We start from the raw sequence: 288,358 nt of genomic DNA, 5'->3' as shown, positions 1-288,358 counted from the left end.
GTTGGACCAGATATTTACGAATGAGTCTTTGGAAGTGGACGTCACCAGCCCACAAATCTGGACTGGTCACTTTGTGACCAAATTGTATTGATCAAGGGCAGGGAAACTCCCCCAACGTCAATGATAGCTCCCTGTGCTTCAAGAACCTTTTATAAAATCCAGTCAGAGGACTTTCTAAGAACATTGTAGGCAAGAGCCCCACCTTTCTCAAGTGACATGAATCTTGACAATAGTTTCCTGGTCAATTGGATTGGAGATTCAGCTAAGGAGCTGGCACCAGAAATCAAGCTTGTCCCTTGTAGAGACACCTGTAAAGAAAGTAGGTAACAGTGTAAGGTTCAAGAAAGACAATGGAGGAAATCTTCTCCTCTCCTCCTTGCAGCTCAGTATAAGTCTGCTTTAAAACAGAATTCTATAGAAAGGTCTGCTTAGCAAAGAAAGCCTATTTGGGAAACTGAATTGAACTAGCCGGGAACAAATCGCAAAACATGTTTTAAATTGTACAAAGCTTTATATCCCCGGGATCAAGTTTCAGATGTCAAGAACCATCAGTTCAATGGTGTGAGCAGCTGGCACAATTCTTCCATGACAAGATGAAGAAAATTCAAGCCAGCCTCCTTTCTAGCAGGTTGCAGAATGGTGTCAACTTAGACAGTATCTATGTAAGTCATCCCCTAAATTCTCTTACCAAATTTGAACCAATTTCTCTGGAAGAGTCTCTGATAGCTATTCATTCAACGCCTCAAGGCAGGCTATCTGACTGACCCTTGCCCCCTCCTAATGTACTGGCACTGGGCACAAGAGAGATTAATCCTTTAGCCAACATACTCTTGAATGAATCTCTGTCATCAGCATTGGTGCCCCAGGCCTAAACGCAAGCGAAGATCCTACCTCTGCTGACAATAATCTCAAACAGACCCAGACGAATTATCAAATTACAGACCCGTATCATTGCTCCCAGCTCTATCAAATGTTTTGAAGAAATGTGTCAACTTTCAGCTCTCCCAATACCTAGAAACCAACTATTTATTGCATCCTAGTCAGTCTGACTTCCGCCCATGTTTCGGTTCTGAGATGGCTTTAGTTGAGGTGGTAAATTACATCAGGAGTATTTTAAACTCTGCGGGAAGGCATTGCTGATAATGTTAGATCTATCAGTGGCCTTTGATACCGTTCCCCATGCTGTCCCACTGGCCCGTCTCAAAGATATTGGAATTGGGAGTACAGCCTTAGGCTGGCTGCCATCGTTTCTTGAAGGACATGGGTAAGAGGTCTGGATCCCTCCATTTTCATCTGAAACATGCGGATTACAAGTTGGAGTACCTCAGGGCTCAGCTTTGAGTCCTACTTTATTCAACATCTACCTTACTCCTGTTGCTCAACTTTTTGAGGCCCTGGGAGCTAAAATAGTTCATATGCTGATGCCGCCAAGCTTCTGTTTACATGGGATAGTAAGTCAGGTTTCCCTGGTGAAAATATTAGAACTTGCTTGGCAGCTGTCTTCCAGTAGCTTAGTTCTCATCAGCTCAAATCTAATGAAGAAAATACTGAGCTGTTATTTTTTGGAACTAAGGCCTATGAATCATGGCAATCTTTTTGGCCAGATGAAATCCCCTTCCCAGGACACTAAGTGAACTCAGTGAAGAATTTGGCCATTTAAATCGATAATGGCCTTTCATTCTAACAGTAGGTGAACACGGTAGTAGGGTCCTGCTTTTGTTTACTCTGTATCTCAAGTAAGTTTCCTCATTTTTGGTCCTTCTCAGCTAGGAAACAGGTGATACATGCTCTGGTGTCATCTAGGCTGGACTATAGCAATGCCTTATATTTGGGCCTGCCTGACTACCTTATTAACAAATTACAGGTGGTCCAAAATGCGACAGCATGTGCTTTTCTCGGTTTGCCTTTGAGAGTACACATGTATCCATATTTAAAGGCATTGCTTTGGCTCCCTATGAAAAGAGAATCTTATTTAAGACTCTCATTGTGATCCATCAAGCTCTTAATTAGATGGGCATGAAATATCTTAGGGCATGCATTCGTTTTTATGCTCCCTCCAGATGCCTTCGTTCAGCTAAAGCCTTCCTAGCCAAAGATTTGATGCACATGTCGCGAGGCAGATCCTTCTCAGGCTCCTCAGTTTGGAACAAACTTGCCTCTGAGATTTGGAGCATCACAGATTTGGCTCATTTCAGGAAAAGATTGAAAACATGGTTATTTAACCAAGTCCAAACTGATCTGGCCACTATTTGTGGGCTAAGTTGCAGAGTTTCAGGACACACCGTGGAGTAACAGATCAGTTTATAAATGTCCGTTCATTGATTCATTCTCTGTAAATTAGTTAACTGGCATGGCGGATGAGATAATTAGGGTTGGACCCCAGTTGTTTTGAACACTGATACAGACAACAATCATAAGTGATAGAAGAGAAGATAAATATTGACCAGAAGTGTGGATAATGTGAATGCTGTCTCCAACACCTGATTCTCACAAGAGGCCATCCACAAGCACTGCAAAGATCTGCGGGGAGATTCTTATTTCCAGGACACACCAAGAGACCCTGGCAACTGGTGGTGGCTCTCCCAGGCCCCTCAATTGCATGCCGTGGGACGAGAAAGTGTTGGCCATACCCCACATTGAATGCATCATAGGAATTCCAGGTGCAATGAAGATCAGTAAGTATAAACACTTCCTCTCTTAAAATGTCTTATTCTCCTTCTCTGAATTGGCACACTCCTATTGCCTAAAGCGTCATTACTTTAATAAAAGCCTATTACCACAGGGATGCTAACTGATGTCTGTCACAATTCACTACATTTTCCATGTATTCATATTCTCCCACATATTTACTCTGGATCAACATTCTCATTAACACAACTCATAATGGAAACACAATCAAAGAGGTGTCACCTTACATTTGGACAAATAATTCACCTACTCCAGAAGAATAGACAAAATCTGTCAGATTACTCTTAAGCCTCCACACTCTTTTCAAATAAATTTAAAATAGACATATTATCTCTTACTTGATCTGATACAATATAAAATACATTATTTTTGGTAGTTAAAGTTTGAACAGATAAAGTCAAGTCACCAGCACTACAATGTTAAATTTCTGTTTTTGAAAATCATATGTCAATGCATTCTGTGATTTCATATAATTACTTTTAATTATTATTATTGTATAAGCAAACACAATTAGAATGATATCTAAAAGCTAGTGGGAGTTAGCAATTGTGTGTAATAGTCTACCTTCAGACACAAAATCATCACACATAACATTGAATTTGTTGTTCCATGAAATGTACAAATACTACATATTTTTACTAAAACAACAAGCATACCTCCATTGACTCATCTAAATAGGAGTGCAAACAGAGTATGTGTGTGTGTGTGTGTGTGTATATATATATATATATATGTACATATATATATATATATATATATGCATATATATATATATATATATATATATATATATTTTACGTAGTGTAGGCGCCCTTCCTGGGAACTCCGCCCGTTGAACAGTGGCGCGTGAAGCCAGTAGAGCACAGCTGGCAAAATAGACAATCCAATCCAAATTCGAATAAGTACGCGCTCTCAGAAGTCCATAGGAGGATATTTATTTTAAGGGTTCAGGTTACGCGTTTCGGAAGCAAAACTTCCTTGGTCACACGAAGAACCGAATGCAAAACACCCATTTCATAGTTACGGTGCTAGACATAGACAGAGGACATCGTTACTGTGAATACACTTTCGATCTAGAAGTGTGTCGGCCATCTTGTAACATCCAATGGTACATACACATATATAGTTGTGTTCACTGGCATATATACAAATAAAAGCATAGTGCACCAGAAAGTAAAGCAAAGGAAGGGTCCTGAATTACATTATTCTTACACAACCCATAGCTATTTCCTCATAGTAAAGAGTAAAGTAAAGGATGTAAGCAGGAATAATAATAACAGCCAAGTGGCTTATTAGCATTCAAGAGAAAGTCTTATATCCTTAACACTATTGTACCAGAAAATGGAATAAACAAGGAAACCAAAAATCAAACAATCAAAGCTGAAAGCCCATACCGGCGCCAAGTGGCCTAATGCTGCAGCTCTGATAATTGATGTCCCAACGTGTTTTTTCTATCATATTACCACGCAAAACGTAACATGTTTAAAAGTGATCTAACACAGTGAGTAGAAGTAACAAAACAAAACCATGCCTAGCACTGTTATCAACACAGACAACAACAGAAAAAGACTATCAAATAAATAGTAAAAAAGTGAGTAGAAGATCTTATCTATACATGGTGATATTTGGTGATATTTTCTTCAAGGAATAGTGAAGAAAAGGGTAGGTGGCCCGTGACGTGCTTGCAAATACCCAAAGGGCCCCTTCCTTTCCTCCTGTGAAAGAAGAAAAAGAAAACATATGTTAGAATAAAATAGATAAAAGATCAAATATAAAGTTACACTTTTCTTATACATGTATAGTCATGTATCTTACAGTATTTACATATTCATGAACATCAAAACATCAAAACATTCATCCTGAAGACTAGCAAAATTCGAAGAAAAAACTCTCATATCAATACTCGATGAGATGTGTCGCTAACTCCTCATCTACATTGTGCCCTAGCGGGTACTTAAGTCTCAAGATTTAGGATCCATTTGGATTCTCTTTTTCTGAGTACAAGCTCCCTATTTCCACCTCTTGAATTTCCCAATACTTGTTCAATTACAAAATAATTAAGTAATGAACTATTAGATAGATGGTACTCCGCAAAGTGTCTAGCAACTGGATAATGGGAATCTTTGTTATTGATGGCCCTAAGGTGTTCCAGGACCCTCTTCTTAGCCATATGGGTAGTGCTCCCCACATACCATTTTTGGCATGGGCATACCAGCACATATATGGCATAGGTGGAACTACATGTGAGGAATTGTGAGATGGTATTCTTCTTAAGGGTGTGTGGTACACTGAATTCTTTGACCATATGACTTGTTTTAGAGGCCTTACAGTGACCACATGGGTAGAAACCTTTCAGGTTGTGCACGGATGTAGTGTGTTGATGAGTGATATCACTGTGCATCAGAATATTTCTAAGGCTACGTCCTTTCCTGTATGTGATTTTAGGTCTGTTACTAATGATAGGACCAACAATGTTGTCACTTTTTAGGATATTCCAGTTGTCATTGAGAATTTTCTGTATTTTGTTCGAGCTATTGTTGTATGTAAGAATAACTCGTGTCTCCAATGATTCTACAGTCTTCTCTTTCTCTTTCAGGGTACTCTTTCTGTCTATGTCTTTAAGTTTAGAAACAGCTCTATCTGATACCCATTTAGGGTATCCACGTTCTCTAAACCGATTCAGCATGATCTCTTCTTCAATTTTATAGTTGGTATCTGGGCTACAGTTTCTTCTCGCTCTCAGTAACTCACCATACGGTATACTCCACTTGAGTGTTTCAGGGTGGTGGCTGAGAGCGTGTAGAATACTGTTGCCTGCTGTTTCTTTCCGAAATAATCTGGTCTCGAGTGTGTTGTTGACGGCTGTGACTTTGACATCAAGGAATTCTATTTCTTCCTTGTTGATATTATATGTCAATACAATGTTAAGTGTGTTGTTATTAAGTTTCTGGATGAACTCTACAGCTTCTTCCTCGCTCCCCTCCCATATCACAAAAAGATCGTCTATGTAACGCAGCCATGTGTTTACTTTTTTGAGGTGCTGAGAAAGGTCCTCATCCCTTCTCACCTCCTCTTCCCATAGGCCCAAAAAGAGGTTCGCAAAGCTAGGGGCAAAGCATGTACCCATAGCAGTCCCTAGGAAATTCAAGAGGTGGAAATAGGGAGCTTGTACTCAGAAAAAGAGAATCCAAAAGGATCCTAAATCTTGAGACTAAGTACCCGCTAGGGCACAATGTAGATGAGGAGTTAGCGACACATCTCATCGAGTATTAATATGAGAGTTTTTTCTTCGAATTTTGCTAGTCTTCAGGATGAATGTTTTGATGTTTTGATGTTCATGAATATGTAAATACTGTAAGATACATGACTATACATGTATAAGAAAAGTGAAACTTTATATTTGATCTTTTATCTATTTTATTCTAATATATGTTTTCTTTTTCTTCTTTCACAGGAGGAAAGGAAGGGGCCCTTTGGGTATTTGCAAGCACGTCACGGGCCACCTACCCTTTTCTTCACTATTCCTAGAAGAAAATATCACCAAATATCACCATGTATAGATTAGATCTTCTACTCACTTTTTTACTTTTTACTATTTATTTGATAGTCTTTTTCTGTTGTTGTCTGTGTTGATAACAGTGCTAGGCATGGTTTTGTTTTGTTACTTCTACTCACTGTGTTAGATCACTTTTAAACATGTTACGTTTTGCGTGGTAATATGAGAGAAAAAACACGTTGGGACATCAATTATCAGAGCTGCAGCATTAGGCCACTTGGCGCCGGTATGGGCTTTCAGCTTTGATTTTTTGATTTTTGGTTTCCTTGTTTATTCCATTTTCTGGTACAATAGTGTTAAGGATATAAGACTTTCTCTTGAATGCTAATAAGTCACTTGGCTGTTATTATTATTCCTGCTTACATCCTTTACTTTACTCTTTACTATGAGGAAATAGCTATGGGTTGTGTAAGAATAATGTAATTCAGGACCCTTCCTTTGCTTTACTTTCTGGTGCACTATGCTTTTATTTGTATATATGCCAGTAAACAGAACTATATATGTGTATGTACCATTGGATGTTACAAGATGGCCGACACACTTCTAGATCGAAAGTGTATTCACAGTAACGTTGTCCTCTGTCTATGTCTAGCACCGTAACTATGAAATGGGTGTTTTGCATTCGGTTCTTCGTGTGACCAAGGAAGTTTTGCTTCCGAAACGCGTAACCTGAACCCTTAAAATAAATATCCTCCTATGGACTTCTGAGAGCGCGTACTTATTCGAATTTGGATTGAAAATATATATATATATATATATATATATATATACATTCACTGAATAAACCATAGGTTTCAGGCATGTTATAGTTAGAACTTAGCATTTAATAAACGTAGAAATTAACTGAAAAAACCATAGGTTTCAGGAACGTTATAGTTAGTTGGACATTTCACTCGTACAAAACCATAGAAATTCCGGCGCCCCCGCAATGCACTGCTGATGACTTCACATATTACGTCATTCATGACATGGTCACTGACATCACTGCTGCTTTAAACCTCTGAGCTTTTTTTGATGAATTAATGACACAGCGCCTCCGGCCATGGAAGCATGCACCGCCTTTCAAATTGGACACGGTCTACAGGGCTGGTTATCTAACTGCAGCCTTCTCAGCACGAGGGTGATAGAATGGAAATAATTAACTGAAATTGGCATAACGTTGGTAAATTATTATTGGTAAATTATTGACTATACGTGAATAGAAGAATCGGGACTTCTACTCCCGGCACATCACTTACTGGAAAGTGAGTGCCAAATGGGTAAAAGATGTGGAGGTCTGTTCCATGTTTTACTAACTGCCGCCCTATGATTAAAGTGCTTGTAGCATTAACACACGTCAGGGAGAAGGATTGATTGGGTCATCCACGCCGCTTTAAAAAATAAAAGGTTTTGTTAAACTTACCCTTGTGGAGTGCTGCTTTAAAGCGCGGTGCTTTTTGGATAAATTAATGACACGGCGCCTCCGGCCGTGGAAGCATGCACAACCTTTCAAATTGGACAAGGTCTGAAGGGCTGGTTATCTAACTGCAGCCTTCTCAGCGCGAGGGTGATAGAATGGAAAGCGGAGGGCATGACCTGAGGCCCACTGGAGGGTGGTGAAATAATTAACTGAAATCTGCAGAAAAATAACGTTGGTAAATTATTGACTATACCTGAATAGAAGAATCGGGACTTCTACTCCCGGCACATCACTTACTGGAAAGTGAGTGCCAAATGGGTAAAAGATTGGGAGGTCCGTTCCATGTTTTACTAACTGCTGCCCTATGATTAAGGTGCTTGTAGCATTGAAACGCATCAGGGAGAAGGATTGATTGGGTCATTCACGCCGCTTTCAAAAATAAAAGGTTTTGTTAATCTTACCCTTGTGGAGTGCTCCTTTAAAGCACGGAGCTTTTTGGATGAATTAATGACACGGCGCCTCCGGCCGTGGAAGCATGCACCGCCTTTCAAATTGGACAAGGTCTGCAGAGCTGGTTATCTAACTGCAGCCTTCTCAGCACAAGAATGATAGAATGGAAAGCGGAGGGTACGACCTGAGGCCCACTGGAGGGCTGTGAACTAATTATCTGAAATCGGCAGAAAAATAACGTTGGTAAATTATTGACTATACCTGAATAGAATAATCGGGACTTCTACTACCGGCACATCACTTACTGGAAAGTGAGTGCCAAATGGGTAAAAGATGTGGAGGTCCATTCCATGTTTTACTAACTTCCGCCCTATAATTTAAGGTGCTTGTTGCATTGAAATGCGTCAGGGAGAAGGATTGATTGGGTGATCCACGCCGCTTTCAAAAATAAAAGGTTTTGTTAAACTTACCCTTGTGGAGTGCTGCTTTAAAGTTCGGAGCTTTTTGGATGAATCAATGACAAGGCGCCTCTGGCCGTGGAAGCATGCACCGCCTGTCAAATTGGACAAGGTCTGCAGGGCTGGTTATCTAACTGCAGCCTTCTCAGCACGAGGGTGATAGAATGGAAAGTGGAGGGCACGACCTGAGGCCCACTGGAGGGCTGTGAAATAACTAACTGAAATCAGCAGAAAAATAACGTTGGTAAATTATTGACTATACCTGAATAGAAGAATGAGGACTTCTACTCCCGGCACATCACTTACTGGAAAGTGAGTGCCACATGGGTAAAAGATGTGGAGGTCCGATCCATGTTTTACTATATATATTTCCAAAAGGTTCCCCCAGAGATGAGGCCGCACTCCAGAACAGGTAAGTGTCACCACTTTTATTAGAAACAGGCTGATTCACACCCAGTAATGGTGCCCCCCTGGCCTGATGTGTTTTGAGGATTCAATTCTCTTCCTCAGAGGCCAGAAACACGAGCAATTAATATCGCGTGCATCTGCACTGTCCTCGCACGCTGTTCATTCAATTCAATTAATAATTGGCCTCTGGTGTGCCGTTTCAACAGTGCATGCAGGGACCTTCAGTTTTATTACACACCTTTCATCCCTCCAGTGGGTCTAGTGCTCATGCCAAATAAAGGGGCCCATCCTCAGCTCTCAATTAAGCCCCTGAGTGAGAAGCAGTCTGTTTATTTGTGCATCCTGCTCTGCCAATCCGCTCCTATCCTGAAAGTCTTGGGCTGATTCGTGTAGTGGGGGCCGAGAAAAAAGGGGGGTCCCAAAACGTGTTTTCCCCATGCAATTTCCCATAGGACCTTTAGCCGCAGCTACAGCCCGAACTGCTGAACGGAATTACACCAAATTTGGCAAAGAGGTAGTCCTTAGTTCAGACTCGTGTCTTTTGCTTAAATGGTGTCAATCTGTTCAGTAGTTCCTGAGAAAACCAAAATCAAAATCACATATGTATCCGGGCGGAGCCTAACCCCACATCTCATCGTGAGATCTGATTGGCTGTCAGCACTTCATCCAAGAAGTGTTGGCAGCCATCTTGGGACCAATATACATGATAGCACCTCATTAAAAAGCCTTGCAGTTAATAGAAGGTTTTAAGACTTTAGGTACATTATAAATCATTTGTTGAATTTTAGGAATTCTGGTGTGTTCTAAGGTGATTTTACCATGTGAAAAAGCCTTCTGCTGGGATATCATGAATCATGTTTGAGAGAAAAATATTTTCTCATGCTTTTCCCACAGAGATTTGGAAGGTTATCTATAAGCTAAACTGAGAGAATATTTTCTGTAAATTCACATTATCTTTCTCAGTCATGTGAGAATGAAGTCTGACATTCTTAGTAAAACATGTACATCCAACAAGGGCAGAGACTGTCAGTTGATTCCATTGTGTTCTACTGCAGCTTCCTAGAGTGTTCTAAAGAACAACTAGAGCGCTAACAGTCCTACTTATGACAAACGTATGGCACACCTGAAGCCATCTTGATTGGAATAAAGTGGTAACTCTTAAAACATTTAATTTAAAAAGGAACAAAATGAGGGGGTTCATTTTGCCATAGAAAGTATGATTAGTGCTGCAGAAAGAAAAATTAGGGCACATTTTGAGTGACTTCTCAAATCCTCTTCTATTTCGTTAAAAAATTCTGACATGCAGACTGAAACATGCACTTTCAATACCAGCAGCAGACTTCCCTGGTGAGCAGTAACTTTACAACAGTGATCTAATGAGCAACTAGAGTGCTAACATTCTGAATTTATGGAAAATGTGTGACACATCTGAATGCCTTCTTGATGGAATCAAAGTAAAAAACTGAAAGTATTCCTACTGAGGAGACTGTAGTAAATGATGAAATTAGGAAACTTCATACAAAAATCAGTCTCCCAAGATCGCCACCAGAGACAAAAGAGCCCAAATGTAGCACACATATCACCCAGATGTAGCCCAAGTATAGCCCAATGACAGAATGTCCCAGAGTGTTCTAAACAACAACTAGAGCACTAACAGTCTTACTTATTTCAAAAGTATGGCACACCTGAAGCCATCTTGATTGGAATAAATTGGTATCACTTAAAACATTTAATTTGCAAAGGAACAAAATGAGGGTGTTCATTTTGCCATAGAAGTTATGATTAGTGCTGCAGAAAGAAAAATTAGGGCACATGATGACTTCTCAAATCCTCTTCTATTTCATTAAAAAATTCTGACATGGAGACTGAGACATGCACTTTGAATACCAGCAGCAGACTTCCCTGGTGAGCAGTAGCTTTACAACAGTGATCTAATGAGCAACTAGAGTGCTACCATTCAGAATTTATGGCAAATGTGTGATACATCTAAATGCCATCTTGATGGAACCAAAGTAAACAAGCATTGAAAATGCAATAGGTCTCGCCCTCGTTTAAGTTAAAGCAATTCTGTTTGTAATTAGGTGGCTTTTTAGCTTTGCTTTATTAGTGTTTTTCAAACTTTCATGTACATAACAAGCATATGTATGCATATATGTATATGTAAGCATGCATTTATATTTGTATTTATATAGATATGCAGATTATATATATGTTTATATATATATTCACTGAAAAAAACATAGGTTTCACACATGTTATAGTTAGCTGTACATTTCACTCGTAAAAAACCAATGAAATTCCCCCGTTATAGTTAGTGCAGGCAACTATAACTCACGCGACCGCAATCCTCTGCTGATGCTAATACTGTATTTAGACAATTATTTGCCCATGTCTTCTTCCATTAAATTTTAGCTATACATATATTACAAATATTTTTTTTTCATAAAGACACATATGTCATCAGCAGAGGATTGCGGTCGCGTGAGTTATAGTTGCCTGCACTAACTATAACGGGGGAATTTCATTGGTTTTTTACGAGTGAAATGTACAGCTAACTATAACATGTGTGAAACCTATGGTTTTTTCAGTGAATTTGCAAGGTTTTTTAAATGCTAATTCCTAACTATAACGTGTGTGAAACCTATGGTTTTTTCAGTGAATTTGTACGGTTTTTTAAATGCTAAGTTACTTTACGCCGTTCGTGGCGTGCGTGCCCAGTTAACGCAGTTCCTTCCATGCGCGCATGGTGCGCTTCGCGCACTGTGCGACCGCGTGCCCACTTTACGCAGTTAGTGCCATGCACGCACGGTGGTCACGCGGTGCGCTGTGCGCACCGCGTTCCCACGTTACGCGGGATGGGCCATGTACGCACGATGCGCTTCGCGCACCGTGCGCACATGGGGGACATATTATGCGCATCGTTTTGAAATGTATTTCTTAGTAATTTCTTAATTTTACATAACCCTTGCACAAAAGGTGCCCTTTGGGCACCATTTGCACACGGGGTGGGGATAGTGTGGATAATATGTTTTTTTAAATTAATTTTTACCGTACGCGTACGGTAAGCGTAATCGGCGATTTTTCGAAAAAAATAAAAAAAAAATTTGGGGCTTGGAGGTTGTTTGGGGACCCCTACATCAATGCTGGGTGGTTATGAACTCAATATACTGCCCCTTTAGATGTTTTTTGTCTTTGTTTTTGCTGCCCCACTCAGAGTGCGAGAGAGAAAATGGCGGCCGCCGCTTCCTGGTTTTGACTGATTCGAATGTTTACTTGGATCGAACAGCCAATCAGAATCGCGCTCGCGCACGTCACCGTACGCGTACGGTAAGCGCACGGTAAGCGCACGGAGCGCTGCCACAGATATATATATTGATTTAAAGGCTATTTTCTCAGAATCTACTGAACAGATTTACACCAAACCTACAAAAGGCACTTCCTTGACCTGTAGACTACCTCTCTGCCAAATTTCATTTAACTCTGTTCAGCCGTTCGGGCTGTAGCTGTGTCTAAAGGTCCTATGGAAAAATGCATGGGAAAAACGCGTTTTGGGACCCCCCTTTTATCTCAGCCCCCGCTTGACGAATCCCCCCGAGACTTTCAGGGAAGGAGCGGAGCGTAGCGCCCCACCTATTTTGAAAATTTCGCGGGGATTCGTCGACCGGCGCCAAAGTTATTCAAAATAGAATGTTGCGGTTTTCCTATGGAAACAGGGTCCTAACTATAACTACCTACTGGCGACCGCCAGTATGTAATGTATGTCTATATATATATATATACACATACATATATATAAATGCATATGCATATATAGGTAGAGAGGTAGAGGTGTAGAGATAGAGGGGTAGAGGTAGAGAGGTAGAGGTAGAGAGGTAGAGAGGTAGAGAGTAGTAGAGAGAGAGATAGAGTGAGGTAGAGAGGTTGAGAGTGGAGAGTGAGTAATAGAGAGTAGAGAGTGAGTAGTAGAGAGCAGTAGAGAGTAGTAGAGAGTAGTAGAGAAGTGTGGCTCAATGGTTAGAGCGGCAGACCCTGATGCAGAGGTCTGGCCCGGGACCAGGGTTCAATTCCCGCCTCGGCGGGTCTTGGACTCAATTCCTCGGACCTGTTAATTCTCGCCTCGGTGCCTATTCTAATCAGGGGTCCCACTCTGCAACTCTGGGCAATAGCTTGCTTAGTCTCCACAACGGCCCCAACAGCGCTGGGATGCCTGGCTTCACCTTGGGGGTGCCCAGGAGTGGACATTTCACAGGGAAAAGCCAGGCAGGGTTCCACAGCGGTATGAGTTACAGCGCCAAAAGACCCTAATTGGGTAGCAGTGCGCCTTACAAATACAACCACATTTACATTTACATTAGAGAGAGTAGCAGAGAGGGAGTAGTAGAGAGTAGTAGAGTGAGTAGTAGAGAGTGAGTAGTAGAGAGTAGTAGACAGTGGGTAGTAGAGAGTAGTAGAGTGAGTAGTAGAGGGTGAGAAGTAGAGATAGAGTAGTAGAGAGCAAGTAGTAGAGAGTGAGTAGTAGAGAGTGAGTAGTAGAGAGTGAATAGTAGAGAGTAATAGAGTGCAAGTAGTGGAGAGTGAGTAGTAGAGAGTGAGTAGTAGAGAGTAGTAGAATGAGTAGTAGAAAGTGAGTAGTAGAGAGTGAGTAGTAGAGTGAGTAGTAGAGAGTATTAGAAAGTGAGTAGTAGAGAGTGAGTAGTAGAGAGTATTAGTAGACAGTAGTAGTGAGTAGTAGAGAGTAGTAGTGAGTAGTAGAGAGTGAGTAGTAGAGAGTAGTAGCGAGTGAGTAGTAGAGAGTGAGTAGTAGAGAGTAGTAGAGAGAGTGAGTAGTAGAGAGTGAATAGTAGAGAGTAGTAGAGAGTGAGTAGTAGAGAGTAGTAAGAGTGAGTAGTCAAGAGTGAGTAGTAGAGAGTAGTAGTGAGTAGTAGAGAGTAGTAGAGTAGTAGAGAGTGAGTAGTAGAGAGTGAGTATTAGAGAGTAGTAGAGAGTGAGTAGTAGAGAGAGAGTAGTAGAGAGTGAGTAGTAGAGAGTGAATAGTAGAGAGTAATAGAGAGCAAGCAGTGGAGAGTGAGTAGTAGAGAGTGAGTAGTAGAGAGTAGTAGAATGAGTAGTAGAAAGTGAGTAGTAGAGAGTGAGTAGTAGAGTGAGTAGTAGAGAGTATTAGAGAGTGAGTAGTAGAGAGTGAGTAGTAGAGAGTAATAGTAGACAGTAGTAGTGAGTAGTACAGAGTAGTAGTGAGTAGTAGAGAGTGAGTAGTAGAGAGTAGTAGCGAGTGAGTAGTAGAGAGTGAATAGTAGAGAGTAGTAGAGAGTGAGTAGTAGAGAGTAGTAAGAGTGAGTAGTCAAGAGTGAGTAGTAGAGAGTAGTAGAGAGTAGTAGAGTAGTAGAGAGTGAGTAGTAGAGAGTGAGTAGTAGAGAGAGAGTAGTAGAGAGTGAGTAGTAGAGTTATAGAGAGTAGTCAGTCGGTGTCAGTCAGTGACAGTCAGTCATTGTTAGTCAGTCAGTCAGTGTCAGTCAATCAGTGTCAGTGTCAGTCAGTGTCAGTCAGTCAGTATCAGTCAATCAGTGTCGGTCAGTGTCAGTCAGTCAGTCAGTCAGTGTCAGTCAGTCAGTGTCAGTCAACCAGTGTCAGTCATTGTCAGTCAGTCAGTGTCAGTCAATCAGTGTCAGTCAGTGTCAATCTGTCAGTGTCAGTCAGTCAGTGTCTGTCAGTCAGTGTCAGCTAGAGCAGCTCTGCTGACCTGGTTCTCTGGCTCTAAAGCAGCTCTGCTGACCTTGTTCTCTCCCTCTAAAGCAGCTCTGCTGCCCTGGTGTCTCTGGCTCTACACTCTACAGCAGGTCTGCTGAATTGGTTCTCTGGCTCTAGAGCATCTCTGCTGACCTAGTTATTTGGCTACAGAGCAGCTCTACTGAAACGGTTCTCTGGCTCTACAACAGCTCTGCTGACCCGGTTCTCTGGCTCTAAAGCAGCTCTGCTGACCTTGTTCTCTCCCTCTAAAGCAGCTCTGCTGCCCTGGTTTCTCTGGCTCTACAGCAGGTCTGCTGAATTGGTTCTCTGGCTCTAGAGCAGCTCTGCTGGCCTTGTTCTCTCCCTCTGGAGCAGCTCTGCTGACCTTGTTCTCTCCCTCTGGAGCAGCTCTGCTGACCTGGTTCTCTCCCTCTAAAGCAGCTCTACTGACCTGGTTTCTTTGGCTCTACAGCGGCTCTGCTGACCTGGTTCTCTGGCTCTAGAGCAGCTCTGCTGACCTGGTTCTATGGCTGTAAAGCAGCTCTGCTGACTTGGGTTTCTGGCTCTAGAGCAGCTCTGCTGACCTGGTTCTCTGGCTCTAAAGCAGCACTGCTGACCTGGTTCTCTGGCTCTAAAGCAGACCTGCTGACCTGGTTCTCTCCCTCTAAAGCAGCTCTGCTGACCTGGTTCTCTCGCTCTAAAGCAGCTCTGCAGACCTGGTTTCTCTGGCTCTACAGCAGCTCTACTGACCTGGTTTCTCTGGCTCTAGAGCAGCTCTGCTGACCTGGTTCTCTGCCTCTAGAGCAGCTCTGCTGACCTGGTTCTCTCGCTCTAGAGCAGCTCTGCTGACCTGGTTCTCTTCCTCTAGAGCAGCTCTGCTGACCTGGTTCTCTGGCTCTAAAGCAGCACTGCTAACCTGGATCTATGGCTCTAAAGCAACTCTGCTTCCTGGTTCTCTGGCTCTAGAGCAGCTCTGCTGACCTGGTTCTCTGGCTCTAAAGCAGCTCTGCTTACCTGGTTCTTTCCCTCTAACGAGCTCTGCTGACCTGGTTCTCTGGCTCTAAAGCAGTTCTGCTGACCTGGTTCTCTGCCTCTAGAGCAGCTCTGCTGACCTGGTTCTATGACTCTAAAGCCGCTCTGCTGACCTGGTTCACTGGCTCTAGAGCAGCTCTGCTGACCTGGTTCTCTGGCCTCTAAAGCATTTCTGCTGACCTGGTTCTCTCCCTCTAAAGCAGCTCTGCTGACCTGGTTCTCTGGCTCTAAAGCATTTCTGCTGACCTGGTTCTCTCCCTCTAAAGCAGCTCTGCTGACCTGGTTTCTCTGGCTCTACAGCATCTCTGCTGACCTGGTTCTCAGCTTCTAGAGCAGCTCTGCTGACCTGGGTCTCTGGCTCTAGAGCAACTTTGCTGACCTGGGTCTCTGGTTCTAGAGCAGCTCTGCTGACCTGCTTCTTAGGCTCTAGAGCAGCTCTGCTGACCTGGTTCTCTGGCTCTACAACAGCTCTGCTGAACTGGTTTCTCGGGCTCTACAGCACCTCTGATGACCTGGTTCTCTGCACTCATGATGCACGCACCTTACTTCGCAAAAATATATTTAAAAATAATATACGTTTATAATAAGTACAAATATGTTATTTTTATGACTATCTTAGATAATCTCTTTCCCTAATATGTATATTAAAGACACATACATATCATTTTGGAATATAACAATTTTTTGCGGGAGTTGTCCACCCAGCGCACCCCAGCACATATATGACATCACACATGTGTCGCGAATGCACGGGAGCAGGAGTCGCGGACTGGTCGCATACCAATCACGCACATCACGTAATATTAAATGTATATGATGTAACTGAAAAAACACGCAGCCGTCGCACACCGTACGCGGATCCTTCACGACTTTTCTAAAATAGCGACTAGAATCCGCGCACCCACCATGATGTGTACGCTTTGAGTGCGCGACTCCGAAAAAAATTTGGAAAAAGCATTTTTTTAAAGAAAATAATATAAATATATTAAAATAAAAAATGAAAACAAAAAAATTAATCAATATTTCAGTTTGAACTTTTTTTTAATGTTTTTTGTTTGCAATTTTTAGAAAAATATATAATCTATTGAATGAATAAAATATTTATAAATGAACAGTTAAAAAACTGTAGAAAATCAGTACAAAAAAATAGGTATAACTACTATCACACTTAAAAATTAGCATTTAAAAAACCTTTGAAATTCACTGGAAAAAAACATAGGTTTCAGAGACGTTATAGATAGAAATACAGTTATACACTCATTCATATAGTTACTCTCACAATCACTGACTCTTACACATACTTATTTATATACACCAACTCTCATATACAATGCCTTTTATTTTTTTACTTTGTTGAAGATGTACAACTAAAACATATATTCGCTCACCAACACACAAATAAATACACTCAGTCACCCAAACAACTGTTTCCACATGCACTCTTAAACCTATACACTTAGTCAATCAACCATTCACGCATCTATGCATGGAGTTACACACACCCCATCGAACCACACACAAACTCAGTGTCTCAAACAAATACTCACCCAACTAATCAATAACTAATATACACACTCATGTAGCTAGTGACCAACTGATGCAGCATGTTATACAACAACAGAGACAGTGATGCACACATTCACATAGTTTAGTTACTAATCCATGTATAAAGAGAGACACTTTTAATTACTCACTTAAACAGACAGTGAGACAGCAACTAACTCCTCCATCCTGACAGTTATTTATCCACTCAATCTTCAATACAGATTGGTATATATATATATATATATATATATATATATATATATATATATATATATATATTATCTACTGGCGGTCGCCAGTGGATAGTTATAGTTAGGACCGAGTTCCCATAGGAAATCTGAAAATTCTATTTTGAATAACTTTGGCGCCGGTTGACTAATCTCCGTGAAATTTTCAAAACTAATGGGGCGCTCCGCTCAGCTCCTACCCTGAAAATCTCGGGGTGATTCGTCAAGCGGGGGCTGAGAAAAAAGGGGGGTCCCAAAATGCAGTTTTCCCATGCATTTTCCCATAGGACCCTTAGTCGAAGGTACAGCCCGAACGGCTGAACAGAATCACTTGAAATTTGGCAAAGAGGTAGTCCTCAGGTCAGGGATGTGCCTTTTGCATATATGGTGTCAATCTGTTCAGTAGTTCCTGAGAAAATTGCAGTTAAAAGTACATAAATATCTATATGCGCGCACCGTGTGCGCACCGTGCGCACACCATACGCGCACGGTGCCGTGCGCGAGCGTAATTCTGATTGGTGGTTAGATGTCAGTCATCATTCGAATCGGTCGAAATCAGGAAGTGTTGGACGCCATTTTGTGTGATGCAGTGAAAAACAAAGGTGGAGAACGTGAAAAGGGGGCAGGGTAGAGAGTTTCTGACCCCCTAGCCTTAGTCATAGGGTCCCTGAAGGACCCCGAAGGGTGAAAAAACATTTTATTTTTTTTTCAAAAAATCGTGGGGTGTGCGCACGGTGAAAAACCCTTAAAAAAACAAAAAACATTTTAAACGAGCCATTCCATATTACAGGATACAGTCAATCTATAACTATATACATAGGTAGTTTATTGTAAAATAAATATATAAAAATATAATAATACATACATAAATTAGCATTAAAAAACCTTACAAATTCACTAAAAAAACCATAGATTTCACACACGTTATAGTTAGAAATTAGCATTTAAAAAACCTTGCAAATTCACTTAAAAAACCATAGGTTTCACACACGTTATAGTTAGGAATTAGCATTTTAAAAACCGTGCATATTCACTGGAAAAAAACATAGGTTTCACACATGTTATAGTTAGCTGGACATTTCACTCGTAAAAAACCATTGAAATTCCCCCGTTATAGTTAGTTCAGCTAAATATAACTCGCGCAACCGCAATCCACTGCTGATGATGTCACATATTACATCACTGTATTCACTAAGATACTGTTAATAAGTCAGTTATACAATTAATTTTACAAAAAAAACATCCATTAGACACTTATTTACCCATTTATTCTTCCATTAACCTTTAGATATACATATATAAAAAATATTTATTTTTCAGAAAGACACATATTTACTGGATGATGTCATCAGTGATGTCATCAGTGATGTCATTTGAGACGTCATCAGCAGTGGATTGCGGTCGCACGAGTTATATTTAGCTGAACTAACTATAACGGAGGAATTTCAATGGTTTTTTCGAGTGAAATGTCCAGCTAACTATAACATGTGTGAAACCTATGGTTTTTTCAGTGAATATACATATATATATAATACATATTTAAATTTCAAACTAAACTACATTCACTGGATGATGTCATCAGTGATGTCATCAGTGATGTCATTTGAGATGTCATCAGTGATGTCACTGACCATGTCATGAATGATGCAGTGCATTGCGGGCGCGCGAGTTATAGTTAGCAGAACTAACTATAATGGAGGAATTTCTGTGGTTTCGTATGAGTGAAATGGCCAGCTAACTATAACACCCCTGAAACCTATGGTTTTTCTGTGAATTTCTAAGGTTTTTTAAATACTAATTTCTAACTATGACGTCTCTGAAACCTATGGTTTTTTCAGTGAATATATATATATATATAACTATAATTACTCAGAAGTCTCTCTCAACAGAGGCACAACATACCTCTGCTAGCAACGAAGTGTTTGATTGTCGGATACACTTTCAGCTGATGTTCAGAGATTGTTTTCCAGTTTGTAGGAAAAATACTCATATTAATAGTATTTAAAAATGAGGTTGAGTGCTGCTCTTCCAATGTGTATGTACTTAATAGACTAAACTCTACTAATCGACTGTAAACTGAATTCTACAGAAAGGGCTTGGTAGAGTGACATGCAGGCCCGGACTGGTCGTAGCAGGCATGGGTGTTTGCTCAGGAGGCTGGAAGGGTGAGGGCCAGTTTTGCTACTGGGGAGGGTGATTTTGCAGCAATGCTGCAATATCAGCCCTCAGTAACAAAAGAAGCAATGCTGGGGGGAGGTTTTGTTAAGCAGCAGTGCTTCACACTTGCCCCCTCAATCAGGGGCGGGGGTCGGTCTGACAAAATTACCAGGGCTGCAATGGGTTCCCAGCCTGGCCCTGGTGACAGGAAATAATTTAAGCTGGATGTATTTTATATCACACCTACACATTACCTAACAGAAACATTTTTGCTAGAAAATTTTGAATATTAGTAATAGAGCACTGTTTTTGCCCTATAAATGAAAAAGTACTAATGAATAAACATTTTTTTAAATGACCGATAGCCCATAAGTTGAAACTATATATTGCTGTTTGTCCTCTCTAACCTCTTTGAGAACGTTTGGTTTGTTCAAGATTACAAATTTTGACTTACAATTTTTGAAGCACTCTTGTTCACATACTGTTGCTTAGGCATAGGATGATGGCCCCTGGACAAAAGAGCCAACCTACCCTCAGTTTCATAGTTTACACACACTAGCCCAGCCCTGAACTCTGAAACTACAAGTAATCTCACTTCACTGTGTTTCTATCTTTCTCAAAATGTTATTATTAATGAATGTAAAAAATATATTGGTCCTCAATTTTATCAGCGAAGTAAAACAATGAAGATCAACATGAATTAAAGGGCAAATCTTTATAGTAAATATATTCATTAAAATAGTATAAAATAGCATTGTCAAAAAATTTAATTTAGTTTAAGGTGAAGCAGTAATCATCAGCCTCAACTGTGTTGCCAACTCTACTGTTCAAATAACAAGAGTTCAGTAGGGGAAATACTCCTGCATGTGAGGAGGTTCTTCAACTGACCCATTATGTTTGCGTGGCCAACGTCCTAGGCCTCTCCCTCTCACTGAGGACACAAGATCTAATACTTACAACAGATTGCAATCCCCATTACGCATATCATTGTCCTGCAAGGCCCATGTGGCCCCACACCAACAATTACTGTCATCCCTGCCCTTTTGTCTCCATCAACCACAGCCATATTATCTGTTGTGCAGCCACTACACTACACCTGCTACAGGAAGGGAGGCTCAGGGGGTGGTCACCAATGACAGCAAGATGAGCGGAAACTTAATAGGTGCAGCTAAGTGGCAGGAGCACAAACTGGTTCAGATCATTATACTTATAAGGGCCCACAATGATATCACAAGGGCCTAGAATGAGATCTAGGGGGCACAGAAAGATCTCCTGGAGCATCACCTGAGTCTTTATTCTTTACATGTTGGGGTGTTGCAATATGGCTTTAGAGAACTCTCTCCAGCGGTGTCTCATTTAGCAGGTGTGTTCCATGGTCAAGAACCATCTTCTGCCAGCTCAGTCTCAGAAAAATCTGCAGCTGGCAGCTCCACAGAAAATGGGACACTGTTGCACACACAGTGACCTGTCCCTCCACAGTACAAGTACCTGCTCTATAAATGGACTGGGATTTCCTTTGCCCCGGGCACCTCTCCCCCAGCACTAGTGTTAGTGGAGGCCCTAGAAAGTCTAAAGAACCTCTCTCTGGGGCTGATGGCATTGTTGCATCGTTATTAGTCAGCAACTCACACAAGTCATTGATCTCCTTGATGACATGTGGTCTGCTGTGTCTGTTTTGGAGGTTCTTTCTCTCCTAATGTCTTAGCTGATACCAGTGTTTTGCCATATTTGCTCCATTCCTCCTTCTGACCCCATTCCAACCCTTTTCTCCATTACACTAGTGGCCCACATTCAAAGCTCTATCCCCATTCCACAGTTTACCCCACTTTCTCCTTCAAACCAAATCCCTCCAGCTTCTTCCACTATTCCACTTGTCCCTAACACAACCTATAACCCTAAACATTCCTATACCCCCACACACTGCTATCCCCCAAAACATCACAACTCCAAAGGCTTTGTCTCCACAGAACCACTTGACCCCACCCGCTGAAGAAAATTCTAAAAACTGCACCATATCCAGCAAAGTAGGAGGCCAGACACTTATCTGGCCTGGGGGATGCAGAGCCTCATGAGGAAGAAGATTACAGTCATGTGGAGGCAAGATCACAACATTGAGCCACATACAGACTGCAATATTATCTTTATTACCAAACCCCTGACTTTACTGTTATGTTTATTTTTACTTTAAAAAATGTATATACCCAGAGAATGATTACCCTTCATCAGTTATATATTATAATTCAAACTTTTGCATCTGTTGTGTAGTTGGAGATAAAATTAGTTGTGATAAATGTTCTTATGTTTGCCATATGCGATCACCTCTTACACTATGTTACATAGGTTAACAATTTTTTCTGTTTCCAGGTCTTGTGATTTCCTATGTGTTACATTGCATTGTGTGACTAAATTAAACTTAATTATTTATGAGAATAAATATAAAAACACTTTCAGATGATGGGGGTTGCAATAGTCCATGCCATACATAATAAATGCCTACAGCTAAGTTATGAATATCAGTGAAAAGTCAGGCATGCAAGTGTGTGTTCAGCCTGGATAAAATGCGCCGGATTAAATAAGTAATATATCAGGGAGTAGATAGTGAAAATATGTACTTGGGGTACTGATGCAGCAGAGTTTGCCAGCTCTACACACACACACACACACATTCACACAACTCACGTTTGGGCCCATATATACATTCATACATACAATAAGCTAGCAAATATCCGCTGGTCATCAATTTTGATTTACCTTAGAGACCTGTTACACCAGTATCATTACCATTCCCTGTCTCTTTAAGTAAATGTACATTTATCAATAGATCTAGTTGTAGATTAGAATAGGGAGGAAATAATAACACATTTATCCTTATTTAAAGAACCACAGACTCAATGATTTTTAAAGATTTATCTAAATTAATAGTTTTGTGAGTCAAGTCAGAATACACGTAGATACACCAAACTCTCCATCAGGAAAAATAGTACAGTTAGCTTAGAGTCAATTCACAGTGATATATTCTCGTGATGACAGTACCTGAGGAGAGGAAACAGAGAGCAAACACAGAGCATTGCCCCTCAGAACTATAATTACCTAGAATGGTGTGAGGACCTGGTCATCAGAGTATCAAAGATTCAGGGCAGGTCCAGGACCGGGAAGGTGACCTCTTCTAATGCAATGCCAGCGTTGCACCCTTCTCTGGTGGTACTATCTCCGGCTCGGGCTCGTCCAGACCCCTTCCTAGATGTGCCTCCTCGGTTCTTCCGCGATTCTTCCCTAGTGTTGGATTCTTTAATCAGCTTACAGCGATTCGGGCAGCATCTGAGCATAGCATCAGCATGTGCGGCATCAAGTGTGTCTGACTAACTAAACTTACCTCTGTTATACCAATTTGAGTGTATGATCCACCCCCAAATGTTTCAATTATATGTACACCCCTCAATTTGATTGGGGCAGGCAGTGGGATGAGGACATCACACCATACTGAGTGCAATAACTTTCTTTTGTTCTATTGTCTAATACCCCGCCCCTTAAACTTAATACCCATGAGCTTTATTCCCACAAGCATTTCATATGTGGATCACTAATTTTGCAGTACAATGTTTCGGCTTCTTCCTTTTGCAGGTTCAAGAGTTTAGCTTCCCATGTACTTGCTGGGCACATGTTCTTGGCAGAAGTTTAATGACATCACCAGTCTCAGGACAAGGATTCAGTGCGCATGTGTAGTTGTCGCAAAGGAATAGGGACATCAGTCACCCTCCAAGGCCCAAATACGAACTATTAATAAAGTCAGAGAAAAACATGTTAGAATACAAAATTAAATGAATTCACTGTATACCACTTACTTCTACTCTAACCCCATTTACTTAATATATCTTTTGCATTAATAGCTTAGTAAAACTTGCACAGGTTAGTTTCAGCATGGCATGTGCGTTAATGCGAGGGTTTGGAGCAGCCATGTTAAAAGCTATTGCGCAGCTGCAAAGATTTCCCACCAAGCGACAGAAGCGTTATTACTACGTAGATGCAGTAGATGCATGCGCAGAAGAGTTCCCACTTTTTCGGAGGGCATTTTAAGGACACTCAGGTTACTGGTTAATAAATCACATAGAAAAGCTTCCCCTAGATACAGTACGTAAAATTGTGGTGCAACATTAGTACAAACGAACATGTTGGTTACATTATTACGTTATTCGAGAGGATTGCATACGAGCAAGTCTCTTTTATACGCAACCTTGCTCCATCAATCCCCTCTCTGACGGTATTTTATGCCATCACTAGCTTCTATCATTAAATCAGATGCCAGCTTTACCATTCTACCATTTCGATTTCTTCCAATCCTCCCATTGCCCTTTTTAACTTGTGATCCCTTCATTGTTTTGTAGATTTTTCCTTTCAATTCTGCAAGTCGTATTTCGTCTAAGTTTCTTTTCCTACACTTCTCATTCACTTCGTACCTCTTTCACTTCCCACTACATTTGTGGCAACACATTATTATCAGAACTAACAAAGTTATGCCCATGATTGGTAGTAATATTTACCTATGTTAGAAAACCAACCACCTATAGCGGAAAAACTATTAGTTATTTTTTTTCATACACTGTCAACCTCCAGTGGATTCAGTTCTTCTTCCAAGTGTGTAATATTTTTAATATACCCTCCAATTTCTACACTTTTATCAGGAATATAAGTGCAACAATGTTGCGCTTTCAAAGTTTACAGACTCCACCCTCTTTTGCCAATAAGATATCAAGGGCAAGTCGATTTTGCAAAACCATAGGTCTAACAGCAACTAATTCTGTAATAAGAATCCTCCAGCAGTGTCAGTAGATAACCGATCAACTACTGTAGACAATTGACAGATTTTTCGAGAATTCAGCAGAACCCCCAATGAAGGTATCAATGCACCAAATATGTCACCTACTATTTCAGAATAACTAGCTCTTTTATATCAGGTTAGTCCGTTATTGTTATCATTGCTTCCAGTGATTCTTTTAACATGATAGACTTTAGGGAATACTATTCCAAAATAGCAAATCCCGTACCAATGATCAGGTAGCCTAAAATAGACTTTGTTTCCACAAATATAATATATTCCAGGAAATACTGGATCAGTTCCTCTCTTTAGTCCCCAACCCCCAATTACTAAGAAGTTATGTTCACACTCACTGGATCCAATAAAGGCGTTGTTATACTCCGTTTTTAGTCTATGGAGACAGATTTTCCCTTTCTTTTCAAAATCCAGGGTCATAGCAGCATGAGTCTTGCCAGTTACCAAAAGGTCTTCTTTCTCAGCCCATTTAGGTATCTGAGGTTTCGGTTCAGAGGCTCTTCTTTGAAAATCCTGTCTCCTCTGTTCTACTAAATTCAAAAATATATTTTCTTCTTCATGTAATTTACATGTTAAATTGTGTTTGTGTGCATCAGCTATATCTATTGCTTTCATTGTTAGAAAATATTCACCCATGAATTGTGAGTCTCTAGTACTAAGGACGGGGTTCATGCTATTTCGCATAGGGACCTCTGAAAATATTACATCTATATTTGAATAATACTGTAGTTTTCCAGTTCTATAAAATAAACTAGCCAATACACTACATGAAATACCATATGTCAAAGGTAAGTGATGATAAGTTACCCCTTCAGCTACTGAGGTTTGCAATTTCATACAAACATAACAATCACTAACTTCCATTGTTTCTACATAATGTACTAATAGATTTGCAAATACATTTAAATCAGTTTCGTTTTTATTCACAGTGAGGTGTAAATCTAACTCATCTGATGTTTCTAAGTCTACTCTATCTCCTTTAATGTTTGCCACCTTTGTATGTGTATTAGTACTATTCTGGTTGTTTGTAATCATTAGATAGGGAATAGCTAATGCTAATATTACCCACACTATGAAGACTAATAATAGACTACATGTACAGATCCTACAGCACTTCTTTATACAGCTTTGGTTTGGGTTTCCAGTAACTTTATTATCAGACATTTTTGGACACGAATATTGTCTCTTCTTTAATTCAGTAACTTGGTATGAGATAACACCTTAAGCGTCTTCTTTTCTTTCAATTCGGTCTCACTTCTTCATCAATTCATTAAACATTAATTTCTTCGTCACTTTCTTCATTTATGTTGAGATTTTCAAAATCTTCAAGAATGGCATATGTCCATTTAGGTCCCTTGAACTTGCTATTCAATGTCTTCAATCTTTGGCTCCTTCGTTTTGGAGTTTCAGTGGAAGGTTCAGATTGGCTAGATATTTTGTTTACTTGATCAGGTTCTTCACTGATTGTCTTAAGGCGGTATTTCAGTCTCTTGATAATCCTTGGCCAATTATCACCTTTTTGGCTTTTCTTAGCTCTCACTGCACTGACAGTTTCTTCAAGGCATCTTTTATTTTATTTTATTTGTGGCACAATTTGATCATCTTCGTCTTCAGATTTTCTCTCTATCTGACGTTGTCCAGGGCGTATTTTTTTGGCCGGTTCTGCCTGGATATGTTGATCTACCTCAATCTGACCCTGTTCAGGATTGGTGATGTTTGGGTTTTCTTCTATATCCTGAACCTGTGTTTCTATGCCTATCTGATCCTGTTCAGGTCTTCTTACCCTTTGACTTTCTTCTTCCTGAACGTTCTCTCTAAAACCCACCTGTCCCTCCTCAGACTCACGAATGAGGCTCTGATTTTCTTCTGTCTGAGTATATTGTTCTCTCCTTAACTGTTCCTGCTCAGGTTCCCTAATAGTTGTATCCCTACTCTCCTGAGCGAGTTCTTCTACACCTGACTGATTCTCACTCTTTTCCTGTCTTTCTAACTGTGTTTGACTTCTAGTTTTTACAATTACTTCACGTATGTCCACCACTGGGATCCAGTCATCCTGATAGGTGCTTGGTTGTTCTTGGGCAGCTACTTCAGGAACTTCTATAGAAGATACTTCAGCTGCACAACCTTCAGCAACTTCAACTGCTTGCGTAAATTGAAAATCTTCTTCCTCAGGAGCTGGTACCCTTTTTGTATGACTTGCATGAATCCAATTAGAGCAATCTTGCACACTTTAAAGCTGTTGAGGTAGTTAGTATAACCTGATGTGGTTTGCCCCACCTTGGTGCTAGGCACGATTCTCGAGTGTGATTCTTCACAATTACCCAGTCACCGGGATTCAGATCATGCGCTTGGCTCAGCTGTCTGTTGACTGCGTCTCCCCAACCTGATGAGGAATAGAAAGCACTCTGTCAGCCAACTCTTTGCAATACTCCAAAACCAAGTCATCAGTTATATTCAACAGCTTGTGTCCTGGTACACATGCTTGTCTCATTGCTCTTCCCATGAGTATTTCATGGGGAAACAATCCAGTATTTTTTGTCAGGAATACTTCTGAGTCCCATCAAACAAGAGGTAAAGCATCAGGCCATTTCAGTGTGGTGGATGCACACACCTTTCCGAGTCTTGAATTGATTGTGCCATTCAATTTTTCTACCACCCCAGAAGCCTCTGGGCGGTAAGCGCAGTGCAATTTTTGTTCAACTTTGAATGCTTCACAAATTAGTCGAATTATTTCATTATTAAAATGTGACCCTCTATCTGATTCAATTGTTAGTGGAAAACCAAATCTAGGGATGAGTTCTCTTAGTAAGAGTTTGGCCACTGTCAAGCTGTCATTTCTTCGGGTCGGGTATGCTTCCACCCACTTTGAGAATAAACAAACTATGACAAGTACGTATTTCAACCTTCGACAAGCAGGCAGTTGAAGAAAATCTAGTTGAAGCCTTACAAAGGGACCTTCTGCCTTTCCAATCTTTCCCATACAAACCATGGTTTTCCTACCAGGATTCATTTGTTGGCATGTTAAGCATCTTTGGCAAAGACTCTCTGCTACAGTCCTGAATTTTGCGTTAAACCAATCTTATCTGAAAAGTTGAATCATAGCTTCTCTGCCTACATGTGTGTCTCCATGATACATCCTAGCCATAGGTGCAAGCATACTGTCTGGCATTACTGGTCTGCCATCATAACAAACCCACACACCATCTTCTGCCCTTGTTTGACATCCTATTTTCATCCACTCTTCCTTTTCTCCCATTTCTACTGCATCCTGCAGATCTTGTACCTCCTCCCAGGTCCCCACTCCTGCAAATAGCATAAGTTGGCATCTGATTCCACAAGTTTCGATTTTCTTATTTAATGCAATTTTATGTCTTGCACAGAACTGAGCAACCTGGTCAGCATATCGGTTACCGGCTGTCACATAGTCTTCGCCTGATTAGTGAGCAGCACACTTAACCACGGATACCTCTTTTGGTAATTGAATTGCCTCAATTAATTCTCTCCCAAAATTTTCATTTTTAATAGGAGTTCCTGAGGAAGTCAGGAAATCCCTCTGCATCCATAGCTGGCCAAAATCATACACAACCCCATAACCATATTGGCTCTCAGTAAATATGGTTATTCTCCAATTTTTCCCAATTATGCATGCTTTAATTAAAGCGATTAATTTGGCTACTTGTACAGATGTGACTTCTGGTAAATAGGATGCTTCGACTATTCCAGCCAATGTACACACAGCGTAAGCAGCACTTAATCCTCCCTCCTTGTGTCGCATGCATTAGCTATCTACAAATAGCTCATGATCTGCATTTTTCAGGGTTTCCTCTTGTATGTCAGGACGCGGTTTGGTGCTACGTTCAGTCACATAAAGACATTCATGTTCGACCTCATATTTCACCTCTTCTTGGTATGGATCAGGTAGTAAGGTGGCTGGATTTAGAACAGTGGGGAGAGGAGTTGGCCTAACGGCTAGAGCGCTCGACCTCGGACCTGGGGAACTGAGTTTGAGTCTCGGTAATGACGCTGAACATCCTGTGATTCTGGGCAAATCACTTAATCTCCCCGTGCCTAACAAAAAATATGAATGTGTGTCCTCATGTAACGTAACTGGTGCTATTTAAAGCACTCAGATACCTGATTGGATTCGGGTCAAGTTTGCGCTATATAAAACTCTGCAAAAAAAAAAAAAACAGTACACCTCACCATAGTCACGTTTTCAGCCCCCAGTATTATTCTCTCGTATTTGGTTAGCCTACTGGCAGTGAGATACTTCATTCGGGTTTTGGTCAGAAAAATCACAATTGAATGGGGAACGTACACTTTTACAGGGTGTCCTATCACAATTGACTCACTTTGTTCTATGCTCACACAAGTTGCAGCTACAGCTTTTAGACAACCTGGAAATGCACCTGCCACAGGGTCTAGAGTAGCAGAAAAATATGCCACTGGTCTTCACATCAATCCATGTCTCTGTATCAGGACTGAGAGTGCACAATTATATCTCTCGTAGCAGAACAATGCAAATTCTTTTGTGTAGTCTGGCATTCCTAAAGCAGGTGCTTCGCACAAACAATTTCGTAATTTTATAAACGATTCCATGCTTTTATCATCCCACTCTATGGGGTCCTTTGCTCTCTTTTTGGTCACCTGTATCGGGGGTTTAGCCAGTAAAAAAAACCCTACAATCCACTGCCTAAAATATCCCAAAACCCCAATAAACATTCTTATTTCTCTTTGGGTTCGTGGCAACTGCATTTGTCTTATTATTCTTTTTCTTTCTGAGGTCACCTTTCTAATTCCTCTCTCTATTTGATGTTACAGGTATTTGACTGAGCTTTTACAAAATTTAAGTTTCTCAGGGGGCGCTTTGTGTCCACCTTTTGCCAGGTGATTTAGCAATGCAATTGAATCAGTGACAAAGTCATCTTGTGTGTTTGACGCAACCAATAGGTCGTCAATGTATTACACCAGGACTGATTCTCTGGGCAACACAAGAGATTCAAGACTTCTTTTGAAAATCTGATTAAGATTGAAGGACTTTCAGTGTACCCTTGAGGCACACAATTCCACACGTAAACATGCTCCCCGAATTTAAATGAAAATAAAAACTGACTATCTGGATGCAATGGAATAGAAAAGAATGCATGACATAAATCATTTACTTTGGAACCAACCTGCTTTCCATGGTATCTGGTAAAGAATCACAGCTGGGTTGGGCACTACTGGACAACATGGTAGAACAATTTTATAAATTTTTCTCAGGTTCTGAACCACCCTATATTTCCCGTTAGGTTTCTTAATGCAAATTATAGGTGAGTTACAAGGGCTACTCATCATTTCTTTCAAAATGCCTTGTTCGACTAATCGCTCAATCTCTGCTGCAACGCCTGCCTTTATTTCAGGGCTCATTTTTTATTGTCGAGTATTTGGGTAAATAGCACCTTCTTTCACTGTCACTTTTATGGGGTCTACATTCGCCATTAATCCTATTTCTTTTCCAGAAAAATCCCATATCTCTGCATTTACCGTCAGTTTGACTTCAGTAGGTAATTCATCTTTGGTTATCATTGAATACATTCCATTTATTTCTGTTCCTTGTTTAGCTAACATGAACTTGTAAACTCCGTCTTCATCTAGGGTTTGTATTGCGACACCATCCAGTGTGCAATATATGGTGCAATTCATTTTGCACAATAAGTCCCTTCCAAGCAAGTTTACAGAACTTGAGTCACAAACTACAAATTCGTGCATTTCTTTAAAATTACCGATTCGCACCTCCATGGGATCTGTGATCGGGGTTCTAATCTGTTTGGTCGAGACACCTACTACTTGGATGGCTTCAGCTGAGAGGGGCAGGTTAGGAATGTCTGCTGTTCTCACAGTAGACCTGGTAGCACCAGTGTCCAACAAGAAAGTGATATCATTTCCTTCTACTTTACTTTCTATGTATGGACCTGACTGATCTACCGGTAAGGATGTACCAAGTACACACTCCCCTTCCTCCACCCTCCGGCACCGTCATTCCTGCTCCTAATTGAGAATTTGGACCTGCAAAAGAAACTGCGACATTACAAAAATGTTCTTACCACTTCTTTCTGGGAATACGGTGTCCACACTGTACTTGGCTTGACTCATACAATTTGGCTTAGGGACAGGTGGCAATTGACTCTAAAGATCTATACCCTGTTGTGGTTGACTCATTAACACCTCATTCTGTTTCTGTGGATTTAAATTTTGATTTGGGCCATTATTAACTTGAATGAATTTACACTTGTTTTTCCAATGCCCCTACTTCCCGCACCCGTGACAGGGAAACCTTTTCTTTGCCTCTTCCCGATTCAATCTTCCCCGAGGTTTTCGCCCATTATTGTCATTATGACCTTGTACCCTTCCTTGATTTTCTGACTGTTTATTCAATTGAAGCTATTGCTGTTTAGCTAATTTTACTTGAGCTCACATTACTTTTTCTTCTAAGGCTTTTCGTCTGTTATCAATTTCATCCCCACAATATTTGGCATACTTTAAAATTTCGTCTATGGGCTTTGATTGCCAACATAACATGTGCTGCTTAATCATTTGAGATATATCCAATCTTAACCCTGTCACAAATCGATACACAAAATGAGTCATGTCCTTGTTCTCTACACTTTCAAACCCACTATACTGTTTGAACACCTGTAAAAGACGTTCGTAGTATGCATGTACAGTCTAATTTTTCTCTTGGGTTGTTCTGTCTATTTTTACCCAATCAGTTTCTTTCAGGGGAATTTTACTCTTCAGGAAAGTGATCACCTAGTGATATTTTTTCATTACATCTTCTGACGGGGCTCCTGTCTTTGTATCTCTTGGATACTCTTCACTAGGCCAATCTACAGTAATTTTACACTCTGCCCAAAAATCTGCTGGTACTACCATGTCAAACAAAATCTTTGAAACTTTCACAAACCTCTCTATTTGTCTGTACCACTCTACTGGTTTCTCTCTCAGTTTAGGAAAATCATTTGTAAACGACAAAATATCCTGTCTAGTCGATGGTACATGTACGTACCCCCCTCCGGGTACTTCCCTCATTGGATACAACCTCTCAGCCTTTTCTGTTTCTCTCATTGCATATTCAGATGTCGTTCGATTTACCTGTGCTTCTTCCTTTTTCTTTGCCCACCTAACTTTCCATTTCTCAAGATCTCCTCATTTTTGTAATAGAAATAATAACTCCCTGATCTGTAGTTTTCTTCCAGACATTTTCATGTTTTCCAAATCTTTATCTGAAAATTCTGCTCTATACGGTTTTTGTAACACCTTTGACCTCCCTATATCAATTCCCATTTCAGAGGCCAGATTTGTCAACTTTTCATGAAATGTTTTTGTATTTCGGGTGATGCTTCTACAAATAAGCAATAATTCTTCCTCACTGTATGTGTTTAATCTGTCCAGACCTACATTTCCGACTATCATTTCTTCCAATTCTTCTCGTAATTTGAAAATGTCTAATATTTTTGACTGTGGCTTTGGCTTCTCTATTTCTTGAGTACATCTCTCCATATCTTCTGGGGTTACTATTGTGGCACTTCTGGTTCCTGTTGAGGTTTCTAGTCTAACTTCCTTTGAATAACTGGGCAAATTTCTCCTCGGTGTTTCCATTATTTGTTCTCTTATGGGTAAATCCATTAATGATATTACTGATTCACATTCACTTGCTTGATCATCTATTATTATCTTTTCTTTTCTAGGTTCTATGCTTGGGGTAGGCATTACAGGAACTTTAGGACAGTTTGACTTTTCACCATACAATGGGAGTACTGGGCCTATTGTTACTCGTATGGTCAATGCTTCAGGATGTGCGTTTATCTGAGCTATTTTCCGGATCAATTCATTTCTATTCTTATTTATTGCTTCCTTTTCTTTTTCTTGAAGTACCCTGTCTGTTTTTGTGTCATGTACTATTTGTGGAACCAAAGGTGTTCCTATCATCGGGGCACTAGGGGTCATTCTATTGAATCCTTTTTATAAGGTGGAGGACTTTTCATTAATATGTCTTCTAAATATCCTTCTTCTACTTCTCCGCTACCTGTCATAGTTAAGTGCTTAGTTTTCTCTGAACATTTGCCTCCAATCTGCTCTTCTGATGTTAACACATGATATAGGCCTTCTGCCACCATGTCCTGTCTCCATTGTTTCATTTTACTATCTCTAGTTTCTCGGGGAAATTTTGGATAATATTTGCTTAGGGTCCTGTTATTACGTGGTCTCTCACGTTTAAAGGCTTCCATTTCCCATTCTTCTAAAGCCTCATACTGGGTCAATCTAGGTCTGGGTTCTAATTCATTCATCCAAGTTCTTAAGTTATGCAATATTCTCCCATTAAAGCTTCCGTTCTCAGGAAATGCTAGTATTCCATCATCTTTTGTGTATTCTTCCCAATTTTCTAACCATACACAGGTATGCAAGCCTCATGTATGATGCAGGCGTATTTGGGGGAGGAATAAGAATCCCTTCTCTACTCTTGATGGGTTTGTCCTTTTTAAAATAATTCTTAACCTTTTGCATAAATGACATCTTTCTCTTTTCTCCATACATTGCGTGCTTGTGCTTATTAAGATACTGTTCGAAAGCAAATACTATAAATCTTCTGTCTGGACGAGTCCCTGTTAATGTGGATCATACATGCAGATTCCACTATCTATTATTATTCTTGGGATTTTTATTTTGGTGAACAATCAGATGCTTGCTTCAATTCTAATGATTCTAATGATTCTCCAATACCAGCATGTTTTCTATGCTGAGAACCAATCAACTTCACCTCTGCTCGCTCGCTTAGCCAATGCTTGCGCGGCTTTTCTGTGGCGTCAGTATCCCTCCTTACTACTGACCCCTCCTTTACAATTTCGCATCAACTACACGCCCGCTATTTCAATCAATCCCAGCGCGGCTCTCAGTGACGTCAGTGCAGCACCCTCAACTGACCCCTCCTTTACAACGTAATGCGAAAACTCATTTTTCTCACAAAATTTCACACAAATTTTCATTAAGTAACAACGTAGAAACATTCGCTATTGTGTCTGACCCACTAATTCAAAGACTAGTAAAATGCCTTTCACTGCGAGTAAAACCCTTCCGCTTACTCTTCACACACTACAAGTAAAACCTTTCCACTTACTCTTCACACAAGCATCAGAGAACCTACTACTCCTTCAGCCTTATCATCTCTAGGTGATATAAGACCAAATTTTCACCAGCGAACTCCTTGCTACCAATTATTCTCACTAACATACAAGAAATTAATCCCTAACTTAGTGCTTCTAGTCCTGCGTAACTTTCAGCACTTTCTCGATCCAGACCAATAACATCACTGCAGTGTGGCTTCCATTCACCACCCGCTATTCAATATTTCCGGGAATTTCCAGACAGCATAAAACAATACATAACGAGTTTGGTTAAAACATAAATTAATAATTCAATTTTTCAAATACAATCCTCACCTAACTTAACCAAACTAACCATGCCTCTGCTACCAAGAAAAACTGATGCAGCGGAGTTTGCCAGCTCAACACACACACATTCACACAACTCACGTTTGGGCCCATATACATTCATACATTCAATGAGTTAGCAAATATCCGCTGGTCATCAATTTTGATTTACCTTAGAGACCTGTTACACCAGTATCATTACCATTCCCTGTCTCTTTAAGTAAATTTACTTTTGTCGATAGATCTAGTTGTAGATTAGAATAGGGAGGAAATTATAACAAATTTAACCTTATTTAAAGAACCACAGACTCAATGATTTTTAAAGATTTATCAAAATTAATAGTTTTGTGAGTCAAGTCAGAATACACGTAGATACACCAAACTTTCCATCAGGAAAAATAGTACAGTTAGCTTAGAATTAATTCACAGTAATAAATTCTCGTGATGACAGTATCTGAGGAAAGGAAACAGAGAGAAAACACAGAGCATTAACACTCAGAACTATAATTACCAGAATGGTGTGAGGACCTGGTCATCAGAGTATCAAAGATTCAGGACAGGTTCAGGACCGGGAAGGTGACCTCTTCTAATGCAACGCCAGAGTTGCACCCCTCTCTGGTGCTACACTCTCCGGCTCGGGCTCGTCCGGACACCTTCCTAGATGTGCCTCCTTGGTTGTTCCGCGATTCTTCCCTAGTGTTGGATTCTTTAATCAGCTTGCAGCGATTCGGGCAGCATCTCAGCATAGCATCAGCATGTGCGGCATCAAGTGTGTCTGACTAACTAAACTTACCTCTGTTATACCAATTCGAGTGTATGATCCACCCCCAAATGTTTCAATTCTATGTACACCCCTCAATTTAATTGGGCCAGGCAGTGGGATGAGGACATCACACCATACTAAGTGCAATAACTTTCTTTAGTTCTATTGTCTAATACTCCGCCCCTTAAACTTAATACCCACAAGCTTTATCCCCACAAGCATTTCATATGTGGATCGATAATTTTGAAGTACAATGTTTCGGCTTCTTCCTTTTGCAGGTTCAAGAGTTTAGCTTCCCATGTCCTTGCTAAGCACATGTTCTTGGCAGAAGTTCAATGACATCACTAGTCTCAGGACAAGGATTCAGTGTGCATGTGTAGTTGTCACAAAGGAATAGGGACATCAGTCACCCTCCAAGAGCCGAATACGAACTATTAATAAAGTCAGAGAAAAACATGTTATAATACGAAATTACATGAATTTACTGTATACCACACCGTTAATGCGAGGCTTTCGAGCAGCCATGTTAAAGCTATTGAGCAGCTGCAAAGATTTCCCACCAAGCGACAGAAGCGTTTTTACGACGTAGTTGCAGTAGATGCATGCGCAGATGGGTTCCCGCTTATTCAACGGCCATTTTAAGGACACTCAGGTTACTGGTTAATAAAGCACATCGAAAAGCTTCCCCTAGATACAGTATGTAAAATTGTGGTGCAACATTAGTACAAACTAACATGTTGGTTACATTATTACATGTTATTCGAGAGGATTGCACACGAGCAAGTCTCTTTTATACGAAACCTTGCTCCATCAGTACATGGCTGAACACATGATTTTGTTGTGTATTTTAAATTGTTAAAGTGGGATGAAGGTTAGGCTCAGAATAATTGTGCAAATATTTGTTTGTATCTATTGATGGTAATCACTTCAATTTAAAGATATTATCAGTATACATTTACTTTTTAAACATTTAAAACGTAGTTACAGTGTTTTAGCATTATGGTTATCTGCCCATGTAATTTATTTTTTTTAAAGTGCATTGACTTATTGACTTGAGGTGCCACGGGTAGGACAATTGTATTAGGTGACTATTTAATATGGGCACGTAATATGATGCAAGTGGCCAGACAGGGTAAATCGATGTTAGATGTGTTACATAACATTAAGTTTAGTGCCATTGATTGTTAACATAGTGCACTTAGAAAGAGTTATACTTACCTTTTCTTTTGTGTGGTTCCCCTAGCACTGCCAGATAGAGTCCCATTCCTTGGAGTAGCAGAGACATGTTATAGAGTAGGTTTGTGGTTGTAGTGGGCAGGGTTGTCTTTTTATGCTCTTTTTTCTTCTACATACGTGTGGAGGTCCAGGCGCTATGTTTTTATCAGTATATATTATACTTTACCTATGGAGGAGGGAGCAGTGGCTGTCCGCCTCTTTGTTCGTCGCGTTCAGGTATACTGCCGTCAATGGAGGAAGGAAAATGCACCAGAAACAGCTGAAGGTTGACAGAATTCTGTCCATCAAACCGCCATACTCTAACTCTGATGGACAGACAGCCTTGCAGCGGACCGGAAAATAGATGGTTTTTGACAGCACATCTGCATCCACCCAAATCTAAATGAGGTCCCAAGTTCTCAGCTAAAAACAATACACCTGTTTCTCCTCTAGGCATAATTCTGCTGTCTGCAATGATTACTTTTTAATTTCGGCAGTCTCGGAATTTGAGCAATTACTGTTTTATTCAAATAGATTCTCTCATCATGTAGCTTTAGAATTACGTCTCTCGGGTATTGAGTAATCCAGTTCAGTTAGAAGAGAATTATTTAGAGGATCGCATAAGAGTGTCAGAACTAGAATCCGCAATCTCTGATTTTTTCTCTCAAAATGAAGGAAAAGATAGTACTACTATGTAAAACACGATTTAATTTTAAAAAAGAACTGAAAATACAGGTTAAGAATGTATATGAAAAATATTCGGCTCAAAATTCCACATTAAATAGAGTGGAATTAGAAAAATCGAAACAACATCTTCGAGAACACTTTTATACGGAGACCTGTCCAAATAAAGAAATGTATCTTCCAAGAACTTATAAGTAGAGTGAATAATCAGGGAAAGCTTACCATGGCAGGATCTGAGGAAATTCAAATAATGCTCTGTAAATGGAATGTAACGGCCAATTTGGAAAACGAGAACTGCTAATAGAATTTAAATGAACAAGAATTTTTTCTGGAACATTACTAAAAATATCTATAGCAAGCGCTAAAAAATTGATAAGAAAGTTTAGATGCCTTTCTTAAGACACTGCGTGCCAGATTTACAAAAGTTTCATGCAGGCAGCGTAGCAGCCGCAAATGCTGCGCTGCCTGAAAAGTATAGAGGAGGAGAGTGCCATTTTTTTAGAGTTTAGCATCAGAAACCTTGAGTGGTTGCATGGGAACGTCCATGAACCACCCAAGGTACGCCCCCTTGGCGCCAAGTTATGCAAAACAGCGCTTGTTACTTTCACGTTATTTCCAGCGCTAAACAGGTTTTGCGCTGGAAAGTAAATTGTGAAAAATGATTTACCACCTATTTGCGTCACTTTTGTGATGCTAACATGGCATAAAATCTTAGTAAATCTCCCCCTGCCTGTTTTTTTGTTAGTGCATGAATCTGCCTCTTCTTTGATAGAACTGTTTACTTTGAGTGGATCTGAGTCCATAATCTTATCTTTACCTAATCAAATGGTTAGTGCAAAAGATCGATTTCTGGTGGAATTTTTTTAAACGTTCACATAATATATATATGTTCTTTTTTTAAGACTTGCTAATTATATTTAGAGAAATTCTACCTGCTTTTGATATTGCAGTAGTAGTCAGTTTTCTAAAAGAAAAATCAAGAGCTCTGAAGAGCCTAACTAAAGTTGTCTGATTAGCTTACTCAACTCTGAGTATAAACTTACAGGTAAGTTAAAAACCATCAGAATTAATAGAGTCGCTGATAAAATGATTGATAAGCATCAGAATGGTTTTATTGCTGGCCACTAATTATATATAAACACACATTATTAGGTCGAGTCTGAGTAAGAGCGCATGCGCTGCTCTGGCAATCTGCGGTATTAGAGTATGGAAGAGAAGCCCCGCCCACTCTCTGCCCATATTTGTCATTGGCTTCTGTTTTTGCCCTTCGTAAATTCAGGTTTCTGATTCAGTAATCGGTTTGTTAGTCCCTCCTTAGCACAGCCTTTTCTTCATTTGTAACGTCCCATGGCTACTGGCCCCTTTACTTCTGTTTTTACACTTTTTGTGTTTATCAGTCAGTAAGAACTATTTTCTATTTTGCTGCTGGTCCACCACCACAAGAGGAAACATGAGAAGTTCCCCCCATGCACACGCATGCCAGCCATGCCGACCCTGCCCCTCCTCCGACACCCGGAGGTAGGGCTTAAGCCTCCAGGATATGGCACCGACCTCAATGTGGTTGAACGGGTTGGACCCTGCTCCCTCTGCTGCCTCCGCTGCCCGCACCCTAGTGGTTTTCTTCAAAACAAATAGCATAGTTCACTTAAATGCCACTTGCTGGGGGTTATTGCTGTTAGGCAATGAACTGATTGGCACCTGTTTCTTTGCCTTTATCCTCTTTTGGAGTGAATTGATCATTCTCACGGCCAGCTGGAGAGCTGCTGCTGACAGCGAGGCTGTGCTACCTACAGCTTGACTCCAAGCACAGGCTGGAGCAGGCAGGTAGCAGACAGAGTGGGGGAGAGCGAAAGACACAGACAAGGATGCTGGCAACTGACACAGGGTACAGGGAGAGGGGAAATGCTGGGTAACAGGGGAAAGTTCTGCAAGGAATCAGAGCTCCTCTTTAGGTAGGATTTTTGCCACAAAATCGAGCATTTTAATTTTAATTGCCATGTTTCTTCTGAATGTTCCTGCCCAGCCACACCAGCTTTGAGACCATTTCCCATTGTTACCAGACGCGCAGCAGATTTTGGAAGAGTGGTGTGCTGCTAACTTGTGCCTGCTCTTACAGGAAATGCATGGGAGGTATTTGTTTGCTAAGACAAAGCTGCTGCAATGAGTAAAATAAGCAAGTGCAGGAGAGGGCTGTGCTTGGCTAGCTACAGGAAGTTGGAAGTTTGAAAAGGAGGGCAGTTGTTGAAGGGAAGTGTGCAAATGTGCTTGAGGGTAGCCTGTGTCAGCACAGGAGGCCTGAAATAGCAGCCCCCTGTACCTACGGCCATACCACCCTGAATGTGCCCGATCTTGGGAGCTAAGCAGGGTCGGGCCTGGTTAGTACTTGGAAGGAAGACCACCTGGGAATACAAGGTGCTGGGGGCATTTTGCCTCTCGCTGACACCAGGTGCTGCTCTTCCATCTCACAATCACACAGAACCTTCCTCGCTAATGCACTTCTTTTTTTTCATTTATTCTACTCTTTTATTTTTTCTTAAAAAAGAAAATGTTATCAAATTCACAATACACAGGACCCATAACTTTCAACTTGAAAATTGAGCTGCTGCTTCTGGGCTGCTCCGGAGGAAGCACCGGTTCCAGGTCCCCCTCGTTTGGCTTTCTCCAACAGCCTGGGAGCAGGGGGAGGGGCGAGGCAGAAAGCCAGGCAGTGAGTGCCGGTAAGTACAACTGAGAGGGGAGTGGGGCGCATACACAAGCACAAACATACACACTCACTTACACCCATGTATTCACATGCAGACACTCACACACAGGCTCATTCACAACACTCACTCACAAATATACATATATTCATAAATACAAGCACAAACCAAACAGTCAATAAAAAAGCAACACTTACCTGCTGCAGGCATCTGGGAGGTACCACGAGGGTTGGGACTGCTACCTTGGTCAGCCAATGAGGGGCGGCAGCAATCCCTCACTCGTCACAGAGCAGGATGGGGACAGAGTCAGTGACAGACACTCAGCCCTTGGCACTTCGAGGCTTAAAATCATAAAATCAAAGTGCCAAGCTACGAGGCTATCACTGACGCTCTCCCTCATCACGAGGGGAGGGTCTTGAGGACCTTTGCTGAGCTGAGGAGGTCACGCCCACTGGAGCTGTGACAGCCTCAGACCAGCAAACTTCAGCTTAGGCAGCCTGCACTTTTAGCGCGTATCCAGCTCCTGTCCGCCTGGCCTGAGCATAAAGAGTGTCTGTCAAGCTGACCTTTGGTCAGGACGGTTCCGCTGCTGAATCCAGGCCGCTGGCAATGAGGATCCTGCACCCAGGCAGACCTTTATCTCAGTCTCTCTTCTCCATACACACAGGGGCGGGCCCTGGACATGGACATGGTTTACATATGAGGGTTCTGTCCCTGATAAGAAAAGGAAACTTGCAGCCAGAGCTTCCCGGAAACGAATTTGTCACCCCAATGTTTCTGCGGGTGAGCATCAGTTGAAGAGTGGTAGTCTGGCAGCCCCCGCCATAGAGGAGTCGCCTGATAGAGTGCCTTAGAGCCCAGTGCAAAGCAAGATTAGGCACTTGTTGAAAATCCCAAGCTGCTGGTTTGCTAGCTCTCGAGCTGGCACCTAAACGGGGGTCCGAGCCGGTGAGTAAGTGGAAAATAGGAAAGTACAAGGCTCGTGGAAGACAGGGCTGTGCTTGGCTATCTGTAGCAAGCTTGCAAATGGAGGGCAGTTGTTAAAGGAAAGTGTGCAAGTGCGGTTCAGTATAGCACGTTCCAGACCGGAGGGCTGTGTCAGCACAAGAGGCCTGAAATGGTTGCCTCCGATGCCTACGGCCATACCACCCTGAATGTGCCCGATCTCGGATGCTGAGCAGGGTTGGGCCTGGTTAATACTTGGATGTGAGAGCACCTGGGAATGCGATGTGCTGTAGGAATTTTGCCTCTCGTTGACAACAGGTGGTGCTCGCCCGTCGCACAATCACACAGAACCTTCTTCGCTAATGGCACATTTTTAAAGTAAATGATTCTGCTCTCTTCTTTTTTTTTTTTTTTTATAATGAAACCGGCATTAAGTTTACGGTGTGCATGGCCCTTAACTTTCCACTCGAACTCTTTTACCCCAACTAAGGCTTTTCATCTGCTGGTCAGAGGGGAGCTGCTGCAAGCTGCTGCAAGTCATTAATAGTCCTTATTAGCAGTTGGCCAGCATGAACAAAACCAGCCTTGTTGCAGTAATGTGCAATAATGTGCTGCATCGCTAAATACTTACAAGGTCCCAAAGCTGAGATCAATTACATTGCAAAAGCTTGTTTATTAGAACCGTTGGATGGTTTTATCTGTAAGTCAATCCAGGCTAAGTTGTTTTTTATTAGGTACGGAAAAGGCTTTGACCTTGTGTGCTGGAAAAGTCTTTTCTATATTTTAAAAGTATTTCAATTTCCTTCCTAACTTACAATGGTGCTAAATAAACTTTACAGTGCCACCCAGGGGAGATTGATTTTGAAGTGATCCTAAATTGGATTTCTTCAGGTAAATCGTGGAACGAGACAGAGATCCCCCCTAGAATCAGTTTGATTTGCTTTTGTTATTGAACTTTTTGCCAGTTAAATTTGAAAGGATAGTAGTATGATCCCTGCAGTACAAAAAAGCATGCAAATTAAGTTATATTCAGATGATATCATGTTATCCTTGAAACCAAATTAGAAAGTTCTGGAATTTTGCTTGATATATCTGCTCAGTTTCAAGAACTGGGAGGGTATAGAAGTAATAGATTGAAAACCGATATTTTATTACTTAACTGCACTCCATAGCTACTATCTGTAGACATGCATGAATTGCATAGTAAGTAATTTATTTTTATTTTTAGCATAGTTACTTAAAACCATTGCTATACAAAATAGATTAAGAGCAGAGAGTAATAAAAGTACAATTCTAATAAAATCAAAATAAAACATTCACATTTCCTAAGTTCGAATGTACGCGCGACAACTTCATGAGCAATAAAGTTTTTAAAAGGATAGTTCAAGTTTGTGTTTGTAAGATATTTCTTCTTTCCCGATATTCTCATGAGCTCATGGGGTCAGTAATGTCAATCGACAAAGCAATATTAAATCGATAATACAGGGACCGTTATAGATTGATTTTTGGCTTTTTTTCCCACTGCCTTCATAAATTTTACGAAGCTGCAGTTCAAGCGAGGGTCATGGGCAGAAAAACAAGCGAGAACTGCCTTCCTTCATGTGCGGATCCCTTGCTGATTGAAGTGGTGTATCAACAAGTGTTTCCGTTCATCACGTAGTTTCTCGCAAGAACATATCAAGTGCAACATATCCTCTTGCCCCAAGCCACATAGCCGACAAAGGGGATCAGCTTTTATTTTCATCCAGTTTGGAAGTTTTTGAATACAGGGTAACAGGCCCAGCCTGTGCTTTAAGAAGCACATTTTGACGGATTTGGAGTATCCCTCGCCAAAGTAGCTCTATGGTGCCTTCGTTGTATACGAGTTTAGGGTCAACCAGCCATTGCGTTCTTTTAGAGAGGTCTGCCTTATCTTGGACCCATGATAGTTGTTTGATCGATTTCTTGACTAATTTTTCGAATGTTATATGATTTACTGGGGTATCCCAGAGCTGCTCTAATCCCGTGTTCGTCAGGCTTTTCCCTAGGAACTTAGCTGCTGCTGAGGACGGGTATTGTGCTAACTCCATCCACAAATGTTCACTTAATGTTCCTTGTTTCGATTTCTTCACTTTGTCCCAGGCTATCATGTAGGCTCCCTGCCTTGCCAGGAGCTGTTGATCGATGCCGAATTCGAGCCTGATTTGAGCTGGTGAGGTTTGCTTGGGCAGGCTGAAGATGATTCTATAGGAAGCTGTTATTGTGTTATCAAGGATCTTGGCGTCCCTTCCTCTAAGTGCCTCGCTCCCATAGGTAATTGTTGGGAGAAGTTTAGCGCGGATTACTTGCGTCAAGGGCAGAAGAGAGGGGCCAGAAAGTTTGTGATTTAGAGACTTCAGCGAGATTGCCAAAGATAACCCTTTCCCTCGTATACTCGTTCTCTGGGCAGAGAACTGCCCACTGTTGTCGATCTTCACTCCTAAGTATTTATATATTGGGGTATCTCCAATTCTTGTCTTGTCCCAGTACCATGATGTTAGTTTCCTTTTTTTCTTGCTGATGGTCATTGTCTGGGTTTTCTCAAGATTTATTGTAAGCTCATTTTTATTTGAGTAGCATTGTGTTGCATTCAGGAGGTGCTGAAGTCCTACCTTGGTATAGCTTATAAGGACGATATCGTCAGCATGAATTGCATAGTGAAAATGGTAACCGTTATTGAGGGATATATGTTGCACCTAACTTAGCTGAACTTTATGATCTAAATTATGGACCTTCAAACTTATGGTTCAAATCTGCTTTTATTATTATGTCAGGACATCTGGAATAAACATACAGACTGGAGCAAAACCCTCACCGGGTGCCCTGCATAGCATTTAGAGAAACAGAAACAAATATACAATGACTACAACTATTCCCTGTTCCCTCCTTCTCTGCACTCACTCCGACATTAGGAACGTAAGCGTCAGTCGACCCCTTGAGATCCCTCACCCCATCATCTGCCCTCCCCAGACGAGTATCTTCCTCCGGGTTGGTCAATCTTAACAAGGGTAGATACTTAGGGTAAGTCAATTCAAAGACTTCTGCAAAAAGAAGTGAAATGTACGGTAACCACAACTTTCGGTACACAGCTAGCTGATGCTTTAATGTAAGGGCCAGGCATTCCATACCCAGTATGCGCCATATTCTGTGGAGCCAAGCAGTAAGCATTGGGGATTTCTCTGCGCCCCAAAGTGAGAGGATTGCCTACAATGCCTCTTCCAGTGATAAACCAATGTGCCGTCCCTTTCTAAATTTAAGAGGAAAGTTCAAGGAATTGGGGACCCACAGGATAATTTATGCAGGGATTTGGGGCAGTTGTGTGTCAAAATACTTATCTATGCCCATATCAACTGCATTCCAGTACTGTGTGAGTTTTGGACAGGCCCAAAGTAGGTGGAGTAAGGTCCCCGCAGCCCTGCAGCCCCTCCAGAAGTCCGCCCTATGATTGGGGTTCCCTCTATGTAATCTCAAAGGCGTCAAATACCAATACAATGCAATTTTAGTGGCAGATTCTATACTTGCAGTGTGAGTGCTGTATGACCGGCACTGTAGTAGATGTTCCCCCATTCCTTTTGTCTCAGAGTCCTCCCCACTTGAAGTTTTCATTGTCTCTGAACCATTGTTTTCTCCTCCATGTGTGATTGCAGCAAGAGGGCATATCATTTGGTGAAAATGCATTGCTCGCCCTTCGTGGACAAGAGCACATTTTCAAAGGCTGTAAGTGCATGTTGCATCTCCGCCTGGGAAGTCCAGATGTGTGAACCAATGGCAGACCTGCAGGTAACGCATCCGTTCTTTCTCTGGCAGGCCATTGTTGGCGTTAAGTTATTAGAAGGGAATGAGCCCTTCAAGGTCAAGCAGGTGATCAATCGATCTACAGCAAGCCACCTGCCAGGCCGCAAAAGTGGTAGGGTGAAGGTCTGGGTTAAACTTTGGGTGTCCCGGGATTGGTGTCTACAGCAAAGGGGATGAAGGTCATAGCCCTCAGAGTAGCAACCCGGTCCCACACCTAAGGGTGGCACTCGTTACAGGGGATGAAGCATTCCCCAAGCTGTCTAGTTCTTTCATAGCCAAAGGATTTTCCAGAGATGTTCTCCCACTTTTGCCCTATTCATAAAGCACCAGAACTGAAGTTGTGGGGCTTGGTAGCAGTGAAAAAGGCTAAGAACCCCCAAACCACCATTTCAGGCCGGGTGATGGAGCCTGCTGCGGCTCATACATGGCCTCCGTCCCTCCCAGACAAAGCTGTGGATTTCAGGCTATAGAGGCTCACGTATGCCCACCAGGGGTGTCAGTGGTGGGGTCTGGAACAGGAATACATTACTTGCTAGGAGAGTAATTTTAGGAGCCTCCATCCTCTCAAGCCATGAGCAACAGTAGTGTTTCCACTGAGGGAGGTTTGTACGGACCTGCCAAAGTAAGGCGTGGTAATTAAAGGTCACTGTCTCATCTATGGTGAGGGCTATCTGTATTCCGAGATATGTCATGAGGAATTCGCCCACAAGAGGGGATAGTGAGGAATCAGCTGGACCTCTATAGGATGCGTGACCGAAGTTGATGCAGAAACAAGGTGCTTCCAAACTGACCCAGCTCATCCAGGAATGCCGACAGGGCTAGCAATGAGTCTTCAAGCACCAATATAGCATTGTTGGCGTAAAGGCTGAGGGTGTATGTGAAAAAAACATATAGGAAACACAATACAAAGTGGACTGACTACTTATATAAACATGTACACACCTACAGATTTATATCATACAAAATTCATTTTTTATTCAATATTTTATATTTAAAAGAAGGGGAAAGAGGGTTATACATCCATAAATGAGATCAAATTATTTTTTTGTATCAGTCTCTTGTTAGGGCAATTGTCAATTGATACAATTATGTCCATACAGTATAATCATTGATCTATTCATACATAATCCTTTCAGTCGAAGTTATATATTCATATTGTACATTTACAATAAATGTCAAAAAAAGGGGGAGGAAGGGAAAATATAGGTTCATATACATAGATCTTTCATGGCTAATAATATAGTTTATGCGCGTTTCGGCCTTGTGCCTTCATCAGGTATCCATGTAATTATGAAACCTAAAAGATAAAAACAGGGGAGGGAAATTATTGTGAGGTGAATCGGGTGTGTGCCCAGGGGTTACATGTCGGCTGTCCTACTTACTACATAATAATACATATAAAATACAATGGACCATGAATATACATACTTACAATTATTGCAATGTCACAAGAAAATAGTTCAAGAGAAAATTAGAAGCAGAAAATATATATCAAGAAAGAAAAAAAGTTCTTTTAGCAAGAAAGTGTATTCCAGTAATAAAAAAAAGAAATGTAGACCTAATCAACAAGAGATACTGATAAGAATAAAGAGAGTCACGAAATGTTCCAAACGTGTGTTGTGCGCCCAGGCCTTACTGTGTTCAGGCATGCAGCCCCTTTCATGCGGTGTCTATCGAGCTAGTGTCTTATAGATAAAGGTCTAGGGGCAGATTTACAAGCCCCCTGCGTGACTTTTGCGCTGCAGTTGCGTCGCTTTTTTTTTACGCAACAGCGGCGCAAACAATGCGGCCTATTTACAACGTGATGCATCTAGGGAGATGCGTCATGTTGTAAAGCCCTGCGTCACATTATACATGCGTCAGGTATAATGTATGCAGGGTGGGCGTTCCCACGCAGGAAGGCCTCATAAAAGTGACTCAGTGAAATCTACAAGATATCCCTGTGCCACTTTTAGGACGCCACTGCGTCAAAATCTTACGCCTGCTTCAAGCAGGCGTAAGTAGTGATGCAGTATAATGGGAATAGGCATAAGCACGCATTGCTGGAGTTGCGTCGTGCTTGCGACACGACTCCAGCAATGCGTGACTTTTCCGCCAACAGATGCGTCAGAATTTCTGAAGCATCTGTCAATCCTTGCGCCATAGTGCGCCGTATTGTAAATACGGCGCATCTATGGTGGCGCAAGGGGTTCTAAGGGTGGCGAAGGGAAAGTGACGCATCTGTACACATACGTCACTTTCTTGTAAATCTGCCCCCTAGTATTTACCTTATGCTAGGATCACACAGTCATTTCTACTGTGATTGCTCGCTCGTGATTTCAGCAGACAGCAATAACTGGAGGGCAAGATCTAGATGGAATGAGCCCCCAGAGACAATGGTTATTACTATGCAATCAATGGTGTGTGTGGGACAGGGAATATCAGAGAAAAAGAACACACTTACCCTCGCACGTTTTGTCGATAGGGATATAAAGGGTGGTCTCTCTCAACGCTTCGGAATTCCTGAAATAATGATGAAAGAAGCATTCTTTAATGCAAACCGGTATATATGGTGCCACTTTGTCTTAAATAATGGCCGTACTATTAAGAGATATGGGGGCAGATTTACAAGCCCCTTGCGCCACTTTTGCGTCACTTTTCTCATGTTCAAAGTGACGCAAAAGTGGCGCAACAAGCTTGTAAATCTGCCCCATGGTATATACACATGAAGCGTCTGTGCATTTCCCAACATGATAGATGTGTAAGGCTGAGTCACAGTATCGGGCGCCTTACGAATAATATGCTGTATAGCAGATAAGAGCTGGATGGCATAATGTTGAGAACTAAGGGGCAGATTTATAACGGACTTGCGCCACTTTTACGCCGCCGTTGCGTCACTTTTGTGGCGCAGCGGCGGCGTAAACCCTGCACCATGTTGCGTCCCATTTACAACGTGACGCATCTAGGGAGATGCGTCACGTTGTAAAGCTTGCGCCACAAGATTTCACTCAGTCACTTTTCCGGCCATGCTGCGTCAAAACCCTGCGCCTGCTTGAAGCAGGCGTAAGGATTGACGCAGCATTGTAACGATAGGGCACCCCCGAGCCTTGCTGGAGCTGCATCGCGCTTGCGTCGCAACTCCAGCAATGCGCCAACCTTCCGCCATCAGATGCGTCACGCATCTGTTTATCCTTGCGCCACGATGCGCTTCATTGTAAATGCGGTGCATCTATTGTGGCGCAAGGGTAAACTTTCGTGACGCATCTTCCCTGGCGCATCCATGCTGATTTGCAGGGATGCGCCAGGGAACATAAATCTGCCCCTCTGTATTAAAACCTTGGGCCAAATGCATACGGTATTGCAACCTAGCAGTCTTGTTTACATAATGTGCGGGTAACGTTAGAACAGATCGATAAAACCTACTGGCTAATTAATCCAACGTAATTTATGGACAACACTACACTGATGAGAGTAAAAAGATTAAGCGAAACCCGGCACAGCAAGATGTAAAGGCTGAAGGTGCGCACCTCCCCCAAACCACACCCCAGTAATACATGGCTCATCCCTAACCCTCTGTGCCATAGACTCATTGTAGAGAGCAAACATCAGGGGTGAGAGTGGACAGCCTTGTCTCGTGCCCCTGCCAATGGGAAGGGTGACGATAGTACCCTGTTCACCCACACCTCTGCCAGAGGTGTCCCATAGCTGGTAAGGATCCAGGCACAAAGTCTGTCCCACCCCAAAATGGGTCAAAGTTTCATCTAAGTATGGCCAATGCACCCAGTTGAGCACTTTTTAGCGTTGATAGCTAAAAGCATTATTTCCTGCTGCTAGCATTTTGCTTTGTTTGCTAGGGGGAGGATTTGATTAGTCTTGATACACCCTGAATGGCCAGGATCTATCAGGCCCAGTATAAGGCATGCCACCAAAATGCTGGTGAAAAGTTTGACATCCAAGTTTATAAGTCAAATGAAGGTATGAGCTACACTGCTGTTTGTCTTTCCCAGTTTGGGTATGACCGAGATGGATGCCTCTAACATAGAGCAGGGGAGGGTACCAATATCTGCCAATGAGTTGAAGAGTCTGGTAAGGATATGGGCAAATGCCTGGCAAAATGTTTTATAGAAAAGCGAAGAGAAGCAATCCGGGCCTGGGGATTTAAGAATCATCTGCAGCGCAGTGACTTCCTCTATGCAAATGGGCTGATCAAGGGAAGTGGACTGTGTGGGGGGGCTACCGGGGTGTGTGCACGTCTCACAAACGGGCCTGAGAGTCTGCAGGCTACACGTCCTGCACTTCATAAAGAGCCTTTTTAAAAGTCCCTAAAAGTAAACGCTATTGCAGTATCTTCAGAAACTTTGCTACCATCCGGCTGAAGGAGGGCATCAACCCTCACAGCCTGTTGCTTAGCTAATAACTTGTTGGCTTAGAATCTGCCTCATTTGTCCATCCCGACATAGAAGGAGGGCTGCAAGCATAGTGACACATATTCTGCCCTATCTAGAGCCAGACTGCTGAGCTGCAATCTAGTGGCCTCTAACTCCCTCCCTATTCTTGGGGCTCCTGTCCTTTTATAAAAGACCTCCAATTCTCTCACCTTCCCCTCTAGTTAACTCCTTTTGTCCCTATGCAACTTTTTATCAGCTACAGAGATAGCAATGAGCTCTCTCTGGACAACTACCTTCAGCATCTCCCATAGGGTAGCCATGGTAATGCTTTTGGTGTCGTTAATGGCTAAGAATAATATAACCGTGTGTGATATGGTGGACTGTGTCTGGTCTGTGTAGCAAGGTTTCCCACAGTTTCCAAGGGTGGCCAGGCCAGTGTGAAAAGGTAAGGATCTGAGGAAATATGAATTTTGTGATCAGTTATGTCCCCTATCGTAGACCCCAACGGCTCCATGTACATGCTATAAGTACATGTATGTTCCCTCCTGCTCCAGTTTCGAAGACGCAAATATATGTGCGTCCACCGTCAACATGTCCTCTTTCAGATCCGCCATGAATGGGTCAGATATTCCATTCCTAAGTATGAAAGGCCACCGACTTTATGTGGTTCACTTTCCACATTTTACAGATTTAGGCGAGTAGGCCCTGAATTCTGCCATCAAGCCTTTTCCTGTCTTCTGCCTCTGAAAGCTCCAGTCTGAGCCTGCATCTGTATCCATGAACTTTGTCCTACTCCCTGCGCGGCTAACGGTGCCTGATCCAGCCAGTTGCCTGCCAAAAACTGTATTTCACCTTCGAGATTATCTCCTCCGTTCCTCACCCGATGCATTCCTGTCTAGTAGTTTAGGTAAACATTCCTCCAGCTACCGTGCAAAGGGGCCAGGCCTCGCTGTCCTCATGCAAGTAATTCATAGCCCCGTTACCATGGAATATTCCTGCCCCCTCGCATCTCATGTAGACACTTAGACGCCCGTACACGCACTAACAGTCAGTATAGAATAGATTCTATCCTAGAGACCTTTCCTTTTGGATAACACAGTTCTTTAAACATAGGATATTAGATATGATTTGGGATTAGGTTGACATAACCCCAGACTTCTGTCTCCACATGTAGAGCTAAATGTCAAGTCCCCTTCACCCTCTAGTTGCACGTCAAACACGCGTCATGCGGCTGCGCGCGCATCTCTGCCAAATATTTCTGCTGACATTGCAGGATTCTTCTATGGATCCACCCATTTGTGACATCATGTTTAATGACGTATTTTAGTTACACCCATGTTTACGCCTCTATTGATTACGTATGCACAGTTTATCTGTATTATCAGCTGTTACGCCTCTTGCATCTGTTTCACTGTAATGCATTTTCTATAAAACTGCTCATCTGTCAATAAAATATGCGTCCTTCCTTCCTGAACTTTTGTGGTGATGGAATAGAAGGCCCACAATTCGAATTGTATTCCTTTGTATAGGAATAAAGCCTTTTTTTTAACCTCTAATACCACGGATTCTGCCTCTTATTTTTACTGAGTTATTCTCACTAAGACTTTACCGCATAAAAAATAGTACCGGTAACGAAATATTTACCACAGATCAATGATGCATGGTCAGACAGTGTCCTGGGTTCAATCTGCACTGCCTTGTTCTGCATTTGCATGCTCTGAGTGCCCAGAAAATCATCAATGCAAGCACATGTCTTATGGGCACAGGAGTAAACGCTGCAGTTTCTTGTTTGGGGTGTGCCAGCTGCCACATATTACACAACCGACCTCCAGCAGCCAGTCCTCTCCATCACATGAGAGTGATCCTGATTGACCATAGCGATGTCCCGACAGATCAAGGTCAGTACTTATCATGAGATTGAGGTCCCCCCATCAGAACTTTCCAATCTGGAGAGTCCATAATGTCTATAATGGCCTGTGTTAGGAATTGCTCTTGGTTATCATTAGGAGCATATAAGAAGCAAGGGTGAAGAACCGGCCTTCTATTTGTACTTGATACACTAACAGTTACCCTCTCAGTGCAGCAACCTTGCTCCCAAATGTCCCATAGAAGGCGCGGGAGAAGAGTCTCCTCACCCTTTCTTTGTAGGGTTGGTTGGAGGAGAAATAGTGATATGGGAAGTGACACAACTTCCTTCTGTGGCAGTCGCCAGGAGTAGGTCCATTTCCTGCAACAGCCAAATATCCTCACTCACGTGTTCTAGATAAGACAAACTGTTGCGCCCCTTCACATTGAGTGTCATGACTTTCAGTTCATCGTGGATAGGAAAAGAACAAGGCTAAGGGTCTGGAACATATCCGAGTGTGGTGGGATGAAAGGAAACTGTTGTGTGTGGTGGGCAATGCTAGCAGTCTGGTTGCGTGAGGGAGAATCCGATGGTCATCACTGAGGCTACTGGCTGTCCTCAGGCAGGGTCCTCACTGATCGTGTTAGCATGTCTTTTAGTGATCATTCCTTCTTTCCCCTTGCCGATGTCATGTTGTACCCCTGGTTAAAGTTCAATGGCTGGCTCTGTCCTTCACAGGCTGACAACTCCTACCTCTGCCCCCGTGCTGCAGACATCCCTCATGGGGGTCAGCAGCAGTCCTTGGGATCTCCTCTTTTCCCGTGGGGTAGGCTTTTGTGTTGCCGACAAACTTCGCCGAGCACTGCTACCCAGACTCAATGTCTCAAGGTGGAAATCGCCTTTGTGCTCCAGTAAGGCAAAGGGAAACTATGCCTTTCATCCCAGCCCCCAGGCCACAGGAGAGGCCAATGGTACTATAACACTTTGCTAGTGCGTGGTGTGGATCGGGCGTTGTCTTTCCTGCATGTGCACTCGTGGTGAGAGCTACTGGTACCCAAGCATGCCAGTCTCTTAGCTGTAGAGCCAGTGTGTCATTTGCACTCACCCCTGGCAGCCACCACTGACCTCAGGTCTGGGGACGATGGTCTCTGATCTCTCCTCCTCCTTCCCTTCAACCCTAACCACCTCCAGTGGTCCGCAGCAGGGTTTGGTCCTCTTGGTCACTTCTCTCCGCAGGGCTTCAATCTGTTGCTCAACTGGCCCGCTCTAGAGCACCACTCAACTGTCTCAGTCCTTGTTCATGCTGCTCAAGGCCTTGCAACGCACCCGCGCTTCCTTTCCGTGGTCCTTCGCAGGCACCAGTACTGTTGTGCCAGGTCGCCCCATCCTCACCAGGTCACTGGTGCGGCAGCTACCTCTTGCTGGATCTTCAATCTGGGAAACCCGCTCTGTGTAGCCATGTGCTATAGAAGAACTGGAAAAAAAAAAAAAAATCACTCGCTGATGGGGCCAATGTGACTTGGGGTGATGGGGTCTGCTCCTACAGTCAGTCACGACTGCTCAATGCTCTCCCACTCCCATCTTAACCCAGCAATCGCTAGTTAAGGCTGCTGAAAGATGGCGAGAAATCAACTAGGCATCAGACCTGCACCCCATGGTGCCAGCAGCCTCAACGTCCAGGATCCGGTCTCTTTTGCTACTTCTCTGTGGTCTGGGCTCCACTTTAGAAGCTTCCTGTGGTAACAGTTCGAAAAGGAGTGGAGAAATGCATCATACGCATGCACCATCTTGACCACGCTCACGGACCTTCAATTTTAAAGGTAAAATACTTATTATTTTATTGGAATTTCTTATTATTGATAATTTAGTTTTCACAGATGTTCCATATATTCTATATGTTTTAAAAAAAAAAATGTAGGGTATTTATTCATCATTTCTTTAAGGAGATAAAACCCCCAATAAGCACTTTACACAGGTCTACATCAGAAAGAGGTTTAGCACTTCTTAAAATGAAAATGCATTATTTGGTGACATTGCAAATACATGTTTTAAATATAGAAATATACACTTTGCACATAAGCATTTCGATAATGATCTGATGATTAGTATCCTTTTTTAAGACTTTATTTAACATTTCATCAAAATCACACAAACAACAATGGCAATCAAGTAGTGCATTGCAGCGTAATCATAGCAAGAACCATATCACATCACATCACATTACATCTTTAAGTATGAGGACCTACAAAACGCAGAGCATTGCATCCATTATCCTTCGTCCAGCCAAATGAAAGACAATTGAGCTTCAGGATGCTAACAAATTGGAACCTGGTGTACCGCAAGCGATAGATAACAATGGTATAGGAGCTCTCCCCCCTATCCTCATGGACCTGTAGCTCCATATTATTATCCATATTATTATCCATGGACCGGATGCAGAGCAGCTAGAACCCCAGCCGCTCCTTCACCCGCGGTCAAATCTTGGCTCAACAGATAACCGCAGATGGGGTCCCATATATACTTAGGCCTACTCTGTACAGGTTCCAACATATTGAAGCAAAGAGCTGATTCATTACACAGCATCGTGTATCCAGGTCGTAGCTTTGGGTGGCGGTCTTCTTAACCAAGTCACAGGAACTCTTAACTCTTAACTTTGAAAACAGCAATAAAAGTGTTGCTAGCCTACTATAGTCCAAACGCCGCATTATGATGCAGTGGTCGGAGGCAGGGGTCGGAAGGACTGACCGCTGCCTATCCAACGGGTCCAAGGAGCCCATCTGGGCAGCAGGTGGTAAGTAATTCCCTACAATGGGGCAATGCCTGCTCAGGCATCGCCAGAGGGATGACGATGCTCGCTTCAGGCAGCCTTTCAATGGCAATTCGGCTGCCATTGAACAGCTGTTGGAAATGGACTTGCAGGGCCCTGTCCCTTCACTGCCTCCGCTAATAGAAACATTGATACTTCACATGCCAGGCACCACGTGGTGCCTGGCTTACGGTGCATGGATGTTTGTAAACATGGACTCCCTGGACTGGAAACAAGCATCCTGGGACCAGTTTCGGGTTTTCTCCCATAATCACCCAATAGACCTACCTGATGTAGCTAGATTGTGTTTTTATGCTGACTGTGGGTATTATATCTTGCCTCCTCTATGTTTAACATGGACAACACAATGACTAAAGTCGCAGAGTATGGATCATTGCCAGGCAGCATATTAAATCTGGCCAAAAGAAGAGTACTTCCTAGTTTGAGTGATGTGGTACTTTGAAATTTGGGACCGCGTAGGAGGCAGGGCCCTACCCCTGTCTATCCCGGTATTAGCGAACCGCGAATGGTCAATGCGGTATGTACAAGTGCTTTGTATAACGTTCTAGCTATGAATGCACTGTGTATACGTTATTATACATCACTACGTGGGTTCCATCTTAGAGCGGTGGCCATCTTATGGTTGCCCTCACATAGGCTACATATTATGAAGCAAATACGGGCCTTTTAGAGCACATGTGCCTTTCCTTTGACTTCTCTGTGACCTGGGCAGCTTGGCTCCGCTGCCCCAGGTCAGTCCGGTCCCACGAGCTCCCCGTCCTTCGGCCACCTGTGATTAGCATCAGGGTTTGACACACCATAAAGCCTTTTCATCCCACACGAGCCTCCAGCTAATCTCTTTCACACCTGACTGTTCCTGCTTTATGGCTTGTTTTCCAAACAGGAGATGCTCGTGTGTATTGGGGCCTATCAATATCTGATGTGGGATCTGAGCCTTGCTGGGTAAATAATTGTGGGCTGGCTTAACTGGAATGTGGGATGGTCATCATGACTCTGCCTTTTCGTTTGTAATGTATACATTTATATGGCCATATCATAAAACAAGGAATGTGTGCCTGAAGCAGGATATTTTGTATTTAAGGAGAAGCCAGTTTCTGTAACTTTAAGCAGTCTCCTGAGAACATACACGCTGTTGTACTTCTAGGATACCTGTAATTGGTCTGCAGCCAATAAACTGATCTTTGACTTCACCCAGAAGACTCTGTGTTTCTGTAGGTCTGAAACAGGAAGAACCCGAAGTCATAGGGTGTGTTCCCCTGCACCGCTGGGCTTAAAATTCCCAGTACTTCAGTTGGCGCCCAACTCGGGACGATTTCAGCGGTACCGGTCCAAGCCAGAGGTTCGTGAGGAGCTTCGTGTGGAAATTCTGCCACTTCATCGACCCCTGCATGTCGACGTGATCCGAAAGTCTTTTCTGCGAGGTTCTCCGCGTCCCGACGGCTACGAAGGACTGCTGCCCTGATTAATCGCCCTGTTTTGGACCCTTGACGATTTTGGTAGAGCGAAACAATCGAGAGAGTCTTCTGGTGACGCCATCGATCTTCGATATTCAGTTAAGTATAAGTGGAGCGTCTCCCAGTTTGTTTGGTATCCTTCGGGATTTTTGGTATCCTTCGGGATCATTTCGATTTGGAGTTTGCAAACGCCAAAGCCAGAGGACTCGTGTATTCACGAGACTATCGTAATCGATAATCCTTTGAAGTTTGAAACTAGACTAGTGAGCGCAAGATGCCTGGTTCTAGTGTATTTGGTAGATTATTTTGTTTGGGTTGTGGAAGGGATTTCCAGTTAGAGGATTCATGTCCGGTTCCTCCAACTAGAACTCCAACTTATGAGCTTTATGTAAAACATGGCGTGGGCCCCATTGCATATAATGAAGTATGGATCCGATACACCAGAAAGGACGGTGTTTTAAAATGGCCTCAATATGGTAGTTTCGATAAAGATATCTTAGATAATTTGGAAGTTAAATTGTTTAAAAAGAAAGCCCGGCCGGCGATGTTTGATTCTTTCCGCCTATGGCGAAAGGAAGCCAAACAGAAGGAAATTAAGCTAGCGAAAAGGAATAAGAGAGAAAGAGGTATGTCTGTAATGCAAGCAGCTGTGCAATTTAAAGATAATGAGGTGGAACAAATGAATGAACAGCTACATAGACAGCGCAAACTAGGGATTGATAAATGTTACCCTGTTTTGTCACCCCTTGTGCAAGATGAGACAAAAGAGAAAGAGAAAGATTCCCTAATGTCCCATTTGCTAAGTTCGCCACCCCCGTATGCGCAAAATGCCACAGCACCTCCACAGCTTGTAAATGTGCAGCCCCCAGTAAATATGCCGCAAGCCTTCCCACAGCCGCCAGCTCCTCTTCAGCTGGCTCCTATCCCTGCAGTGCAGCCCTCTCAACGGCCGCCAGTTTTGTTACCTGTTGCCCCCGCGCTTCCTGCGACTTTGCCTAATGCATCAGCTGCCTCCCCTGGCGCTCCTTCTTGCACTACCCCGGTACCTGTATCTGACTCCGTTTTTCTTCCCTCTGTCTATCCCCCCGTTTTCGCCTCAACTTCTCCTTCAGCACGACAACGACTAGCTAATGTAGTTACTAGTTTAATGTCGCCTCTCTTTGGGTCATCCAGTGCTACTCCTGGTTTACAGCGTAAGCAATTGCGTAGTCAGCTGCCTGGTCCTGACGAGAAGGAGGTGTTAGATCATCTGGCGCGTAGGTGGATTGGTTTCCCTTCACTCTATGATGTGGAATCAGTTGTTAACGTTTTTCACCAATGGGATGCCCCAACACAGAGATATGTCTTTGACAAAATGTGTGAATTCCTCTGTGAGGAATTGGAGGATAATGGTGCAAACCCAAACCCACAGGAATTGTGTCGAGTGCGATTTGATTTTGAAAAAGGTACAATTGTGGGTCCCAATGTAGATAAAGCAGTTGCGACTTTACTGTCCTTCAGAAATGGAGATTGTCAGCAATCATTGTTCGAACAGGAACTCCCTGTGGGGAAAAAGGTAAAAGCGCGCCAATATCCGATGCGTGAGGTTCCCCCAGTTTGGAGACCTGCTGAGCCAAATGCTGTTCCACCTGTCTTAGCACATTTTCAGCGTGTTTGGGTACATGTTCCATGGAAGCGTTCTGAGGTGTTAGCGCTTAAGCAGACATTGCCTGACCCCCGTAAAAACCCTACAGGATATTATAAGGAGTTATCACAAACTGCAGAATCGTGTGTAATGAATCTGGCTGACATAGTTATGCTGTTTGGGAATGTGGTTCCACAGCCTTTATGGGGATCCATTCGTAATGTAGATCACGCTGCAGAATTGGGTAACACATGGGCTAATATCATTGCTGCAGATGCTGGCCAAGTTGGTGGTGCGGAACCTGACCCTTTAGTGGCAGAACTCCCTGGTAGAATTATTACATACATGAAGACTATAATGCCCGCGATGCGCGTAAATTGGGATAAACTGTCCGCATGCAAGCAGAAGAAAGATGAGACAGTGTCCGATTTCTTCACCAGGTTTGAAGAAACGTTTATCGACCACAGTGGTCAAGACATGAGCACTGAAGGTGGCCAACGGTTATTTGTTGATAAATTTGTGCAGAATCTACTTCCCGAGTTGTGTAAAAAATTAAAAGACTCAGAAAGTTCCTGGGCTGTGTCCTCTTCAGCGCAAATACTGGCTACTGCACAGTATTATGAAAATAGAGATAAAGACGAGAAGGATAGAACAGATAAGAAAACGAAAGAACTGAAAACAAAGGTTCTCTTGCAGCAGGCTTATCCGCCACATGGAGGACAGAATAATTATAGACAAACACAAGGTATCTATCAGCAACCCCAACAGTTTCAGAATAACCAGCGAATGAATGGGTATTATCAACCACGTATCCCTGTAGGTCCCAATCAATGTTCATATTGCAGAGAGGAAGGTCATTTCAAGTATAGTTGTCCTAAATTAATGCAGCGTAACAGTAATGCGTATGGCGCAAGAGGTAGAGGTGGTCAGCAAGCTCCTAGAGGTAGAGGGCGTGGAAATGTTCCCCAGAACGCGCGTCCTCTTCCGCCTCAAAATACCATAAATAGCTTTGATCAGCAAGCCAACGCGACTGGTAATACAGCTCAGTACGACAATAATGATTATTATGCAGAAGACGACAATGTAGAAGATAATGATTACTAGGACAGCCGTAGACAGAGAGAGGGAGTTGTTTCAGTGCCAGTGGATCAGAGCGGACCTTATGTTAAAGTAACTACAGCAAATGTAGCGGAGCCCTTTCTGCTGGATACTGGTGCTGCAAAGAGTTCAATCATGTATTCAAAACTCCCGGGCGCGCCTTTGTCTGGCGAAATGAATGTTTCAGTAGGTTTTTCTGGCGCCCCAGTTAGGAACCCGATTTCTAGTCCTATGTCACTTTCTGTTGGACCTTGCGAGTAAAAGCACCCCTCATCCTAACGACAGGTTGTGGTGAAAATTTGCTAGGATTAGATTTGCTAAAAAGATTGCATGCAACACTATATTGTTCTCCCTCAGAAGTACAACTTACATTAGGTAAGAAAGTGATTTCCCCAATGTATTTGTCTAAAAATGCAATGCCACCTGAATTGTCATCCCTTCCGGATGGCCTTTGGGCTACTGGTCCCAATGATGTGGGTCTTCTGGAAATACCGCCATACGTGGTCACTTTAAAAACCAATGTCAGATTGCCACGTATTCCCCAGTATAAGATCTCCAATGAAGGTCAGAAAGCGTTGTTAGCAATTGTCAGCGATTTGATTAAAAAGGGTGTAATTGAAGAGACAAGAGGCAACGTTTGCAATAGTCCTGTTTTACCTGTCTTAAAACGAACGGACCCTTCACAGCCACCTGTTTACAGATTTGTGATTGATCTTAGAGAGGTTAATAAGATTGTTGTGCCACAGTTTCCAGTTGTCCCTGATATAACTGCCTTGTTAACTATGATTCCAGCCTCCGCTGCATGGTTCTCAGTGATCGATCTGAAGAATGCTTTCTTTAGCATCCCAATTGCAGAGGAGAGCAGAGACATTTTTGGCTTCAGTTTAGGAGGTCGCAGCTTCCGCTTTAAACGCGCTCCACAGGGCTACTGTGAAAGTCCATCAATATACAGTCAGGCTTTAAAAGCGCAGCTTGATGTACTTGTTTTACCTAGTGGCGCTATCCTTATTCAGTACGTTGACGATTTACTAATCGCCGCGGATACTGAAAAGATTTGGAAAGAAGCTACATTGTCATTGTTGTGTCATTTGTCTGCCTTCCATCACAAAGTGTCTCTCTCAAAGATGCAATATTGTCGACAAGAAGTGACCTACTTAGGTCATCTCTTATCGAAGGAGGGAAGGAAACTGACCCCAGAAAGAATTCAAGCCATTGCACAGTTGAGTGTGCCTAGAACACAGAGAGAAGTACGTGCTTTCTTGGGCATTACTTCATACTGTAGGCACTGGATACCAAATTTCTCCTTGCTGTCAAAACCTTTGTTAGCATTAACAAGTAAGGACACACCGAATCCTATTCCATGGTCTGAAGAGTGTCAGAAAAGTTTTTGGGAATTGCGTAATGCATTGTGTTCAGCTCCTGTGTTGGGTACCCCTGACTACAGCAAGCCTTTTACATTGTATGTTCATGAAAAAGATGGTTGCGCATTATCAGTGTTAACACAGCCTTTCGGCGATAGACCGCGTCCATGCGCATATTTTTCGTCAACCTTGGACCCGGTAGCGAGGGCATTGCCAAGTTGTTTGAGAGCTACTGCCGCCGCAGCTATGTCTATTCGACAGTCTGCTGGACTGGTAATGGATAATACATTGATTGTTATGGTTCCACATGCTGTGGACACATTGTTGAAGAGGACCAAGACACAACACTTAACTAGTGTGCGATGATCCAGATATGAGTTGACACTGTTAGCAAATCATATACACATAAAGAGATGCAACACGTTAAATCCAGCTACATTATTGCCGATTCCAGCAGACCTAGATGAGATTGAGCAACATGACTGTCTGTTCAGAACAGAAGAAGAGACGAAAGGGAGAGTAGATCTTAAAGATACTCCCCTGACTGAGTGTGATGGTACTTTATGGGTGGATGGTTCATGTTTCAAGCTTCCAAATGGTGATACGACTGCTGCATATGCTATCACAACTTTGCACACGATTGTTGAAACTGCACGTGTGCCACAAAATTCGGCTCAAGCAGCAGAATTGATTGCCCTTACGAGAGCATGCGTGTTGTCTGAAGGAATGAAAGTGAACATATATACGGATAGCCAGTACGCCTTTGGCGTGGCTCATAGTTTTGGGCGATTGTGGAAAGAACGTGGGTTCCTGACTTCGCATGGAGCTAAAATTCAGAATGGCAAGTTGGTGAATGATCTCCTTGAGTCGCTGACCCTACCGTTACAAGTTGCGATTATGAAATGCAGTGCGCACAAGAAAATCACTGATGATGTTGGTCGTGGTAATGCGTTTGCTGATGAAGTCGCGAAAGAAACAGCAAAAGATGTAATTCCCAGTACTTCAGTGACAGTAGTATTATTGCTCTCACTCTGTATGAGCAGGGGAGGGTGTCTCGAGCTCTGTCAAATTCCAGGACATAATGGTTATTGCAGATCAGGTTGAACTATTGGATGTACATAATAAACATAGAGATGTCTAACAATAACAATAGTGGGCATGATAAACGTGGGTAACCTGTTGGTATACATTCATCTTTCTTTTTTTAAGCTATTCCGTGCAACCTGCCAAATAAAGTTTTGTACTCCTTAAAATGATGGTTGTAAAACCTTTTAGGACCAGAATCAAAACGCCAGAAAAACTGTGTCTTTTCAAGAAGGGGGCTGGCCACATCCAGACTGTGAAGATGTTTCTGCAGTAGCTGCCATGCATCAGAAGCAAATTCTGGAGCCCAGTTTAGCAGTTGCTTTTGCCAAATCTTGAGTGACATTGATGGTAGGAGATCAAGATATGTGAGGCTTGCTTATTTAAGCCAAATAAAGAAATAACAATCAATATTATTGTCTCATGACATCAAATCTAGTGCACAGTCATGAGCTTTGGAATTATTCCATTCTGGCAGGCATGTACATCGTTATGGAACAACCTAGAACTTTCAAGCTTAATTTCCATAAAGGTAGCCCGCTTTGGGTATACAAAGCCATTGTATGCCTGGGGAGACCGAAATTAAACAAAAGGTTTGTCTTACTTACAATAAAAGTTCAATTTGCTCCAGAGAGGTGTCTAGTTTAAATATTTCGAATTCCAAAGCTGAAAACTTGAGGAAAGCAAAAGTACTCTAAGGGACTTTCTGTAAAACTTGATCTGGTGGGTTTACATGTAAAATTGGTTGATCGCTCCACATTTAACAGGCCAGGAAGATATGCTGAGCAGTTGATTGGGAAATGCTGTCTTAGATAATTCCTTTGATGCGTGGAAACCTCTTCAACACTTGATGTACAGAGTACTTATCAGGGTAAACGAGTGATAGATACAGTATTTCTGTGCCTACTGTCTTAATTGGATTCCGTAGAGGATTTGAAAATCTTTCCCCTAGTCTATTAATAGGTGCCCTGGATGCTAAATTTATGAAGTGGATATGAAACGTGTTTTTGCACCTATCTGAGAACTGCTCTGGTCACAACAGTTCATTAAAATGTTTCTGTATTAGGTGATGTGTCAGTTCCCTGTCCTAACATAAAATTGATCTGCTGAGATTGGGCCTGAAGGACTGGCATTGGAGATTGTTTAGGAAACTAGGATTAATTCAATAATTGTTGGTGGTGTGGTGGCTAGAAATCTAAAAGATTGGCACTTGGGGGCCGGGCTTCTCTCTCCTCATTCTGGCATGGTGTTATAAGATGAATATTACAATGTTTTCTAAGGAACTGTTCTATCAGTGCGACGATCTGAGTAAAAAATGGCGATCTGGGTATTATGGAAAGGTTTTATTCGATTCACTGCTTGCATTCTGCTCGGTTATTGTTTAGTACTGTATTTAGCACTGTTGCATTCTGCTCGGTTATTGTTTAGTACTGTATTTAGCACTGTTGCATTCTGCTCTGTTATTGTTTAGTACTGTTGTCCTGCCCCTTTTCATATTACTTTAGCGCTGTTGTCTTTTTCCCTCTGTGCCCTCTATTTTGCCTTCTGTAACCCCCACCCGCGCCCCCCTTCATTTTCCCGCTGCTGCGTCCCTCGCGGCCCCACCCCCCTGCTCTCCCATTTGCTGCCCCGCTCCCACCTCCCAGCTGCTTCTCCCTCCCACATCCCCACATATGGAGGCCGCGACCCTTGAACCTGTCACCAGGCAGGTCGCTCCCCTCGCCGCCACACAGCTCCTCCTGTGTGCCCTGAGCCCGCTGCTGCCGCTCACATTAGTTTGTACCCCTCATATCCCTCACTGCTTGCATTCTGCTCTGTTATTGTTTAGTACTGTATTTAGCACTGTTGCATTCTGCTCTGTTATTGTTTAGTACTGTTGTCCTGCCTGTTTTCATATTACTTTAGCACTGTTGTCTTTTTCACTCTGTGCCCTCTATTTTGCCTTCTGTAACCCCCGCCTGCTCCCCCCCTTCGTTTTCCCGCAGCTGCGTCCCTCGCAGACCCGCCACCCTGCTCTCCCATTTGCCGACCCGCTCCCGCCTCCCAGCTGCTCCGAACCTCCCACATCCCCTCATATGGAGGCCGCGCAGCGGCCTCGCAACAGCCGTGCGCAGCGGGAGCGCCTAAGGCAAGCTGAAGGCGTGCCTAAGGCAAGCCCATCTGCGCCCATCTGTGCCTTGACTGCGCCCATCGCCAGGACCCCTGGCCCCCCAGAATGCCACGACGCCCACCTCCGCTACAACCCCAGCACCCTCCACACACTCAACGCCGGACGATCACTCACCTCGTGCCTGGCTGCCCCGAAGCGCACCCAAGGACCCTTCTCCTGCCGGAACTGCAGCTTCACCAGCATCCGGCCCACCAACCCACCTACCAGAGAACCCAACTACCTCAGATGCATCCTTCTCAACACTCACTCCGCACGCAAACACACCGTTGAACTCTGGGACCTACTGGACTCCAACACCCCAGACATCGCCTTCCTGACGGAGACCTAGCTGAACCCCTCCTCGGCACCGGACATCGCCATAGCCATCCCGGAAGGCTACAAGATCACCCGTAAGGACCGCACCAACAGAGTAGGAGGAGGAATCGCCATCGTCCTCAGGAACACTCTCAAAATCTCGCCAAACACCGACGACACCCTCAGCACCGCCGAACACCTGCACTTCCAGATCCACACCGACCCCAACACCACCCTCAGAGGAACCCTCGTCTACAGACCCCCCCGGACCCTGACCACAGTTCAGCGACTCCATCACCGACTTCGTCAGCACACACGCCCTTGCCTCCACAGACTACATCCCCCTCGGAGACCTGAACTTCCACCTCGAGAACAACAATGACTCCAACTCTTCCACCCTGATCGACAACTTCGCCAACCTCGGACTCAGACAACTCGTCACAACACCCACCCACTCTGCCAGACACACGCTTGACCCCATCTTCACCGCAAGCCCCCACGTCTCCTTCAACCACACCACCAAACTCCACTGGACCGACCATCACTGCATCCACTTCACCTTCTGGAAACCCACCACGCATCACACCACCCAACAGATCCCCCACCGCTGCTGGAGCAAAGTCACAGAAGACCCGCTAACTACCAGCCTCGCCCGGAGCCTACCCGCAGACCCGACCGACCCCGCCGCCGCCCGCAACCTCAGACAGTGGATCGACAACTGCGCCAACACCCTTGCCCAGCTCAAGAAACCCTCCAACAGCCACACCAGAAAGAAAGCGAGCTGGTTCTCTGAGGACATCCAGGCCTCCAAGCAAACCTGCCGAAAGCTAGAGAAGAACTGGATCCATGAACGAACACCGGAAAGCTATGCAGCCCACAAGAACGCCGCCCGCAGACACCACCACCTCATCAGATCCGCCAAAAGGGCCTCCTTCAAAGACCGCCTAGACAACAACGCACACAACAGCAAAGAGCTCTTCAGCATCGTGAAGGAACTCTCCAACCCCAGCTCCAACACCAACGACAACCCACCTTTGCAAAACCTGTGCGACTCGCTGGCCACCTTCTTCCATCGTAAGATCGCAGACATCCACGACAGCTTCAACGCCGTGACCGCCCCGGCAACCACTGAGACCCCTGCTCCCACGACCATCACCCGCACCAACCGTCTGATCTCCTGGACCAAAATTAACGGCAACAACACCATCAAGATCATGAAATCCGTCCACTCCGGATACCTGTCAGACCCATGCCCACACCACATCTTTAACAAAGTCAGCACCACCATTGCACCCCATCTCCGGAACGCCATCAACATTTCCTTCGAGACAGCAACCTTCCTGGAGAGCTGGAAGCACGCCAAGATCAACGCCTTACTCAAGAAACCCAAGGCGGACCCCAAGGACCTCAAGAACTTCTGACCCATCTCCCTGCTCCCGTTCCCGGCGAAAGTCATCGAGAAGGCAGTTAACAAACAACTGACCAGATTCCTCGAGGAGAACAGCATCCTGGACCATTTCCAGTCCCGGTTCCACAGCAACCACAGCACCAAAACTGCCCTCATCGCTGCCACCGACAACATCAGGACCCTGCTAGACAGCAGAGAAACCACGGCCCTCATCCTCCAGGACCTGTCAGCCGCCTTCGACACAGTCTGCCACCGCACACTACAAACACTTCTCCATGACGCCCGGATCCAAGAGAAGGCCCTGGACTGGACCACCTCCTTCCTCTCCAGCAGAACACAGAGCGTCCGCCTCCCCCCCTTCCGCTCCGAAGCCTCCGAGATCATCTGCGGCGTACCCCAGGGCTCATCCCTCAGTCCAACGCTGTTCAACATCTAAATGGCACCGCTCGCCCACGTTGCCCGACTGCACGACCTCAACATCATCTCTTATGCTGATGACACCCAGCTGATCCTCTCCCTCACCGAAGACCCCCTCACCGCCAAAACCAACCTCCACAAAGGAATGAAGGCCGTCGCCGACTGGATGAGAAACGGCCGACTGAAGCTGAACTCTGACAAGACGGAGGTCCTCATCCTCGGATCCACACCCTCGGCCTGGGACGACTCCTGGTGGCCGACCGCACTAGGAACAGCTCCAACGCCCACCGGCCACGCACGCAACCTAGGGGTCATCCTCGACTCGACCCTCTCCATGACGAAGCAGGTCAACGCCGTCTCTTCCTCCTGCTTCAACACCCTCCGCATGCTCCGCAGGATCTACAAGTGGATCCCCACTGAGACGATCACCCAGGCCCTCGTCAGCAGCAGACTGGACTACGGAAGCGCCCTCTACGCAGGAGCCTCGGCCAAACTCCTGAAACGGCTCCAACGCCTGATCCTCGACATCCCTCACCGCAGCCACATCACACCCCACCTGAGAGACCTGCACTGGCTCCCCGTCAACGAGAGGATAACCTTCAAGCTCCTCAGCCACGCACAGAAAGCACTCCACAACACCAGACCAGCGTACCTCAACAGCCGACTCAGCTTCTACACCCCTTCCCGCCAGCTCCGCTCCGCCGACCACACCCTCGCCACTGTCCCCCATATCTGAAGAGTGACCGCCGGCAGCAGTTCATTCTCCCACCTCGCCGCCAAGACATGGAACACCCTCCCCATCCGCCTATGGCAGACCCAAGACCTTCCGACCTTCAGAAGACTCCTCAAGACCTGGCTTTTCGAACAGCAGCAGCATTCCCCCACCCCTTAGCACCTTGAGACCCTCACGGGTAAGTGGTGCGCTTTACAAATGCTTTGATTTATTGATTGATTAATAGTAAACACGTAGAGGGATATTCTCAAGAATGTGTGATAACTACCGCAAGAGTAGCTTAACGCAACTCCTCACATCGCAGACTATCGCGGGAAAATAACACCTTGTCAACGTGGTATTCCCAACACGGCTGTACTATGTGATAGACCCATCACAACGCGACAAATGAACGCGTTAAAATCAATGCGATGCCGCAAAAATGAGAAACATCAATGTGAAAAATGCAGCGATGACGCAAATCGCGGTACAGAAATCAGCCACAGGCCTGCAATCCCCAAGCGAGATGCGGGAAAATGCACTACAGAAGTTGGGGAAAAAAACACATTCAAAAGTCAAACAACAGCAAAGCACAATGGAGGCAGCCGGAGCAAGTGCAGAGGACAACCAGGACCCCACAACCCCCCCGGAGGACCAGCCTGGGACCTCGGGGTCAGGTAACGGCAAGGACAAGAAGAGTAGGAAGAAAAGGTTCAGTCCGCAGGAAAACAGAATACTGATAACTGAGGTGATAGAACACCATTAACTACTGTTCGTCACCTCCACTGTGTCACTAGGAACCAAAAATGGAATATGGCAGACCATCGTGGACAAGGTGAATGTAGTCGGAGTGCTGAAGAGGACAATGGAAGAGGTCAAGAGGCGCTGGAATGATGTCAAGCGCAAAACCAAGCAGAAACTCGCAAACAACTGGAAGGCAGCAATGCAGACTGGAGGTGGGAGTCCAGTGCCACAGGAGGAGCTGGATGAGATGGAGGAAATGGTGTCCACAATAGGCCTGGGCGGTAAATTCCGTTCCGCTCGCGGAATTTGCGTAATTTGTGTAATTTCGCGTTCCGAGGAGAACGCGAAATTGCTCAAAAGTCTGCTTTCCGCGATTTCGCGAAATTTTTGCTTGTTCGCGTTCTCAAAATGCATGTTCGCGAGATATTTCTCCCCGAGCACGCAAACAGCAATTGTGAACAGGAAAAAAGCATCGCGAACAAGCAGTTCCGCGTGTTTGCGGAATTTCTGCGTGTTCGCGGAGATTTTTTACCGTTTCGCGGAGATTTGCGTAACGCAATTACGCAAATTACGCCCACCCCTAGTCCACAGTCATCAGTGGGGAGACGGTGGCAGGAATGGGGGGCCTGACACTGCTCAACATGACTGGACACAACTGCACCAGGGTGAGTAACGACCAGGGACTGGGGTACGGGGAGATGGGCCCAATGGCACACTTGCACAAGTAAGCATAGCACATCTGCGGACAAACCATGCCCCAGACCCCCAACTCCCACCAAGAGACCAATGTACCCAAGTATGCAACATCTCAGCACTGTATAAGCACAGATGTCAGAGCCAAATGGGAGCTGCAGGGGCGACTCCCCCAAAATGTGGCACACACACACATCACCTGCAGAGCACATCAACATCTACAACCATGTGGCATAATCCGCAATACATCCACCACATAACAGAGGACACAACTGGTGTCGCTTGTGTGCAGAAACTGGCCAATCACATGTGGCATAGCAGGGAAATGTGAGTTGGCGATGTACAAGTACAAACACACATCCGTGATGTTGTCGGAATGTCCACTGTCCTGCACCATTTAGGCAGCTCTCCACAAACAGTCACAATGTACACTGTCATGCAGTCTGAATGTAAACATGTACAAAGCGACAACATATATGTGCCTGTGGCGGAGATGGTCAAATTTAAATCGCTTGTGATCGCTCACCATGCACTGTACAATCTCAGGCCCATTTATTTACAGAAACGGTTCTCTTTCTATGTCCCGCCTAGACAATTGCGATCTTTGGCCCTTCTGTTGGCGAGGGTGCCTCGCTTCTCCCGTCACAAAATAGGGGGCTGCTCTCTTGTTGTCAAGGCTTCTCAGGCTTGGAATGCCCTTCCTTTTTTTCTGCGCAATACTCAGGACCCGCTAGCATTTAAGAAACTATTAAAAACTCATCTATTCCCATAATTGCTGGCTTCTAGTCAGAAATTCCTCTTTGCTCCGCGCTGGGACACTCTTCGGAGTAGCTATTGCGCGCCATAAAAGGATTTAACATAACATAACATAACATAACATAACATACATGTGAACACAATGTTAAACTGCATCTTCCCTTCTCATTGCAAAGGGAAATTCAACACCTTCTGCAGAGCAGTCCCAAAGTCTCTTCACTGATAACGAAGAGGACCACGACACCTTTAACTCCGAAGCCCACCAACAGCTCGTGGACAGCCTCCACAGCCAACTTCCAGGTGCAGGGCAGCCCAGCTGCTATGAGGAGAACCCACCCCCTGCACAAAACACACAGGAGGCAGCACCCACCAGCACGGCTGCCTCCCAGGACCCCACGACGAACACATGGCCTTCCAACACCGTGTGTTGGGGTGCCAGGAGAAGCTGTCTAAATAGGTGCAGGTGGGGTTTGACCACATGGCAGACAAACTAGATGCCATACATGGGTGTCTAAGTCCCATCAGGGACCACTCACAGTGCCTAACGGACACCCACAGTCCACTCCATGCCCTCCAACGAACCATGGTTGACATCGCCAGAGTCCTGACTCTGCGACAAGAACAACTGTCTAGTCAGAGTGGCTCCAGCGAGCTCGCATGGAGCGGATGCGGGCAGAAAGATCGGCTGTCACGGCTGCACACGAGCGAGAGGTAGCTGGGTCCCTCAATGCCATAAAGACCCTCCTCATGGCATTGCTGCCACAAGGCCTGGCACTGATGCATGCTGCTGCTACCACTCCATCCACATCCCCGGCCCCTGATGTGTCAGTGCCACACAGTGCTGAATACAGACCACCACCACCCACATGTGAGGCACCAGGAACCGCAAAGGACGAAGATGCGGATGAATCTGCCCTTGTGGTCAGAAGGAAGCTGTAGCATCCATCTCCGTCATATGGCCTGTTTTTGCTTGGTTCTGCCCTCGGCATCATCACCTTCCACTGTCCCCTGAGGCACTCAGCGTCACTCACCTTGGACGTCGACATGGACTGCCATATCCTGTTTGGTCACCAATGACACAGCTATCAGACTGCAGAGTGGACTCCCCCTCTTCTGGTGTACTTGTCATTCCCTGAAGGACTCTGGCTGGCCCTCCACAGGCTGTCAATGTGGCGTGGGGTTTGCATGGCCCTGTACTGCTCCAGCTACGACATTCCATTGAATGTGAATTAAACGTACATTGTCACACCGATGTGTCATGTATATGATCTTGCAAGTGTGGAGGTATGGATGAATGTAGGGTCAATGATTCTCCCCTTACATCCATGTTGCTCATGTTGTGGGACTTGGGTCACAGGGTAACACATTGCCAATTGCGTTCCGGGTGGCGCTGACACTAGAACGGAGACAGACGCATTAGTCACTTCCATGTCCAGCCCAGAAAGTAAGCACGCCCAGAGCCCTGGGGTCATTGTTCACACCCTTACGCTCGACTGGCATGCACCAGGCCAGCCCACTCTGCTTACGCTCACAGGGGCGGATGACAATGACACATGTCCCAGGTCTTCCCTGTAGGGATCTGCTGCTCACAGGTCTAGATGTCAGCATGCCACAGCCACTGCCTCACGGCTGGTCCACACTCATTCAGCACCGGTGTCACAGGACATGTGACCCTGCCAATCAAAATCACCTGACGCACGTGCTGGATGCCATTTCCACTCTGTCACTGGGTTGCTTCGTGTGGGTATCCATTCTGACTGAGGGCCTAGGGCCATGCCACAGCACATTGCACAGTGCCGGGGGTGACATGATGGTGTCCGCACCACGGGACTGAATCATAAAGGGTCCATGGCTTGCGGTGCACAGACTTGGTGGCCCCGGATGCACTGCAGCAGGCACAGGCACACTGCCACGGGATGGTGTCTTTCAGTGCACTGAGGTAGGTGCACCGTAAGTGCTGAGCGGGTGTGCAGCCTACGATGATGCACCATCCAGGCGGTCCGGGATGGTGGCATTGGTGTGAGCCCTGCTGGACCGCAATGTAGGCCTGAGCCAGTGGGCAGTGCAGGCCTACCGCCACATGGCGTCGCCTCGCAGTTCACAGAGTTAGTGGCACCTCTAGTGCTGAGCAGGTGTGCAGCCTGTGATGAGGCCGGGTGCACTGATATGTTCTCTGCCATGGTGAAATCAAGGTGCCATGGTCGCTGGCCCCGGGCTTGGTGCTCCCAGTGGCATGTGGTGGCCCATCTTGGAGACACGCCGATGTCGGAAGGTGAGCATGGAGGCCTGGTTGCGCAGGGGCGGGTATTCACTGCTGGGTGGCGGGAGGGGCTGGGGTGCAGCAGCCTGTGTGCGCAGGTGCAGGCAAGCGCGGATGGCGTGTGCTTTTGTATGGACTCTGCCATTCATGTCTCTGGCAACTGTTTCAGATGAGGGACTTGGGGGACTGCAGTGTGTACCGGCACGTGGTTGGAGACACACCGGTGGCTGCACGTGAGCAGTGAGGCCTGGGTCTACAGTGTCGGAACTCTCCCTCACTCTCTTTTTCTTTCTCTCCCTCTCTTTCTCTCTCCCCCTCTCCCCCCTATCTATCTCTCTTTCTCGTTACCCCTCTCCCCCCTCTATCTACCTCTCGTTCTCTCTCCCTCTCTCCCCCTCTATCTACCTCTCTTTCTCTTTCACCCTCTCCCCCCTCTATCTACCTCTCTTTCTCTAGCCCCCTCTCCCCCTCTCTCTGCCTCTTTCTCTCTCCCCTTCTTTCCCCCTCTCTCTTTTGCTCTCTTTCTCTCTACTTTGAAGACCCCCAGTGCCTCTACGAGATTGTTGTTTTTTGTTTGTTCTGCAATAAAGTTTTTATTTGTATTATATGATTTGGATGTATGATTTACATTTGTCTGGCCGCACCTGTATGTAAGGCGTTGTGATTGTGCGACTTCAGGGGATTTGTTTGGTTCATGGTTTCGTTATGTTGATGTGCATTATCTTTGTCCAAGGGGGGGGAGGGTGTCTGGGGGGTGGTGGGTGTTGTTGCCCTATTGGGGCTCAGGGCTGCATGTTCAGTTGCTCGTGGGCATCTGTTGTTCTTCATGTTTGGCTACGAGTTGTGCTTCATTGGCTGCTGCTGGTTGCTGTCCGACTTTTCACCAGGTCGGAGCAGGTGTTTGTTTGCTGCTGCTAACGTGCCTTATCGCCTGTTTTGTGATCTTATCGCCGATCTGGCTTTTCATTGAGTATGTTGTGGGGTGGTTTTGTCATGGCTTTTTGCTCGGGAACTCCTACTCTGCATCTCATTAGCGATAGTTGCCGGGGTCATCCGTGGCGATATTTTTTGAGGATGTTATCGCTGGAAAACTGGTGATATGGGCTGTTAGCACCGGCTTGTGAATGGGGTAGTAAATTAATCGCGAGTTCGGCTGTGATAAAGTGCCGTTAACTCGGCGATAGCTCCTCGAGAATATGCCCCGTAGCTTTTATAGGCAGCTCTTGGTTTGTCTTGGTAAAGAATTTCTACTTTTTCTTGGTATATGCCACTTTAATAATGGTAGTTTAACACTGTATTCTGCACTTTATTTAATGTAAGTCTAGGAGAAGGGAAGTTATTTATGATTGAATCCTTCCATGCGTTTTTATGTAGCATTTTGTATTGACATTATTATATTATTTATTTTAATGTGTTTATACCGCCATACAAATGAATATTTGTAAGTGGCTGAATATGTTATGGTATTGATTTTCAAATTTGCTGATAGACACAATGAGCAAGGACGAGTGGAACTAGCGAGCATTTGGGAGGGCCAATCGGTAGGCAGTTTCAGTAGTCCAGATTGCTCAGGAAAACTGCACAGAGCAAAGGTAGGACGTATGAAAAGAGATATAGGCACACATTTTGTGGATGTTGATTACCTGGCATCTATCAGCAGTGGCTGTGCAATGATGACGGATTTCACGATTATAGTTGAAATGAACATCAAGGTTTCAAGATGGGAGTGCGGTGGTAGGAGAGTCATGAAGAAGAGAAAAGGAATTCAAACATTTGCGAGATCTGATTTTCCGGGAGAACTCGATCATTTCTATCTTGGAAGAGATTTTTATGAGGGGTTCGGAAGTTATCCAGTGATGAATGATGGTGATGTAGGTTTTTTAAAATTATTATTTTCTATAGAGATTTAAATAGCGCAAACTCCACCCAAAGGTGTCAAAGCGCTTTACATGAGCACTAGCTACTTTACAGACGGACACATTACACATTAATTTTTTTATGCACGGGGAATTTAAGTGATTTTCCCAGAATCACAGGATGTTAAGCTCCCTGTCGAGATTCGAACCCCGTTCCCCAGTTTCGAGGTCGACCCTCTAGCCACATCCACTCTAGTTGTGGCCCTTTGATTATAATTTTTCTGTGACTATATGGAAGTAGAAGAAATTCTATCATTGACAAAGAGGATACTAGAATCAGAATAATGAGAAATCAGATGATACTAATTAGGGACGTTGTGTTAAGAAAGAAAATAAAGGTCTAAGAACAGAATCTTATAGCACACTGACTGGCAGAGAGAGAGAGAGAGAGAGAGATGGAAATCATGCGAAAGCAAAGAATAGGTAAGAAAGATATCAGGAAAACTAGACTAGTGTTTGGTTTAATATGCATAATTTGGTTAGTGTAGTAAGTAAAGAAGCATGACTCACAGTGACAACATTTGCTACAACTTTGAGGAGTATTACGATGGTGGACAATTTCCATGATGTGCAGAAGTGATGAAGCTAGATGTGTGAAACAGAGCAGTTTCAATAGAGTGTAGACATTTAAAACCAGATTGAAAGGATTCATTAAGCTATGGAATCACAGTGAGGTGGACCTTAGGTATCCAATGATTCGTAAGAATAAGGGCATTTTAAATTGATAAAGAGTTAAGGGTTCTTTTGTCCAACAGAAGGTTTCTTAAGTAGGACTAGGCCAGTAGAGGATTTGAAGTATGAATTACCTGAACTGAGAGAATGAATAAAGTGAAACATAATAAGATAGGAGGTAAAAGGTTTGGCGATTTGAAGATAAGGGCTTAAAGAGTTATATAGTGCATAAGAGGGGTTAGCTTTCTAAATTGTATAAATAATTTCAGCGAGAGATGCTGGTTAGCAAGCAGTGTCACTGTGAGAGGGCTGGGCGGATATATTGACGTGGAGGCTGGATATATTTTCGATTGTTGATGTTTATTTAGGACGTTGCACAAAGAACAGAGGTTTCGATAAAGAAGAGAACGGATAGACAACTCTATGATCAGTCTGTCTCGGTCTTCTTTCCTTCTACAGGGTTCTGCCGTCAGGATGGCGCCATCCAGAGTCTCAGAAAAATAAGAAACAGCGGTAAGTATGTGATTCGAAATGCTCTTTTACTTTCAATCTGAGACCACATCCGTATTTGTTTCTTTCAGTCTGGGGTAAGGCCTCCTGAGATAGAGTTGTGCTTGGGTATGGGGAGAAGAAGAAAAAAACATGCACCAATTTGGTTTGGCCTATCTGGCCCTCAATCAGCCCTGTTACTGAAGGCCTGTGACCTCCTCCCCTTTCTTTCAGGGTCAGAACTTATACCAGTTTAACTTCACCTGGAACTACGGACTCAAGTCAAGTCAAAAGAACCATTATTTGGTTATTCCTAACCATAAAGTATGTAAATTTTTCACTATATCCAATTTCACTTTCTAAAAGTTACAGAAGATGTTTGGTTAATCCTTTCCCTAAAGTGCATTTCATTATATTAAAATATGCATTCTTACCCTATGTAAATTCACTCATTCCCAAATTGCAAAATAATTCTCTACAGTTCATTAACCCCTTCTGTGCCACGCCCTTTCCCCCTCCTGTGCCGGGCGTTTCATTAGTGGGCGGGTTTCATGACGAGATAGTCTCGTCATGGGCACAGCGCGACCGTGCTCCATGACGAGACTATCTCGTCATGGGCACAGAAGAGGTTAAGATTGATAGCAGACAATTTTTTTCCCGAGTTAAGTCCCACAGTTTTTTAGCCTGTTCTTAAAAGAAAGATACTGATGTGGGTCGGCTTTTCGGAGGAGGTTGATTATCAGTGAGAATAATTGTATCCCTCTGCATACCACTTGGATGGAGGCAACTCCCACCCAGTTGATAACTGCTTGCCTACAGGTACGGATACTTAATTTCCAGAAGCCTGGTTTGAGAAGTGTCTTCCTTTGGTCCATATATTTTGGGCATATGCACATATGGTAACGTATTGACTCAGTTCTGTGGCCCCTTAAACTGCAGTTTGTGTCTTGCTTCCTGCCTTTCCATGTTGGAGGCAGACCTTTTGAATAATGAGATCCCAAACAATACAACGTAAACTCCATTTTATGGATGTATGGAAACATGCTGAGATGTATCCTTGCGGCCTCAAGTTGATGTAAGAATTTATCACAGTCCAAGCATGTAGCTGTTTAGCTAGGATGATTTTATCTTCCAGAGGCGATAATTTATTTGCTGTGACGTTGCTTAGCCTGGTGAATGCTGCTCTGTCCATCTTGCTGTCCCATGCTTCTGGGATTCCCAATTTGACTAATGCTTTCCCCAGATGGTCACCCCATGAATTAGATCACTTTTAATCCATCTAAGCCTTAATTTCAACCCAAAATAGGTTGTTCAGTGATCCACACTCTGAGGCGTGATGTTTCCAACACAGTATTATGAAGGTGTTAGTTCTTTGGAATTTCAGATTTTGAAGTCCACATTCCAAGCGCACCTGAGCTAGGGAAGCTACTTTAGGGAGACAGAACACTGTTTTATACACCTTAGTTTGTTGCTCATTTAAGATTTCTATTTCCTTGCCGTGACATATTTCCAAGCCGTATATTAGGGAGGGTAGGAGCTATGCTGCCATTTCTGTCAACAGATTACTATGTGAAGGGCAACTCATTTTTTTTCTCAGGTGTTTGAAAGGAAATATTAATGATTGAGCTTTTGTGATTTGTTTAGTAAACAACATGTGACTCCCCGTGTTTACTCCCATATATTTAAATGAGCAGGCCGACTCGACCTGTCAGCCTTTTATGAACCATTTATACGTTCTGACCTGAGTGGACACTAGTCGTAGCACTTTTGTTTTCCTCAGGTTCAGCTCCAACCCTTGCAATTTGATATAGCTTACCAAGGCATTGAACACTCTTTGCAGGCTGATAGGGCAGTGGCTCAGAATGGCTATGTCATCGGCATATTGCAGCCAGGTGATGGACTCATTTGTCAATTTGGGTGGAATTATCTCTGCTCTTGTAAAATAGCTGTTCATGTCGGGCAAGTACAAATTAAATAGGCTCAGTGTCAGCAAGCAACCATGTTTCAGGCCATTATTGATGTTAATTTAAGCGGTCACTCTACTGCCGTCACCAAGTTTCACCTGCACCCACATTTTGCTATATAGTGCTATTACTGTGTTGAGCAATTTTTGTGGTGTAGCCCATGCTTTCAAATTTGTCAAGAGACGGTCTGATGGTACTCTATCAAATGCTGATTTTAGATCTATGAAATAGGAGAACAACCGGGATTTCCTTCTTACTGCTTTTTCCGTTAATATTGCCAAGAATGCTAGGTTTGTTGTTCTAATGCCTGGCCTTAACCTTGTTTGGGTTTTTGAAATCACACATTTCTCCTCCACCCAAGCTTGACGATGTGATAAAATGCAGGAGGCATGTAATTTTGCTTCCATATCAATCAAGGCTATCAGCCTGTAATACTCCGGCAAGGTATGGCTTTCATTTTTTTTTATATATTGGGTGGAAGATGTTGTCTTTCCAAGAATAGGGTATGGTGTTCTGATGAAAATGGAATTAAAAAGAGGTGTTAAATACCCAGCCCTCAGCCTGCAGCTTGCTTAAATAGTGCATTAGGGAGACTATTTGGGGTGGCTGCTCCCTCAGTCTTCAGTTTTTTTTTTATAATCCTTTCTATGAGTTTTGTATCAATAAGTACTGTTGGTCTGTGTATGCTTGCATCTGACATTTCCGTTGCTGCTTCCTCACTGTCTGGTTCAGTCCCTCGAGTGTTTCCACAGTTGGCCCTTCGCTGTACTACCTTTTATTTTGTTGGAACTTCAGGTTTCGCGGGAATAAGTTCTTTAGCCCCTTCATCTCCTGGGTTATCTTCCTATTTTGGGGAGTGGTATACAATTCACGCACATATGTTTTCCAGGTTTCTTCCCTTATTCCTGCATTTTGGTGATGGCCTGGCCTTTTGTTAGGCCAATGATGGTACCCCAAAAATCCTTACTATTTGGCAATTTATTGGACCAGAGTAATTTTTCCCAGAGTTTTTCAGTGTACCTCTTACTTGCCTTCCTGCAATCTTTTTTATATGTTTTCCTCCTGTCTGAAATATTAGATTTGTCTATTGGGCCCTTTCTTGCTACTGCAGCCAGTGTTCTTACCTGCCTAGTTATTTTCCTTTTGTCTTCACACATATCTCTGTTGTACCAGGTTTTGCACCCTCTGTCCCCCTGGGCTTTTTGACTATCAAAATTCCGGTAGAATGCCTATTTTTCTGGAAATCTTGTTAATAAGGTATTTCTTAGAGCTACCCGTACATTCACGGTTGGTTCCTCCTTCAAATTCCCTGACATTTTTACATTCTCATGGACCACATCCATTATTTGATCTGCATTGGCTCCTCACCATTTACATTTTTTTAAGTTGTTGCTTTCTGGTCTTTCTACTAGATCATTTGTTTTTCTTGTTTGTTGCAGCTTGAGATTGGTTTTCAGAACTTGGAGAAAATGGTCACTTTCAGGGCGAGGGGAAATTTTGCTGCTGGACTGTCCTCCTTTGCTTTTCCATTCAGGATCATTAAACCTTGTTCTCCCAGCTGTTTTAGTCGTTTCACAGCTTCTAATGCGCTTTGTTCTTCCTAGTGTTAGACTTACTTTTGACAAAGTTCATGTTAAAATCCTCTGAAATCATTTGCCCATGCTGAGGCAGGTTTTGCAGCAGTTTTAACCGGTTTATGAGGATTGCAGACTTTTCTTTCTTTCTTTTTTTATCTGGCTGTACATATACGTTTATAATGATGAACTGCACAAGCCTTGTTCGGGTACTACTTTTGCTTTCAAGTTGCAACCATTTCTCTCCTGAGTCGAGTTCTTCGGTGATCCAAATGTACTCTGAGGAGACATATATAGACATACCTCACCTTGGATGTCCAAAGTTGGAGATTTTTTCCGATGCTACATGGTGCTCCTACTATTGGTCTTGATGTTAAGTTCCAAGGTTCTTGCAGTAATATTAGTTAAAGTTTTCAAAAAAGGTCATGGTCTTAGTGCTTAGAACATGAGCAACTGCTACACAAAATAATGTACTATTATTTTATAATTATTTCAAAACAACTTCATCTAATTCAGAAATGGGAAGTAAGGCTGCATGTTATTAAGAAGATATGTGAACTCCTACCCTGAGTGCCCAACTGTATTGATGACTGGATTCCTAATGCTGATTTTGTTTGTCATAGGCAAACACAGATCATGCATGCGCGCCATGGCAAAGGCCCGATTCAACGACTTTGGTCTTATTGGACCAGAGAGGGCTCCCAAAGTGCTACCCTCATTGTGGTGAAAAGATACCACCTTCACCAGGAGTTAGTGTTACAGCAAGTGTCAACCCAAAATGTTTGAGAAGCTGGCGTGATACAGTATATCAAGAAAAACAATGGTTCACTAGGATATTATTCAATACAAATGAACAATATGTCTGTATTCATTCAAGATACATTATATTGTATCCAGAGCAAGACAAAAACATATTATGAAAAAGAAGAGAGAGGCAATAAGTACGGTATAACAATTTATTCAGTAAATTTGCTTTTCACATCATTTTGTTTGTCACGAGATCCAGTGCTCACACACAAGTGAAATAAGAGTGCAGTGTTAAGTGATATGAAAAGAAACAGTGCATTACAGATAAAAAGACATATGACTCCTTTTCTCTACTATTATAGTTCGAGGAGGGAAGTCTATAAACGTCTATTATGGACGACATTTCAACCTCTGGCACTATGTGGTCATCAACAGAAAGGGCTATGAGCACTCAGTATCTATAGACAAAATGGACAATTAGGGTTCTAAATAGAGCTAAATTGGGCCTGTCTAAAAACAAAACATGGAAAAAAGGAAGGGACTTGCCTGGGATGTGTGTAAAGTGGGAATCAATCCCAGGGTGAACTGCTAGCCCAATAGAGCAATGCTGGAATACATCCTTGGGTATCCTGGAGTGCCCTACACAGAAGAGAGAAATAAATAATTCAGAAGGACGCAACCCAACAATGGAGAGGTACCTCCAACAGAGGGTAAATCAGCTCATCCTGTAGACGGGAACAAGCAGTCCTAAAATGCATCCTTGGGGATATCAGCTTGATTTTCAACTTGAAAGATGATTTCCAAAGAAATCAAGGGTTGGGAGGTGCCCAGGGTGGAATGGACCTGTGGTTAATCATACACCTAATTGAACTTGCAAAAAGGACCAAAACAACAGGTTGGAATCTCTACAAAATTACTAAAGACCTTCCTCTGCACAATGGCCAGCTCATGCCCAATTTAATTAAGCAGGCAAAAAGTCCTCAGTGGAGAAGGACCACTTTTTGGGTACCACTATAGTCTAGGCACACATCAGAGTATGGATAATAATCCAGAAGTAGAGGCCGGGTTGATAGGAACAGTGTACTGCATACGCTCATGCTCACATGGATGTTAACAGGTACAGTGCATGGGTTGAATGAAAACAATTAAACAAGGGTCACAGGGAGCTGCACTGCTAACCAACACTCAGCCAAGGAGGGGTGTGAGGAGGTCAAATAGAATTGAAGAGAAGGTGCTAAACTAAATTAAATGCTATCAGCATGGACGCTGTAACAAACTAAGGACTGGATACATGGGGAGCTGCAACATTCACCTGCACACTGACGAATAGTGAAACATAGAACTATTGGCACAACTGTCCAGTTGCTACTGACACGTATGTAGCATGCAAAACAAATCTCTGCTATGAGTAAATCTCCAAGCCGAATACAATTAGTCAGCAAGGGAATGCAAATAAAATGGTCCACAAATTATTTTAACGAGTCATGAAGCCAGGAGTTAAGTACCACGAGTGCAGTCGTGGCAGCATACCGTTCAGTGATCAGTAGGAGTGAACAGGTACTTTTCAACTTGTGTCACTGGAGTGAAGCTTACTGGCTCACTAATTTTTTGAAGTTCTGCTGCTGCGTGCTTAACTCACTATTGGCCTACATCGGTTTGTTGTGAAGTGCTGCACAGAGCAGGAGTGGTGTGTCTGCCATGGGAGTATGTGTGCCTGAGAAGAGTCAAATACAGGGATAATGCAGTGCTGAGCAGGCAGTTTGTGCATGGTGAATTCAGGGTCTAGGTGTATGTGTGCATAGAAGTGGTACAATAAATGATGGATGTAGTGCTGCGCAGTACGTACATGGTAAATGCATGCGCTGGATGTATGTGTGCCTAAGGGTGGTACAGTCCATAAAGGATGCAGTGCTGTGCAGTGTGTGAAGGTTGTATACATGCACTGGGTGTATTCCAGCCTGACGGAGTGTCCTGGGTTCCAGTTTGGGAGACCCAGTCCTGCATGGTGAAACATGAAGAGAAGCTAGAGAAATCCTCCCAGACACATGTGTGCATTTCTGTAAGCTGGGAGGGACACAAAATGGAGAGGGGAGAGTTAGGCTTCTCTTGTACTCTATGTGCCTTGCATTCTGTCTACAAAACACATCTGGGCTGGATGACAGCTACACTTTGAGTATTTGCAGTAGACTGCCACAAACACACAAAGAGTGTGTGTGACAGTGGACTCATCTGCCTTCATCTGCATTCTGATAGCCACCCTGGGCAGGAATGGGGAGTGGGAGCTGACACTTAAATCTAAATTGGCAGTGTCCTCTATCCCACACAAAAAGCTGATTACCTCTCACAGATAGCCTGGAAGACAGGGCTGGGATGGAAAGGGACCGGTGCACTTCAAGGAGCTGCTTTGAAGTCACCCTCCACTTCAAAGGCACATTTGGGTATAAGTACTGGGGCTCTTACCCTACCAAGGCAGTACACTACTGGACCTGTGAAGACATTTGCCAGAAATAAGGACTGCTATGCTAAAAGGATTTCCACTCTGCTTGACTGACTGTTCTAAGGGACTGCTTTATTGCTGTGCTGAAATGCCCTGCTCCTTGCGGATCTCTGCCATGCTGAGGACAAGGACTGGACCCATCTCAATTGAACCTAGAGTGACTCAAAGGGCTTGCTGGCGTGCCTCCTGTTGTCTGAAGGTCATCAAAGACTTCCTCCTGGTGCTGCTGGACTCTGCCTTCTGGGACTCCTACCAATGCCTGAGGTGACCCTCCAGTCCTGGGCCTCAGAAGGAGGTTCTTTTAGCTTTGTCTACATTGACGCAGCGCCACTCAATGACATCGATTCTACAGACGGCATGGCTCGATGATGACGGACAGTGCAGCTTGAGGACAACGCAGGGCCTGCATCGCACCGGGGTTAATTGCCGAAGCTTCGATACATGGCGCGGACAGTGCGGTTCGATGACGACGCCGGGCCTGCATCGCATTGGGGTTAATTGACGAAGCTTCCATCCATGGCGCGGATTGGCGCCGACACTCGTCTCCATCCACGGGATTCACAAAAACTGGGCACCTCCTCCACTACTCGCCTCGAGTGCTCAGCATCGACAATTTGCTCCATACAAGGTACTTTGTTAGCAGGACCTGTCTAAGTCATGTAGCTGGCCGCCCTTCATTGCAGTCGGCCTGAACTTTGGATTTGCCCCGGTCTCAAGTAACCTTTTAGCGCTATTGACTTCTAAACACTATTTTTAGTTTATTCTTTGCAAATTTATAACTCCAGTTCTACTTGTTAGATTTTTGTCATTGTGGTCTTGATTTTCTAATAAAAATATTCTCTATGTTTTTAAACCTGTGTGGAGTCTTTTTGTGGTGTTTTCATAGTGTTACTGTGTGTGTGTGAGTGTGTGTGTTTGTGTGTGTTGCACAAATACTTTACACATTGCCTCTTTAGAAAGCCCTGACTGCTCTGTGCCAAGCTACAAAAGGATGAGCACAGGTTATCTTTTAGTGTGTATCTAGCTTACCCTGACTAGGATTGTGGTTTCTACTTGGACAGGGTGAGTACATCTGCCAACTAGAGAGGCAATGTCTAACAGAATATAAGACGGGGAGCTTGAAACCCCAAAAGATTTCATCTGCTAAGCAGCCAGAGGGGCTGTGTGAGAAGGGGAAGCTTTGTAAGACTTCTGCCTGTGACCAGGGCTAGGGGCCAAGGCCTGCTAGTCCCCCTGCTGGGTGAGGGGAACTCACCTAGGTAATTCAAGACCACCTGACCTGGAGCACCAGCGCCCGGCTGCTTGCCAAGACCAGTGTGCCCTGTGACATAGAGGAGAGTGTTGGAGGGAGGAAGGTCCCATGGGAATCCCTGTTGAGTGGACTCCCTCTGTGAGGTGTAAGAAAGTGACTGCTGCACCGATCAAGTTGTTGCCTGTGTGCAGAACGGAGTTGGTGACCTACTTATGCCAGAGGAGAGCTTCCATGAATAGAGCCAACTGCATCACTGCACCGTTTGGTTTGGACCCCATGCATTGTGGGAATGTGGCAACCCCATGTGTCAGGAGGGACTGCTGTAAGATGACTGTCATGCGGTAAAGGCCATCGTCCGAGTGCAGTAGTGGGCCATGTCCCTGTATGCCAGGAGAGGCTGCCACCAAGACTCTACTGGGTCAATTGGGCCGCAGCCCTGTATTGTGAGGATATTATGACCCAGTAGGTCAGAGAGGTTCCCAGAGACCAGCAAGTTGAGTGACCTGGCCGGATTCATCGTCAAGAGGAGTGAGACTACTGTGGAACCTAAGCACCTGCCCCAGACAAAGGATTTGCACCAGGAACTATGTATGCCCACCCCCATCAGAATTGTCGAGAACCCCTCATTGTTGTGTAGGCTCTTGGTCTGCTGAGTGCTTCATAATTGGGACTGCATGCAGCTGACTCACCTAGATTGCTGCACAAAGTATACTGGGCATGGAACCACTAAACACTCAAATGATGTGTCCAATTACTCCAAAACAACTTGTAGTATGAGATACATAACAGAATTAAAACATTACCAACAAGATTGTTTCTAATTCAGATTAGAGTGGAAAGCTGTTAATTTCGTCTAGACAGTACAGAAATCAAATACTGATGTCTCACCGACGGCCTGCACACATTCCACAGTAGGTGATTACAACTGAGCCTCTCATTGCATATCAGGAACCCGTTGATACATCCATACCACCTTGCAGGTCACCTGCTCAGCAAGGACTATAAAGTGATGAATCAAAGCTGTGGAAATAACTTCTTCAGAACTGGCTTGAGATTGCTGTAGCTATCTAGCATGTCAGCACAGCACACAACACAAATACATAAAATATACCATACAAAAAGAGGCTCCTGGAAGATCCCTCTTCAGTCATTGGCTCGCTGGGTTATCCTCAGATTTAACACCTGCCCATGACATTTCACAGATGTTGACAGTTCCACATTGCATCAGTGATTATGCAAATTAGTCTTGCACAGTTAATGAGCTGCAGTCAATGGCTTCTGCACAGATACTGTGATGCAGTCAAGTGTGTCATCGGAGCCTCATAAACCAACTTCTTTTTTCACATTATCATCCAGCAGCAGCATGGCACATGAATGAGAAGAAGGGAACTGCTGTGAAAAAATGAGTATAAATCTGATCTCTGCAAACAAGCTCGAGGTTGTGAGTTTGTGGTTGACAACATGAATGTGACACTCATCACAATATGGAAACTTACAAACCAGGAATACACAGCTTGCCATCAGCTGCGGCTCCTCTGTGAGGGTGGAAGAGCGCTGCCCCAACACTCTTTGAGCAGTGGAAAAAGGAAAAATAAAATGATAATAACATTATGTTATTATCATTTAATTTTCTGTTGTAACGCAGGTTTATGGGGCGGGCACGGCTTGGCTGTCATCACAGAAAACAGGGGAGGAGTGGTTGGGGCACCTAAGTGCGTATGATGGTTTGGCAAGCCATCTTGGGCCAGCCAAACCGTCATGAGCACTTTGCATGCTCTCCACCATCTGTATTGTAGAGCCTGGGTGAAGAACATGCCTAAGCTTCCTTTTTTTTTTATTTTTTTTATTTATTTATTAATGTTCCACAGAATCCACAAAAAAGGAAACAATAAAGCTGAATTTTACAAAAACAAAAAAAAAACAAAAAACAAATTTTAGTCAGAAAAATAATCAATAAACGGTTGCCAAATAGCAATACCAAATTTCTTTTTGCGTGGTTTTTTAAGCCTATACATACTGATTTCTAAATTATACAAATTCAATAATTTGGCCCACCATAGATCAAAACTCGGGGCCTCAGGTTGCAACCATGCAGTTGCAATAGTAAGTTGAGTTACTGCAGCAACAATAAACAAGAAATATCGAAAATTAAATAAACATTGTCCCTCAGATAACTCTCCTCCTATTCCTAATAAAATCCAACTAGGAAAAACAGAAACCGATTTGCCTAAAATTTGAGACAAAAAACTTTCAATTTGAATGAACAAGCATCGTAAAGAGGGACAAGAATAAAAAACATGTAATATATCAGCATTATCAATTTTACATCGAAAACAAACTGCTAGATTAGGAAATTTACAGGAATTGCCCCATTTCCCAATAACCGCAGGGGTGCGATATAAATTAAACAAAGTTTTAAAATGCTGAGCTTTTAATGAGGCTGAATACAAGGTCCTGTGAGCAATACTGATAGAGTCTACAACGTTGATAAGAGGAGAAGCCAACCAGGTTCTCCACTTCAAATTAATTTTGTCCAAATCATCTACTCTAGAATCCAATAGTATCTGGTAAATAGAGCCAATTCGTAACTGAGAGCTTGTAGCATCAATAATATGGATAGAGACTAATTGAGAAGTATGTTTATAAAGAAAATCCCGGATCTGGAGAAATTTGAAAAACTGATTGTTAGCTAGATCAAATTTCTTTCTAAGTTCATCAAAAGAAAGACAAATTCCCCTTGCAGAAACAAAAGCCCCTAACCGCGAAATCCCCTTGGAGTACCATTGCCGACCAACTGAATCATAAAAAATAAAGGGAAGAAGATGTGGAGTGATTAAAGGAGTATAAATAGTGTATTTGGGGATATGAATCATTTTTTTAAGAGTTTTCCAAACCGAAAAAGCAGAGGTAAGTATTTTAAAACGAGTGCGTTTGTAGTAGCTACCATCAATTTCAGTTTGTAAACAATTCTTAGCATAGCTACCAAGCGCCATTTGATAGATTGAAGGCGCTTCTGCCAAATTGCTAACCTCCTCCCCCGTGAGCAAAATACGCATCTTTAGGAGTAAACAAGAAATTTGATATAACGCAAAATCGGGGATTCTCCATCCCCCGCGATCGAATGGTAGTGTCATCCATCGTGAAGCTCTCCGAATTCGCCCCGGAGCCCAAATGTATCTTTCACAAAGGGATTGCAATTGTTGGATCTGATGCTTGGAAACCAATAGGGGGACGGCACGAAAAAAATAAAGAACTCTTGGAAGGATGACCATTTTTAAAAGATTGGATCTACCTACAAGTGTAAGATATAAGCTCTGCCAGGATTCCAACGTAGATTTGGTTTTATCCAGGATATCGTTCCAATTAGCAGAAACCAGATCATCCAGGTTGGATCTGATCTTAATTCCAAGATACACCACCTCTTCGACCACCCTAGGATCGGAGACCGTGGGTGAATTCAAGCAAAGACATTGAGTCTTAGTAGAATTTAATTTGTAACCGGAATATCTACCGAAGATACCCGCAAGATGTTCAATAACTGGAAGAGCCACTTCTAAATTAGAGGTGATAACTGTAATATCATCTGCATATGCAAGGACAATATATGGCAGATTCTGAGTTACAAAAGGGGGAATTTGGGCATTCAGCTCGAGCATTTTCACAAAGGGGGTGATATAAAAAGCAAAAAGGAGAGGAGAACAAGGACATCCCTGACGTGTCCCTCTGCAGATCTTGACCACCTCCGATTTGATTCCCATTGTACAGATCCTAGCCGTGGGGGCTCGATAGAATATCTGCAGAGCACGTATAAATCCAGCACCGAATCCCATGAGCTTCATTATTTCCCAGAGAAACAGCCAAGCGACCCGGTCGAAGGCCTTCTCGGCGTCGAGCAGGGCGAGACCCAAGGGTCTGGATTCGACCTGCGCGACGTCGAGGAGAGCAACAACCCGGCCAACATGGTCAACGGTACCTCGACCCGGAACAAACCCGTGCTGTAGAGGTGAAACCAATTCCGGGACAAGCGAAGCCATTCGATTAGCGAGAAGCTTAGCGTACAACTTCCCATCACCATTGATCAAAGAGATCGGGCGGTAAGACCCCGGCTGATCCGTAGGCTTCCCTTTTTTAGGAAAAACAACGATATGTGCTTCATCCCAAGAACGGGGGGGAGATCCTTGCCTAGCAGCCTCAAAAGCACATAACATATCTTCCCGTACCTCAGAAAAAAAAACCTTATAAACCTCCATCGGGAGAGAATCTGGCCCAGCAGCCTTGCCCGAGGGCATTTTAAATAATGCAGATTCAATTTCTTCAAATGCTACAGGTCTTTCCAATCTTTCGACATCCACCGGATCCACTTGTTCCCATCTTAAAGCCCGAAGCCCGAGATCGGCGGGAAGGTCTCCGGTGTCCGGTTGAGCATACAGGTCGGAATAAAAATAATGGAAAGCCTTCATAATAGCCTGTGGTTCATGAACTAATAAACCCTGAGCATTGTACATAGCGTTAATCATTGATGCTTGATTTTTTGCTCGAATTCTTTGAGCGAGGAATCTCCCAGAGGATTCACCAAATTCATAAAGTTGTCTCCTATAAAGATGGTGCTTAAGCGCGATCTCCTGTGCCCAGACAAGGTTAATGTTAGCTTTACACTGAGCAAGTTTATCCAAACTTGCTTTAGGGTCATCTGCTTCCCGTAGCTGAATAGCCAAATCCAGCTCAGCTTTTTTCAGATGAGTAAAAAGTTCTAACATCTTTTGTTTGCATGATTTTTGAGCAAACAAACCGAAACTAAGAACCTCACCTCTGAAACAAGCCTTAAAGGCGTCCCATACCCCCGCAGGAGAGGCGGACCCACGGTTACATAGAAAAAAATCATGAATCCATTTCTTCATATGTGCCAAGAATGAGGGATCATATAACAACTTCCTATCAAAAGAAAAGGTATTAATACTTTTTGAAATGGGAACGCTAGATAAAGATATAACTACTGGGGCATGATCAGATAAAAGTCTCGGAAAAATTGGAATTTGAGTATTAGGGGCCCAAGCAGCTGGTACAAAAAAATAATCCAATCGAAACAATTTATTGTGCGGAGAGGAAAAAAAAGTGTACCCAGGATCCTGTGGATAAATCGTGCTCCAAGCATCTACCAACCCATGGTCCTGTACCAAGTTCCTAAGAGCTTGAAAGACTTTGGGTTTGCAACCTTTATACGAGCAGGGAGAATGTGCCCAGTTGCTAGAAAGATTAATGTTCAAATCCCCACAGAGAATTAAAGGTGAAGGCCAAAGAGCAAGTTCCCCGTTTAAAAAATTTCAGATGTTTGGTTCATCTAAATTGGGGCCATATATAGTACATAGCGTAAAGCTAGTCCCCCCAACTGAGCATTCAAAAATAGCCCACCGACCTAGGGTATCCACCGAAGAGCGCCCCGGAGGGACTAAAGAGGGTCGGGCTAAAATAGCCACCCCACATTTCGTATCAGATTGCTTAGATGTAGCAAGTGTGGAAAATCCTAAGTCAGTCAGCTTCTGCCTGTGAGACCAAGAAATGTGTGTTTCCTGCAGACAGATAATGTCAGGAAGAGTGATTTTCAATTCTGCTTGGATCTTTTTGCGTTTATCAAAATTGTTAAGGCCGCAGACATTATATGTACCTATTCTGATCCCCTTATCAGCCATCAACCAACGCTTTCTGAATAACCAGTGCAAATAAACCTACTCAGTAAAGCATAAAATAAGCGATAACAATAAGAATAAGAAAAAGACAAAATCAATAAATACATCATCTGTGGAACAAAGTGTTTTTTAATTTTTAATGTGCCCCTCCCACCCCCCAACCCCCACCCACCACCCACTGTACCCACCCTGTTTAAGGGCAATAGGACCACCAAGGTCCTGGTGATGGAGAGAGGGAGACGCTCCCTGTGGTGCTCCCCCAAGGATTATTATAACTACAAGAAAGAACAACAAAGTACGGAAGAAGACCGAGCAAACAGCCACATAGGCTAAACCCAGATTAGGAGCCAGACTTGAGTGAATGTAAATACTCCTTTGCTAGATTTTCAGAAGAAAAAAACTTGCTCTGGCCTTGAAACACTGTTTTTAGCTTTGCGGGATTGAGAAGAAACGCTTGACACCCTTTAGCTAAAAAGAGAGGAATCAGTTGGCGGAGCTGCCACCGCCGCACAACAGTCTCGTGGCAGAAATCAGGTGTAACAAAAAAATTAACACCTTTGGCTGCTCTCTTCTGGTTAGGTCTTGCTAAGTTGTACACATCTTCTCGAGCAAGGAAGTTGTTGATAGAAATCAAAATAGCACGGAGATGTACAGCTGCAGGTCCAGGACGAGGAGCTTGAGGTTTATTGTAAAAAGGAAAAAGGTGAGCTCTTTGGATCTCAATATCCCAGTTCCATTTGGGTAGCTCGGGAAAGGCTTCTACAAAAAGCTGAATGATAAATTGTCTCGCATCACCCCCTTCTGTGCCCTCCGGGATACCCAGGACCCTTAAATTGTTGTGTCTCATTCGATTTTCCAACTCTGAGAGCTTCCAAGTAGCATCTTCTTTTTGAGCCAGAGGGGCAAGATGGCGGCCGATGCTTCGGTCGAGTGAGCTGGGTTGAGCACTCCCGGCTGTTGGTGCTCCTCCTTTCAATTTTGCTACGACGAAGACCGAATTGGGACCCGATATGCTTGAACCTTGAATCAGATTTTTAAAAACGGAAGAGAAATAAGGATCTTGCTAACGGCTGCCTCCCTCTTGTTACCGACGCGCAGATTACATTGGCGTTCCAGAGCCATTGGAGTGCTTCATTCCTGGTTCCGGCATTCTTCCTCGTTTCTCCTCTTCTCCGGCGTCATTATACCACAGGCAGGTCGGGGAAGATGCCGCTTAAGTCAATTATCAAAGGCCCTGCAAAGGTTAATAAACCTCGTAATATCCAGCTCACAGGAAGCATCGACACTGCTGGCGGGGTGGCCCGAAGATCCATAAAACCCCGCAAGAAGCCCTTTCGGAGCCGGCGAAGACATCCTCCGGTAAGGCCCCCCCCCTGCTTCTGCTTCTACTAATGTTGCTAATTCTGTTAAAAACACCGCTCCCTTGTTCTTGAAACGATCTTTGCGAAATACGGAGCAAATTTCTTCTAAAACTATCAATGCGGGGTTATCAGATGAGACAGCGGTATCCCCCTGTGTGTCCCCCTCAGTTTCACTGCTTGACGTGAATTATCCCGCTGGTTATACAAAAAATGAGGGCGTTTTACCGTCTAAAGACACAACACTGTTGGAAGCCTCAACGAATCCTCACCAGGCTTTAGACATCTCGCCAGGATGCATTATGGGATCTGGAGTCCCTTTACCTCCACCTCATGCAGTTTCTTCATGCAAAGTTATCGATCCGGTGGCGGGTACTCTTTTGGGGAGTGGGGCATGCGGGGGAGGACTGGCGATTAATAGTACGGAGAGAATTGAGCCCAGTCATGATATAGAGCCTTTGGACAATTTTTTTTCATTGTCAGACGCATCTACTTCAGATGATGAAGATGATGATGATGAAGATATTATCAATAGAGACTGGGCAGAATATGAGGGTGGCTCTACTAGCCAGGGCGAGGTGGACAACTGTCTTCTGGGGGGATATATGAATCCGGTCCCACTTGATGGTACAATTCGGAAGTGTAAGCCTTCAAGTAGACAAACGTCTTCTGTTAAACCTGTGTCCTTTAAAGACCCCTCTCTTCCAGGAGAGAACCTGGCCTGGGACTATTAGTTTTCAACCACGCATTCTCACTCTCTGGAAACTGGCAATAATCAGATAGTGGGTGTTATAGATGCAACCTCAATCTCTGCCGATCTCTCAGTCCCTTTGAAACCAATCACTTTAGAGACAATCTATGATACGATGTTGTCACATAGGGCTGAAGCGAGACTCGAAAATGCCAGAATGCAGGGGGCTTGCCGTAAGCTGCAGAATGCTATTAGACGGATCAGCAAGTCTTGTGCAGAGATTGGCATCAGAGTAGGGGAGACTGAAAATCGCATTTCCATGTTGGAAGATGAAGCTGTAATACTGAGGGGACTGGTCAATGAACTAAAGGCTCGAACATGCCTAAGCTTCCACTGCCTGTCTGAGTGCCGAACCACGGCGCTCAGACCAATCACGACACTGTTGTCATGGTAACAGCAGCGTTGTGATTGGTTTACGGGAGCCTGTGTGTGCTTCCTACTTCAAGCAGGAACAGAAGAGGACAGAGGCGGGGCGTGTTTACGGCCGACAGCAAGGTAAGTAACTTTTTTATTTATTTTTCTATTCCCCCCTTGTTAGAAATGGGATTTCTGGTTGGCTAAGGCTTGCGCCAAAGTCAGGCAGAAACCACCACTCTAGTCAGGGCAAGGAAGTTACACGCCAAAGATAACCCCTGCTCACCCCCTTGGTAGCTTGGCACGAGCAGACAGGCTTATCCCTGAGGCGATGTGTAAAGCGTTTGCGCGCGCACCCAGCAACAACACCCAAGGCCCACCACAAAGGAAACTCCACACAAGGTATTCTATAAAAATAGCCTTTGTATTATACACAACACATTAGATAAAAACACACACTCTACAATGTGCCAACAGGCACGGGCAGAATTTACAAGGGATTATATATACAGGGGACAGGGCCACATGGACCACTGTCAGGAATTAGCACTCTTAGAACATAACACAAATTACCAAGTGTACATGTAGAACATAACCAGTATCTACTGGCGCAATAATGACCTCAGTGTCATCACACTAGCATCAGGTATAAAACCTATCCTGTATCTATCACAGGGGCATAAATCACATTATGCAATTCTCATTGGTCTAACTCATTAGACCTAACCACCTAGCTATAACTATACTAGGGGCGCACATCGCACAGGGAAGTACATTCTCCCTACCATCAACCTAAGCAGGTAAAACAACCTTCTAGGCAGAAATAACCACATTTAGAGGTATCAGACACAGGGTGCGCAAAACATGCTATACACAATACATTTCCTAGCACCCAAAAGCACATTAGCATGAATCGCAATAACACCTCAATCACATTAGAGTCCAGGACGCACCAGAACCTAAACGTAGCAGCTGCCCACTACTTGCTGGGCAGCTGGGGACAAAGCAGGGCCTAAACGCTGCAGCTGGCACTAAGTGCTGCGCAGCTGTGGTAGGCAAATAAGGCATGGGCTCTCACTAGCCCTTGGAACAATATCCACAACGTTGGAGCCACCTAGGCTCATCACACACCATGTCCCCAAGTTGGAGCCTCTCTGGGCTCTAGAATAATCATGCCCGCCTCTCTGGGCTTTAAAAACAATTATGGCCCCATCGTTGCAGCTGCCCACTGAGTAGCGGGGCAGCTGTGAGTATCGCGGCCAAAAGGGAACTTGAAATTACTCTGCCCCCATGTTCGAGCCTCACTGGGCTCTAAAAACAATTATACCCCCGTTGGAGCGCACCAGGGCTCTAAAGCACACCTGCCCAGCGTTGGAGCCTCGGGGCTCAGAGAAAACAATGCCCCCGACGTTGGAGCCATGCTAGGCTCTAAACAAGTATGTCCCCCACGTTGGAGCCTCGCAGGCTCGGGAACCACCTGTGCCCCGCATTGGAGCGCCCTGGCGCTTTGCACAACATGCCCCCGTGTTGGAGCGGCCCGCAACGGCGGGTCCGCTCATGCCCAAGAATGGACACTGGCACCGAGGGTGACGGAGGAGCCCCGTTCACCGGGCTCCTCCTGGTAGCAAAACACTCTGTCCCCATCCCGCGTGCAGCCAGTATGAGGCGACCGGGGGCAGCCCCACTCACCGGCTTCTTCTGAGGCCCCGACCGGATCTCCCCCGCCCCCTTGAGCCCTCACTCACCGGCTCTGGGGGCGGTTTCCTTTCCTCCGGTCTCGGCTTCCTTCGCTTCGCCCGGGCCCCCTCCTGGGACCCGGGGCTTCAGGAACATGCGCGGGGCTCTCTCCACTCATGGGAGCCCTGCCATGCTTCACCGTCTTCCGGGCCGTCCTTTCTTCGGCGGGCGGGGCTTCCGGACTCCAGGGAGGCCCCGCCCATGTCCCAGGCAATCTCTGCCTGACTTCCTGCCTAAGCGGCCGCGGCGGTGATTGCACGATGTCGGCACATACGGGGTGGGCACCCGCAAATTTAAACCACAGAAGCGGGGTGGCACCCGTAAATTGAAGACATAAGCGGGGTGGGCACCCGCACCAAAGGCACAATATAAGCGGGGTGGGCTCCCGCTAGGCATAATCAGAATGCGGGGTGGGCACCCGCTCTCGGCAGCATCACGGGGGGAATCCCTGCGATGGGGATTCCCTCCAAACAGACGGCAGCGCCTCGCTTCGGAGCTCCAGCGCTCCTATGGGGCAAAATAAAGCGATGTAGCGCTCCCAGGGCGCTAGCAGGCTGCACCAAGCCTGAGCAGAGACAAAGGACCAGCAAAAAGGTCCAAAAGGTCCTGAAGGCGTCCAGGGGGGCAAAGCAGGGCCCAGGGGCCAGCACACAGGGCCCTCCAGCAGGGAGGTAGCCCCCATGGCGGTCCCTCCTGGGCCCCACCAGCAGCAAGCCCCCCCTGTCAGGATCCAAAGCAGAACAAGAACATTTTGTAAGGGGGCACAGCCCCTTTTTATACACCAAATCCCTTTGTCTGGGTTCAGGGTGAGGGGGAAAACCAGTCGCAGCTGGTTGGGGAGCACCCTTGATGTGCTCAGCCCCTCACTCTATTCACTGGCAGGGCTAGGGTCGTCAGTCGCACCACAGGGGGCGGAGCCAGCAGTGTGTGGGGAAAACCCTGCCCTATTCAGGTCCAAGGTGCACTCCTCCCCAGCCATCAGCATGCTAATCACACACTCACCACTGGGGCAGACCCAACCAGACTCCTGGAGCCAGGCTCACCAGCCAGCTCCAGCCAATCACACGCCAGATGCACTGCACACAGAAGTGCCCACTTCTAGAAGTGGCACTTCCACACTAGGTACATGCACGCCGCACACATCATCGCGCAGCATTCACTCCCACGAGTCCGCACATACCAAACTCGGGCCTGCACACCCCACACCTCAGGAACTACTAGGGACACATACATTCCCCATGCATTCCTATGGGAGGGCAGGCCTATCTCACCACATGCACTCAGAGCACGCACGCACTTTACCCTGGGACACAGGGAAAGTGCGCAGGAACCAAACAAATCACCACACCAAGTCACCAATAAAAAGCAAAAAGTTCAGGGGTGAACCTGCCAGAAGGGCCAAGTCCAACACAACCCCCTTCCAGCCAAAACGCAGGGCAGACCAATCACCACCGTGATGGTCTTCCCTGCTTGGGGCGATAGAACACGGACGCAGGCCCGCACTGCAGGGACACTCTCCGGTTCTACGCCATTCTCAATCAACATGGTTCCATCTGAAAAAAAAAACAACCGCAAAGAACTCAGGCCCAACTAGGCTACCCCACTGGTACTACCTAGTTGTCCACGGCCAGGACCAGGCCCTAGGCCACCCAGATACCACTGGTCCTTGCCAAACCCAGAGTGGGGGGTAGTAACCCCTGGCATACAAGCCATTCTCCACTCTCCCTCTCAGTGTAGTTCCCAACTACCATTGATCCTTCAACCTAGGGTCCGCACCCTCAGGCTGACCAGAGGTCACGGGCAAGAATGCCCCACCCTACCTCTACTTCTGGGGTTCCGCACCCTCCCAGGGAAGCACCCACCAGAACACAACTCTCCCACCAGTTCAGGACCTCTCTCCACCAACTGGTCTACCACCTGGGATCCAAGGGGTCAGAGGCGAGGACTCCCTCCCTCTGCACCCCCTTCCACTGTAGAGCAGGGTCTCTTCACCTAAGATGAGCCCCACCTGCCCTCAGGACTACAGCCGCCCTTACGTCCAGATCCGGAAACACCGACTACTGGCTCCCCAACCGAGGGACGTACCCTTTGGTCAGATGCCTGGCGAACCAGGACTTAACGAGGGTGACACATAACTAATGGGTCGTGTGACAGTCTGCCTGGCGCTGATCTCACTACCTCCTGTCCATCTGACAGTGCGTGCAGACCCCCCAGGACAGAAGTGGCGACACCACGGTCACTCAGTGGCGACACAGCCCTCCCGGCTGGTCCCTGACCTACTGGTTCCCACTGGGGAATCCCTCCCCCTCTCACCCCTCCCTCTGGACTTCCGCACCCTCCCAACTGGAGCGGTACCGCCAGACACCAGGACTACTGGAGGTCTGATTACAGACGCTCCACGTCCTCTAGACACTGGGAGATCCTCCTCAAGTGACCTATTGGTACAGCCTAGGCCCCCGACCTGATGTTCCCTAAAGAAACCATCCAGGCCCTGACACTGGGTTTCGGGCACCTGGAGACACGCAGTCCCACCCACTCCTTCTCCGCAGAGACAGGCCGTGAGCCCCTACACCGAGACCTAGCTGGGCTACTCTGAACCTCTTCCACCACGCTGGGCTGGAAGACACCTCAGCCACTACTTTTGGAATCACTCCCCAATGCAAGCTCCCTATCCCAGAGAACTCACACCCAATCAACCAGCAAGCTCCTTATTTCAGAGAACTCACATCATTCATCCACATACACACACCCCCCAGACTAGTAAGACAGTTTCTACCGCCCCTGATTTCTCAACCTGACCACCACGTGACACAGGTACTATTACTCTGGGAACTGGGAATGGGACATCCACATTCATCCAGCGCATTACACATTCATCCCCAAACCCCTCCCAAGACTGGTAAGACAGTTTCTACCGCCCCTGATTTCTCAACCTGACCACCACGTGACACAGGTACCACTACCCCGGGAACTGGGAATGGGAATACATGCACTGGACACACATCTGCTGCCACCACTGGATCCCACCCTCTGGTGAATCCAGAAAACACAATGCACTAAGGGGGATGATCTACCCTCCCGAGCTAGGGACACCTAACTCACAGTGCACAAAAAACACATTTCCAAAGAAATGACACTTAAAAACAAACTTAGAACAATAATCCCTATACCATGTGATTTATCTAAATGCAGAGTTTTGTAGTGCGGCCAGTTGCCGCTGCGGTACAGCGCAAACGCAAGTCCAAATCCCACCGCTGATCACCAATGTTAGAAATGGGATTTCTGGTTGGCTAAGGCTTGCGCCAAAGTCAGGCAGAAACCACCACTCTAGTCAGGGCAAGGAAGTTACACGCCAAAGATAACCCCTGCTCACCCCCTTGGTAGCTTGGCACGAGCAGACAGGCTTATCCCTGAGGCGATGTGTAAAGCGTTTGCGCGCGCACCCAGCAACAACACCCAAGGCCCACCACAAAGGAAACTCCACACAAGGTATTCTATAAAAATAGCCTTTGTATTATACACAACACATTAGATAAAAACACACACTCTACAATGTGCCAACAGGCACGGGCAGAATTTACAAGGGATTATATATACAGGGGACAGGGCCACATGGACCACTGTCAGGAATTAGCACTCTTAGAACATAACACAAATTACCAAGTGTACATGTAGAACATAACCAGTATCTACTGGCGCAATAATGACCTCAGTGTCATCACACTAGCATCAGGTATAAAACCTATCCTGTATCTATCACAGGGGCATAAATCACATTATGCAATTCTCATTGGTCTAACTCATTAGACCTAACCACCTAGCTATAACTATACTAGGGGCGCACATCGCACAGGGAAGTACATTCTCCCTACCATCAACCTAAGCAGGTAAAACAACCTTCTAGGCAGAAATAACCACATTTAGAGGTATCAGACACAGGGTGCGCAAAACATGCTATACACAATACATTTCCTAGCACCCAAAAGCACATTAGCATGAATCGCAATAACACCTCAATCACATTAGAGTCCAGGACGCACCAGAACCTAAACGTAGCAGCTGCCCACTACTTGCTGGGCAGCTGGGGACAAAGCAGGGCCTAAACGCTGCAGCTGGCACTAAGTGCTGCGCAGCTGTGGTAGGCAAATAAGGCATGGGCTCTCACTAGCCCTTGGAACAATATCCACAACGTTGGAGCCACCTAGGCTCATCACACACCATGTCCCCAAGTTGGAGCCTCTCTGGGCTCTAGAATAATCATGCCCGCCTCTCTGGGCTTTAAAAACAATTATGGCCCCATCGTTGCAGCTGCCCACTGAGTAGCGGGGCAGCTGTGAGTATCGCGGCCAAAAGGGAACTTGAAATTACTCTGCCCCCATGTTCGAGCCTCACTGGGCTCTAAAAACAATTATACCCCCGTTGGAGCGCACCAGGGCTCTAAAGCACACCTGCCCAGCGTTGGAGCCTCGGGGCTCAGAGAAAACAATGCCCCCGACGTTGGAGCCATGCTAGGCTCTAAACAAGTATGTCCCCCACGTTGGAGCCTCGCAGGCTCGGGAACCACCTGTGCCCCGCATTGGAGCGCCCTGGCGCTTTGCACAACATGCCCCCGTGTTGGAGCGGCCCGCAACGGCGGGTCCGCTCATGCCCAAGAATGGACACTGGCACCGAGGGTGACGGAGGAGCCCCGTTCACCGGGCTCCTCCTGGTAGCAAAACACTCTGTCCCCATCCCGCGTGCAGCCAGTATGAGGCGACCGGGGGCAGCCCCACTCACCGGCTTCTTCTGAGGCCCCGACCGGATCTCCCCCGCCCCCTTGAGCCCTCACTCACCGGCTCTGGGGGCGGTTTCCTTTCCTCCGGTCTCGGCTTCCTTCGCTTCGCCCGGGCCCCCTCCTGGGACCCGGGGCTTCAGGAACATGCGCGGGGCTCTCTCCACTCATGGGAGCCCTGCCATGCTTCACCGTCTTCCGGGCCGTCCTTTCTTCGGCGGGCGGGGCTTCCGGACTCCAGGGAGGCCCCGCCCATGTCCCAGGCAATCTCTGCCTGACTTCCTGCCTAAGCGGCCGCGGCGGTGATTGCACGATGTCGGCACATACGGGGTGGGCACCCGCAAATTTAAACCACAGAAGCGGGGTGGCACCCGTAAATTGAAGACATAAGCGGGGTGGGCACCCGCACCAAAGGCACAATATAAGCGGGGTGGGCTCCCGCTAGGCATAATCAGAATGCGGGGTGGGCACCCGCTCTCGGCAGCATCACGGGGGGAATCCCTGCGATGGGGATTCCCTCCAAACAGACGGCAGCGCCTCGCTTCGGAGCTCCAGCGCTCCTATGGGGCAAAATAAAGCGATGTAGCGCTCCCAGGGCGCTAGCAGGCTGCACCAAGCCTGAGCAGAGACAAAGGACCAGCAAAAAGGTCCAAAAGGTCCTGAAGGCGTCCAGGGGGGCAAAGCAGGGCCCAGGGGCCAGCACACAGGGCCCTCCAGCAGGGAGGTAGCCCCCATGGCGGTCCCTCCTGGGCCCCACCAGCAGCAAGCCCCCCCTGTCAGGATCCAAAGCAGAACAAGAACATTTTGTAAGGGGGCACAGCCCCTTTTTATACACCAAATCCCTTTGTCTGGGTTCAGGGTGAGGGGGAAAACCAGTCGCAGCTGGTTGGGGAGCACCCTTGATGTGCTCAGCCCCTCACTCTATTCACTGGCAGGGCTAGGGTCGTCAGTCGCACCACAGGGGGCGGAGCCAGCAGTGTGTGGGGAAAACCCTGCCCTATTCAGGTCCAAGGTGCACTCCTCCCCAGCCATCAGCATGCTAATCACACACTCACCACTGGGGCAGACCCAACCAGACTCCTGGAGCCAGGCTCACCAGCCAGCTCCAGCCAATCACACGCCAGATGCACTGCACACAGAAGTGCCCACTTCTAGAAGTGGCACTTCCACACTAGGTACATGCACGCCGCACACATCATCGCGCAGCATTCACTCCCACGAGTCCGCACATACCAAACTCGGGCCTGCACACCCCACACCTCAGGAACTACTAGGGACACATACATTCCCCATGCATTCCTATGGGAGGGCAGGCCTATCTCACCACATGCACTCAGAGCACGCACGCACTTTACCCTGGGACACAGGGAAAGTGCGCAGGAACCAAACAAATCACCACACCAAGTCACCAATAAAAAGCAAAAAGTTCAGGGGTGAACCTGCCAGAAGGGCCAAGTCCAACACCCCTCATGACCAGTACTACTCGGTGGAAGCCGCCACTGCTTGCCGTGTTCCTTAGAAGAGATAACTTCCCCATTCCAGAATTAACATTTTAGCAGCTGCCACTTTATGCTGATTCTATGTTTGCATCATCAACAACACTGGCACATATGCCAAAGCATGAATATAGCAACAAAGTCTCCCCATTTCACTACTAGAGGCCTGGCTGCCTCTTAATCTACATTGAGCCGCTGCTGGCCAGCCATAGCGCTCTTCCTGTTTAGCTTTAACATCTCCTGCTGCTTTCTTCCCCTTCTTCATACCTCCTGTTGTTCCCCAACTCCCCTTCTCACACCCTCAAGCCCCACTGCTTGCTCCTTCCACCTCCTTATGCTCCCTCATTTGGCTTCACATTTCGCCTCATGCTGCTATGCCTACTACCAACTCTAATGTTCTCTTGCTCCCCTCACTTGGTCCTTCAGACCTCCTGCCACTCGACTTTCTGCCCTTCACAGATACTGGGGATCCATACTATTGGTCACATTCTATCTCTGGCTTCTATCACTGCTTTCTTCTTCTCACCTGCAGCTGCATTCCTCTCTCGATCTTCAAAACCCCTTGCTGCCTCCCCTGCTTGGCTTCTTCACATATTTTGTCACCAAGTGGGAGGCATATTTCAGTTCCACATTTCATTTGCCAAGAGTTTGGATGTTACTGAGTGCACAAATCACAAATGCTTCATGAGATAGTCTGTGAGTGCATGATTATTTTTCTATGAATGAGTGCTTCAGTAAAGGTGATACTTGAGTCAGTGCTGAGATATTGAGTGAATACAATAGTGCATAATACGTCAGTCCGTCCATTAGTAAGTGTCAAAGGTAAGTTAGAATGAGTGGGTGTTAGATGATACAGTAAGTGAATGGGTGAGTGTGCTGATGTGAGTGCATGAGTAAGAGTCATTATTTATGAGAAGGAGTGAGTGATTATGTAATGAGTGAATGCCTGAAGGTGGCGTGAGCGTATCAGTAAGGGTACTAGGATATGCCACATTTTATTTTTCTGATTGAACTGATGTGACTGACTGTATAAATATGGAACAGATGGGATAGTGTGAGTTGGTGCTTGAGAAGACAGTCAGTAAGTGCATGAGTACATTGGCTAAAGTGAGTGCATGAGTGAGTGTCATGGGTGAGTTGGTGTGAGTGGATGCTCGGTGAGAGTGTTTTTATCTGTATGAGTTGGTTACTGTGAGTGAGTATCATGGGTTATCTATTGTGGGTGGGTACATGGTGAAATAGTGAGCGAATGCCCGTCTGAGGATCCTGGGTTAGAGCATTGTGAAAGGTGATGTGAATGGATACTTTGTGAGGCAGTGATTGAGTGCAAGCGTTTTTTTTGTTTTGAATGAATAGATAGATACCTCTACTAGCACAAAGTATGAGAAAACACAATGGGCTTCATTCAGAGATTGGCAGAGTGCGAACCTCACCATAAATTGGCAGGACTCCCGGTGTGCCAAACCTGCAGCTCACCCACTTCATTTAGACATTAGTGAAGTGCAGGGATTCTAGCAGTGCAGCTTCACCTAACTCTGCTGTCATAAACCTCAGTTCTGATGGTCTGTCTGCCACATTATTTTTCGGTCACACTGATGTTGCCCCTTATGTTTAGGACGGTTTGACTATCGGCAGATTTCTCTTCATGTGACTGCCATGCCAGTCATGATGGTCCCAAGAAAGAAAATCCATTGATGTCTCCTAAGAGCAGAGAGAAAACCTACTGCATGTTAAGGAGGTTGCTTGTTTGTTTTTCAAGAACAAACTCTGCTGTGGCTGTTTTTTGTTCACAGACAAAAAAATGTAGCTGAGTTGGTGCAAGAAACATGGCTTTCACTCAACAACCACACTAGCCTTCATAGCAGCAACAGTAGCAGCGGTTGCTCTGAAGGTTTTTCAATCAATGCCAGGCAGGAGGTGATCTTTAAACAAGGAAGATGGGCCGACCTTCAAGGTCAAAATGATGTCATATATTCCTACATATATTAGTGGTAACATAGGTATTTATTGTGCTAGTTATACGTTGAGATTCGAAATACATTACCCTTGCAGCACATGCAATTTGTTGAATTTGCAGTAGGCCTGACATAAAATCCAGGCTTTGACAATGCGTGACTCCTTGTTTTGATTCCCAGACTTTTTAATCTGTAGCGGGATCTAATGCAGCTTGCAAATGTCAAGACCAGTGAATAAATATAGAATTAAACAATCGGCCATATACGAAAATGCAATTTTACTTTAGATTGTTCAATGTGTAATTTGACATACCCCCTTTCAATTTCTTTAAATTGTGTTGCTGCTAATTTTGATCCTATGTGGGGCTTTAGTTTTAGGCTTTTGTGCGCCATTGACTTACAAAAACACCATTAACTACTTTGATTGTTGAAAATATCGAGGCAATGAGTGAATACTAAAGTTGTTGAGTAGTTGAGAAAGTATCCATCTTGTTATCAAGAAATAATAAGACAAAATGTATTCGTATGTTTGAGAACATATGGGCTATCCATTAACATCTACGCCTGATTGATGGCCTGTAGCACCGTATATACATCGCTCAGAGATGGATAACTTGTTTTTGTAGAAATGTAAAGAAGAGGATTTCCATCAGTGTACACACGTGTTCCAGTTTTCCGAACACATTGACCATAAGATTGATACACTGTGACTTTATGTGACTGTTGGTTCTTTCATTGTTTTTATGACATGTTTACTGGAAATAAAAAATAAATATATTTAAAAAAAGGAAAAAGGCACTTCATAAGACGGCATGCAGCTTGATTCCTAAAGAACCTGGTAACCTGCACAGGATCCGGACTCGTGGAACTCGGCCCTCGCAGCTGTGCTTCAGAGATGTTCGTGTGTTCAACATTTCCCAAATTTGGCAAGAACCCCTGGCCACGGGCCACCCAGAGTTCCTTGTTCAGCTCAAGAGACATGATGCTCTGAGAGGTGGGCGGTGATTTCTCAAGGGTGTTTGAGGATGTGGAAAAGCGTTGTGCTGGAAAAGGGAGGCGAGGCGGGGGCAGCAGACCTGCCAGCAGAGAGGGAAACACTCTGCATCAGGGGGAGAGGATGGAATAGAGGGAGCGATGGCGTCAGCCTGGGGATGAAATCTGAAATGGAAGCAGACAACAGATTGTTGGATGTGGAGAGTTTAACGTGGCTAATGCACAAATGCCAGTATCTGAAACCTCTCTTGGCAATGCCCTCTTATTGCAGTGCCCAGGCCATGTTATGGCATTCATCCTACTTAAAATCATTTTGTTTTTCACTTGTAAGAAAGCTAGTTCCATTCATGTGCCAAGCCTACAGTTTAGAGCGATGTTAACATAACGTATTCCATTCGTTCCAAGGCTCAATCCAATATTTGGTTTTTTTGAGGTGGCATGGTAAATGTATCTACTTTCAGGGCCATAAGGCGCCTAATCAGGCTGTTGATGTATGTGAAATGCAATATCAAGGAATCACAGTATTCGAAAGTACTCCACATATTAATACTGACAACCGATCTCTCACTCAGTTACAGCCCACTTTCCATAAATAAGCATCCATCTTGCTGTTGATGTTCAGGGGTTATTGAATTGTTTTGCTGTGGCATGTTGGTGTTATGCGCTCTAGGACCATCGTGGGTCTGGGCAGAGGCTGGACAGGAAACACGTGATGTGCAGGGAGGTGTTGGGGTGTGATTAACGTGGAGTATGAAGAAATGTGCAGTGTGTGAGTGTATACTGAAGAATATAGATGTCTGTGACCGCAGCTCTTGTGTGGCATATTTCATTTGCATGCTCTAGGGCTGGGAAGATACTACATCTGGCGACAAATAGGGGATATGTGCCTCGGAGATAACAAAGCTGCTCTCTCTGAGAGTTTGCAACAGTACTGCAAACTGCTTGTGCCTGCTACATGTGCCTCAAATCGATTCAAAACAGTATGAGACTGGTACATGCTGAGTTAAAGCCCTTCTCCAGCCCATACACGGCTGAAGATGAAAGTGAAGGCATTGCAGAGGAGCACATTCCAAATGCCCTCCTAAACCACCAGTGAAGCGGTCAACAGAAATGCTGCATTACACCCTGAATACGAAGCAATTACTCAAACGATACAGAAAGATAATGACAGCGACAACCACTTACGAGAAAGAGAGAATCAGTGTCAAAGAAAAGTGAAGCATTCTATGACTTCAGATAGGGCGTGGTGACCCAAGCTCGAGAACAAGGGTTGTGCTTGCAAAAGTTGCAGGTGTTGCTTGGTACAGCGAAAGCTGTCTGAACAGCATGTGCTCTCAATAGCAGAAAAAGGGAGAGCGAAATACAATGCAGGCATGTTCCTGAAGAAATCACCACACTTCGACACTTCTATGAAGCACAACATTGGCGCCTGATGGACTGGGTGGATCGAAACATTCAATGACTTCATAGATGTACTAGAAGAAGATGAAAAGAAGATCATCAAATACTTGAAAACCCTTGCATGCGATGGAGTGAAAGAAACGCTAAAGAAGGTTTCACAGACTGATGCAAAATCATACCAGAAGGTAAAAAAACATTAGAGTTCAAGTTCAATCCAATTCTGAATGTCAATTAGGAAAGGCATATCTTTAACCAAGCATGACAAGAGGTTGGTGAAACAATGGATGAATTAGTTGAAAGACTTGATACAATGATTAAACACTGCAAATTCTGTGATTTAACCAATGGAGAAGCTATGCACCTCAGAGTCATTGATGACTGCCTTTTAGTTTAGTTTAGAAGGTGATTGTTGAGAGAAACACACTTGAAGTAAATGCTGATGGCTGTGAGAGCAAAACAACGAGCAGACCGACAAGCTGCTGACATGGAAGCAGGACAACCCACAATAAATCAGCTTTGGCTGTGAAAAGCAAGCAAAAGCATGATGCACGTAAGTCGACGTCTTCGAAGAAATCAAAGCTATGCTTCATATGTGAATTTTTGTTTCCCCATTAAGGTGAATGTCCAGTCATAGGGCTGGTCTGCAAAAGTTGTGGAAGAAAGAATCATTTCATAACTGTGAGCCGAGCAAAAGAAAAATCAAGTGTGTCACGATGGAAGGAAAGATGGCCACGAGAACATTCCAGAAGCACTCTCACCACGTCCACAAAACAAAAAAGCAATATCAGCTATGACAAATTGAAACCAGGCAACATCAATTCTCATCAAGCGCATAGTACAAAGGATCTTCAATGTCACTATCCAGTACCAGTGAAGAAGATGGGTGTGCACTGATGATGTCTATCAAAGGACGGTGTGCACATGTGGGGTTGGCTGTCTTTAAAGAAGACTACAATTCAAAGACAACTGACCGAACAAAGCAACAAACTTCAGTTGGACTTTGTCCCAAAATCACGTTGAAAGTGAACAATCACCCTATAACTTTTATCGTAGACAGTGGTGCTTCAATGAATACCATGCCCGCAGAAAGGTTTAACAGCTTATCCCCTGTAGCTCGCCTCACCCCACCAGGCAGTGAGGTATACACCTGGGCCGCTTATGAGTCACTGTAAAGCCAAGGTTCATTCACAGCAACAATGAAACACACAAAGACATTGTTACAAGTCACCATTCATGTTCTACAAGGGACTTCGCTGAGAGCCTGTTTAGGAAAGTGCCCCTTTTATAAGTAATCACCCCCACCTTTTGCCTGATATCTGATGCAATTCTGACAAAAAAATGCAATGGGTTGCTGCTATCCAGATCCCCAGTGCCAAATCTCTTTCCCTAAAACTGTAAAATTGTTTCCCCTGTTGGCAGTACCTTTAGCACACCCTGTAAGTTCCTAGTAAATGGAACCCTGGTACCTAGGGCAGGGAAGCTGAAGAGGGTATCTAAGACTGCAGCATGTATTGCGCAACCTAAGGAGACCCCTCAGCACAAAACATGCAAACTGCCATTGCAGGCTGTTTGCCATGAATCAGAGAAATTGAAGACACAACATGGCACACCTCCTGTGTGCCATGCCTGAAGACACTGCATGCATTACAGGTAAGTCACACTTACAGAAGGTCTTACAGCCTTAATGCAGGGTGGACTAAACTACATGTGTGGACATATCTGCACAAGCAGAGATGCCCATGCGATGTCTAAGTTGATTCTTAGATGTTACAAGTGAAAAGAGAAGCACCTTACCATGTATGATGACAACTGGTTTACCTAATGTCTTTCTGTAGTTCTTGTTTTATTTAGGTTGGACAATCAATTTAATAAGGTATTTCCCTAAAGGGGATTACCTAAAATACAGATAACTTCATAGGTGTTGGGTAAGGATCCTTTCTAGGTCCAGAGGAAGCGCTGAGGATCCAGCTGGACCATTAGGCACGAAACATGTCAACCTGACCACACCCACTTATTCAGGCTATTTGGGTCCATTGAGCCCTTATAAAAGCCTCCCTCCATTAATTGTAACTCTGCCAAGGTAATAACCACATTAAAACTTAATTTGGTATACCTTAGAAAGGTTGTGTTGAACGATGCTGCACGATTGATCTTTAGACTCCCTAGAAGAACTCAAGCCTCACCCTGATTGCACAAATTACATTGGCTTCCCATTGTGCAGAGAGTGGAGTTTAAGAGCCTCTGTACGGCTCACAAGGCGATTTATGGACAGGCTCCTGTATATATCAAGGAACGCTTGGAGCTTTACAGGCCTACACGAGCTCTCAGATCTGGGAATGCACAGTTGTTGGTTTGTCCTCGATATAGGCTGTCAACTAAAGGAGGCAGATCCTTCTCGGTGCTAGTCCCACAATTATGGAACAGACTACCGGAATCACTCCGGAGAGAAGGAAACCTTCTACTTTTTAGGAAGCAGTTGAAAACGCTTCTCTTTAAAGAGGCTTTTGGCCTACAAAAATAGTTTCTTGCAGGGTATCTTTCTAGCTTCTTATGCTTGAATTATAGTTGTTGGCTAGAGGTTCAAAGCGCCTAGAGACCTGTAGGTGAGTTGGCGCTATATAAACCGAAGGTAACATAACATAACATAACAAAGCTTTAGATTAACTTTACGTCACTTCATACACACACACCACCCCACACGTTCTATGCCCATATACACGCATACTTCCTTATGGCTAAAAATAAAAATATCTGTGACAAAGAGATCTTTTGCGGGGTCCGTAGGGCATTGCAGTGCCGGTCCTACGAGGTGCATGCTCATTGGCGAAGCATGACATCCTTTTGGATATGTGAGGGCTCAAAAAATAATCTTAAGGATATCCTTTCTTCCTCTTTCTTTCTGCAAGAGAAAAAGCAGCTCCATACATTAGTGCCCCAATAAGAGGTGCCTGTGCTCCTGAAGGTCAGATCTGTCCTCCCACCAAGTGAGAGGGCACTAGGAGCAACCGGAGCCGCACAGGACCAATACCCGGGGTATAGGACTCCTTGCAGCAACCAAAGAAAGTGAGAGTCTAGTTTGAACTCAAATGACACAGAGACCAGGCAGCCATTGAAGGACATCAACACCATGGAGACCCACTTCCAGAGTGGCCCAGCTGTCTTGATTTCTGCACCCTCAACCGGAAAGACCAACAACCATAAGGCCCTAGGACTCAGAGAGCCCAGCCAACCTTTTCACTCTGCACACAATCACCCCAGTCTGGGTACTGATGAACTGACTGTGCTTCCTTAGTCCAAGGACGCTTATGAACCAAGCCCCCTATTGGGAACTCCCGGACTTGTCCACCTCTGCAGCCTGTTTCTAGGTGCCCCCCCATTTCCTTCTACTGGTGTAGCACAGAGAGCTACCAACTCGACCACAACCTCTGCACCCGAACGCCCCATGGCAGGGAACGAGTTACTGTTGGTGGTACTTTGGAACTTGGTCCCCTACGACCATATGTCCCGAATGAGACCCCCAGAAACCGACAGTAAATAACTATATTATAAATGTATTTTTCCTCCATAGGAAAGCATTGTACATAAAGGCTCTTTTAAGTGACTGTTTTACTTTCCTGCAAAATTCAATATTTAAAAAAATTACTTACTTGAAAATGAAGTCTTAGCATCAAACTTTATATACAAATATGCCTTATTTTTGAAAATTGGTCACAGATTTATTCTTGAGGGTGTATCTCATTTATTGACTGTCATTACAGCAAATGTTTAGCACTACTCTCCGATATGCCTAACTGATCCCCCACACTACCACAAAAAGAGAGCATTTGAGATATCATTTGTGTCTCTGGAAACCAATTGGGGTTTGCCTGGACTCTTTACGCAGTGTACCTCATTTTGCTCCACTGTATAAAGAGTCTGCTTCCTACACCTATTTGCTCAGTTTTGCCACGGCTGCTTGTAGTGTAGTTCCTATATCCCTGATAGGCTCTGCGCATTGGAATAACATACACTATAGATTTGACATAGGACTAAGGTCAGTATGTTTCTATCGAGTATATTAAACATAATTACTTGTGTGTGCCAGCTAACTCAGTGGTCACTAGAAACTTCTCGAACATACAAGAAGGGATTAGTCTCTGACAACCACATATACATGACAACTTTGTTTCCTTTTAGAATTGGAACAGTCTCAGAATCGTGGAAACAATAGATAACAGTTTCACTCAGTCAATCGTGCATGCTTCACTTCTACAGAATTGCAAAGAAATAGGGAGACGGGCGTTTCAATAAAAGGATTTATTGAACAGTCTCATTTCTCATGCAAGAGATATAAATTGCTACAATCGTAAGACAGACTGCGAAGTACAATATGTCCGAAGTTAGCAGTAAGATAAAATAATACTGCAATAGCATGGTTTGGAGCTATGACATATATTAATCAAAATACATACATTAATAACATAAGCTAAAATGTGATACTCATCTGATGCTTCTAAATTGTTCTACCCCAGTGTACCTAACCTAAGTGCAGTACGAGGTTTGAAGTAGGTGCCATTTCTAAAGTATAGCTAGCTATATTTTAGTTTAGCCAAGAGTTGCCAAAAGTTTCTCTAAGTTCTAGTCAGCTCCATACCTTAGAATGAGAGAGGTTGGAATCTCTTTTCTGGACTCGATAGTCTAACTCCCCGCAAAGAAGTCAGAGAGCACTGGAGCTGGATTGTCTGCGAGGAGGATGGCAGCATCAGGTTAGTGCATCAGGCTGGAGCTCGATCTCCTTCCGAACTTGCCGTGGCGAACCGCGTAGTCTTGGTTGGATCGAATCCTCCGGGAACCGCAATTTGCGAGGGCAAGTGCTGGTATATTTATACCTTGAAGGTGTCAAGGAATGCCAGTATTGATGTAAAAGTCGGGCAGAGGAACGTCATGAATGAACCCCTAAGGAATAGATGTTCAAGCATACTTAATGAGTTCTTGGAGAAATCAATATTCAAGCGGAGGGAAATTCCTAAAGGCTTAAGGGTCTGGTTTTCCAAGAATTCATTGTGACGTGGATGGACGGATGTAGGTGGCCATGCCTGTATTACGTTTGTATGGACAATGTCTAAATAAGGGCCAATTTTCTATGTCCAAATAAGGGCAATGTGAATTGTACCTATATACGGAATCTAAATCTGCACACAACATGCTGACCTGGGGTTAATATCCCTCAACTACAATCTCTTTGCTAAGTCTTCGATCACGAGACGTTTATCATCATTGTTTCATGGCCTGGGAAACCTCAAGAAAATTAAAGTACAGCTACACATCAATAAATACATTCGCCTTAACGTGGCTTAATGCTGCCTTGTAAATAAGGCCTCCTTTCACGTTACACTTAGCATGAAAGGCATGTGCAATGGGTGTTGTAGTGGGCGTTCTGCCACAGCACACATTGATTTCGATGCTGCCTCCTATGTACAAGAGTGGAGCAAATAGGAGGCAGTGCCAAAATTAAAAAACAGGGAAAACCTGGTCTTAACATGGCGAAATGAGAGAAATGCTTAGTTTCACCTCGTTTTTGCTGTTTCTATGTCTGCTGCATTGTGCAGCAGACATAGAAACAGCAAATTGCCATGAATGATTCTTTATGTGCAGGAAGATCTCCCTTCCTGCACATAAACAATCATTTAAAAAAATGACGATTTGCAACTTCTATGTGTGCTGCACTATGTAGCACACATAGGTGATACAAATCGCCATTCTGGATTGTTTATGTTCAGGAAGGTGTCCCTTCCCTCAACGCAGGCACCCTTGCACTTGGCAAATAAAAGGAATCCTGTCATGGTTGGATTGAGCTTCAGGTAGGCACTGGACTTCTGGGCCTGCATGATGTGCATGACGTGTTTCAGGCATTGAATATCTGAAGTATAGAAGTCTTTCAAGAAGAGTTGTGAATCATCAGAATATTGGTGAATCTTGATTGCTTTTATCTGTGAGTTGCACCAAGTGGCTCCATGTAATGGTTCAAGATGACAGGAGACAGTACAGAGCACTGGTGGACTCCATCTATGATAGGGATCTTTTTTGACCTGCAGGTGCCCATGTGATCAAATTCTTGTTTATTAGAAAGGTAGAAGTTGAACCAGTGAAGGAAGTTAAAGGTGACTCCAATTTGAGAATCGTGAGTGCGTGTGAAGTTAGGATGGTTGACTGTGTCGAAGGCAGCTAAAAGGTCCAGCAATATCATCTGTTGTTGTCAATTTGAATTTAGAATTAACAAATAATATGTATTTAATTAACATGAATAGGTCGTAAATAATAAAATTGAATTTAATTTAGTGTAACAAAGATTTCCAAGTTGACATGAGTAGGTCTCTACTTCACTTCCATTTGTTGTACTTTGAACATTTTAAAATTACCATGGTTTCTTGTTTCTCTGTTTTGCAGCTGTAGTTAAAAATGTGTGCCTTTCGGCATTTTGTAAAATACCCTTAATTCAGGTCGGTTTTTGGTATTGATTTTGTTTAAAATATATTCTCCTTCGACTTCCTGATGTTCCTTTAGGAAGGAGCAGAGCTCAACTCTATGTTACTAGATCACTCCTTCTGGCTAGGGGAGGTTGTGTATGTAATTTTAAAAGTGTTTTTGTTTTCTCTTTTATGACACAATATATTATTATTCAGTAGTATTAGAGCAAAAGTAAGTTTCCATGGGATGCATTTTCTGCTTTACCATTGGATATTGTAATGCATCATTTGTTTCGCAACAGTGCGATTTCTCTGTTTAAAAAGCTATTTAATCATCAATGGCCATTTAAAAACTCTGATCACCTTCATTGTTGAATGAGCAGCCATAGCCCTAAAAGAGAACTTATTTGCTTTCCAGAATCAACTCTACCATCAGGTACCAGGTACTAGCATGGGAAGCACCTTTGCTCCTAGTCTGGCCTGTATTTACATGGCTTCATTTGAGAGAAAGCATATCCTACATGAAAGTAACCCATATCAGAACAACATACTACTGTGGTGTCACTATATCGATGACATCCCTTGTGTTTTGGAGTGGTGACACAGATAAATGTGCATCTTTCTGTGAGTGGGTCAACACCTTGGACCCAATTCTGAAATTCACCAGCACAAGATCAGAGAGCTCCATCCCCTTCCTTGACTTGTCGATCTCAATCCAAAACGGTGACCTATTTACCCCTAATTACAGGAAACCTACAGACAGAAACAGTCTTCTGCTTTACGAAAGCCACCACCACAAAGCCCTCAGGAACAATCTTCCAGTTGGCCAGTTCCTCTGTTTACGCAGGAACTGCAACACCGTAGCCGAATATGAAAAGGAAGGTGACCACTCTGAAATCCAACTTAGTGGACTGCCACTACCCACACAAGGTGATAAACCGGGCTTACAAGAGGGCTAAACACAACCACAGGGAGAGCCTTTTGGAGAGTGGGGAACGTACACCCAGTGACACCCTGACATGTGTTACAATATTCACCCCATCCTCCAACAAAGTACAGAAGGTTAGTAAAAAACATTGGGGTATCCTCGAGACAGGTAACTTCACTGCAGGACCAACTCCCCTATTTGCATTCAAACGCTCTCAGTTCATGAGGGACTTACTGGTGAATACTCGCCCACGCACTCAACAAACAAAACAGCCTACCTTCTGGGCCTTACCACCAGTAGAGGGACACTTCCCTTGTGGTTCGTGTTCGGTATGCCATCTCACCACTGCTACCAAACACATATACCTAGGACTACAGAGGCCTTGGTATCCGAAACTACACACTAACTGCAACACTAAAAATTGTGTGTACCTGATCACATGCCCATATAATCTCCGCTACGCGGACATGACCACAATACCTGTGAAAGTACAGATAAGCGAACACTGGAGCACGGACCGTTGCAGGAAAACTAATACCAGTATGCTAAGTCACTTCTCAGAGACACACCACACACCAGACAATCACCGGTTGACTGTCATCTACTCCAATCCCAACTGATCGACAAGAACCCTATTTTTGCAAGAGCAACGCTGGGTTTTCCGACTACAGTCCAGCACACAAGGCCTTAATGACGATATCCCATGGGCTGAATTTATGAATTATCTCACTGTATAAACCGCCCAGTTTTGTCTGCAAACATTGGCCATGACATCCATGTTAGGCAGTAATTCCACCCTGGGCAGTATGGACTAGCAGAGTACACCTATCCACCTTCTGGACTACTCTAACCTTATGCTAAGACAGTCTCTGGATGATTACCTTAATTTTATTTCATTAAACTAATTAATCCTTTCTGTTGTTGCAAACTGATGAGTAAATAGACACCCTTCTCCAGATGTGCACCCAAGACACACGTTTCTCATCGACCTTTATTACTGAGTGAACGATTACCTTGGCACATCCTTTTTCTTTTCTCATTAAGGAAAGTAGGCTTCCTGCTTTTTGCTACTTAAAATAACAACTTACTCGTGTTGTGTTGTGACCGTTATACATTACACTTGAGACAGTGCTTACCACCATTTGTGCTTGTCCCTAACCTTTTTTGCTCATTCCTCATACTTTGTAAACCTCTCTCGCTCGGCCTCCCTTCAATATGGCACCCGTAACACCCATATGCTGGTTCCTTGTGAGGTTACCCCTCCAGCTGTATGGGGTACCTCTCAGCGGTACTCACAAGGTGGCACCCGCACTTTCCACATGCATTTGCCCCGTTACGCTCCATTCTCCCGTGTCACTCCATACACTGGAGTTGACACGCGTGTGGTGCAGTCTGGTCTGGTTAAAAGCGGAAGCATCTTTCCTCCCTTTCACCCGCGATTGAGCAGCGGAGGGCAGGTAACCAGCTTGTTTCTTGCGGAAGTCAAAGTGAGTATTTTCATCCTGCTAGCGACACCAAGTAGATGTTTTTCTCCACTTAAAAAACCAGCGGCAATATGTTTATTGCAAATATGTCACTTTCAGGAACACTTCTCAAAGCCGCACTCTACGCCGATGAGGCTTCCCTAAATGACCTTTTGGGGTAGGGGTATCTGTGTTTAAGTGTTGTGTGTCTGTAACGTCTATGCCACAAATCCACCTCTCTGGATAATTGTTTGTGCTCTGACGAGCATGCCTTTTTAAAAAAGCCTTACCACTGATCACGGCTTACATGCCAAACTTGAATTGGCACTCCCATACCTCGTGTGTGTGGGCGCGTCTCTGTCACTTGCTTCTGATCATTCAGTCTTTGGCACAGATGAGCAGTGTGTTGGTGTACTGTGTGTGTGTAAGCATGCTTTTTTAAAATTGAATGCCATGCTCACGCTGAGATGGACACTTTAGCTCTTTACCAACATATCCTTATCAAGTACGGATGCAGTATATGATCTGACATGTCTGACCTTCACAGCACTACTAAGTATGAATATTTTTAAGGACAAGTGTTGCTTTCTCTTTCTCTTTTTCTCCTTTCCGTAGTTTGGACTTTGAAACGTAGGTGGTCATATCCGTTCGGATGCAGAGTCGCCCTGACCACACCTGATTCTAGGTATTACTACAGGGTGTACTGAGTGTCGCCATCTCAAACCCCTGTAGTTCACTTCCCACACTTCCCCTTTGCATGGTCCTGAAGAAACGCCATTGGATTCACTAGGGACCACAATAGGTGGGAAACATGTCAACCTGATACCACCAATGTTTATCACCACAAACACTGAGATACGCAGAAGAAAAATACTCCTAACTCTGACTACCAGATCAAGAGTACTCCTCTTGGCTCCAGTTTTTAACCCTATCACACGGACCCCAGAATAAAGTTTTTTTAGGGAACCAGTGCAAACTTTTTAACTCACTTACATTACTCCCCACTCACCTGCACTCACCACTGTGGAGTTCCTCCAAAAGATCTCCAACAAAGAGCCCTCTTGCAGGGCCCGTGGAGAACAGCAGCGCCACCCCCACGAGGAACAACGCCCAATGATGAAGCATGACACCCGCCTGGGTGTGTGAGGGCACTTCTTCAACAAGTAGGAATCCCCCTTCTGACCTCTATATATCCAACCAATATTCCTTGAAGGAGTTATTTTCACCTGTCCTTCCAGTGACACGTAGACTTTTGGAGCCCGGGTACTAGACCTTTTATCCATTCGCTTCTGCTCTGGGCTTTTGTGTGCTTGAATTCTCAAGGAGTCCCTGGGGAAACATCGAGGCAAATTCTTTGTAATGCTCGCAGGGGATTTTAACACTACCTTCGAGACATTAGAGGATAGCCTGGAGGCAGAAGAGGAGGTGGGGTGTTCCATATCTCGATCTACCCCCAATAACCAAGTTGACTGAGGCTGCTTTTCAGTTAAATCCCTTGTCCCTAAAATTTGGAGTGAGATCTGTGAACAGGAGATATAAATCTGATAGGAGTGGGGCTTGTACTTTTGACAATTCATCTCATTCCATTCGTATTGATTATATTGTAATTGAACTTCATCTGCATCTGAACTTCAAGAAAATGTTTGTTGAGGCCAGGGTTGAAGGTGACCATTATCCGTTGTGCCTTTCTATGAAAGCAGTCAGCTGCAAGTTGGAACCCAATCATCAAATCCCAGCTAGCACCAGGGATATATACCCTTTAAATGATACACGTCGTTTAAAGTGGCCTCAAGTTGTTGAGTTCCCTGATCCTCTAAGTGTAATAGGTATTGATCTCCAGCTCTGGCTAGCTGACATGACTGCAGAACCATTAACTGTAAAAGGTGATGTGGCTATCACTGACTTTCACAATTATCTTTTAAGAAGGTTCTTCATCACATTACAGTTACTCTCACTAATCCTCACAAGCATTCCAATAGAGCCAAGACGTGGTGTAATGGGCAGTGTAGGAACTTCTGTTAGCAGCTGGGAGCAGCACCAAGATCTATGGATATCCCATGGATTCACCTAGCTAGGAAGTTGTATAAACAGGCACAGATATGGGAGAAAAGAGACTGGGATCAATTAAGGTGGCAGGATTGAGATGCCATCACCGTTTCTTTAGATAGAAAACTATATTTCCAATATATGGTTGGCACCCTTCCTCTGAAGGCATTCACTACTAAATGGGCTCCAAATGGCGATCTTTTATGTCCAACTTGTAATATTTCCACCGGATCAATTGGCCATGTCTTTTTTGCATGACCAGGCTATATTTTTGCATGGTGAAAGTGGAATAAGCCAGTCTGTAGGTTAGTAGGTACTCGTAGTATTTGGTCAGCACTTAGGATTCTTAGGTTGGACCCCAAACTTACATATGCTTGTGCCATTTCGAAACTTCTGGGGTGGATATGGGTATTCAGAGCCAAGGCTGTGTGTGCATCCAAATGTATTTGATTGTTTATCTATGCATATAAAGAATGGACACTCTTGAATTGTATCTTGATATTAGGTTAGGTTATGTATACTATTTTCCTTCCTCTCCCACATGCCTTTATGAATTGCAATCCTGTGTGCACACGAAGATGTGGTTTTAATATCACATTATATTTTAATACTTCTGTGTGTTGCAATGCTTTGGCTCTCATACCTGAATGCAAATGTATTACTTTTGGACAACTCTTTTTCCATGTTTATTGAAGATTATTGATGTATGCATTAGGGTATGTTGTCTGACCTACTGGAACGTACATGTAACCTTCCAATTAGAACTCAGTGGGCACACAAGAAATTGTATTTCTAATTGTTTTATTATATTTTAATGCTTCTGTGAGAGCTGCGATGCTTTGGCTCTCATACCTGAATGCAAATGTGTTTTGGATAATCCTATTTTTATGTTTGTCTAAGTGCACTGGTGTATACACTAGATCTATCTAACTGAGTTAGTGTATTTTTTATATAACTTTCAATCTCATTAACTTGTTTCTGCATTTTCTTTTATCAAAAAGGAAATAGACCAGACTGGTACAATTGACATACTTTCCTCAATATAATGTATAGCCTGCTCCTGCATGCTTCTCTCTCTGTCTTCAGACATCTGCGAGGTTTAATACTTTCATAAACTTCTCAAAGGGGGATTTAGATTTTCTCAGTCCAGTGTTAGACCAAAAGTTTGACCTATCATGCCCTTCACATAAAATCACTTTAAAATCCCCCACTATCCTCTAATAACCCATTCTGGCAATCCCACCCTCAGGAACCTCCTTAAAAAATGCGGGTACCTGTCGTATAACTTTTGAGGTAGCCCACAAACAAGAAATTATCTCCTTCTACCCTACTGAACTCTTTTTCTTAACACTGTCAGAAAATGGGTTAATAATTTGGGACGAGGCCTTACCAACTTGATAAAAACATCCTGATTAGGTCTCAACACAAGTTAACACAAATGTCAGAGAAACCCTGCTCAACCCCAAGCACATGGCAATTCCCCAGGGAAATGCATGTTAAGTTCAAACAGTGTCAACAATTTCAAAGTAAGTTTTGAAAAAAATAGAAACATTTCATGAGAAAAACAACAAACACTTTAAAATCAGATAGCGTGATCCAGATGTGAATTTATAACATTTTCATGCAAAATATGCACAGAAGGAGAAAAGCACCATTGAAAAACAACAATTTAGAGTGGACATTTATCTAAATGCAATTTCAGGTTGACTCAAATGAGCGGAGATCAGGTAAACCAAGCGGATTGTCCGGGTAAAATTTTTACTTTAGGACTCAGTCAAAATCCTTCAGGAGACTAAGGTCAAAGGCTAAGCAGGTGAATGTCCCACAAAGTCAGATACCTCAATATCGACCTGTCTGCTGAAGCTGTTTATTTTGGTGGCAAAGCCTCTAAGTAAGACAAGCTAGGTTTCACTGCTGGATGGATTTGCCACCTCATCCCAGTACAAGGATCTGTCTTTGGTCTTAGTCCATAGGTTTACGAAGCACATACCTTCTCATATGGTCAAGTAGAATTCATTTTCAGCATGGCAGAAAACTACACACAGGATAAACCTTGTTTTCTTCACAGCCTTAAGTGTGACTTCTTTGGACACACCTTAGCACCTTGCTCCAGTCCTTGTCCTGCAAAGGTTAAACAATTCTAAGTCTTTCTTTTCTCTGGGAAAGTTACTTCTGATCACTTTTAGAACCACAAAGTACTGCAGGCAGGCAGGCATGCTTCTAGACAGTTCTTTCTCCAGCCAAGGCTCTTGCAGGGTCTACTTCTTTGTGCTCTGTTGGGTCATGTTGCACTTAAGATTCATGTGTTTTGTGTCCCTGAAGCTATCAAACAGGAGGCCAACCACCTGACCCTTGAACCTTAAATCTAACACCTATGTACCTGGCAGATGCCAGGAGTCTTCTTTCTTCTAGCAAAGCCTTCCTCTTCAAATGTAGTCTTTCCAGGTCCTGGAATGTTCTAAGGAAGTAATGATGAGGTATCATTCTAATCCAAACCATTAACCTGTGTTTGAGAAATTTCCCCATACCAATCCTACCCATGCCCACTTCTTTTTGCAACTTTTTCCTTTTTGGCTTTGCCAATGCTTTTATTATTTGTAACCCATGGAGCACTCCCGGTGCTTTATGAGACTTTCTATTTAACAGATGAATGAATTCCCATTGCCGAACACCGTCGAACACAACACTCCACTACTTGTGCGCCATATTATCTCCCCACGACTATCAGACACAATTGTCATTATTGTACCTGTCTGAAACAAAAGAAAATTGTGAATTTTATTGTATGTTAGCTCCATGTTGTATGAATGAAGATGAATGAATGAGTATAAATGGGACCTTTTTTAACATGAAATGTTTTTCTAATATTATTATCAATAAAACAATGTTCATTTTGTAAAGAAACACAGATATTGTTGGTTCTCCTTTGGTTTTTATGTACATTGGTTAGTCCATTATGTGATGTTGATATAAATGTTGCCTTAAGTCTGTACACTAGATTAACCTAATATCTATGCACTGGTTGCACTGCTCCAATAGCTCCCAGAATAAATGTGTCAAAAAGATGTGTAAATTGTTTAAAAATTAGGGAAAATATGCCTAAAAAATGCAATATAGGGGAATCCAGTGACTTGCTCTTTCCACTGTTTTCCTGAGTCCTGAATGCATGTTCAGTGTTAGCCTTATAAGAGTTCAAACATTAATAAGAAGCATGTTTGTAACTACCCTATTGTGTTGCCTAGTTTGCCGGCCAGCTGGCAGTTAAAACTTTCCAGTTGAATAATAGGGTTCTCCGAGGAGAGACAGGGTTGAATTATAAATCCCCCAAAGGTGATTAGCTGCCTTTGTCTAACAAGCACTGGCTGTTCTCGCCATTGCCAAAGAGAGGGTAGGCAAACATCTGACACCAGACTCCACAGGAATTTCCTTTGAAGTCTTGGAGGGAACACATTAGTTAGGAAGGGGGGAATCAAGCTCAAACAAGTCTTTCCAACTCTTGTTTGAATCTGCCATTTTGAAAACTCCCAGAATGCTGTGCAGGTGGGTAAGAAAAGCCCAGGGACTGCTTCCAGGAATTGTCCATTAGGGCATCATTGGATTAGATGGGGACTCCTATATTCTATAGCTCTCTACCTCCATTTTAAAACATGTTTGCATTGCTGAACAAGGACAAGACTTTGAGAAAGTAGAACCTTCTACGTGGAAGCCAATAGATCCACTTTGGATGGACCCTTATCTAAAGTGGATGGTTCTATTCCAGGCTTGTATTCTTGGACTCTTGTGGACACTCTCTCAAGAACCAGTGACACTGGCACTCCTCACTTCTTTCTTTGGAACAGTACAGGTCGGACTTCTTAGGGACCCTGTCAGAAGGAGTCCCTCTTGGTCTTCTCTGTGCTGGCATTGGCCATGACTAGAGTATTTCAACAAAGCAAGAAACCACAAACCCAATCAAACGTTGCCTATAAGGGTTAGAATTTGTACTAGCTGTTTGTGTTGTTCACTTTACCCAGCAACAATGGTGCACTAGATCTTGGGGCAACAGCTGTTGCTTGCTCGCGAGTGAGATCCAAAAGATACCTTGGGGAACTCATGAGCCACCTTGCTTATTTATAATTACTGACTTGGAGGTGAGGTTGCTGGTAATACACCATCCAGCTGAGGAGGTCTCAGGCTGGCTTTGTGTGGTCCTGCAAGGAGGGGCACTCAAGCACAAAGCGCATTATTGCACTATACCCCACCTCACACAGTGGGCTTTGAGTGAAGGAGGAAGCTGTATTCCCTGCTGGTACTGAAAAGAAGAATGCAAGGCCAGTGGGGAGCCAACCTGGACTGTATAAACTATGGTGCACCCATATGGTCCTCTGCAATCGGACTTAGCAACTTTTTGGGAGTCGAAAATCTCCAGTGGAATGAGGCTGGAGGACGTAGCCAATGAGAGTTCCTAGGTCATGAAGTCCCAGGTCCAATCGGTGGCTGGCACCTGTTTTGGGTTATTAAAAATGATGAGGAATTTTCTCCCCCTGCTCCCTATCTCACATAGGAAAACTTTGGTCCAAGCATTGATTACATCAAGGCTGGACTACGTAAATGTGTTGTATCTGGGCCTTCCGGACTACTTATTGAGCCACCTTCAGGTAGTTCAAAATGCGGTGGCAAGGGCCATGCATATGGTCGGACCCAGGTCACACACAGTCCCTGCACTGGCTTTCAGTGAAAAAAGAGTCAGTTTTAAAGCCCTGGTGTTGACTTTTAAGGCACTTAATAACATCGGGCCCCTTACATCAGGAATAAAATTCAGCCCTATAAACCGTTCAGAACCCTGCTGTCAGAAGCAACTGAAAAGCGTGCCAAAGTTCTGTCGTTCACGTAAAGGAGGACGCTCCTTTCAGGTGGCAGCCGCGAAACTAGGAACAGTCTGCCTTAGACAAGAATGGGATCTCCTTATCTTTAGGCGAATCTTAAAGACCTGGCTCTTCCAACAGTAGATGAGCTGTTAGGTCTCTCATATGCTCTGTCTTGGGGTCAAGACAGCGCCGGGACACTTCCAGGAGTAGCCGTGCACTCTATTAATACCCCATAACGTATACACCTTTGGTGCAGGACCGCTGAACAGGATTTTCTGCTGCGGAGAAGAATGTAGCAGGAGCCGCCACGAAGTCAGGGCGATTGGCGATGAACCTTGGGCGGATAGAAAAGCAGGTTGGCCTCAGTCTCCTCTCAGTTCTCAGAGTTGTTTTAGCCAAAACATTTATAAGTACCAAGTTTTGGTTATCTGGGCACCTTTAGCACCACTATCAAGGGTCCAGGACTGGAAGAGCACCACGTGGGTGGTTAGGGATCACTCAGGCTAGGTCTAGGTATGGGCTCAAGATGGTTAGAGCCTTTTCTCTTCCAGAGGCACTGATCAGGTGGGCAGCCAACTAGCCCCTTGAATCACTCTGGTAATCCAGAGTTCAGAAGCTGAACATGGCTCAAGCAGCTGGGCAGGTATTTGAGGGTAGAAGGCAGGAGGCTTCAGGCAGCAGAGCTGCCCTCCCAGGTGTAGCAACACAGTCTTTCCTAGAGCAGGTGGTAAATGTGTATGTAAATGTGTATGTTAAACCCCTCAAAAAAGGGAATAACTTGTGAAATGCTATGTAGTTATTCCATGACCACACAGTTATTCCACAGTTATTCCACATTATGAGAGATTAACTTGTAATTGCACAGAATGGTGGTGTGTTACCGCATGGTAATGGAATCGCATGTGCAGAGTTTGCACCCTGGCAGTACTGCGCAGTCTTAGTACAGCAAAGAAAAACATAAACACTTACGACATAGATGTATAGGTCAATGAATATATATGCAATGTTTAGGGCAAAGATGGAAGACATCTTCAGAGTGTGATAAACGTGAAACTACAAATTATTAAAATTGAAGGCAGGGTGTGTGACAACAGTAACTAAATCAAAAGAATTGTGCAAACAACCTAAACAAATCAAATGGAAGCTAAAGGCAGTAAAATAATCAGGTTTTCTAGGCCTTATACAAATAACTATATTATGATGATATAATAATTGGATAAGAATTCATCAACTATGTTGCTATTCCTGGTAGAGGAGTTTCAGAGAATAATTCACAACTGAGAAAATATTCACATTAGAGGTAATAAAGGAAGACATTAAACGTCTCGATAATTGCAAATCCGGGGGAAGATGCTATTGGAAATACATTTTACAAGCATTTGATTAAAAATAATTGCTTCTGAACTGTGCAATGTTTTCAGATACAAGCAAGAGAAAGGAATGGGCCTGTCCTCAAAGAACAAAGCAACTATGCATGGTCCTTAAGCCTAGTAGCAGGCAGAAAGCATGCATCTTAGTTTCCAATCACTTTATTGCCAAGCAATACATGAAACAACAATAACTCAAAGATTGTTATTTCACCCTAAATGTATGTCTTTCTTTTAAGCACCACTTAAATCCCCCAAGACTCTTCAGTAGTTAGCATTCGCTTTTCACAGCCTAACATTGAAAAACGAAAGGCCTACTCTTTCAGCCTAGCATTAGTTCACAACTCTGACGCGCCACCAGCCCTTGCCACGCTTGCTCTTCATCCAAGCCCGCCGTGAGGGGAACGGCCAGCATCAGGTCCTTACCTGCAACGTCTTGTCAGCTCCTGACTCCGCCGTGAGGGGAACGGCCCTGGAAAACTACCATCCCCAGCATCCCCAGCGCCCGACGCCTGCCGCCGTTGTCATCAGGCGGCGCCGGGGCGCTATTTGAGGCGGGGAGCCGCCTCGCTGCGCGGGACGCGCCACCAGCCCTTGCCACGCTTGCTCTTCATCCAAGCCCGCCGTGAGGGGAACGGCCAGCATCAGGTCCTTACCTGCAACGTCTTGTCAGCTCCTGACTCCGCCGTGAGGGGAACGGCCCTGGAAAACTACCATCCCCAGCATCCCCAGCGCCCGACGCCTGCCGCCGTTGTCATCAGGCGGCGCCGGGGCGCTATTTGAGGCGGGGAGCCGCCTCGCTGCGCGGGACGCGCCACCAGCCCTTGCCACGCTTGCTCTTCATCCAAGCCCGCCGTGAGGGGAACGGCCAGCATCAGGTCCTTACCTGCAACGTCTTGTCAGCTCCTGACTCCGCCGTGAGGGGAACGGCCCTGGAAAACTACCATCCCCAGCATCCCCAGCGCCCGACGCCTGCCGCCGTTGTCATCAGGCGGCGCCGGGGCGCTATTTGAGGCGGGGAGCCGCCTCGCTGCGCGGGACGCGCGCGGGCCGCGCCCGGGCGAAGCCCGGGCCAAGGGCGGGCCCGTCCTTGCCCGTCATCGACCGGAGGAGACTGGGCTGGGCCACCCCTCTTTCATTGCAGCCATCTAAATGTCTACAATCATGTGAGCCAAATACACTGACTCTAAGATTCTACAGTTGTGCAGTTGCCTTTGTGAGAGTTTAATCAGTTTCAAAAAATAAATGGGGAAGCGAACCATCCCACCGGTTATGAAATCTGCCACTACAAGCATTGAGAACATGCTGGAAAGAGCTGTTAGTATTGTAAGTAATGAGATCGAACTTACTGAGAGGCGCTTGTCCCTTGGCTTGGGGAAATCAATTCTATCCTCAGGTCTGCCTACTGATACTATTGATATCACCGCAAGTAATACTAACGTTCTTGTTCCTACTGTGGCTTGCGAAGAGACATGCGAAATTACTACAGTGGTCTCGCCAGAACTAAATCATGTATCATCTGACGTCCCATCTTTGGGGGCAAAACGTAAAAGGAAAACCGGGAAGCCCACTTGTGTAAAAAGAAAACAACCACTACGCCCATGCTCCACTCGCACAACTTTAAACTCGTGGATTCGCTCATCCGCAAATCAAACATCCGTGGAGGTTTTAACGCATGATCCACCAACCATGCACACCGCATTGCCCAAACCCTGTTCTCACTCAACCGGAACTCAGACTGAGACTGATTTTTTGCTCCCAATTACCATGGACAATGGAAATCAAACTAGGGCTATTGACATTAACATTTTAGTTGGTTTGATTACTGATTGTGTTAAACCCTTGTTTGATAACCTCCTAGCTGTAGTGAAAGAATGTACTTTAGCTGCTCAGCCTGTTCCAAACCCACGGTTAATTGTTGAACCAACGGACATTGTTCCCCCTGTTGTAGACAAGTCACCTATTCTGGCAAACACTAGAAATTTGGCCCAAATTGAATCCACTGCTAATATCCCTACAGAACGCCAAAATACTCTTGCTCCCCCCACTACTAATCGGCAAATTAGCGATTGCATGACATGTAATACAATTCGCTCCTGTCTAGACAATAAGGGAATTCCGGGAATTACAGAAGGCATAATCCCCCTGAAAAATATAACTGGGACTAACATCGCCAATCCACCAAATAACTCACAAATCTCTAGTAATGCTTCCATCCCCTTACATCATGGTGATGGTCTAGTTAACATGCAACATAATAGTCAGTACAATGTAGGCACTGATTCAAATCCTAGCATCCCCATCGAGGGAAATAAAGAGTTACTCGACCTACCCCCGGAGGCCTGTCCATACGTTGTGGTGTTGGCTGGCGTCCCTTTTTTGAGACAGGATCAGAAAGAATCTTGGGAGCAATTACGTTGTAAATGCGTGGATTGGTTATCTAAACATAAGCGGTTTAGGCCATCTTTAATTGATAACATTATTATGGTCAGACGAGTAGGATGGCTTGGAACATCCCCCAAATCTATTAAAGGGGACTGTATAATTATTAATTTTCGCAGACAATCGGTGGCAAAAGCTATTTTATCGCCACACAGAGAAGAGGCCAGTTATAGTACTGGTATATGGGCACTACCCTTAGGCTACTTTTACAAACCGGCTTTTGAAGCCCTCACTCCCAACATGCGTAATACTGTCCCAATTAATAATAGATTCACATCGCTGTCAGGTCTGGATTGTCAAGATTGACTGCCATCCCTATCAACAAGGGAAGTGTTAAGCGATGCTCCGTCATTAGCACTGAATGATATATATACTCAGGCTAGTCCACAGGATGCCCCGGTCACAATAGCAGCAGACTCGACACTTAAGATTCTGAGCTGGAACATTGCCGGCCTGGCATCCAAGTTAAATTTACGAGATTGGAGGGAGCTAATAAGTGGTCAGGACATTGTAATGTTTCAAGAGACCTGGGCAACCCAGGAGCTGTCTATGGAGGGTTTTGAGTGCTATAACATTCTATCCCCCATTCCCACTGTAGGAAGGCCCGTTGGTGGCCTTTCCACCTGGATAAACATCAAGGCAGGTGGCCGTACCAGGGTTGTGCCCACAAACAGCGACATATTTCAAGTATCCCTTTACACTCGGGGGGCCTCTTTATATATAATCAATTTTTATAACAATGATTTTAAAAATGTTCCCAATATGAACTTTTCAAAGTTGTTTGATTTTATTTCCAAGATAGAAATAGAATATGGCGCTCTAAATAAAGGTATATGTCTAGGTGGAGACTTTAATGTCAGGCTCCCTAGAACTATTAACTCTGATAACCGGTCTAACATCAAAAGCACGTTATGTAAGAGAGGTGAGCAGCTAATGAACCACCTAACCTCGCAGAATTTTTCAGATATTATGGAAATAGCAACTATTGATGGATGTACTGTACCAACCTATAGAAGTCGGGGCTCAACATCTACCATCGACTATATCTTTGTATCAGCACCCCTCGCTAACTATGTGCTAAAGGCAGAAGTAATCCCGACAATACATGGAGATCATAATCCCATTAGTACCATTTTAAGTTTCACATGCCGCCCAATGTATGAACATACGCATGGAGCAAGGGATATAATGATATCAACTGATAACCTCCGTCTTGTGTGGCGTGGCATTGATAACAAGGCATTATTTCAAACAATGGTTAAATCGCACCATAACTTAATTAATGTATGCCTGACTTATAGTGAAAATAACAGCGAGGTAGTCCACGCGTTTTCCGAGCTCTGCAACGGCATCAGGAAAATATTGTCTAAGCCATTTAAGAATAAAAATCTAGATCCTAGGTGGTTTGACGCAGAGTGCTCTGCGGCTAATAGAGCGTTAAGAAAGGCTCTCCAAACTAAACCTAGAGATAGTCTTCTTGTGTCAACATTGAGAAATAATTACAAGAAGGCTACCACACGTAGGAAGGAGGAGATCACTAACGATCATTGGATTCAACTTGTGCGCGCTAATGAGCTAAAAAATGGTAAAAACTTCTGGAAAACTGTCAAAGATATGAAACTGGTGGGAAATACATCCACACCAATTAGCTGCAATATTTCCAGTGAGGCTTGGGAGGCTCACTTTAGTAAAATCTATGCAACTCCCATTGTTTGTGAACCCAGGGAGCTCACATATACTGCTAACATCTTGATCGATCTCTCTGAAGTTGAAGAAGCAATTAGCCAAAGTCTGGGAGGAAAAGCCCCCGGCCCAGACGGTCTTCCTATCGACCTTATTAAGAGCTACCCTGAATTTTGGGCGCCATTACTTACTAATGTTTTTAACAATTTGACCAATTCATCCATTCCCGAGACCTGGTCCTGTAGCACTATTGTCCCAATTTTCAAGAAGGGCGACCGTTCAAATCCGAGTTGCTACAGGCCAATATCGTTGATTGACAACACCCTTAAAATTTTGGGAAGGGTGCTGTTTAATAAGATCAATTCATGGGCTGAGGATTCTAAAGTGCTCCATCCATGCCAGTTGGGATTCAGGAGTAAGGTTGGCACCGTGGAACAGTGCCTCAACCTTAACTTAATTATTGGTAAATACAACGCAGCCAAGAAAGTCCCTATGTACCTGGCATTTATGGACCTCACCTCGGCCTTTGATTTTGTTAATAGATCACGATTGTGGCAAATCTTGTTGGATCTCGGGCTGGATGAATCTTTAGTTTCTTTTTTAGCTTACCTGCACAGAGACCTAAAAGCCAGGGTGCGTATTAGTATGGCTGGTGAGATTTCCAAAGCTATTGAAGTTGGCAGAGGGGGCAGACAAGGCTGCGTACTGGCCCCTCTCCTATTCATCTTATATATCAATGGCTTAACTAAATCATTGACAATCTCAACAATAGACGTCCCAACAATTGGTGGTAATAAAATCCCTGCACTGCTATATGCCGACGACGCAGTCTTGATGGGGCGTACTCCTAAAGCCCTACGCAGCCTGGTCCAAGATTTTGTAAAGTTTATGGCATCCTTGGATCTGTGCACTAATTTTAAAAAATCCTTTTTAATGTCGTGTGGGTCTAAGAAATATTCCAACCTCACAATAGCAGTAAATTCTAACCAATTATTGAGTACCTGCACCTTTCCATATCTTGGTCTGACTTTTGCATCAAATGGTCTATGGAATGATCACATAGCGAATTGTAAACGTAAGTTTATTAACTCTATCAACACCATACTTAGGTTACCAAAGCCAAAGAATATAGAGGTTGTATCATCCATTATTAAAATGTATAGACTGCAATGCATACCAACAGTAACATATGGGGCGGAGGTATGGGGGAATACAGTCAGTGTACCCATACAACGTGAAGAGAACAGATTCTGCCGTAAGATTCTAGGAGCACCTTTCTCTTCCTCTACATATGCTGTTCACAGTGAACTCAATTTATCTTATGTGGAGGACTTCATCAAAGCTCGTCCTATTTTATTTTGGTTAAGAATCTGGAAGAATCCGGCTGCTCAGCTGACTAGGGAAATAATCACTGACTGCCTAAAATGTGACAAAGGGATGGAAATACCATGGTTAGCAGGGGTCTGCAAAAGCCTACGTAGCTTAAATATGGAACATCTTTTTTTAACTCCACTTGAAATCAATTCTGTCAATATTAAAAAAGTGGAAAAAACTTTGTATGATTCCTATAAAATAGCACGAGCATCAACTGAGTGTATTAAAACCTCAGTTGCCAGATACATGCTGATAGATGCACCCCCTGCCATGCCTATATACCTCCTTAAACCAATCGGTTGTTGGGAAAGGGGCCTGTTCTTTAGGTTAAGGACAGACACCATGAAATACTTGCTGTCATTCCCTATCGGTTTCATACATAACCTTAACTTATTACCGTGTCCATGTAATAATACTCAAGGGCAGTCAATGCTTCATTTCCTGTTCTTTTGTAGTTACTACTCAGCTCCTACGAAAAAATTCCTGATCCCATATTTTAAGTCTCGCAATATTATGGATTATAAAGTAGCCTATGAAAAGGTACTAGCTATTACTGATGATGAACTATGTTTAAGAGTTGGATCATTTTTGAAAACAGTGATGCGTATACGTAACTCGATGCACCCGGATTGATGGACCTTTTTAAAATCTGTGTATATTTTGGCTTTTTTAGCATCTTTGTGTATTATTTATTTTTTTGCTGTACTTTTATGGATATGCTGTTTTATCCGAATAAAGTTCATATTGATTGATATTGATTGACAACTTTGAAATTCTAGTCCATTCCATCTTGTGGATAAAAAAAATAATCAACTCCAAAAATAAACAATTGAAAATCGACTTTGCATGTTGATTTTATCTGAGTATGTTGTTCCATTCCAGAGGAGTCACTGTAATCCCTGGAATAGGCCAGAAAGAACGAAATATCTAGATTTCAGCCTGATATATTTCCTGCTTCCATCTCGATAGTAACTTGTGAGAAAGTGTTGGTTATTTTTGCATAGTCACCTTCATTTTTTTCTGAATTTTATTGCTGGCTTTTTAGAGTCTGTGCAGTAGGGAACTACTGCCTGTGCCAAGTGTATGTGCCCTGACTCCAAAAACATGAAAATGATGACTAACTCCTAGCAGGCATGTTTTGAATTCCTACTTTTAGAACGTTACCTTTGCCTTGCCTGGCTGCTGGAGGGTAATTGGCATTAGCTCTCCAACAACTTTCAGTCAAGTGATTGACCATAATGAGAAGTGAAAACTACGCCCAGAGCAGGCACAGTGGCTTGCGAGTGGGGAGATGTTTTCTTCCCCTGGCAGGAAGACCAGTTGAGGTGGGCCCAGGAACTTAATTAACGTCCAAGGGGCCTGCTCTGTCACAAATTTATTTCTGAATAAATTTAGAAAGGCCCAGACTTTGTCTACATAGTCATGTTCGAAACAAACCCAATGGGAGGAAAACTACCCCAAGAGCTGGTTTTGAGTTACCATAGTTGAAGGGATTGCTTATTACCCCAGCCACACCTGTGGGTGGGCACACAGGCTTTGCTTCAAAGGAAAAGTGTTTCCCCATCTTGGATTATGGGAATAAGGTGCACTGTGGGAATGTTTGTAGTCAGGCAAATAGGAACTGCTGTAAATGTGGGTAGGGTTGCCCCTGAGAACCTTTACTCTATTGGCTTGGGAAGAGCCAGGACTGAACCACACCCACCAGCTGGTGCCAGGTATAAATGTGATACCCCAAGAGCACGATGTGGGTGTGTGAAAACAAAAGAAGTACTGCAACTGCAGATTGAGAACTGTGAGGTGACCTGAGGAGCTGGATGTGCCCCCACTTGCAATCCAATTTTTGCATTAAGATGTTAATAAAAAAGCCAGAATCAAAAAATGTAAGCCACTGAGATCCAGATGTAGGACGCTTTTTTTGAGGTTGCTAATGGCCTGATTCCCAGAATCCGGACGTTTGTGACAGCAAAAAGCATTTTTGCATGTACAAATCTCCAACCAACTCTGAGTTGTCCGTAAAATGTGAATTTTTGCAACTGCATTTTGGTTGCACTGCGAGTCAATATTAGGAAGGGATGCCCTAAACATGCCCCTTCCTAATACTGAATCGCAAACCCAATTTGCGGTTTCGGTAACCTATGACTCGCAAATTGGGTTTGCGATTAAGTATTAGGAAGAGGCATGTTTAGGGCATCCTTTCCTTACAGCGACTCGCAGTGCGACCGAAATGCAGTTGCAAAACATTCAAATTTTACCTCCCACTCAGTGTTGGTGATAAGGTAACCCATTCACAAATGGGAAGGGGCCCCCAATGGACTCCTTCGTGAATGTTGCAGAACAATTTTTTAAGAGCAGGCAGTGGTTTCACAGACCACTGCCTACTCTAAAAACAGGAAAAGAAAAGTTTTCATTATACATTATGAAATGGCTTTTAAAAACAATCACAGACATGGTGGTCTGCTGACCCAAGCAGGCCACCATCCTTGTGATTTTACCGATTCCCAATGGGTCGCATACTGAGACCTACCTCATAAATATTAATGAGGTTGGCCTATTTGTGACATACTGGCAATCACTAAATGTGCTGAACTCACATTTGTACATCGCTGTTTGTGATTACCTAATAGCAAATCGCTAAAATGTGCTAATACTAAATCGCAAACCCTCGGATATGTACATCTGGCCATAAGGCCCTACCTAATGCAGGGCTTAGCTGGAAAGCCTGTAACCAGATGAAGTGGCGTAGACACCATTTCGACTCAGTCACCTGTGACAAGTACATACTATTTAACTTTCTCATCTGTTTGTCTGGGGTGTTGCCAAAACATGATAAAAAAGTAGATTGATGGCCATTGCCACATGCCATAGTGCCATGACAATTTAGTCAACATTTTTATTTTGTTTAAAGAAAAACAAAGGGTCTTATTTTTAAGTTTTGTAGATGGGATACTTCACCCCAAATGTGGTGGTGTACCCTGTCCAACAAATGCTCAGTTCAACCGTTCTATTTAGAGTTGGGCAAACAGTCATATTTCTTCTTGCAACCTCCGCTGGCTCTACTAATGGAAGCTTTGAGTGACAGGCCACTTGACTTTGGGCTGTTTGGCAAATTACCTCAGATCATCCATCCTGAGTAGGGGAAACATTCTTCCATACTGTTTTTGGTACTACCAGAGAGTACCTGATGACACTGAACAGAAAATCCAACAAATGACTCCTGTCCACTAGGGGAAAATTCACTCTTTGTCAAGGATGTTTATTTATTTGTATTGTCTTGCTGTGGCTTCGACGTGGTTCATTGTCACTATTTTAGTTAGAGAGAAGCACAGGAGTTGGTACAAGCTGGTCGCAAGCCGCATCCGCAGTGGGTGGACCGCCTCCACAGCTGGCTTAACACCCTCCTCTCAGGAAGGGAGCCTAGAGCTCTCCCTCTGAGCTGTTTAGCCCCCCTACTGTTGGTTTATAATTATCGGCCCTACACTCCTCTATATCTTCCTTGCCTTAAGGCAGAGCCAATTTGGCTGACCTCTTATGGTACACTCTGACCAAAAATTGGTTCCTCTAAAGAATCTATCTCTTTTTCTATGCTGTTGTGCTGGTGGATACTAATTTTGCATGATTATGACAGATCGGGCAGAGACTCCCGACACTGGGTATAATGCCTTAAGAAGAGGAGTGAAAATGGATTAATAGATATATTAATAGGCAAAGTCAGTCAATTGTGCCCCCCTTAATCCAGGACTCACCGGAGACTTTATGCCTTTATTAAACGTTGCTAAGCATTTAGCCTTTTGAGAGGTTTCCCTGGGACTTCCCTGGATCATTAGGCGTAGATCGGTGCATATGGTTACCCAGAGCACAGCTGGATTCTTTCCTCTCCTTTTCTCTCTTTGACTGTGTCTAAGTCAAAATCCCGGCATCCTCTCCTCCACTCCATTCCAAAGATGAAGAAAAAAAATTTGAGGAAGACAAATCCTCTCTTTGCTTTTGGTCGTGTGGTCTTTAATTGTCCTCCACCAGCGTGAGCACCGGTAATAGGGGCGTATCCTCCCCCGTGGCAATGTTCAGCAAGATGTCCCGTTTAACGCCCGCTACTCTTTTCAGATTCTTTGTTGTTTCTGCACAGGTATCGGCACAGGTATCGGGTCCTGCCTGCTTTTTCGGCCCTCACAATAGTGACAAGTGATAATAGTACTCACCGGCAGCAGCAATCGACAGCTGTGTTATTGCCGGGTTCCGAGTCAAGAGCCGATCGAAAACTCAGCTGCCATTTGAGAGTCGACTGCTGCCCCTCCTCCGGAAGTGGAAGCTCAGCCGCGGTGCATGGCGGAAGCTCTAGGTGACTCTCTTTAGCAACATGCACATATCGAGAGATCCCGCGGCTGCAAAAAGAAACTGCATTACAATGAGGAAGAAATCTCAATCAAAAGAAAATATCGCAGGCACCGAACCTCGCCCATCCAATCAATCAAATCCTTCTCCGTGGTCATCCCTATGTCCATCCATATCTACTGATAGAGCCAGATACAGAGCACTGCGGGTTAGGAAGATCAGCTTAGATCTTGTTAAGAGTACTATTAAGGACACTCCACCTCTCATGGGTGCAACACCCATGGTAGAAGCTGATTCCAGTACAGTGTGCTCAGATCTACTGCCTCTAGGTTGCCTAGACAAGCCACAAGACATACCACAAAAAGTAGGAAAATCAATATATCCTCTCTTTTCTGTGGGAGGGTCAAAAGGGATGTTTCAACCTAATCTACCAGGCCCTCCACAATCAATATCTATTCATGACGCTTCCTACGATGTGGTAACAAACCAAGGCTCACCACAAGGTCCACTCGACAAGTACACACTGGCACCAGTAATAGAACCAACTAGACCAGAAAAAGGAGCAACAAAAATGATTGTCCACTCTTTGTCATCCATTAATATCGAAACTATGCTAAATCAGATCCTACTCGAGCTATGTGATATGAACCTCTCCCAACAATTGGCGCATCAGAAAACAACAAACAACTGGTGCAGCTCAATGAGAACTTACACCATCACTCAACACGTCTGACACAGGCCAAGCTCAAGGTATCCTCACTAGAAACAAAACTCAATGATCATGGAATCAATTCGATCAAATTGCTAACAGAACACAAAAATCTGCAACTCAAATTGGATGATCTGGGAAATCGAGCCAGATCGTGAAGGGGGCAAATCACAGATCCAGTTTATAAATTAATTGATATGCAAGGTGGTATTGCCCAAAAGTGCAAATGATATAGGGGACATGACTATCAATTGGGCCCATCACGTACTAGCAATTCGCCCTTCAAACTCTAAATTTCCAAGAACAATTTAAGTCAACTTCGGGGACTGCATAATCAAAGAACAGATTCTATTGCAGGTATTCCTAAAAAAATTGTTGACCTCTCCCGAGAACTTTTCTTTCAGAATTTACTCTGACATGTCCATTTTTGCAGCACGAAGGCAAAAAGAATTCATAGGAATGATCGACGAATTCGAACATGATAATGCACCGGCTGGGATAATCCAGCAATCCAAACTTAAAGTCTTGTTCAAGGGAGATCTTATATATTCCAGTCTGTAGAGCGAACTCTGGAACTACTTCTCTTTATTAAGGAGGGGTAAGACAGGCAATAGCACATAGAATCCAGGACAATAATAGGTGCAGATAAAGATTGTAGGAGAAGGTTTTGTATGCTAAAGGTACGATCTGGACATGCCATATATGCCATATATGCCCATCTATTTCAGTTCGAATTGATGACATTTATGCACTTCTATTTTACCCTAGTACCTTAGTCATATTTGCTGTCATCTCCACCGGGAGGGGGGAAGCTCTTAAGTACCATGCCAAGGTACAATAGTACAGATAAGGGGAGACACTGGGGGGAGGGATATAGGGCACAGGGTGATAAAGGGTCTATGGCAGGCAAGACCTGGGTCGAAGGGAGGCCAAAGGGAGGGGAACACTCTAGGGTGGGTGGTGGGGAGCAAGAAACCAAAAAAAACAATCACAGACCTAAGTAAGAGCAATTTTCTTACCTGTAGGGATGGAAGCAATGGAAATGAAAATAAGATTAAGAGCCGGGAAATAATATGCTCCATATTGTATCATGTAATATAAACGGAGGCAATAACTCAACAAAATTAAGATTCATACTCCAATGGTTAATGGCCAACCAACCTCATGTGATCCTACTACAAGAGACACACTTGCTACCATTTACCAAGATTGCCATTAGAAGCGTGGGAACAGCCACACCCTTTGCGGTATGGGATTCTTGCAAGGCTTTCGTTAGGCGGAGGCAATTTCTCGTAAAGCCAGAATTATCAAAGAGAAAAAAGAATTAGCTAGCCATCTTCAGCATAATTTCGACCAGGCCAGTCGAATGAATCTTCTATCTCACTCGGAAATAACGGTCCTTAATTTAAACCAGGCCCATCAAAATATCAGAAACTTTTATGAACATCAGGAAATAATAAATCAAAAAACCTGCTTTCCAAATCGGTATGAGGAAAGCGAACATGCTGGCATATTACTGGCATGGTCTGTAAAGAAAAATCTCAATAATGCCAAGGTAAAATCTATCTTTGAAGACGCGAATGCCCATCAGGCTGACGAGATTAATAAGGGTTTTTTTTATCACACTATGAGAAACTTTATACAGCTTTGTCACCCACACTATCAGAGGAAATCGATAAATGTTTTAATACAATTACACTACCCTCTATAATTTCCCTGCAGAAAGCCCAGTTGATAACACCAATCTCGGAGATGCAGATTCATGCAGCTGTAAAAAATACACCTAGCGGCAAAACCTGTGGCATCGATGGAATACCCATTGAACTCTACAACATTTTCTTGCCACGGTTAACAAACCTATTGCTCTCTTTATATAATACAATCTTGGAAGGTTGCCATATCCCAAAGACATTTGTGGAAGCAGTTATAGTCAGCAAAAAGTGGAAGCCCCGGATACACCCAGGTCCTATTGACCCATTAGTCTACTAAATAATGACTATAAGCTATTTACGAAAATCATGGCAACAAGAATCACGTTAGTCGCTGCATGCCTGGTTCACGAGGACCAATGTGGCTTTCTACCAGAAAGATTTCTCACCAATAATACAAAAAATGTAGTTAAGCCCATTGATTTTTTTTCAAATAGTAACACGAAAGCAGCAATTATTATGATTGACGTAGAAAAAGCCTTTGACCTGGTCAAATGGAATATTATTTTTGCAATATTAAAGAAATTCAGTTTCCCCCTAGACTTTGTCGATTTACTTAAAAAAGTATATGGTAAAGCCCAGGCGAACATAGTAATTAACTCTAACACTGCTGGAATAGGAGAGATCCAAAGAGGAACTGCTATTTGGCTTGTACATCGAACCATTAGCAAATCTGCTACGCCAGAACCGCTTAATCAAGCCACCAATAATAGTGGCACCCAAATTGAAATTATATGCAGATGATATAATCCTCTATCTAAAAGCAGACACAACAAATATCAAACAAACGTTCAATATGATTAAAACATTTCCAACTTGGGAGGGTATAAAATCAACGACAGTAAATCCGAGATCCTATTATTTAATTGCCATGATCAGATTCTACCCAAGGCTCTATGGACACGGGTGGCAAAAAATAACCCAGTTTGATACTTAGGTATCTGGGTCTCACACAATTTTTCACAGCTCTTCGCACTTAATTACACCAGAACACTTGATAAGGTTAGTAAGATCTTAAATAACTGGCATGATTACCCTTATCTAAAATTGGAAGAGCTGTATTAATAAAAACGATGGAGCTTCTTCTATTTATCTTTATTTTTTCAAATGTCCTTATCAAGATTCCAAATAATTACTTTTTAGAAATAGATCAACTGGTCCGGAAATTCATCTGGGCAGGGAAGAAGCCATGGACAAAGTTAATAACATTGCAATTGAGTCCGGAAGATGGTGGTTTATGGCTACCACACATTCAAAAATATTCCAAAACTGCCTTCTTGGACTGGTGTGGATGTGCAATATAAGCACACGACCAAGGGATACATTTTTATCTTCACCAGATGTTGTTGGAAAACAATATAGATCTAGAACCCTTTATTAAAATCCCCAGGCTACCCAAACACTACAGATATAAGACGCCCCGTATAATTCATGACTTAAGCAATTTAAGAAAGATTACCAATTTACGCCTCTACATCCTGAAACTCAACTAATACACTGCAGGGAAACAGTAGCTGCCATTGATACACTGATATTGAAAAGATGGGAAAGGTTGGGAATCCAGCAAATAAAATATCTAGTAGTACAAGGAGAGATATAGTTATGGGAACAAATCCGACAAGACAAAACAGAAGCCGTCTCAACCCTAGTATTTTCCTACCTCCAAATTTCGAGTCTTGTTAAAAAGGTACGGCTCCCTGAAGGTTTACGTCCCACAACCGTTACTTACGCACTATACATCAAACAAACGTTGCGAAATGGGACCTGGAATCATACCCTCCAGCAACAAATTCATGATCAAATACTCCTGAGAGCCCTTCTAAAAATACAAGAGACCACAGGATTTCACATAGAGGCAGCCCAATGGAAGGAGTACAATAAATGGTCCATTAAGGCCATTCACCGGGGATATTTAAATGTATGGCACTCTTCTCCAAATGGCAATTATAAAATACTCTCGAGAAATTGCATTAAATGTTATCAAAAATATCATCAGGCTGTCCTAGATGTAATTATCTAGAAAGAGACTGGCTTCTCTTGTCCTAAACGAACTAACTACTGGACCAGGGTCCACCTGTCGGTTAGTCGGCAACTAAAACATAGCATAGACCACAATCCTTTGGTTATTTTATTTGGGGTTCCTAATCCAACTTTAACGGTGCGACAAAAATAATTTGTTTTTAATGCTTCTCTAATAGCTAGATCCTTGATTTTACAAAATTGTAATTCACCGGATCCACCTTACTTCGCACAATGGTCAAAATGAGAAGCACAAAAGAACTAGAAAAATTATATTTTCTTAGGATACAGGCTATTCAGAAATGTGTGCAAATATGGAGAGCAGAACAGAATAAAACAGTTGGTGACACTATAAAAAAAACATAAGGTGAAGAAATGGACACGAATAACCGTCACCAACCATAACTATTTACTATACATGTCACTATGGTCTATTCATTGCACTTTACATATATTTACTAGACATGGTTAACTGACAGTAGCTACAAGCACTCTGAATATTTTATGCATGCCATTACGATATACTTATTTATTACATTCTAAATTATTGTACCCGAATATAGATATCCATCCAAAATCATTTATTAATTTAATTGTATATTATTATTTACTGTATTTGAACCCTCAATTGTCTTTGAGAGTCTGCTTTATTCATTTTTACATCATCGGTCTGTGATTGATTGATTAAATAAAGCTTTAAAAAAAAATAGGATGCTTAGTTTTTTTTTTCAAAACACTCCCTTTCTGCAAAGCTTCAGTGCTTCAGACTACCAGTAGCTATGTTGAAGGTCCTGAAATCTCCACAAGGCAGACAGATATCAAAGTCAAAGATTACTTTATTTCGACCACAAAGTCATAAAAGTAGACACAGCATGGTAAACTAACACATTTTATAAACAGATATAAAATAGACAATATGATAAGATTCAATATAAAAATAAGAATAAGTTACAGAGATAGGAATAACAATCAGTACAGTCGATGGGAACAAGAAGAACAAGCAAGAAATCATGTGAATCAATTTGGTAATCATAAGTAACTACCATACTAAAGTGCATAAAAGTTAATCCAGTTCACAACAATAACCATCACATCAAGCATTTGGTCCTTTTCAGCCATAAGGCATGCCAGTATCTAGATAAACCAAAAACTACAAGTCTGCTTGTGTCCGTGCTTAGCAATCTAAGCAACTCTAGATAGTGGCCGGAGCCAACAATTTTACAAAGTGGAAAAATCCACTTGGCCATCAGCAATTTATATATCGGGCAGAAAAATAGGAGATGAATAATAGATTCAGCACTAGCATTACAAGCAGGACATTGATTGTTATTCTCAGAGTCTGACCTCCAGTTTTGGCAAAACGTTTTAAGCGGGAGTGTTTTATAGCGGAACTGAAAAAACAACTTCCGAGCCAAGGGAGGGTCAATTTCATCCAATGAGTCTTCAAAGCGAGGTACACATTTAACATTTAAAAAATTGGTGGTCAAGCTACCCTTGGCGTCAAGTGCAATTTGCATGGATGTTGTTTCCCAATACTGTTCCTTCAGCACAGCTCTCGAGATGGTAACCATACTTCCTGGGTCAAACCAGTACCCCATCATTCCAAGCCTCTCTAGGAGAGCCCTCAGAGCTCTAAACCAGGGGACAGATTTAATAATAGGAAATTTCATAAGCTCACAAAGTTGCTCGTGGTATGGGCACAATTCCTCCACAGTCCACAGTCTGTACCAAAACATCAAGTGCTTATAACTAATTTTATGGGCCAGCTGTCTATGTGCCAAGTCAAAATAAAGGGGGACTAGAGGCGTGCTTACTGGAAGATTAGTCAAAGATCTAAGAAAACGATTTTCAACAAATGACAAGGGAGCAGTTATACCAGTGCCCCAAAGTTCTGCTCCATAAAGTGCACCCCCCAAGGTTTTCATATTATAAATGTCCAATGCTAGCGCTAACTGCCTTGTAAAAGTATTTCTGTGTATATGTGCCAGATTTGCGGTTTGAAGGATAAGTTGCAACTTTACCTTATCAATGTGTTGATCCCACCTCAATGTGGGGGTTAAACGAATGCCCAGATAATCAAAACATTCCACACGCTCTAGCTTGCTACTGCCAGCGAGGACCTGTCTTTGTTTCGTTTGTCCTTACCCTTCCTAAAAATCATGTATTTTGTTTTAGATTCATTTAACACCAGGCCTCGTTCCTCGCAAAACAGAATACAGTCATTTAAAAGCTGCTGGAGACCTTGGGGAGATTTTGCAATTAAAAGAGTGTCGTCAGCGAAGAGGAGGGCTGGAACACTTCGGCTGCCCACCTTCGGAGCATCACACCCGTCCCTATCTAGCCACTTTATAACGCCATTAATAAAAAGAATAAAAAGAGTAGGGTCAAGGACACATCTCTGTCTCACACCACAGTCCACAGGGAAGGTATCCGTAACTTGGTTGTTCTCGCCCCATCTGACCTGTGCTGTATTAGATGTGTGGAGTCTAATTAAAATGTCTAAAAGATTAAGTGGCATGCCTAATTCTTTGAGAACCCTCCATAGTTTTGCCCGGGGAACTAGATCAAAGGCAGACCGCAGGTCTACGAAGGCCACATAGAGTTCCCCTCCCTTGATATACACTTCCTTCCAATATAAGCATAGACAGATATCTTAAAAGATGGCAGGCTGTGGTACACCATGGCTGTAGAATGCATTTCTCTTTAGGTTGGGCGGAATGGAGTATGGCCTGTCTAGGGCTGTATAAGCTTCAAAGACCCAAAACAAGAGTTTGTTTTTGAGAAATGAAAAATAAATGTCCCTAAACCCTTCAGAGTCCAGAGCATGAAAAATACTAAAGGATATAACATCGGAGAGGACATTGTTTAGATGGCAACTCAGTATCTTTTTTTCGGGCAGATGATAGTTAAAGAGGTACAGAGGCATTTTAAGGCATGGACAAAGTGGGCAATTGTCCAGGGCCCCCACCTGACAAGGCTCCCCTTGGAAAGATACATTTATTTCCCAATCTCAACCTGTAGTATTCAATATTATTTGGCCTCATAGATCTTGAATTAGCAGAAAATGGGTAATAAAATTAAAATGTTGCCCTAGACAGGGGCCCCGAAATTATGTCTTGCCCAGGGCCCCCTGAATTCCTAAGATGTGGGAGGATGCTTCTTAAAGTGAATCCTGATTGGGAACACAGTGGTTCCCTCATTTCTGTATAAGCTGATGGAACTGAGAGATTAGCAGACACAGCATTTGGTGGATGCGCGTTACTACTATACTCTAGTCTAGAACAAGCCCTAAAAGGGATATATATATGCATGCCTGAAAAGGATTTCCTAGAGATCAGTAAAAATGCCTGCAATATGGGAAACATCTAAACTTTTTGAAGGCTGGTGTCATGTCCTCTGATGATGGAGACAAACAGCAAAATCAACTTTAAATACAGTCATCCCGTAGCCAGCCATGCAAGTATGCTTTTATTTTAATAACATTATCATAACTAGATTACAACAGGAGAACTCTATACAAGAAACCATACATGACCCCTAGGTTCTAACAATCACAATTTACAATATTACTTTTGGGCATTTGTAAGTCTGTAGTAGTCAAGTGAAAATGGTAGATTTGCTCTTTAATGAGTAATTATTCCCATTGTGTATTTCCGTAACATCCCACTTTCGTTCTGCTGTTTTCTTTAAGAAATGCTCTCCGTTTAAAAAAAAAAAAAAGGCAGATGTCTTTCTTTAAACCAGAGCAAGTATTATACGTGTATAGGTCTAAATGTTGACAGTCTATCTTCATCGGTGTTAACAAGATCGTGTTTCACTGAATTGGATAAGATGTGGAATTAACCTTTTTGGGGTTTTCTGGAAAATCCTATATTGAAAGCAATGAGTTGTTCTAAAAGAAATCATATTTAGTCTCTGTGTCAACCACGTGATCCTGACCAAGTTTCCCCACTAACTTAACCTCATTTATCCGGGCATCAAGCTGTGCCTCTAGATAAATGGAGGAGGCCACAAGGAGCAGGCAGAGCATCACAGATGGCTGTCGCTGTAGCACAAAGAGCATGCTGGAGGTCATGGATGGTTGTCACCATAGGTTGAAGAACATGTTGGGCTTCTCAGAGAGTTGTTGCTGGATTTTCACATTGGTGTTCACCGTGGGCTATCGATGCTGTAGCTTGAAGTGCAGATCTCGCGTCCATGTTCACGTTGGTGGTCAGCATGGGTGACAAGATTTTGGCATGCACAGACCCATTTGTGGTTGCAAAGAGCTCATCACTCCAGGATTTCGCTTTTTCTTTTAGGAGGACCTCAACTGACAAGGGTTCATGACCGGACCGGGGAGGCACCCTTTGGGGATCAGGAACTCATCAGAGCAGAGTTCAGAAGGACTCAAGCTGGCCCAGCTGTAGATCCAGGCAGGTCCAGTGCAGCAGTTCATCTGGGCAGTTGCAGATAGGCCTCTGGAGCTTGGTGCGTCCTTGTAACTCAGAACACGAGGTCAGCCAGCTGACCCATGGAGCCTGAAATGAAAAGTGCAGCTTCAGTTTCCTTTTCACGCAGCGGGGCAGGCATCAAGCAGCAGTGCAGTCCTCAGCAGAAGGACAATCCTTTTTCTGTAGTTTCCACAGGTCCAGGAGTGTACTGAAGGATGGGTCTGAGGGTCCCATTTTTATACCTGATAACCCCCTTTGAAGTGAAAGAAACTTCCTGGGTTTTTTCCTTACAGAAGTGTCTTGAATTTCCTGCTTCCTTGCCCTTGTCTTAGTCTGTCTGAAGGTACAATATTCTAGTGGGAATTTCTTTGTGCGTGAGCGCCATCACCGTGTTTGAAATGCAAGTGTGACAGGTGACAACTCTGCTCCCCTAATCAAGTCAGAATGGCTCATCCTGCCCAATGCTGTCCCAAGCACAGTCTATGGTGAGGTAATGTCAATTGATTACCCGCTTTTGTGACAGAAGATCTGGAAAGGATTCTCAATAGGTGAGACATGTGCACTGCTGACATTTTCCTGCTCAGCCTTTGCGTTATACAGCCAAAGAGGAAGGCTGGCAACAGGTTTGTAGAATTTGCCCTAGGTATTGCCTGCAGAGATATAACAAAACATGGAAGTCCCTCGAGGGCCCACAGCACAATCGGTGGAAGGCAGAGGTGGAGAGATGGGTGATGGTTGAGGAGGAAATACTTAAAATGAAACTCAGGGCCTCTGTAGGGCACCCCGGTGGACCAATGAATGTAGAAACTTACAGCCTTTCAGGCACAGAGACGACAAGAAGCCCGCTGGGGCCTCCCTTCACACCAGAGGCATGATGTTGTGGAAAGGCCACCACAACACAGAGCCCCGTTCTCAGATGCTGAGTCGACATTTTAAGACATCTCCAACGCTCCCTATATGTCATTACAGTATCACATGCAGACAGGGTACTGAGGACTATGACACATTTCAATTGCATGCTAATGGATTGGATCTGGTTAATGTTCAATATAAGAGTTGTTGTTGGCTATAAAGCTGCAATGAAACCTGATTGTCAGTATGCTGCTCTACGGCGTGTCTTTTTGCTTAGCAAATCACTAGATGCAGAGACGTCCTATCACATTGGCAGAACGCATTGGTTGGCAATTGAGCACCAAAATGTTACTGTACATGCAGTGCTGTACTTGTTTACCCTTTTCATGGAAAATATTATAAAATACTTTGAAGAAGACAGTCAGGATGATCCATCCGCCAAAACCTGTGCTTCCCACCTCACTTTCTCAACATCTTGATTCAAGTACACATGACAACTCCTTGTGGCACTTAGTAAAAAAGAAAATGTTTCTCACCTGTCTGATAGTACTGATATTATTCTACCCATATTAAATAATTACTTTTTCAATACTTTACTCATTCTATTAGTCCAAATTTTGTGAATAGTTTCAAATCTAGCTTAACCAATAAATTTGGTTTAGGATAAACAATGACACACTCTAGGATTTGGATAGTCTTGGAGACCTATAAAAACCCAATCACCTGGAGGTTGTTTTGAAGGTGTATCTTTCCATGAGTTATTGCTTTGTCACTTCTAGGCACACCCCACAAAATATTAATTACGTGTGGGCCCATAGATCTGGGGTACATTGCGGTTTTTTGAAAGCTACGTCGTATTTTACATTCTGTCTATGACTCTTCAATATGAACCACATAAGATCTTAGTTGCTTTATTGATCCATAGTGCTGAATGAACCAACTAGCTTATTGAGATTGCTTTCCGCTGGTTGCTCTGTTGTCCCTTTAATGAACCCAATATACTCTTAAGTATCTCAAGGTTTTTGATGCAGACTTTTCCTGTTGGTTGTGGCTTTGCTGCTTCCAGGTACACACCTAATTACCTTGTGGGCCCAAAGACCCTTAAGTAATTTGTGGCCCCATTGTTTCCTAAATACCTGGCGGACCCATTAAATTCCTAAGCACTCATCGTATTTGGATGCTGCATCTTTCACCTTAATTGAAGATTGGGATCAAAAGCCCCTCAAACACTAGGCTGTCCAATGACAGGGAAAAGCTATGTATCTTGCAATGAGAAAGTACCAGGGGATTCTGTAATTCCAGATCAATTTCTACTAGTAATTCTTCTTTCTTCCTTTAGGGGTTTCGCTATTTTCAGTAGGTGTGTGAAAGCAAAAAAGTATTATTCTGATGGTGCAGGCATCTGGTGTTACAGGTCCAAGTAGAGTCAACAGGCAACTTGTAGTGAGGCCCTGATCTAGCTTTGTCCCATTCAGAGCTTTTGAAACCAAAGCTGAAAGCTTCATCAGGAGTTCCATGAAGACCTATGTGACTTTATTTGTTGCCACCAACTTCAGCATCCTGCCTCACCCCGCTGAAGACATTTCAGAATCATCAAGGTAACAAAGTCTTCAAATTAAAACTCTGACTACTGTGACCTGGAAGGCCAACCTAACCTCTGCCCCATCATGCTTAGCCTGAAACTACATCCAGGTCACAGTGTACTGCAAACAAACACTTTGAGGCCAATTATGATGATGGTCGGAGTTGCCGCCGACTAACATCATGGCAAAATTGGGACCGACCAAACTCCGGTCTGCAGTCCCGACTGCCTAATTATGATGCGACCGCACATGGTGTGGTTGCATAATTACATTTCCCTATGGGATCTTTTGTTCATCACTGCACCACGTGGCAGGCAGCTCAAGGTGCCTGTCACGCCTTCATAGGGATCAACCTCTGCCCCCAACTAGAGGCCGCAAGGAGAAAGGGGCCCTACTAGTGCCCCCCCAAACTCGCTTTCCAATCTTCGAAATCCCAATGACAGAAACGTCCTCCATTGGGATTATGGGCCAGTAACTGACTGGCTGGCGGGCTCCTTAAGCCCATTGGATTCCAGTTGGAATAACTGGCCGGTTTCAATTCCGACCACCTAGATTGTAATTAGGTGGTCGACAATCTCATTGAAAAGCCTCTGAACTAAGGTCGGAGGCTTTTCAACCAAGATTGTAATAGGCTGCTTTGTATTTACTTGGTGCTTTTTAACTTTAAATATCCATACCTTCAGTTCCCCAATCTGATTTTCAACATGTTTGTGTGTTTTTTCTAATTATACTTTTGATTTTTTTCTTAATCAGTTTATAGGTTTTTTTGTTGGGTTCTTAATTCGAAAGTTGTATGATACTGCTAGAATTTAGCACAGATTTATATGGAGAACTGCCCGCTGCTTTTGTCATAGCTGCCAGGGGTTAAGTAGAGATTCACATTGAACCGTGTTGAAGAATCCTCGGAGATTTAATAATTTGGTAAGTGTTTTCCCCCTCCCAAATTAATAACACTGGGGCATATCAACAAAAACCGGCGATAATTATCGCTCAGCGCTCTTAGCGTGAGGATAATTATCGCCGGCTAGCGTGAATTTTTATCCCTGAGGTAGCGTGCTATTAGCAACGCTTATCTCAATAGCGGTAAAAATCTACACGCTAACAGGCTAACGTGTGATTATCGCTGGAAACCCAGCGATAATCACACGTTACCTTGTTGATAGGGACAGGCAAACTTAGCCATGATATCCTCCTTCCATAGGATATCATGGCTAAGTCTGGAAATTAGCAGACGTAAAAAAGCAGCGTTAACCGCGGTTAGCGCTGCTTTTTTTGTCTCTAACAGGGTTAGCGACATTCTTGATAATAGGAGAAATGTCGCTTAGCGACATTTCTCCTATTATTTCACTCTGGAACGCCCCCTTTGCATCTCATTAGAGAGGCAAGGGGAAGCGTAGAGTAAAAGGGTGCTAACATGCAAATTTGCGTGTCAGCACCCTGTTGTTGATAGGGCGCTAGTTTTATCTCTGCATTTTTGGCTTTTAAAGCCAAAAAAGCAGAGATAAATCCCTTGTTGATATGCCCCTTAATTCCTAATATTATATGTCAATCCAACCTGATCCATTTTGCTGTTTAATTGAAATTTTAGGAAAAATGTTATAACACCTGTGTATCCTTTAATCATATATAGTGTAATAAATCGGAACTGCAGTGAATCTCAATGTCTTCAAAGGGAAGGGTTCTCAAATTAGGTGCCATTGGGCCAGAATTATCATGTTAAATTTAAATTTCACTATTGGTGTATCAAAAAAAGCAAAGTGGACAAGGCAGAAGTTAAACATAAACCTCATAGAATAAATTACAGAACCCCACAACTCTCCCCCCTTCTGACTCCGCCACCAACCCCCATCCCCCTAGAACCTGTCTTGTCAGCAGAATCTCCAAGCATCCCCAAGTCGTCAGTAAAGACATCACGGCCACCCTCAGACTGTGTTAGGTAGGGACTCTGTGAGTCATAAGAGTAGCAAATATTTGGGGCATGAGAGTTGACAGTATTCCGTGGTAAGCAGTGATAGGAACGGGCACCAGAGAACAGGGAACAATGCCTCCTGGTTTGATTAGGAGAGGGAGAGATGTTCCATGCCTAAGATGTACCAAAGGTGATGTAGCCAACCCAGAGGAGTACGAGTTTGTCCCAACCCCCAATGAGATGGTATGTTCTGTAGGGCTTCTCACAGTGCCAAGCCAATCTGTCTCCCTCTACAGGACCTGAGGGAAAATGTAAGGACATTAGGTAAACCTAAAATGGTGTAGGCTGGGACGCTGAGTAGCTGTGTGTTTAGATGTCCATCATTATCGCCCAGCACTTGTACACAGCGGGCTGTGAGTTTGAGGCAGTCCCACGGTAGGTGTGTTAGGGTACCCAGGGAGCCACAGTTGCACCAGTCCATGGGGCTGCAAACTGGGTTCCCCTTATGCAGTTTTGGAGGAGTGAGGTATTAGTAGGTGGCGATTTTACTAAATCCAAAATGGTCGCACACTGCTGACCTACTTGCGTGTTACCCCAAAGAACTGTGGTCCCTGTAGTCAGCGTCGGCGAGTACACCTATGCTCGTGTCGTGAGTGCAAGTGTGAATAGCGTTAGCCATCCCTGGACACGTGTTTCGAGGTTGTTGCCTCTCGTCAGCAGGGAGTAGGAAAGAGTGCAGGGTTGCTGTGTAGGCTGCTAAAATCATTATCAGGTATGTACCTCTCGTAGCAACGCAGGTGCGTAACCTAGAGCCCGTCGGCTCTCCCGGCTCAAGGAGCCACTAAATAACTAAATCCAAAATGGTCGCACACTGCTGACCTACCTGCGTGTTACCCCAAAGAACTGTGGTCCCTGTAGTCAGCGTCGGCGAGTACACCTATGCTCGTGTCGTGAGTGCAAGTGCGAATAGCGTTAGCCATCCCTGGACACGTGTTTCGAGGTTGTTGCCTCTCGTCAGCAGGGAGTAGGAAAGAGTGCAGGGTTGCTGTGTAGGCTGCTAAAATCATTATCAGGTATGTACCTCTCGTAGCAACGCAGGTACGTAACCTAGAGCCGGTCGGCTCTCCCGGCTCAAGGAGCCACTAAATAACTAAATCCAAAATGGTCGCACACTGCTGACCTACCTGCGTGTTACCCCAAAGAACTGTGGTCCCTGTAGTCAGCGTCGGCGAGTACACCTATGCTCGTGTCGTGAGTGCAAGTGTGAATAGCGTTAGCCATCCCTGGACACGTGTTTCGAGGTTGTTGCCTCTCGTCAGCAGGGAGTAGGAAAGAGTGCAGGGTTGCTGTGTAGGCTGCTAAAATCATTATCAGGTATGTACCTCTCGTAGCAACGCAGGTGCGTAACCTAGAGCCCGTCGGCTCTCCCGGCTCAAGGAGCCACTAAATAACTAAATCCAAAATGGCGATTTTAGTTGCTGTTTGAATGCTAGGTACATTGCAAGCTGTGTGGTGAGTGCAGTGGTAGATATCCTCCCATTCCTGTGGTGTAAAGGTGCAACCCAATTCGGACTCCCACAGTTTCTGACCCAAGGATCTATGAGTGGGCAATGGGGCGGGTGGGGGCGATGAAAGCCATATATTTTGGTTATGAGACGAGTGTCTTAGGTTTTGGAAAGTAACCATTTATCAAAAGGGGTGGGATGTTGTTGAGCATGAGCCCGGATTGTGGTTTGCATCACCCAGTGCCTAATCTGGTGGTGCCGGTAACGGTCTGATTCAGGTACATCCTGCTGCAAGCGGAAGTCCTAGAACAACAAAGGTCCTTCCCCTTCGAAGAAATATCCAATAGATCTGTGGCCCTATCATTTTCACTGTTCGAAGGCCACAGAGTCAAGGCCTGGAGTGAAATCAGTGTTGTCCGCTCTCGCTGTCAGTGGTGATGGGAAGGATGTGAGTTCCCTCCATATGGCCACCTTGTCCCATGCAGCAAGAGGGGCCTGTGTGATGGGAGATCGATACAGGCTTTTCGGATGCACTGATTTGGGGAGGAAGGGAATCCTCTATAGGGACTGTCCAGTCACAGCCATATCCATGAAAAGCCAATGCTTTTCAGATTCAGGGTGTGACCACACCACAAATGTTTTAAGTTGTACGGCTTTTTAGTACCACTGCAAGTTTGGCATGCCCAGTGCTCCCTCCCTTGGGGGTCTGTAACAGAGGTCTCTATGCAAATGAGGCCACTTATCCACCCATGCAAAGTGTTTGATCTCCTGCTGGAGAGTGTGGAGGGTCCCGAGAGGGGTTTCTACCTGAAGGACCTGAAATAGGAACAGTATCTTTGGCAATGTGGTCATCTTTACCTCCACCACACCACCCAGCCAAAAGAGGCTATGAGCTCTCCATCGGTACAGATTCGATTATATTTGCCAAAGCAGGGTTTATAATTAAGGCATACCCATGCTCTGGATGTTTGCTGTTAACAGCAGCTTAAGATAGGGGACCAAAGCAGAAGCCCATTGGATAGGGTAAGAACATTGTAACTCAGCAAGCATGGGTATCCGAAGCGAAAGATTGAGAGCTTGGGACTTATGGATGTTTACTTTAAATCCTGCCGCCTGAGCAAACAGCTGGAGTTCAGCCAAGAATGCCGTGTGGGAGGCTAAGGGATTCTCTAAAGTGACTATGACATCATCTGCGTAGAGACTGATCATATTTCTGTCCCTTCTGAAGTGAACCCCAGATACAAGAGGGTTATCTCAGATTCTTTGGGCAATGGGTTCCATATAAAGAGCAAAGAGTAGAGGGGTAGCAAACAGCCCTGCCTTGTGCCCCTACAGATTGGGAAGGGGGCGGAGGAGTATCCATTCACATGCACCACTGCTGAGGGCTGTGTATAACTGCTAAGGACTCATTGAAGGAACGGGTCCAGAAAGCCAAAGTGCTGGAGGGTCTACCAATGAACCCTATCCAATGCCTTCTCTGCATCAATAGAGAGTAGCATGTGCTCCATATCAAAGTGCTGCACCTTATTGATAAGATGGAGTACCCATTTCATATTGTCGCTACATTGACGATTGGGGACAAACCCTGCCTGGTATGGGTCTATCAGACCTGGCAAGAGAGGGGTCAATCGCATAGCCAAGATCCCTGTTATAATTTAAGGTCAACGTTTAATAAGGATATTGGCTTGTAAGAGGTGCAACAACGCTTGTCCATGCCCGGTTTAGGGATGACCACTATGAAGGCCCTTAGCATGGTCGGTGGGAGCGTTGAAGAGTCCCCAATAGCATTGAAGACTCTAGTGAGTATGGGGGTTAAAATGGGGCAAAGCATCTCACAGAAAAGGGCAGAGAAGCCGTCTGGTCGAGGGATTTCAATAGGTTCTCTCTGGAGATAGCAGAGACCACTTCCTCAATCCAGAATGGGGAATCCAGAGTCGCAGCTTGGGCCTGTGTTAGTTTGGGGGTCATAGCGCCTCAGAGATAGTGAGCTGAAGCATCCAAAGGAAGCACCTGCGGTGCGTAGAGGTCTGCGTAGTATTGGTGGAACATCTCCGCTATTATGAGTCTTGGCTCTGTTCTAACCCAGCCGTGTCAATCACCAACAAGACTCTTGACGATTCCTGCTGGGATCGCAATCTGTTGGCCAGCAGCCGCCCACATCTATCCCCCACAGCATAGAAGGTGTGGCATAAATGGAGCGTGGTGTGCTCTGCTCTATCAAGGTCGATGCCTGCCAATTAGGTGCGCACAGTCTCAATCTGTCACCAAATCCAGTGAGCGCCAGTCTGATTGTGGATATGCTCCAATACCTGGAACTGTCTATTGAGCTGGTTATGTTTATCCCTATGGATCTTGTTATCTGTGCAGGAGATCGCAATAAATTCCCCCTGATCACCGCTTTCAGAGTTTACCAGACGGTGGTGACAGAGGTCTCAGGGTTATCGTTCGTGGCAAGGACATCCTGCAGCATTTTAGTAATCTACTGTACTGCTGCAGGGCAATGTAAAAGTGTGTCCCAAAGACAATAGGTTCTGGAGGGCAGACAGATTAATGGGATGGATAACGTGAAAGTTACCACTGCAGGATCTGACAGCGAGCGTGGTACTATTTCCACAGCTTCGGTTTGGGATACAATGCTGAAGGTGCCCAGGAAATAATCTATCTATGTGTGCGAATGGGAATAGAAGGTGTTATCTTGTGATGGTGATGGAGAGTCCCCCAGACGTCCACCAGACTCATCTCACTCAGCCACTGCATCCCTTTCTGCGGGAGAGCTCCATACTGCTCCTGTTAGGGGCCCAAGCAGTCCACCGTATTATCGAAGGCTAAGTTAAGGTTGCCCCTCATCAGCAATAATCAGTCCGTTGATTTTGTCATCTTCCCCACTGCCTGGACGGCCGGGGCCAGGGGCCACAACCCCTGCCCATTTCTCACCGCATCCCACGAGCTACAGCCCCAACTCCCTCCTTAATCTGAGAGGAGCAAGCCTTGCTAGCTGCCAACATTCTTGGAACGTGGCAGATAAACACATCACCTGCACACACTGTGAATTTCATTTCCAACCCGCCTTTCATACCAAAAACACCCAGCGAAATATGTACCTCCTAAATTGTAGGTCACTACCCAAACACACCACTGAAATTGCCATGCTCTTGGAAGAACTCAACCCAGATGCTCTATTCCTGACAGAGACCTGGCTCAATGCAGAGTCAGAACCAGATCTCATCCAGACCCTCCCTCAGGGATATCACATACAAGGAGAAGACCGTAAAGAGGGTAGAGGAGGAGGCCTAGCGGTCATCTATAAGGACTGCTATAGGAGCCACTGCTCTCCCAACTTGATACCAGACTGTGAAAGTCTCTTCTTTGCCATCAATTTCTCCCACACAAGTACCTTCTCTGAGCTACTTATATATCGTACACCCAGGGCTCTGGGACAATTTCTAAACACCCTCCCCTCTATCACAGCCGATCTGGCATGTAGGCCGTCTAACTTCACACTATTAGGGGATCGTAATATCCACTTCAACGATGCCTCGGATCACATCGCCATAGAAATGACCATGAGTCTCTCCGCATTACAACTTAAACAACTATTGTTCAACCACGCCCACACCAAAGGCCACTTACTCGATCCTGATCCCGTGTTTTTCTGGGTCACCCCTGACTCCCACTTCCCCACCAACACAACCATTCGTAGGGAACTGAACTGGTCTAAACTTCCCCTGGACTGCTGGTTGACGGCCCTTGCACCTCAAGACCACTCAATAACCCTAATCCCATTCTAGCCAACGAGGAATACAGTAGCTGGATCTACAATTCCCTAGACTCCTTGCTCCCCATGAAATGCTCCGAAACAAGGCGCAGCGCCGCTACTGCACCCTGGTATTCCCCTGAGTACGGGAAAGGAAACGATACTGGAAAAAAATGAGAGAGGATATGGCGACTGGATTATTCCCCTTCAGCAGAATCGCATACAGGGAGGCAATAAAAACTTACAAAAATGAAATTAAAGCCTCTCAATCAACCCTTTTCAAAGGAAAAATTAAAGCAGCTGCCTTCATGCCCAAAGAAATCTATCGAATCGCAAAAACTCTCCTCAAACTCCCTGAGAAGTCACCAAATACTATTGACGCACAAACCTGCTGCAACAACCTTGCAGAGTTATTCTCCCAAAAAATACTAACAATCTACACTTCCTTCTCACCCATCCAGCTTAACATAGCCTCCGCCAATCTCTCAAATGCAGAACCCCATTCTTCAGCCACCCTGGATAACTTCCCCCCCTCTCAATTCCTCCACATTAGAACCCATCATGCACCAGGTGAAATCTGGCACCCCCCAAGACCCGGCACCCCCACATGCCCTGCTGCCAGCTATTGGCATCATTCTTCCCACCACACTTGACCTGCTCAATGCCTCCATCTCCTCCGGCATCGTCCCTCCACCCTGGAAATGCGTCATGGTTAAGGCCCTCTTGAAAAAACCTAACCTAGACCAAGACAACCCCAGTAATTATCGGCCAATCTCCCTGTTACCATGGCTGAGCAAGATCCTGGAGAAATATGTCAACTACTGGTAGAGTTCCTGGAGAACAATCATCTGCTTGATCTCTCCCAGACAGGATTCCGTCCCATGCATGGGACCAAAACTGCCCTTCTCACGGTAATTGAAGAGGGCAGGAAGATCCTTGATCAAGGAGGCTCTTCAGCAATCATCCTTCTTGACTTAAGTGCCGCATTCGACACTGTAAATCATGACATACTAATACACCGACTGACCAACTTAGGAGTTTCAGGAAATGCCATCACCTGGCTCAAATCCTTCCTGGCAGACCGCTCTTTCCAGGTTTTTGAGGGCGAAATCACTTCCCCCAGCAAGCCACTCAGTTGCGGTGTGCCTCAGGGCTCCTCCCTGAGCCCCACGCTATTTAACATATATGTGAGCCCCCTAGCTGAGATTGTCAGTCCTTTCGGCATAAAAATCATCACTTATGCCGACGACACTCAGCTAGTGGTGGCCCTTAACCAGCCAAACAGCGCCCATAACAACCTGAGTGGATGTCTAGAGGAGGTGGTCAAATGGATGACACTCTACTGTTTAAAGTTGAACGGAGACAAAACTGAGCTCATGCTTTTAGGTAATACCCCCAAGCTCATTATGAACTCACTGTGGCCCATCTGCCTCGGCCCTGCCCCAGCGACAAAGAAAACAATCAAAAGCTTGGGCATCTGGCTGGATAACTCCCTCAACTTTAACCATCAAGCAGCTAAACTTGCAGCAACCTGCTATGGTCTACTGAGGCTATTTCGAAAAATTCTTCCCCTACTTCCATTCCAGGTGAGACAGATTATGGTCCAGGGTCTCATTCTATCGCGCCTGGACTTTGGGAATGCCTTCTATCTAGGGGCCCCTCAGTCCACGTTGCGAAAGCTCCAGGTCATCCAAAATTGGACAGCCCAAACACTCCTTCCAATCCCCCGTCAACTCCCAATCAATCCTGGATTAAAGAACCTCAATTGACTCCCAGTTCGGGAGAGAATTGAATTTAAGGCCCTGTGCATTGCACACATGGCCTTCTGGAAGACAGGCCCTGTCATTAACCAATCGCTGATTACCCCCTACCATCCGAAAAGACAGCTTAGATCAGCATCTTCCTTCCTCACCATAGTACCCAGTATAAAGAGAACTAGATGTGGTGGCCGCTCCTTTGCTTATAATTCGGCAAAACTCTGGAACTCTCTCCCCCTCCACTTGCGGTCAGAGCCCAATCTGCTCCCATTCCGTAAGCTTTTAAAAACTCTGCTCTTCAAGAAACCTGTATAGTTCCTAACTGTATCCCTGCACGTGTTGTCTGCAGCGCTAGGACGCCTGAGGGTAGCTATCGCGCTTAATAAATGGTCTTTTCATTTCATTTCATTTCATCATTTGGGGCATACATTGAACCCAACATAAAGATGTGCAAGCCCATCAAGCGTAAGGCTACAACCCTGTAGAGATTACCCGTATTGGTATGTCTGTGAGGAGATCCACCCAAGAGCGAGAGGAATCTGAACACCCCAATGAAAAACTAACAAGTATACAACAAAACCTAGTAAGCATTGTCAATGTCCTGGGCTAGAAGCCCCATGAGAGAGAAGTGAAAGAGGCCAGTGGCACTCCAACCCTGCTCCCCAACCAGTCCGGGCCCACCACCAATCTAGGAAGATGGAGATAGAAAGTGGGAAGGAGGCAAGCATATATCAAGGGAAATAACAGGGAAGCATGGTGAAGATCAGGTCTGCACCGGGTTGGGAGGGGGTCCTCGCTGAGAGATGCCAACACTGCTCGACGCTCCTTGGCCATTGTCTCTGGGTGGGGTGGAGCCGAGCAGGAGAATACCCAGCGGTCTTCCATCTGCGAGCACTGCGGTCCGCGTTCACCCCTCCTGCCAGTGGGGACCGTCCTGGGGACTCCGCTGAAATGTCCCACAGCTGACACGCCTCTTTGAAAGATAAAATTAGGTAGATTTTCCCATCCAGGCAGAAAATCAAGTAGAAGGGGTGTCCCCTAGAGTAGGGACCTCCAATGGAGTGGAGGTGGGAGGTGATCAGCCAGAATGCCCTTTACTTATGAAGAAAGGACATGGCCAGGTCTTAATAAAAGGTTTGCTTTGTGTCCCTGGTGCTGTATCGGGCTACCATCTCGTGCACGCTGGAGGATGCACTCCTTCAGTGGAAAGTCATGGACATATGTAAGGATGTCAGCAAGGGGTGCCGGGGTGGGCCTCTTAGGACCCATGCGGTGGATACGGTCCAGCTTGATCTTAAATTCGGGGACACTTCTAGAATCATGCGAAAGAGATCCCCCACAAAGGAGGCGATGTCAAGGCCCTCCGCCCCGCTGGGATTCCCCTGATGTGGATGTTATTGCAGTGTGAGCGGTTCTCCAAGTCCTCAGTATGAGCCTGGAGATCGAGGTGCTAGTCACAGAGGCGTAGGATCTCCTGTTGGGGCTGTTCAATCTCTTCATCCCGGCTAGTGTCATGTGCCTCAAGCATGTCCACCCTGTTGCCCAGGGTGCCCATATACCTCCTCACAACTCTGGGATCCTGAGAAAGCTCCTTCTTCATGGTTTGTAAGTCTTCTCAGAGAGATGCAAGGATTGTATGAAGGAGGGGTTTAGTGGGGCATCAGCACTGCCGTAACCCAAAGATACAGGCGGGTCTGATGCTGACGAAGAATCCTCGGTATGAGAGCTAGTAGTCTTGATGAGCAGGTCCCTCACTGAATGGTCTATTTTCCCTATACTTGCCGCCATTTTGTCAGAAGTGTAAGGATGCTGCAGCTATGAGGATGGACTGCGACTTCGCCAAGTAGAGCGGTGCTCCTGCCAACGAGATAGATGAGCTCCTTAGTCCCGAGACAGTCCAAGCAGGAAATGGGGAGGGCCGGCCAGGTGGAGGGCACTCACTCCTTTAAGCCAGACTTCTGCTGGAATGCACTGTCCACTCATCACCCATCTCCCAATGGTCCGCTCGGCCCCAGGCCAGAAAGTCAGGCCAAAGGGTTCCTGGGCACACTCTCCAGGATGTTCAGTGAAGAGCAGTCAAGCAATGGTTGGTTGACTGCCCAGCACCCAAACAGCTCGCGACATTAGGCTCAAGCTCCTCAGGTGGGCCCATGGGGACCCTTGGCCAATGGGGCACTCGATCCTAACAATGCAAGTGGGCAGAGTGCTGCGGGCCCAGTACCGTTATCAGATGTGGGGGGAACCAGGCTGCTTGGAGCGTGGCGATGTAGCCTCCTTCCTGTTGGTCGAAACCCACAGCCAAGGCAGTTCGCAGGTCTCGATCAGCCCGGGGCAGCAGGCGAAGAAGTCCCAGACGGGAGACCAGCTGCAGTGGGCCCCCAGGGGACAGTTGCAGGCCGCACCAACCTCCTCAGCTGGGTGTGTGGGGACACAGACACCAGGGGCACCACACCACAGATCCCATGCTGGGAGACAAGCAGGAGGTAGAGGCAAACGTACCTGGAAGCTCCAGTCGCTATGATGGGCCCAGCACTGCCAGTCAGCAAGGGATACTCTGGTCCAGTTTGAGTGATAAGCCATCTCCTCCAGGTATGTGTCACAGGGGTAAAGCGGGGGAAAGTGCCCGCCAGTGGTAAGATCACCAGCGCTCCCCCATCCATTCACAGCACGGCTCCAGAAGGGCCAGGGGTAGCGCAAGGCCACAAGATTGAGCCCAACCTCCTCCTCACATGCCCAGATGGCACCTGCAGCAAGCACCTTACACCAGGGACTATGGGAGCACCTCCACTCGGCACCCCAAGTGCATGGCCCGACCGCTCCAGAGGGGAGGAATCACTCCAGGCCGGGGATCCTAGGCTACTGCGTAGGCTGCCCCATGCAGTATCCGGCCCAGGCCTGGCAAGGCGAGTTCACCACTGTTTTCCCGGGATAAGCACCTTTTAGGGTCGACATCCAGGTGTGTCCGCTGACAGCCCGGGTCAGCCTCAGTGCTTTACTGTTCTCCAATTCCGACTTTGCAAGGCGTGAGCATGTGGGCCGGGCCAGTGGAACGGAGAGATGGGAATACACTTCTCACCCGATTGCCATCTTATCCACGCCCCGTGCTAACCATTTTAATTAAATGTACATATTGGAGTTTTAAATAAAATAATCTACATAGTTGTTTTCGAAAGTGTTGGCATATATCCAGTCCCTCTGGGCCTACAATTAACTTGCTTGGCTTATGTCAGAATTTGTAATATTAAAGGGCTTACCACACCAATACAATGCAAGGCAGCCTTCTCTTTTCTGAAACATGAGGATGTAATTGTGGTCATATTGCAAAAAGTCATTTTCTAGATGAATTTGTTTTGATTGTGCTAGTTTTGATAGTGAATATATTGTCAGGTGAAAGGCAAAAAAGAGAGTGTTTGCACTGCAAGTATTTTAGTTAAAAAAATATTTGAATTTCCTTATAAGTGATTAATGAAATTTTACCATTTTAAAAGTGCAGATGGAAAAATACTCTTACCCGAGCATGCACTTATTATGTGCAGAATGTTCTTGGAACATTAGAAAAACTCCTCATTGGTCAGCAACTTCATAATATTGTTCTTAGCTAGGACATACATGTAACATTAGAGCTGTTTCTGTGTCAACCTGTTGCCTAACATAACTATAGAATTAAGAAGCATAATCCACTTTACCAGATGTGTGGCAACTGCTACACCTGGAAGACCATGTCTTTTGTTAGTATTCTCTTGCTCAAAGAAGCTATTCACATAGGGCCCGATTCACAAAGGTAAACTGAGACGAAAGTCTAACTTTACGACTTTCGGTATTCACAAAGGGAATTTACTATCCGTAATTGCACTTTATGAATACCGAAAGTCGTAAAGTTCAACATTTGGTATTCACAAAGGGTATTTGTGAGTAGTAAATGCCTTTTGTAAATACCAAAAGTCGTAAAGTTAGACTTTCATCTCAGTTTACCTTTGTGAATTGGGCCCTTGTTGTTATTTTCCTAACTTCTTCTCATCACCTTCTTACCAAAGTAAAATATTCAAATATAAGGAGATTCGTGTTTCTGATCATGCTGCAGTCAATATGTTTCTAAATCTGCTAGAAAACGGCAATTCATAAAAGAGCATTTCAAGGTTGACCATGTCCCTTTTGTATGATGTAAAGGCTGTAGAGAATATTAACAAGGAGATTCTGAACTTTATTGTTTCTGATACTGAGTCAGTCAGCTCACTGTCAAGGTTATGTGATTCATAGATCTGTGGTATATTATTAATTGAACCTTAAATAGGATAACACTGGGTCTGAAGGCATCTGATATTTTTTTTTAATGTTTAACTTGATAGAAAGTAGATATGCCTGTACTAATCAAAATTAGGATGCTATCTCAAGTAAGGCCCTCATTGCAAGTAGGCCAGCAAAAGCCATGGTAATATTGAGTGCAATGTTACCAGTACGCATAGTGTGACCACATATTTTCCAGGAGCATTGCCACACCAGATGAATGGGCTTGTCATGATGAGCATTTGAAGGTCAAATTATGCGACATTACGAATCAAATATGGTGTTTGCACTTCAAAGGTACAGACTTCAGTAGTATTAGGTCTATCTGAAACCTGTGCAATGAGGTCTTAGGAGGAAATAGTAGTATTAACAAGTCTACGTTATAGTTCTATGTTCGGATAATATATAGAATGATATTATAAATGTTATCCATCAGTCAATATTACACCGGACAATTATTTCTAGATGGAGTTACAATAGCTATACATGGCAATGATAAATCATCCAGTTGAGAATCGTCAACTAGAAGTTACATTTATTAAGGAAATAATACTATCAGTGCTTTTAGGAGGAGTGTGCATTAACCAAATATATTATGTTTACATTCTTTACATCAGGTCCTTATGTATTCTCCAGACTGTTTCATTCTTGCACTAATGATAAAATATGTTCCCTTGGATTTCCACTATAATCTTTGGCTCCAATTACTTTATTTGAAAACAGCTAGACATTTCTTCTCAACGTTTTAAGAATGTTTATGTCACACAGCTAAATAATTGCTATGCACTTGTTAAAGGCATTCTATTATTTAGTCTTCAAACTGAATTAATTTTAAGAAAATTGATCACTGCATTCTGCATCTTTCCCATAGGAATATGGGCATGTAATTTGGAAAAGTGGAAAAGTAGAATCCTCATTATGAAGTGGTGACATGATTTCCTTCAAAAATCTAATTTCGTCCTGATGAGTCTCTGCCGGAGGAATTGCCATCATACTGTGTCAGCAAGGCAGTGGTAATTCCTCTGGCGGTGAATCCTCCAATGGGAATGAAATTTAGAGGTGAAATTACATTACAGTGCTTCTGTGAGGGTTGAGGGTCATCACGATTCTCTCAATCAAGATGTAGTAGGCTAATTTTATGCTGAGTTGATAAGTGTTCAGTGCACTAAACTGTTGGAAGCGGCACCTCCAACCTCTTGAAAGAGGAAGGATACCTTGTTAAACATTTTCAGTACTGAGTTGGACATTTCCCCTCAGACAATTGCTATCCGCAAAGAGTAGACACCTTGGTGGTGGGTTGAATTTGTGGGAGCAGTTTCCACATTTCTCTACAGGATGAGGGGTCAAGCATAATAAATGTGAGAGCTGGAAATATAGCCCAAGGTATGTGGAAGTTCCCAGCACTCCCATTTTCCATGCAAGACCACCACAGTTTACATGGCAATATTGCATGGATATTGATGGAGCGTGAAAGTTTAATGAGGGTTGCCTCTATCAATTCTCACCATAAAATGAGATTTACAACAATAATTTTTTATAAAAACATGTAAATTGTTGAAGACGAAAAACAAGAGGTTTTCTACTGCATCGTAAAAGCATGCATAAGAGTTTTGAAACATATTACTAAGTATTAAGACTTTTTTGCATGATTGGTTAAAACCTCTGCAACCAGAGACGATGCCATCAAGTCGCAGTATAATCATTTCATAGGTTATGTAAAATACAAGCTTAAAACATTGAAAGTTAAGAAATCATTGAGTCATTAAGATACTCTATTACACATTGCTGATGCAATATACTAAATGTAAAGTGCATACTTGTATAAAAGACGAGGGGTTAGCATTGTTACTCTGAAGAGGGAAAGGAGCGTAATTGTATGGAAAATATTCCTGGAAAACCGTCCATATATCTGACCAAGGCGCAGTTCAGGGTAGTATTCAAAGGATTAAAACAGGCCAGGACCGCTCCTCTGCAGGATCTTATGCCTTTAGCTATCCAACCCCTTCGGAGCAGAGCCCTTCTGTCCTTCAGAGGGTGAGGCACAGGAACAATACGTGAACTATATCCTCTTTATGTTGATTACAGAGCCAACGCGTTTCCTGAGCATTTCTCCTTTTCCATATTGGGAGGTGACCGATGATGGGGATAACCCCCATTCTCAGCTTCATGAACTGTAACTTGGTCCTTTCTTTATATAAGTTGTTTAGATAGTACTGAGGTGTCAGTTGTTTATAAGTGCATGAGGTCAACCAGCCATGGTTCCGTGTAGAGAGGCTGGCGCTGTCTTTAATTGAAGAGAGTGGTTTCATGCTGATTTTTGCAAACCTTTTGAATTTCTGTTGGCTAATGTGTAGGTCCCAAGAGGGTGCAAATCCAAGTGTGCTGAGGGCTTGGGTCAGATAGTGGTTTCCCGCTGACCTGTGGTTTGTGTCCAAATAAATCCATAAGTGGTGTGCCAAGGTGTCTTCATTGGAAACCCTAAGCCTGTGGCAGCTTATAGCAAAGGACGACATGCAAGCCAGCCCCTGTCTCAGATTCCAAATTCCAATTTTATTTGCGCTGGAGAAGTGTGGGATGGGAGCTGAATCGTTCTATAGATTTTTGGGAGTATTTTGTCCAGTGTCTTGCTCTCCCGTCCTCTCAGAGCCTCGCACCCATATGATAAGGTAGGAAGGACCTTTGCTTGGGCTACCTGGAGAATCGGTGCAAAGGTTGGCCCATTTAATTTTTTTGTATGCAGATCTGCGAGCGAATAACAGTGCAGTGCCTTTCTTTTTTAATTCCGTCAACTGGCTCGCGTATCTGCCATTGTCCTTGAGAAGGACACCTAAATACTTGTGGCAATTGGTGGCATCTATTTTCTCCTGGTGTAGAGACCATGTTGGCTTTATAGACCTAGGTGTACGAATTGCAAAGATCTTGGTTTTCTTTTTGTTTATCAGCAGACCGTACCTATTGTAGTATGTGGCAGTTGTGTCCAGAAGACTTTCAAGCCAATCTTAGTGTTACTGATAAGAACCAGATCATCTGTGTAGAGTGGGTTTGAGAGGGGGAGGCCGAACAGTCTGGTTGGGTGTGAGTTTACTAAATTAAGGGCTGGTGACAGGTCGGACAGAAATAAATTAAATAGCGTGGGTGCAAGAATGAAAATCTTGCTGAAGGCCTTGCGTGGTGGTTATAGGCCATGACACGAGCGATGGTCGTGGTCCATTTTTTTCCCAAAGTTGATTGCAGAGATTTGGTTCAGGAAGGGAAGGCTGACAAATGAATAGTCAATCAAGGAGGCCCCAGTTTTGCTCAGGTATGAAAGGCCAGGTGGCTTGTCGGGATGGAATCAGCCATTAAGGGCTCTTAATCCAGGGTGTTCCAGATTCCCTTTTAGGACCCGTCCTCTTGGGTCATCTTTGTCCCACCTGGGATGGTCCTGAGGTGGTATGGCCCAGTATCCTTCTTGTAACTGTGTTATCTTGTTAGCTGGAAGATATTACATTAGCCACATGTTGAAGTCTCCTGAAATTAAGATGTCTGTGCTAGGATTTTCTGATCTGAGGTTTAGCACCATGTTGGTCAATTCCTTGGTGATCGCTGACTTTGAGCCCAAATTTGGATGAATGTAGACATTTATCAGGGTTAGACATCAAGACTAGCCATTGTCGGTTCTAAGCAAGGTGCCGACTACTTGAAGCCCTGAGGTGACGATCGCTTGTTCTCAAGAGCGAATTGAGCTATTGACTGATACATAAATTGCTAGACCTCCATTGCTACGGCTGAAGTTGCTTTGTTTGGTTGCAGGAATATAATGGCTTGTGTTCCCTTCTAGCTGATGTGCAGCCTGAAACCATGTCTCTTGCAGCAGGATGATTTTGAAGGAGCATACGTGGGATACGTTGCCCAGGTCGCTCAGTTTATATTCTAGTCTGTTGATGTTTCAGGAGCATATCGTGAGTGGACTTTCTGAATGGACGTTACAGTGGTTGCTTTGTCACCTGAGCAAACTAGTTGAATTCAGGGTCTGGACAGCCATGCCCAGTCATCTACTCATACAGGGCCTGCAGGTTGGATTTTATAGCCAGCCTTTGTGTTCCTTGAGTTCCCTTGAGCTGGAAGCCGGGGTTTTGATTACAGTGCATCTAAGGACCAAGTATGCCAGTCTTGGCTGCACCTTTGGACTCACAGCAACTGGCAAGGTGTCGAGGATGTGTGGATAACCTGCTTCCCTGCCGGGAGTGATGGAGATGTCCACTGTTTAAAGTTGTCTGTGTATTCAGAATGTTAGAGGCTTAGTCCATAAATCGCCAAGTGACCTTTGTTGATTCACTGATCTGGCCATGCGCGTAGGTGCAATGAACTCAACAGAAACAATCTTGTGCGATGTGACTTCTTCCATCAGGCCTATTGCTTGGATTAACTTCGGAATGTTTCTGTGGTTTAGGATATCAAATGGGCCTTTCGACTTGTATTGCGGATAGAATAGTGTTTAGGCAGTTAGTGCTTGTGATTGCCTTGTGTATAGGCGGCCGTCCCAAAGACTTGCAGACGTGTTCTTTGCCAGCATTGGGAAAGCGGGACAAGTTTGCTTAGGTTCACTGAAAATGGGGGGCCAGGCCAGTCAGAAGCTGCTCCTGTTAAGCTGAGTGAGGTGATTGTCATTCTCAGAGTTGGATGGTCCGATTGCTGGGGTGTGAGGAGAGGCTTCCTGCAGGCATGTTTGATTCTGTCCCAAAGCTTGGAGGTTTGAGAGGCAGATTGAGTACGATGTCGGGCTCCTTTGTACTCGGCGATGCTAGGTCAGTGATGTTTTGCATAATGCTTGCTTGTGTGAGGACTGTTTGGAGCCTGATAGCTCTGTTTTTGCAGGCTGGCGGAATGGTCGGCCAAGTACTGTTTCCCTCCACCGCTTGGCTCAGAACTTCAGTGGCCATGGTTACCCTCGGAATTTTGGTGTGATCCTTGGGAGGTCCTAACTACTTTCATAGCGAGGTCTGTTCCGGCTGCCATGATCCTCGCTTCTGTAGGTGCCATGGTGGTGCTCTGTTGCTTAGCAGCCAAGTCGGGAGTTGGAGTTGGTTTGTCCGTCTCTCCTGCTGGGCCACTGGACAAGTTTAGGTTCTAGTACCCGGGTGGTTTCTTCTCAGTTCTGCGCTATAAATAGGGGGTAGGGCGCGATATTTTACTTTGTGGTTCGGGTTTTATTTCGGCCTTTTCTCCTTTTTGCTTGTTTGCCTTTAGGGTCAGCCTCTTCCATATATTGACCGGGTGAGGGTGTATGACTGGGCCCGAGGTTTTTGGCCTCGCTTGTCAATTGCAAGCAGCTCCTGACTACGTTGCAGGCCATTGTAGCCAGGACCTGCGATGAGTCGACTTCACATGCATAAGAGTTTTGAAATGTGAAAATGTGAAAGACGTAAATAAAGAGAGAGAAAATGTTATTTGCTTATGTAATGAAATCACATGTTTAAGAATCTAAACATAGTTAACCTGAAAAATGTGCTGCGGATAAAAACTAAATGTAACAAATGAAACTAATGCTCACGTAGTGACACACTTGAAAACAATTAAAATGCTGTGTTTAAAGATGCTTGACAATATGAAGATTTGCAGTTTTATTTAGTATTGTGGGGTAGAAACATTCATATCAAAAGTGAAACATATATTAATCTGTGTTGAAAAAATAAAAACATGCAAAATATTTTTTTAGTAGTACCTAATATTGATATGTAACTTTTAAGAGAGGAATAATGAGTGAATTAACTAAGAAAAATGAATTATTCATATTAATGTGTGCTTTATATTATTCATGACGTGATAATGATTCAGGAAGTTTTTTCATGTAGGCCTCAAATGCTTCTTTTCCTCCTCGAGAAGAAGAATCGAGCTGAAGTAGTCATTGTGGACGCTGTGAGAACATTTCATGAAGTTTCTTTTTTTATGCTTGCAAACAATATACTTTCTCTTGATTTAGCAACACTTTTGACAGAAATGTGTCAATACAATTGCAAACCCAGAGACATCTTCTGGGAATGGACAGACAGTGAACAAAGTGAATTTTCTAACTTCCGAGGAAAGGATGGAATAATAAAGTTATTGAAATTGATGGATTTGCAAAAGGATTACTTAATGCTTCCAGATTTCTTAGTGAGGTATTGATCACACCATGAGCAGCCCAATGTAGACAACCAATAGAACCCATATCGTATGATGGAAAGGATACTTTGAGGGCGTAAACTGAGAACTTTTGGAAGTATAATTGCCCCCTTGGAGGAGTATTTGGGACTTCTTGCCATTTCAATTTCCCTGCCTGGCATGCTGTTGGTATGAACTTTGATTATCTTTCCTATGCCAAAACCATTTGAACTGAACTTTCTGAACTGACTCAAACCTGTACTTTGCTGGCTGGTAAAGTGTGCAGGCATAACTCTTCAACTGAAAAGTTATTGGACTCTTTCTTGTGACTCTGCATATTTAGGGCCTTATTTATGAGACCTTGCGTCAGTTTTGCGCTTCCGTTGCGTCACTTTTCATGACGCATCGGCGGCGTAAAACATGCCTCCTGTTGCGCCCTATTTACAAAGTGACGCATCTAAGCAGATGCATCGCTTTGCAAACTCCTGCACTCCATTGTACCTGCATCAGGTATAATGTGTGCAGGGTGGCCGTTCCGACGTAAGTAAGCCTCGTAAAAGTGACACAGTGAAATCTACAGGATTTCTCTGCGCCACTTCTCGGGTGCAAATGCGTCAATATCTTACGTCTGCCTCACAGCAGGCGTAAGACTGACGCAGGCCCTTTCACATGGGGCTTGACCCATGTGAAAGGACACATTGCTGGAGTTGCGTCACTTTTGTGACACACTCCAGCAATGCGTCACTTTTGCGCCTACAGATGCATCAGAAATACTGAAGTATCTGTAACTCCTTGTGACATGATGCATCATACAGTAAATATGATGCATCCATTATGTTGCAAGGAGGTCGCACTGAGAAGTGACGCATCGCTGCTTTCACGCAGCGATGCGTCACTTCTCAAAAATGAGGCCCTTAGTTTGTATTACCTGAAGATGATAAAACTTGATTTTTCCCATGTTTTTTCTCCTCTTTCCCTAGGTAACCAGCAAATGTTTATCTTACTGAATTTGTTTGACATTGTGTGACTAATTGTACAAAATGATTTCTATTAAATTGAAATATAAATGTGATTTATGTTCTTAACTATTCAAATTGAGACTTAGATAAATTGTGTATATGAGTAAACGTATCGTATTTGAGTCATTTTGGGGTGAACCTTTTGGTGCAAATCTTATCACTAGTAAAATCTTAAATGAATGGTTGTACGTTGTTAGCATGAATTTGGAATTTTCTTATTCCAGGTCCCCATAAGGATTTGCCTCACGTTCTCTAATTTTCCTAGTCCCTGTTAGTTCACATAAAAGATCCATCGGAGGACCAATGGCAGTTTAGGCTTATGTTATGGGCCCAGAGAGGGAATAGATTGAAACATGATATACATGATATAAGTATAAGGAAAAAGATTTTGCCCAGCTTTCCACTGCATCAACATGAAACAATGGACAAGGTGGTTGGTTTCTGCTCCATGCTCGAATTCGATGACTGGTCCTGTGGCACCACCACTGTCTGATAGTGTTCAGAAAGATGAAGCAGCAATGGTTCTGCCACAAGGTAGACCATTCTATACCACCCTCATGATGGGGTGGGGGGACAAAGAGGTGGACGGACACAGCTGGGACTCATAACTGCCTGTCTCATAATCATTTGTGTTGCATTCAACCCACATTATCAACCACTTAACAAGACTTCTTCAAGGAGGTCACCAGTTTGATGCTGTGAAGCCCTCCTTCCAAGTGTGTTGTGGGGGTCTTACCCATAGCACTCATAGAGGTGTTTGGCTAACCTCGCACATTCCCCTCTCTGTGGATTTTGTTACATTGTCTAGCTCCTGGTTCTATAAGGCTTCCGGTGCCTCTTCGTTGTTCATGTGCACCCTTCAGAAAACTATCAGTGATGCCAAAAGCTAAAACTCCTGTGCAGGGAAACGGCATGGGGTGTGTGGTGCAGGGAGGGTAGGCAACGGTGTGTCTCTCCTTCATAAGTTCCTTCATCATCTTGTGGTTTAAGTGTACATCAGGTTTGTCTTGCACTCCCTTCCCCCGTGCATCCTCTTGCCTACAGAGCTGTGACTCATGTCCTGGGAGACGTCTCATCTCTCAGCCAGGATCTGGACCAGTGAGTCATGACTGTTTCGTGGCTTGAGGCTGTCTGTTTGGTAGTCTCGGTCAATTGCTGGTTCGCCACGTGTGCGGATCTCAGACTTCTCCCCTTCAAGCACAATTGGCATCGGTTTGCACTTTAGCAAATGTCTCCCTGAACAGATCTGAGATTCAAGTAAAATCGCAGAGTGGGATTCGCTGCCCTTTCATGGTGATATCCAGTACACGCAGGCCCACGCAGGCCTCCAGTGCCAACAAAGTGGATCCTTTCCTTGACACTATGGTCTATACGCACATGCATTCTAAAGCATCCATACACAAAGCATTCTGACAAAAAAAAAGAAGAAGAAAGAAAAAGGAAAACAGAATGCTTTGCTGGGCAGCTCGTTTGAACGGGAGTAGCTGGGCTGTGCGCTAGGAAAAGACCAACACGACTTGTCAAACCGGTCGCACCCAGTCCCTGTCACTTTGAAACAGCAGCACAGTCTGAAGTTACTGGGGAACACATGTCCCCACTTTTTCTGCTGGAATGTGGGGGATGCCGGTGCATCGCTGCCGAATAGTGAACCCCCAGTCACTGTCTGTAAGCCGGCTGGGACATCTGCATGGCATAATTGGAGTGCGCGGGGACACGCACTCGCTCGAGCAGTGCACTCCGGCCCCTCCGGAGCAGTGCACCGCGTCCTCAGATAGCAGCAGGCATGCACAGCCCGCTCCAGATGTGCTCGAGTTCGTGTGCTGCTGCCTGACTCTTTCTTCCATAGGGCCAAAAGAAATATTAATCATCCCTCGCTCCATGGAGGGGATGGGTGCCCCTCTCATGTTTCAAAAAGGGGCTGGGAGCCGAGGGGAGCCAGCGTGCTCCCTATTTAAGGGCAGAGCAGAGAAGCCTCGGTGGCTGTGTTCTCCGGAGGGCCCAGTGCTGAAAGGGCAGGGAACAATTGATGGTGCTAATTTGAATCCCCTTTTTAATTTTCCCCCTTTTTTTTGCACTTAGAGTCTCATGTCTAATATTTAGACATGGTGAGCTTCGTGCAACTAGTGGCCCTGATAAGCCTGGCAGTTTTCCATCCTACCGTTATTTTGGCTCAGCAGGAAGGTGAGTAGGTCTCGCGCATTGTTCTTTGTACTAACCCTGTCTTTGCATTCTTCTTCTACAGTAACAAGGCGCGTTCTTGTGTTTACCACGACCTGCCACCGAGCAGTCTCTGGCAGCCTGGCTTTGCTGTTACATGCATGTGCCCTGCTTATGTATGTTTCACCTGTTGCTAAGGAGCATGCGCGCGCTCTCACAGGTTCGCGAGCGACTCTCCAGAGGGACTTGGCAGTAGTCAGCTGCAGGCTGGGGAGAGGTTACAGCGCACTCTCGTCTCGGGGTTGCTACTGGGGCGTGTTGCGTTTCAATGCGCTTCTGCAACACGCTTTTCGGGTATAATTCTTTGCTCCATATCCACTTTCGTATATTGAACAACTTGAGCACATATAACTCCGACCTCCGAGCACTATTGCTGGTCGAAGCTCGAGCGACACCTACGCATGCTTAATCATGACTTCACATTATATCAAATGAAGTGTTGATCTTTTTATTTCGTAAAAGAAAATATTTGCGTGAAGGCTGTCCGCTGAGACTGTTTATGTCTTGGCGAGCTCCTGGTGTAGCCGGAGAGGCGCGGGGTGCGTCATACGCACCTCAGCTCTTTCCAGCTGCAGACGCCCTCACAAAACAAAGTTAACGCCCAAATACACACGCCACTCACTGCCTGCGGCGATAGAATCAGCTGATGGAAGACAGGTCACCTGCAGCCTCCGCGATCCCAATGCGTGAGGTAGCTGCTTCGAGTGCTGCCCCAAAGAGCTGCTCCTTCGAGGAGCTTTATGATGCACATCGCAGGGGAGCGAAAAATAACACCCACAAAAGAAGATTGGGAGGGTGGACGGCCTATAGGCACACGGACTCATATGGAAGACTCGCTCCTTTCAAGTACTTCTCCATATCAATGTTTAAAGCATAAGCATTTGGTATGAATTTTTAGCCTATAATTAACCGTGTGCGAGGGGTACATTATCACAGGATGAAGAGAGGGTAGTGTTAACAGCATCCAGGATGGCAGTGCCACCTTGCCTTAGTACTTTACTGTGCCTGCAGTCTACCGGTGTTGGAAAAAAGCGCAGCATCGCCGCCTGCTGGGCGTATTAAGTCTGTACAACTCCGTGACAGGACCGCTCAATCCAGAGGCGCTTGCTTCAGGATAGAATGCGTCCCTTACTGCTTGCGCAACTAAGTTTGATCCAGTAAAGTATCCCACAAAAATTATCCCAACACCTCTAGATGCTTAGATAAAAAATCATAAATGGAAAAAATAAGCGTAAAGCTGTTGTAGTGGTATTATTAACATGCTGAGCTGTAGTCTGTCATTTCCAGTGCTCGTATGTTCTAAAATTTGATATCAGGCAACAATTGGGTAAGATGATTTTGTCACATGTTATATACCCATAATAGCCCGCAGCCTGGAGCGGGGGAGTCAATTGGTCTTAAGCTGTGCGAAAACCTGGCTCACCCAAGATGAGACCCGTTTTATTACTCCCTGAGGCGGATGCGCCATTTTGGGCGTGGCCGGCTATGCACATTTTGAGTATTCCACAAAAACCCTTGTATCACAAGTCAGTTTAGTAGACAGTGTGCAACGCTAGTTAATGCATCGGTGATCTTCAGTTGTTAAGTTTTTTTGTTTAGCAGATAGTACCCTTTAACTCTCCTGCATGTAAAATGTGTAAGATGCAGCTAAGAAAATGGCAGCCTGGTGCTGTATTTCATTTCTACATACCACTCGACGTAGTTATTAAGAATATTAGAAATGATCAATTACCTTCGATTTATAAGAGACTAACAAACTCAGCAGTGGGTGAAACATTGACAAAGTATAAAGAACTGTCTGTTCCCCTCATGTTACGCAGTTCGTACAATTCTTTCTGAGAGCTGTCGCCCCAGAATTGATGTGCAGGTAAAAAACAACAAGAATAATGCATTAGCCAGCAGGTCAGTCAAAGTAAAACATGACGCTATCATCCCAAGGGGTACGGGGCTCAATTCCTTTTGTAAGAGACAAACGTCTTTATTTAACCATGGTGGGGCTAGTCAGTCTAAGATGTTGGTCGTCTTTAGACTAATGTTCCCCCCCCCCCCCCCCCCCAGACTCACACACACATACAACCTTCCAAGTCTTTCCTGGGAAAATTAACTTTCTCTCTAACTCACTTTTGTGTGTTTGTGTATTTTTGTCTTAACCTTAAACGTATAATTCAATATTGTTAGGCAACCTAGGGCTTGAATTAGTAAAACATGGTAAATAAAAATAGAATTTGTTCCTAACAAGGTCCTCAAAAGCATGTCTTGCCTATAGGTGGGACACCCTCACCGATGCCGAGAGGGCAGCAATGCAGCAGGCCTGGGAGGGGCGGACAGACGGTGACACCCTCACCGATGCCGAGAGGGCAGCAGTGCCTGAGGGTGAGACACCCTCCATGGCGAGACTGCAGCAGTGCCTGAGGGTATGACACCCTCCAAGGCGAGACTACAGCAGTGCCTGAGGGTGTGACACCCTCCATGGCGAGACTACAGCAGTGCCTGAGGGCGTGTGACACCCTCCATGGCGAGACTACACCAGTGCCTGGGGGCGGGGGGCACCCTCACCGATGCGGCGAGGGCAGCAGTGCCTGAGGATGAGACACCCTCACCGATGTCGAGACTGCAGCAGTGCCTGAGGGTATGACGTATGACACCCTCCATGGTGAGACTGCATCAGCCAGTGCCTTGACAAAGCAGCGCGGTGTTCAGGAGGCGGCGGTGCCTGCGAGTGCGTCGCGCTCTCTGATAGAACAGGCTGGCTCGTGGAGAGACGGCAGTGCCGCACCATCACTGATTAAAAAAAAACAATGACATAGAAGTGCCTATCCCGAGAGCCACACCCTGCTGATAATGCAGACGAGCATGCATCGATGTACGGCACATTTTTGGCCCGGATCTCAATGACAAGATCTGCCAGGCATCTCTGCGCTCAGCCGGACCTGCATCACCGGCCGTTGCTAACTTTCAGTGCCAGAGAGGAGAAGAAATAGGAGGCTTAGGCGGGAAGTAAGTCAGCCAAATCCTGCGGGACACTGTCAAACATGGTACGATGTTGACGCCCTCTGGCAGCCCACTGCAGTTTTTGAGATCATGCAGTCATGGAAAACGCAAAGCCGCGGCCAAGACTCTGGAACATGTCAGCCGGTGGCACCGCGCCACCCAGCACAACATGGCTGTCGCAGCATCCCGTCCGCGCGCCGCGTGCACAGGAAGCGGCCGAAGAAGAGTTTGTTTTAGACACCTAACCAAACACCCGGAAAGAAACACCACTTTTAACAGTCTAAGTATAAAGGTTCCAGGGGTGCGCATCGTCTGGTAACCAAACAGGCCAACAGAAGGGTGGTAAATACCCCAGGTTGTCATGGCAATGTCCAAAGAGCCCAGCGCTCTCCTACAGGCCACTCGAGACAGTGTGCGAACCCGGCTGAACTCCTAGGATGCTTTGGGTGGTTGAATGAAGGCCCAAGACTGTATAAATTGCCCCGGTGAGATAGCGCCATATGGTGGCTCCAGCCAAAGGGCTACAGATGATTGGAACATTTGTTTTAGTCTGCAAGACACATTTCACCACTGCATGAATGTACGGGCGGAAGTGATGTATTACAGAACCTCTTCGATAAAGCTGAACAAAACGAAGTGAAACGCAATCTCAATGTGCAGAGGAGAAAGATCTCGAAGGCCGCCTACATTCCACCCAACACCACGTCCTGTGTGATTGTTCCCATGTATGGACTCACTCGGTCACTGGGCCACTCACTCATCGAGAGTGACTTGTGTGAAAGTTTCCCCATTAATCCAGGCTTCAGCAGAATCAGTGTGCATGCATACCCCTGGAGCCTTGATTCCTGGGTTAAATCCCCTCTGGCCCCAGGTAAGGGCTCTGGGAGGGCTGAACCATATGGCGATTGTCCCAGGGGATATATATTGTTCACTGAGCATCAAACGGTGCAGGTTTCCCCATTTTTGAATTTGTCCTAATATTTAGGTTGGAATGTATTCGTCTTTGCCATCCTTGTAACAAGTAGCAAAAGAGCGACTTCATGACCCTTCTTGTGTGTACAATGTACTGGCCTTTAAATTACATAAAGAACAACTCGAGTGATAACGGCGGGGATGGAGTGGCGGGATTTGCATCATGTAGTTTACCGGCAGCAAATCTTTCTGCCATTACATCGTTTCCACCAGTGATTCTTGGAGGCAAATTATATATGCACACGAGGGCGGTGCCACGCCCCGTGATGTCTTGCTCTGTGGATCACAGCTGTGACACCAGGAATTAGTTTGTGTGGTCCCCCATATCGGCCTATACCACCCCAGGCAGGCCGACCGCCATTTTTTGAACTGAAGCCACAGATCTGTTGATTGAGTGGAGGACGATTAGCGTGTGACCCGCCCCCCCCCCCTTTCACCACCTCTCCCGTAACCCTATCCCACCCCAGCAGGCGGGCAGCACTAGAGTGCTAGAGTAGAGGGTGGCTGTTTGAGTGAATCCCCTCTGCCCTTCCCCGCTGAACCACCCCTGCCAGGCGGGGCAGTATTTTATACAATGACACCGCAGATGTGTCGGCAGAGGGGAGGGTGATTAGTACGTGTTGATAGAGTGGGGGATGACTAGTTTGCGCACCCCCCTACCTATCCCGCCCCCCTACCCCCCCCCCCCCCGCCTCAACCACGTCTTTAATTTACAAGACGAGCCCACAGATGTTTTGGCAGAGTTGAGGGTGATTAGCTTGTGTGACCCTGCCTATACCACCACAGGCAGACTACGTGGTAATTTATGAAATGGTGCCACACTTGTTGTGGCAGAGTGAAGGGAAAATAGTTTGTGTGATTCTCCCCCGTCCACCTTTACCACACCAGCCAGGCAGGCAACATTTTACAAAATAGAGCCACAGATGTACTGGCAGAGTGGAGGGCGATTAGTTTAGCAACCATAGTTATTGTTAAACCCGGGCATGATATTTTCCACATTAAAAAAGGTTTCTTCATTGGAAAAAGTTCTGAAAGCGCTCACTGAAGTAGCAAATGGTTTCAAGCTTTTCCAGACGCTATTCTCATAATTTAACTTAATTGGGTTTTCATCCCATCCCGTCTGGTGGATTCACTGCACAGACACATGCAAACATTGCTTTACATAACCAATAGATGTCCGGTACTGAGGACCTGCACTTCTTTACGTTGAAAGGGAGGGTGCTAGCACTTCTCAGCACTGCTCCAATACATTTAATGAGAGAGCACCAGCACTTCTCAGGGGCAAACAGGTGCTCTCCTTAGTGAGTACCTGCACTTCTACATGTCCATTTGAAGCACTGCAAGTAAGTACCAGAGAACTCCACGTGCTTGCTGTTCCTGACATAAGTGTCTACATTAGTACATTGTACTACATTATTGTGAGTAAGTACTCATAGATGTATTCGTTCCTCTCTTTCAGTCACAGCATTGTACACTTTATAAAAGTTCCCATCACCGGTGACTGTGCCGTACACAGCATCATCATATTCATTAGCAAAACATTTCATGACCTCTAAATTGAGCTCTCAACATTTTCTCATTGGCTCACATATTTTGTCAGCAAAAGTGAAACATGTTAGATATTTTGTGTGGTTGTCGCCACCATGTACAGGGGTCATTGTCATCTTTTGATGCTGGCAGATCGACCCTCTATCTTGAGACAAACTCAAATGATTGCCTTTTTTAGATGGCTAGTTATAAACCAACCAATAACAGACCCCTTTTCATGTTGTGCAACAGGCACCATTCCTCTTACCAGTTTCCCAGAAGCACTACATTAACACTGAAACCAGTGCGCTTCATGCCCACAGCTAAATATCACAGGAAGTCTGCAGAGTAAGAGCTGAGAAAACCTCTTTTCTTTGTGTTTCAAAAAGTCTAATAAAAGTTAAGTGGATGACGGAAAATGGTGACTCAACATGAATTGGAAGTGGATTGCATTCCAGTAGTTCTGTTGAGAAATGCCCGAACCCAACCATGACTGTGATTTTTCAAAGTGTCAGGTGGCTGGTGTCTCAGACCAGTTACTGTTGGGAAGACTCTGAGTTGATTCATGCTTTAATGTGTCCTGTACTCACACTTTCACAAATTCCAAACCAGAATCACCCAGAGTTACATCTGAGATCAGCGAGAATGACTTCCATTTGTAATCTCCTGGCATGCAATGGGGTTCAGGAGCTTCCAAAAGAAACATATATTCGGCACGACTTAGTAAACCAAAAAGGTCCTAAAAGGGTGAAGAAATGAGACCCAACTCTTCCCGCGGCATGGCTGCCTTCTCCTGGAAGCCCAGAGTCCTTTGAGATAACAAGCTCTCCAAGGCTCTTCACTGAGGTAGTTGCCATGCATCATGGTGCAATTTACACTTTTAGTCCTCTCATGTCCTGTCTATCCCTCGGTTCAGACGTAGCCATGCTGGAGGTCAGTCTTTTTCGTCATTGGCAGCCCTGGCATGGAATTCTCTTCCTCTATCTCTTAGCAGTGTCTGATGGCCTCAAACTTGCTGTAAAAACCTACAAATGTGGCTAGTTCAACGCTCATATGTAGGTTTCTGCAGCTTAATTCCTCAGCCACTCGATGTACCTTGGTGTATTCGTTGCACTCTATAACTCTCACTCATTATCATGCTAACTGCAATATTCAGTACATTTTACTAGGCTTGACAGAGCCAAGCATTCATCTTTCTCCCTCATAGGAAGTCCCTTCATTTATGTTATCAGTAGTGATGGAGGTAGGACGAAGTGAGGAGCCATGGGAGTAATGGGGAAAATGTGCTTCATGCCACGGCTATAGGAAAAAGTACCACTATTCCAATGGCTACGCTCCAGTGTTTGAAACTCTTTCCCAACTGAAACAAAAAATGTAAAGAAAAATAGTAAAGGATGCTAACCCCCAAAACCAGTGGATGTACCTTTTAGACTGAAGCAATTTTGAGGTTTGTAGAATCAGGTATTGTAGGGTAAACAAGAGTGTCATTGACAGAGTCTGATGCAGTTCACCATTCTGCTAAGGGAAGCCATTTTTAATGTGGATAGTTCTTCTGCTTAGAACTACGTCAGGATGTATCAGTCCACAGAAGAATCAATTAAGATGCAAATTGATGGTCATTTTAGAATCATGTCCTTGCAATCCAGCAGCACAACTCACTAAATATGCTGAACACTATTTCAGAAAGTAACACAGTGAAATTGTACAACCTCAAAAGTATGTATGCATCATGAACGAATGTATGACGTTACTACGCATACATTCACAACGCGGTATTTTACATCGTGTTCCTTACAACGCAAGTCTTTACAACAACTTGCGCTGGAGGGCGCTGGACTTAGGAATAGTATGATTTACTATTCCAACTCCAGCCTACGTTACAGTAGGGAAAGTGTTGGAATAGTGAATCATACTATTCTTCAGCTTAGAGCGCCATCCAGCGCAAGTCGTTGCAACAACTTGCGTTATATGCCCGCGGTGTAACTACCGCGTTATGCAGGTCGTTCTCCATCATGAACAGGACAACAGAATGTGTCTTTTGTTGGTCATATCTTTGAGTATTTAATTATCCGGTTTTATATAGCGCTGATAGACCCTAGACTATCTGAGCACCTTTTGAGGAACGATAAGCCATGTGTAGGAGCATGTACTGCAGTTGATAGAAGAGAGGTGGGCGACTTAAGGGCATACACAACCCAGAAAACAGAGGAACAGTTTAGAGGAGACTGTACAACAGGTCTTCGGACTACAGATAGATAAGGAGGGGTTCCATCCAATAGTCTCTTTCATTTAGGATTGAAAGATGGATTCCTTGAAAAAATGGGAAGTTAGTTAACAGCCAGACATTTCTGTAGTGTAGGCAAGAAGTATTGGAGGTTTGGATTACACTTTACAGAGAGGAAGGCAGTGAAGGGGATAAAAAACTGAATATTGCAAAGGACTTTTAGTTAAAAAATACATGATTTCAGAGGGAGAGGAATGAGTCTATGATGCTACCTATGAATTTGTTGCTGGTCATCAGAAAAGAAGGCGATATCTTGAAAAAAAAACATGGAGTTAAGATTGCACAAATATAAAGGAAGAGAAAGAGTGCTGAGGATGGATTTGGTTTCAGTGGGGTCGAATGGGGGTGGCACTTGCAAACATCTAGTTCTGGCTTTCATCTGGGCAGTTGTTCAGTTGGGCATGTCATTTACACCTGACAGTCACCTAGAGGGATATGTGTGCATGTGGTATTTACATAGTACAAGCCTAGTAGAAAGACAAAAGAGCACGGTACAGGGTCAAAGGTGAAGACAAGGTCAACAGGTGATTGTAGGGGAAGCTGGTTTTTAAGAGCAAAAGTGGACTTCTACTACATCCTTGTGTGGTGTATATATTGATGAATAATTACTTCATCATTGATCAGGAGTCTCTAAGAAATTTCATGTTAACACTCAAAAGTCATGCTGATGAGAGTGAATTGGGTGATTCTTTAGAGCCTGATGAATTATCAAATTGAGAAGGGAGCTACCCTTGAGAAATACTGAAATCTAATTTAGAAGTAAATCATTGGTATGCTTGCAGGAGCAGACTCTGGAGAAACGGCTTCTAGAAATCAGTGATGCTGAATGTCACTGTCAAGTTTACAAAGTCAGGCGTCAGGAAGAAATCATTATTACAGGGAACTCTGACTATTTTGTTAGAAATATGTACTATTGATTTTAACGTGCAGAGCCTGAAGTCATGGTGATTTCGATTTGGGGGGAAGCATCAAAGTATTTTTAAATGTTTGAATGGTTGGATTATTCAATGAGTTTGTCAAGCCAGGAGAGCTCAGAGAGGGGGTAATAGATGCGTAGATCAACAATTTAAAGATAGGACTTTTTTAAGAAGCAGTCCGACTCGGCCTGTTGGAAACTGACCTTGTGCTTCAGTGGGATTTATGAAGTGGAGATTGCAAAAAGTGCCAAGTAATATGGAGGCATCCTTGAAGTAAGATGTCAGTTTCATATCAGGAAGAAAGTGAAGTGAAATTAGAGAGAGAAATCAAACAACATGAGGACCATATAGGAGTAGAGTGGGAAGAAATGGTAGGTAGAGACAGAGTGCAAGACATAAGATACCGCTGATTATTTATTGTGTTGTGTGACTTACACTAACAGTTGACTTGTTTTTCATTGGAGGGCGCTAGGGGTCATTTAGAATAAGCATCACTTTCTGTACTTTCATTTGCGTGTTCATTACGTGATTTAGACTAGAAATGTTTGGTGGTAGGTTCCATAAAACAGCAGTTCAGAATAGCATGGCAGCATTAATGCAGAGTAGTTTATAAAGTGGAAATCTGGAGAGCAACAGGTGGACAGTGTGCTCCATTCGAATGGTACCGCAATCCCCCATACACTTTCTGTAGAATTGAATATGTTAAAGACATTGTAATGGGCGCTTTTAAACCCCATCACCTTGGACATTGCTCTGAGGATTCAAGAGCCGTGATCTATACTTGTGTCTCAACCTCAGTTCCACACCTTGTGGATGGTCCTTACCTCATAAAGAAAGACCCTGAACTATTATTACCAGTTGTCCTCTTTGACTGACTATGAATTGTCAGTTATTCAAGTTTCAGCATATCGAACAGTAAAATCATCAGCATGCCAGGAATTACAACCCTATTAGAATGTCAAGTTTCTAGCACGGTGCATGGTAGTCTGGGTTGCATCATATGTAGACGAGACAGTACCTGAAGGCAGCTTTGAGTGTGATGACAGAGGCGGTGTCAGAATGTTCAGGACTTCAGGTATTGCAATGAAGTGGTGCCAGGTGTGCACGAATGAGAGGAAACAGTATGGAGCATGTAGGAGTCACAACATGAGCAGACAGTGGAGAACGTGGAAGTGGTGCTATCCCCGCACACATGAGAGGAAGCAGGATGGAGCAAGTATGAGTCACAGCACGATCAGACAGTGGAGAACGTGGAAGTGGTGCTCTCCGCGCACACATAAGAGGAACCAGGATGGAGCATCTATGAGTTACAGCATGGTGTGGTGGTGGAGAACTTGCAAGTGGTGCCAGCTGTGCACAAATGAGGAGCACATGATGGAGCACCGCACATAGGACTTACAGCAAAGTGAGATGGTGAGAAAGAGGATAACTTGGAAGTGGTGCCAAGTTTGCACACCTGAGAAGAAGCAGGGTGGAGCAAATATGAGTTACATCATGGTGAGTCAGTGCAGAACTTGGAAGTGATGCCAAGTGTGCACACATGAGAAGAAGCAGGGTGGAGCACATACGAGTTAAATCAAGGTGAGTCCGTAGAGAACTTGGAAGTGGTGTCAGGTGTGAACACATGAGAAGAAGCAGTGTGAAGTACATATGAGCTACATCATGGTGAGTCCGTAGAGAACTTGGAAGTGGTGCCAGGTGTGAACACATGAGAAGAAGCAGGGTGAAGTACATATGAGTTACATCATGGTGAGTCCGTAGAGAACTTGGAAGTGGTGTCAGGTGTGAACACATGAGAAGAAGCAGGGTGAAGTACATATGAGCTACATCATGGTGAGTCTGCAGAGAACTTGGAAGTGGTGTCAGGTGTGAACACATGAGAAGAAGCAGAGTGAAGTACATATGAGTTACATCATGGTGAGTCAGTAGAGAACTTGGAAGTGGTGCCAAGTGTGCACACATGAGAAGAAGCAGGGTGAAGTACATATGAGCTACATCATGGTGAGTCCGCAGAGAACTTGGAAGTGGTGTCAGGTGTGAACACATGAGAAGAAACTGGGTGGAGCACATACGAGTTACATCATGGTGAGTCCATAGAGAACTTGGAAGTGGTGTCAGGTGTGAACACGAGAGAAGAAGCAGGGTGAAGTACACATGAGCTACATCATGGTGAGTCAGTGGAGAACTTGGAAGTGGTGTCAGGTGTGTACAAATGAGGAAAACCAGGATGAAGGACATAGGATTTATGGCACGACGTGGAAGTGGTGGGAGCACCAAGAACAAAGGCAGACATGGTGTTGATGTGGTCATGGAGGGTCTGGCACAAAACAATTTAAACACAAGAGTAAGGGATACAACATATCGTTTAGCGGCTTTTCCAAGAGTAGCAGATCAACCTATGCCATAAACGCATCATCGATCCTTCCCAGCAGTTGCCCCGTGATTGCATGCCGCCCCAACGCAAACAACAATCTGATCATTCAGTACAGAGGGCAGAGCCGCCAGATGTGAGAGAATCAGGAGTACGTGCGGAACATGCTGTCCAAGTTACCTTATGACTCTCTGTTTCTTGGCGTCTTTAACTAAGGGGATGTTCAAAGGTCTACTGCGGTACCCTGGCACTTGTTGCTGACCTGTGATGTCTTCATTTTTTCCATGTTTTTTGTATACATAGTCTTGTCTTAGTGCGTGGCATGGAGAGAAGCAACGTACTAGTGTCAGATCCAGGGATGGGATGGAGCGAGTTTGTACTTAGCAGGTGTCAGCGCAGAGTACAGCCCTCGCTGTCCCTTTTCCCTGCATGTGGTTCCCTTCAAAGAAGGCTGGTAATCAAGGGGTGTGAGTTACTATTGTGTATGTCATTCATGCAGTCACACCGAATACAAATGTGACCACGAACAGACAGGATGCCTCGGGGGCTACAGCACAATCCATACTTTACAGCAAGCACCGCCCAGCCTAAGAGTCCATCTTCCATCCATTGCCTTGGCCCTGCTTTTCAATATGCACGTTTTTGGCGCGCAGCGGCGCCCCTATGTTCTTTTTGTTTCAATAGCTGTTGATTGTTCAAAAGCTTTGGCGGAATGATGTAGGCCATTGTTGTAGGGTTTGGTTGAGAAGGATTTTATGGTCATTTCATCTACATTGGCCACACCATGGCTTGCTTGCTTTGCTGCCAATGCTCTTGAATTTCACCAAATCCCTTATCACAGGTAGAGGAGGTCTGTGAAACCTCACTGCCCCACCATGGAGGCAGCAGACTATAACCAAGCACCCCTTCTTGAGGACGGTGCCACAGAACTTCCCTAAGCTTCTTTAGATGTAAATTTGCCCCAGAGATTATGTCGGAGGTGAACATGATTTGCTGGTTTTGTAATTCAGCATAACATCGCAAGACCAGCCGCGGAGGGTGGCATGATTAATCTGCATGAGGTACACCAATATTTAGATTTACCACACTTGTGGTGTGAATACCAACCCAATTTCCGGATTTATTGCACTTCTCACAATTGTGGCGCGGTTGCATAAAAATTACTTCCCCACTTGTGCAAATTAAGCAATGACCATATTACATTCTCTGCACTCCTGTGCACTGCACAGACATATTCTGTGTTTTGTATGCACCTGTGCAGTAGACCACCACTATTTGGTGTGTCCCCCAGCATGCAAGGCATCATATGGGTACCCTGCGGGTGTTTGTTATTTATTAGTTCTCCTGGCGTCGTACAGCTCTCCAGGCTCCTCAATGCAGGAGGGGCACGGTCCAAGACCCAGAATCCCATGATATGCCACATTGAGTAGTCCCAGTTGTGTTGCCTCACTTTCTGGGTAGCCTCATTTATGTGACGCACATGGGGGGTTCTTAATTTGCCTGGAGAGCACCCTTTCTAAATAAAAGACTATCTCTCTGGAAATGTGCCAGTGCTTGGTTTGGCGACTTTTTATTCCATTGTACAGAAGGGACCTTGGAATCCCTACCTCTCCCCAGCTCACTTTACTTAATACTGGCCCAAGTATGTCTACAGTCTACGAAGCAACCACTAGACGGCATTTCCTCCTTTAATGTGCTTCCTTCTGGTGTGCTGGTATCAAAGACCTATGCTTTCTCCATGATATCCCAGCTGGATGTGCACGGTCCTATGCACATTAGTAGTGGAGAGCCCCCCCCTCATGTGCCTGTATATACAGATTGTTTTTGCAGCACAATGGGGCCTGCGTCAGCACCCTGTCTGTCTCTTGTACATTTCAGCACTCTTGACTCTGAGGGGGAGGCAGGGGACTCTCGCTGGGAGTTTTTATGCTTGGAGTCCTGCTTCGTGTCAGGCTGACAATGGAAAAAGCATGAGATAGCCGGCCCCACAGCAGACATGTGTTAGCTCTTGTTAGGGAATAGAAGTCTGGGCGAGGGGAACTAGCTGCGTTCATTGGAAGTGCAGCAAAGTGGATTCCTGTCGGATGAGGTAACACGGCTCCATGTTCACAGGTCATGTTCTGCGCAGCCTTTGTTTGATTTCAGTTAGATGGAATAACAGAAGAGTGATGTGTGAATGCGCCGTGACTGGCTCTGCAAACCTGGCTTTACACAAAGTATGCATGGCTGAAGGGTGCTGTAGACTGAAGACAGGGCAGGGAAAGCTTTTAATGAACGCCTGGAGGATGTTATTCTTAATTTTTGTATAGCTTTCTAGGATCGCGTCAGATTATGGTTCATCGTGAGCGAGATGTATTAGTCATTCCGATGGATTGAATAATGCGATTTTTCAATTGCTTCAAAATGTTGGTCTTCTTTGAAGAGTTGTTCAAAGGCAGTCACCTCAGACATCTTGCAATGCAGACAACCGCCAAGTGCAGTGTGGCCAAACTAACATGAAAAGAATAAAGGTTGGCAGAGAATGCCAAATTGGCGGGTGGCCAATGAGGGCTCTGATGTAAATAACCGCCGCAGCGCTGGGTAACAATGCTTGCTTTCACACAATCCTGCGTGCAGCCCATTTTACAGGCTTGTTCAGACTCTGCCTATGGTGCTAACGAGGGGGTTTTCGTTTAGACCGAAATGTGAGGCTGGCGTGGGTACATGCAAAGGCCCACACAGTGGAAAACACGAAGGGCCTCATTTATGAGAAGTGACGCATCGCTGCGTGAAAGCAGCGATGCGGCACTTCTCAGTGCGCCCTCCTTGCGACACCAATGATGCGTCATATTTATAATATGACGCATCATGTCGCAAGGAAGGACAGATACGTCAGTATAACTGACGTATCTGTCGGCACAAAAAGGCGGCGTATTGCTGGAGTTGTGTCGGCAGCCTGACGCAACTCCAGCAATGTTCCTTTCACATGGGGCAAGCCCCATGTGAAAGGGCCTGCGTCACCCTTACGCCTGCCATGAGGCAGGCGTAAGGTTTTGACGCATTGGAGTCCTAGAAGTGGCGCAGCAAAATTTCACTGCGCCACTCCTATGACCCTTTATTGCGGGGGTACGCCCATCCTGCATATATGGGGGCAGATTTACAAGAAAGTGACGCATCTGTAGAGATGCGTCACTTTCCCTGCGCCAACATGGCAAATCCTTGCGTCACCATGTGGATGCGCCGTATTTATAATACGGCGCCCCATGGCGCAAGGAATGACAGATGCGTCAGAAATTCTGACGCATCTGTTGACGGAAAAGTCACGCATTGCTGGAGTTGTGTCGCAAGCACGACACAACTCCAGCAATGCTCAGGGCCACCCTATGCCTAACATGCTGCGTCAAGTCTTATGCCTGCTTTAAGCAGGCGCAGGGTTTTGACGCAGCATGGACGTAAAAGTGACTCAGTGAAGTCTTGTAGATTTCACTGCGTCACTTTTACGGGGCTTCCTGCGACGGAACGCCCACCCTGCTTACATTAAACCTGATGCAGTTTTAATGTGGAGCAGGGCTTCACAACGTGACACATCTCCCTAGATGCGTCACGTTGTAAATGGGCCGCAACTTTTATGCTGCCGTTGCGTCACAAAAGTGACGCAACGACGGTGCAAAAGTGACGCATGGGGCTTGTAAATCGGCCCCATGATAACTGTTGCAGGTATAATGTAGCGCAGGGGTTTACGAAGTGACGCATCTACCTAGATGCGTCACTTCGTAAATATGGCGCAACATGGCGCATGTTTTGCGCCACTGGTGCGTCCTGAAGAGAACACAAGGGGGCAGATTTATGTTCCCTGGCGCATCCCTGCAAATCAGCAGGGATGCGCCAGGGAAGATGCGTCACACAAGTTTGCCCTTGCACCACCGGAGATGCGCCGCATTTACAATGCGGTGCATCGTGGCGCAAGGACAAGCAGATGCGTGACGCATCTGCCGGTGTAAGGTTGGCGCAGTGCTGAAGTTGCGTCGCAAGCACGACGCAACTCCAGCACTGTTCCAACCTACCCTATCCCTAACATGGTGCGTCAAGCCTTACGCCTGCTTCAAGCAGGCGCAGGGTTTTGACGCATCAGCGTTGGGAAAGTGACTCAGTGAAATCTTACAGATTTCACTGAGTCACTTTACAGGGGCGTTCCTGCGACGGAACGCCCCCCCTGTGTCGAAACGCCTACATGAAACCTGACGCATCTCCATAGATGCGTTACGATGTAAATTGGGCGCAACGTGGCGCAGGGTTTACGCCGCCGCTGCGTCACAAAAGTGACGCAACAGCGGCGTAAAAGGGGCGCACGTCCCACATAAATCTGCCCCGAGGTCTCGGTGGAAGAAAAGAATAAGTAGCTGGGGGGGTGGGAGAGGTTTTATAAAAAGAGGTCACAGTCAAGAGGGAGGAAATATTGCAGAAAAATATAACATACTCTTTTTTAAGACACAGGTGGTCTGAAAGCTCTTCACTTACTTGTCTGTCTCTTAAGGTTTTGGGGCCGCCTGTATCCTCCAATTACATTTGAAGACAGAGAAATGTGACTACCAGACATTTTCCATGGAAACTCTTTGCTCCATCCGCCGCTCAGTTCTGGTAGACCGCGCGGGTGTGATGTTAAGGGTTGTTAGAGGTTTTGTGGTCAGGGTGATGGTGTGCCAAGGTCTATTGCGGCAGACCCTTCCTGGAAACCAGATCTCAGCCTGACATGCCGCTTGTAGTCCTTTTCGGCGAAGGTCCAACTCATGAGGAAGCCATTACAACGAGCCATGCACAAAGCTGCCCCAGTCAGCACCGGATGCGATCGCATTGATGAATGCGGAGTGTGAAGAGGTGATGAATTCCAGGCCAGGTCGAAAACCACTGCCAGGGAGGGTAGATCGCCAGGCAGATTCCTTTCACATTAGAATCAGATTGACATAAGTGATAAAGTTCAGAAACAATATTTCACAATTGAAATGAATCACTTTTTGAAAACTGATTTCTTGAAATCCTTTCCAACTTCAGTATTAAGAACAAATGGAGAACTGGGTGCACGCGGACCTAGAGACAGACTCATGAAAGAGAAGCTAGCGCCAGTCAGGCCTGCAACCAATCTACTCTGCTTCTAAGCACAAAGGGCATAAAATGAAGTCACAGCACACCAGGTCCCCCTTCAGAAACCAACCCTACTCTGCTGCTCAGCACAACGGGCATAAAATGAAGTCACAGCACACCAGGTCCCCCTTCAGAAACCAATCCTACTCTGCTGCTCGGCACAATGTGCATAAAATGAAGTCACGGCACACCAGGTCCCCCTTCAGAAACCAATCCTACTCCGCTGCTCGGCACAACGGGCATAAAATGAAGTCACAGCACACCAGGTCCTCCTTCAGAAACCAATCCTACTCTGATACTCAGCACAATGTGCATAAAATGAAGTCACAGCACACCAGGTCCCCCTTCAGAAACCAATCCTACTCCGCTGCTCGGCACAACGGGCATAAAATGAAGTCACGGCACACCAGGTCCCCCTTCAGAAACCAATCCTACTCTGCTGCTCGGCACAACGGGCATAAAATGAAGTCACAGCACACCAGGTCCCCCTTCAGAAACCAATCCTACTCTGCTGCTCGGCACAACGGGCATAAAATGAAGTCACAGCACACCCAGTCCTCCTTCAGAAACCAATCCTACTCTGCTGCTCGGCACAACGGGCATAAAATGAAGTCACAGCACACCCGGTCCTCCTTCAGAAACCAATCCTACTCCGCTGCTCGGCACAATGGGCATAAAATGAAGTCACAGCACACCAGGTCCCCCTTCAGAAACCAATCTACTCTGCTGCTCGGCACCACGGGCATAAAATGAAGTCACAGCACACCAGGTCCCCCTTCAGAAACCAATCCTACTCTGCTGCTCGGCACAACCGGCATAAAATGAAGTCACAGCACACCAGGTCCCCCTTCAGAAACCAATCTACTCTGCTGCTCGGCACCACGGGCATAAAATGAAGTCACAGCACACCAGGTCCTCCTTCAGAAACCAATCCTACTCTGCTGCTCGGCACAACGGGCATAAAATGAAGTCACAGCACACCAGGTCCCCCTTCAGAAACCAATCCTACTCTGCTGCTCGGCACAACGGGCATAAAATGAAATCACAGCACACCAGGTCCTCCTCAGAGTGAGACGTGCCCAGGCCCAAGTTCTCAAACTGAGTTACAACTGCAGCACCATTTATTTCTTGTCTCTTGAAGGGTAAGGAGCCATATTCCTTTGGCACTCATGGCCTCATTTACAACAAAATAATGCAGCGGAGCACCGCAGCTGATTTTGCTGCGCCGAGCTGCATCATTTTAAAAGAACAGCTATGCATCATATTGACAACAATGTGATGCATCCCTGTGCTTTCCCCTGGGCTGGCACACATTTGCCTCCCATGTGTCAATGCTGGCCCCCTTACACCATGGTGCACGGGTGCCTACATTGCGGGGATGAATATTTCTTTGCAGAAAGGGAGACCTTCCTGAACCAAAACAATCATTGATGGTGTTTCCCTCTTTCTATGTGTGCTGTGGAATGCACCATGCATAGAAAGAGGAAAAAACGAGGAGAAATAAAAATGATTCCTCAGTTTAAGTGCATTCCTATGTAGGGTCTGAAGTAGGTTAAGGAGTGGTATGGGACTCAATCTAGGTGTCTTCCTATGCATGATCGGAAGTGGGTTAAGAAGTTGTAGTGGACTCAGTCTAAGTGCATTCCTATGTAGGGTCTAAAGTATGTTAAGGAGTGGTAGGGAACTCAATCTAGATGCCTTCTTATGTACGATCTGAAGTGGGTTAAGGAGTGGTAGGGATCTCGATCTAGGGGCCTCCTTATGCATGGTCTGCAGTGGATTACGAAGTGGTAGAGGACTCAATCTAGGTGCCTTCCTATGCACAATCTGAAGTGGGTTAAGAAGTAGTAGGGGACTCAGTCTAGGTGCCTTTCTATGCAGGGTCTAAATTAGGTTAAGAAGTGGCAGAGGACTTCATCTAGATGCCTGACTATGCACGATCTGAAGTGGGTTAAGAAGTGGTAGAGGAATCTATCTAGATGCTTGCCTATGCATGCCCTGATGTGGGTTTTCCTTCCAATCTATCAGCAATTTCAAAAGCTTAATCTCTGAATTCTTCTTTGCATTGAATGGTTATGGTACCTTGTGTGCCAATGTTTAAGGTTAGGATCCCATGCCTTTTATTCATGTGCTAACAGCAACAGGACCCTTGAAACAAGTTAAACGCCCTGCTTATAATCACCTATCTCCTTATGCGACCTCACTTGTGGCTAGAGCCCATAAGTTTATTCTTTGAGGCTAGCCTCAGTAATGGTCGTGTTCATAATAATATGCACATGGTACACCAACAGAAAGAATTGTGTGGGAAAACATAAAACTATGGTGATTGCCTTGGTTCCAGCACATTTGTGGGCATCCCACAATTTCTAGTTGCCCAAGAACCACATTTCCTGTATGTTCAAGGCACGAGGCAGCTCTTCGCATGAATCAAAGCCCTGTCATTGAACATAACCCACAGCCTCTGGCATCAAGGCGCTAAATTTTAGTGATATTATAGAAATCCTGATTTTGACTAACACAAATTCAACACAACCTCTTAAAATGTGATTGGAATGCTGGTTAAATATTGTATATTTTATCTCCAAATGTGATGCAGATGGTGTTACCCTTAATCACGGACACCTCATCTTCTGCAGATCCCGTTAATGAGAATGTTTATTTCGCATCTTATTCACCAAGATTAATAGTCCACCTTAAAAAATCCTCTGAGCTATTAGTAATTAATGCCACTGTCACTCAAAGGATTCCATTGTCTCAAAGAGTCTGCTCCTGTAAAGAGAAGCGCCTCTCTCCAGAGGTGAAAGACTTAGCTAGTGTGAATTAGCAGGAACACTGGTAGGACTATTGGGTTTACATAAACTATTTATGCTGATGAAAACATGCGTAGAGTAGTGTCTTGGAAGCAGTAGTGTTAGGGTCATACATTCATATAAAAAAATGAGTACTGTTTAAAATCAAACGTGATGGATCCTGTAGCCTCAGTCTGCCGCCATATTCACTGATTCCAAGTGACTCAATCCTGGATCCCGCTTCAAGTCGTGAAGAGTGAAGCTGTCCCACAGCACATAAATGAGAACGGCGACTCTACACAGAGTTGGTGGACCTGCAGGCCCTGCCAGATCCAATAAATGTCAAGCTCACTACACATGTTGGTTCAGACATGGTGTTTAACCTTTATGTGCAGCCAATGGGAAAGTTGACCTGCTCCTTCAATATCAATGTGCTCTCTTTTGCCCGAGAAGCCGAGCTCCTTTGCAGGACTTCCCATCCGTCACAAGACGGTCAGCTTGGAAACTCTCTTGTTACACTGCCCCGCGGGAGGGTTGCCAACTGCCTTAATATGAATGCCAATGAGAGGTAGATCCTGGTGATAGGAGGGATCAGGATCCGTCATGCTGGATGAACGGGTGCTGGCAGAACAGCTGGACACAGCTATGGCACACACTCATAGCTACCTGGGTTTCCACTTTTACAAAAACTATACTTTGAGGCACAATTTTGAAAGATGTGGGCTGGCCCGTCTATTGCAGCTACGCCTGTCACATTAGAGTCTTTTGTATTTTCAGCCTCAATGCAGGTCATGGTTGTCGGCGCTTGTGTTTTTGTGTGCCTGGACAACAGACATGCCGTGGTGTATCTGCCGTCCTGGCCTACAAGCTTCAAAGGTTGCAGAACATGGTCTTTGGACTTGTGTCTGTGTCTATGTTTCTGTGGCGCATCACTCTCTTCACTATTGGTGAAACCTAGGGCTTGTGCTTTGTTCAAAGCGCATGTCACATAGCCGGCTCTCTGTCCCTCTCCAATGGAGTGGTTCCTCATGTCAGGGTGCGTCTCCTGAGATCCAGAGCCATGCACCTATTGATATCCAGGCTTAGAGTGTGCCCGTTGCGGGCAGAGCAATGAGAGACTTGGGCTCTTAGCTCTGCACCCCCCCCCACCTCTGCATCATCATCATCCCACCATGTCAGGTTCCAGAAGCCAATGAAGGCCTGAGTGCTCTGCCGCCCGCCGTTCGTGCTGCGTTTCTTCTGTGCTGGGCGCGCCGGCTGTGTCCTAGCACTAACCTGCGCTCTGGTGAGCCTCGCACTCTAAACATAAATAAAGCAATCTATGCCCTGCCATATGATCACACCGTAGCCTCTTCCCTATTCCCTTTTTACACCCTCCTCACCAGCAGTCTCGTTTTTTCAAAAACAATAGTTCAGCGCATGCTCATATCATCTTGCATCAATTGCCTTTTCTAGCGCAAAACATCATTAAGATTTGTGTCGAACAACAACATATTTGCTGTCCACTTTCTAGGGTGGGTGATGTTTAATGCAACCATCATCGTGTCATGAAAGTGGAAAGCACATATGTCCACCACAGCGATGATGGAAAGCAGTGCGCCGGTTTGCTTGCTGGTAAGCGCCTTGGCAATCGGTCACTTGGCTCTATGAGAAGGACTCTTTTTTTTTGGGGGGGGGGGGGGAGTTCGAGTATTTTTTGTTAGAAGTACCCATACTTCTCATCCAGAAAGTCGTGGGTTCAATGTGGTTCAAGGCCCTTCTCCCCACCATCGCTGCATATTGTTCATTAGCACATACCAGGGCACAGGGGGCCATTGTCCTGCACAGTGAGACCATCATTTCCCAGCAGCGCTACATGGGCGACAACTACAGCAGTTACCAATGGACAAGCTACAACCTGTACTCTAGCTTGTCAGTGTGCAGCAGTCCATCGCGTGGAGTTATTCCGAGATTAGGTCATGCAAAGGTCATGCACATCCATGTGAAAGTTGCCTGTTGATGACTGCCTTTAACATAATTGGGAAACCATATCAAAGGGGGGTTGTTTAACCCTTTCCGTGCTCATGACGGAACCACTCCGTCATGAGCCACGGGTGCCGTGTGCTCATGACGGAGTGGTTCCGTCATGCTGCGGCCGTTGGCGGCCGCTCCGCCCACGCGGCGCTAATTCCCCGCCTGTGCGGGCGATTAGCGCAGTGGGCGGAGACGTGACGGAACCACTCCGTCATGAGCACAGCTCACCCGTGGCTCGTGACGGAGTGGTTCCGTCACGAGCACAGAGCCACCGCACCTGCCTCCAAATCCCCCCAGCGCCGCGGCGGAATTCCTGCCGCGGCGAAGGGGTTAATGCACTCTTTCCAGCACATGCATTACTATGGAAACTGGCCAGTCAATCAACGTCACCATTGACCTTTACAGTAGGGGGATTATTTACAAGCCCCTTGCGCCACTTTTGCATCACTTTTCCCATGTTAACAGTGACGCAAAAGTGGCGCAAGGGGCTTGTAAATCTGCTCCAATATATTTAACCTTCGTAAAGTTGAAAACGTGCTTTCGAAGTGCATTCGTCTAGGCTTTGAGCTCGTCTATGACACTTAGTGAAAGAGGCCTCCTCGTGCAGACCTCTGAGTATCATTTTGGTCATTTAAAGAAATTCATAAAATACCTTTCCAATAGTTTTTAATAATAAGATCGGTTCTCACTAGCAAGATTTTAGCACCTCAAATTGGAGCATCTCAATATATGCTGCTATTTAAAATTATGAAATGATGTCATTTAATTGTATATATTTTTCTAATGCTCTAAATTACAGAAAGTGTTATTGACAAATTATTTGAAAGAAAACAATACAGTGGTTGTCATTGCCTCTAATATAGAGGCAATGACAACGGAGTACCCTCTTCACCAAACTGAAGCTCCACCTGCCTCATTTACAGTTGGGTGGAACTTAAGTCTGTCAGAAATGGTCGGCTACTATTTCTCCACCACTGACATACTCCTCTGAGGGACCTCCAGGGCAAAGGCCATTGGAGGTTTCGATATTTGACTGCCCATCCTATTTATAGAAGGTGAAGGGGTTATTGCTTTTTTTATTTTCAAAAAGAACATCACACTTTGGGATTTTTTTTTTGGAAATAAAATAAGGTATTAAAGGTGTACTGTATGGCACCATCATGTTGATGAAGCCGTATACCACACTTTCAATGAATTGATGGCGTTGCTGTCAATGTCCGATCTCTAAATTCGGACTACAGCTGCTCCATCAGGGCAATAGAGCATTTTACTCCATCGGCCTGCAAGAGTAAAATCCATATTCCAAACTTTAAATCAAGCCCATTGACAAGAACCCCTTTAAATCAGCCCCTTACTAAATGGAACTGTGAATTTAGATGGAAGTCATATTGGGGGCACATCTTTGTGCTATTTTTTGTTCACTGAAAGTGTAAAGGTTTTCTCTTGGCGTGAGAAGGAGTTTTTTGTGATTCTTGATTGATGTTTAGGGAGTGTTTAGCCCTGTCTCCCCTGTCTCTGACGGTAGACTTCTTCATTATTGCCCTTATACCTAGGTGTAAGTAAGTAAGTACAACTTTTCTAAAGCGCAACGAATGCTGAGGCATCTTGGCGCTAAAGGTTACATGTACTTCATCTAGGATGTAGGGAAATATTTACTTTCACTTGGGGGAAGCCCAGTTTAGAGCAGCTTCCTGAAAGAGGATCTATTTGATTGTAATCTGATTAATGCAGGCAGCCCATTCCAATGTTTTGCTGGCCGGTAGGATAGACTTCTGCCCCAACCCCCCACCTAGCCCTTCTGATCCTAGGAACAAGGACCAACCCAGCACCTTAGGTCCCGCCGCGGAACGGACCAGGCAAAATGTTTCTGCAGGTCATGAAGGCCCCCTATACAATGCTTTGTGCACCAAACACAGTGCTTTAAACGTAATACTTTCCTGGACAGATAATCAATGGAGGTCCCTAATGCTGTTGGATATGGGATGCAATTTGGGAATATTCAACAGCACCCGTGTAGCACCATTTTGCAAAAACTGTAGTTTTAGTTGTAAACCTTTGTCAATATCCCAATAAGGGCATTGCAGTAGTCTATTCTAGAAAGGATCAAAGCAACTTTCATGGTTTTTGCAACTCTTGTGGGGATGAAAGAAAATATCCCTCTCAAAAATGTTTGAAGACAAAAACAAGAGGATGTAACATGGTTAATCCTTTCCTAAAACAGAGCTGATTGTCAAACAGTACTCTCAGATTTCTAGCTTTATTAACAGGGTCAGGCCGAAGACCCCCCTCAGCAGACCACCAGGAGTTATTCCAAAGGGGAGGGCCACTCAAAACTCCACCACCTCTGGTTTGTCTGTATTAAACTTGAGGTCCTTTTCGTGCATCCACCTAATGATTGTCCTCCTACTTTATCACACATAAAGATCCCAATAAAATATCCTAAGAAGTAAGAATTACAACAGCAGTAAAGTTCTGAAATAGATTTCCATTTAATACCACATATTTGATCAACATGATAAAAGTGTATTAAATTGGAGAAGAGCGGGTTCAGATTGTCCTTTACAAAAGGGTTACAGCTTGTGGAGTGTGAAATTCAAGTCATTTGTTCACGAAAAAATCTAACACAATCGTGCTAAATGTATTGTATCTACCCAATGTGATATCATAAAGTGTGCTGGCATACATTGATACAGAGCACCAGCACACAGTGTCCCAGGAGACATTACATTACAATAGGATAACATGACACTTACACCAGAATAATGGATAGGACAACGAGACAAACCTATTGGGGCTTATTCGCATACACATGTATGAGTACTCTTTCTCCCTCAAAGCATCCAGGTCTCTATTCGGAAAACTGCAAACCGGTCATAGCCCTTTCTAGTTGTATTAATTGCAAATGAATATTCCTATTTTATTTCCATTTTTGATGTTTTGGGGTCAAGTCACAAAAAAGTGAAAGAGTATGTAAGGAAGTACTCCTGTAATACTACTTCCCATACTCATAAATGCTGTCTTGAATCGGTCTCTTTATATCTTTTGATTCTCTTCTTTTAGGTAAGACGGACAAACAGCATGCAAAGTACTCCTGTAGTACTACTGCCCTTACTCATAAATGCTTTCATGAATCCGCCCCTTAAGTCAAGTAACATCCTAAGTACTCCTGTAGTACTTCTTCCCATACTCATGAATGCTGTCTTGAATCGGTCTCTTTATATCTTTTGCTTCTCTTCTTGTAGGTAAGACGGACAAACAGCATGAAAAGTACTCTTGTAGTACTACTGCCCTTACTCATAAATGCTTTTGTGAATCACCCGCTTTAAGTCTTCTGCTTCTCTTCCTATAGGTAAGACTGACACGCAGCATGCAAAGTACTCCTGCAGTACTACTTCCCATACACATAAATGCTTTCATGAATCCGCCCCTTAAGTCGAGTAACATCCTAAGTACTCCTGTAGTACTACTTCCCATACACATAAATGCTTTCATGAATCCGCCCCTTAAGTCGAGTAACATCCTAAGTACTCCTGTAGTACTACTTCCCATACACATAAATGCTTTCATGAATCCGCCCCTTAAGTCGAGTAACATCCTAAGTACTCCTGTAGTACTACTTCCCATACACATAAATGCTTTCATGAATCCGCCCCTTAAGTCGAGTAACATCCTAAGTACTCCTGTAGTACTACTTCCCATACACATAAATGCTTTCATGAATCCGCCCCTTAAGTCGAGTAACATCCTAAGTACTCCTGTAGTACTACTTCCCATACACATAAATGCTTTCATGAATCCGCCCCTTAAATCGAGTAACATCCTAAGTGCTCCTGTAGTACTACTTCCCATACACATAAATGCCTTCGTGACTCCCCCTCTTTATGTCTTCTGCTTCTCCTCCTGTAGCTAAAAGCACAAGCTGTCGTGCACGTTTTGCTGTTGAACGATGAAGCGTCGCTTCTTTGCCCTCACCTCATACCCCCATGGGTAATCCTCCTGCTCATGTTTTCCCAGAGATTAGCCTCTTCAGGGAGGTACCTTGTCCTTCCTTTAATCTCCATGTGCAGGGCAATACATCATAGCCTGTTGGCCCTTGCAGACATCTGCAATTCATGCCGAGGAAAGGGGGAGTGTTTTGCGTGGGTTAATTTGATCCAGATGTGGGTACTCCCAGCGAGAAAGAAAGAGCCGCCAGCGCGCTGCCAAAAGAAACAGAAGATGTCTGCCGCACATCGCTCGCTTTACTTCACAGAAAATCTGCATGAATCAGCGGCTCGGAGCAAAACATGGAATTCATTGATTCCAGATGCGCCTTTACAAAGTAATTTCCTTGTACGGTATTGCCATCTAGTGGCTACAGAGTGGATTGCAAGAATGAAATTATACATGTCCTGGATGCAAGATGTTTCAAGATTTACTTTCTTCGGGCAAAACCTATGAAGTTGATTGTTTGGGCTTGCCGTAAATAATAAATTATATTTCTGCTGGCCTCGGAACCCAGACGCACAGTAACTAGGACTGGTTTGAGCACAATAAAAAGAATACATCAATAATATGTTCTGCATGTTGTCATCTGCAATGATGCAAAACATTCACTGGTCATATCCACAATATTTGCAATGCTTTTATACTGGGTGCTCTGGCACGGGAGTATTTTTAAATACACACACATACAAAACTACTACACTTTTTCGACCAAATTCACAAACAAACATAAAAGAGACGAAAATGAGTTGCTTTATAACTTGGAGGGTAAATGTGGACGGTTCGCAGCCAGAAGGGATTGGAAGTCACCAACTAACTGGGCGCCCACCAACAATGCAAATAACCAATTTCTTCAGAGGAAACCGAGACTAATCCGATTAATTTTAAGTGCACGTTTTCTCCTTGTGTTATTCTGCGCGCACGTTGACGGGGGTCTGTGTTTATGCATGTGTCCTGTACCTCCGGCTTCACAACCCAGGGGGCTTTACAGTAGGAATAACATTGCAATCAATTCAGCTGCAGACAATGTGAAAAAGCGCTTGCTCGCCCAGCCGAGACCCGGCGCTTGCATAACTGACAGCCCCACAAACGCTGTGTCGTTTGGCAGCAGTGGGCTGTTGGATTGAGAAATGTAGGCTCTGCCTGCTGGGGATATGAGGTCGGACGATAGATGATATTCCACAGCACAGCTGGGTCTGCGCAGAGCACACAGCTTCGACTCACAAGTCAGCCTGCGAACACGTGAAATTGACGAAATCGGCCTGGTAAATCTACCTACCAGAAGCCCCTCGCCCTACTCTGTAGGTAGTTAGCCAAGTTAGGGGCATATTATCAAGCTCGGCGTTAAAATTATCGCCGCTTTAGCGGCAGAAAACTGCCTCTAAAGCGGCGATAATGGGCTTGATAATATGCCGCAGAGAATTCCAATAGAAGCCCATGTTGACACCAGAACATGGGCTTCTATGGGAATTCTCAAGGGCATATTATCAAGCCCATTATCGCCGCTTTAGCGGCAGTTTTCTGCCACTAAAGCGGCGATGATTTTAACGCCGTTTCTTGATAATATGCCCCCCAGTTCTTGCGATAATATATACCTATTAAAATTGCACAGTCCAGTGCCAAACGTGGACGGATGCAAGTCTGTAGCTCCGTCGGAACGTCACTTTTCATGACATTCCGTGGCGCAGAAGTCTGCTCAATATTTAGGAGGCAGCACTAAGCCACTTTTTTTATCTTAATGCTGCCTCGTAGACATTGTCCCCTTTAACTGAGTTTTCTGTGTTAAAGGGGCGTGCAATGGGTGTTGCTGGGGGCGTTTCCAGTAATTTCCATGGCATTTTGAAAGTGTCCCAGATTTACCAGAAATCGTAAATCTGAGGCAGCGCCAAAAACTTACGTAAGGGAAGCACAGCGAGGAGGAATATCTTTATTTTTCTTCGTTTTTCCTTTTTCCAAGTGTGCTGCTGCCCATGGGGCAGATTTACAAGGAACTGACGCATCTACATAGATGCGTCAGTTTCCATGCGTAAGCGCCGAATTTCCTTGCGCCACTATGGATGCGCTTTATTTATAATACAGTGCTCCATGGTGCAAGGATTTTGAAATTCTGACGCATCTGCTGGCGCAAAAGTGACGCAATGCTGGAGTTGCTCATGAAAGTGACGCCACTCCAGCAATGCGCCACAACAGATGGGTGAGTCCCATTCAAAAAGCCCTGCATCATTCCTTACGCCTGGTTTGAGCAGGCATAGGGATTTTGACGCAGTGAAGGCGTAGAGTGATGCAGTGAAATCTTGTAGATTTCACTGCGTCAGTTCTACATGGCTTTTTGCGTGGGAAAGCTCACCCTGCATACATTATACCTGACGCAGGTATAATGCGACGCAGCGCTTTTCAATGTTACGCATCTCCCTAGATGCGTCAAGTTGTAAATGGGCCGCAACATTTACGCCGCAGCTGAGTCACAAAAGTGACGCAACGGCGGTGCAAAAGTCATGCAAGGGGCTTGTAAATCTGCCCCCATCTTTTTAGCACAGAGAAATCGTTGACTTGGTACTTCCAGTTGAAGCTGCCATTATGTTCGTTTGACATCAGAGTAAATTAGAAAAGGAAAGTAAACGAGGACCATAACATACATATTTTCTGCGCAGTACTTCCGCTTAAAGCAAAGCTTGAAGTCAAACCAGGTCATCGCTAACTATGAGCCCTATTCTGCTGCAGATAAAAGACCAGGCCAATAGGCAGACTTTTACTTTGATGTCTGTCTAACAGGCTGGGGAAGGGAGGGGGTTGCTCGTGCGATGTAACAAGCAAGCATGCGTTTGGAAACACTTCTAATTAGGCTTGGAACACGCATTTAGGCTTAACAGAGCTGGAAAGTTCTGGACGTTGCTTTCATTAACTTAAGAAGGGTCTGGAGTGTGGGCAGAACCAGGCGCCAGCTATCAATAATATGAAAGGGGAAAATTTGTGCTTACACATTTTTAAAGAAAAATATGCTCTTAAACGGGCCAGCAGCAGTTGGGTGTTTCCATAGCAACACAACGTAATTTGCTGTGGGAACAATAAGGCCTGCTTAAATGCATATGAACATAATTACAATGAGATGTGTTTTTCATAGAGGATTTTATGTTGAAATTTGATTGCGTTGTTCTTTTTTCTTTTTCTTTGCGTTTAGCTGTTTTAGGAACATGTGCGCATCTTGGCCAAGTGTATGCTGACCGGGATGTTTGGAAGCCAGAGCCATGTCAGATCTGTGTGTGCGACTCTGGAGCAGTTTTGTGCGACGACATCATCTGTGACGAAGTGGAATTAGAATGTACGAACCCTGAGATTCCGTTTGGGGAATGCTGTCCAGTATGTCCGCAGGGACCGACGGTAAGTCTCTATGCTGGAGAATGAATATATGGTGTCATTAGCTCTCCTTAATCCGGATCCTCGTTACAGCCATGCTAAATAAATACACATGCTGGTTCATTTTTACATTCTTTGCACACCTAAATTCAGATTACTAGCATAGGAAATGTAATTTGATGGGGAAATCAAATTCGTCATTCACAGAATTAAGAATGTCAGTTGTTTGCCTCGAAAATGGGATACAGGTATGTACAGTACACATGCAGGTATATTAGAATCAGACTATACTGTAGCCTTAGAGCCCAACCTAGTGGGCTCTACCGACCATTAAAGGCCCACTCCAGCGTTGCCTTTAACAAGGGAGCGGGCCTTTATTGGGCAGTAGAGCCCTAAGGCTATTAGAACATTCCGCCCCTAGAGAGTCTAGGGCAGAATGTTTTAATTAGTAAAAACGAAGGCCTCTCAGAGCCCCAGGGGGATTTAAATCCTCTCGGCCCGAGTAACCTTTGTTCACACCAGTAGCTGTGAAAGGAAAACAACATAGGAATGTTGCTCTCCGGGCTTCTACCAGCCAGTAGAAGCCCAGTGCACTCTATTTTCTAAGATGAATTGCTCAACATTCCAATGTTCTAATAAAGCTTTATAGCCCACTGTCGAGGGTTATACTGGTCGTTAAAGGCCCTGAGGCAGGCGAGGGCTTTTAATGAAGGAGAGGGCCTTTAGCAACTGGTATAGCTCGAGCGTCAAGGGCTAAAGGGCTATTAGAACATTTGAATGCTGACCACTCCATTTAGTCAAGGGCTCAAGGGCTATTACAAAATTTGAATGTTGACCACTCCATTGTTGACAATGGAGTGCTCCGGGCTTCTACTGGCCAGTAGAAGCCCGGAGAGCAACATTCCAATGTTGTTTTCCTTTCACAGCTACTGCTGTGAACAAAGCCCTCTCAGAGCCCGAGGGTATTTAAACCCCCTTGGGGCTTCGAGAGGCCTTTGTTTTTACTAATTAGAACATTCTGCCCTATAAGGGCGGGATGTTCCAATAGCCTTATAGCCCTCCTAGCGGGCTCTACCGGCCATTAAAAGCCCACTCTCGCTTTAGAACATTCCACCCACTGAGGGTAGAATGTTCTAAATGAAAAAGAAGGAAACAGCAAGACAAACACTCGAATGTTGGATGCCTTCATAAGCCTGGAGCTACTACATTACCTTCAATGCACCTCTCAACATTCCAAATGTTCTTAATAGGTTTAGAGGCATAGTCAAGATTGAAGGTGTTCCGTGGTGGGTCTACATGCAGAAGTTGGTAGAGGATCACAAACACCCATAATTTGGGGTATTCACCAGCAATTGTAAGGTTACTTCCCTGTTTAACTGAGTGTTAGAATTTCATCATGCAACCATAGTTAAGTACTATGTTTCAGAGTCAAGATAAGATAAGCCCATCCAAACAGGCTTATCTTGGTTCAACTGTGCTTTTTCCAGGACCACCAGTTATGAAAACATGCCTGTTTACTGAGCAGTCAGTGCCCCGAAAAGCGCAACTGGTTTAAGTAGTGCTGGGCTAGTATCAATTTAAAGCAAATCTATGAATTCTGGTTCAACATGAAATAAACTAGCTGTAAAAATGTTAAATTTCCACAGGGTGGCGCTCCAAGATTCTATTTTGCTGGTAATTTACAAAATTGAGATAACATGTTTAGCTTTCATTATTTTTCTCTAGTACTGACAATAACACCATGCTTTGCAGAAACTACATATTCATCAGTGTAGGTTTCCACCGGTTATCTTGAATGAAAGATGCATAATTTCACTGCATTGTGTATGTCCTCTGGTTGCACAAATCAATAAGTTTCTTTTACCCTGTTCCATGATTTTCTAAAACACACCATAAACAACTATGTCCTATCAAACTATACAGAAGTTAATTTACTGTTTTTATTTCATTTTCTGTACTCAAGAATAAGCTACAGCACAGACATAGTGAGACCTAGTATTTATGATTTTAAATGGCATGTTCAACGTCTCGTCAGTGGTACTAAGCGCTGTATATAAATACAACCTTTGCCTGACTTTGTTTCTCTTATTGCATTGTTTAGCCGGCCCCTTCGAACGGCGGAACTGTCTCCAAGGGCGACCGAGGTCCCAAGGGTGATCCTGTAAGTTTTCTTCACTACATAAATCAGAAAATACATTAAAAAAAAGAAATGCATTACCTCATAAAAATGGTTTAAAATGTTATTTTATGTATCATGTTAAAAAAGCTCTATTTTTTATCTAAATTGTGTTTTTAAATCTTTATTTTGTTTTAATGCAATTCACCTTTGAATACACCTTCTGGATTAGTCCATCTCAAAAAGAGAGGAACTCTTGGCCTTAATAATGGCTTCCTAGTGTACCTGAAAGTCTGGCACCCGGCTAGGTTAATTCAGATTTGCATAAGTGGTTTGAGAGCAATGTGGCAGTAGGTAAAGGTAGATAGAGGGGACCACACAAATCTACATGGCACTGATAGGCACAGGACAAGGTTCACATATTTATGGTAATAAAAAAATGTCTTTCATCGGTAGTAAAATTGGAGACGATTACAAATACGATCTTAATGATTCACGTGATGGTTGCTTCTCTCTGTCCCTTGGACAGTTAGTCAGTTCGAATATCACAGCTGCTAAGTGCCTCGAAAAGAGATGTGTTAATCAGAAACCCTTTGGGACTCATTTACAAGGCCATTGCGCCACCGGTACGTCACTTTCTTTGACACACCTGGGATGCAGTATGCCCACCCATATTTGCAAGGCCAGGTAAAATCACCTTGCGTGAATTTTCATGGCCTTGTAAATATGGCCTCCTTCCCCGCAGTACTCTGCATGGAAGGGGCGTTCGATGGGTGTTGCTGTGGGAGTCCCCAAGCACCATCCATGGAACCGGACCCATGCCCAGATTTAAAAGTTTTGTAAAGCTGGGAATGAGTCGGAATCCTACACCTCTTATGCGGGTTGAACCATGAAGAAGAAACGTCATATTAACTCAATGGTTAAATTACTTTAAAAGGCTGAAACAAGTTTAAGTAAGCTGGAGAAGGGAGTCAGGGTTCCAGATTGACAGGAGGTCGCCACAGGAGACTTGCAGAGCAGTGTTCCTCATGGAAAGAGTGGTGCACACCAGCAGGAACCCATGGAGAGGGCATGGGCTCTAAGACATTATTGAAGACAGGTATGTGACAGACAAGCAGGATCTTTAGCATGGAGAAAATAAGGAAAGGATGCAGCCAGTGTATGGTCTGGAGTATTACAGTTGATGGACTGGAACAATGATTTCTGTGGCCCTGTGTCCCAAATATTTGTCATTTTTCAATTAACAATTAGCTTTGTCATCCATTAACATTTTACAGTTAACCCTTTAATAAAGTGTCAAACTCTATATTTCTCAATAGGGCTCTCCTGGAATTCCTGGAAGAAATGGTGATCCCGGCCTTCCCGGAACACCCGGCTCCCCAGGAGCTCCCGGCATATGTCAGAATTGTCCTTCTACAGAAGGGGTGAGTCAAGTTGTGTTGAGTAGGTCGTGATATCTTAATTTCAGCATGTTGGGTTTACGTAGGCAATAGTGCGACACGTGGCCGTGTTGTAAAGTTTGAATGAACGAATTCCTGTTACTAAACCATTAACTTGACCATGCACCTTCTTACACTATAGAAGATAGACGTTTATTCCTGATGAATAAATGTCGTCCTTCAAAACTCCTACGCACAAAAAGAATTTTATTTGTAAATACCTCTGACGAACAAATACACCAAGCATTCGCCGCTACTTTTGTTTATGTTACCAGAACGTGGCTCCAGTTTCTGGGCACTTTCAATTAAACACTAGTGCCAGCACAACTTTGCAAGAGTGAAACACCATCTGGTGCATGAAACCCAAATGTACACAATTCACAAACAATAGTACAACATCCCACTAGTGCAAGCACCGGTGACTGCACTCAAGCAAACCAGCCCGCTTCTTTTAAAAGTGTGTGCCACCAGTGAGGCGAGGTAGACATACCCTGCTCTTTGTTACATTATAGTGCATGCCCTTTCTGGTGCTTGGACTGTCATGGTTTTCACTCTTAAATTCAATTTAGTCAAATTGTGTTTCTCAAGCGTATAAGTAATAGTTTAAAAAGTAAAACAGATCATGAAACTGCTTTTACCAGAAATTCTGAAAATTCACCTCGCTGAAAAAAAGTTTGTTCAATGCGCCCACACCATAATTTGTAATGCATGTAAGCCTATTTCACCGATATTATACGCACCTATGGCTACATTGTGAGGTAAAATGGTACCTACGTTAATTCACTGTAAATTCAATGTAACAAGAAAATTGTATACCTGGGTGTGGGTAAGTGTGGATGTCTGTAAGTGGCCTTCATAATGATTGACCATTGGTCCTGAAAGACTGCCAATTCACAACAGCAATTGTTCTTCAATGTCTTCCATGTAAAGTGCTCTGCCATCCATCCCAGATCTTACTCACACTATATAAAACCTTTAAATGAAGAAATAAAAAGCTACATAACATCATCCAAGACCTCCAGATGTGTTTGCAGGTAGATTAAGCAGGGAGCAGATACTGGCATCCACATCAAAAGCTATTGCATTCAACTGAGAAATAATCTTACCTCAAAACCAACGGGTCTATTAAAAGTGGAACTGAAAAGATCCATTACCTTTTGAGGGTATTCCTCAAATTACTCACATGCAACCAATTGTGATATGCCTTTATAAGGAGTCAGCGGACATCACCAGCGAATGCTTTTAAGCAATGAAGCACTGATTTATAAAGCTTCTAATGCATGCAGAAGAAGATGCGTATTGTGTAGGGTGTTTACGTGAACTACTTAGTCAACGTACCAACCATGAATGGTAAAGTCCGCTGGCCCATCTTGCTAGATGGCCTCTACATGGGAAGCTGAGCAGATAGTGAATCACTGCCCCTGAGCTCACAGAGAAAAAGGCCAGTCTTGGTTAGAACCTGTTTGTCATCCATCAGCACCATGGGACGTTAGGTAGGAAAGACATTTACTACGTTTTCACGCAATACTGCACATTAACAAAAGTTTTTGTGCTTTATTGCGCAAGAGCAAAACACATCACAGTGCTATGGCCATTCAGATTGTCCCGCTGCTGCTGTCAATACCTTTTCTGGTGCCCTAACAAGGCTCCCTTTTGTTACTCACAGCCTCACTCCATGAAACACTGGTATGTGTGGACTGTCTACCATAGGATTTGTACTGGGAGTATACCCTTCCAGTATACATTCATATGCCTAGACAAAATCGGTGGAATCCCACACAACATATTCAGATGCAATATGCTATGTTTTTTTTTTGAGGGGGGGGAGATAAATTATCACATTCTCCCTTGTTTACGCCTGCTTCAAGTAGGGAATAGTTTTCAACGAAAAGTCCGATTTGGCTGTTTTAGTAGAAGGGATTGTACAACAAAACCTATGAGTGTTTGTGCTGATTTACCCCAGTAATGTGCCTTGATGAAAAGTGAAGCAGAGCAGCACAAAACAGTTTTGTATTGGGACCAGGGCACCTCTACAGCACAAAACACTTTTTGCGCTGGATAGGAAGTAACATGTGCCACTTTGCATAGCTTTGCAATGGTGCTAAACCTAAGTAAGTCTGGGCCGTTGTTGTTACTGACATGAGACATGTTCAGTAAGATCAGTTCCAAGTCGCTTAGTTGAAGAACTTCTAAAAGCCAAGATCAAGTGGCATTTGAGGGTTTTTAAAATGTACTGAAGAAGCAATACCCACCGGGAATGCAGGGTCTTGGCCAGCAAAAAAACTCTTTCTTTGATACAAAGCCCCATATCTTGAAAAAGTGAATGGGTGTGTGCACATAGGGCACGATGTAGAAAAAAAGCTACTCGTGGCTCAATGTTTGCGTTTCATTGCATCTAACCTCTCCCTTTGCAGTGTGAGGGATAGTCAAAGCCCTTGTAGTGCAAAGAGGCAGGTCGCAAAAAATTGAGAATCTGCAGCCTCATTGATATCAATGGAGTAGGTATAGGATTGTGAATTCTTGCAATCTGCTGTCAATACTGGACTGGAGGCCTACATGGGACAGCAGACCTATATCCCTCCATTTGGAATCACAGAACGCCTACTTTGATTGTAATCCCTTTCTCTTAAAAGCTAAGGACTGCAATCAAAAATTTGAGAAGACAATCTGCGAAAGTCATTGGGGAGTGTGCAACAATTTCCTGGGCTGCTGCATACACCCCTTGCTCCCCAATGGGAAAGCCTACATTCACATGCTGCTCCTCATAGACATGTTCCACTTTGTGAATCTCATGCCACCTCCTTTGAGGAGGCGGTAGATGTGGTTGCAAAGAATCGATACATGTCACTGCAATTCATAAGAAGGGGGCTGACCCAATCATGCCCTCTCCTCCTTCTGAATCACAAATGTGCATTGCAACATTTCTGAGTCACAATGCGCCTTCAATACGTTTACTTGTTTTGCAGTCGGGAAACCTCTTGTAAATCGCTGATTTTCCGACCTCAAATTTATTTAGCCCCAAGGCTATACATGTACAAGAAACTTTTATGCATCTCTTATTTCCTATATTTTGCACGGCAAGCAAATCCGCAACAGCCCACGGTGCAGGCAATTTTTTCAGGAGTGTCTTGTGTTTGGATTGCACAAAATGCTTTAGCACATGACCAATATGTGTTAACTCTAATACAAATGTGAAATCACGCTAAAATAAATATGTAATGGTAGGTTGAAGGTTAGCACTGGTGCTATTATTTTTGCGCTCAGTCACAATCTAAACATATTGCACTCATGAAAAAACATCGTGACCAATGTGCTTCTTATACACGGGCAAAGGTTGCTCAGCTCAACGTTTGTAGTAATTGGACAACTAAGTTCACCCCCGGAGAGATAATTCTAATTGCACTATAAATCTCATTTATTAAGATGGTTCTACTTGTATCGAATCATGACAACTATTGTAGGAGTACAGATATTGCTATAAGAATGTCCAAACATTTACTCCACTAGATCTACACAGATCACAAGCATTCCCACAATATGTGGCAATGGCACATTAAAAGTGTATTTACATCCTAAACAACTTTGCGTCACTAAAAGACGTTTATCAATTACACACTCGGGTTGCCCTCTTTGGAACCCATGGGTGTGATGCGTATGCCAGGCTCTGAGACAAGTGAAGCCTGATGGAAGTTAACAAACCACACACACGCATAGACATCCAGACTCGCATCACCGGAGCGTGTTATAGCAGAATCATTCCCTGCGATGTACACCACACTGCTCATGCTGGAGTTCTCATTGAACAAATTGTGTGCACACAACTAATGCAAGTGCCATAACTGTGTGAGTGAGAATAAAGGGTGGTGTGTAAACGAGTCAGGGGTTCATTCTTCTGCAAGTAGTACTTTTAAATGTCAATAACATCTCAGTTCTGTCAAAGAGGCTTAACTTTGCCAAGGTTCCTCAGGACTGCAGGGTCATGTATCCATAGGGCGGATCTCTCTGCCAAGACTTTCCATTCAGTGGTGTACACCTTTGCTGATGATCACTGTTGATGTGATTTTCTTTTTTACAGAACTTCTCCCCTCAGTACGAGTCCTATGATGTCAAGTCTGGTGGAGCTGGACAAATGGGTCTCATGCCTGTAAGCACTCACTCTTTCTTTTTTAGAGAACTAACCTTTTTATGTATACAGTGACGAATAACCATTTTTTATTGTTGGAGTTCAACCTATGACTCTACCATCCATAGCCAATATTCCATCTTTGGGTCCAGTTCAGTCTCAGGCTCTCTACAGGAATCATCTCATGACACCCCTGCATTCTAAAACCCGCTCTATAGTTTATTCTGTCTTCACTGCCTTATGTCAACAGCGGCGCATCAATGACCCAATTTTAATGCTAGATACTAGGATATGATACTGCTGTGAAACCGTGCCCATTTTCTAGGCTCAAACTACAGGCATCTAGATATCAAACATGACTTGCTTTCAGGAAGAGGTCGGTCAATGAATGAGTCATGGATATTATGCACTTTAGGCTTTTAAACAATTGCATGGAAGGGAAGAGATGTTATGTTGTGGCTCTACAGAAAACTCAACAATAAAATAACACATTCTTGAAAATAATTTGGGTGAATTTATTAAATACCATGTTTTTTAGATAGAGGGTAACTATATTCTCAAAAACCACAAGAACATAAGATAATCTTGTACCGATAATTGTTTTTGGAGGGCTGCCTTGGCCTCAGCACAGTAAAGTCAGGCCAAACCCCACATTCTCGTGGGTTTTAGAAAAATATTGTGAATCATCTATCATTTTGAACACTTAGGTACCTGGGAGCATAAAGCGAACCCTGGTTAGGGGGCTAGATGTCCCTAGTATAATGACCCACAGGTCCAGGCAACTCCCTATGGAAGTGCTGGGGTTGGATTTATGCTCCCCGGCATTTCCATTTCTAAAAAGAGCTGCTTGGACATGTGGGTCACTATATTGGAAACATCAAGTAGCTTGATGCAAGGAAACCCTTTACCTCTTAATCCTTTCACAAATCTGGCATTCCAGATGGATATTTCATGCAGTAAAATGTGAGAGTAACGAATTAGATAGATATATTGCAGTAAAATTCAATACAATGAGTACACAAAGGTTTAATCTAAGCCACAACTAACAATTCTGGTAGGGTTGAAAACAAGAGAAGGATGCAGAGAATAAGCCTTGCCCTTTGCTATATCTATAAGCCTTGGTCCATTATTCAGCATAAAGAGAAGCTGCCACCGGGTTTTGTTCACTCAGAGATTCCTGACTACTAGTTGATAGATCCAAGATACATATGTGACCCATTCAGTTATCAAGTCAAAATGAAAACAATTTTGATAGCTCTTGCAATACAGTGTCAATGATAACATGTCTTTCCTTCACCTTTCCCCAATATAAAGGTTTAAGTCAGATTACAAATATAGAGTTAGAAACCAGTTCCTAATGCCTTTAGTAAAAATGTTAATGCAAATTCTTCCCAGGGTAAGAGCTGCACAGTATAGTGCTATACAGCCATCCTGCTCACCTGTCTACAGAATAATGGGTGTTCTTATTGGAGTCCAATACCAGTAATCTCTGGCCACCTTTGACATCGGTATTGTCATCTCTGAATGTGTTCACCATGGCCATAGTGAGCCAGATTAAAACAGCTGTTCTAGATGCATATGTTACAATCATGAACAGCTTTAAATCGAAAAGTGTCACACGGCATCTCATGTATTTACAGACACAAGTGAACGTTTATCTCCAGGTTATCTTGGTGTATCTTCGCCCATTTACAATGGTTCTTATCCCTTCTACAACAGTGGAACACAATTGGAGGCACACACACGATTTAGTTGACATTGCATGTGTTGTCTATTAGCATCACTATCATTTTGAAAGGATATATTTTCTAAGTACTAACAGGATCGTTCCAAAATCCAGTACTGTATGTTTATATGTGTCTTATGCTATTTTGAAAATAAATAGTTTTTAACTTATTTTATGTGCTTGCTTCTTTTAACCGAAGGCATCTCACACCTCAACCTTCTCTTTAACTGGAATTAATGCTCTCATTTTCAGCCTGTTAATAATTTCTTCTTTACAGCTAATTAAAAGCATGTACATATTGATACTATCATCTCAAAACTTAATCCTGGTGCTTCTAAATGAGACAATTAAATCATCCATCTTCAGCAGAGATGCATTGATAATATCTTCCATGGTGGCTTTACCCCATGCAAGATGTCCGCTTCACGCACTGAGATGCAAAAAAACTGCTGCTGAGTTGTCAGGATGACCGTATTGACTGGCCATATACTTTAAAAAATATCTAGCTCCCATAGAGAGATTAACTTGTGTTTCCTCTGGTCTTCAAGGCCATCCATCTCTAATGAGCCTTCTGGTTACGCGTAGGTTCTCCCATCCCATGAACCTAACTTCTCTCTGTGGTCTGATCCCACCTTGCTTAGAGAGTTTGTAAGATATCTTACAGTCTCACATTCACCCCCACATCCTCAACTAACTGCACCTGACATAATGCAAAATCAGCCCATCTGATATTCTTTCTGTCGATCAATTTTGTGATCAGGTGGCCTTGTGTCTCTTCTTTCAAACTACACAAATAAGCTTTGGTTTTGTGAAATTAACTTAACATATCATCACCTAATGTCTGCCATTTAAATGTGAAAGGTCAAACATTCCTCAGGCAGAAATTCATGCTGGATTGATTTCTCCTTATAAAAGATGGTGAAAGAACACTATGCTACGGGGTAGATTTACATAGAATTTACTCAACGCGGTGCAGCAAGGCTAGTTGCTGCATTGCATTACATGAATGGGAGAGAACAGAAAAGCACCATATCTACTAAAATATGGTGCTCTTCAGCTCTCTCCCTGCATTTGCGACTGACTAGTGCAAACACAGGCACCCTTGCACCATCGTACAAGGGCGCCTGCGTTATGGTATGATTGTTTTTGTTCAGGAAGAGATATCTTCTTAGATAAAAACAATTGTTTCAGGCATATTCCTCTCTCTATGCATGCTGCAGAAGGCAGCACAAATAGAAAGAGGAAGTAAGGAGGAGAAATAAACATATTTATCCTCGTTATGCCTCACTGGAGAAGGCGTAGCATTTTGTAGCATTCCTAGGTTTACTAGCTTTAGTAAATCTGGGAATGTGCTAAAATCCATGAGTGGAAGCATGGAAGTGCCCATGCTCCACTGGTGAAAATCCTTTTTTAATGCAAGGTAACACAAGGTAGTGCTGCATTGAGTTACTTTGTATATACTAAACTGTGCAAAGTCACAAAAAGGGGCTTGCATGGCTTAGGAAATACCAAAAAGTATTTAGTGTCGGGCTGCTTCACAAAAGTAACGGACCTGATGCAAAATCATAGTAAATCCGCCCTACATGTTTAGCCAGGGTTATAAATCGTGTACCTTCAAAGTCAACAAACATTTCTCCATTTTTAAGAAACAGTGATGGCATTAATGGGCCATAAGGTGTGCTTTAATCTTAAGTGGCACCTTCTTAATGTCAATAATATTTGTAACACTGGTTGCCGATGAATAATTGATGACATGTCAAGACACCCTTTGCTGTGATGGAATGATGCTCTGCAGAAGCAGTTGTAAACACAGCAGATATGTTCGATTTTAGCATTTCATTGCTATGGTTTATTTAGGGCCTTAACTGTTCAATGCATGCAGTTCTAGTATTGAACATTATGTGTTAATAACATATATATATAATTTGTTTTACTCTTTCCAAGTTGTGTGATGGAGATGTGCAACCGAGCAATGCTACCTAACTAAAATATTTTTCCACAGTCTGGAGAATTCTTCAAAAACAATGTTTCTAAGGTTATTTTACTCCTTTTTGTGACTATTCCAACAACATGATATATGATTTCAGTTTGTATAAAGCTTGCTGAAGTGCTTATTGTATTGATTTGAACTATACTTAATTTTGGCAACAGCATGTTATTATTTCTCTTTTCTAAAGCATCATCCTAAAGGCAATAGAAGTTGTACTTTGCCTAAAATTCAATAGTTTTACTGTATTGATCAAACTACTCTTATGTAATGAAATCTAACACATTTCAGAAATTCCGCAAATGAAATAAATAGTGTAGCTAGAGATTCTGTTTAAATACATTTTCACAGCACTATATTTGTTCAAGAAAGGTTTAGCAATCCATTACTTAACAGGTAATATAAAGGTAATGTAATATATCTTATAGCGTGCTACACCAGCGATTAAAGGCCAGCTGCAGTATTAAAGGCCTGAGCCAAAGGCGAGGGACTTTAACAAGGGAACAGGCCTTTAATGGCCAGTATAGTCTAGCTACAGAGGGCTATAAGAGCATTCTTCTCCAGGAGGGCGACAGATCCTAATTGAGAAAAAAAAGCAACAGAGACCGAGGAGGTTGAAATACCTTGTGGCTCCAAAGCCCTTCTTTCACAGCTCATGCAGTGAATGTTCAACTGAGAGCACAGCTGATAACTGTTGATGATTCACAGCACGAGCTGTGAAACCAAGCTGTGAGAAATCAGCTCCTGGTTCTCCCGAGCTTACATAAACTGCTTTTTCATAGTCCAGCCAAGCCATGGAGACCCAGCAGCTGTCCAGCATTTTTCCCTCCCTCCCTCTGAAGCCCCAGTGACATTGAGCTACAGGAGGAGGGAAGGGTGAAGATTTTGTGTCTACTGCTGCATGGCCTCTGCCTACTCATTTTCCCCTGCCCAATCTATGTATTTTGTAGATGTTGGGTAAAGGGAAAGGCAGAGGACATTAAAACATTCTGACATTTTAATTGTAAGAATCTTAAGCCAACCACAGTGAAACAAAACTGAATCAACTGGGGTTTTTCTACCCTCATATTTACCCACACTAAAATCCTAACTTTATTAATAGTGCACAATCACAAAGGTCTTTTTGACACATTTAGTACCTAAGACAATTAATTATCTACTGATTTGTTAATGAATCTTTCCCTACCTAAAATCGCCATTGTTCTGCTTTGTTGCAGTCAATATACTACTGAAATCTACATTGTGAGCATGGAAAGAGAACTGAGAGATGACTGCACAAAACATTGAATTCAGGGACTCATTTATGAGGTTTTGGCACAGGGTAGTGCCGCAAGGAATATTGCAGCGACGCCCTGCGTCGAAACAAAAGGGTAGGAATGTGCAGATTCTATAAGGTGTGGCACATTCCTGTCCTTTTCCCCAGTGCCCGTGCACAATGGGCTGCCATGCACCAACACAGGCACCCTTGCACGATGGTGCAAGGGTGCCTGTGTTGCAGGGCTGAATGATTTTGTGCAGGAAGGGACACATTGCTGCACACAATCAGTCACTTCAGGCGATTTCTAAACGAGGAGAAATGAAAACATTTCTCCTCGTTGCGCCTCCCTAACGCCATCCCTGGGGTGGTGTTATATACTGACAGATTCCCAGGTTTGCGATGCCTCATAAATCTGGGAATGCTTTAGGTTCCATGGGTATTGTTTGGGAACACCCACAGCAACACCACTACGTGAAAGGGGCACATATTTACAAGGCCTGGAAAAGTCACGTACAGTGGCTTTACATGGCCTTGTAAATATGATGCGGCACATAGCGCCACCAAAACTTTAAAAAAGTGATGTTCCAGCAGTGAAAATTGCAGCCAATGTGCGTTATTATGAAGGCATGTATTCAGTTTCCTATTATAAATGATAAGGCACAATTAAAATTAAGTTGATCAAGGTACAGTGGATTTTATTTCATATCTCTTTAACAAGATACTTAAATAATGTCAGCTCACTCTCCAGTGAGGTTTCCAAATATATCTTATAAAGAATAAGCCTTCTATGCACCTAAGTTTGTAAATTGCCTCATTTATGTTAATAACTGATTCATAAATGAGTTGCTGATGTTTGTAAATTGGTTTATATCTGTGTATTTCTTCCCCCAAAAGAGCAGAAAATTATGCTGCAGTAACTCTTAGGCAATGGATAGAGAGTTTATATGCCTTGAAAACATGTGAATGTTCAAAAACCTGTTAGTTTGTTGGTATTCACAAGCTTCTACCCTAACCCTCCACTCCCTGGTTGTAATTTGTCTCCAACAAAGAGCTGAAGGAGCATCCCTTAAAGGTTGGGAAGGATAATTTATCACCACCATCTTGGAGGAGGTGTCAGGGATGGGGTTTCTCTGTGGGGAACAATGTTTTGCTTGTGGAGACAAAAAAAGAAAAAAACATAGATGTGCATTTGACTAATGCAGAGTTTTACGCCACATACACATCTATTTTAAAAATATAGCAACTAATACATGCCATTCCAGGTAGTGTACCAGAAATGATATGACCACTTGGAACGTTTGTGAATTCCAAAAAGTAGCAACTCTGAACTTGGTCAAGGTAGTAACTCAAACGGTGCAGGTTTACTACTATATTTGTTTTAATTGTACACTTACTATTGTTATCTCCACATTTACTTACCTTTACAATATAGAAAAAGTGAATTATAGAATGATATAGTAATAGTGAAATTTTGTTCCAAGTTGATATTTCAACCACAATATCATGAGCTCTCTACCTGTGAATGTTAACAGTTCACCCATGGTTTAATTTGTTTTATGTCATGTAATGTGCATTATACATTTGTATGCCTTGAAATGAGCTTCCATTGTGCACCAAGGCTTTGGATTGCTCTCCTGGGTATGACTTAGAGCTTGATTTAGAGATCAGAGTAAGGTGATTACTCTGTCATAATGATGGATGAAAAACACTCTATCGCCCTGACAGAGTAACCATACTCCAAATTTAGAAATGTTCGCCGGCCTGAGGACATCTATTAACAATGTCAGGAACAGCCATCATGGTGGGTTTTCTCAATGTGTTAAAACTTTAACGGGTGCTTCTATCAAAGTGATGTTACCATCCATCAAACTTTTAAAGTGCTTCTGTATTTTCGAAAACAAAATCCCAAAGTGTTATTTTCTTTTGAAAATACAAAAACTAATGACATAAACACCAAGTGAGTTGTCTCCTATGGTGTGGGGGTCATTTTTCAGTTTTCACTGCATCCTTACCATCAGCTTTGATCTTTTAGGCAATTTTCTTATGATGGTGACGGTCAACAGCTCCTCTGACAATAGTTTTACAAAAACAAAAACAATAATGAAACAAAGTAGCATTCGCAAAGCCAAAAGAAAGACATCCAATCCCAGATATTTGGCTTTCTCAATGTTTGTTTACATGTATATTTTGAGAACTCCACAAAGAATATATTCTCATATTCATTTGATAATTTATATCCTCAATTTGTATTTTAGGGTGCTCCAGGACCCCCCGGACCTCCTGGTCCATCTGGTCAAGTTGGTCAACCAGTAAGTCAATGTTTTGAAAACGAATTTTATTTTACCATTACTTTCATGCATTTACTACTCTTGTTTTTTTGTTGTTGCATCTAATTCATTAGAGTAACAACTTCACTTATTGACTGATCATATCATTCTATTTTGCATTAAGTTACACAGAGCACCCCAACAGTTTTTACAGTTTTGAAGCAGGAAGTTTATTCATGTGTCAGACACCAGTAAAGTGCTTAATGAGGTTGAACAGTCAGGATTTTATATTTTGTCAATTCATGATCGAAAATATACCCGCTATGTTCCAAGTAGACTTTCTAACAAAAAGCACTCTTGTAACAAAATGATTGCAAGACCTATATTGCCAATTTTAAGAATTCTATGGTTTAAACATAGTTATGTTGCATGATTCTGTGAGGACTTTCCATACTTTCTACTTTAGAATCATTTCAAACGAAAAAATTCAGAAAAAAGTAAGCACTGTGCACATTACAGTCATTTGTAACAAAAATTAATTGCATTCTAGAGTTTTATCTTCAACTTCTAAATTGCCTTTAGTGCAAATTGAATAGTATTTAACTTTAACAAATGTAGGTATATTTTTATAATCCGCTGGCCCAATTATTAAAGCTTTATGCCATGAGCAAATGTGAATTACTCTACGGAATTAACCACATTCCAACAGCTTTTTATACAAGCATGCTAATTAAGCAACACCTAAATTAACTTGTTCCATTATATTCCTCTAATTAGTTTACCACAATGAAAGAAGCTCAATCGGATATTCTGGGCACATAAGTTGACAGTGTGTCATGTTCAAAGTAGAAACTCATCTTTACATACCATCTTCCAAATATGTTATTGTTGCAGCATGACTTATATTCAACATGTCCAAACCAGAATTTCATGAGCATCCTTTGCACAGCCGTGTACAGGAGCCTGCCAGGATAATTCAGCTATGTGCCTCAAACTCAGTCCCAAATATCTGTTACTACGCACCCTTCTGTAGTCAAATATAAGATTATTAAGGTCAATTACAATCAAAACACCCGTATGAAGTGCTTTTTAAATTGTAATATAATGGCACCAGTCTTGTGCAACTCCCAAAATTCAGTTTTTTTAAAGATCCTAAACAAACCCCACAAAAAACACCATCAACCTTTTTGTTAGCAGGGAGGGATTAGGACATGCCTTCATAGTACTAGAATTCACATGGTAAAAAAGCAAAAACCTTTAAAGTACAGGCATGTACTGATTTAGCTCAATATTGTTAATTTGTTGAAGACCAATGCCTCATCTTCATAGCCACGCTTTACTAAATGTCTATAAACAGAAACAAAAATGTCATATTCATAATATATATATATATGAGAGAAATTTCTATTAGTCATTCATATTCTTCACGGTAGGAATCACCAATAGACCGTAGAACCCCTCCCCCACATAGTGCAACCCAAGGGAAATGTTTGTCAGACAGGAATCTAAATACAGGTAATAAGCCATTTAATAGGAATATGTATAGTTTCCCAGTGATGATGTTTGATGGTTGGCATCTTAAAGGGTCACCAAAATATCATGATCTTATTTTTCAAATTAATTACAATGTTACTGATCTTTCAGCAGTCATTTAGCATACCCATTAATCTTAATAACGTAAAAGGTGCCATATCAAGAAGAATGGTGGGATACATATGAGAGGTTAAGGAATATTTGTAGGCCCCAGTATCAGGAGAAATAGACTTATACTGATTTGCAAGTCACCTTGGTTATTTTGTACATTGTAGACTGTCACTAGAAAACGTTTTATTTTTGCAGGAATCTAATGTATTTTTCTGTTTCAAATTAGGGCCCTCATGGTTACCAAGGTCCCCCTGGTGAGCCTGGACAAGCCGGGCCTGCGGTAAGTTCATATTTACTAATGACTAACATGTACTGCTAGTCAGTAGAATAAGCATACTTTTTAACAGGAGTGTTTTTTTTTATTTTCATAAAACAATGTGAATAACTGTTTTATTGCTATACCAAGTAATAGCTTGTGGATCATGTGGTGTGTTTACCCAAATTCAAAACATTGTTATACTCATTTAGTTTAACGGTAGTAAAATGTACAGGGTAATATGTACAAATAAAAAGCTCTAGTCAAGCAGCCAAGCTGTCAGTTTTTAAAGGGTGAGTAATATCATTTAAATAGTAAAGGATTAAGCAACCACATTACCTGCTCTAGAGATCTACAGGGAAGTTCCACCCATCAAGGATATGGGTTGTTTGCGTAGACATATGGCCTACAAACGAGGTCAATGATGTTATGGGTTTTCTACTAACAGGTTGCAACCATGATTTTAATGGCTGATTCTTTATTTTGCAATATATTTCAGACTGATGCCTGCTTGTACTTTAGAGGCAGAATGAAGCTACATAAGATACTGTAAACAAGGCATTATGATGCATGCAAACAGCGAATACCCAATTGTGATTGTCACCGCTATTCTTTTAGTTTGGAACAGAGAACTTGCCTACAGTTATTATAATAGACATAAAAGAGTGTTGCGTTTCAGTAAAAGGCCAACATGTGTTCCATTTTCCAGTAGTGCTCATTAGACCTCTTTATCCTATCACAATCCTAACTTCTCTGACACATCTGAGCAGGAGCTGGGAGCTCTAAAGCCTGTCTACCAAGAAATCTAGCGAAATATGTTTCTTGTCTGCTTGATGCCAGTGAAACACCTCTAGGATAGTTTTCAGACAGCCTTCCCCATAGTTTTACAAAAGAATAAAAAAAACCAGTGCCAACAGCATAAAATATTACAGATTTTCTATGGCACACTTGTGCCCCCAGCTTCCCACACTTTTTTCCTCACACCATAAACGATGTCTACCTAAATGCACACCTGCAACAAAATTCAGAATCAGACTGGAGTCTACTGAGTAGTCAATGTGACAGAAGGTTTACAAAGGAGAGAGTTACTGCATACTCCCCATTACAAAGAGATATGTACCTTGTTTGTGCATCATATGATCTTGGAGTCATTAGATATGTTAAATACAATTTTTTGTTGTACAGCTCATGGCAGTTAGAGGGTGGATTAATTATGTTATAAGAGAGAGAATGAGTGGTCATGATATATCTGTTTGGACACTGGGAGTTAGTCAAGGACTGAGAGACAGCTTGAGTTGGTAAATAACTTGCTTAATCATTGGAGTTTGATATCTGTTTTCCTGACCTATCAATTACAGTGTTAATGGCACCCTCCCACCATACTTTTGTAGACCTCTGCCACATACCTACCAACACAGTCTTTGAAGTCTATCACTTAATGTGAACTCTAAATTTGGTATTTCCTCATCAAAAGAATTGATGACAGCCCATATTCAATGCTATTCCAACGGACTTGTAACATCTTATCGCTCATAATATACCAAACTGATTTAGATTTGTTTGATAATCAGGTATAGTTTAATTCTAGTAGGAAGCTGTCTAAAGGGTCCTTGTGCCCTTGGCTATCTGTGTGTACTCCTATCACCACTGGAACCTACTGATATATATTCAGTAAATATTACACATACATACACGAGCAACTGGGTGGACGGTGAAGCTTTGAAATTACAATATATGTATTTTTGTGTGATAATTGCAATGATCTTAAAACCTATTTAGGTGACAAATAAAAGTGTAACTTAATTTTCATTATTTCAGGGTCCCCCTGGTCCAGCTGGACATGCAGGTCCCCCTGGTCAAGCTGGAAAAGACGTAAGTGCTTGATGGGGATAGTTTTGATTTGGACGGGTTCAAATTCTTTGTGAAAAATACATAAAATCACATAAAACAACTCTCATTCCGTGGGTCCAAAGAGGTTTTGTTAATAAACATTACTTTAAGCAGCATGGATTGCTCTTGTTTCTGCTCTTGCTTCTGCTGTTATTGACTTATGTTGAAACTTGTTGGGGTACTCATGGATTCTAGTAGTAAGTATTCCTCTTGCCTTTTCTTTTATCTATCATCTATTGTATTTACATTCAACTTGTTTCCATATTGCAGTTCAGTTTTATTGTGTTTGCCCAACTCATGTACATGTTGGTTGTTAATTCATCCTTATAAATATCGAGCATTACTTAATTTGTGCTGCAGATCATTAACAGGCATTAGCAAATTGAATTGTTGGAAGCTCAATTGAACACAATGGAGTGCTCCCAGTTTCTAAAGGCTGGTAAAAGCCCGGAGCTCCAACATTCCAATGTTTGTGGTTCACTGCTGTTGCTGTGAACAAAGGTCTCATGGAGCTGAGGGATTTGAATCCCCTTGGGCTCACTGATGCCTTTGATTTATTTGTTAGAACATTCTGCCCTCTAGTGGTGTAATGTTCTAATAGCCTGATAGCCCGCCTTGTCTGGGCTATACCAGCCATTAAAGGCCCACTCCCTTGTTAAAGACCCTCACCTTCGGCTTGGGCCTTTAACGCTGGAGAGGGTCTTTTAAGGCCGGTATAGCTCACTACAGCGGGCTAAAATGCTATATTGTATCCAAACAGCATGGATTCCATAAAGTTAATTAAAAGGAATTAGTGGAAAGAATAGGCCGCTCTAGACCCTTTTTTCTAACATATACACGTTAAACCACTTCAAGAAGGCCAGAAGTAAAGAATAGTCTGTTCATTATAAATCTATTTTCTTGATCAGTGAAATACATAGGCCTATGCTTAGAAAGCTCAATGAATGCGTACACATAGGCCTTGGTGGTGTACTTCTGCAAAAAACAATGACTTCCTTCTGCCATGGCTCATTACAAATAACCAACCTGTTTGTTATTAGTAATAGTTTTGGATTTACCACTTCAGCTTGTCGGAGGGAGACTGGGGAAGAGGAAGCAATAGAAAGGGGGTGTGAATAGAGGAAGCAGAAAATGATGAAGATGAGAGAAGTACTCCTGAGAGATTGATAGTGATCATGGGACCAATGACAGGGTTGGGCAGGAAGACCCACAATCATGGGCTAGGCGGTGAGTCAAAATTAGTGAAGGGATAGAGAGCTGTGGAGTTATTGAGGATGAGTAAAGTAAGAATCTGCTATGAAGAGGGATCAGAATGGTGAAGGATGATCAGTGGGGAGAGAAGCAAGAAGTAAATGAGAGTGAAGCAAAAAGAGAACATATATCTTTACCCCATCTGAGGAGAGTTTCAGAATAGGCACCTTTACTGGTCGAGTCCATGGGAGTAGGGGAGGTTCCCCAGGCAAATGAGGGGCCCCAATAAAAGGACCTTCAACCTGCAAAGAAATGTGATATATATGTAGATTCAAACTAGATTGGAAGCAATTCACCATTTCCTTTCTCTCACAAAAAGAAATAAACCTTTCCCTTCATACATCAGGGCAATCTATCCTTGTATCACAACGTAACAATTTTCCTATACAGCATTTGCAAATGATATTCAAACATTCTCTTTCTCCATAAAAGTTAAGACACCAATCCTTTAGAATTGAAACAATTCCACACACGTGATCTTTAAAGTCTCAATACTACATTAGAAGCCTTTTCATATTTGTTGAAATTAAAAATTATAAATCTATCCATTGCCTCATTTTAAAGTGAAACTCATATTCTTCTATATTTCTCTGGCAATACAATAACATGTAACTCAGTGTTCCTATGGAAATATGCATTTGCCCCTAAGTCTCCAAAAATTTATAGATGCCTTCTTCTTTAAAAAGGGTGAAAATGGAAGATCTGGAAGACCTGGTGAGCGTGGATTACCTGGTGCAGCGGTAAGGCTTATTGCTTTAACTATAGACCATTTATCCATTCACTTTTAATATTTTTTCATTATATGGACTAGTTGTAGCTGCATAGTTTCTTGGAAGTCAGTCTTCAGTACAATATAGTTATTCATCACAGGCATTTGCATGCCTTTATTTACCCGAGCTAATTATCCCACATATCATTAAAGATTTGACGACTACCTTTTAATTATTTTGGTCTGACTGACCAGATTCAGCCACTCCTTCAACGCTTCCTCTATCTATTGCATGTTGTCTTTCTAGTATCTTATTGTAGTCCTGTTGGCCTTTGTTGAGGTACAACTGCTCATTGCTGTCCAATACTGGAGGAGAGACATTCTCCATGCATGCCCTGGTGAGAAAACGTTTCAAAGTTGCCCTATTGGTAATCAACCTGAAAGAAAGACATATTCAGATCGATCATATAGAACAAAACTTATAAACATGGTGCAATATTTTTGAAACTATACTTGCATTTTATTTATTTGCTTGACTTTTAGGGGGCAAGAGGTGCTCCTGGCATGGCCGGTTTCCCTGGAATGAAAGGTCACCGAGTAAGTATCCATGTTTAAGAATCTGTTAAGCACTACCAATTTTTACTGTTGCCTATTTAAAACCTGTAAATACATATGGCACTGTAAGGAGAAGGGAAGAAGGGCATTAACTTAGGTAATCTCAATATATGAAGTAAAAACATTATCACTTTGTTGCCCTAAGAAAAAATTAGAGACCCTAGGGCCATGATGCTACTGCTCAGACAAACAGAAGCATTTGCTCAATACGACATATTTATGCATACGTTTTCATTCCTTGCAGTACATTGGTCCCATTATCTAATATATACATTTGTAACTTTATATACTCACCTCTGTGGAGACAAAATACTCTACTAGCATTAAAATGTATAATTTGCAACACTCGATACTGAATGCAACAAAACTCTGAGCTTCATAGCGTTCTCCTCATTGATATAAAGCACACAAACTCATAGACCATTCACAAAACATTAGTACTTCCATAAACGAACCTTTGAGTGTTTGTCAGCATTCTCAATGTATTCTTCTCTTTAACCTAGGGTCAAGAGAAGGTGTATACTCCTATTATTAAGAAGTCTGATGCTGCCTAGTATTTCAGAACTGTACTTATCTATTGCATTGTCATTTCCACATTGTGCGACACAAGAACGTGAAACAATTTGCCCGGTATTTGTTCACCCAACCTTTTATGTACTGGAGGTATAATGTGCACATTTTGCACCGAGATAGTGGGGAATTTCAGTTTTTTCACTTTCTGGGCAATAAGGATTCTTTAAAATTATACTGTACTGTATGAGCAAGTATTGCCACCTTCTGATGATGCGACCAATAAACATCAAATTCCTGTGAGCCTGTGATTTTGAAGCCAGCTGCATATTACCGATTTTACATCTCGTCTAGTCGATATTTGAGTCAAGTAATCTATTTTAGAATTATTCAAAGTGGCAACAAGTATGTGCCAAGTTGATGTAGTAGGATACATGGATTAGTTTGAATTTGAATGCCTTCTCTAATGTTCTACTGTGTAGGCTCATGTTTAAATAAGTGAATAAGAGTTATCAGCAAAATTATACATTTTGCAGTTGGTTATTGTTATATCTAGCCTTTACTTTTGGTGAAGTTGTTTTGTGTTAGAAGGACCTGCTCAAAAGTATGCCTTGTTAAAAGTTTTTAAAAAGTCCGACATTCATACTTTATGTTTCAGACTGCTATGTATGATTTTTACAAATACATGTGTATATATCACACACCATACTTTTCATACCCTCTGCTTGTTCCCATAGGGCTTCGATGGAAGAGATGGTGCCAAAGGTGACGCTGGTGCTCCTGGCGTTAAGGTTAGACCCTCTTGTAGCTCTATGGAGAATCAGCCATAGAGTATACCATTATCGGTAGAACAATTGTTAACTATTACCAGTCAATTGTATCGATTCCAGCAATACAAAATATCGCTACATCTCAAAAGGTAGTCAGAAGTAATGATTTGTGAACTGCAGCGTAACCATGCCATATTCTTGAAACATTTTAAATAAAAATACATTTATGTACTATGCATCATCTAGCATTTTCTTTACCCTTTCTGCAGCACTGAACATTTTACTTAAGTTGAAGGTAGCATTGCTGTATTTTTAAGTTATAGAACAATGTTCTTTATTAATTTTAGTCTAACGTGCTGTACTTCCTTCACAGGGAGAAGCTGGCAGTCCAGGAGACAATGGCGTACCTGGCTCAGCGGTAATAACTGCATGTTTCCTGTTAAAAATGCAAAGGGTGGAAAACGTAGTGATGTCACTTGCTGTACAAATGGATGCTAGGAAAAGCTGTGATGTCAGTTCCTGTTGATATGTATGCTGTGAGATCTGTAGATGTCTTCTTGTTGGCTGCTGGGAAAATAAGTCTGCTTTCCTGGCTTTTTTTAAAGATGATTTTGACGGGAATCCACAGATGTTAACTGTGTACCCATGAGTCTTGAGAAGTACAGTGATGTCACTTCCTTTCGAGATAGATACTTATAAATCTATAAATGTCTTCTTCGTGAGTGGGACGCTGGCAAATGAAGTCTGCTTGCCTAGTTCCTACTTTTAAATACAAAGATGTAATTTTGTGTGCATGTCAATATGCATGAATTGATGCAGTGTACTATATCACTCTTTAACAATTGAATTTTGCTCTGCTTTATAGGGTCCAAGAGGTCCAGCTGGTGAAAGAGGACGTCCCGGTGGTCCTGGTTCTGCAGTAAGTCAATAAACTGAACGTATCCACAACAAATCACCTACGTACAATAAAATACTTTAACATATAAGTCACTTTAGCCTCATGTTTTGTTTTGTTAATTGCTGAATAGAATGATTTGAAATTTACTACACATTAACCCAAATGCAAATGCTAAATGTCATGGCATATTGTCTGAAGTTAATTTATTGGACTGGTACATGGATACAAAACTATATAGCTGCTCCCTCAAGTAAAATATAGAATGTTTTTACTCCTGTACTTAACACAATTCTGTAGACCCAAACACACATTTATATATTTAAATTGACTAATGATTTATTTGATGAACATATTGATATATAGGCATTGCCATGGGCACTACTGAAGCACTTATTTATTAAGGGTTATCAAAAACACTTATTTCAAAACTCTGCATGATTCTGTGATAGAATCTTTACACCCTAGCGGTGCTACTTTTTTTCACGTACCTTTGCCTGTGCTGCTATTACCGTGGATATTTAGTGGCCTGTCCTAAAAGTTGGAATTTTCACATTATATACACCTGACAACTTACTACCTTATGACTCATTTTTAAAAACCCAAGCATAACTCTAGTAGATAGTTGTTGGTTAATTAGAAACATCCCCTAAATCTTTGTACCTATCATTTAATTTCTAGTTGTTTTGTTTTTGTGCATCAGAAGCGTTTGCTATCTGTTTTTGTGAAGTATACTGGAGCTCTGTATTGGTGAAGCTCCCTATGTGCCACTTCATAAATATTAGCTATTGTACATAAATTACACTGAGTTTAATAGCGCCCCTGTATCTAGATAAGAAATATGTAAATGTTTAAAATGTTATAACATAATACATATATTTAAAAATGCCTTGCCCAATTGCATCAGTTCTTGTTTCATGTCATTTAAAACCCCAGTGATTGTATTTAAAAAAAAAATTAATAATTCAGCAATTATATTTGGAACACAGTATGAACATGCTACAAGGGTATCGCGTGCTAACATACCCAGAGATGATTCCCACGTTGTTCTCCAACAATAACTGCTCCAGTCCATTAGCAATATGAATAAAATCAGAAACCTTAAAGTAACAGGATGATAGTCTGGCTCTTTATTTGTTTTTGCACACAACGTTCTTAAAGGAACATTCTCCACTTCTAGGAACCCCTCTGTGGTCTCCAATACTAGACCTGATGTACCTGGTAGAGGTGGATTAGCTTGCACAAATATCCACATGTCATTACGTATAGTGAGGCATTGGACTCCATCCATGGGGGCAATAAAGACTCATGTTCTTTATTTTTCATTCATTCCTTGCTCAACATGTCAGATCCATAGTAACAACAATGCAATGCTATATTGTGCATGCTGCAGTTATTGAATTCATGCAGACTAAATCTGAAGTATATTTTCCCTTCTCATCAGTATCAGAAGTCAGAAGTTGTACAGAGTGCCATATCTGTGTAGTTGTGTGGTGACAGGATGCTCTGCATATGTCATGCTGTCTCAGAAGATGTTTCCATGACTGCCATGAGTGGCATGATACCCAGAAGTCAACCAGCCATTTCTTACCAGATTTGAAAGTGTCATTTACGCCATGGTTTGATAATTGTGATTTTGTGTTCCTTTCAGGGTGCCCGTGGAAACGATGGTGCTCCTGGATCTGCTGGGCCATCTGTAAGCTTCTTTTTTTAACATATTTTATACACTATAGAAACTGATGTGCATGATCAGTAGTGATTGACTATAATAATGAATCATTCAGTTTGCTCCACCCAGGAAAGCTGTATCTGTTTCCAAGTATTCTTTAGGTCCGAGATAGATCATGAAGACAGGAGTTGGGCCACGGGGTAACAAAGCAAGCACAGTGCAATAAACCTAAAGACATTACTCTTTGTCTTGAATAGTTTAAAAAGTGTGCGGTAGTGAAGGATACCCCAATGTAGTCATCAATGTAAGACTGATTATGCCTGACTCACTGAGCGTTTCCACATATAAGTCTTACTTGCAGGAGGATATGTATTCATTTAGAAATGCTAGGTATCCACAAAAGGTGAATTTTCCCTCATAAAAGAACAATCTTAAATTCCTTTAAACCAGCACTATCCGAGTCCAAGGGAGGAGTCAGACTTAGCGGCGAAACAGTGAGCTTCTACTAAATTACATGGTGAAGGCAACAGAGAAGGCCAGAAGCAACTGCCCTGAGAAAATCTATATGATGAGCTCCCAAATTCACAGGCTGAGATTAATTATATGTTGAAATACTATTACATTCATCTACACATGCAACCGTCCCCACCTCTTCCTGAGCTGGATGAAAATTTAGCTGTCTCAGGGCTGCAAAGAATATTGCTATACATGACTGAGACCCAAGACATACCACTTACCTTGCAAAAGATCATAGAAGCCATTAACAACATGAGAAAAGGCAAAATGCCAGTTTGGATTGATTACCCTTAACATTTTGCAACCGTTTTTGGGTCACAGTTATGCCCCAGATTATTGATGCTATTTAATAAAGGAATAACTAGCAGCACAGTTGCACGGACTACTAGAAAGGCAGCGGAAGTTATGATCCCTATATCCACAAAAGCCCTCTTACAGTGGTGTCATATTGAAAACATTTACTACTGAATTTAGGGCCATATATGCTAACACATTTTCCCATAGACACATATGGAAACAAACCCTGTAGTACACCAGACCACTGGATCGCAAAACATTTCTGAAAGTAATAGCTGGGACAGTACTGCCGGTGCTACACCACCTTGGTCATCTGGACCAAAATAGATTTTTGGTCACATGTAGCACCACCCCTAATTTGAAATGATTATTCAATATCATGATGGAGGCAACAGAAGGAGAGCAGTGTTCATCAGTAGTGACTTAATATTCTTATTTTTACTCCAATGATTTTACCACACACATTTTTCAAAGAGCTAAACACCATCCTGATGAATTAGTGTGGAATGAAGGAAGACTCAGATTTGTATTCAACAAGCTGTGATTGCTGCTGGTGTGTCTGGAAAGCCCAGACTTTGAATATATTATAGAGCAGCACTTCTCCAATTTGTTTAATTGTGGGGGCCCATCACAAGCATTTAAATAAACAATTCATTACATGTGCTATTGAAATTAGAGCACGATAGTAGGAAAGTAGTTTGGGCACTATATAAAAACCTACTATCTACCACAACCGAACCATAGACAGATCGGAGATACAAATGCACTAAGATTATGGAAAAAGAATTAACAGAAGTGAAGTTGGACATGATTACAGCATATGTGGCCAGGGAACAGAGGAATAACTGATTGAAATATTTACACTTTAATTATATTCGCCACAGATATCTATTTAGCCCCAATTTTCTGATAGCAGTTTACGTTAATTTGGGAACCTTAATTATGCTTTCCTTTTTTTTTTAAGGGTCCTCCCGGTCCACCTGGTACAGCTGGATTCCCTGGAGGCCCAGGTCTTAAGGTATTTGACAACTCATGCTCACAAAAGATGTATTTTATAGCTTTGAAGATATGGAAAGTAGATAGAAATAGAATGGGCAGAGAAAGAGCACATTCTGAAGAAAGTAAAATATAAAGAAAACTATACCAGAGAAAGCAGTAACCATATCTGCAGATGGAGAGTCAAAGGAATCTACAGAGAAGACAAAAATACAAAGAATCAAAGGGTGTTTCAATTAAAACCGAACTGAGATATTTTCTCACTATGTGATACACATGAAGAAATAGATTGCAACATGCCCTACATAGAGCTCATGAAACCTTTTGACTGTACCAGTGCCTCTGAAAGATTAGCATTGTTGGTGAAAAATTGGTCAAATGTTGCATGACATCTGAATGATTCTGTCTCATCTTTTTTCAGAGGTATAAGTCTATTGGATAGTTCTTGAGCTCCCCAGGAGGAAATAAACTGTGAATATAATGTAACTTGTTGTTTTACTAGATCTTTTATCTATCATAGACTCCTGTATCAATGATGAAGACTTATAAGTAAACACAACAAGCATTTCTGATCAGCAGAGTCTGCAGCCAACACTTGCAGCTACACTGTGCATAAATAAGCTAACAAAGTAGAGTACCAAACAATGGAATTATTATTTTTCTATTTATATCTGCAGGGTGAAGCTGGTGCACCAGGTTCCCGTGGATCTGATGGGGCTCCAGGTGGAAGAGGAGAACCTGGTCCCCAAGGTCACGTTGGCGCTACTGGTCCTATTGTAAGTCTCAAGAAGTACATTGGTTAACATATGGAAAGAGTTTTCAGGTGGCAACAGTGCACTACAATCATTGATGTTATTTGCCCATTCTCAGGGTCCTGCTGGCAGAGATGGGGCACCAGGTGGAAAAGGTGAAGTGGTAAGTATAACATTCAGAAACATATTCTCTCATACCACAAGTAGACATTTTATAATAGCAGTAGGTTATATGTAATCTGCATTTTAAAGAGATGATTCCACAGATACAAAAAACCTGCAATCTGTTCCTTCTTAAAACATTATGACACCAAGTAGTCTTTTCAAAATACGGCATTTAAAAATATCTTCAACAATGCCTCTGTGTTTCTCATTGTATGATGCTTGTAATATCTGTCAGGGCTTAGGAAATTGGGACCAGAATTTTACCAGTGGTCCCATAGAAGCTATGGTCCTCTGGAAAAATGAAACTAAATGTCTTAAAATATGGATGCCTTTGCCTCACATCATCATTCCATTTATAAGAAGCATTAAACCTGAAGGTATCCAGTGGCCAAGGGCTAAGGGTTAAAAAAAAACAACCCCAGGCAAATAATCTCTCTTAATTAATTTCTGAAGGTGAGAAAGAGAAGACGAACATCAGTGACATCTCCTGATATCTATTATTAATTCTCCTTTCTATACCATCATTATATGGTTAATTTAACACCTCTTTAGTTAAATAGTTAATACATAAATAATCGGACATAGGATACCAACGTTTCTAATATATATCACAATGATTAGGTATTGCAGGCAGTCAGAGCAATGTTTAGGCAGCATTCTTACATCCATACAATTTTTAGAGGTCAGATATTAAATTAGTGTTGTCAAAATATGCTTGCAAATGACGTTTGATTCTTTCCTTCAGGGTCCAGCTGGTCTTCCCGGTGCTCCTGGATTAAGTGGGGCTCGAGGACCGCCTGGCGCCGCTGGCACCAATGGAGTTCCTGGGCAAAGAGGTGCATCGGTGAGTATTATCTGTATCTGTATGTTAAACCCCAAGTTTTAGAATGATGGAATCCTTTCCTTAGTCAAAAATGAGCTTCAAAATATAGCACTTCTAGAACATGGAATTAATGAAAGGATCTATCATTAAGAAGAATATAACCAACCAGCTACATTTATTCACTACTTTGAAAACAACATACACTCTTAGTTACAGCATTACAGATGTCCTACCAACCATAACATGGGTAAATTGATTTCAATTTGCACTCTGAATGCAGGGACCTCCACCATAGTTTGGCAGATCTTCACTTTGCTAAACTCCAAATAAGGTGCACAGTTTTGAAAAGGTATATACATAAACAAAGCTCAAAATAACTGACAGCCTTAATTTTTGGCTTTTTCTAGGTGCAAATTTCCAATTTGATTGCTCAAAATTTTGAATTGTGATTGTAAATTTGCAATACTGGGAGGAGTAAATTTGCAGTATGGTAAGAAGGGCAGATCTGCACAAAATTGTGCTCATAAGACTAACATCTGATATTTTGTATTGAATTGACATATATATCACGAATGACATTTCTCAGTGACCATTTCCATGGCACTTAGTGTCTCTGAGATCTACTGTTATGAAAGGAGTGGATATTGATGGCATGGTACAGCAAAATAGACACAGACATTTATTTTAATTCAAATTACCACATTTAAAGTTTTCATTTTGGCAAATAAATACTAGGTTTAAAACTCATCAAAATCTGACACTTGAAAAAGGAACAATCAGATTTTACGGGAAACCAAAGACACTTTCAAGGCTGGAATACCCATTTCACGCATGCCAGCTGTATTAAAAAATATTTGGTTATATAACAATACTTTATTCAGAGTGTTCTCTCTCTCATTCAGTGATTACTCATCACTATCGTTTTGAGGTGAGACCACATCATCCAGCAGTTGAAGCCTTTATGTTTCACCTTTTCAACAACAAAAAGCCGTTCTTTCATCAAGGGGGAGCTAGAAAGGATGACTTGACCAGAGGGCATTCTGTTATGTCACCACACCACTCCAGTTGGCTTGAACAACTTCTCTTATTCAGTGCCAAGATGCCTGAGGGGTAAATGTATGTTTTGCAAATACACAAGTTATGTTTTGTCATCAAATGAAGCATTTTAGAGGAAATTGGGCTGCATCCCCATTTTCTCCTCAAAGCCTCGACAACACCTAAACAATCATCTCCCTGCTGCAACAATGACTGAAATGTCTCCAAAGGTGATTATGTTGTGTACGGTGCATGTGCACCTGCATTCATGGACATGTTCACAGTGGTATGTGGCTTCTAAAGCATACATTCCACTTTGCTAACCACATTTGGAAAGAAGCATCATCTATTGCCAGTAAGGTGCTGCCTGCTGGAATAGACAACCTTGATTTGATTTGTACAATGTTAAAAAGATCAGCCTCTTAATTTTTCCAAGTATACAAGTGATGCATAAACCTGAAATTCAAGTTATTTCATTACAAGATTAGGTCCATGACTGGATTTCTAGAGGAAACACAGAGAGAAGAAGATAACATGAAGGAAATATGTCACTTCTGGTCCCACACCTCTGGTTCTCTGCTGGAAATCCGAGAACCTCATTGATATGAATTAATACTTCCTTGTAATCATACTTGCCCTTGGGCTTGTGGTGAGGTTGCATGGAATCCATCAGATTAGTAGAAATTCAGTCAAATGAGTAGTAAGAAGATTTTCATCTCTCCCATGTCCCAATGCATCTTTCATTTACAGTTCTCTTTTGTTTTTCTTTAGCCAACATATTACCCCTAGCCATGTACAATTGGCTCTGGACTTCTTCCAGGGACACTTCATCTCTCCCATGTCCCAATGCATCTTTTATTTACAGTTCTCTTTTGTTTTTCTTTAGCCAAGATATTACCCCTAGCCATGTCCACTTGGCTCTAGACTTCTTCCAGGGACACTTCATCTGCCCCATGCAAGAGAAGCTGGGCTCTCTGCTCTCTGCATTGTACTTGTGCTCCCTAAACTGCTCCAGCTGACCATTCATCATGCTAAAGATGCATTCAACCACTGCTCCAACACACACAAGAGTTTTGCTTTCTATTCTGGACGCACTAATCCTGCAATGTAAAGAGACCTCAAAGATGTGTACAGGTATATGTTGAAGTTCTGGCCACAAGACAGACTTCTAAAGCATATCAAGTAATATTACCTACTAGCAATTTGCTCTTTACCGAATTGTTATTAGGTAATATTAAGGGATCGCCAAAACTTTGGAAATTCCTTACATACATAGCATTTTGTGATTACCAAATAGAAATTCTGTAAAAATCAATATTTGGCAATTGTAAAGTTCTTATTTGATACATGTGGCCCTTTGACAAGAGGCTACTTCAAACCTGACGAAAAAACTATTACACAATACACTGCTATTCAAATCATAAAATGTGCCTATGTTTACAATTTAAATGTTATATTTGTCATAAAAGCACATGCTTGACAAGTCCTTATTATTTCATATAGTTCTCCAGGTTGGAAAGGTAAACAGTAAGTTGTTTCAGTAGTGATCTGAAACAAACCTCACTTTTTATTGTTCTTTGTTAGATCCAGGCAGCCATAGAATACTCCCTTGAAAAGAGAATGAAAACCGTCTGACTTTTAGAATAGTTATAGAATTGCACTGCATCAGTTTTATGCTGTTTTATACAGATTAATCTCATCACAAGTGTTGATGCTGAAGAGGATATATACCTGCTATCAAAAGATTAATAATACTTTCAATTACTATTTTCTCAAAATATGTTTTCCTTAGGGTGAACCTGGTAAGAATGGTGGGAAAGGAGATCCCGGCGCAAGAGGAGAGCGTGTAAGTATTTTCTAGCCTTCTCATTCAAATGATGCTATCTCTGAGCATTACCCATTTATGGATCATAATGTAATTGTTTATCACTCCTATGTTAGGGTGAAGTTGGTCCACCTGGTGCTCAGGGCCCTACTGGTGAAGAAGGAAAAAGAGGATCGAACGGTGAACCAGGCACAAATGGACTTCCTGGGACTCCCGGAGAGAGGGTGAGCACTAATATACTATCTAGAAAGAATGCATTTCAAAATTTTGGGCAATGGTGTTTGCTTTAATATTTGCAGGACAAAAAGCAAGTAGGAGAAATGGCCTATCTTCTGAATGCACTTGGCCAAATTATTCTTGGCCAAAAGATTTTAAAGCTGCAGTCTACCTTGGAAGCAAAAGCATGCTTTACATATAAACAAATGTGATACAATGCAGCCTTTAGTGCTGGTGGCACCCGGTACGACAGTCTTTTTTGGCACCCACCCATTCTCTCACTACTATCCTCCAAAAGTGCCCCTCATCTCTCAATAGCCCCTCTCTCACATACATTTAATTTGTTTTAAAGCGCTGGTAAAGGCTGGCTTTACTAATTCACTCAGCTATCCACATAAAATACAGATCTGTTCTTTGCAGCAGGCATATTAACCATCTACGTTACTTTATGTTGAGTCAAAGCTGCCACTAGAGCTCTCTCTGGCAAGAACATTAATCACAAAAGTTATCTTGACATTTTTACTGCTGCCTGAAAGCTGGACGTGCAAGGTACTCTGCAGCAGGTGCTTTTAAATCGTAAGTGCTTTGAGATCATAAGTTAGTGCCCCCTCCAGGTCAGCACCCAGTGCGACTGCACCAGTTGCACCGCCCTAAAGTCAGCCATTAATGCAGCAATGAAAAGTGGAGAGAAACCGGAAACCTGCAAAGAAGAAATGTAAACACGGATGGTATGAAATGTAGTCTATTAAGGAAGAGCTGTGAGAGGTGGCTTTACAATATCTTCCATCAGGTTATTTAACCTTACTGAGCTCTCAGAGAAAGAAGGAGGGCATAACCATTACTGCATCAGCTATAGGAAATTTGGCTCAAACAGACATACATTTCTACCAACTCCAAGTGTGATCTTCATGGTGAAGCTTAAGAAGTTCATTTTTGCAAATGCTACATGTGATCTAAGTCTACAACTATGTTATATGCTACTTCATTGTACTAATATGCTCTTTTTCTATTAGGGTACCCCTGGTTTCCGTGGACCTCCTGGAAGTAATGGCATTCCAGGTGAAAAGGTACATTGTTTACAAATTCTCAAACTTTAAATGTGTGTATGTTCATGTTTAATTACTTAATTGTAGTTGCAATGTATTGTACATTATTGATGGTTTGCCATTTAATTGTTCTGTCATACACCTAGGGCCTTGCTGGAGAACGTGGTGGTCCTGGTTCTCCTGGCCCAAGAGGTCAAGCTGGTGATCCTGGGCGAGATGGCAGTCCCGGTCTTCCTGGAATGAGAGTAAGAGAACTACTTGTTTTAATAGTGTTAAAAGCCTTTTGAAATGTCAGCCAGGAAGACACAAATAATTATTAAATGGAATATGGGTATTTCTGGTTATCAGATTTCCATTAAACTGCAATATATGTGAAAAGGCAACATTAGTAGACTATGATGCATTCATTTGAAGAGTGTGAAGAGTCTTTAAGAGTCCAACTAGCCAATATTCACCACAATTCAAATGGCATCACTATCAGGAATTATTGATTGTTGAAAACAATTTGAATATGGTCTTTATAATATCAATTTTTACAACCACATACATAAATGACAAGAGTGAATAGTGCATAAAATTAAATTAAAATGTCCTAACATGCTCAAATCACAATGGCTCTGAACCTAATCAAAATAACAGTTGATGACTCTAAATATAGATTGGATAAGCACTCATCTTACAAAGGATTTCATAGAAGGAGCTTAAACAGGTCACTCTAGATAGAAAACAATGAGTGTGCTTTGGTCATTTTAATAAATGAGCATACAATTAATGCATTAGCTATTGCAGATGTGTATGGATGCTTTAAGTGCAAAGGGCACTACTAGCTTTATATGGTGGTATCACCTACATGAATTATATTATTATTAATACAATAATACAAAATACAACCGGGGAAATAAGTAAGTCAGAAAGCACCAGGCACACTTGTTTGGATAATCATGCTGCATTATCTTACTGTGTAACTTGCATTTAACGTAGGTTTCTGCAAAGTAGTTGAAAATGTCTTCTTTCAGAAGATTGAGCAGTGCCAACCCAAATACCTGTTGGTTTCTGTATTTTTCATAGTGTGTACGTACATGACAAGTAGAGTGACCAGTACTGTTAAAATGTCACAACTCCCTTGTATAGATCAGTGTTAATTTTTAAAGTAAATCACATGAGTGCTAAAATGGCTTTCACCTTCATTGATCTGGTACTGCATCACAAGTGTAATATTTAGTTCAATAAACCATTGCAAAAACCACAATGTGATGGATTATGAACTTTCAACTGCATCATGAAGTAACCACTAATGAGATTCCACCAATAGGGCACAGCAGGATGATTGCAAGAAAAAAGTAATATATCCAGACTTTGGACATTTTAGCTCAAAAAGATATTTCAAACAGCAGGGAAGGAACCATCACTATTTTGTATATGTCAAGCATGACGCCTTTAACCCAGGAACTGATTATTGTTAACCTTTGTTACTGCTTTGTTATGATAATCACTTCCCCATCAACTCACCCTGACCCTTTAACGTTGCCTTCAAAGTTGTTGAAAAGTGATGTTAAGGGGTCCTTCATATGTGTGCAAAACTAAAACTCTAAGGGTGTTAATAGATTTGTGGTGATTTCAAGACATGGATTTTTCTTCAAGGAGAGAGAGACCAAAAGGTGCAAGACCATCACAGATTTTATCAAATGGCTATGACCAGTCGTTTATAAATGTAACTAGATTAGAATAATGGTTACTCTCTCTATTCCTAACTACCTTCACCATTGAGTCTGTTCATCAGCAACCAATCAGTGGTGGGAGTGATTTATTCTCAAACCTAATGGCCGAGGTGAAAGAAGAGTTTAGAAGTATTAAACAGGTGTTGATATAACAGAAACTGCTGAATAAAGGAGAATGGAGGAGGGAGAATTGTAGACCTCAGCACCAGAAACTGATTTACCTCTGATTCTTGAGTGAGAGAATGGTTAGAATAGGTGCATTTTCAATAGTTAAGCACTTTAATTGGACACATTAGCAGATAATTCAGAATCCTTTGAAGTACACCTTTAGTGTCTAAATTTTGTTTTCATTTATATGGTGCAGTTGTAGATTAGAGTTCCTCTAAGTGTAACTAATGCAGGCATACAAGTAAGATGCTTCTATAGCCCAAGATTCATACTGTTAACTTGTGAGCTCTTGTGAAGGAAACAGATGAAACGTAATACTCAATTGAACAAGAGGGCCTTTACCTTTTTACAAAAGGCTAGGAGGTATGGGCTAATGGAAATATGGAGTGGAAGAATATCAATGCCTAGGTTGCAAATTTCTAGTCTCTGCTGCAAATAAAGTTAGACATAACTACCATAAGCAACACTCGCAACCAGATATGAAGTTACGTACTGGATCAAAAGGTCTATTTTGCCTGTAAAATAAGATTGCATGAGATAAAAAAAGATAATTCAAGTCTGAACTGTGGATTTTGAAGACCACTTTTAGCCACTGTAAGGCACTTCAGCTTCAGTATATATGTTGGCAGTTGCAAGTAAAGTGCATTTGCGTAATCTAGCTAAGCATTGATGAGTTTCCTTATGCCCACTTTATACTGATTTCAACTGGCCTTTCATCTGGTCCCCAAAATAATATAAAAACATTTTAACAGCTCCCAGATCTGGACTTTGACTTGTAACTTATCACATCAAATAGTTCCCAGCTTACAAACTTTTTGGATAAAAATGGGTTGCGACTGAACAATGTAGATTGACTGGCTACATTGTCATTGTAGGGCATTGAATAATTATAGAGTAGGACCCTAGAAGCCCATAGAGTACCTTTCGGATGGGAAATGCCCAGCTTTAATATCCTAAGCAGAATGTGGGTCTTTGGATATCATAAAGACAGGAACATTGATATTTTGTCAGGGTAAGGTAGAAATACCTAGACTACCCTAGTTAAGCTTTAATGGTATTCTGGATACTATCAATTGAGACACCAGCTTTGGTAATAAGCCTTCAGTAAGCAACCGATTCTTGAACCAAGAGTCTCAGTTGAGTCAAGAATGTCCTACAGATTTTGTCGTTAGATACCGGGGTGCTACGTTGCTCTAAAAGGCACTAAATAGAACATCTTGAACGGGTTGTTTTTGTGTTTGTAGGTGATGAACATCAGTTCTATTTTGTATAATTTGATTCTTAGAAAACTTCAGGCTTTAACAAAGGACAAGCCTGATACTGGCATTGTCCGGGCTGTTCCACCGACATATGAGTTGCAGAGAAGATAGAGCTTGCTGATAACCTATTCCTGAGTATTACTAACTTTATTTGTTGGACATTTTCTAAATGAGGATCATTGAAGATTTCCTAATATTATCAAACAATTTTAATACTAATAAGTCTTACCAAGTAAAATATTGGAAGCATAATAGTTACATATATCATTCTTGAAGCGTGTTTTTGAATGCCCACCTAAATGTAACCCTCAGGAGGTTATATCCTAGCCTAGAAATGTATATGTTATCACTGAGAAGTGTATGGTTTCAGAATGAGGTGTGATGCTGAAGACAGGACTATATACTAACAGTATCGCACATGATTGCCTATTCATCTGTATGGTTCGGCAAGTATAACACAAATAACTGTAATATTAAGATCTGTATTTAATTGTGATTGAATTCTATGTTCCTCTTTCAAACATAGGGCTTGACAGGAAGTCCGGGTGGTCCTGGCTCTGACGGCAAATCTGGCCCACAGGTATGTTTGTTATTGTCATTCACATCCTGCACTCTGTGCCATTGTTATGGCATCCTAGGTAGAAAGGATCATTCATTTGAAATGTGCTTTATAGATACCATGAAAGAATAGAATTATTTTAGATATTTTTATCTTCAGCGTTGTGCAAAATGTGCATAATTTGGTTTAGCATAATTACGTTAAATTTTAGGAAACTTGCACAAAGTTACATGTAGTTATGCAACATGGAAAGCTATCTTTTAGCACTATATTTTAGTTTGCGCTAAACAATTTGCAAAAACAGTTACTTCCAGAAAGAGCTGCTCAAGTTCTGTTTGCTTGTGTTGTTCCCATTATTCACCACCTATATTTTGCCTCGAACTGTGGAGTAATTACATGGCATGGTGTAAAGGCATAATTATGTACATTTCACTTAACAAATGTAACATGAAATTCCAGAGATTAAGAAAATTACCCAGGCTTAATTTACATCTTTCCCAGGTCTAGGTGTAATGCCCAAACAAGTGATTGCTTACAATAACCTCTTAAAATCTGATAAAGAGAGGCATGGCATTAACAAGTGACAATTGCTTAACATGTATGTACATCCACAAATTGGTCCTCATCACATCTTATTGAAGAATATCTTGCTGTGGGATATATTGCACCGTAGCTGGAAACATATATAGCAGTGGTGTGTTAGTACCCATCAGCGAACAGTCCTTAAAATGTGAGTACCATCAGAACTAAGGTGGATTGTTAAAATATCTCAATTTGCCTTTTTTCGATGCTCTTTCTCAATCTGCTGTTATGGCAGATAGGCACTTACAGGTGGTCAACATTGGCATGATATGTTCCATGAGTAATAAAACTTAAGTGTTTAGGAAGGCACAATTGTCCATCTCCTTTGTAAGACAAGGTTTTGAGGGAATCAATCACTAAAAGAACTATACTTATAAAACAGTGTCAAATTAGGACAAAGCCCCATGGAGCAAACTGATTGAACTTCAAACGTACATTAGAATACTTCACTGTAAAGAGTATATCAGAATCAAAGCATAATGAATACACAGTCACAGCATAATTTTGAGAAACAATAGTCTTGGATTTTCACATTATTTATATAAAAATGTAATATTGATATTGAAAGTGTTTCCTTATTTTTGCAACTCTGGACTGGGTATGTTTTGGAAAAGAAATGACCACTGTGTTTCAATGACAGTTTTGTATGTCTCACTCATTCTTATTTTCACCTGTGTTGTCTTCAGGGACCTCCTGGTGAATCTGGTCGTACTGGACCCCCTGGCTCAACTGGCCCAAGAGGATCACCAGGTGTTATGGGTTTTCCTGGTCCAAAGGGTAATGAGGTTGGTGTCATTCTTTGACTTCATGTTGCTCAGTCTACAGATGGCAAACATTGCCCAATATTTAATTTTTTTCTCATTGATGCTGACAAATTGAGGCTGATTAAAGCTTTATTTCTTTATTATGAAAGCCTTTTATGAAAGACACTTCCCAGCGTGTCCCTAGTTTTCTTGATGAATTGTTAGTTGTCTTTCCTTGATCCCCTATTGTTCTTGCTGAAAGTATAGCCTGCCAACATGCATCCAACGCAGGACCAACATCATCCAACGTTTAATTTAGAATGAGGCTAGTCATGAATATTTCAGAAGTGAAATCTTTCTTTTCTAAATGTAAATTACATCTTCGTTTTTAGGGTGCCCCTGGCAAGAATGGCGAAAAAGGCGGTCCTGGATCTCCTGGCACACAGGCATGTATCACAATCCGCTCCAATTAAACAATTTCCCTTTTTTAAATGTATTTGAGCTGCCCTCTAAGGTCACAGCCACCTTACTGTACTGATTTATTTTATAGGGACTTCCTGGTAAGAGCGGAGACCCCGGTGCACAAGGTCCTCCTGGAGCTGCTGTGAGTATAAAAATCAGCTTAAATGTCCAGACCTGTTTTGCGTTTTTTTAAATATTGTGCACCCAGATGTTAGATGGGCATTAGGCAAAATGAGGTTTCGTCTTTGAACAGTGCAATAGTGAGACAACAGCACACATGCACACATTCTGCGTAGATCACACAGAAACACAAGCAGACAAACGCGCCTATCACCAACCAACTATACATGCCAACAGACCTCAATGCAGCCATGCACACAAACCACCAGATGCATGGTTGCCCATGCCAATAGATCTGCATGTCACCATACCCATACAGACACAAACAGAGCCACACATTCACTCACACAAACAGTCACAAATAACACTTTTACAGACACACATAGTCACAGACAATCATGTGTACATGAATACATGAATGGAAGGATGGACAAATGAAGAAGTAAAGGGATAGGTGGACTGAGAAAGTGATACAAGGATAAAGAATAAAGTAATGCATAATTAATGCTAGACAGACTCAATCTTTAGGTGCTCTGTAGAGTTTGAGAGCAAAAATGTAAAATAGCATGAAGTCACAGCTTCAAAAACATGGTCATCAGAATATCTGCCCTAAGTATAAACTTATTTATCAAATATTCAGGGAAGACACTAGGTGCCTGATTATGACTTTAGCGGTGCAGCGCCGGAAACGCCCTGCCTTGCACCGCCAAAGCCATGGTCAGACCACCGGCCAGATTAGGCATTCCCTCCTGTCTGGTGGGCTTTGTTTTTGACATTTTCAAGGTGGTGCCCTGAAAACGGGCACTGCAATGGTAACGCCAAAGACAGTTCCTGCATGGCATGGACTGAAAAGTCCATGTTGTGCAGGAACTTGTGAGCATGCCCACGGGGGCACATGTTGTGCCTCCCTGTATGCATCAAAATGCAGAGGAGGCACATGGGGCCCTGCAGGACCACCTTTGTTTCCTCTCAGCCATAGTGTTCATGGAGTAAGAGCCTCCACGACACCGCCGGTAAAGAGGGAACTCGTAATATGCTTGGCGGTACCATGGCATATTGCAGCCTGCTGACCACTGCAACACCACCAAGGAATGGCAGTTCCCTGGCAGCTGTGGTGGTCCGCCCACCCAAATCGTAATATGGCGGTCAGGAGACTGCCACCGTCGTGCCCCCACAAGTCTGGCAGTCCGTGAACTGACAGACTCGTAATCAGGCCCTTACCAAGCACCAGTTATATTAGATGTTAAGCTTTTGTCTGCAAGTGGGGAAGCACAATAACCACAAGAAGCATAGGACTAAATAAATAAAAGAGCAGTGGGAAGTTGTGAGGGATGGGCTTAAGTTGTGAGGGCAGCATATATGCTTCCGGCCTGACCCTGTTGCAGTATGGCCTTTATCATGAATTAGCACCTGTGGGGTTTGAAGCTGTATCCAAACTTTTGCAAGTTAGTACTTTGTAAATTAGACCCATGATGTTTTAGATGCATGGAAGGATCAGCTAACCCTAATTACATTGCAGTTTCTGTTAACATTACTAGTTTTAATTTTCTACAAAAGCTATATATTTAGGTTATGATGCAGTCACTTTCATTTAGTTGTATATCTACCTGTCAAAGGCATGAAATACGTTTCTTATCGAGGCATGTGGCAAGAGTTTTTATGAAAAAGCTAACTCGCTCTGGTACAAATTCTTGCATTAAACTTGTTTGTCATTTTCAATACCATGGGTTTAAAAATCATAGACCTAATGTTCCCATTAGAGAAATAATTCCACTGAGAACTGAGGGAGTTAAAACCTACTCATTCACTTTGAGATTAGTAACTTTAGGGGCCCTTTATACATTGGCTGTCAGTCAGCCAGTTTGCTAGGTCAAACAAGGGTCTGTCCTCCACTGTCCTGGTAGAGGACCATTCCCACCATAATTACAAGGCTAGCTGGTGAGGATCTGTATACCTCCAGTTCATCTAGCCGATGCCCTAAAGTCCCAGATGAATTTTGAGAGCGAGCTATACTAGTTTCACCCATTAGGCATCTTTTTGTTTTTATTTTACTGAAAAAAAAACGAAATTGATTGCTTATTTCAGCAAAACAAAATAACAATGGCCCTGACACACAAAGGGTTTAATCAATGCATATCAGGTGCATTGTTTGTTTTCTCTGATAGGATCTGGCAGTCCTGTGAAGGGATATCCATAGATGGTGGCAGATCTTAAAGAGGGCAGAGGAAGCGCCACTGTGGCATGGTGGCCCAGTGGCACATGGGTTGTCATTTCAAGGGATTTCAAGGGTTTCCATTCAGGAACCATGGGACACTGAAGTCTGAAACTTTATTGTTACCCAACTGTGAATGGGGTGGGGCACCATAAGATTGGCATACAGTGCAGCCACCATATTTTTGGTAGCTACACCACATCTCCAACCTCTAAAGGTGGCCCTTTGTTCACCTAAGTAAGATGGTAAGATGCACCACCCATACTACAGCAAATGCCTCATCCCAAAAGTGAATATTTGATGACTTACATTAGTAGCTCTAGATTCCAAACAGTATTTGCTGACTGATGGAGACCTGTTGTTTCCAATGCATTTCATAAACTTGCAGTGTGCATTGGGCCGCTGCTCATGATTGGTTGTCTTAATGGAATATCTCCCTTCCATTCTCCAAATTCTGTGTTTTTTCTCCCGATTCTTCTGCTTGTGCCACCAAGGAATATTTCTGTCACACAGTGTCTTCATTAGATGATATGTTCTTCCACTGCTGATGTTTGAGCTTGCATTATGGTGCAAATGAGGGAGTATTTTCTCTTCCTCGCTCTCAGCTATCCATTCTCCCTCGCATCCTGCTCTTTAAACCCTACTTCTGTCATCCCAACCTAGAGGCTGCTTACCTCATGCCCTATTTCATTTTTAACCATTTCCATTTTAAGTTGACTGCCCACATGGACACATGCAAAAATCGCATCTTCTAATGACATTTTAACAAATCACTTTCAAAGATGGCCATTATGAATGCACACACATGCATAAGGGTCTTTTTCAAATGTGATTTAATAGAATATAACAAATGCAATCGAAGATGCCCACTTTTCATGTAAGAGACCTATTTATTTGCCAATTTAACATAGGTTAACAGCTAAACCTACACATTCCTATTTCAATTCACCAGCTAAACGTAACCATTCCTTTTTTTAATTCAACATTTAGAAGTCTGCAGTTCAACATAGCACCCCAAATTCCCTTTTCTTACTCAAAAGCTAAAGACTTGATGTGAATGCCTTAAATGGCACATATCAGAATATTATGCACAGCTAAATGTAATGACAAAGGTAAAATATTGTATGTAAACCTACAGGTCAGCCCAATTTACAAGGAATGTGGAAGGGTTATTAGAGTGTGACATTTTTGATGCAACTTTAACTATAAAAGCAATTGTTAACTTACAAAAAAGTTTAGTTGAAAGGAAGGTGAGGGTTTGGGTTCATGTCAGACTAAACTCAAGGAAGACACATGTGACCTCATTTAGTGGCCCTGTGGTGGCCTGTTCAGTAGGAGGCATTAGGGTGCCATTGTTATTAATGCCGCGCAGAGGGTATTTGTTAAGAAAAGTGGGATAGGGTGAACCAATTTACTTTTAAAAGGTAATGAAAATTATCCCTCTCGCGGAAGAAGTTAGAGACATACGTTTTTATGTCATCCATCCAGACACATGCTTAACATTTACTCGACTGCAGTTTACATTTAAGATTTTTTAATTTCTGGTGATATACACATTTTTGAATTAAAAATATCACATTAGGACTCGCAATATGAGCCATCTCTGAATTAAATAGCACATACTTTTAGTATATTATTACATATTTTGCTAAGTTTGTGTTCTTGACAATGCATAATTGTATTTAGGATACAGGTAACATCACAGGTTGACAAAATGTATTGTATTATTTACATTTCTATTAAATAAAAGAAATGCTGTATTTAACTATGTCCTGGCTGCCCTTTCCTTTAGGGTCCTGCTGGCGAGAGAGGTGAGCCTGGAGCTACTGGTCCCCCTGGCTTTCAGGTAATAGACACATTTTGTAATCGCTATCTTTTTGCTGTGCAATATAGAAGTATAGGTATATAATTGTACATTATACTTGCAGGGCTTACCAGGATCCCCTGGAGCAGCAGGAGAAAATGGCAAACCTGGTGAAGCGGTACGTTTTAGAACAGACACACTTTAACAATATGTAAAATGGTAATAACCTCTGTCTCACTGACTCCTCATTTCACCTGCTGCATATTTAAGAAATACGGTTGAAGGGTCCAAGGAAACAACTGAGATCTTTCACGTCAGGAGTCCTGGGACCCTTATGGTGACCCCCCCAAAGTGGGAAGCAACCAAGTACCCATTTCAGAACTGAGCTGTCAGGGTACAAAGGCAGAGCAATTTAAGTCGTCATATTACATTAGAACCTCAATAGTTCACCCCTGTGCACACGGGCAAGAGGGGGCTTGTATGCCCCCATTTCTTTACTCACTGCCAGCAGTTACATGAAGGAAGAACGTCCATGACACCGGTGGCAGTGAGGAAAGTTGTATTATGCTTGGTGGTGCCTTAGGGTACCACCAAGCATGTTGCAGCCCTCAGACTGCCGTCAGATCTCCAGATGGGAGGTCAGACCACCGGTGCGGCAGTGGCTGGACTGCCATCGCCACCCCACCATGAGTCTGGCAGTCCTTGGAAAGCCAGACTCGTAATTAGGCCCTTGGTTTAAAATGTGTTATGTTCTACTATTGTAATGTAATACTTGCAATTTGATGAGTCTGGGATGATTATTGAAATTGGATGCTCATTGAAATGTTATTGAAACGTTAATGTGATTGAAACTGGCTACATGATTTAACACTGGGCAATGTTTTTCTATTTTACAACAGGGCCCAAGAGGAGAAAATGGTAGTCCTGGTGCCACTGGTAGCAAAGTAAGTGTAATACTTCGAATAATACTCCATTTCCTTTCGCTTTCAAATGCACCATCACTAATAATCATCTTATTTACATAAAGTACATCGTTTTGTGACAATCAAATCAAGTATCACTTTAGTTATAAGCAGCACTTGAATATTAAGCATTACATTTGTGGTAACAGTATACTCAGACAAGGCCCTGTTTACAAGCTGTGGGTTGAATTTCTATCCCTGTACAAACAGATGAGAGATGCGGAGTACAAATGAGACCCTTCATCTATTACATGACCAATGAGTCCCTCTTTTCAACACCTGCATTTTAGATATTAATGGGCATATTTACTAAGGCTTTCCATCAATGCAAACTCTCTCAAAATGTTGTGAGGCGGATCTAAGTCTTTGAAGGGTATTTACTTTCCAGTATTAAAGACATTTTGTGCTGGAAAGATACCCTTTTCTTACCCCAAATAGAGCTCTGAGCACTTTGCGTCACAGTGGCATTACATAAGTTCATACGTCACCCCATGCTTCAAACTAATAGTCACTGGAGATACAGCCAACATTCTCATTTAAAAAAAATAACCAGTTCAATATTCACCTGGTATACCCTCAGCATACATTTCCAAAGCAAGGTTTTAATGAATTCTTAAGGATTGAAGACATGCATTCACCAGTAATTGTCCAAGCGGTAGACATTTCTCACGAAGGATGATAGTATTATCAAGCTTCGATACAAATACATAATTTAACAATCCTTGATAAAACGAAGACAAAACAGATACAATATATAGAGTATACACACAATTTGCCTAAGTGGTGTCATTGCCATTTTAGGGTGAAAATGGAATCCCAGGTGAACGTGGAGGACAAGGTCCCTCTGGCAATCCAGGACCAAGAGGCGCTTCTGGTCCCCCGGGTCCAGAAGGAGGAAAGGTAAATATAGATCTGTTTTTGGTGTTTTTTCTTATTATTTATTATGAACACCAGGTAATATTTAAAACAACAATGCTTGCACGTAGTAAAACAACAGCAAAATACTTATGTTTATAAACCATGAGCTTTATCTCATGAAATGCCAGGAATTTATTTTTGTACATGTTTTTTTCGATATTGCTTTTAGGGTCCTGCAGGTCCTCCCGGTCCTGGGGGATCAATGGGTCCACCTGGTCTACAAGGAATGCCAGGTGAACGAGGAGGCTTTGGAAATCCTGGTCCCAAAGGTGAAAAGGTAACCATTCTTTTTTTGTAAGATATATTGGTATACTCCTTTCAATGCTACATGGTGGACATGGGCTACTGGGTCACAACTGTGATGGTTGAGGTAATTTGCCTCTGATGTCCTGGGGTTCTTTCTATTATGATACTGCAAAGTCGGTCGAGTACAACATTTCTGCACTTGACTCTCAAAGTGGCAAATGATGAGCAGTGAAAGGATTCTCAGGGAGGTAGCGTGGAGGCAAGATCTCAGAAATCAATGGTCAGGCAATGGACAGAATAGTATATTGTCCAGCACAGTGCTTAAAGTTTTGTAAAAAAAAAGTATTATAATTTTACAGAAAAACAAAATACTTCACACTCCAAAGGTGGCGCAGGTAGAGTGTTGCAATCTGTCCATGAGGTTTAGCACAATACTGTTACACTCTAAGGCGCCGGCTTCCCGTTCCATTTCTTTCTCCAGTGAGTTCCCCTAAATCTAGGCAACCCAGGGAAAGATGTAGGTATTTTGTGAACTACACACTGATGCAGATAACTATTAATACCCTAAAATGTTAACTAGGCATTAGCCCCAAAAAGTTCATATCAACAAAGAATAACGTTCTGGCAGCAAACTTCCTCTTTGCTCATATTAGGCTCAGTTTCTTAGTCTGTTTTAACGTTTTCCTGTATTATCTACTCAAACTGCATAATGATTCAAAGGGGCAGGTCACTTCTAGTGCAGCCAGTGACTTCGCACTCCTGGGCTTTAGCCTCAGTAGCAAAGGATCCTGATGGATGTCTTGTGCATCCCTTGATGACTGAGGTTGAAAGCATGCTTGACTGGCTTGTCAGCAGTTCTGATCTCTGGGCTGACACAGGTTAGTTTTTGTCTTCAGCAAATGCAGCCTCAGAGGACCAATGTAGGCAGATAATCAACAAGGGTAGTTGCAGCTCCCAGGGCCAATGCAATCGGCTTGTCAACTTTTGAAATTTCGGCATCCAAATTGATATAGTGGCTCATGTGGTGGCAGTATCAGGACTTTAGGGTAATTGGCACAATTGCTATCAGCATGCTGACAAGTTCATGCACAACATCTCATGCAGTTCACAGCACACCCTGCAATAGGAGAATGGGGACCCCTCACCGTTCTGGCCAGGACTGTCTTTGCTCCATGCCAATAGTTCGTTGTAGGGGGCCACGGGGCCACTGCCTGCTCCTAAAATTATGTTTGTGAAATGATTCACTTTCTTTTTTAAATGCACCCCATTTTCCTTTTAGGAAAATGGACTCCATTAAAAAAAAAAATCAGAAATATGGTGGTCTACTTACTCCAAAAGGCCACCATGCCTGTGACTCTAATTAATCGGTGTGGGTCTCAATTTGTGACCGACCTCATGCATATTATATGTATCTGTATTTTGTGAACCATCCTACTAATACATAGGTTGGTTTACAAAATACCAATTCTTTCAGTAGAAGGTGGTGTGCAAACTCAGTCTGATCTAGTTGTGATGTCTTGAACAAATAATAGACTTTTTGATAAAATAGCCACTTAGAAAATCAACCTGTTCTAGAACACTTCAATAAGATCACTCCATCATTCTGTAGGAACTTCTCACCAATGTGCAATTATTCCCACTGCTACAGGGCATAAGCTAGCATTCAACTAAACCATATCCAGTTCAGGATAATATAAATACACGCTGAAATGGTTGTAAGTTCACATTTGCATTGGGGTACTAAATTTCTTAATAAATAGAGTAACTGCATTTTAAAAGCTAATAGTGGCATGTCAATGTATTAAGAGTGGCTTTCAGGAACGTGTACATTAAAAATCTGATATAATAGATACATTAATGAAAACTGTGACTAGTCAGTCCCAGAAGAAGTATTGTAAGTTTTTTTGTAATTATTGTAAGGTATGCACATGGAACACCAGTGATTTTAATGAGAGAATCGACATTCAAGCCTCTGTTTGTTACCCAAAGGTGACTGTGGAGAGGGTGTTGTCTGAAGGGGTTCCATGGAGGCTATAGACCAAAGATACATTTTTGTGGTTGGTCTTTGCTTCTCCCTGTTTTTGAATTTCGTGTAGTAAAGGAACATCAGATCTGCCTGCAAAAGTACAAAAGCCATTGGCAAAACCATGTACCAATAAAACAAGTTAGGGTTAGATATTTTCAGCATGAGTCAAATAAGAAAAATCACTAAAACTAACTACAAATTGTTTATGTTTTAATCCAACATGTTGAATTTACTTGAGTGGCCATTTTCAGCACGTTCATTACATGGAATAAATACCATGCTGCACTTCCTCATATTTATTCCATAACATTGTTTAATTTCTTTCTTGCAGGGTGAAGTTGGATCCAGAGGTGGTGATGGGATTCCTGGTAAAGACGGTGGGAGAGTAAGTGTTTATTTTACCAAAAGGTTCTTTAATTTATTGTTAAAATTTCAAAACTTCCACAAATTGATTGGTATGACCCAAAACATATACTATGTGTCTACAGTTTGGCTGCAGTTGAAGCAATTATCAATGCAAGTTATGAGCCCTTTGCACAAGCAGGGTATTTAACTTACAACAAAATAAAAGAATCGCCATGATTGGATTGCAAAATAAACAAAAAGGTTTTGACAAGTAACTAATTAAGTAATTTCACTTCTCACAATGTCATGTGAATATTGAACATAATCGTATACCTAGAAGTCTCATGAAGCTAAACAGAAAAGCATGGGTAGACAGTTACACCTTTGCCACAACATACGTTTACACATATTCTCTATTCACTACCATTTCTGGTAGAAAGTAGCACTGGGTGCAAGATTCCAGTCATACTAGTGGGAAACGTAGGTGTCTTTTTCTGTGGGATCCTTTTCCGATGTGCAGTGTTTTCTATAGGTCAACGAGGAGTTTAGGAATGCCCACAAACATACATCTTTGTGGGTGTTCCCAAACTTACAAGGAAAACCACAAATTGGAGTGATCTCTTCCTGCCCATTGAGTAAGATTTATTAGTAAGAACATCAACGACTCTCCACTATCATAAAACCAATTATGTCTTTCACGAATATCTCTGCGAATTCCTGGTGGAATGAAAATGAAAATCTGGTCATAAACGTATATTTATGACAGAATATGCCATTGTGAATAAGCGCACTAGAGTTCAAAAGTTGAACAAGAACCGAGGCTGGTTAGAGGAGAAAATGTCCAGACATTTCTGGTCGAAAACAGACTACAGGGCAAAAAGTCTGTGATATTTTTCACCTGCAAAATCGCAAACAGAATTGGGTGTATTTTGCTGGCTTAAAACATTTTATGCAGGCCTCCAAGTTATGAATTGAGAAAAGTGAAGTCTATATGCCTAAATGTATGCATACAGATTTCACCGAAGGTATAATATTCGCCATCACCAGAACTATTTCCACTTAGTAGTTTTTGCAGGTAGGTGAGAAAGCGAATACGTAAATAGTTAGATACAAAATGGATAACTGTGGATATGAAATACGCATTGTATAAATCTTTACTACCTCTAAGAAAATAGTAAATTAAACCCCTAAACACAAAACACTGTCATGAATTAAACTTGTTGTTTCAAGTTGTTTTGTTACTGAAGTGGGTAATTTCGTAATTTAAATCTATCTATCTATCTATCTATCTATCTATCTATCTATCTATCTATCTATCTATCTATCTATCTATCTATCTATCTATCTATCTATCTATCTATCTATCTATCTATCTATCTATCTATCTATCTATCTATCTATCTATCTATCTATCTATCTACGTCACTGTCAATCCACCTATCATGCAAATACGTTGTGGTCTTCAGCATGTATGTTTTTGCCATTTCTTTTTTCTTGTGCAGTGTCTACAAAACTGATGTTACCAGAACCAGGGAATGAAGAGTTAAATCCGTATAGTTAGATAAAATCACATGGTGCAGTTGCTATAAAAGTGTATGTTACCATAACCCGAGAACACAGGTTTAAATCTGTGCAGTTACATACAATCACATGCTTAACTCCTTAGAAGTATGCGAAGTGTTGTTTTCTCGTTTAGTGTTTCTGAAATGCAATTTGTAAATCATAGGCAAAAAAAATTCACGAAAGGTAAGCTGTATTGTGGTGCAAAAATAATATTTGACCTTTGCCTTGCAGTGAAAAATGTGTGAGTGGGAACCTGTGTTTTTTACAAAAGTTATTGCAGATAACACATTATTGACCCGCATTTGTTTACATTGGTGTGGCATAAATATATTGGAAGCAGTGATGTATTCATAACTTGTTTTTTTAATTTCTCTCAGGGTCCAGCAGGTGCTATTGGGCCACCAGGTCCAGGTGGTCCATCCGGAGATAAGGTATGCATCTTTTGATATTTTAAAAGACTTTTAATTATATTTTGTAGACACAAAATAATACAAAATATGATTTGTTTTTCAGGGTGATGCTGGTCCCGCTGGCCCTCCTGGGCCTGTTGGCGCACGTGGTGGTCCTGTAAGTACTTCTTACATGTCATAATAGCAGTGAGTGACAAGGTTGTGGAAATATAAGCAATTGTCAATGTTACCAAAGTGAATAGAATGTCAGTCAACACTTTGAGTATTTTAATCATGTATAGTAGCAAAACATAACTTTTGAATTATAATTGGATTATAATTTATACAAACACAACATTTATAACCATAATACAGCATCGTAGACCGTGGGCATGTTACTTCAAACCGATTCCCAATCACTTTAGCATGAACATCGAAATGTTCATAGGCAGATTATTTGTACCATACAGAATGTATCCCTTCCAAGTAAATTCTCAGTCATAGAACACAGGTAATCTGTGTCTAAAGGGTGAAATATAAAACAATAAAAGTAAAAATAGTGCATATAGATATGTAAGGTACATTTGAAATTGCATACCCAGATAGTATAATCTGCCTGCAATACCCCTCAGCCATTTTTACGGGGATCCTGCTCACAGATGGAATTGGTTTACCACCATATTTCCAAGGTATTCCTTGGAATAGTTAAATCCTAACTCACCATGAAAGTCTTGGAATATTTCATTCAAATGAATTTTTACTTATTCTGTGAAATTTGACATACGTATTTATACCACATTACTGCTTATCTAAGTGAATCTTGTTTTTTCTAAGAATGATGTCATATGTTGGTGTCACACTTAACTTCATCTGGATGAGAGCTTGACTGACCTGGATCACCAAAAAGTTAAAGAAAACACTAGGTTTTATGCTGGTTGTCTCTAGTTTAACACAGTTGTAAGCTAAAAAAAACATCTTATTTTACATAGGATCTGTTTTGAAGTGGCAAGAGGACAACCACCCACTTCTAGTTTTGTGAGGCATTTAGCAGGAAATTAGCACAGGAGCGTTCTGTAGTATTATTGAAATGTTAGATGCCTGCTGTGCTTCACATAAGTCCAACTAGCCTCAATGATACCATGTCTTCCAACATCAACAAGGAAGTTAACACTGGAATTATTTCCCTACTGACCTCAAAGACATTGTCAATCAGCTCACTGTCTAGAAGATTCTGAAGATGCAACTTTTCCAACTACATCATACTCAATAAAACTCCTTAAACTTGATGCCATTAAGTCCTTCCCCTTGGTCTATGTTCCTTTTTCCTTTGCAGAAATCATGTCCGGTTGTATGTAACACATCAAATGACTAAATCAGAATCAAATAATTCTCTTTTTCTCACACAATACTGACTAGTCTTTCATTAATAATCATATCCTTCCTTTTCCCCCTCGTAAATGATTATATTTTTGACCATATGTAGCAAGCTGTGATGTACTCTCAGCAGCATTGACTTGTATAAGTATCCTCGTGTGTGTCCGGAGACAATAATGAAAGCCGTCAATTTAAAAGGAGTTAATGTAAAATTGTTAAAGAACAATACGCAAAACTATTTTCTATGTGAGAAATTTTATTTGAAACTTTGCAGTGTGATTATTTGGAGTGCAGTATAAATTGTGTTAATCTTATTGTACCCTGTACCAGTATGAATATTAAATAACTATTCAAATATTCAGAAAATTCCTTGTAATACATGCTGTGTACTAAAATCATTTATACTAATGCCTAAACTGTGTCCCTATGCAGGGAGAGCGTGGTGAATCTGGTCCTCCTGGCCCTGCAGGCTTCCCTGGAGCCCCAGTAAGTATAACTTAAATGTATTGGAAGGCATATTAGTTAATAGCAAACTAAATAATTAGTAAACATCTATGACCATATAGCCACAGTAGTAGATTCATGATCTTCAATACGGTTTTCATCACTATTGTTCATCAATTTACCAAAACTGTTCAAGCTAAAAGTAGACATAATGTATATATTTGCAAGAACTATGGAAGCAATAGTAAACTGTGATATCGATGGACTACACTTAGAATAGCATTTGCATACAGGGCTGTAAAGAACAGGACACCGTTCACAATTTCAGGAACCAATAAGCTATTAATAACAATAGGTTTTGTAAATCAAACTGGTGAAGGAAGGCCTGACTCCCCCAGCCAAGTCAGAAGTGACAAAGGGGTGAACATATTAAGTGAATTTGATTAAGATAGTGAGAGTACATAATGTATATGAACATTGTAAGTCACAAAATGAAGCAGAACATTTTAAGATTGTAGTACAACAAGAATTGGAAAAAACAGCAGAAAATAAGGGGGTGCAGAGGTGAATAAGGAATTGACCTTGGCGAAGGGATGCGTTTGGCTAATTACATGAGAAACAATAAGTTCTGTTTAAGGTTTCTAAGAGTAGTACTTGTGCCTACTTATGAGGGTTGCCATAGTTGTAAAAGGTACTGTATCCAAGTTACATGTCTGGGCCACCAACAAGGGAGAGGGCACTTAACTGGTATAGTCTAAGGTGGGAGTGCCATATATTCTTTTAGAAATTCTTCCCACCGAGTGTTCTAAATATTCCAAGGTTCTAATTCTCTACATTGCAGAAAGTGACCAACAAGTTTAAACCTATGCCATTTTCAACATTCTAGCCCTCTTCACTGTACACAAAATCCCCCTCACAAACATATTTTTGGGTATAATCTAAAAAGTGTCTGTTCATTCCAAAAATATTATTTAAAATGACATGAGAAAATCTAAATCACTGTGCTAGATATGGCAACTCTTTTTTCATATGTTTAAAATGCTTAGAAATGTCAAGCAACAATAGCTAAAGTGCATTTTGGATCAGGCCACTACACATTAACAAGACTGCACTTTTGATATGTAATAGTGCCATAACAAGATATAAATTAAAATGTAATTCCTTCAAAATAGGGACAAAATGGCGAATCTGGACCCAAAGGAGAAAAAGGCCCTGGAGGTGAACGTGGTGAGCCTGGTCCCCCAGGATTGGCTGGTCCTCAAGGTGGCCCTGGCGCAACTGTAAGTATCTAATGATCACATTTTCCAACATTACTTGTAGTGAGTATTGCACTACAAAAACCAAGTCTGATTATTGTACATTTAGACAACTTTTCTTATTGCTATTGTTGCCCATGCCAGAGAACATGTGCTGATAAAAACATAATGTCATTATTCACAAAATAGGGACCACCAGGCTCTGCGGGATCAAAGGGAGATCGTGGTTCCCCTGGTTCACCTGTGAGTATTAATATATTTTAGTATAAATGTTGATTAAGTATGTTACATGTGTCAGCTTACTCCCCGACAGTTGAATTTTTGGATATAGAAGATCTTAATTGAAATGACTGCAAACCATGGTCACTAAACCCATCAATTATTGTTAATTACAGATTCTGACTTGTTATGTAGAATCAAGTGGTACAAGCTCACCTTTTATTTCATTGTGTTTAATGACTCATTTGTTAACTTTGGAGTTCAGTAACTGAAAATTCCGGTAGTTCCGTTCACATCCAATGATAATGTTCCCTTGGCAAAGTTGCAGCTAATAGGTGATCTTAGAATAGTGGAGAAGTTAGTGGTAAAACAGCTGTGTGTGGTTTTGGATTGAAAGGAAACCCTGGATATTTTTCCAGCTGAGTACATGACAGGGATTGATTTTTCAGTTGAGTGTGAATCATATGAATTTATTGATACAGATTGAATCTGTTGAGGAGTCTAACGTTCCCTTTAGACATCTCAGTGACCAGTGATAAAATATAGAGTTCATTAAAATGTGACTGATTTAATGACAGCATTTGCAATTTGCTATCCATCGCAAAATTCAAACTAGGAATCCCTTCATGAATGATTGAATACACTTATATTGCATGCCTCTAATCACAATTGTGCAGTGAGGGAATTTTTCTTTGTACTTTATGATTTGCAATCTAGGTTCTCTAGATTGATACATTATATGTTCTAGTTGTTCGAGTTTAAAACCTCTATGCATTTTTCAACAACTAAATGTCTGTGCGTGTTTAGGGTGTCTTCAACATATTATGTTCAAAATATATGTAAAGAGAAATATGGTAAAAAACTCAATGATACTTTAGACCACTTAAATAAATAGAAACCATACATATCTGCAGGAGTTAACCTAAGAAAAATACAAGAACTTTAATACAGTTGTCCTGGCTATTTACTGTTGCTAGAAAATATTAGCAAAGGAAAAGATGAAGGTTAAGAGTGCCATTTCACAATACCTAAATTAGCGGTTTCAAGTGATATTGAATTTTCATTGACTTGCCTTAAGTGTAAAGATTTACAACCCCATGCCAAAGCAGCAATATAGTGCCTTTTTGAGGTTCAGGTAGTACACAGCAAGGTTCTGACTGTTCTGCAATGGGTTATCTTTGGGAATAGAATTACATTAGAAAGCAATTTGGAGAAAGGTGGTATATGGACAATAGCAAACCATCTCAACCTTGCAAGAGTTCTGAAATGCTTTTTATCCAAGGATAATCAGATCTTCAGCAGAATTTAGCGTGGGCCTGATTCCCCATATTTTGAAATGTATTTCCCTGATTCAATACTTTGTGTGCACTACTGAAGAGAGTCACTACAATTGAAAGAAAAGATGCTTAATAATATCAAATAATTGAATGCCAGGTGATATACATATGTCTTTAATCTGGTTGGTTAATACTCTACACAATATGGCTGATTTGCCAATTCACCGTAATAGTGTTCACATATTTAGAGTTGATATTAGTTTGCTTGTTTTAACTTAGCCTACTTATATTTGCCCTGTTGAGGTGGGAACAAGACACGCAATAATGCTAATGGCATTGCAACATGCTTTACAAACGTTAAAAACATAAAATAATAGCTTGAAATATCCAAATCTTCTTTCACAGCATGATGTATTTTTCAGATATTTATTACGCTACTTATAAATGGTTGTTTAATATTTCAGGGTGCAGCTGGTTTCCCTGGTGGTCGTGGTCTACCTGGGCCCCCTGGAAGTAATGTAAGCTTATCTAAAATGTTGCTATTATTCTTTAAAACATGTTTATGTTGGGTAGTTGAAGTGTATATAATTCTGAAAGGGGCTGGCAATTATTTTAAAGATACATAACTCAGATTTTTTGAAATGCAAAACAATATGAAGGCTTTTATTACAGAAAATGAAACACATACCTGGTTGGTCAGTGAGCTCAGGCACTATGCGGTTATGTAAGTAAACTCTCTACAACCAGGTGGAGGAGAAGTAGGGCTATGTAAATAATTTTTCTAACTGTCTGCTTATTTTAGATTCAGTTAGATTATTGAACAGCAATGTAACTGTGAGGTGGAGATACACTCTCCATGCCCCTAATGGGTGGTGGGCCTACGTGACCTCTCCTGGCAGGTGAATAGGGTCCTGGAATATCTTAACCCTATGCAAACCCAGCTCACATTCAAACTAGTACTTTTCTGGTCTACATGAGGGAGATATTTGCTTTCAGACCACTGCAATAAAACCACCAAATTGGTGTTCAACATCAGTTTTGTAAGGAGTTGGGCCTTGCAATCGGTATTTGCATTCATTGAACAGCACTAACATTTCCACAAGTCAAGCTCCTCAAAGCCAGCCGTAGTATGTAGCCACACTATCTGTTTGGGCATATATGTTTAGCAATCTGATTAAAAGGTTTGGTGGATGGCGCATGTTAGACCTGGCATCCTTGGCGTGATTTCCCCTCATTTTTTGCCTTCTGCCTTCTGTTTTACTGACTTTGTTTTTGCTGCCTGTAGGACTCTAGGCACTTTACCACTGATGACCAGTACTAAAGTGCATGTGCTCTTTCCCTAAAATATGGTAACATTGGCTTACCCACAACTGGCATATTTAATTTACATGTAATGCCCTTGTAAGGTGCACTATATGTGCACAGGGCCTGAAATGCAACTAGTGGGCCTGCAGCACTGATTGTGCCACCCACTTAAGTAGCCCTGTAAACATGTCTCTGGTCTTCCATTGTAGAGACTGTGTACAGTTTTTAACAGCCTGCAACATTGATTATGCAGCCCACTTAAGTAGCCCTTTAAACCTATCACAGGCCTTTCGTTTCAAAGCCTGTGTGTGCGGTTAAACAGCCATGTTAATCTGGCAAGTTAACCCCTAGCCAGGCTCAACCCTTTTTTAATACATATAAGTCACCTCAAAGGTAGGCCCTGGACATCCCCTAGGACAGGGTGCAGTGTATTCAAAAAGTTGGACATGTTTAAGTTTTACATGTCCATATAGTGAAAAACTTTTAAATCCATTTTTCTCTACTGCAAGGCCTATTTCTCCTATAGTTTATTATTGGGATTGCCTTATTACATTGTATAAGTGTAATTTCCAGTTGGGTAAAGTTAGATATTCTGAGTTTCATGTCTCAGGACTCACAATTTAAAATCACAATTTATGGTGAAGTTGGATTTCACGTTGCAAATCTGAAAATAACACTTTTAGAAAGTTGGCATTTTCTTACTTTAAGCTTTTTATGTCTCTGCCTGTCTTTGAATACAAATCTGGGGTGGGCGACAGCTGGGCTTTATGCATTCGCTCTAGACAACCACACAGAAAGGGAGCGTGGGTGTGCCTGATGGGACATCCACATCCTGATGCGTCATCCTGCACAGGATGGGAGGGAGGAGCTGACACTTGCACCTGAATGGGCTGTGCCGGTTCCCGTACAAAGAGCTGCACAGCCTACTGTAGTGAGTCTGGAACCAAGACAGAAAGGCCAGGGACCTTGTGCACTTCAAAGGCCTCTCTTTGAAGTCTTCCCCTCTTCAAAGGCACAACTGGGTATAAATACTAGACATCTGACACCACCAACTCAGAACACATCCGGAACTGAGGATATTCTGCCAGGAAGAAGGACTGCTATGCTACCAGGACGGACTGCCACTTTGCTGAACTGCCTTGCCGTGTTGGCCTGCCTCCTGCTGCTTTTTACCTGGGAGTGAAAAGGACTGAACTTGCATCTCTACATTCCAGAACCAATGTATCTCCAAGGTCTTGTTGGCTTACCTCCTGTTTCTGAAGTCTCAGGGACATCAAATACTTCACTCTCAACCTGCAACCAGCACCTGGACTCTGCCTGAAGTGAGTCCTGCTCTGTCAAGTGGTGCCAATCCAGTCCTGGGCCCTTATGAGTAAGTTATGTGCTGTGGCCCAGAAAATCCATGCATCAACGATCTTGAACGGATCAGGACCGGCGCTTTTTCTTCAAAATCAATGAATCGCCACCGCTGCCCAAACTGCAGACACTGAATCGCTGACTGCAATGCATTGTTCCCTGTTTCTGATGCATCTCTGACTTTGCGTGACTGGGTGCCAATGCATAGGTTTGTGCTGCATGCATTACCTACAGCCCAGTGGTTCAACGGCAACGCATCACCCCAATGTGTTCATCGCACCTTGACTCTCGGCGCATCTTCGACTTTGCGCAGGTTGGACAGATGCATCGCCCAGATCTGCGAAATCAACAGCAACGCTTTGCTTCCCTTTCTCCACACATCACCCTCAACGTCAACCCATCCAAGGGACTGTTCAGAGGCTCTGCGTGGGTCCTGTATCCAGCCTGCACTCTATCATGGTTGGCCAGAAACTTTAGATTTGCTCTGATCATGAGCGACCAGATAGCCCTGTTTGGCGCTATTTGTGTCTAAGCACTACAAAATAGTTTATTCTTTAAAAATATATATCTCAAGTTCTACTTATTGGATTCTTGTTGTTTTGGTCTTGTTTTAGTCATAAACATATTCTTTATTTTTCTAATGATATCCAGCGGTAGAGTATTTGCTGATTTAAAGCAGTTTGAGTAGGTGACACAGCTGAGTAAGTGATTAAATAGCAATGTCAAGCAGGACATAGCTGATGAAATGAGGGCTAGAGGCTTCAATTTTCATGAAGAGACTGTGCATGATGTCTATGGACTGTTTTCAAGAAATAAGGTTGATTACAGGGGTGTGAAAGAATGAGATGTACCGGGTTGAAATGGAACAGGAAAGCGTAGAGATCTGTACAAGAGGGTGAGTTGGAGGTAATTGGTCTTATAATAACTTTAGTAGTTGCTATACTTTGTAGGAAGGTAGGAATAAAACTCAATGACAAGTATCAGAGAGATTAATAGGTGAGTAGTAAGGGGCAGTAAATATTTAACAGTGCAGGCAAGAATGATGGTGTGTGATTACAGAGAGGACATAACATCTTAGAACCATGGTAATTGTTTAGGTTTTAGAGATTATGTGGGTTCACAGATGGCCCTTTTGTAAGTTTTGTGATTCTATCATTATATTAAGGGAGCAGATGATAGGAGAGACCCATCTTCTTCTGTGAGAGGAAGCTCAGGTAATGGTACAGACATGGTAGTGAGAAATAGAGGTAGATTGCAGTTTCCAAATAGATGAGAAGTAGAGAAGCTCAAGGGTTGTGCGAGGTGATTGTGAATGTGACCAAGAAAAACTGACAGTAAGCTAAATACATTTTTCTGAGTGATGGCAGGGGATTAATTATGCAGATTGGAGGAAGATGTATACCGATGTGTGGTCAGTGATTTGAATTGCATCACTGTGTTAGACATGTGTATCAGATAATAGGGTTTTCAAGTGTTTGTGTGGGGGCAAATTGAATGTTTGTGATAGAGGCCTTATTGCCTAGTGATGCCTACAGCAGAACAAGGCCATGTTCTCTGGAGAGAATGAGGGTGAACTCCGAACTCAGAGAAGACTTCCGCCCATCATCATTGTTACTTGCATAAAAAATCATAATTCCTGCACACCTACCACCACCTAGATACATAATGAAGACTAAAAGTGTTAACCTTTCTGAGACATAGAAAATTATAACAGATACCAAGACTTTTTAAAAAGTAATGAAGGGAATAAACAGTGGTGCTAAAGGCCATTTTGTGTTTGTATTTGTATTTAGGGTAATCAAGGTCCACCTGGTTCTTCTGGAGCTCCAGGCAAGGATGGTCCCCCTGGTCCAGCTGGCAGTACAGGTCCACCAGGCAGTCCAGGTGGCAGTGGTCCAAAGGGTGAACCAGGTCCACATGGCGAAAGAGGAGCTCCAGGTTCAAGAGGAGAATCGGTGAGTAGACAGGAGGCAAACACGTGTTATTTTACTTCACACACTGGCAGATTTATCAGTATTAACAGAACCAAAATAATGGAATGATCAAACTATATGCCACATAGATAAAAAAAAAATCTTTTTTTTTTTTTACAGGGTTCCCCAGGTCCTTCTGGAATTTCAGGCCCAGCGGGTTCACGTGGCATTGTTGGACTTCCAGGTCTTCAAGGCAGGCCAGGTGCTCCTGGCATTCCTGGCCCGAAGGTAAAGTCATAGAAATTCTACACAGAATCACTGACCATTCACAGAATGCAACAGAAACAATAAAATTGTATAGTTAACACAAATTACATGGAGTTGAAATGAGGTGCAAGTGAAAACTTCACAGTGGTTTCAGGCACACAATATGGGTGTACAACTTATGTACAAATGTGTGAAAAATGAAATGAAAGTGACTTTAGCAGTCTCTGAATTAGACTTAGAGTGAGACGATAAAGATTATTACTGATTGTTCACAAAATTCTACAGTGGGAATCTCGCTATTTCCGAAGACTTTATAACTATAACCATGCCTCTATAACTAAAGTAAATTGCGTTGCTACACCCCAGTCCCCTCCAGTTATAAAATATATGTGTTTGATGGTGGGACATTTGTCCTTTTCTAGTTTATCGTTGTGGTAAATGTTTGCGTTTAATGGATACAGGGAATTAATGTTGTGGGTATTAGCAATCACTATGTCAGCCATCCAGTGTCTCTTCATCAACACATAAGAGCTATGGTGATTGAGCAGTAGTCACACAGTATGGACAAATCATGGGGAGTTACCTGCTGAGACTGTCTGCTTTTGATATTCTTTATTTTGACCCCATTTAACAATGTGATCTGCCTTTTCATTTAGAATTCTAAAACACACACATGTAGAACCAGCACAGGGCCAGGGTAAAATGCATTAAAAATAAAATGGGTTTCAGGGTAATATTTTTCTCAAAAAGTGAAGATCCCATTTCCCAACTTCAGGTGTTTGCAAAATACATATATTACTCAATCTACAGTCTCACTTTATAACAAACTTGCCAATAGGTGAAGGGATGGTATTACGCAAAAGTCACACAAACAGCAGCAGTATCACTGTCCTGGTAGAACCTGACTTCCTTAAACAGATCATAGGGATGTTGAGGTGGAATTCATTTGGAGTACCAGAAAACAAATGACAACAGCATGCTGATCAAATATATTTCAGGCGAAAATCAGAATGTGTTACCCTTTGTGTTGGATTGTGTCTCAAACTGCTCCAAGAACCGTGTATCATTATGGCAATGCAAAATGACACCATATAATTGAGGACTACATGCCTAGATGTAGAAAGGTCAAAAATGTCTAATTTATAATTATTGCTGCCTCTATTAGACATCAAATGCTATGTTATTTTTAACTCATGTTCAACGTTAAAATAACTAAGCACTGAAAGAGACAACACTGACTAGCTAAGCCTACTTAAATTTCTGGATTGCATTAGACAAAACACTAGATTAAACAAACAGAAAACTCTTAAAAACAATAATGACAAAAAAGTAGACAAAACAGGATGTTGATTATACAATAATGCATTTAGAAAAACATTTTGAATCCAAATAAATATACATATTTATATATATATAATAAAAAGGATCTTCACAGATTAACATGGCATATACATTCCTAACCCAATCAATAAAATTTTTTTTTTTCAGACGTGCCACTGCTAATTAATTCAGTGTGTAATAGGCATATTACTGCTTGCTTTCCTGACTTTTACATTAATATATCATTGTATTGAGCCTGTTTTCTGTTTGTAGGGTGAAGATGGTAAAGCGGGCACCAATGGCTCCCCTGGCGATCGTGGAAATCCAGGATCACAAGGACCTGCTGGTATAAATGGTGTCCCAGGAGAACCTGGAAGAGATGTAAGTGATTGTTTCACATATAATCTTTATTCTATATATTTATTTAATCTTTTGAATTCAATCAGGATTGCTTCAAATGGATTTTCAATCTGTGTGCATTCTTCTTCAGTGTTCAAGTGAAGATATACTTAGTTTCACAAATGTTACTTTACATTTTACAGCATTTTTGTTGATTGTTTTTCTTCACTTTATAAATTCTTCATTTTAAATAGAAAACTTATTCTTTAAACAGTAAATGGGGGGTCTGTTAAAAAGTACAGTACAAGTTATTGAGGTAACATATTCGCTTACATTTTAATTTTAATATGCCTAATTTTAGTAAGCTTTTGCCTATTATCATAACAATAGAGATTTGGTGCCTAAACACTAAAGCTGTTAGGTTTCTCTAGTGTCCTTATTTGAGATTCTCCACCAATTTGAAGTTCATCTCTTACAAACTGTGTCAATGCACATTATCAGTAATTAATTTGGTATACTTATACTGAATTATTACTCTATTTCTACACGTCCAAATTGTGTTAAATTCTTGTTTTATTATATGCCAGATCATGGTTGTTTAAGGGTTTCATTAAATGAGTTAAATATGTCCAGTGCCCTATAACTTTATACTCAATGCAGAAATACTTCCAAAGTGAACCAGGTATAATGCCAAGCTGATAGATTTTAAAATAATTTCTCTGCCCTAAATATTTAAAACCATAATTTTGATGTGTACATTTTCATCTTAATTAGGGTAACCCTGGATCGGATGGTTTACCTGGACGTGATGGGTCTCCTGGTGCCAAGGTATACAGAAAGAAAGCTCTTTTACAATATCATCTTTGGCACTTGTTCTGTTTGAAAGATCACTAAATCAAAGTAAACATTGTTTCTAATACATTTTGGTGTTCTCAGGGTGACCGTGGTGAAAATGGTTCTCCAGGTGCACCTGGTTCTCCTGGACATCCCGGAGCGCCTGGTCCCGTTGGCCCAGCTGGAAAGTCAGGCGAGAGAGGAGAAAGTGTAAGTCTAGAAAATATAAAGTAATTTCGTTAGACTTCATTGTGTTCTTTTGAAAATGGATTTCAGAGCTGCTGAATTATTCCAAGGAACCCTAAACTAGAATATGCATTCTCAGACTATTCAGAAATCCCCAAATTAGTGAATTTCACATTGTTTATATTTTTGAAAGATAGAGGCACCAATTGTCTGAAAATCAATAATTTAACTATTCTTCTTTTTAAAAACAAATTAACCAGGTGTCTGAAAATATTCTTGTTATATCCATTCGAACTGTGTAGACATAAAAGCAAACAGTTAGCACATGTTTTGTGACCAAATGCTGCTTCTTCAGAATTTGATTAATACTCCATATATATCAGGGATTAACAAATTCATAGCTTTTTATAAGAGAATGTAACTGTTGGTATTTTGCCTGAAATATAAAATATCCAAGCATATTCTTCCTTTTTAATAGAGGATGAATGGTGATGCACTAAAGATATTGTTTACAAGTTATGTAAGCAGATAGATCTAATATCTAGGTCTATTCTTTTTTTTTATTATATAAGAGATTGAAAAGCCTTATCTCCAATATTTCTACAAAACATTTGATAAAATATACTTTCTGACCCACTATATATCTACAAGAGTAAATATACTAAAAGATGGGTGAACACAGTTAGCAGATAGAAGAATATTGTGGTGTAAAGGCAGCCAATATAAATCAAAACTAGCATGAGGTGATCAACCATTTATGGGCTGGTCAACTGGCAACGAGTGTGCTCTTTGGAGGTGTTAAAGAAGATGGCTGCAAATCAAAAAGAATACAATTTCTGGCAGCCAAATCAGGAAGGAACCAAAGCATGGACTGCAGTCAAAATGTGAAAGTAAATATTCAAGCCAATATCTAAATTCTTCACCAAGAGACTGATATTGAGAGTGTTACTCTTGACCTGAAGTAAAGGAAATTGATGAAAAATATGTGAAAATTCATTGTCAGTATGAGTTTTAAGAAGCAAGAAAGCATCAGCTGTACAGAGGAAGTCAGATAGCACATATCCTCTAAAGTTGTTAGCTGAAGATATAATAAAACATCATCATGCATTGGTGGATTCAGATGTCCCTGTCCTTTTTGTCAGGGAATGTGATATAATTTCACTGCAAGGTCAGCAAAGTACAGCCACTCTTTGGGATTTGTCAAAATAAATCTTACATCATGTGCTATGGTTGACAAAATCCCCTTACTTGAACCCACAGAAAATGTAATAAAAATGTGGATTTCGGAAATGTTAATTATATATGTTTGTGAGAGCCAGTGGTGTGCTGTTCCCACCAGTACAGAACAAGTGCAGCACTAATCATCTGCTGATGGTGCTGTGCACGGGAAAGCAAAGGAAGCCAACATGGAACAAACCAGCATTCAGGACCCACTTTTCATGTAATTTTCATTTAACCAATTTTCTAAACAAATGTGTGCACTCTACCAACCATTAAAAATACACATCTTTAGCATTTTCACTGAAAATCATAGACAACTCTAGTATTATCATTTTATGTTAAAAAAAGGAATTGGGTATGGTGACAAAGCATTTGCCTACTATTATAGTCTGGCATCTGCCCATTCACAAATCAGTGTACTTTAACAGAGGTTTCCAAAACAGGAATTAGAGACAGCAGATGGAACAGGATTTATTTTATTGACTTCCAGAGGAGTCATCCTACAGACCTAACACAATTCTAACATATAAAGTTACTCTTAAGATTTATATTTACACCTCTGTAATAACAGAAATACTTTATGCCACTATCCATTTCCTGACAATTATATCCTTAGAGTTTCATTTTATGATGATTTTAACTTTGGCGATATTTTGCCATATACCTAAGCCAATGACTATAATCTATGTTTGGCAAGTCTAGATATACAACAGAAGATTCTCATTCTTAATTCCATTTGTTACTTTCTATCCACAGGGACCTGGTGGTCCATCTGGCCCTGCTGGTCCTGCTGGTGCTCGTGGTGCTCCCGTAAGTATCACCCTCAAGGTCTGAGCCACATATTGTATTACAGTACATTGTGTCTGCTATTTTGAAATGTGTTTGCCTTTGGCAGGGTGTGCAAGGTGCGCGTGGTGATAAAGGTGAAGCTGGAGAACGTGGCACAAATGGTATCAAAGGCCATCGTGGAATGCCCGGTACCCCAGGTTCTCCAGGTCCTCCCGTAAGTAATGGCAAGCTTTAATTATTTATTATTATCATAGCCTGACTAAAACTAAGGATTTTAAGAAAAATAGACTTGAAGCTCAATTATCGTCTGTTATAATTTTGGGTACTTACAGTTAAAAGCTATAATAATGTCAATTTTGAATATTTGTAAAATTAGATATTCAAAATATGTATTACTATTGATAAATATCTATCTCTATAATCACACACACACACACACACATATATATATTCATCTATATGTCTATATATATGTGTGCGTGTGTATATATATATATATATATATATATATATATATATATATATATATATATATATATATATATATATATATAATTTAAGAAGATGGTTAACCCCCAATAAATCACATGTTTGCACTTAAACCTATTATGCACACTGGGCCAGATGTATGAAGCCATTTTGGATTTCTTAACAGGCTGAATCACTATTTCGGCCCATTAAGAAATGCTAAATGGCCTTTTCCTATGTACAAAGGCCAAATCGCTGTCGCAATTTGCGATTTCTACTTACTTGAAATTAGAAAACTGTGATCGCACTGAAGGAAATCACAAATAGGTATTGCCTATTTGCGATTCCCAAAGCACATGTACAAAGCAAGATCGCTGGTAACAATGTCCAAATTTTAAAAAATCATTTTGTTAATGTAACATGTAACATGCCCTAGGGCATATGTGCACTTACATGTGCTCTAGGAAATTTGGGGTGTCTGCTGGGAGGCCTTAAGCCCAGAGGTACCCTTGGCTTTGCATATCTTAAATTGCGATTTGCTATTAAGAAATCGCAACTTAGGAAATGCAAACCATTTCCTATTTTGCCCATAGGCAGGAATGCAGTTGCATTTCCTATTTGCACTTCCGTTATAGCGATTCTTACTCTGTAGGAATCGCTAGTAGGGAATGACAAATTTTGTGCATTTCATTTTGCATTTCCTGAATAGGGTTTCCTACTGTGTCGCTATTTAGGAAATGCTAAATTATAATTTCACACATCTGGCCCACTATCTCTACTTAAACTGTCTCTGATCTATGTCAATGTCTGAAAGAAGAAATTTCTGCTGGGTCTGTGAGGTAATTTACGTCACAAACTAAATTTCTATATTTATCTGGTGAAATATAAAATCCAAGTATGAGCAAAGCATTTTTTTCATATATAATTTTGTGAGGAGGGTGCTAGCATTTCTGCCCAATTGCTGGCAAACCTACCTTTTAGGGTCAGTTAATTTTTTTATTGTTCGAAAAATTAAAATCATTAAAATAAAATCAAATACAATTTATGAGAAGTAATCATTGGCAAGGAACCTATAAATGCAGACACTTCTCTATATTCTGTATTTGGGCTTTTAGTTTTTAGATTCCACTTCAAGAATATGAAGTGGAATATTTATGTTGTTTTGCTTATTTTATTCATATTTACATTGCAAACCTATTGTTAAAATATTGTTGCTTTATTTCAAAACATTGCCTTGCATGTTCCTTCACACACATATTGTCTGTTCAGGCTACTTCGAAAGTCAACATCCTCTTCAAGACTTACCTTTCTAAAAGGAATGTTTGGCTAGGAAAGTAGTGTACCATATTAGAGCTTAAGTTGACTCATTCTTCATATGATGTATTATGCTACGTGAATTGGCTTGTTTTTCTTAAAATAAGTCCAACTTCATTCAGATAAGTTCATGTTACATCAGTCTATAATGTTAATGCTTGAAAGCTCTTCACACATGCTTGCAAACCAGCCATCACCTCACAACATTCAGATGCAGCAGGTTGGAGGAGAATCAAGATTCATTTGTATTTAAGTTGAATATGCTTTATAAGTTGCATATGTATCTTAAAAAGGCCTTTGATACATATGTGTTGGCCTGGCAGCATTGTTCCTTATGACCTAAACTATTTGTTTATGTATTTTGCATTCTTTTCCTTTGCAGGGACCTTCTGGCCATCAAGGTGCCAATGGAAGTCCAGGAACGGCTGGTCCCAGGGTGAGTGCAGCAGCATCAATGTATAGTAACGGGGTAAAGTTAAAAGCGTATGCTGTACTTGGAAAAAGAAGTATATTTACTTTGCACAAGCTATGTTTTTAAGAACTCAAGTCATAGAACATCAAGAGTCATGGGGTCACAATAAGCATGTGCACCCGCTTTCTCTGCCATTGGGGCAGTTTGATGTTGAAGAAGGGGCCACAGACACTTGCACAGCTCCTTTTGTGACACACAGCCCCTGGCTCTGCATATGTGCCAGCTCTATTTCAAGGAGACATTCCTTAATTTGCCGTGGTATCATGCAAATGAGCAAACACTTTGCCTCTGCCCCTAACACTGTATTACAGACACAGGTGCAGAGGCATATGAGCTGTTGTGGTGGTGGGGTATCACTGAATGTTCCCCATTGCAGGGGTACACACTCAGTGTGTCCTCAGTGGCTGCACAATGAAAGGGAGAATAGAGGTCCCATGGACAGCCCTGAGACCTCCCTGTCGATGAATGGAGTCTCTCACTGTACCTACTTGCAAAGGAATCTCTGCACCTCCCCCCTTTACATGTGGCCCACGTTGCCACCTGCACATTGTAATGTGCTGTTCTCAGTGCCAGAGCACATTTGAGCCTCCAGTTGAAACAGTGCATTTGTTGTGAATCGGCACACTGGCCTAAACTGTGGCTAATGCAACGACTCAAGTGTCCACCACATTGTAGAATGGGTCAATGACGTGAATCCAAAATATGGCCTCAGGATGTCAAGGTCTGTTAAACAATTGTCCTACAATGCTGATTTCTTTCCAATGCTGATTTGTGAATCTGCACTGAAAATAATAGGACTTGATCTTTGTGTGATTTATATCAAAGTTCCATCTGTTAAGTCTATATGATGATTTATTTGATTATTATAAAATTAGGATGTACATGCTTCTCAGAACTGACCAAACTGCGATCTTGCAGAAAATCAACAATTGGAAATAAACATGTAAAAATTTCTCAATTTGTAGCACTAACAGGGCAATATTAATTCACGTTCTGTTTGATTTGAGGATTTTATTGCCTTTAGATAGCATTTGAAAAACTTGACATTTTCATATGATTTCTCCGTTGTTATTACAGTAGTTTGAGAAATGTTATATTTCTGTGAATTATATGTAAGAAAATCTTAAATTAATGTTTATAAATGATGAGCCTCTTTGTGAAATGCCATTGATTAAGTTTGATTGATTTTCAATGTCTGTGAAATTTCATACAAATTATGAATAGGTTTTAAGGTATTTAAGCAAAAATGTCCATAGGAGCATGAATATTCAGTTCAATGTATAGCTGATCAAGTGACTCCTTAAATTGCGGTTTCTTTACAACTTTTCTTGTGATAGGGCCCTCCTGGAACTGCTGGTCCCCCAGGCAAAGATGGTCATGGCGGTTACCCAGGTCCAATTGGTCCTCCAGGTCCTCGTGGCAGCAGAGGTGAAAATGGCCCAGAGGTTAGTCGAAAAATGCATTGCAAGCGCTTACGATAAAACATTTGTGGCCAAACATGCATTTATTGTAAGTTTATAATGCTCAGTGGGGTAATATATGTCTTTAAAGACATGACACTTGTTTTTCTTTAAATGTGTCCTACTTGCTTGAACTCCCCTTTGAGAGGGCCGTGTTGTCTACGAGGGTGAGCATGTCAAGTCCTACTCCCTGTAAAATTACTCTATGATAGAGATAATTGACTCTGTATCGTGGCACCATGCCCACCACTACCTTGGGGATATGGAAGCCCTACTTCTAGCAAATGCTCACAATGTCATACATAGATAATCACTCGAGGACGATAATATGCATTCTAGGACAATCTAATGCAGATGGGAGTGGCACCTAGGTTGGGATTAATATGTGTGCTTCATCAAGGTAAAGGGAAATGGCAATTTCAGAATTAACTATAATTTCAGGCTTCTTCTCTTAAATTCAGAGTTTATATATACGGGTGATCCTTGGAAATTCCATAGATAATGAGCAGTGGCTGTTAAACAAACTAAATTAGAGCAATAGATAATGGCTAACTATTACTTTACACTTCCCTGCATTCTGTGATAAATATTTCCCCCAATGTGGGGAACGATAGTGGTCTTAATGGCTTAATGATGCCGCGAATTTCAGAAGTCTCCACAATATTGGTTCTGTGTACTCTCTTTTTTTGAAAATGTGTTGGTTTTATGTATACTCTTTATAGCACACATGTAACCAAACTTTTTCCAGTGATTTGCTTCATACACAGAAGTGGTGCAAGTGCATGCTCTAATGTATGACTTCTGGTGCTTTTGTGGTCTGCCACATCACATTAGAAGGAGGACCAAACGTGGACCACTCATAACTTCCCACTGCAAAAGTGTGATTCAAAGTATGTCAAGACTCACATGGGTCCCACTAGTAGACCACCACTTGCATCAGCTATGACATATGTTGCATTATACGTTTCAGCAAGAAGTCCGCGTAAACAAACAATCACTCTTCAGGTGTTAGCTCCATATCCTACCTCGTCCATCCCAGCTTTACATAAGATGTGACTGCTTTTCAAGTTATCTTAAAGAACCTATGGTCCAAATCCATTGCTCAACTTGTGCTGGGAACCATCCTATCTGAGTCTGTTGGTTTAAATACAAGATGAATCACTTGTGGATGCTTACATTTTAGGGTTCTTCTGGACCAGCTGGTCCCCCAGGACAACCTGGTCCTCCAGGTGCACCTGGTCCTTGTTGTGATGGTGGTGCTGGGCAGCTGGGAGCATTTGGTGGTGAAAAAGGACCCGGGCAAGCTCCCTGGTATGGTGACCAGCCAGCAGATCAGAGAGTCAGCGCTGATGAAATCATGTCCTCCCTGAAAACCATTAACAGCCAGATCGAAAACATAATCAGCCCTGATGGGTCACGGAAGAACCCAGCCCGCAACTGCAGAGACCTGAAGTTCTGCCACCCTCAATTAGAAAGTGGTAAAGTGTTGCATAGTACCATACTTGTATAATTCACTCATGATTTTGCTAAATTAGGTACAAAATGGTAATGATGCTATAGAACAAACCATGCTAATCTAGGGACATTTTATTATTTTTATGAATTCAATGAAACACTGACCCAATGCAAGTAACACCATTATTTTCATAAAAGTAAAAAACAAATTCCATATTTGATGTCTCTACTTAGTGACCCAAGTTTTCCCATATTCCAGGCAATAGAACAAAAAATGAGGTTTGCATTGTTTCCTTCTGAATTAAGATGTTATTATTCTCATTTCTATGTCCCTAGGTCATTACTGGATTGATCCGAACCAAGGATGCAAAATGGATGCCATCAAAGTATTTTGCAACATGGAAACTGGAGAGACCTGTGTAAATGCTAACCCAAGCACTGTTCATAAAAAGAGGTGGTGGGCTAGCACAACAAATGACAAGAAACACATTTGGTTTGGAGAGTCTATGGATGGTGGCTTCCAGGTATGGATTAAAAATCCAGATTTTGAGGTTGTGATATGTGTAATTCAAAGAGTAGTCCAAAGATTTTTCCACATGATAATGTGCAGCACTATTTAAATATGTGTATTTATTAAAACCAGTTCTAAATACAGGTGTTGAAGTATTTCCCATTAAAGACACGCTACTTCAGGGTTTAGCTGCTAGTAATGTATTTCAACCAAAATTACATTTATTCATGACCTTGTAATTCAGAAAAAGGCAAGATTCCTATTGATTTTCTAGGACAAGCCCCACATGATCTACTATTTTGCCCATATTACCTTCAATTTTTTATATGTTCTGCTACAAAAGAGCACACAATTGTGATGTCTGCAGACAAGATGTGCTGTGTCTGAACCAGTTTTGCACTCCACCCACATGCAAATATATAACATTGATCTGATGTGGGACCAGTACCCCATCGCACAGTTAATGCTCCAGTTGACACAATTCTAATTTCACAGATGGTGTGGGCCAGTGCATCCCTATGTCCTAGAGGCCTAACTCTCGAAGAGACTGACCTGTGCATCTATTTAATAGTTACCTAACTTATCCTTTACTTATCATATGAATCGCATCTATGAAACACACTTTAAACTATGTAGATCAAATTCACAAAACGCTTTTCTTAAGAATCGGATATCTAATCAACTATTGGAGCAGCTGTCTGAGTTTATAGTGATTTATAAAGGATCCCAGAAGACCTCCATGAAATCTACATCAGTCCTAAGTATCCTGGAGCAGTACAAGTCACAACATTGATAAATGGAGAATGTTTGCCAGCAGTAGCACATAAAATAATTTATTAATAATCCAAGTGTAAAATATTTTTCCTTTTGAAAAAACACATCCCGTATGTTATGTGAATATTGAGGGTATTCCCTCCACAATCCCATTTTGACAAGTCCAAATTTACATGTATTTCCAAAATGGAACCTATGTGCAAGTGGTGTATGAATTACCCAAAGCTATGGTTTCCATGTGTTCATCTGCGTTTGCAAAGTGCCCTCCCCAAGCATGTCCACAATCAGGCTCTTAGCGCAAATTTGTGATGCAGCAATCCCCTCAAAAGAGGGGACTTGCCGCAATATTAGCTATACTTTGCATGCATAAAATTCCACAATTTCTGATTTGGTCTTTGTAAAATGCTGTTTTTACACATTTGTTTTCAGGTGTATAGAATCTTCTGTAGTCAAGTTCCACATGATTTACTCAAGCAATTCTCCGATTCAGTTTTATAACTAAAAGCCTCATCATGAGTGCCAGAGATTTGGTCTTGTTAAGTATTGCTGCCCTAACAGCCACTGATTCTGGCATCTTCAGGGGGCTCAGTTACTGGGAATTTCAATGTGAACCTTGTGGTTCCTCTGATCATTAGAATGATAATTTAGCAGGGGAATGGATTAACGTCCTAGGTCCCCTGTAAGTCTTCATTCATCTTTGGAGTTTCACTGCGAGATTCTGGCTTATTTCAGCAGATGGAGTTCCTGGATGAAACTTGCTGGGTCCGCGGACCTTGCGATTCTGATAGGACAACCCCATCAGAGTTCCCCCAATATTCGTAATGGAGCCTTCAGTATCCTTCATGAAATTTGCCAATGATACATTGCTTATCCTCATGAGCCATCAGCTATACATGTCTAAAGTCTAACTGATAACAGTGCATATACTTAGATAAGGGTAAAGAACCACAAACGACATAGTGATGTGTAGCAGAGAAGCTTTTCTAGTCTGCATGCAACTTAAGTAGTGTTTTGCTGCCAAATAATGATGATCAATTGCAAGTATCAATGTAGTGTATTTAGCATGAAATATTGCATAGTTCTACATTTCCAAATGAATCCTTTTCTTCTTTACCCCATATTAAAAAGAAAACTATCACATCTGAAAAGTGTTGATAAACTGCAGCCATTTCTGAAATCAATGAAAACAACTCCTACACATGTCAAATACACCCACCCTGATTGTGCTAGACCTTGGGAACTGTTAGCACTATTTACTGCTATGTGATTGGTCTTAGCCAAGAACAACCTTAAGTCTCTAAGTGGATATTGTGTACAAAACTAAGGCTTCTATTTTTCCTTTCTTCTACAGTTCAGCTATGGAGATGCCGATCTTCCAGAAGATGTCTCCGAAGTCCAAATTGCATTCCTCCGAATCCTTTCAAGCCGTGCGTCGCAGAATCTCACCTACCATTGCAAGAATAGCATTGCTTACATGGACCAAGAGAACGGGAATGTAAAGAAAGCAGTGAAACTTATGACTTCAATGGAAAGTGAACTGAAGGCTGAAGGCAACAGCAAATTTGCATATTCCGTTCTTGAAGATGGCTGCACTGTAAGTTACTCTCAATCACTCGAATTGTGTACACGTCAAAGAACATGTTTCTTCTTTCATTGAGATTCAACTAGGTGTGTGATATGGCGTGGCCGGCACAGGTAAGTGTGGTGGGGTGGAGTGGCACGGGGGAAGGGTGGGGTGGGGCAAGGGCAGGGTGGGGTAGGGTCGGAGGGAGTCAACAGATGACGGAATCGGTAAAATTAAATAAAACAAATAATAAAACCACTTACCTTGCGCTCACCGCATTGCCGACTTGGCGATTCTGTGAATGTAAGTCAAGTGGTTTTATTTTTGTTTTTGTTTTAAATTTTACCTACTCCATCTCGACTTTCCCCCCAACCTATCCCGCCCCGTCTCACCCCATGACTCTTACCTGTGCCGGCCGTGCCTGTGTGTGAACAACGGCAGCCATATTGTAATGATGCTGATGATGTGGGAGATTATCAAGCACGACTATCACCATTAGTGCTTCTGGCGCTTGACACCTATCCTTCCATCCTTGTATCCATGCCACCCCTGACTCCCGCTCCCAGGGTTGAGGGCTTTAGCCCGCCTGTGCAGTGTTAATCGCCTCCGAATTACTATGAAATGCAACAGTGAACGTGAGGTGGCGTTTGGCACTAGGATGTAGCTAGAATGAGCATACAATTGCTTGGTGTCAAAGCTTTTCCGTAAAACTATTTAAGAAGTATATTCAGAAGTAACAAGTGGGTAGCAAAGCAACAAGCAGCTCAGGATTTAAATTCATGTATCTGCATGATGCTTAAACATGTCGTTGGGTTTTAAACACAACATTTTTAAAACTCATTTAGTAGGAATAGATGACGGGTAAACACACCCAATGTAAAATTGTAGGGCTGTACCTTGTTTTATGGAGTAACCTTTTGTGAGTGACATCGAAGTTTTGCTCCTACTATATGTGCGACCTTATTTTTGTGAACACTGAAGCTTTGCTCTTGCTGTCTGAATGACCTTGTTTTGTGAACACTGAGGCTTTTCTCTTATTGTCTACATGCCACTTGGACCCTGGCTGGAAATCAGCCCTTTTATTGATGCCTACCGACCTAGAATTCTATGACCCATATTATGTGCTAGAGGGTATTTCACATGGGGAGGTGGTAAAGAGATGGTATGTTCCGCTGGTTATGACTCGCCCAGAGGGATGGACATTTCTGAGATCCTGCCTCTCTCATCAGAACTCAGAAAAGAGTCCTGTGTCCCATGAAAATTAGACTTTCATTTGTGTAAGTTTAGTTAGACCTCTCAGGGTTACATGTCCAGCCACTGATAAAGCGAAAAGCCACACTTAGATTAGCCTTTTCCTTATTTAGTGCTGAACGTTCTATGGGAAGACATAGGTGGTCCTTCATGAATTTCAAGACTAGAACTATAGGCATTTTATACCCCATTTGCTTAAAGAATTGTGTAAGAGAATGGGGGCTGTGTGGACCAAATATGGCCTGGCTTAAATACCCCATTTTTATGTTGTCTGCAAATCTTAGATAATTATTGTGTGGTAATAAACTGTATTTTACTGACACATGATTTTGTTTTCATTCTTTACAGAGGCACACCGGAGAATGGGGTAAAACAGTCTTTGAGTACAGAACGCGCAAGACAATGCGGTTGCCCATTGTGGACATTGCACCCTTGGACATTGGCGGCCCCGAGCAAGAATTTGGTGTGGACGTTGGCCCAGTTTGCTTCTTGTAAATGAAAGACACTGCTTTACCTTAAACCATAGCCTATGTTTCACATCACATCCATTCCCCCTGTATTTTCTTTTGTGATTGTCATCGTGCGACTCATCAACTGTACGCCAGTTATTTATTTCACAACAATTTCCAGAACAAAAAATAACTAGGTGTTTGAGGCTATTTTTTGAGGTATTTTGCTACAACACAAAATACAATACAAAGTCTTTTACTCTATTTTTTTACCAATAGTTTTTTTCACAAAATGCCCCCGGTGGTGCTAAATAAATCACGTTGAATGTTCTCCTCTTTAAAAAAAAAAAAAGCACTGATGAGCCCCAACGTCAAACTTGGCCCATCTTTCCTAACCAGGATGAAGCTCACAAGTCAAGCAAGAATGGTGTTGTTGAATCTACCTCATCGTGGACAGAAACTGGGCTAAGTTTGATGGCTCACTCGAAACACTATGAAAGAGAAAATTGCATTATGCAACAAATTTGTGTAAGTACAAAATGTGTCCGTCCAAATCTCAACTACATACAGCAGAATGTGGGAACCGAACACCCAAATGTCCTTTTATTCATGGATTTTAATTCCATAATTGTTGGTGCTTCCGTACTTCTCTGTTGCTGAGACCACTACAATAGGGAAGCGTACAAGAAAGAACACGATGGTGCTAATTGCTGATGTATTTCCACTTTCTGAAACTGCGATGCAGGGGTATTGACGTGTAGTAAAGTAAAGGATTACCAGCGCTTGTCCACAAGTTTCTAGTCAGGTTGTTTCTGACGCTTCATCTGTCTGTGGTCTGTCTGTCTCCACTCACTTCACAGATGTCAGTGTAACGCCCAGTTGGGGTGCCTTTTGTCACAATCCTGGGCTCCCAGCGTGGAAGGCTGTCCATCTGTGTGAGCTTCCTGTCTGGTTGTTGATTCATTTCAGACGGAAATGCATAATAAATGTTTTTATTAAAAAAGCAGTGCCCAGTTCTTTAATGGTGGTGTTCAGCTGCATGCATGCGCATGTGTTCAGAGCTCAGGCCGCCATCACAATGCTGGTCGCGGGTAGTCTCCATGCCAGCAGCGATCTTCTCCCGCATTAAGATCTTTAGAAGGAATTTACTCAGTCCTGCAACTCTCTGAGTGACCTCTAATATAGCTTGCAATATAGCTCACGCGCGTCACCGAAGAACTTTGCACAAATCTACCATTCTTCAACTGCTAGTTATTTAGAAGAAAGAATGTTCTTCTCAAAATAATTTGATGTCCACCCATTAGCCTTCTGATTCAATTGGACAGGGATAGCAGTTATTCTATCGTCTCCTTGTCGAGGTCCATTCAGTCCGTACATCTATTGTGGCAAGTTATGTATATGGAAATGGAAATGTGTACAAGATAACACAGTAGCTTGCAGCTCTGATGAGCTTTCTATCATGCATTATGAGAGCCCCTCATTTCTGTGACAGATTTATATATGATCAGCCAATGTGTAGCAAAGAGAAGGGCAGATGCAGAGGCTCAGATTTATCAAGCCTTCAAGTTGCCCTTGCGCCAACAAAGTGGGGCAAGGGCAAGGCAAACGCTTCAGTAATATTTACAAAAACACTCAAGGGGCAATTTATGCCACCTTGGATGGCTTTAAAAAAAATAACACAATGCAACGGCTTGCGCTGGGTTACGTTACATTTCAAGCGCTGTGGCGCTCCATGGGTGGAGCATTGGGGTTCTCGTGTATCAACCAATGGATATTGGCACATTCACTTATTTACTAAAGCTAGTAAACTAGGGAATGTGTCAAAATGCTATGCCTTCCCCAGTGAGGCGAAACGAGGAGAATTTTTTATTCTCCTTTTTACTCCCTCTTTTTAGCTGTGATGCATTCTGCATGACACATAGAAAGAGGTAAATGCCTCTAAAGGCTGTTTTGTGTAGGAAGCGTCCCTTCCTCCACAAAGCAATCCTGCCCATAATGCAAGCACCCTAGCACTAGGCACTATAGTGCAAGGGGGACTCCATTGCCGCTAGACAGCACCCGTAGCGCCAGTGCATGGAAAGAGCAAAAATGCTCCATATCTTTGTAAGTAGGGAGCCTTTGTGCTGTCTTCCTTTCACATAATGCAGGGCAGCAACTTTGCATGAAAGATCAGTAAATATGTCCATAATGTTTCATTAAAAAATATATTTCTTTGAAAGTGGATATCAGCAGGGTGTTGAAGCTTCTGTAAGGTTTATGCTAGATTTTACTAATCAGGGATTTTGGTTTTCTCAGATTTGAGGCTGATTATTAATTTACATCTAGGAGCTGAGTTGGAGACAATTGGCCCTCCGTTCCTGTTATTAGGGAAGAAAAGGAACCCTTAAGACAGTGCTTTGTTGAGGTTTAGCTCCTGTTATCACTGTGTACTCCTCATAAGAATCAAAAAATCGTGTAAGTTCACTGCTGTCCTTTTACCCTCCCTTGATGTACTCTAATTTCTCTTGATGCAGGAAAGTGCCTCTTCTTGCCAGGTCATCCTCATTTTTTATGGACTGAGGCTGCTGTTTTTAGGTCGAGCCTAGGCAGCGCATGCGCGTTCTCTCGACATGTGGTATCTCGTTGTGGGTGCATATATCATGCTCATCACTTTCATTGGCTCCTGTGACAGCCTTTCAAAGTTCCGTTGGTTTGGTAGGTAAAAGATCCACTCTGCCGTGCCTCTTGGCTGCTTTGTGCACACCTTGCAGACTGGTCCTCTTGTATGGATTATTTCACCATGGGCCATATATAGCGTTGGCACACTACTTTGTCTTTTGCCTCAGGTTTTTGTCTAAGTTTCATTCTTGTGTTCCAAGCTCTGTACTGTCCGTTGTCCTGTTGACTTTGCTCCCGCCCCCTCCTGTTGTCTGTTGACCACCTCCCTCCTCCTCTCCCTTTTCTAAACACTTGAGGTGTCTTTGTTTTTTTGGTAATAAATAATACTTTTGTATTACAATGCACAGGCCTCTCACTGACTCACCTTCTCCCTAGCAACGAGCCTGCTGCCAGTGCTTCCTGTGCTGATTGGAGGGGTTAAACTTCCCCACCCTCTACACCCTTGCCTTCGGATGCCACCTTGGGGGCGGAGTGGCTTTGCTCCTGTTTGGTTGTTGGTTCTAAACTCTGCCCTCAGCCCCACACGTTGTCTGTGCTGACTTTGCTCCCGCCTCCTCCCCCCCCCCCAGCCCCTCCTGGTAGCTGGTTGACCATCTCCCTCGTCCCTCCTCCTCTCCCTTTTCTGTGCACTTATTATTTTTTTGCATTATTTTTAATAAATCTAACTTTCTATTTATTAGAAAGCTCAGGCCTCCCCCCCCATCCCCAGTGTTCTATATATTCATGGCTAACATTTAAAACCTGGGCGGAGTCACTGCTCTGAAGAAGCAGACCGCATAGTCATAAATATGCTGAGATGAGGTCAGATGGCTACGCCTCCTCCAGCTGAGGACTGAAGTGCCGGGAGAAGTAAACTCATCCACTTCTGCTGCTATATTCCCATTTAACCTGCGCCTCGCTCTGCAGGGGGTGCCCCCGAGGCTTGACAGAGACACTCGTGCAACCTATGCCGAGCACGCTGCTGGATACCTCTACGGTCACAGCCCAGGAGAAAGCAGTGGCTCTAAGTTTCTGCGTGACCTACAGGCCCTTGCAGAAGCCCCTGGTAGGCAACGGTGAATTGGTTTCCGTGCTCATTTACTGCAGCTGAGGTGCGTGCTGAATTAATAGGAACGACTGTTGCTGATCCTCGCTTGTAATACCTCTTTCAAAACTGAAAGGGCACGCACTTTCAGAGTCTGTTTTTGTTCTGCGTTTTTCAGAACATCGCCAAATAACTAGGGGTGGGTGGAATTTGCGAAAGTCACTTTCGCAAATTATCGCGAAAATGTTAAAAATCTCCACAAACACGTGGAAATATCGCGAAGATGCAGAAGTTTCTTTCCCGCCCATTCGCGGTATTTCTAGCGTGGTTGCGGCCCACCAACTTACCCATGCGGTTTCTCGCGGGCGTGGCCATCTTGTTTTCACTCTTCTCGCGGTGCATGATCGCGAGAAGAAAGACGTGATCGCGCGACCAATGACATTACTGCAGGCGCGAACTGTCGCGAGACAGCGCAAATGGCTACCAGCAATCCAACATCTCGTGGAGAACGTGACCAGATCAGGAAAACTTGTCGGCGAACGCGGGGATTCAGGTAAGGAGAAAACTCTCTACTACATCCATCACAATCCGGTTTCAGGGCTGGTTTCTCTACAGAAACCGCCCTGCTTGGAGTCACTGAACACATCCGAAAGCTACTGGATCAAGGTCAGACGGTCGCGCTCGTGCTATTAGACCTGAGCGCGGCGTTCGACACCATCTCCCACGAAACACTTATCAAAGAATTGCACAAAAGTGGTGTACGTGGAAAGGCACTGGAGTGGATCCGGTCCTTCCTGGAAAACCGAACCTTTCAGATCACATCTTCACGAGCCGTCTCGGATATCCTGCCTGTACCCCATGGAGTGCCCCAAGGGTCTATTCTTAGCCCTCTGTTCTTCAATTTATATCTCAAACCCTTGGTCGACCTTGTTGAACAATCGGGTCTCACTCTTATGAACTATGCCGACGACTCCCAAATTATTTTTTCCCTATCCGAATCCTGTCCTCAATCTCCTTCTTTACTTAAAGATGGACTCCTAAACATTCTGAACTGGATGACAAAAAACCAGTTAAAATTAAATGGCGATAAGACGGAGATACTGGTACTGGGAAAAGATCAAGATCTGTGGAATCCCGGACACTGGCCTGACCAGATGGGCGCCTTTCCTACTCCGGTGACCCATACTCGAAATCTAGGCTTCATTTTGGACAATTCCCTATCCATGAACCAACAGGCCAGTAAATTAACTGGCCTATGCCTCACCATAGTGAAATGGTTGAGGAAGATCCTCTGGATGCTGCCTCTGTCCACGCAAAAGACCGTAGTCAATGCCCTTATTACATCAAGGCTTGACTACGGAAACATCCTGTATCTGGGCGCAAACAAATCTGTTGTCGGCCGACTGCAGGTGGTGCAAAACGCAGCAGTTCGTCTACTATGTAATATTCCCAAAAGCTCTGGAGTCTCGAACCATCGTCGGGAACTCCATTGGTTAAGGATCGAAAACAGAATACGCTTTAAAGCTCTGAACTATATGTTCAGAATTAAAGCAGGCATAGCACCTAAATACCTTCAAACCCTCGCCTACCTCTACACTCCCAAGCGCAATCTTCGGTCACAGAAGGCAGCCTTTTTCTGTGTACCGAGATTCAAACGGGCGAGAGCAGGTGGCAGATCCTTCGCCCATCTGGGACCTTCCCTCTGGAACACACTCCCTCCCTTCATCCGAAAGGAAGAAAACTACATCAGGTTCAGAAAGTCTGTTAAGACCTGGCTATTTGAACAATAATACTCAATAGCCACTACCCCTTTTTCCTGTCCTCAAACTAGCTGTGTCTAGGCGCCGGGAAACCCTTTTTGGGTAGCTGTTGCGCCCTATAAATTGAAAAAATAAATAAATTAATAAATAAATAAGGCGATCGCGCGCGAGAATGTATTATTGTACAGCGCGAGCAAGAAACAAATTATCGCTAAGCTGCGGAATGTGGAAATTTTGGAATTTTCGCGCTCTCCGCGGAACGCGAAAATGACAAATTATCGCAATTTCCGCGAGCGGAACGGAAATTTAGCCCAGGCCTACAAATAACATGCGGAATTGCGGAACGCAAAATTACCCAAATTCCGTAAATTCCGCGAGCGGAGCGAAATTTGCTGCCAAGGCCTAGCTATTAGTAAAGCTCAGAGGTCTCGTGATCTGATCAACCCAAGCGTTCATCTCTCCATTGACACTAGTGCAATCGGTTCATGTATGAAGCGGGTTTTATTTTTACTGCCCCTAAAATCTCTCATGGTGCATTCATCAAAATAAACTTGTTTTGTCTTTTAACAGAGTATCTGTTTTTGACCAATGTTGGATTTCTGGAGAGGGAGTTGCTTTAGTTGATGTCGCAGTAAAAGTGCATCCACCCCCTCACAAACATTCCCTGGAGGTATCTGTTGTCCGGTTCACCGCTGACAGTCTAGATGTGCTGCCCTCACGTGGGACAGTCAGTTGACTAATGGCAGCTAAAAGAGCTCTCTTATGCTATGCTGGTGCAGCGCCCAGAAGCAGACAAATGCGGCTGCCCTGGCGCCTGCAGGGTGCCCTATAAGGGCGGGCCTCTAGTGCCAGCAAGGCACCAGCCCACCCCTAGATGAATGATGCCTGCTCGGAGCCAGGATTGAGGTGCCTTAGCGGAGATGTGTGTGCGCCTCCACTAGATCAATGATGACTGCTGTGACCTGGGATTGAGGTGCCTTAGCAGAGGTGTGTGTGCCACTACTAGATCAAAGATGGCTGCTCGGAGCCAGGATTGAGGTGCCTTAGCAGAGATGTGTTTGTTCTATCTCTAGATCAGTGATGGCTGCTGGGAGCCGGGATTGTGGTGCTTTAGCAGAAATGTGTGTACACCACCACTAGATCAATGATGGCTGCTGTTAGCCGGAATTGAGGTGTCTTAGCAGAGATGTGTGTGCGCCACCACTAGATCAATGATGGCTGCTTTGAGCCAAGATTGACGTGCCTTAGCAGAGATGTGTGGGCGCCACCACTATATCAATGATGGCTGCTGGGAGCTGGGAATGAGGTCCCTTAGCGGTGTGGTGGCCATCGGATCAATCGTGATCCCTGCCGCGCCCCCCTTACCATACCGCATACAGAGCTGGGCAGAGGCGCTTCATCTTCAAGTGATCGTGGGGCCCATGCTGGTGCACCTATCCCCAGAGAACGAATCTGTTGGGGGTCCTAGACGGGCACACTAGCGGGAGCTTACAGCAGTTGGTCAGGAGCCGGTCGCCAGGACGCCCTCTGCGCGTGCTGAGGTAGCGAGTGGCACAGCACGCAACGCACAGTGACTAACTGACCTTGCAGCTGCATGGCATAGCCTCTTCGGTCTGCTGAATATAGGTCGCGCTGCCAAGGAGGGGTATTTAGGCCTCCCTCCTGAAGCAGAATGTTGGCACCAGGCGGAATTATTACAGCTCCTGAAAAATTATTTCTCAAAATACAGTGTTTGTGCCACTTTGCGAATTGCATCAGGAAATTAGAATTAGGTTTCAAAGGTGGAGTGTAGTCATTCAAATTTGATGTCGTTCCTTGCAATTCTACAGCACATGCGTGTGCGCTGGCTTTGCACCCCCCCGCACACAACAATTACATGGGCCTGTTGATTTCTATATGTTGTAGTGCGTGATCTAGTTGCCCACCGTTGAGTGGGACAGACCTGGGAACCTAAAGCGGGTAAAATCATACACGGCACTCCACAATACAATTTAGGTCACTCCCTGCGCGTTTGGCACTCTCATCCGAAAAAAAATAAAGTTCTGATAGACTGATGGTGTTTGTTCCTTCGGTAAAGGCATGCAGAGAAAGTTGTCAGTGACTTTTGCGTGGCTTTGCGCTGCATTGGGGCAAGACAAGCCGGGTGAGCCGATTGGCGATACCTTGCGTTTCTGCAGAATATTTTGAGTAGGCGGCACTCCCTCATCCCTCCCCCCCGCCCCTGCAACCCAGGTGCGTGCACACGGCGGCCTAAGGTGGTCTCGTGCTCCCACCTCCCGATTTTATGTTCAAACACGCTTGCTGTGGCATCTTAAAGGTTTGAGGTCAGGAGTGCATACAAGTGCACTACAGCACATGCGGTAGTTCAGCTGCCCTTGATAGAAACTTAGTTGGGGGCCCCTGTTTGGAACAGCTTTGAATTAGTCCAGCCCTTTCATGCCCACTTTAAGAAAATTTACTGACAGTGCACGGACACACCCTTCCAATTCCTAAATGTGTTTGCATGCAGTATTCAGGGATGGTGATGTCTTTTCATCACAATAACACAGCAGCAGCTAACTAATATTGCTGTAAATAATAAGTGACTCTACCACTTAGCATACAGTGGGTTCTGCTTAGATCACAATAAAGCTGTTAGTGAAGTTGTAAGTGTGGAACACATGGCCCATGCGGCACATGGTGAAGTTTTGCAGGGAGGCATACTGGGGTCAGTAAGCGGAGCGCTGGGGTTCGGTAGTGCGACCGTTGATGTTAGTGTTGCTCTCGCAGGTTGAGAAGAATAACAAGAAACTTGTACTTGGTTGGTGCCAAATCACGGGACCATTCTTGTATGTGGGCAATTCCAAAGGTGGTCAAAGCATCCTTAGGCATCATAGGTTTAAATCAGTAAAGAAGGGAGCTGCAATCGCCATTGCAGGATGCACTGTTTCTGCAGGTTGCGGCGATGATTCATTGTCACAGCGGGTAGCGCTGCCCGATCCCCGGCGTGGAGCTGGTTGCCCTCGCTCAAGCTGTTTCCTTGTTTCACTGCCTCTTGCCGGTATGGCCTCCAAGGGATTTCTTACAGTCCTCCATCTTGGTGGAGGCAGTTTTGGGCTTGTGTCCGTGCAGCGGTGGTTTGGGATGCCGCTAGCGCGGCGAGACTGACAATGCAGTGGCTGCATTTGTTTGGAGACAGCATGGGGGCACTGGCGCCATACAGGCGACTTGGGAACTTCAAGCCAATTTTGGGTCCCAGCGTCGGTGCTGCACCGAGGGGCCCGGGGCGGGTCTCTTGGTCCACCATGCCAGTGTATGGCTATATCGGGCGCAGTGCAGCCGTGAGTTACCTAGGGGCTCCATTCGGTGGTTCCTGAGATGGAGCACGTTGCGCGGCATCGGGGGAGCAGTGGCAGTTGTGTAAGATTAGTATGAATGTGCACCCGTGCTCAGTGCCAGCATTAGTGTATGGGAATGGACACAGCTGTTACAGGGCATGGTCAAGCGCAGTGGCTGGTGAACCCCAGCCTAGGTATTCTCAGGTGGCATTCAAGCTTCATGCAGGGGGCGTTGTTCATGGGTGGTTCCTTCCGCGGTGACTCGCGCAGGGGTTATCGGGTTTGTGGTGCCTTTTCTTTGGAGTTGGGATGTTCGGTGTAAACCTCGGTGTCCTGCTTGGTGCCTGGGTGGCGTGCACCGTGAGAAGTCTGTTTCGTATTATTACATTGAGCGAAAATTTCGCCGCTTGGCCAGCAAGGTCCTTTGGCCACCAGGAGTTATGCATGTGGCTCTTCTAAATGTCTTATTGATGAATGTGCTATTGATGACAAAGGGTAAAATGGTTGTCAATCAATCAATCAATCAAAACAGTCTTTATTTCGAGTATTTCATCTTAAAAGACATTTAAAATTCATCAAATACAATTAAAAAGTTAATGTATTATTTATAACAATTGAGACTAAAAACTATTTAATAACTAACAGGTTAAGATCAATAAAAAAAGTATTAAACATACATAGACTTTGACTTGAAATTCATTCTACAGTTGGGGGTAATGCTACGCTATAGTATGTATAACCAGTGGTAAAATTTCACCTTTTCCGTATAAGCCACGCCCAACTAATATATTTGGCTAGACCGATGACCACAAGAGAGGAAGTATCAGTCTTTAGGATCCTTCTAGCGGCCTGGGCTGATCTGACACCTAGTTCACGACACACAGGTCGCAGCCAGGCTCGCCTAGGTTGGTAATATGCCGGGCATACAAATAAAAAATGATCTTCTGTTCCGACCAAATTTTTACAGAATGGGCATTTATCAGTGCCATTTAAGGACCAGCTAGAAGTAAAGGAACCTAAAGGAAGGGTACCAATTCTGAATTGGTGGTATAATTTCCGATCCAGCTTTTTGGTTATTACGCCCCAATATACTTCTAAAGATGATTGATCCTTAATAGACAAATAAATTGAGGTCAGGGAACCACCAGTAGAAGGAGTAAATCGTTTTTGTGAAGCCCAAAGCCAGTAGGCATCCCTATATATTTTTTTAGGGGGAAACACAGCCGACACAGGGTTGGACCACAAGTCACCCATGCCCATTTCTGACAGAATAAGTTTGATTTCTGTGAGCCAACGAATTCTATGGGAGCCTCTCATATCCTTTACCTCATGCAGCGCTTTGGCATAAATGGATAGCTCCGGGGAAGTCCATAGGCGTCGCCAAAACGCCAGGGGCCTATACCGGATCATATCCTCTATGGGTTGGCAGCCCAGATCGAATAACAAGGGGATACGTGGGGTGGAGGGGGGTAGCCCTATCAATGATCTCAAGAAGTTGTTTTGGGCCACCCTCAAGGAGTCAAGATTACTAAACCCCCATAGCTCGGCGCCATACATGACTGCAGGGAGGATTTTAGAACCATAAATTTGTATCATAGTTGCAATGGGTTTAGTGCAGGAATGCATATGTTCCTTTAATAAGGCACCACCAAGTTGGGAGTGCTTTAACCTAAGCAATTCTATCTGGGGCCCCCAACTTAGGTTATCACTAAAGGTGACCCCCAAATATGTAAATGTAGAGGTCTGTTCCAGCCTTGCACCACCCATTTCAACCCTAGCTTTAACAGGGCGTGGGCCACGAAGAACCATAAATTTGGTTTTCCCCACGTTGACCTCGAGCTCATGTTCGCGGCAGAATAACTCAAACCTAGAGAGGGCCAATTGAAGCCCCTGTCGGGTTTTAGAAATGAGGAGCGTATCGTCCGCGAACATGAGCAGGGGCACTTTCATTCCTGCCAACGAGGGGGCATCAGTCGGGCAGTCAGAAAAGTATCTAGTTACTCCATTGATGAACAAGGAGAACAGTGTAGGGGCCAGGACACACCCTTGCCTGACCCCTTTAGACACTTTGAATCTCGTAGTCACTTCCCCAGGCTTACCCCATCTAACCTGTGCATATGTGTTAGTGTGCAATTTAACTAAAAGCCTCAGATATTCGGCAGGCATGCCCATCTCCCGAAGAGCCTCCCACAGTTTTGGTCTAGGCACCAAGTCGAATGCGGACCTTAGGTCGACAAATGCTGCAAAGAGCATACCCCCCCCTAAATAGACTTCCTTCCAATATAAAAGTGTAAACCTAAGGGCTTGGTCTAAGGTTCCAACATGTGACCGATACCCGGCCTGAAGGGGCGTCAGGACATTATTATCAGTGATCCAACTAGTGATGCGGCCCAACAACAACCGCGCAGTAATTTTTTGGGCCGCATCTATTAAGCTAATTGGGCGATAATTGGCGGGGACTGAACGATCGCCCTTCTTATAAATTGGCAAAATTTCAGCCCCAAACCAAGAATCCGGTGCCGACGCACCACAGGCCAGGGCATTAGCTAGGTTCTTTAGATAGGGGACCCATAGATCCAAGTCCTGTTTAAATAGATCAGCAGGTATGCAGTCAGGACCTGGGGCCTTACCGTTGGGGAGGGATTTTAGTATCAGAGTCACCTCACTACAGGTAAACTCTAACACACCTGCATCACTGAGATGCAGCGTGGCATTAAGTGAGGTATTAGTGGACTTAAACTGATTTTCAAAGTAACTAACCCACTGGTCGGGTACAACATGGTTGGCCGGGGTCATAGCCTGCGGGTTACTGCCCCATTTCAAAAGGTGCCAAAAATGGCACATGGCTATTGATGACAAAGGGTAAAATGGTTGTCGGTTCTGGCCGGGGCTCAGCATGTATGGTTTCATCTTGCTCACCTAATACTTGCGCATTATCGGCCTAGAACCCAAGTATACTTCACGGGGCTCTGCTCACACCAAAGTGGGCCAAGATCACGCAAGGCACAGGATGAGAGTGCGGTGTCATGCATATATGGCGAATTATGAGAAATATGCCAGAGGTAGCGAAGATGACATCACAGACTTGGTCAGTGATAATAGCATGGTTCATCTTTTGTCCCTACATAGGCAAAAGTTATGGACAGGCTCTGTTTTGCTAAGAATAGTTATGTTGTCTTCGTATTTGCCTCTTTTGCAGTACAACGAGGTCAATTTTGTCTCCGACGCGGGGATTGTGCGCCGCTATTCTGTTTCCAAAGGGCTCCCGCTTTCGGTACCTGGCTTACGTGCAGGTGACCTGTCTGGCTGTTGCGGAAGTTGACGAGTGTAATGGTCCCAATTGTGGTTAAGCTTACTTCTCAGCGTAGGGAGACAATCCATGCAATGTTCAACACGTTAAGGTGACAGTCCCACCAGTTCTGAATGGAGGCATGTTCAATATGCTACGCAGCGTAGCCGGAATTGGGACTTAAGTTATCTTACTGCACTGTTGGGGAGCACGTAGCGCAATACCAGTTACATATTACGTACTTGTTTTGCAAGTTTGCACGGTGCTAACTAGTGTCATTTTTCACGCGCGTGGTGGATTAAGTGCTGAGATTTAAGTCCCCAGAGCTCGGTACAACCTTTGGCTTGTCCCGTGTCATCTGGGGGGCGCTGAGGGGGCCGTGCGCTGGAGCAATCGGTTTTGTTTTATTGCATTGAGTGAAGACTTCACCGCTCGGCTGACAAGGTCATTGTGCCACCAAGGGTTATGTAACATGTGTACACTCAAGGCGCCACCAAGCCCGGTAAGATAGCCTTAAACCTTGGTGGTCTCAAAGTTTCTCGTTGGTCTAATGGGGTTTAGCACGGATATCAATATGTCTCCCTCATATCCATTGTTTGATTTTGCTCGCAAGAAAGTGTCAGTCATGGTTCATTTAATTTGGCAGTTTTGAGAAACTTAAGAGAGAAAATGATGAATTTAGAACCAAGACCTAGACCGACGCAATTTGAGGCATTGACAGAGTGGGAAGATGAGATGCATGAATGAGAAAGACAGAGAAGTGGCGGAAGGTATAGGTACATGTATGGTCGACAGTACGGACATGAAAGTTATGATGATCGGATGAGAAGGTGGCGGGATGCTAGTATGACTGAAGGTTTGTTTCCTGTAAGAACTGCAGAGGATAATGGAGGACGAAAATGTACAGAAAAAAGACATAATATAGAATCAAGAGGGTATGGAGTGAATGAATCAGAGGATGATGTTCTTGATGACATGTTTTATAAAAATCCACCACTGTATCGACCAGAACCAGAAATATTAACACCAAGTGCCCCAATGAAAGAAACATTACGAGTTATTAAGACAGAAACAATGTCGCAAGATTCAGAAAAGACTAACTTTATTAAAGAGGTAGAAAAGAAGTCATAGAATAGAATAAATGGGGAAAATTCAGCGGAGTTGGCAAAAACCACTTTAGAATTAACAGAGAAAATACGAGAATTGACAAAAAATTTGGAAGCTGTAACAGTTCCAGTAACGATAGGTCCAGTAATGCCCATATTCGATTAACAAAAAGATAGCGAACATTGTTTAACAGTTCCTTATAAAAGCAATAAACAGGTTGAACAGCTAAAACCGAGCCAAAATGAAAATCCATGGAGACAGACGATAAGCATGATCGAACCAAATGTTTCAAACAATCTATTCATAAGTCAGAATTTTCCTGAAAAGAGTAGAATGACAGTGGAATCATTATTAGAACCACAAAAGAATTCAGAACAAGGTAGCGTAGAGAAACCAGTAGGACCATCTACAGAAGAACTAAGTGAATGGTTAAGAAGTTTACAGAGAAAAGATAAAGAATCCCAATCCATCGATGTGGCCAAATTACGAATGGTACTGGAACAACTAATAGTAGGAACTAGCCCCACAGAGAAATTAAAAACTTACCAAGATGAGGAATTACTATTTTTGTGCAAAAGTGTGACATGGAGAGCAAAAAATCTACATGAGCGACTAGAAGAAGTAGCAAATGAAATGGGAATAGACTTTGAAAAGGTAAAAGCTTTGCAAAAACCATATCGAATCGATTTCACTGAAAAAGATATTGAAAATCTGAATACCACAGGACGGATAGGTCAGATTAAGGAAATAATTGTCTTATTGAGAAAATGGGGAGACGTGGAAAAATGGAAAAGCAGGTGGTATAGAAAACGAGATGATGCCTCAGATAAGACATTTGCAGCATTTCCTGTAAGAGAAAAAGAAAAGGTAGTGACAGAATGCCCCATGAGAGAGATTCCAGGAGGAGGATACGTACATGTCCCATGGACGAGACAGGACATTTTGTTCTTTACGAATGATTTCCCTCCACTGCGCAAAAAGCCTGTCAAGTGGTACAGGCAGGTGGATAGATTTGTAAAATTATCTAAAGTATTATGGATTGATCTGAATAGTCTATTTGACATAATCGTACCTGCAGATTTATGGACCGAGTGTAAATTAATGATTAATTGGCCAACTCAGGAATACCCTAGGGACCCTAAAACAGGAGCTCCAGACCCCGAAGTAATGAAGAAATATGAACAGGTTATGGCATTTCTGAAAAACAAGGTACCTTCTAAAGAGACGGACTGGGTAAAAATTAACCAAACACATCAAGAAAGTAAAGAGTCAGTGCATGCCTATTATGAAAGGCTAATACTAGCTTTTAAACAGTTTAGTGGAGATGAGAATCTGAGTGAAAAGGATTTGAGTCATTTTGTATACAGATTTGTATATGGTTTACGTCCAGAAATTAGTGAAATGATAAAACAACATACTGTCGATTGGCAAAATAAGAAAATAGATGAAGTATTAAGACATGCTAAATACTTTAGTGACGAGATTGAGGCAAAGCAGCGAAAATTGAAAGAGAAGGGTATGTGGGCACAGGTAAAAGTAGCAGAAAGGCAGGAAGCTCAATTAGTAGAACAAGTGAATAACACAGGAACAAGACAGAAATTTGATCCTGGGAAAGGAAAGGGCAATATAGAGGAGGCTAAAAAGAAGTTCCCATGCCATAATTGCCGTAGTATAGGGCATTGGAAATCCGAGTGTAAATTTCCCCCAAGTACTAACAATGGAAATCCATCATTGAATCCACAGGTGCAGAATGAGGTGAGTGGTCAACTGCAGCAACAACAGCAGGTTGTTACACCACAGAATCAGGTGCCAAAACAACCTTTTCCAGAGAGCAGAAACTCTGAGAAGTATAATAGTGAGACGGGATTCTACGATGAAGAACAGGTAAATAAGCTGCCAGGCGCTAGCGCTGTCTCGCAGTATTGGCTACAACGCGATGAAAGTGACTCAGAAGAAAGCTATTGACGGTGCCGAAGGGAGGAAGAAGAGTGCGTACTTGGCGCAACTCTAGAAGTAGACCAGACAGGACCATTTGTAGATGGGAAGGTTAATGACGAAAATATTACTTTCCTAGTGGACACTGGTGCTACTCGATCAACTGTTAGATCAGCTGATGTTAAGAATCTTCCTCTCTCGGATGAAACGATCCAAGTAGTTGGTGTATCCAACAGACAGATTAAAACTTACCTTACAGAACCAGTGAAAGTTAGCATCGGGAAATTTTCGGAAATGCACCGCTTTGTCGTGTGTGATACCAGTCCTGTGAATTTATTAGGTAGGGATCTATTGTGCAAAATGAATTGCCCTATATTTTGTACTCCGGATGGAATAGCATTTGAAACACCAGATGACGATGTACTGTATAAAATGACCATAGCTAACAGAGAAAATGAGGTTACTGAAACCTATGCTGTATTCAACCCTGATGAATTACCTAAAGAATTGAAACAATCCGTAAAAGCAGAAGTTTGGGATTTCACTGGAGAAAATGTAGTGCTAATGAGAAATATAGATCCAATAAAAATAACCGTAAAGGAAGGAGTAAGCTATCCAAATGTTCCTCAATATAAATTGACACCTGAAATAATTGAAGGAGTAACTCCTGTAATAGAGAAAATGATTAGACAAGGAATTTTGAGAGAAATAATGAGTAGTCCATGTAATTCACCAGTAATGGGACTGAAAAAGCCTAATGGGAAATTCAGAATAGTACAAGATCTGAGAAAGGTGAATAAAATTGTTGTGTCATGTTGTCCCATTGTACCAAATCCATCAGTGATTCAGATTCCCCATGATGCAGAATGGTATACCGTGATTGATCTATGCCATGCTTTCTTTTCTATCCCATTGCACCATGACAGTCAGCAAATTTTTGCGTTTCGTTTTGGCGAGCGTATTTTGGCATGGTGCCGAATCCCACAGGGGTATACAGAAAGCCCCTCAATATTTAATCAGCTATTGAAGAAGCCTTTGGAAAGTCTAGAAATTCCCGAAAATTCAGTGTTAGTTCAATACATCGACGACCTTCTGGTGGCGTCGAAAACACGTGAAGCTTGTGAGGTAGACACTATAGCATTGTTAAATCATTTGGCAGACGGAGGACTAAAGGTGTCACCATCAAAATTACAGTTTTGCAAAAAGGAAGTACAGTATTTGGGACATAACATTGAGAAAGGACTGAGAAAAATAACGATAGACAGAATCAGGATCATAAAAGGAATGAGAGCTCCCGTGACCCAAAGAGAGGTGAGAATGTTTCTGGGAATGGTTGGATATTGTCGTCAGTGGATCAGCACTTTTTCTTTGATTGCAAAACCTTTGGTACGACTGACGAGAAGTGATGTGAAAGATCTCATTGATTTGAAAAAGGAAGAATTGGCAGCATTTAAACAATTGAGAGATGGATTGTGTGAAGCGCCTGCATTAGGTGTGCCTGATTATGAGAAGGAATTTGAGTTGTATTGCAGCGAAAGAAATGGATGTGCACTTTCTGTGTTAAAACAGAAGCATGGAAAAATGAGGAGACCAATTGCAAATTTTTCATCAATGCTCGACCCAGTAGCTGTAGCCTTACCTGGGTGTTTGAAAGCAGTAGCTGCTACATGTCGAAGTTTGGAGCAGAGTGAAGGAATTGTGATGGGATATCCATTGAAAGTGTTTGTACCCCATGATGTGGCGATCCTTTTAACAAGGAGTCGTACTCAGTATATGACACATAGTCGGCTCACTAAGTATGAAAAGGTCATATTAGGTGCAACTAATGTAAGCCTTGTGAGATGTTTGAATGTGAATCCTGCAACATTGTTGCCTGATGCTGAGAATGTGGAAGTCAGAGATGAAGCAGATCATGATTGTTTGGATGTACTTGATTTTTGCACAAAACCACGACCAGATATAAAAGATGTACCTTTGCCAGAAAGCGATTTTGTGATGTTTGTTGATGGGTCTTGCTTGAGAACAGATGCAGGAGTGCTGAGTGCAGCATATGCAGTATGCACGGTTGCAGCAGTACTGGAAGCATCCTATCTGAACGGAGTAAAATCAGCCCAAGTAGTAGAATTAGTGGCCCTAACTAGAGCATGTAAGATTGGGAAAAGTGTGAGAGTGACTGTGATAACTGACAGCCAGTATGGCTTTGGAGTTTTCCATGACTTTGGCCAACTATGGCTACAAAGAGGTTTCCTAACCTCGAGTGGAACTCCAATTAATAATGCTGAAGTGGTAGGAAAGTTGCTTGAGGCGATACAGCTGCCTAGACAATTGGCTGTTGTGTAATGTGCTGCTCATAGTCACGGTGGGGATTATATCACCACAGGAAACAAGTATGCAAAAGATATGGCACAATATTGTGCACGTAATCAGAATTCGGTCAATCGGGCTAAGGAAAAGGAAATGTTTTCTTGCTCCTTGATGTTTACTAACATTGTGGGAACATGGGAAGAAGTGAGACAATTGCAGGAAGAGGCAGGAGATGAGGAAATGAAACAGTGGATAAAAGCAGGATGTGCACCAAGAGAGAAAGATCATGTGTGGGTTTATCGGGATGGAAGACCGGTTATGCCTGATAGCATGATGTCTGCCATGGCACGGATGTATCATGGCCAGGGACACATAGGGAGAGACGCTATGATCAGGTCATTTAAACAAGCCTGGTACAATGCAAAGTTCAGACTTGTAGCAGAGAGTTTGTGTCAAAGATGCCTTATATGTCAGCAATACAATCCTGGGAGGAAGACAGTAGTGAGTCTAGGAACAATAGGCCGAGAAGGAGGGTCTTTTACCAGAATGCAAGTGGATTTCATTGAAATGCCTCCCTGTAACAGACTGAGGTATGTTTTGGTTATGGTCTGCCTATTCTCTAGGTAGGAGGAAGCATTACCAAAAAGAAGAAATGATGGGATGACGGTAGCAAAGCTACTGTTAAGGGAGTTCATCCCTAGATTTGGGTTCCCAGTGACAATTGAATCAGACCGAGGAGGACATTTCCAAAATGAGATCATAAAACTGATTTGTGAAGCATTAAATGTACAACCAAAACTACATTGTGCTTACCGACCAGAGGCTTCTGGTGTGGTTGAACAAGTGAATGGTACTATCAAAATTAGAATAGGTAAAATGTGTTTAGCCACAGGTATGAAATGGCCTGATGTCTTGCCTCTGGTACTCATGACTATTAGATCAATTCCAGACAGAATTACAGGGTTAAGCCCCCATGAAATCATCATGGGACGCGCCATGCGACACGTGTTTATACAAGCTGATGACTATAACTGATGACATGGTGTTGGAATACTGTAAAAGCCTGGCTGACGCAGTTCATTCTGTGTTTCATCAGGTTGGAGCGGATCCCACCACCCTTGAAAAGAAGCCAGCCCATGATCTGAGCCCAGGGGACTGGGTTAGGATAAAGGTCCACAGAAGAAGAAATTGTTTGGTTCCAAGGTGGGGAAAACCAAGACAAGTCATTCTGACCATGTCAACAGCTGTGAAGTGTGCTGGACTGAAAAACTGGATCCATGCAAGTCATACATTGAGAATTCCAAATCCAGTGGACAGCTCAGAAAAAGAATATTTCGATGAATCAGAATCAAGTACTGAGTCAGATGACGAAGAGGCAAAAACAAGAGAAAACTCTGAAAGGGGGGAAACAGAACCAAGTCTAACATTAGTCCCCAGAAGTAGCTCTCTGAGAAGAAGATTGCAGATTTCTGAGACCAGTTCAGATTCTGAAAACGAACAAGGAACTCAATGTCCCAGAAAAGAACATAGAAAGATCAGAGAAAAGGATAATGAAGAGACAATAAAAGGAATTAGTGAGAAGGAAGTACCAGATGAAAGACTGAGAGAAATTCCACCTGAAATAACCAATTTAAGTGAACAAGGGACAGGTACAGAGAGAGAGAGACAGATTTCTGCGGAAGACCCCCGAGGAGGTGTAGGGAACAGCAACATCCAGTTAGGTGAAGGGACAAGTAGTCAGCAGGAAGATTGCGTGCCGGAGACTCGAGGAGGGACAGAAGTAGGGAAAACCAAACAAGTGGTGGAAAAGGGAAAAGTTGAAAGGAAAAAGCAAGTTGAGACAGAGTCTGAAGAAAGCGAAAATGAAATACCTGAAGGTCGAGTTCTAAGAAAGAGAGCTTGGAGAAATGAAAAGAATGACAAAGGAAGTAAGTTGAAAAGAGCTGCAAAAGATGACGTTTGGACCAAAAAAATAAAGAAATGGAGATATCGGCTGACACGAGTAAACTCACCAAGGGCTGAACAGGTGAATGAAGTGACAAGTCAGGAGGAATCGAAAGAAGAAGAAACAATTGCGAATAAAGAAAGTAGAAGAACAAGGAAACCTAACCAGAAGTATAAGTCACCGGAATGGATGTACGTGGCTCTGCCTGAAAGAGGAGAAGAGGCAGATAGTCAAGGAAATCCAGAGGAGACTGTACTGAAAGTGGTTGAAAAAGAGGAAGAATCAGAATTCCTGAGAGTTCTCTTGTCCGACATTGGGGAAGAAGAAACGGAAATTCAGGAAATTCTGTATTTGGATGACGAGAGGAAAGTGAAAAACGATGAGATGCCAAACTGAGTAGATTCAGAAAGCTGCTGATGAAGAAATGATAAAATAAGACAAAAAGATAAAAACTGGTAGAACCAAGTAGGTGCTTAGATCCTTGGGTTAGAAAACTAGTTGTGAAGTAGAAGAGGCTAAGTCAAAAGACACGGTCCATTTTAGCAAAGATGGCAAACATAGATAGTAGCAAAGGTAGATGTACATTCATGAAGAGGTGGTGTAAAATGTGTTGTTGTTGTACAGGATTATTAATGCTTCTGTGGAGCATACTTGCTCTTCTGATTTCATTTAAAGTTACTATAGGTACATTAGAAGGACATAGTGAAAACATAACTAATATACAGAAGATTCAAAAGGTAGTTCCGACTAGAATAGATAAAAATTATTTACATAAAGATAGGTCTATAACTGATTTTTCTAACAATGTGTTTTCAAAATTATTGTATGAATATGTAAAAACAATGGATGTAAGGGACTGCTACGAATGCATGCAGTTACCTCCTTCTGTTTCGGAAGGACTGACTTATCATCACCTTCCAGCAACATATGGAATAACATGTAGTGTAATAGCTTGCTTATTTTATCAAACGGGAAAATTAGAATATTATTTTTCAGCGGTAGATAACATTTTTGCGCAAGTGCCTGCCATTAATAAACTAAACAAGGTAAAACCTGCTAAGGTATTAGGTGTATTTTTCTTAGAAACTAAAGAACTAACATTAGAATATATACTTAGAAACAATTTGACTTGCAGTTTGAAGAAAGAGGAAAAGACATTCTTAGACATGGTTGAAGAAAGGAGACTGAAAATGCAAAGAAAGGCATCAGAAGGAAAGGTGGGATATAGAGATGGAAAAACATTTGAAAGGTGAAGCTAGTCCAACTATGGCTTTAGATTGGCCTCGGAAAGGGAAATTGTGTATTAGAAGGATTCAAACTGTATATGATAATTACTTTGTAGGTAACAGTGAGTGCCATGATACATTCCGAATCATGGGTGGATGGGGATTTAAAGGTGGAAGAGATCCAGTTTTCCCTGGACTATATTTTATTTGTGGGAATAGGGCATATTATCATTTGCCAGACCATTGGTATGGCACATGTTACGTAGGCCTGGTTTTCCCGAAGATCTTTCATCTGGATAGAGGAGAAGATGGTGTACATAGTTTAGGTAATCATTTAGTACATAGTAAGAGAGAATCTTGGACAGAAATTGTGGGTGATATTTTTGGAGCATTGATACCAGCAGTGGGAATATCTCTGAATGCAAACAAAATTAGAAAATTATCAACCGTAGTGGATCGCTTGTCAACAAGCACCGCTGGAGGATTCTTATTGGTAAACACTGAAATGGTTGCCATGCGTGCGATGGTAATGCAAAATCGACTTGCCCTTGATATATTATTGGCAAAAGAGGGTGGAGTTTGTGGAATGCTGAAAGTTTAACATTGTTGTACTTACATTCCTGATGAAAGTAAAGATCTGAAAATTTACATAAAAAATATTACAGAATTACATGACGAAATTGCACCACTGGAGGTTGAAGGTGTTTGGGCAAAAGTGGGAAAGAAGATATCAGCTATTAAACATTTCTTAGTAAAGTTAGGTAGTACATTTATAGGTAAAATATTATTTCCATTAACATGTGTGATCTTCATAATATTAGTGATAAGATTAGGTTGTATTTGTTGTAAAAAGAATAAAAGGCAGAAAAGGTTAAAAAGAGAAAATCTAAGGAGAAAAGACCAGAAACAAGAAAGGGAATTTGATGAGATATAATTAGAAGAGATAAAGGAGAGTGTGTATAATTCAGCAAAAAGAGAAGACATAGGGGAAACTGAATTGTGATTAAGAGCAAGAAAACATTTTTAAGATTTCCGTAAAAGAAAATACAAAATTTTGATGGTGTGGTGATAAAATCACCAAAGGGGGGATTGCTGGAGCGGGTAATGCAAAATTTTGTATACCCTCCCAAATTTGCATGTTTATACTAATTAGAATAATCAATTAATTATAACCGTATTAACTGTTTGAAGCGATTTACTAATCAATATTATTAACCTATGAATTACACGTGGGATTTGCATTTGCATGGCCTAATTAATATGTAAACTAAAATATGTACACGCATACTAATATTAGAGAAATTAAAATATTGCATGTTATATGTTGCTTTTGTGACGTAATTGTAAGTTGCATTAAATTGTAAGTATAACTGCTTTGAATGTTGCTATCATGCTAGATAATTACATACACATAAGAGAATTAGTGAGGGTTTAACATTTTATTAGCCATTTCTATGTATTAATTATGTTTTATGTTTGTTTTGCTTAAGTTGACCATTTGGGCCTGCCACAAAATGGCCGCCTCCTGCACTCGACGTGACATAAACCACTCCACGAGGTTTTGGGTGAAGTGCGCCTGCGCCAACGCCAGCAACAGTGGCCTCGTCTGGACCCTAGCCAAACTGTACCCACCAAGGACATCCTGGGAAAGTTGCCAGGACCCTGAGAACAATGGACTGTCTTTAAAAACCTGAACCAGCAAGTGTGATGACTTAATGGACTAGACTATGTGAGAACTTTACCGGACGACCCCAGATTAGCCAATCAGAACAGTCTAAAACTCATTCTTTTATTACATTCTGACATTGAAATCACTATAAATTATTGTAGAATAGTGAGTTGCGTGGTCTTCCTGGCAATCGCTCTTTTGATTTCCTGACGTTATGCTGACGGAGAGGACAGTGACGCTGCAGGATAGCTGTTTCCCTGAATCTTTGACGGACTGAATTACTGCCCAATTTCCTGATGAACTGAACTTCCTAATTAAATGGGCATAGATTGACGGGTACGCGCTTATGGTCTCAACCCAATTTATGGGACGACCGGATTTGACTTAGAGGACAACAATTAGCCAGAATAGGTAAATATGGTGATTTGCAGTCTGAATGATAAATGGTTTTAACTGCATTAATTAAGATAAAATTTGATATTAATTAAATACTAAATGAGTTGGGTTGTTTATTTATAGGGAATGTATTATTTTTAAATAAAATAGAGAATTAGAAAATCACCCTATCAGCAACTAACTGATCCATCGAAGCCATATGAAAGGGATATCTAAAGTTGGATTTGGTATGAATAAGATGAATAGGGTTATGTAGATTTATTGCGCTTTAGGTTAAAGGTATTTCCTTTCATGTCAGCATATGGAACAATCTTCTCTCAGAAAGGGCAGACCAATGATGAGTGAATGTTGGTGTTATGGGCCCCACCAATGAATGTATTGATTGAATGTGTTAGTGAGGTATTTGGTCTATGATGAAGAGAAAAATTTGGATTCCACGCTGCATCAACGTTTGCTTTACTGGAAGCTCTGACCTCCACACCAGATAAATATAATGCCGCAAGGGCTCTGTTTATATCCCTTTCCCTCAGGCCCCTCCCCCAACCATCGCAGCTGTCAGTCAGGCAGGCTCCTCACCCAAAATGCTACCCGACGGACCGAGGCTATGATGCTGAATAGACTCTCATTTCCGCAGTACCACTTCCCCCCCACACTTTCACAGAGACATCTGCCATCTTTCCACAGCACTTTAAAACACATTTTCTGCAACGGCAGAAACAGGCTGCCAAGGGTTCATATGGGACTGTAAGTAATGCCCTTTTGACATACAAGAGAAAATGCCTGCACAACGGGTGCAAAAAAACCCTCCTGTTCAAAATATCACTGAAAGTATGTTATAAAAGGTTCTGATGGCCTGCTCGGCAGTCTTTAAAATGTATTTATTCCTTACTTTTTTGGGAGTTCGTTAGTGAAAACTTACACGGTGACCAGTACCATAGCAAGGATGCCATGTGTCATTTGGCTAAGCAAAGAAAATGGCCCCTGCCACTCCTGCTGGGGTAGTAAAATATAGCAATTAGCAGGGTTCAATCTGCCCCGGTGCTACGGCACCTGATGCACCAATGGTATCTACGCCCCTGATGACTACAAAGGAATATTTTGTCTTAAATATAGCATTCACATCATTACTCTTTGTTGCAAATCTATTAATATTGACCGTAATCTCTCGCCATATAATAGAATGTTTAAACAAAATGCCTCCTGCGTTTTCAGATGGGGCTCTAGGGGCCATGTGATGAGCTCCCCTGGCTCAGGGCAGATTCTAGCGTCTCCTTTCATGCGCCTGGAAGATAAAGTGAATTCATGTAACTCAATATTTCTCTGCCCTAGGACCTGATTTCAGTCTGTACAACTTGGAAACAGGTGAGTAAGGTTTGCTTGTTTTCGGGCTATGCCATCGAAAATAAGGCACTAACTCAAATAATTTATGGGTTAAATCAATTCTTTTTAGACACTAAGGGGCATATTAGCAAGGGCAGTACGCCCGCTTAAGCGGCACTTTTTGTCGCTAAATCAGCAATATTTTTATCGCCCTATTAGCAAGCAATAGGTCTCGCATTTACATGAATTTGAGCTACTGGCATTCTACTCCTACCTTGACCAACACAATGAAGGACAACAACGCACACAAAAGGTATGCATATAAAAAGGTATGCAAGTATATGCTCAGCCTCTAAGCGTAACAACCCATGTCCAAGTTGACATCTTCTAGACTGCCGACTTTGGTGCTGGAAACCAGGGTTCGAGCCTCGGGGTCGCGTCCACATCCTGTGTTTCTGTGCAAATCACGTAATCTCCCCGTGCCTGAATGTGTAACGTAACCGGTGCTCATGTAAAGTGCTCCAATACCTTTGGGTCGAGTTTGAGCTATATAAATATGCAAACAAAAATAGAAACTCGTTTTGTAAATTCTTTGAGCACCTCATACTTTAAATGCGCTTGGACATGAGTTGTTACGCTTAGAGGCTGAGCATATACTTGCATACTTTTTTATATACATACCTTTTGTGTACGTTGTTGTCCTTCGTTGTGTTTGTCAAGGTAGGAGTAGTATGCCAGTAGCTCAAACTCACGTGGTGCATAAACACTCACTTTGTACTTACAGTCTTTGCTTACAAGAAGCAAGGTTGGCAGTAACCGTGCCCCTTTTACTTCCAGCCTTGCTTATCGTAAGAAAGCACTAGAAGTACAAAGTGTATGTTGACGCACCGCTTGCAGGTTTATTAAAACATAAAAATAAAAGACATTATCATTTGCAAAGCCAATAGCTCAAACTCTCGCTAACGCGAGACCTATTGCATTTCAAATGCTTGTTTTTTACCTGGTACCAGCATTGCAGTTTGAGAAATTTCTGTAGATTTTCCCCCCTCAGAAGAATTTCTTGCCACCCTGCCCTGGTTCCAGGATGTCTGGAGTCACAAAAGGCTAATGCTGCATTCTTTTTATGTGTTCTGAGGCTGTGTCTTTGAAGTGCAAATAGGTTTATGCACAGCTCTGCCCGTCCAACAGCTCTGCCCCTCCAATTTTTCCAGGATGATCCATCCTGCCATCACCCAAGTTCCCTATTGTGTAGCTCTCTGTGAGGAATACACAAAGGCCAACTGCACCTAGTTATGTGACAGAAGAACATGTTACAGGCACCAAATGGCTAGGACAAGAAAATTCCAACTTTCTAAAAGTGTCATTTTCAGATTTGTGACTTAAAATCCGATTTTACCATTAAAGAGGGTTTTAAAATACAATTCCTGTACACCAAGCATGACATTTCTTCTACCTGCTCCCAAACAAAAGTTATAACTTATTAAATGCAAAAAAAGCAACAGAATGTTCTCTTTTGGGAGAGGTAGGCCTCACAGTAGTGAAAAACAAATTTGTGAGTTTTTCACTACTAGGACAAATAGAAATTAAAAGTACATGTCCTACATTTTAAATGCACTGCACCCTGTTTAGTGGGTTATTTAGGGCCTACTTCTATATATATATAAAAGGGAGTTTTACACCTGGCCAGGGCAAATTGGCAGTTTAGAACAGGCAGGCCTGAGGTATGTTTTAAAGCACTTCTTTTTAGGGTGGCACATTAAATGCTGTTGGCCCACTAACCCTAATTTACTGGCTTTGGGTATATGGTATAC

General features: G+C 43.0%; 1 protein-coding gene and 1 long non-coding RNA gene across 2 annotated transcripts; one reads left to right on the top strand and one right to left on the bottom strand.

Moving 5' to 3' along the window:
- Positions 1-45,249: 45,249 nt before the first annotated feature.
- Positions 45,250-186,649, bottom strand: LOC146858051 (uncharacterized). The gene is made up of 3 exons (XR_014979982.1): positions 186,542-186,649; positions 46,508-46,566; positions 45,250-45,361 (listed from the first exon to the last, which is right to left on the bottom strand). It is a non-coding gene; the product is annotated as an uncharacterized LOC146858051 (long non-coding RNA).
- COL3A1 (collagen type III alpha 1 chain) lies at positions 161,329-263,390 on the top strand. The gene is made up of 51 exons (XM_085648824.1): positions 161,329-161,551; positions 189,732-189,931; positions 192,009-192,068; positions 193,343-193,447; positions 197,538-197,606; positions 204,812-204,865; positions 206,694-206,747; positions 208,542-208,595; positions 210,551-210,604; positions 211,117-211,170; positions 212,436-212,489; positions 212,842-212,886; positions 213,334-213,387; positions 215,015-215,059; positions 216,810-216,863; positions 217,519-217,617; positions 217,712-217,756; positions 218,504-218,602; positions 221,409-221,462; positions 221,558-221,665; positions 222,671-222,724; positions 222,850-222,948; positions 226,375-226,428; positions 227,676-227,774; positions 228,125-228,178; positions 228,283-228,336; positions 232,319-232,372; positions 232,455-232,508; positions 233,230-233,274; positions 234,094-234,192; positions 234,380-234,487; positions 236,814-236,867; positions 238,768-238,821; positions 238,904-238,957; positions 240,586-240,639; positions 241,770-241,877; positions 242,043-242,096; positions 243,814-243,867; positions 247,804-247,965; positions 248,104-248,211; positions 249,784-249,891; positions 250,624-250,677; positions 250,786-250,893; positions 252,847-252,900; positions 252,986-253,093; positions 255,044-255,097; positions 256,471-256,578; positions 257,777-258,071; positions 258,385-258,572; positions 260,685-260,927; positions 262,497-263,390. The coding sequence occupies exons 1-51, from the start codon at positions 161,473-161,475 to the stop codon at positions 262,641-262,643; spliced, it is 4,383 nt and encodes a 1,460-aa protein (XP_085504950.1). The 5' UTR covers positions 161,329-161,472; the 3' UTR covers positions 262,644-263,390.
- Positions 263,391-288,358: the final 24,968 nt, after the last annotated feature.

This window comes from Triturus cristatus, chromosome 3_2 (assembly GCF_964204655.1).
Source record: "Triturus cristatus chromosome 3_2, aTriCri1.1, whole genome shotgun sequence".
NCBI lineage: Eukaryota > Metazoa > Chordata > Amphibia > Caudata > Salamandridae > Triturus > Triturus cristatus.
The sequence above is the reverse complement of the archived record's forward strand: the minus strand, read 5'-3'. Positions and strand labels throughout refer to the sequence as shown.

Coding starts and splice junctions, on each gene's coding strand:
- COL3A1 (XM_085648824.1), top strand. CDS start 161,473: ATGGTGAGCTTCGTGCAACTAGTGGCCCTGATAAGCCTGGCAGTTTTC. Junction 242,097..243,813: donor GTGGTTCCCCTGGTTCACCT/GTGAGTATTAAT, acceptor TTAATATTTCAG/GGTGCAGCTGGTTTCCCTGG. Junction 253,094..255,043: donor CAGGTTCTCCAGGTCCTCCC/GTAAGTAATGGC, acceptor TTTCCTTTGCAG/GGACCTTCTGGCCATCAAGG.